Source organism: Lepisma saccharinum, chromosome 19 (genome assembly GCF_977018435.1).
Source record: "Lepisma saccharinum chromosome 19, izLepSacc3.1, whole genome shotgun sequence".
Lineage (NCBI taxonomy): Eukaryota > Metazoa > Arthropoda > Insecta > Zygentoma > Lepismatidae > Lepisma > Lepisma saccharinum.
This window is the reverse complement of record NC_139247.1, coordinates 50514602-50742286: the sequence shown is the minus strand read 5'-3', so window position 1 is coordinate 50742286 and position 227685 is coordinate 50514602. Positions and strand designations below refer to the sequence as shown.

General features: G+C 38.5%; 5 protein-coding genes across 5 annotated transcripts; 3 read left to right on the top strand and 2 right to left on the bottom strand.

The window, feature by feature from the left end:
* The first annotated feature begins 12894 nt into the window (after positions 1 to 12894).
* Cbp80 (Nuclear cap-binding protein subunit 1) lies at positions 12895 to 120328 on the top strand. The gene is made up of 17 exons (XM_083140851.1): positions 12895 to 13024; positions 22268 to 22356; positions 23596 to 23781; positions 24541 to 24720; positions 26306 to 26497; positions 28353 to 28568; positions 36492 to 36589; positions 50079 to 50250; positions 52422 to 52489; positions 53625 to 53762; positions 56967 to 57070; positions 102839 to 103077; positions 104647 to 104721; positions 106692 to 106795; positions 115394 to 115661; positions 118607 to 118720; positions 119941 to 120328. The coding sequence occupies exons 1-17, from the start codon at positions 12985 to 12987 to the stop codon at positions 120052 to 120054; spliced, it is 2397 nt and encodes a 798-aa protein (XP_082996977.1). The 5' UTR covers positions 12895 to 12984; the 3' UTR covers positions 120055 to 120328.
* LOC146003156 (uncharacterized) lies at positions 68371 to 82961 on the bottom strand. The gene is made up of 2 exons (XM_083141339.1): positions 82721 to 82961; positions 68371 to 70722 (listed from the first exon to the last, which is right to left on the bottom strand). Exons 1-2 carry the CDS (start codon positions 82748 to 82750, stop codon positions 68458 to 68460), a joined length of 2295 nt encoding a protein of 764 aa, XP_082997465.1. The 5' UTR covers positions 82751 to 82961; the 3' UTR covers positions 68371 to 68457.
* A 1901-nt stretch (positions 120329 to 122229) lies between the features above and the next one.
* fbp (fructose-1,6-bisphosphatase) lies at positions 122230 to 152010 on the bottom strand. Its single transcript, XM_083140850.1, has 7 exons — positions 151702 to 152010; positions 136193 to 136337; positions 132612 to 132718; positions 126373 to 126517; positions 125174 to 125311; positions 124442 to 124558; positions 122230 to 122621 (listed from the first exon to the last, which is right to left on the bottom strand). The coding sequence occupies exons 1-7, from the start codon at positions 151875 to 151877 to the stop codon at positions 122430 to 122432; spliced, it is 1020 nt and encodes a 339-aa protein (XP_082996976.1). The 5' UTR covers positions 151878 to 152010; the 3' UTR covers positions 122230 to 122429.
* Positions 152011 to 152717: 707 nt separating this feature from the next.
* On the top strand, positions 152718 to 173828 carry Sirt6 (sirtuin 6). The gene is made up of 7 exons (XM_083140849.1): positions 152718 to 152914; positions 158730 to 158857; positions 165186 to 165304; positions 167065 to 167188; positions 168440 to 168613; positions 170332 to 170455; positions 171352 to 173828. Exons 1-7 carry the CDS (start codon positions 152849 to 152851, stop codon positions 172288 to 172290), a joined length of 1674 nt encoding a protein of 557 aa, XP_082996975.1. The 5' UTR covers positions 152718 to 152848; the 3' UTR covers positions 172291 to 173828.
* A 9451-nt stretch (positions 173829 to 183279) lies between these two features.
* On the top strand, positions 183280 to 200980 carry RpS15 (ribosomal protein S15). The gene is made up of 4 exons (XM_083141338.1): positions 183280 to 183399; positions 195735 to 195820; positions 196964 to 197198; positions 200828 to 200980. Exons 1-4 carry the CDS (start codon positions 183391 to 183393, stop codon positions 200939 to 200941), a joined length of 444 nt encoding a protein of 147 aa, XP_082997464.1. The 5' UTR covers positions 183280 to 183390; the 3' UTR covers positions 200942 to 200980.
* Positions 200981 to 227685: the final 26705 nt, after the last annotated feature.

The following is a 227685-nucleotide window of genomic DNA, read 5'->3' as shown; positions in this document are numbered from 1 at the left end:
CTTATTTTTGAATGTTGGATTCCAAGAGACACGTATCGCTGCAGTCTGAAAGCTTACTTTCGAACCAATTCGCCACGAGAAAATGCACGTGTCGCTTGGACTGGACTGTTGCTTTCTCTACCACGCATCGTGTCGCCTCGGTCTGTTGTAGTAGTATGCAAGGTGGGTTGTTTTCTTTAGAGTAAAGGGGCTTTGCTTGTCGCTTCGGTGTGCAATCTCCGTACCAATTACAAATGAATCCTCAGTGATCAATGAAATTTTTCGAACCGAAGCGACACAACAAGCTGCACGTGTCGCTCAGATTTTCAATGGCGTGTATTGTGCCGCCTGAGACTTGATTTCCCATGAGCGGTAAATGCTTATTTATAGACTAAATGGGCCCGTGTCGCTTGTCACTTCGGTACGAACCACTGCTGTCTCGTGTCGCTTCGGTTTGAAACCTCACTAAGATGCGTGTATTTCACCACAACACAATAAGCAGATAAACGATCAACATGTTTGTAACAAAATGCAAGTCGTACAAATCCTTTCCGGGTAACCAATCCTTTCTTCATTCTGCTTGTATCAACAGGTTTCGTTTTTCTACGTCCTTCGGAAACCTATGAAGTGATACTTGACTAAATAAATATGTTCCCGATCGAACTGTGCAAGCATATGCTACACAACCGAAACATATTTCCTTGTAAAAGAATCTCCACTTTGCCGTTTCATATTAACGTCCATAACACTGTAAGCGTAACCGGATGTTCGAGGGGAACCAGACGAGTGCGCATGCTCCGCGGTAGCTCCGCCTTTAACAACGACTATATTTGTGTGGCTTTTGGTTTTTAATGGAATTTCCACTTTGACATGAAAAACATTTTAAATCCATTCATTTTACAGATAATGACACAAACATGAGATGTGCAAAATATCTCGGCGATATTTGTTTTGGTTCTCGAGAAACACGCCTTCAAACACCGCTGAAATTCATCTCCTACGTCACGGATTTGAAAATGTCCTCTCCACAGACACGAGGTCCTCTGACGTCATCACTTGAAATGCGCGCAGGCAGGGCTTCTGCTCGTCGCGTCAACTTAGCATGAGCCGTGGAAGCGTCAGCAAAGTCACTTGTTACTGTGTAAAACAAGTATCATGCAAGTATCTTGTAACTTCCAGTGCAACAATCTGTGCTCCATTTCTTGGAGATGAATTATGCCCTAGCAGTATTTATATTTACTATAGTTCAGCCACCAGTGGCGTGCGGTGCTAAGTCAGCCAGGGGAACAGGTGACCTGCACTTGCCCCCTCCCCTCCCCTCCCATACCCGTAATTTTACCAAGTAAAATTCAACCCTTATTGAAATGAACTAAATAAAGGGTCCCCCCCAAGGCCAATGGCGCATCCCCTCCAAATCATATAATTTGTGCCCTTAAACCATATCGTAATACCCACAACATATTTAATTACAACAGCGTGTCTACTGAAAGTAACTTCTTCCTTAGCTTTACTGAACACTATACTTGATCTGCCCCTCCTTCCTAAACAGGGTTGCCCATCACTCAAGACCACCCCTAAAATCGTTCATCAGAATCGAGAATATATCTTGTCTTGTAATGCAGCTATAGTATATAAACTTCACATTCACCTCATTAAAGCACCTAACATGCATCCTAGTAACATATCATTGCGATCGAAGCGAGCAAGAAAATCTTTAAACCCATTCCTTTGCAGGCTTTCAAGAATATTAATGTAATGGGATGTCAATACTTTCTTAAGATCCCGAGATATTTAATTTTTTCCAGCTTCTCCTTTGGCACGTTCGGGGTCGAAAACGTGTGGATATCATATTGCTAAATGGAGTCTCCAAAATTTAATTTTCGAACTCTCTCTCCACTACGAAAATCTCTCGACAATCTGAGATTTCACCAAAATTTCCATGCCAATTTTAGTCTTACTGTTGATATTGAAGAGTGGATTATGCCTCCTCCAAAAAATTAATTCTCAGTCTCCACACCAGAATTTCCGCAATAGTAATACACAAGAATTGTATAATTGCCCTCAATTTAAGGCTCAATCCCCTCTAACTAAAATACCCGCAATAATCTTAGACCTAGAGTTGGATACTGTTCCCCCCAAAGTTTAATTCACAATCCCCCCAGAACCCCCGTGTCAATTAAGGCCTAATATGTAAGAGTTGGATATTTCTCTCCCCCCCTTTCGATAATACCCTTAAACACTTTCTTTTCTTCATCTAATGGATTAAATTTGGTGCATTTAAGGTGTAAAATTTTTACATATATTTTGGAAAACGATATAAATGTTGAATTTTATAATATTTGAAGGGAACCCCCCCCCCAAATCTCGATAGCGCAACCTGCGCCATAATCCCCCCTGTTGGCACCCCTCCTGACCAAATAAACATACGATACATATGTTACAAATTGTCAGAAGTACCATACATGAAGCACGTTAAAATTTGGAGAGTAACAATGTTAAAGCAAATATGATACTATAATGTAAAAATAACATTAAAAACAAAATTGTTGATACACAACAAAGAAAATAATAATAAAAGCAATTTATGAGTGATCAGAGAGAAAAAAATGTTTTGTCGAAACCTGTTTCATCTCTCTATTTGTAGATTAAGTTGACTTTTTTGTAGAGTTGAGCATTATTGTCATTCAAACGTCCTCAATGCAATAATGGCATTCAGATGGCCGAGTTTTTTCATGACGTTCGCTAGATTTGTAGAAATTGTGACAAAACCCGAACTGTTCCAAACTCCCTTCTCGGGAACAAACAAGGACAACACATTTTTAAAAATGCCTTGTGTACGATTTCGTTTTTGTTTTTAATTCGGTTAGGGTAGGTGTTGGTTTGCTGTCTTTTCTGTAAAGTTCAATTAACTAAAAGCTTTCGTCTTCAGCCGGTCGATCATACAACATTCGCAACCCTACGCTCGCAACATTAGCTCTCTTGTCCTGCCGCTGCGTGCGCCTGGTCTTGGGGCTGTTGGAACAGGTGGATGCGAGCTGTTCCCTCGCAAGCTATTTCGCAGCATTTAGCCAAGGCATTTAGCAGACGATTAACTGTAGAAGATTTTTCCAGTTCGTTATGAATGACAGACGCAATTTTGCAATGAGATCAGGAAACTATAGACTTACTACACTCAAAACTATCACTACGACGCAATTAATCTTTAGCACATAGCAAAAACTCGAAGGAAAACTAATTCGCTATCTCTCGTAGGGAACAGCTAGAGAGTTCAGCTTCCCTGGTGGGAAGTGGGACCATCAGGATCGTTTACCTTCGCGCGTGGTCGGAAATACTCGCCGTCAGGCACTAGAGGGTGGAACTACGAGGGTAGGTGAAGTAAACAAACGTCCAGTCAGGGTGAAAGTTTTCTTCGGCGTGTTGATTTTGGGAGAAAGAAGTGTTCTTATTATGTTAATATAGATAATAAAAATAGCTTCAATGGGCGATAAGTAGGAGGGAACAGCCTGTTCCCTCTGTTCCATGGAGGGACCGCCACTGTCAGGCACTCTGTAGAGGGTTTTCCCATTAGGGTGACAAAGCAAAGCTTGTAACAGTCAATGGCTGAACACGTGAACAGCCTTGTTCATTACTAATACATAGGTTGGTTCTGACTGGCAAGAACTTAATGTTATAGGAATGCCTTTTCTGGAATTACAATTATTTTCGTCATAATATTTTCTTCGCAAATTTTAAGATAATACGTTTAGAACACTGGTTTGCACGTCAATTTCTCCAATATAAGAGGTGATACGGTATAAAAAGGTACGGGGAGTTTTTAAATTCCCTGCAGTAAATGACAGTTTTCTTTAGTTAATATATATATATTGCAAATTTTTGTATTTAGCCTACTTTTACGTCGCTTTTCCGTCACTTTGTTCAACCGCAACGATGAGAACGCATGGTTAACTTATTACGTATGTTCTCTAACATCACATTTCTTCCCACCTTTGGCTAATCGCTACAAGCCGTATTCGAAGTTGGGGTGCAGGAGGACATCCCCCCCCCCACACACACACTACCACCACCACCAACAAGCACAATTGTAAGTATCACTCAACCTGCCACGATACGGGACGAACTTTTTCTTCTGTCCCACCTCATTTCGAAAACATTCACTTATCCCATCTCCTTTTATGAGACCGATGGAAAATGTCTCGTCTCGTGAGCAACACTAACATTAACAATAGAATCATCCCCCTAGCTGTCCCCAAAGTCTCGAGCAAACATCCTCCCATGTAACAATTTCCAGTTCAATGAAATGTCATTCACAAGGAAACAGTCATGCCCAGGTCGAGAGTCAAACCTGGAACATGCGACTTCCTCAGATAAATCATGAATTTTGTGTATAATAATTACAACGCCAGTTCATTCCCGGTAATTCTGGATCTGCAGTTTGGTTTGCATATATAAGCAGGATAATATTCAGTTTTCGAAGGCTCGTACCGTCGAAACGAGGAGTAATATATATATGTTAAGAAAGTTTTTTTTGTATTTATAATGATAAGCCTTTGCATACGTTGTGGGAATATAATCAAAATGTCCATCAGCTATTCATTGATTTAAAAAAAGCATATGATTCGGTCAAAAGAGATAAATTATATAATATATTAGTAGAGTTTGGAATACCTAAGAAGCTTGTTAGTATGATAAAAATATGCACCAGTGAAACAGAAAGTAAAATTCGTGTGGGTATTAATATGTCTGACAAATTTACAATTCATGATGGGTTAAAACAAGGAGATGCATTATCTCCATTGCTCTTTAATTTTGCCTTAGAATATGCTGTAATGAAGGTAAAAGAAACTAAAGAAGGACTAAAATTAAATGGCGTGACTCAGTTGCTAGCTTATGCAGATGATGTAGACTTACTGGGGGATGATGTGAATGCAATTAAGAATAATGCTAAAATATTTTTCAAAACTGCTAAAGAGATAGGTTTGGAAGTTAACAAAGAGAAAACTAAATATATGCTTACAGGCCGAAACCAAGTGTTAGGTAATAATCAAAATCTAATTATTGATAACAACTCATTTGAACCAGTTTCCAAATTCAAATACTTAGGAGTAATATTAACAAATGAAAATTATATTAAATAGGAAATAAAAAGTAGGCTTAATTCAGGAAATGCATGTTACTTCTCTCTTCATAAACTTTTGTCTTCTCGTTTAATATCTAAGAAACTAAAAGTTAAAATAATTTTGCCTGTAGTATTATATGGATGTGAAACTTGGTCCCTTACATTAAAAGAGGAACATAAATTGAGAGTATTTGAAAATAAGATCCTTAGGAAAATCTTTGGACCTAAAAGGGATGAGGAGACAGGTGAGTGGAGAAGGTTACATAATTTAGAACTACATAATTTGTATTCATGTCCAGATATTATTAGAATAATTAAATCAAGAAGACTTAGGTGGGCAGGCCATGTGGCACGAATGGGAGAGGAAAGAGGAGTTTACAGGATTCTTGTTGGGAAACCTGATGGTAAGAGACCTATAGGAAGGCCAAGACGAAGATGGAGGGACAACGTTGAGATGGACCTAAGGGAAATCGGTAGGGATGGAAAAGAGTATATAGAACTTGCTCAAGATAGGGAAAGATGGAAGGTCTGTGTTGCTGCAGCCATGAACCTTCGGGTTTAAGAAGGCTAGGGAGTTAGTTAGTTTGTTACGTTGTTAATTCTATATATTTTTTCGAGACTTGAGACGAGAACGAGAATGTCCCTCCCAAACCGAGACGGATATTTATAAATCGAGACGAGACTGTCAATGAGACATTTACAAATAAACACGAGACAGACATTTACAACTCTCAGCGAGAACGAGACCAAGGCTGCCATGTCTCGTCTCGATAGGATCCTTAGTGGTGAAGTTGTGAACCAACCAATTAATGCGTTCGGGGTAACGAGATGAGGTGGCTTTTTTCGCAGTACAAAATTCAAACTATATCGTACCATTTAAGTATGGGATATTGTTATACACATGGGCGTATATATAGTTCACGGGGGAGGGGGCGGATGGATCAACTTTTGGTATGATTAGCGTTGCTTTATTTCGTAAGTGAAAATCCAGGACACTGCTGGCCGGAAGCTTGTTGGGGAGCAGGGGGGGCTCGACCCGACAAAGTTGTATGTATGTAGTCACGAAGTCACGCTAATATTGATACCTTTCTGTTCATCTTGTGTCACTGCTTTTTTAAAAACCAAATAACTTTAAGATGACTCGAGGGGAAAAAAAATAACTGATTTGACAGTCTCAATGCAGTTCCTTATCGCAGAAATTCCGAAACTATCAGAAAATTGCAGACATTTCGTCTGCAGTCCCATCTGGTGTGTGGAATTACGTAATTTCCGTCCCATCCGTATCCCGTCCTACGGCTCTAATTTAAGAAAATAAAATAAGTCCGAAGAAATTTTTATGAACAAGCGGATAGAATAGGTCACTGGTAATTTTACTGAACCAAAGGGGTGGTACCGTTGAACCCTCCCTTAAATACGCCCTTGGTTATACACATTATTTCCTTGTAATAATTATACATAAACTAAATATTAATATGTACTGTGCAACTGATGTAATCTTCTCAGTGTATTTTCTCTTAAGAAGAAGAATCTGAAAAATCTTATTTTGCACTACATAGGTTACGGTAAATTTCGATAAATATAAGTTTAAAATGTATATATTTTTGAAAGTTTGGTCAGCAACCAATTTTACAAGCAATATTTTTTAGCATGACCTGAGAACACGCACGCAGCAGAACCCTTTCATTTATCTTGCACGTGAGCAGCAGGGATATTCATGGATGAATGATCATTACAAAGCATAGCTTTCCTTTCCACTATCGCTCCTTCTTCCATTATTTAAATCTGTACAGATTTGTAAAACTGCTGCATGTGTTCGCTCACCGTGGGCTACCCACAGTAAACTGGACGCTCGAAGCAGACGACAAACGAGCTCTCTGTAAGTAGTGACGTATTAACATGGCGGAGGCGTGTTTTCAGCGCAACGCTAGCCTCGCAACTTTGGAAGTCTCGTTTCTGCCTTAAACTGGACGCAGAGAAACGCGAGAACTTGCAGGGTCCATTTTTCCAGTGTGTAGTTTTTAAAATTGTTGTAAATAAAATTGAGTTGAAATGTTCATTGTTCTCAGGTATCTATGCATCGTTTTCAGACAGACCCGATATTGAAAGATCAGTGGATTTAGGCAGTAAAGTGAAAATATTGGACACAAATACGAGGCAGTAGGGTCTGGACTCGGCACTCCATCAAATCAAATGAAAATATTTTACGTCTTTCGAAAATTATAATTCTGTAACGCACATTTGTTGATTATATTTAAAAGTTGGAACTATTTATAATATTATAACGCATTTTCCTTTTGGTTGTTGATAAGTAAGCACTCTCTCAGTCGACCCCCTCCTCCCCCTCTAGAAATTGGCATCATTCATTTCAAGTTGCAAAGAAGCAGAAAGTTTCTTATTCGTATTGTTAATAACTGAAATAAAGTTAACTTGGTTAGTATTCGAACAGAGAAATCAATGTAAAATATGCATTAGATCGAAAAAATGCAGGAACCATGATATTTTTCATATTCTACCATCTGATTCAAAGAATAAATGGTTCCACAGTTTTCAGAATTCGAAATATTATAATTTTAGATGAAGGCAAACAATATAAACTTTGTGAGTATTTTTTCTAACTTCTAGAGTCCTTTCTTGAACCACACTTTCAAAAGTTAATAACAAAATACAAATGATACAACAACTGTTTAATTCAGTATACTAACTATGAAATCAGTGGCGTATACTGAGTTCAAGATCTGGGCTATCTCACTAAGTCACGTGGTCCTAGGCTATGAATAGAAATAAATTTACCAACTTATAAGAAATCAGGTTGCCAACTCATAGGAAATCAGGTTGCCACATCATAGGAAGTCAGGTTGCCAACTCATAGGCAATCAGGTTGCCAACTCATAGGAAATCAGGTTGCCAACTCATAAGAAATCAGGTTGCCAACTCATAAGAAATCACGTTGCTAACTCATAAGAAATCAGGTTGCCAACTCATAGGAAATCAAGTTGAAAACTCATAGGAAAACAGGTTGCCAACTCATAGGAAATCACGTTGCCAACTCATAAGAAATCACGTTGCCAACTCATAAGAAATCACGTTGCCAATTCATAAGTAATCACGTTGCCAACTCCAGAATCAGCACGCTGATATGAATTTCTGGTCGATTTTTTTTATTTTATTCTCTAGACTTGAGGCTTCGCAGGTAGCCTAGCTAGCCTAGAATATACGCTCCTGTATGAAATGTAAAGGTATTAATGGAAAATAGTTCTGCTGGATATTCACTCGCCTTGTGGATCGAATAGCATGATAATAATAAACAACAACAATAATAATTAAATTCGAATAAAATGTATTTAATTAGGTATTATTAGTGTATAACAATATTTTTAATCGTAGTTATTATTATAATTTATTATTATGTATTTTACTGTTGAGATCGAAGTATTTCAATGTTTATAATTAATGTAAGTTGCATTTCAACCTGGAGAAGTTTTTTCAAAAGCGAAACTGATGGTAGAGGATCAACCATGGATCAACATTGCCTTGGAAAATATTAAGTTAGTATTGTCCCTTATATCTGCATCCAAACGATCCAGGAAATTGCCAATCTTTTCTAGGTACCTTTGTTTCTCTACATCACTCAAAAAAGAATTCAATTTTACATTGAAAAATTCGCCAAACCGGAAGTTCTTTCCCCGCCATCAATGTTAGAATTGTCTGATCGATCATTTTTTGTTTACTCAGGAATATCCCCCATATCAAGGTAACTTAATATACTATAAGGTAGCGCCATCCGAAAATTGCCGATCATGCACGAACGCGTGACGTCATGTGGGAGGATCGGTTATGCTCGGTGCCCCTTCGGTTATGTTCGTTCGGGGCTGGGCAGAAGCAAACGGCCGCTATCATTTCTATGCGAGTTTCAGAGAGGGAAAGTGTTTCATTACTTTCAGGGGTAAATATTAATTATCATACCTCGGGATGGTATTGAGGTATTTCTTTAATGATTAATAACATAATTAAAACATGCTACTTTTAAAAGAGGGGGAAATTGCACATGCAAAAGTATTGTAAAAATTCATTTTTCTGAAACATGATCGATATATTACAAAGAAGGTTGTCCGTGTTCTAATTAGAATTTCAGAATTCATCATTTCATAAATCGTATTATGATTTTAATAAGAAACGTTGCATGCTAAAGAAGAATTGCATAGTGAAAGAGTTACAAAGAAAGAATTGATAGACAGATTTGGTTTATTTTTGCTTTTATGTCTTTTTTTAAATATGAAAGGAAAACCCATAAGAGGTATTCCCCCCCACCTTCGATCTCTTTCTTTGTTTCCACAAGCCGGCTTCCTTGGCGTAGTGGTTAACACATCGCACTTCAACGCCAGAGATTTGGGTTCGAATCCTGGCTTGGGCATGGATGTTTGTGAGTGTTCATTCATCATTTCATCACTCATCCCTATCTTCGCAAATTAGCCAAAAGTGGCACAAGAAGCTAAGTAAAATGAAGCAAATCAATCAATCAATATTTGTTTTCACATATACTATCACATTTACTAAATTCTCAATTTTCCCATTAAGGACAAATCAATATCTTGCCCGATTGGATTCGAATCCGGGACCCTGGCGTCGAAGCGCGATGTGCTAAGCACTACGCCAAGGAGATCGACAGAGTCCTCCGAGGTACTACGGGCTCATAGAACGTCACAGGAGTACTATCGGATTATAAATTATGGATATTAGAGTTTGGATAATAAATAAATAAATTATATAATATATAATCTATAAATAAAAAACACCCGTTCTTTATTTATAGAATCTCAAAGAGAGCGATAGTTTGCCAAACTAAAAAATAATCCTATCTTGTTCTCACGATAATAAAAATAGAAGGCATAATAAAAAAAATTGGTAACTATAGATTGACACAGAATTGAATAAGCTGAATTTTGATGTAACTCGTTTTTATGTGGTTCTACTGATTAACTTTTAATTGGAGTCCAAACTTGAAATATCCGTAATTTCTAATCCGATAGTAGTCCGGTATAATCTATTTACAACATTTAACACAACTCAGTACAAATGCCTAATATTTAGTTTTCTGACTAAATATTTCCTTCTTATTCATTCAGAACGTTGCAATCATTTCCAGGAACATTTCAAATTTTACATAACATCAGAAAGTATTAAAATTATACTGATATACTTAAAATCCAATCTTTACCATTCACCATAATGTAACTTTATTTTTGAAGTTATCAAATGAAAGAAGCAATATACAATCTAGATAAAATTTTACTCTGCATTTGATACGTACTCTAAATTCGAAAGAATTTCCAACCTTCTTCATATATTTATTTACTCCTACAATAATTTTCGTACGGATCAAAGTTCCACAAGCAAAAATTTTTTGAAAAGTTTTATGTGGAGGAAGAATGATGAAATAGTGTGTAAGATAGTAGTTTCAGACTTTGAAAACGCAATTCCAGTTTGTAATTTGCAGATATTTTTAATTTCTCTGGTTCAAATTTGGCTGCAAGTTATCGTTGTCATAGTTCTAAAAAGTATTTTTTCGTATTAAGAACTTTACATACAAACGCGTGCAGAAGACGAGCCAAAGTGTACAAGTACTAATTTAACTAAGTTAACCTACTCGAAATACTTGATGAGTACTAGGAACATCAAACTTGAATGTCTTAACCTACTAATTCAAGCCTATAGAAATAGATTTTTGATCACACGGTAAATGAAACGCTTTGAGAATATCGATGAAAATATCTTAGTTTAATTAAACAATAAAGGAGAAAAATTACATGAACTTCACAATGATTGACCGTGCAATTGTACGAATCATTATTCGTTAAAGAACTTTGTCCGCAGATTTTCTATTTCCATTTCCATGTGTCTGAGTTGTATAACCGGAAAATATACTCCAAGGCTGATATGCGACACACATTTATACATTAACGAAGTAACTTGCATTACACTAATCTTAGATCTTGCTCTTTTTGACAGAAATGTACTACAAGAAATAATGTAACATCCATTGGTTTATATTGAGTACAAGGGTACAAAATTATTCACAATATATTTGTGAAATACCAAAATTGAACAAAGTTGCAAACATTTTAATGATGGGTGTAATATTCACTTATGCAATATTTACCATCGTGCATACAACGCTATGTAACTCGAATTGAAGATGTACTAAGTGAAGTTCATTTCGAATAGCGTGAAAGTTAGTACACGATCTTCGAAATGCCCATTTCCGACAACGTTTTTCACAATAATATGAACATAGAAATCACAATCAACATCGGTCTGTGTTAAATGAAATTGTTAATAATTATAAATCCGACTTACATAAAATGTACTTAACAAATCAGTTAGGCTCACTACGTACTTCGCACTAGTTGAACACAGTTTCAAAATATTGATGACAACTCTTGTAGTACTGTCGGTTAGGTTACGTTCTAGATTTTGAACTTTTTTATTTGGTTAAAGCGGTTGAAAGAAGTTGTTTGTAATCTTTAATTTATTTGCTTCATTATGCAGATGTGTATTTCTCCTTTGTAATAGATCGAATATGTTTTCCAACAACGAAACATTGCTTGCAGTTTGTGTATATACCAACGTCTATGTATTTTTCACTTTTTTGGCAGCATAGTCTTTAGCCTGTTTAGGGCACGTTTCCTTATTGAGTGTCTTTCGTAGCGTACAGATCTGCAAACCTTATCAGCACGTCCTACAAGCGAAGCATATTGTGAAGATAAGTGTTTAGGAGAACTACACCATTTCCTCAATTATTTGGTACTAAAGTAATTGGATGTAATTTTAGCGATGGCACTGCAGTTGGTTTCAGCACGTTCTTTGGTGGAAAATACAGAAATTCTGCTTTTAGATCTCGCACATAGTCTTCTTCACAATAATTGGCACTGCACACTTGCATTTTTTACATTTCGTCTACAAGCATGAATCCATTGTTTACTTACGCAATTATCGACTGGAAATCTATGATATTTTATGTCATTTCCTTTAGTTTTCTGGTTATAGTTTTCATAGCTTGCTACAGCACAATTAGACATGATTGCAGTCTACAAATACAAAAATACAATAAAAATAAATCGAACGTTACAAAATCAACAACCTGCTTGCACCAAACTTACTGCACATAGCAACGAGCACCGTCAAACCCGATCCTCCCAGATGACGTAATGCATACGTACTTCACATAGCAACGAGCACCCCCTGCCCCCATATAAAATCTCGCAACTAAATCGAGAACAGCAATTCAAGAGAGTTTTTGCTTACCTTGTCACATACTATTAATTTTGATCACATATTATAAAAAGTTGAATCTGGTCTGTTCAACGGTTGCCATGTTTCTCAGCTCAAATCTTCACTCAATTCTTTTTAAAATAGGGTTTCGCAATGAACTTTGATATTTATATGAAATGGCTAATAGAATCCTTGTCTTGCATGATTTTACATGCATTTTTCTATTCTGTAATTTGGGTATCAGATCAGCTTGATGAAGTTAGCGTACTTGCTCCCTGAGTGATGTGCTTCTGGATACTCAACACTCCTAGGGGTACAAATCGTATATGGGAAAATATCCATATCTGAAATTTTTCTTTAAAAAAAAAATTGCGAAGGTTCCTAATTTTCCGACGGAATAAGTCACATATGATGCCAAAACCACAGCTAAAATCAACAGATGAATAATTTATTCACCGAATATATGCAGTTATCATTTCCTACATCTCGCTGCAAAGGTGGACGAATAACGCAATCTCATTTGCATAGAACAAGATGCCGTGTTGATAGCCAAACGTTAATAACTAGCGTGTGAGAATTGTGCGTTTATTTTTGAGTTTATTAATATCAATAAAATAAAAATGAGCCGAAGGAGACCACATGAAGACGATGATGGTTATGGTAAGTTTTGTGTCAAGTAAATAAAATGCATGTGCCCATCGGTGGAGGGAAACTTCTAGCCTGTCAAATCTGCGATGACTTTTCCACCCTTGTACTTATTGGATAACAATTTCGTGCAGAATATTACTTTTACATTCTACAAATAAATATAGATTTAACTGCTCTCTGAAATTTTGAAATACAACATTGAAATTGCACTAGTTTATAAATTAACATTTCGGTAACCACCAAACGTCTCTAATTCCCTTATTTTCGTATTTTTCACATTGAAACTTACATATTCTGCATTCGTAAGGATTCTTCTATTTCGCGTTTCGTTTTTTGCAGGCAAATAATCTCAATTTTCGAAATATGGAGTATTTTTATTTTCTTCGCTTTTGCTTGCGTTACACGCGATATGGCGGAGAAATCTTGACTAGCGTAGTCCATGATCAGTGGTTATGCAGTGTTGCGACCTTCTTCATAGCAAAATATCTAGGTACTAGTATGGAGAATACGTAAGTATGAATGTGGAAAATACGAAAATAAGGGAATTAGAGACGTTTGGTGGTTACTGAAATTTTAATGATATGGATAACAACATAGGCCTTTAGCCTAAAAATAAACTTCAGTCTGCTGACGTCAGAACGCAAGGTAGCAAGAGTGTTGTGCGATAAGTGATTGAAATAAAACAAAGCAACTGAAACCATTGGCGCGTGGATAGGTTAGTAGGGCCACGCAAAGGTTTCAATAGTGAAAAAGATAGCCCCACGAACCATTGGCGCGTGGATAGGTTAGTAGGGCCACGCAAAGGTTTCAATAGTTAAAAATATAGCCCCACGAACGATTGGCGCGTGGATAGGTTAGTAGGGCCACGCAAAGGTTTCAATAGTTAAAAATATAGCCCCACGAACCATTGGCGCGTGGATAGGTTAGTAGGGCCACGCAAAGGTTTCAATAGTGAAAAAGATAGCCCCACGAACCATTGGCGCGTGGATAGGTTAGTAGGGCCACGCAAAGGTTTCAATAGTTAAAAATATAGCCCCACGAACCATTGGCGCGTGGATAGGTTAGTAGGGCCACGCAAAGGTTTCAATAGTTAAAAATATAGCCCCACGAACGATTGGCGCGTGGATAGGTTAGTAGGGCCACGCAAAGGTTTCAATAGTGAAAAAGATAGCCGCACGAACCATTCGCGCTAGCCCCACGAACGATTGGCGCGTGGATAGGTTAGTAGGGCCACGCAAAGGTTTCAATAGTTAAAAATATAGCCCCACGAACCATTGGCGCTAGCCCCATGAACCATTGGCGCGTGGATAGGTTAGTAGGGCCATGCAAAGGTTTCAATAGTTAAAAATATAGCCCCACGAACCATTGGCGCGTGGATAGGTTAGTAGGGCCACGCAAAGGTTTCAATAGTTAAAAATATAGCCCCACGAACCATTGGCGCGTGGATAGGTTAGTAGGGCCACGCAAAGGTTTCAATAGTGAAAAAGATAGCCGCACGAACCATTGGCGCTAGCCCCACGAACGATTGGCGCGTGGATAGGTTAGTAGGGCCACGCAAAGGTTTCAATAGTTAAAAATATAACCCCACGAACCATTGGCGCTAGCCCCACGAACCATTGGCGCGTGGATAGGTTAGTAGGGCCACGCAAAGGTTTCAATAGTTAAAAATATAGCCCCACGAACCATTGGCGCTAGCCCCACAAACCACTGGCGCGTGGATAGGTTAGTAGGGCCACGCAAAGGTTTCAATAGTGAAAAAGATAGCCCCACGAACCATTGGCGCTAGTCACAAGAACCATTGGCGCGTGGATAGGTTAGTAGGGCCACGCAAAGGTTTCAATAGTTAAAAATATAGCCCCACGAACCATTGGCGCGTGGATAGGTTAGTAGGGCCACGCAAAGGTTTCAATAGTGAAAAAGATAGCCCCACGAACCATTGGCGCTAGTCCCACGAACCATTGGCGCGTGGATAGGTTAGTAGGGCCACGCAAAGGTTTCAATAGTTAAAAATATAGCCCCACGAACCATTACCGCGTGGATAGGATAGTAGGGCCACGCAAAGGTTTCAATAGTGAAAAAGAGCCCCATGAACCATTCACAGATAGCCCCACGAACCATTCACGGATAGCCCCACGAACCATACATAAGTAGCCCACGAACCATTCATAAATAGCCTTAGAGATACTGGGCGAAAGGGGGGGGTTATCACCCCCATCAACCTCACATTGAGCACGCCACTGATCCTGTGCACGTTATGTTGTCGCAAGTTCGTAATCAGAAATGATGAACAGTAACTCGCGTTTATTTACGTTCTAGAACTGTTACACAGTTACAAAACCGCGCGTTTGGAAACACTGACCGGTTGTTACGTCATGAGACGCTCGCAAATATTTGGTTCACGTAGTAGACGGACATCAAGGGAACAGCTTTCATGCATCGGAGCGACATTAATGTCGAAAATTACATGATTTATCGGCAAAAAAAATTCAACGAGTTGAAAGCAAACTTCCAAGACCTTCCTAAAGTATAAATAAACGCATTTCGGTAAGTAATTTCTCCTGTAAAATTGAAAAAAGACGTTTTGGGGAAACGTAAATTTTACCGTTTATAATATATGAATCAGTTTTACCAAAGTTCAACTTGCTGTTTTAGTGTAGATAGATAATGTTATTTCTTGGTCTGAAAACAGGGTTAAGAATAGTGAATTAGCACCCATTAATACCGCTTCGTGTTTTACTTTGTTTGTTTGGAAGTTTGACTACTGAGGATATGTGCTAGAAGTAAATCAGGATGAGGAATGTTACAGGCAGTGCCGGAACTACAAACCCCCTTCCCCCCACAACATGTTACCAAAGGTCCCCCTCTACTTATGTATGCATGTGTGTTGTACATAAAATACACATCAAAGCTTTTGCTGTTATTCCATCTCTTGTATACACGTGCCTCTACACACACATGCCTTTTGCCTTCTAACCAAGAAGGGATCCGGGTTCGATACACGGTGGAGGCACGTAGGGGTTAGGATCACACATTAAACTCTATGTGCAGTCCCGACTAGAGTCTGGACTGGACATAAAAGTGGACTTAAAGACACAAACATTTAAAAATCTCAATGTGCATGAGTTCAAATGGCACAATGCCCAAATGCCTCTCTTTCTCTCCCCCCCCCCTCTGACTTTCTCTCACTATAATATATCATGAGAGGGGAGGAATGGAAGCATTGTCAGGCATCTGGCCTTAGGTGAAAAATCTAAGATGCTACAGTAACACACGTAAGAAACAGAATTATAGCAGTGGATAAGTCTTGAACGCTGGTCAGATTTGTATTGCACTCCTCATACAAAAGTTGTACAAATTCATACAAAGATAAAACCAGTAAGTCACTTTAGAGAGCTGTTTGTAGAGAGGACAATTCAACTGGGAACGACAGACCACTGCTAACACACTACTGTATGCAGATGATAATACTTTATTTAATGCTTGCTCTGACTTCAACACACTTAAATCCATATCTGATAAAACCCTGTATCAATCTTCTTTGTGGTTCAGAGATAATGGTTTTTGCTGAATGAAACACATGTAACCCTAACACATGTTTTTTAGTCTTCGAGACACCCGATGGATAATAGCTCAGAAAATGTGAAATTTCTAGGTATTGTCATTGATAATAAATTATCATGGGAGCCACATATTAAATACATAACTGCCAAGCTCTCCAGGGTTATGTATTTGTTAAGTAACATAAACAGTCATGTACCTGAAGATTAAGTAAGATCAGTATACTTTGCTTTCTTTCAAAGCATTGTTTCATATGGAATATTACCTTGGGGGAACTGCAGTTATGTACAGGAAATTTTGATATTGCAGAAAAGAATCTGTGAGATTATTACCAACTCACACATATTAGTTCATTGTAAGCCACTGTTCATTAAGTTAAAATTTATGATTGTGATATATCTATATATTTATACTGTGTTGTTATATGTAAAGAAAAATTTGCCACAACTACAAAGTAGACAAGATGTACATTACTGTACTACAGAGCATTCCCTGACATTCGCTACGAGACTCTGCGGCAAGCTGCCCGGCATCAGCGCTTGTCTTCCCGGTGAATGGGTCAGCGACAGTTGCTAGAGTTGGCTATTAAAATTACAGTTTTCATTGTGTACTAACCTTGACTACAGAAGGTGTTGAAAATGATGTCCCTCTGATGCAACACATTCCTGGCATCTCTGAAGGAAATTGGCATTTACACGTGCAAGTTCGTCTACTGTAATTCTCCCGATTTTTCGTACAATACTCTCTTTTAACTTACGGATGATGTGTGGATTGTCTTTGTATAAACAAAACTGTATGCCTTATGCCTAGTTAGTTGCTACACCATTGTACTCAACTCATGAATTTCTTGAAATTAGAAATATTGTATTTTAGTGTAACCTAAAAAGAAAACAATCATAAAAGGGGTTATAATTTTATATTATTTTATAATATATTTCAAATGTATTTTGTTTCTTGACGTTGTCTATTGCTGTACAAGCTTAATGACAATAAAATATTATGGTAACAGTTTTGTATATCGGAAACACATTTCTTCATTTTTACAGAAGAAACTACTTACGGAAATGAGTTTTTCTGAGGTTTACAACGTTCGTCGAGGTATTTTCTTTCACCGTGGAATATATTTGACCAGGAAATCATGTACTTTTGGAGATAAATATCTCACCGACACACAATTGCCATTGTTTTCATTTGCCTCGCGTACCTAAACCGGATGCAGCATACGTTTCATGACGTAACCACCTGTCAGTGTTTCCAACCCCCTTTTTTTTCATTATGCTTGCCTAACCTAACCTAACCTTATCGGAAATGGTTCGTGGGGATATATGTCAGCTACCCGTGCATAATGTACAATTTCCACCGGTGACGAACACGATAGTAGGTTGGAAACACTGCATACCCACAATTTGAGTCAAGATGTAGCCACCATATTGTTTGTTATGGAAGCAAGGAAAGGAATCAAAGAAATCACTCTATATGTGAAAAATTGTGTTTGTTTTCATGTAAAAAACATAATGGCACCTTGAACTATGTTCTGCAATACACAATTGGTAAGTACAAACCATGCGAAACTGAAAATATCCGATTTTAATGTGTTTTCGATATACTAAACTGTTACCGATATTATTATTATTATTATCAATTTCTGTCTCATAATATTTCTGTAATTGTTTTGCGTTGGGCTGTGTATGCAGTGGTGGTTAGATATTCAAATTAGGCTTGGTGGCCCCCAAAGTAAATACTAATTTCCTTCCTTTAGTGGGTTTTTCGTTCCTTGCTTCACTGTGTTGGAATTCTAGTCAATTGGATTGTTACAACGAGAAGTGTAAGTGACTCTACTCACAGTTTCAATTAGTAGCCCAGCAGGCCAGTACCACATGAACCCATGGTTAGAAATAAATTACTATTTAATTTGTTTTATGGAGCATTAAACAGAAGTTCCTAACCTAACAAGTATTCCATGTTAGGCGATTTAAAAAAAAACAACATCAAATCCTTTCACCGTACAATGTTTAGGTGGTCTTTGCTTCTTTTACTCTGCAGTGCATACATTGGACTTAAAGCAAAAAATGAATGCACTAGGCAAATTACTACAGTTACTATTTTACTTACACATACTTTAGTACGAATCCTATATTGTATGCATGGCAAGGGCCCCCTAAAATATTGATCAACCCTAGGCCTCTCTGCTCTGTGGGGTTTTGCAGTTTATCGATCCGGCACTGGTTGTAGCAGTTAGAATATATTCCAAATCACAGTGTTTTTGCCCACGAGACATTACATTTTCATATGCAAATTTTATGTTTTGTCACTCATTGTCTGTAATACATAAAGGCGATTCCATTAAACGTGCAACAAAAAATATCACATTCTCAAATGTGACATGTTTCAGTTGTTTAATTCAGATATCATCATGACACACATAAGAAACTATTTCTGTACATTTCCGTAAGCACCTACTGAACAAACTTACTGATTAGTCACTGCACCTTTTTTTTTTCCTCCGGAGTTTTTCCATCCTGTTCATATATGCCTTGCCGAGTAGGTTCTTGCAAATGATAACATCACTAAACTTAGCACTTCTAACATAACAGAAATGTCAATAATTGCTGTCAGTGTTGAATCCAGCACTCCAGAACTGACAATGTATGATGCTGTTTTTGGCTTGTGTCGAGTGCTATATTCTCTTGTGTAATTCCTTCAGATTAAGATAGCAGAGGTACATTACTTCACCATAATAACATCTCTGAGAGCTAAAAACTAAAAAATATTTTCGTTTGAAATTTTTGACTCAAATTTCCCACCGATTCCGGGCTCCGCCCCTGGTGTAATTGACCTACCGCCCCCAACCGCTAACGTGGCCCCGTGTCCGCTTCGGCTCCCCGGCTTTTTCTATTCACCTTTTTTTTCACCTTCCCGATGTTAGACAATACTACAGGAACTTATTATGGTAAGTAGTTTCTTCTGTAGAAATGAAGAAATCTGTCCGAAGGATAGTAAACTAGTACCCAGAAAACTTTCATAAACAACATGATCTTGGTAAATCTTGTGAAATTTTCCACATTCTAGCAGAGATATCAAGGCCACCGAAAATTTTGTGGTAATCATGTGCAATTGTACAAGGTGTACAACTTTGCTTTCGCAGTTTTTCGCCAAAAATATGACGCTGGAATGAAAAACATTGCTTACCCAGGCATTATTCAAAGTATTGTCCATTGCTGGCCACTACTTTCTCCCATCTTTTGGGCAGCGTACGAATGCCGCGTCTAAAAAATTGTTCATCTTTGGAGGCGATCCACGAATCGATCCACTTTTTGACTTCTTTATAAGATCGGAAGTGTTGGTCAGCCAGTTCATGAGCCATTGATCTAAACAGGTGATAATCAGAGGGAGCGATGTCTGGAGAATAAGGCGGGTGGGGTAGGACGTCCCATCTTAATGTTTCCAAGTACGTTTTCACCACTTTGGCAATGTGGGGTCGTGCGTTGTCATGCTGAATCATACCCATGGCTTTCAGACGTTTTGAAATGGCTTGCTGTGTCACTCCCAATGATCGTGCCAATTCTTCTTGAGTTTGACGCGAGTCTTCACTCAGCAATGTCTCCAATTCTGCATCTTCGAAAACTTTCTGTTTTCCACCACTATGCCGGTCTTCGACGTTAAAGTCACTGTTCTTGACAGAGGTCCAAGCTAACTGTGTGACGTCTGCGATTTGCTTCTTTCGACCGCTACTTCCTGTTGTTGCCACCTGTCGGAAAACGGCGGAAGCAAAGTTGTACACCTTGTAATATACATACAAATATATTCTGTAGAATGAAGAATCTGAAAGCACAGTTGTTCAAGAACAAATAAATGCCAAGGAAAATATCTTATTACACATACATTCTCCAACTGCAAAGCTCAAGGGTAACAATCTCAGATTTATTTTTAAATAAAATGATAAAAAATCTTGCCTTCATTTCACTTGATATCAAGAAAAGATAATAATTTGGATAAGAAGAAATATCAAAACAGTGAGTTAAAATCCTGCAATGCTTTCACTTTCAAAATAAGAAGTGGTAAATTACTTGAATAGCAAGAGCTTGATCTAAGAGTGTTGAGACTACTCCTTGAAGAATGCAACAATGGAAATAACATTGTCTGCAGGCATTTCATTTCCCTTTATTACTTTATAGCTTTGAAGCATACCAACATAATAGTAAGCAAACAGTACCATTTTTCCAAACCATTGTGAAACATACGTAGATTTTTCAGTGAAAAATGCAGGTTTTACCAGGTCTTGAACCCAGGTGTCTGGCATACCGTACCATTTCTCTACCACAGAGCTACCGAGCTGGCCTGGCTTTGCCCAATTTTTCGCTGCTGCTGTTTTTACCTGTGTGGAATCGTCTCTGCTAGTGCTACCGCAACGGGATCTGTTGTCTTTAAAAAACTGTAGACATTGACGTTGCCTGGTTCCTTCCAGTGTAGAGATGCCAATTCTTTAAATTAGGGATGTGTCGAAGCTGAAAATTTACCGAAACCGATGTACTCACCGATAATTTTTGGAACCGATATCGATGCCGATATTTAACCGATTCCAATATATAAGATTATTCAACAGAAATGGGATGTTATTTTCAGCATGACAAAAATACATTTGCTATGTACATTTCTATTGCATATCATATGTATATACATATATATTCTCAAGAGATGCGAATGTACATTTGCATCCAAAAAGTGGTTATGTGAACCTATAAGAAGAACATAGATTCTCAAGAGATTTAACATTAGTACACAAGCAGTTTTTTGAAATGCAAAACAAATTCCTTTTCTTAATGTTGTAAATTTAATGCTGGCAGATTAAACTTCAGACACATGGGTTTTGGAAGCACTTCTGGAAGTAACCTACTTCTTCTCTTATTGCAAATCTGTCCTTCAACACTGAACACTCGTTCATTGAATACTGATGCAGCAGTTATCCCAAGTATTTTCTTGCCACTTGCTTCCGGTTTGGATACTCATTTTTGAATTTCCAATACAACAGTGGATCCTGGTCACGAGGAATAGTTCATTCAGCAACGTACTGTTTTATTTCTGATTTTGAGGTAGGTTGATCCTCTCAATGAGAGTTTGCAATAATTTTATTACAAAAACTCTACAATGATGAAGAATCATAAAATAATTTTCAACAAATCTTACAAAACTAAAATATAAAACTTATTAGAAGGTAAAACTCTAGTATTATCTGTACCGGTTTAAATATCGGATCTTTGCCGATGCCGATATGTCAATTTCTGCCTATTTTTATACATCTGTAATCGGCTTCGGCACATCCCTACTGTAAATTTAAAGAATTGTGATATATAATATTGAAAGGAACAGTGGTAATGAAAAACGCAGTCTTCAAGATTGTGTAATCGTGGAGAAAATGTAAGAAATATGAGGACTGTTCATACAATGGGCAGTAGCTATTGTAATGACCAAAATTATACTTTTGTAAATGTATTACTGTGATTACAACTTACTATCTAACCTTTTTCTTTTTTCTTTTTTAATATCTTCTGATACTGTCACCATCTTGCAAGAAAAGGTTCTCACAGTCCACTGTTTATAAGATAAAACCATCATTGTAATCTCAATAAATACATTTTTGTGTGTAAAGTAAAAGATGAGCTGCTAATATAACTTTTTATTATTATTATTATTCCACAGATCGTACATACCGCAAGAGACGAAGGGTGTCTGAAAATCAAGAAATTGAGGATCGACTTGAATCCTTGATATTGAGAGTTGGAGAAAAGGTATTGTTGTCAAATAAATTTTTAACAAACTAAGTTCACTAAACAGTCACCACTTGATTTACAAGGCAAGTGTACTTTAGGAAGAAACATACTTCTCAGGTTAATCATGTACAGTTCAGGAATTTCACAAATGTTTGCTAGAGCCTCGTATATGAGTGGTAAATTATACTCACTGGGTCCACTACATCCTCAGTGATTGGTAGAATTTTTAATGGGTTGTCTTAAAAAATAAAAATAGGAACTGCTTCATAAACGGGTAGTATTATGAAAATAAAAAAATAAAAACAAACAAATCACACTGACTGTGTTTGAGTAAAAATCACGTAAAATTTAACTTTATGCGGGAGTCAAGGTGTTAGACTGCCTTGTAGGAGAGGCCAGTTCGATGCCAAGAGACAGGATGATCTGAGGTTGGAATTCTCTTCCATAGAGTTGTTCTGGGCCTCATGCAATCTCTAATCAGTGGGTACCTGAAGCCCCCTGTGTGTGTGTGTGTGGGGGGGGGGGGGTAATGATAGCCAAGATGAAGAATGTGTCTTCATTGCATGGTATAGTGTACCTCTTTACCTTTTTAATGCAAATAGTTTTAATTATGCATGGGCCCTAAAATTATTTTTAAGATTGCGCTCTTTATTTACATATTCTTTGTATTATATATGTCAACTCTAGTTATTAGAAAAATATGTGGTTTATCAACAGCTGCTTACACACTACAGTTTACTCAGTTTTTAAAGGCACATTCTCCCCATTTGCTTACACACCCTCAAACTTTGATTAATTAATTCAGTCATTACTTCTGGTATTTAGGGCAGATGTTCCCTAAGTGTGCACTGCAGTGCCTCGGCACCGTGGCTGGCTTGCAGGAACACTGCAATATTTTTTCAAATATATTTACTGAAATGACGCTTATTCCAAATATGTACTTATTTAGTACTTTTTACACATAAAATGTTTCAGAATTTGAAATGTGTGTTTATATTTTAACTTCAAGCAAGATAACCGCACTAACTAAGCATTGCAAGTGTTACATAGTCGTATGTTCTGACTTGGGTGCTGCAGAAAAATCGTAAAACCCTAAAGGCACCGTGAAACGAAATAGTTTGAGAACCACTGATTTAGGGGATGGATGTTCCGATATGAATGAGAATATTGTAGACATGGTAAAAAATTAATAATATGTGTGCTGAACATGAAAGTTTTTACTTGAAGATTTTGATAATTGCATTTCTTTTATTCCAGAGCACATCATCACTGGAGAGCAACCTGGAAGGCTTGGCGAGTGTCCTGGAAGCAGACTTGGCAAGTTTTCGGAGCAAAATCTTGCGGATTCTGGCAGATTGTGCCACTAAAATGCCTGAAAAATGCACCATTTACACAACACTGGTCGGTTTGCTGAATGCTAAGAATTATAATTTTGGAGGCGAGGTATGGGTAATCCATTTTCTCCTTTCAGTAGTCATTTTTCAGGATTGGGTGGGAGTGAGCCAAGTTAAGAATTATTTTCCGGCTTATCATTGTGGGAGTGGTATGAATTTCAGCTTCACCTTTTAAAAAATACAATAATATTTTGTTAGCAGATTAATCTGTACTCAACCATATTGCTCGTGTTGTGTTGGTTTATGAGAAGAATTCCTGATAATTTTGATGATTCAGTATTGCTATGGAATAAAGTAGTATACAAATCTGACATGTATATAAAGCTATAAATCATGTGCCTTGATTTTTCAGTGCACATTTCTGTATATGCAAAATGGTGTAAAACTTTATTCTAGACATGTTAACTCATAGAATGTACTGTGTCCATGAACTATTGATTGTCTTTGCCAAATCTGTGATGAGGTTATCTCTTGCATAGTGTTTTTGTTTTGCAACTTCTTATTTATTATAAACTCATTGAATGTACCATTAAATAATAAATGCAGAGCAATTTGTACTTTCTTCCTGTTTTACAGCTGAGATATTTTGCTTGTAAGTTACTAACTCAGTTTTTCAAGGTATTTATAATCAGTGTTTAAATAGTGTAAATTCCCAAGATCAGTAGGAAGTGTTTTAGTTTTTTATGTGAATTATGTTTTTTTTATGCATAATGAAAGCTATATGCGAAATGTTTTTGCTTTAAATAATAATATTTTTACCTGTTTTGTTATTTAGTTTATAAATTATTTCTTTATATTATTATTTTAGTTTGTTGAGGTGATGGTGAGGAATTTCAAGGAAGCGCTAAAGGCGTGTAAGTGGGACAATGCACGTTATGCACTGAGGTTCCTTGCTGATCTTGTAAATTGCCATGTCATAGCTGCTGGATCCCTTCTTCAGCTGCTTGACAACATGGTGGACGCTGCTTTAGAGGATGGCATCCCACAGGTAAAGCATTCCCTGAAGTACCTCATAGATAGTTTTGTATGTAAAGAGCTCGCTACGGTATAGTGTCCTTACCTGATCTCTCTTCTTTATGAAACCACAAAGTGTGCCATGGTTGACAGTGTTGCCACATCTTTTCTCCCTTCTCGTCTATCAGGAGTCAGCCTTTCTCTGGGTATGGTCACTGCATCGCCCAGCGGCAAGTGTATGACGGAGGAATGAAGACAAGAATGTTAAAAAACAAAGGGACTGAACCTAATCTTTCACCACACTCAAAAAACGCTCAAAGGAGCAAGAGAAGAACGTCCACTTGTGCCACCCTCCCTGTAATGTTTTAAGGGCAGGAGCGGAAGTGACAAGACCTTTGGCAACTCCCAACTAGCCATCCTTTGTTTGTGTGCACTATACCCCTAGATTTATGGCTGTGGTTTTCTCTTGGATTGGGGAAATTAAGGATATCATACCTTGGCAAAGCTTGTAGGATTCTGTGATATTGATTTGTCACGATTGAAGTTCATTATTATTTGAATATTGATATCTGTTTGATATATAGAGTATGAAAAATATCGACAGAACCAACAACAACATTGATACAACTAGATTTCTTTCTTTCTGAATTTTGAATTGTGTGAACAGAGAATTGTCTTGGTGGGTGAAGCAAAAACAGATTCTTGCAACCCAATGGAGTGGAGTGGTTCGCTTTGCAGTGTGTCATTTTCAGTCAGCCGTGCCTCCTTATCGAGAAACTAAAAATGAGCAAGAATGTATGATGCTGTTGCATTTATCATGTACAAGTCAAGTTCAAGGTTGTTGATAAGGGGCTCATCAACTCATCATTCACAATAATATCTGTACCGTCGATATTTTTTGTTATTGATGTTATTGAACTTATGCTTTTGCTTACTTATATAACTTTTTCTATGCATAAGTACATTTCTGGTATCATTCCTTTTTTTCATTTTAGTGCCTATTTTACACATTATAAATGTCTTTTTGCCTGCCTATTTTAACGAAAATAAATGCCTGAACTTCCAGGCTCTAGTGATGGTGTTATCTTAACACATACCATACCTCAAGGACAGACTGTTAATTTGCAGTATTACTGTTCATTTTTGGAACATAACCTGCGACCTGCGTTGCAAAAGAAGAGGCGAGCCCGCCATCATTTTGCAGGACAATGTAGCACAACCTGTGGCTAATTTGTTAGCTCGATGGGGCTGGCAGATGCTCTACCATCCCCCATACTCTCCTGACTTAATCCTCTGAGACTTTTGATTTGATCCCTAAGATGAAGGACGTTCGCTTCTGAATTGTTCCAGAGATTCTTCAGGGTGCTCAATTTGAAGCATCAACAGAACACGCTGTGCTATAGGTATACTACGACTTCCACATCACTGGCAATGGCTTGTACACAATGCTGGTGACTACATCGAAGGGCTGAAAAGTTTCACAGATGTATCTCTTTTGTATAATTTGTAAATACATAGTTACCACTATTAAATCTCCAACCCACATACATAGAAATCATCATTAGGATGATTATACTCGAATTGTAAATGTAATGTAAATAGAATTATATTTTTTGTAGGTGCGTAAAGACTGGTATGTGTTCGCAGTCCTTGCCACATTACCATGGGTCGGCAGAGAGCTTTATGAGAAGAAGGAGCAAGGCTTGGAAAGGCTGCTTGTAACAATTGGTGTTTTCCTACAGAAGAGAACCAAGCATCATCATGCAGCTTTGAAAGTGTGGAGTTCAGACACACCACACAAGCAGGAAGAGGTAAGAATTACATGTGATTAGGTCTATGTGAAAGTGTTGTTTATGAAATTAGAACTTATCAGCATCATCTCTGCCATAATCATTAGGGTTCATATTTCTGTGACTTAAAATCTTAAATCAACATACACACACTTCACTGGTCTAGTCGGTAGAGCATCTGATTTCCATAGGTGAGTGTCCACCATAAAGTGGCTCTGTGGCTCACCCAGCCTCAAATCAATTGGTACCTGGGGGGGGGGGGGTGGTAAAGACTGCCAGAGCATGGTACTCATCACATCACCTCCAAAATGGCTGACATCGAGAATGTGTGGAGAACTTTACCTTTACCTTTACAAGCACACACACCCTAGTTACAAAAATATGACCTGAAGAATTGAAAATATTACTAACAGTTACATATGCCTCTTAGTAAGCATTGGTCTTTTTCTTCAGTATAGTGCCTTTTACAATCTATTGTTGACCATACAAAGACATAAAATATAAACCGAATAAACATGTTTGAGCGAACAAAGGGGTTTGGTGGGGGCACTGTAACATTCATTGTTTCACAGCATATTCCTGGCAAGTTCCATTATCTCCCTTCACTTAATATGTTTCTAAGAAGAAAAGGAGAGAGGCAAACACACATTTCCTTTACATTATTAGCACAAACATAGTTTTACGAAATATATCTGGGTTTAAAACACCCTACATTTACTTTTATACCATGGTTGGGCCAAACTAACATTTAAAAATAAAATGTGGTAAAAATATGCATTTACAGTGGAACCCTGATTTTACATTCCCCAGTTTTACATTTTCCTGCATTATACATTCAATATTTATGGTCCCAATAGAGCAAAATGCCATAAAATGTTCCTAGATTTTACATCTTCCCAAGTTTTAAGTTCTTTCACCTTAGTCCCCTGTAAAACGTAACAGCTAGGTTTCACTGTATATGACCAATAAAACAAGCATCACCATCAGGGAACAGATTTATATGTACCAACAAAGTGTTAGATATCTAAATATATGTTTAGAATTAAATATGGACTTGCAATTGTTAAAATTTATAATTTCCATTAACCAAGCAGCTCACCTATCTAAATAAAATGTATTACATTTATATGGCATAATTCTAATGCAAAATGTGCATTATGTTTCATTACCGAAACAATGATTAAGGAGGCTTACATGACATTAATTGTAGTGCAAAATTCAAATACAAAGTGGGGTTTATTTTTTGTTACCAAATCAACGGATTTCCAAAGTTTTCTTAAGTGCTGAAACATAAATCTTCTCCTGTAGTTTCTGAAGACAGATTTATATTGACTGAAACCGTATGCGTTCAATATCACATGAAGTATATTTAAAATAAGAAATGGATTTCACTGCGGAGTTTGCATTTGCATTCTCTATTGTTGACAAGAATGTTAGAACATATGCATTGACTATTGTTATGATTTAAAATAAACCGAGAGTACAAAACAAACAGAATACAGATGACTTAAACCCTTTGGTATTTAACACAAGAAGAGAAAATGTAGTAATTTCACTGATATGGAATATATGTCTGAAAATATTTGAAAATTTAAATGTATAAATATCTAAAATATGTGGTGAAAGGTAATATATGAAAAGAAAAAGAGCATTTTTTTGAGGTAACATACTCCAATTTGCAAAGATAATACAAAATAACATTGAGTTTAGCATCACGTGAAGATATGTATTTATATGTAAATCTGACCCCTGATCACATTCACAGATGCTAGAAATGTGTTTGAATTAACTTCGGCATGGGAAAAACAGACCAGAATAAATATGTAACATCTCAAAAATTATAGTCCTACTAATCCTTTTTGATGTATACTTTCAGTACCTCGACTGTCTGTGGGCCCAAATCAAAAAGTTGAAGCAGGACAACTGGGCTGAAAAGCACATTCCAAGGCCATATCTGGCATTTGACAGCATCCTGTGTGAAGCTCTGCAACACAACCTACCCACCATCCTACCACCTCCTCACCATGACAGCTATCAGTATCCGATGCCATGGGTGGTGTTCAGGATGTTTGACTATACCGATTGCCCGGAGGTAAGTTTCAAACTCAAGCACCATAATTGTAGTGGATGTACATTTTGAAAATTTGTGCGTTTACTCACTAAATATATTCACAGTATAAAAAGTATGAAAAACTTACGTGAGTGAGTATGAAAGTCGTAAAACTCCTTGCAGACGACGAAAATCCTGAAGAAGCAAAGCGTAGCTTCGCAAAACGTCGTCTGCAAGGAGTTTTACAACTTTTATACTCACACGTAAGTTTTTCATACTTTTTATACTGTGAAATTGTAGTGGAGGAAAGGAAGGGAAAGCAGGAATTTTTTGCGAATATATTATTGGGTAGGAAACATTAGGAACCAGTAGTGCACTATTGTAGTGTATCGCATGGTGTATCAAATTGGTCCACCGACCTCCCACTCCCCTTGGAAGTTTGTTTATTTCAAGTTACAAAAAAACGGAACCCTTGTTATAGAAATAAAGTGTGATTTGTTTTCAAAATTCCAAAATTAGAGTTTTGTGTGAAGGGGTTACACATCAGCTTTTTTCTTGAACAAGATGTGTAAAATATTTTAACAAAAATGAAGTAACTATGCATTTCAGTACACTAACTCTATGGGAAGGGGGGGGGGGGAGAGTTGATTAAAGTTGTGCAAATATTCACTTATCTATTGGATTGAGTAGCAAAGTCTCCCTAAGGATGTAATGTTAATAATAATAATAATAATAATAATAATACACTTTGAATAAAATAGGTTTTTCAAAATGTCAGCTACATGCTTGGTGTGTACTTCTCTGATGGTGTGATTATTGTATTTGATGTGTTTGGGAGTGAATTTGGATTCTCATCTTAGTAATATTAATTACATGATATAAATAGACATACATCCCATATTAGGGAATAGGTAGATTCATTGATATCAGCTGATGTAACCATGTAAGCTTACTTGTAAACTTATCCATAACTCAACCAATCAATTACTGTTCTGCATTGTAAAATTTGTATGTGCTTTGTGTGCCATTAAGCTTTAATTTCATGTACCATGGTTTTGGAAAGTAGAATTTTAAGTCTGATGCTTGTTTATTTAACATTTCTTTTCTGCCCATTCATGTTAATATCAGCAATGAGGACAAATGGCAAATTGATGAAATTGATGAAGGAGCAATGAATGCAGTGAACTTTCCATGCCTTACGTAGGATTTGAACATAAGGACCTCTTGCTTTGTTGCATGCTTTGTTATATATATATAAAAAAAAAGTGGTTATGCATACCTTTAAATAACAGGTGCGGCAGTGAAACAGGCGATTTTGAAACCTCCACCAGAGATACAAATTTATTCACAGCCATTGCAATTTGTGATGAATGTTTCTGAACAATGTGCACATCTTGCACAGACATGTCACGGCACAAAATGTCCATCACTTGAAAATGACATCACGCAGGTGGCTCCCATTTTCCGTCACACACATGCAAAGTCTTTTACGGAAGTTCGACATCACATCTTGCAGGATTGGCACTGGAATTCGATTAACTTCCTCCCGAATGCGATCCTTCAGATCCTGGATGGTGTGTGGTGGGTCACAACGAAAGATCTCAGGTTTCAAATAACCCCAAAGGAAGAAATCACAAGCCGAAAGGTCAGGGGATCTTGGAGGCCAGGAAATGTCCCAGTTCTTAGAGATGAGATGACCAGGAAAGATGTTCTGTAGCACATTAATATAAATCCGCGAGGTATGGCATGTGGCCCCGTCTTGTTGGAAGAATGTATTTTTAGTTACAGGAAGATCAGCAAGCTGTGGCACTAGGAAATGGTTCAACATGTGAGCATAACGTTCTGTATTCACAGTCACAGCATTGCCGCGAACATCTTCAAAAAAATAAGGCCCGATGATTCCAAATGATGATAAGCCGCACCACACTACCACTTTCTGACTGTGAAGTGGCTTTTCATGAAGCATTTGAGGATTTTCATGTGACCAGTATCTAAAGTTTTGCTTGTTAACAAAGCCTGGCACATAAAAATTGGCCTCATCGCTCATGATCAGATTGTTGCACAGGTCAGGGTTTTTGTTCATGAGTTCCAACAATTCCCTGCAAAAGCATAGTCTCTTTGGGTGGTCGTCAGCATTCAGTTTTTGCACTATCTGCATTTTGTATGGGTGGTATTGCAGTTCCTTGTTCAATATTTGACGTTCACTGCGATCCGATATGTCAAGGTGCAGGGCATGCTTGCGTGCAGAATGCCTGGGACTTCAACTGAAGGCTTCTTCCACTCTTGCAACATTCTCTGGTGTGCATACGCATTTTGCACTTCCACCCCTCTTTCTAACCATATCACCCATTTCCTCAAAGTTCTGTACCCACAATTTGATAGCATGCGACGAAGGGACTGGGGCATGACGTGCGAGATGGAAATGGTCAAGAAATACACGCTGCGCAGTCACGTAGCTGTCGTTGTTTTTGTAAAACGACTTCACGGTAAAAGCGAGTTGTTCACTGGTCTATGACGCCATGACTGAACACCGATATCAGTGTCAATTGCCAAGTTTTGTTGTCCAGATGACACCACTCCCGTTTTCTGATTCCTTACGTAACTTGTTATTTCCAGGGTTGCCAAATCGCCCGTTTCACTGCCGCACCTGTTATAAACCACTTAAAATAAGTACATTATATTATTTTGCTTTGCTAACTGCCTTAACATAGATGCTGGTCAATTTGCTAAGGCAAAACTCATCATATTGGCAAAAGAGGAAAGGTCTTGCCGTACTTCAACAGAACTTACAATTACTTCTAGTTGTGTCAGGTGACGAAGCACAATCTTACCTGGCCTGGGCATTTCTTTGTAATATCCTGCACGAAATTTATTGTAATCATCATTCATCCTCGTTATTGAAGGTAAAGTTCCCCATTCATATACCACTGTGCAATGAAGGCACATTTAGGGGATGTGAGGTAGGGCCTACACACAGTGACGGTGCCAACGTGAAATAAATAGGGGTTTACGGATTTCGGAGTCTAATTCTTGGAGGGCTAACAAATGCCAGCTAAAAGTGATTTACTTAATACTTTATTGCGGTATAATTTAACCAGTGACACATTTTACAGTCAGGTCCAAAGGTAAATTACTGAGATGTTGCATTTTCTTCCATCATATACAAAATTCTGACCCAGCCAGAGGCAGAAACTGCAACGGATGATGATGATATGCAAGAGTACTTTAGGCACGAATCTTTTATGCCAAATAAAATACAATGGTTATATTGTTTTCTCTTCCTAAGCCATTATTTAGTGGAAAAATATCAGACTTACTATTCGTATGAATAGTACAAAATACACCATAAAACTACATTCATTATGAACTTGCTGGATATACGTATAAATACTACACGTAACACTATTTCTATGTAAAGAGCATGAGTACTTTTTTGGTTAAATGAGAAAATGAACCTTAGCAAGAAACTATGATAAGATACGTCTGTTTGTACGAGCAGCACAACCTTGTTTAAATCCAAAGATTTTGCAAGCTCTTTCTCAAAAGACAGAATAGATATAGCACTCAACCTCTTCTTGCCAGTTTGATTACGAATGTAACACTTGACTTGTGGCAAGCAGCCGTTGATGGGGGATATGCACATGTCAATATCACAAAGCTTATAATTTTCGTAAAAGGCAATTTTAAAAGTTTCAACCATTGCAAGCAACTGCTGACTGAAGGGTTCTTATTTTGAGTGAGTTCCTTTCTTCCTCATAGTGTGCCATAACTAAACTGTCCAAATCACAACAGAAGGGAGGGCCTCCTCGATGGTGCAGTGGTAGCATCGTCGCCTTGTAATCAAGGGGTCCTGGGTTCGATATCCGGTGGAGGAACATAGTGGTTCGGATACCACTTTAAACTGTAGGTCCAGTCCTGATTAGCCTTACTGTGCATAAAGTGAACTTGAAACACCAAGTCAATCAATCAATCACAACAGAAGGGAGCAGAGAAAGATTGCAGATTTTCGTGCTTCAGAAAAGCAACACTAACTTATAGGTCTCGCCCAACAACTTGAGCTCTGGGGAAAGTGGAAATCCGAGGGGGCCATATGGGTTTTGTCAAGAAAAAGGCAGGCTGGTGGAGCAAAATTCCAATGTTGCCATCTACAGATGTAAACAATTAACTGGTCATTCAGTTTAGATGTAGATTTGCATAATTCGGAAAAAGGGGTTCTGCATTGCGAAGCCAAGCAAGAAATGTGGGAAAAGCCTCGTTTAAGATACTCGCGGATACCCATGGGGGTCAATCCATATGAAGTCATACAACATGGTTGCTTGACCATTTTTAAAAAAGTTTATTTTTTGTGTGGTGTGAGCCTCATATGTTGAACACGATTCCGATGACCGCCATCAGTTGCAGTTCGCGGCCTTTCATTCCATTCTCTCACATAGCTGAGATTTCTTCAGGCGGGGTTTTCTTTAAGAGCATGATAAACTCAAGATCGCACAGTACTGATGTCTACACATTCATCCCCATAAAATGCCTTCAGTCGCAGATGTATGTCAATTTGTAGCACATTTTCTGTGGTTAGAAACTCGATCACGGCACGCTACTTCAGGCACTCCACTGACATTGCATGGTTACATGCTGCCATTTTCCTCGCTATAGTTCAGCACCCTCTGGCGATAGAAGTTTGAAACCTTTAATGGAGAAGCGGGAAAGTCTTATCAGTGCAATGTATGGTTACTCAAAATCCAAAATGCGTTTACAAGGTAACAAAGAAAATAAAAACACAGGAAGCTTTACTTCTCAGCATGCCCTCGTATATATACACTTTATTGTAGAGCCATTTCAGGATTGTAATGTTGTTCATTGACATTCCAAATTACAATTTACAAAATTTTAACATAAAGTGTTAATAAAAAATGAAATTAGGCATACCATATTTAATACAAAATATTGAATTTTTCACGAATTTTGTATCTCTTAAACCAATTAAATCTCAAACTCAAAATTTTTACTGAAGTTACATATCATGGAGTACTGTATTGTGTACAAATTTCAGATTTTTAAACAACTGCCCACCATAGATATTTAACCCTGAACTTGGAATTTTTTAACAAAGAGTACATGTTTATGACCCTGTAGAAAAAGAAATATTAAAGTCTAAAGCTTCAAATAATTTTGACATACTCTATTTGTACACAGGTACTTGCACAAAAAAAATTCAAGTGTCAAACAAACTGCCTTCCCCTAAAAAAAAATGTCCGAAAATGTCATTTTGAGGTATTAAAATACACAATTTTGACCTTAAAATTTATTATGAAGGAATAATATTTAGAAAATTACACAGAAATATAATTGTAGCCTATAATGTGCTTAACATCACAGATTTTGTCTCATTGTCGTAGGACTTACCAGAGCTGAGATAAAAAAGTTGCCGCTGATGCTTACGAATGGAGAAAATGACGCGTGCCATGATAAAAGAATGCCCGCCATCTTCAAATCGGTGATAGTAAAAATGAAATAACAGTGGTTCTGAACTGTCAACATATGAGGCTCACAACACACAAAAAAATAAACTTTTTTAAAAATGGTCAAGCAACCATGTTGTATGACTTCATATGGATTTACCCGTGGGGGAGTGGTTAGCACAGCATGCCACGATGCGAGGAGCCCCGGGTTTGAATTCCAGCCTGTAGATGGTAGTGTTTTTGTGCGTGTCCTTTCATCAATATCATCATATCGTCACTCATCGTCATTCTTTGCGATTAGCCAAAATTGGCAGGAAAGCGTAGTAAAATGAACCAAATGAATGAATCCAATTTGGATAAAGGGGTTATTAATTCATTGATTGATTTTTATTTATTTTACTTTGCTTTTCTTCCACTTTTGGCTAATCGCGAAGGTGAGGATGACTGATGATAAGATGAAACTGATGAAGGAACAATCACAATGAACACCCATGCCCCGGGCCGGGATTCAAACCCGGGACCTATGACGTCAAAGTGCACTGTGCTAACCACTCCGCCACAAACCGTAAAAAGGGGTTATTAGAAGGTTTGTGAGAGATTCTTACGTTGTGGGTGGACAATACTGTACCTACACCTATCAAAGAAGTTGCAAGGAAAAATCAATTTTTGATTTCGGGTCACATTATGCAAATGTTTACTTGATCTTTGTTTTCCTTATTATAGAACTGAATCCAATAGGAGGTTTTGATGGAGAAACCAGATATTATTGTTGTGTGTGCCGATTTCTTTAGAGATATTCATGACTGCCCAAACACTGAAAGAGCCGTGTACTATTTAGACCAAAACTTACATAAACGAACATCATACGGTGCCAAAACGTGGCAGTGTGACAAAGACATTGTAAGGCCTCTACCACCAAGTGGAAGAGAGGAAGGAGAGGTTTCTAATGGCAACCATCGACGCAGAACAGTTTCCTGTGCCCTTTCGCAAGTAAAATATTAGGAGCCCTTAGTGAAGTAAATATATATATATATACACACACATATACATATATATATATATCGAGAAGAGACGTATATACGCATTGATGATGTCAGAGTGATGGACAGACATTTTAACCCAATAACTTCCATTATGAAAAGCAGGGAGGAAATGGGGGGGAAGAGGAGCTTGCATCATTGCGTACAAAGCAAATATGGCTGTAATAGGTTAGAAGGTCAATTAAAAGAACGTAGTGTATATACAGCTTTGCTAAGAAATTCTCTTGGTTATCACAGGCATTCTGGTAACATATATTGAGAATAGCAAGAAATTAGTGCAGTTGCAAAGACTGCTTTTGAAGGGCGGAGAACTCATTATGAGGGTTGTCACTGCCTCCGCGGTCAACTCGAATGCTTTCTTCCCAGAGCTCAAGTTGTGGCATGAGACCTGTAATAAAGTAGGCACCAATAAACAACACCGCCCTTGAATAGATAGTGTGTTAATGATACCATTTCTCTGTAATGATATATATTAGGAATGGGCTGATATGAAATTTCGGCCGATACCGATAAATTACCGATATTAAATTTACCGATACCTATAACCGATATTCTACAGATCTGATATACAATTAAGGTTCATTGACCTCCTTCATAAATTGTTTTAATGTGACTGCAGTGCAAGAGAAGTTGCATATTTAGACATTTACTTTTTTAGAGATTAGAGCATAGAGATTATCCATAAAAATTACAACAAAATGGCAGAATTTTGCACTAATTTATCAGATATTTATTGATATATCGGATCGGTAAAATAATCGGTAATTTTACCAATAAACCGATACACCTATATCGGCTGATACCAATAGAGTACCGATTAATCGGTCCCATCCCTAATATATATTATGTTTAGAATTCAGAACTTAGGGCTAAAAATGGAGAGGATGTGGAATTGTTGTCCACTTAGGAGGTGCCACTCTCAAGGAACAAACGTATTTTCACTACAAATTCACCTCTGCTAGGAGACAAATACATTGACATAAAATCAATGAATATAGTAGCAACTCCTGCACTGGGCATTTTGATTAGTGAAAATAACAGCTGAAGATTATAATTTTATTTCAGAATATATTATAACACCATTAAGCCTTGTTTCCATGATTATGAAAAACTAAATATGCATATTTAGTTTTTCAGAATATGTTATGTATAAATACTGATGATGTGCTTTAAAGATAGATTTTCCTGCACATAATCAAATTTGGCTGTGGATGTTTGTGGGTGTCCATTCATCATTCATCCACCTTCTTTTGCATATTAGCCAAAAGTGGCACAAGAAGCGAAGGAAAATAAAGGAAGTCAACAACAATTGTTTTCGACTGCAGTTGCCTGATGCAGTGTTTACATTATAACCACTGTAAATGGACGAATTACATGTAAAAGGTAGTAAGCAATTGACAAGTTGTACAAAAAGATAAAAAAACAAGTCTTTTTCTGTGTTGAATTGTATTTTTACTTATTTTTTGTAGGGTCCCATATTGCCTGGAGCACATTCCATTGAACGGTTCCTAATAGAAGAGCACTTGCACCAAATCATAGAAATGCATTATTTGGAACGCAAGGATTGGTGAGTCATCCTTATTCTTCCAAGCAAATATGTTTTAGTTAGTTTTACATATGTTTCTTTGGTCATTCTAACGGTGGCATAGCGCAGTCTTCTGTACCCCACCCTCCCACCATGCAAACGTTTATTATTATTATTATTTAGACTAATCTGCTTACTGTTGCTTTAAATCTACTAGTACTTTTGATAAATTTATTGACCTGATACGGCTTGTCAGGTCTGGGTTTTAAGTATCAGCAAACCAGTCACTCGCAAGTCTTAAGTTAGCTAAGCAGAAAATAAACAATAGATTTAACAAAGTTGGAAATAAACAACAAATAAGGAGGACCGTTACTGACAATTTTTTAGCCTTATGTTTAAAAAAATACTAGTTTTTCTTGTATGTACGCATTGCTTGCATTGTAGAATTATTTTCCTGTAGTTTACGGTTATTGCAAAGCATAAGAAAACAGTTTTTTGTTGTGACGTTTCAGGAGAACACACGCTCCCTTCATCAGACATTTATTTTCATTTTGACTAAAGATACACTTATAACAATGGTTAGCAATTTTTTAAACAAAAAGAATCCGTTATATAATTTTTATCTGAAATAAAAATAAAACAGACTGCTTCTTTTCACAGTTAAGTTGCTATATTACAACAATGTAACATTGACAACATCCAATATATAACGGATTCTTTTTGTTTAAAAAATTGCTAACCATTGTTATAACTGTATCTTTAGTCAAAATGAAATTAATGTCTGATGAAGGGAGTGTGTGTTCTCCTGAAACGTCACAACGAAAAACTGTTTTCTTATGCTTGTAATAACCGTAAACTACAGGAAAATAATTAAAAAAAATACTCCTAGTATCCAATTTTACAACAGATGGTTATCTTAAACGTCAAGGATGATTTTTAATTACACTTCCGTAATGTCAACTTTTCTCCTTTCTTCCTCTTCAACCCACAGTCAATCTCTGAGAGAAGAAAGTTTGGGGGGGAGGGTGTTATGGTGGGTGGAGGAACTCACCTCCAAGACAACTAGGTTCATCACTTTGTTGCCGAAATTTACTTGTACTTGTCCATCCACTTCCAATTTAAGCCTTGGTCTCACATGTTTGTACTGCATCCTTTTTTGCGATGCCGAAGTCTATTGTCAACTTTGTGCTTGGAACTGGAGTCAGATTTTTTTTTAACCCTTGCAAAGCCATTGCAATATTTGGCAATATAAATATTGCAATTGGTTTAATATTCTCACACAACAATATGTCCTCCAATGGCATGCTGACCCTTACCAGCCTAGTAACAGCTCTTGATTCAACATTAAAGAATGTTGAACTTACTGTTTTGGTTTCACCATTGCCATTAGTATTACACAATCTTTCTTCGGAACCAAACACCTGTTCCACTTGTGACTAATCTCGGTCTGATCTAAAGTAATCAGTCATAACCCCCCCCCCCCACACACACACACAGATATATACATATATATAAATACACAGGAATAGGATCAGAAAAGGTGCCAGAAGGGCGGATAAATACAAATGATGAAGGAGACAGTAAACACTTACCACACGAAGAGAAATAGTTCAATATTTTGCAATATATATCGCATTTTCAAAGTACAAGGTGGTTATAATTAAAGTGACGGTGTTCAGAGTGGTACAGCACGGGCTGTAATGAGAGTAGCAGTCTGAAACTTCGTAGATATGCTAATGAAGCAATGCGCTCGCGAATTATGCAAAAAAAAAAAAAAAAAAAAAAATAGTTCCAATTCTCGCCACCAGGGTAAAAAATGGCGCTGTAAGCAGTCAAAATGTGGTATAGTTACAGGAAAAAGGCAGGAAAGATCAAACACATGAGAACAATGGCTCTGGCATGTTTATTAGGAACTATGGTTACAAGAACTGTTCAATATGGCCTCCCAATTCAGCAACATGCTGCATTCGTAACACGGCATGGTCGACGGTTGCTCGCAGCATGTCTGGTGAAATCTGAGCGACATGTCGTTGTATGCTAGCCTTCAGATCAGGCAGAGACCGGACATGTCCCTGATAGACACGATCTTTTAAATATCCCCACAGCCAGAAGTCACATGGATTAAGGTCGGGGGATCTGGAAGGCCAATCATCTGGAAACTGCCTGGAGATGATGCGGTCATTAGTGAAGGTTTCTCGCAGCAAATCTTTCACGTGGCGAGCGACATGTGGTGTTGCCCCATCTTGCATGAAAATGGTGGTGTGTTCACAGTTCCGTTCTTGCAAAGCTGGAATCACGTGTTGCACAAGGAGGTCCCTATAACGTGCAGATGTCACTGTACACCTAACAGGCCCTCGAGGTGTCATCTCCTCAAAGAAAAACATACCAAGAATGAAGGAGCTAGTGAACACACACCATGCAGTTACGTAAACTGAGTGCAATGGTTGTTCCTGCACAACATGTGGACGAGTGGAACCCCATATGCGACAGTTCTGAGTATTCACTGTACCGACCAGAGTAAAATGCGCCTCGTCAGTCCACAGAATATTCCCCGGCCACATGTCATCCACTTCCATGCGTTCCAAAAACCGATGGGCAAACTCACGGCGTTGTGGAATATCTTGGGGTTTCAATTGGTGCACAATTTGAATCTTGTAGGGATACCAGTGTAAAATGCACCGCAATACCTTGCGAACTGTTGACCAGGGGAGTGACAATTCACGTGCCACAGCTCTAGCACTGGTTGCAGAAGTTGAGGCATGTGCTGCACGGTCAGCTACAGCTACAGCAACTTCGTCCACAACTTCCACGGGGATGGGCCGCCTTCCTCTCCCTGGTGCAACACCCAATTCACCTGTTTCCTCGAATTTCTTCATCATCTTCTTCAGCCCATTAATTGACATGGGCCCTCTTCTCAGCCCTTTCTGTTGGCGATATTTCCGCAGTGCATCGTTACTATTGCTCCCATTCTGGTAAAACAACTTCACTAGCAGTGCACGGTCTTTCTTCGCAATAGCCATTGCTTTTTACACGGGAAAAATCAAACTTTTAATGTTCGGCGAACATTCACATCACTAAAGGAAAAAAAAAGCAACAAGCGTCACCAACAACAACCAGGGAGCTCACACAATGGTTAGGCAATGTCACCGACTTTGACGTCAGAGTTACGGAAAATTCCACGTTTTGACTGCTTACAGCGCCATTTTTTACCCTGGTGGCGAGAATTGGAACTATTTTTTTTTTTTTTTTTTTTTTTTGCATAATTCGCAAGCGCATTGCTTCATTATCATATCTACGAAGTTTCAGACTGCTACTCTCATTACAGCCCGTGCTGTACCACTCTGAACACCGTCACTTTAATTATAACCACCTGGTAGAAGGTAGATAGATCGGCTTCACGTAGAGTAGAGGCACAGAATACTGACCGTAGCGTCACTACGGTCAGTGTTGCCAGAAACAGTTGATAGAGAACAAAAAGTAAACCAGTGTTTACTGTAAGGTGGATGGCTGGTTTTGGAGAGGAGAGGAAAGGGTTACTGGTTGGCTAGGTTGAATCCAGGGGGTATAGTGGCGTGCATGCCTGCTAAATAGGCCCTTTGCCATCGCCTGCGGAAAGATGTGTCAGAGTGGGGGGGAGTAAAAGATGGATGATGGCAACACGGAAAGGGTTATTGAAGGTGGTGTTATGGCTGTTGGTGTGGATGGCAGTGTTTACTGTATCCTTCATCATTTGTATGTATATAAATACATATGTGAAATATGTGGGGCCCTTAGTGAAAGAAATGTTGAGAAAGCCAGAGGGCTGTGAAGGATATTAAACAGTTGTCCCCTTCCAAGCCAAAAGAGGTAGGGAAGGGGGGGGGGGTCCAATTGAAAGTTTCGTCCTTAAGTCTGGTAAATTGTTTATGTATCATCAGAAGGAATAAATGTTTTCAGGGAGGGGGAAATATGTGAAAGAAAAGACAAATAAAGAAGTGAAAGGTGACGGAAGTAAAAAGGAAGCAAAAGGGATAGACAGGTTGTGAAAAGCAAAAGGGGCATTCCTGCATTAAATGTGTGACATTCACAGATAATATGCAAGGTTCTTGGCATGCAATTTGATTAAAATATTCACCTCCCCGATGGCGCAGTGGTAGCGTCGTCGCCTTGTAATCAAAGGGTCCCGGGTTCGATACCCGGTGGAGGCACATAGTGGTTCGGATCCCACTTTAATCAGTAGGTCCAGTCCCGATTAGCCTTACTGTGCATAAAGTGGACTTAAAACACCAGCTCAATCAATCAATGATTAAAATATTCGTAATGAACTGATTTAATACAATTATGAAGTACCGCATTTGCTCCCCCCTTTTTTAAACACTTTTTCTGGGAAAAAGCTTTGTGACTGAATATGATAATCAATTTACAGTATTTCAAATATAAAGTAATATATAGGTCTACTTTCAACAAATAACTTACATAATCTAACTAGGAAAGAATACATTTTAATCTCTTTCGTTAAAATCCAGAGATTAGAAAGCTAAATGAAGAATCACTTGAAACCTCATCTAAATCAGAATTGAAGGTAATCCAAAACTGAGGATCAGCATACAATAGATTTTCCAGACCTATTTTTGAAGAAAGAAAGTGCATCTCATATGCCGACCAATACGGTACTTTGTTGTGTCTGTTAAGAAATGAACAAAAAGAAAACTTTAGTATGATAGCCAGGCGCGGCTCGTGCATTATTTACCCGGGGGTTCACTGAAGTCATGTGACATATATTCAGTTTCCGCCAAATTGACTTCCTTCGCCTAACAAAAGGATGGGGGAGGGCTTAAAAGATTTGTCCAGAATGTTTTCATCTGGGAGCATAAGGTTTTGTATTAGGGGTGTGCGAATAAATTTAGGGCTGAAACTACAATAAATTGTGCCTTTATGAAAAAAGTTGAGTTTTGTTGGAATGTGATGGACGTCCTCAAGTAGGGGCAAGTAATATATTTTTCCCCAGGAGGAGCAAAAAACACTCCTTCAGTCTGAACTTACTGCAACGCTTTTATAATAATTACCAAAAATTACTGTGACTGAAATTAAATTATATGCGTGTAATATATAATTTTTGGTTTACATTCGATTTCCATGGGGGGCGGCCCCCTTTTCCCCTTCCGGACGTCCATGCCGACTAATCAGAACTGGTCCTACATTTATTAAAGGGAAATGGCAACTAATGGTATGTGCATTATAGAAATCAAACCTGAGACCCTTTTCATTGATACGCGACAGCTTTGTTCAAATTTGAGGCTGGTCGACCAGCACACGCTTTTTTTCAGTGGACAAGGAAGTTTGTTTAAGTTAATTATGTACATTTCTATCGGTCATTTCTTACCTGCGCGGACAACAACGCGTACACTGCATCAAATGACATAACCTAAAGTCGTTTTCACGTTCAGAAGACACAATTGGCTCTTATGGGCAATGCTTTTCTTATGGGAGTTACGAGCGCGCTGTTGTGAAATTTCTGGATTTACAAATTTAGCTTAAGTAAAATCAGTACCTGTAGTTTTGCAGGAAATTTTGTAGAGAATACGATGGTGAACACAAAAAACTGGTAACTTGCTTACATAATTTTAGATAAATTAAAAATGCAAATTTTCTGTGAAAACACAATTTTTACATTGTTTTCATTCCTAACGTTGAAACATGCTGTAAAATTGAAGCATTCATTATTAAAAAAATTGACACTGTTTTTTAATTGTCATAGGTGATGGTGGTACTCAGAATTTATCAATACTTTAAAGCAGGGACCTGTAACGTAACCCAACTTGTAACGCTGTCAAGTTACGAACGGAACTATCGATATGCGTTACAATGGCATTGGCGTTCCACACAGTACCGGACAGATTGGACCTACCTACAACCTGGGTAAATTAGGCGTACCGTTACTCAACGACCCATTCGCTTCAGGTACTGAGTGGAACGGGTCTCGGATGGAACGGGTACGATCGTACCCGTACATACTGTACCTGAACGGTGGCTACCGGGTACGAAATGGAACCACAAGTAGGTAACCGGTACTGAAGCACAATGACCAGCGCTTGTTATTAAAATACCGGTACGTGGATAGAAATGGATGAAGCGGGTAACATTTGTAACAGGAACTTACAGTACGTATCATAACAGTTTACTGTCAATCAACATTCCACAGCAGCAAATGGAATACCGATAAATATACACTTCTTTGTTTAAAACTAATTATAATAACTTTAGAAAAAAGTAATTCGTAATCTTTCTGGATTTTATTTATCCGAAAAATATGTATAAAAGCTATCTAGTTTATCTTTCATTAATTTGTTAATAATGGCATCAGCTATGCAAAAATTTTGAAGACCGTCACTCTGGCAAACTATTAACAATAGAAACAATTAGTTTCAACAAGCTCATGTATATTATACTAATTACAACGACCTGCGCAGAAGGTCGATATTCGTCATTCAGGCAACCTGTTACTAGGAGGCATGTGCAGTAGGTCCCATTACTTTTAAAATAGGTAGAGAAGTGAAATTGAGTTTGAAGGTAGATTATGCTAATTAGAGCACGGCTAAATCAACATGATTGTGGAAAACCGGAAGTTGATGGACGCCATATTGAAAAATGTTACTTCTTAAGATAGAGGAGTGAAACTCGGTTCAACGATAGCTTATACTAATTAAAGCATGGCAAATAAACATGATTGTGGAAAACCGGAAGTTGATGGACGCCATATTGAAAAATGTTACTTCTTAAGATAGAGAAGTAAAATTCGGCTTGAAGGTAGCTTATGGGAATTAGAGCATGGCAAATCAACGTGATTCCGGAAAACCGGAAGTTGATGGACGCCATATTGAAAAATGTTACTTCTTAAGATAGAGAAGTGAAATTCGGCTTGAAGGTAGCTTATGGGAATTAGAGCATGGCAAATCAACGTGATTCCGGAAAACCGGAAGTTGGTGGACGCCATATTGAAAAATGTTACTTCTTAAGATAGAGAAGTAAAATTCGGCTTGAAGGTAGCTTATGGGAATTAGAGCATGGCAAATCAACGTGATTCCGGAAAACCGGAAGTTGATGGACGCCATATTGAAAAATGTTACTTCTTAAGATAGAGAAGTGAAATTCGGCTTGAGGGTAGCTTATGGCAATTAGAGCATGGCAAATCAACGTGATTCCGGAAAACCGGAAGTTGGTGGACGCCATATTGAAAAATGTTACTTCTTAAGATAGAGAAGTGAAATTCGGCTTGAAGGTAGCTTATGGAAATTAGAGCATGGCAAATCAACGTGATTCCGGAAAACCGGAAGTTGGTGGACGCCATATTGAAAAATGTTACTTCTTAAGATAGAGAAGTAAAATTCGGCTTGAAGGTAGCTTATGGGAATTAGAGCATGGCAAATCAACATGATTGCGGAAAACCGGAAGTTGGTGGACGCCATATTGAAAAATGTTACTTCTTAAGATAGAGAAGTGAAATTCGGCTTGAAGGTAGCTTATGGGAATTAGAGCATGGCAAATCAACATGATTGCGGAAAACCTGAAGTTGGTGGACGCCATATTGAAAAATGTTAATTCTTAAGATAGAGGAGTGAAATTTGGTTTTATGATACTATGGATATTACTGCATTGGAAATCAACATGATTAGGGAAAACCGGACGTTAACGGAAAAATTTACTTTAATATTCCTCTTTCCTTTGGTGATTGCTTATGTTAATTAGAACATGGTCAATTTATATGATATTATAAAACCGAAAGTCGATGGACGGCATAATGAAAAATGCAATTTATTAAGATGAAGAAGTGAAATTCGATTAGATTATTGCGCTTACTAATTCGAACATGGACAATGCATATGCTGTCTGTAAAACTGGAAGTTGATAGACGGCATGTTGAAAAAGAAATACATTTGAGTGTCGATTTAGTTTTTATTAATTAAAAATTAAATATGAATTCCATCAAACTCAGGTTTTCCAGAATCATGTTCATTTGTCATGCTCTAATTCCCATAAGCTACCATCAAACCAAATTTCACTCCTCTGTCTTAAGAAGTAACGTTTTTCAATATGGCGTCCACCAAATTCCGGTTTTCCACAATCATGTTGATTTAACATGCACTAATTAGCAAGATCTACCACCAAATCGAATTTCACTTCTCTAACTTAAGAAGTAACGTTTTTCAATATGGCGTCCATGAACTTCCGGTTATCCACAATCATGTCAATTTGCCATGCTCTAATTCACATAAGCTACCGTCAAACCGAATTTCACTTCTCTATCTTAAGAAGTAACATATTTCAATATGGCGTCCATCAACTTCCGGTTTTCCACAATCATGTTGATTTAACATGCACTAATTAGCAAGATCTACCACCAAATCGAATTTCACTTCTCTATCTTAAGAAGTAACATTTTTCAATATGGCGTCCATCGACTTCAGGTTTTCCGGAATCACGTTGATTTGCCATGCTCTAATTCCCATAAGCTACCTTCAAGCCGAATTTCACTTCTCTATCTTAAGAAGTAACATTTTTCAATATGGCGTCCACCAACTTCCGGTTTTCCACAATCATGTTGATTTGCCATACACGAATTAACATATGCTACCACCAAATCGAATTTCTCTTCTCTATCTTAAGATGTAACATATTTCAATATGGCGTCTATCAACTTCCGGTTTTCCACAATCATGTTGATTTAACATGCACTAATTAGCAAGATCGACCACCAAACCGAATTTCACTTCTCTATCATAAGAAGTAACATTTTTCAATATGGCGTCCACCAACTTCCGGTTTTCCACAATCATGTTGATTTGCCATACACGAATTAGCATATGCTACCGTCAAACCGAATTTCACGTCTCTTTCTTAAGAAGTAACATATTTCAATATGGCGTCCATCAACTTCCGGTTTTCCACAATCATGTTGATTTAACATGCACTAATTAGCAAGATCTACCACCAAATCGAATTTCTCTTCTCTATCTTAAGAAGTAACGTTTTTCAATATGGCGTCCATGAACTTCCGGTTTTCCACAATCATGTCAATTTTCCATGCTTTAATTCACATAAGCTACCGTCAAACCGAATTTCACTTCTATATCTTAAGAAGTAACATTTTTCAATATGGCGTCCATCAACTTCCGGTTTTCCACAATTATGTTGATTTAACATGCACTAATTAGCAAGATCTACCAGCAAACCGAATTTCACTTCTCTATCTTAAGAAGTGACTTTTTTCAATATGGCGTCTAATTTCCAGTTTTACCAAAATAATTTTGATTGACAATGCCAGGTCAACCCGAATTTCAGATCTGTAACTTAGATGGTAACATTACTCAATATGGCGTACATTAACTTTCCCTTTTTTCCACATGTATTATTAGTTGGTAATATTCTAATTACATAAACTATCATCATGTCGAACTTTCAATATCTTGCTTGAAAATATTTTTTTTAAATATGTTCACCTTGCACCCAATATTACGTGTATTGGTTATATAAAAGTAACATTATTAATAACAAATCTCACGATTCCATATTTATTTATATATATACAATTTATATTTTATTGCCTACAACCTCAATTAATATTAGTTCTTATCGATTTTTCAAGAATTCAACTTTGAAAGTTTTAAAATGAAGAGTTACGTGACATATATTTTCTGATCCATTCGATACCCATTTGATTTGCTGAAAATAGGTTTTGTTACAATTGTACCCGATCCTAAAGTTCAGATATACCCATCATGAATTTGTACCGGTATTATTCTAAGGAGAGGTACGTACAGTAACGGAACCGGCATTCAGATAAGGAACAAGTTCCATGCTTTCTGGTACGGGTATTTTAACGTTCCACTCTGTGTACCCAAAGCTGTCGTCCCCGAAGCACTCTCGGGTACGAACGGAACGGTATAGCAGAAGCGTTACTGTTCGCCTTACCAAGAGGTTCTGGTATTTTCCTTGGAACGGTCCACAGCACTTGGGCCGGTACGCGGTACCCGGTACGGAAATAACGCGTAACGGTGACAAATACCAATGAATTGCGTTACGTTACAGGTCCCTGCTTTAAAGCATATTTGCATTTAGAAATATTCAAATAAAGTATGTGGAGATTTTTTATATTCGTGCAGTAGAAAATGTCGTCGCTGGCCATTTTTTGTTCTGTAATTCCAAGTAAAAACTTCCAGCGACAAAGTTGTGGATAAAATAATGAAATTATTTTTTATAACCACTCAAAGGTTCCCAGAAATATTACTTCCATGCATTTGGAGTTTCTTTTTAACCCGAACCACGTGCGAAGTAAGGAGACGTTGTCTGGCCATCTTGAGCTGGCTCACCGCAGCATTCCGGTTAATCACCACCAAGTTTTCGAGATGTTATTTTATTTTCATTCAGTAAAAATATTAACTTCATGCAGTTTGTTATAATAGAATTGAAATTACTGAAATTTAATAATTGACAATTATTTCCAATGCTGCTGTTGTGAGCAACATTAGTGCTGTCGCAAATACACGTTGTTTTTGTTTACATTACTGTCGACATTAATACTGAAATGAAGATCACCTTTCAGTTTCCAACGTACACATACATTCATAGACACCATATTAACCTTTGAAAGGCTTTCCAACACGTGACAAAATATGGGGCTTCAAGATAGAAATATGACATGCCTTGCTTGAGTCATTCACGTCTTATCAGTTCACGTGGGCCATAACTCATTTGTTTGTTTGCATTGCAACTTGAATCTAACACATGTGCCAGGTTCACCTTACTTGAGTGAGAGATCTGCTTTGGTCTCTTTAGACTTTTTCCTTCTCTCGAAAAAGTGTTTTCAGTTGTGTGAGCTCTCAGTGATTTTTACTTTTTTAAGTTATTTCTGAAGTGTCATATTCGTGCATTACACTCGCGTGTGTAGTGATCACAATGGATCATAGTAAAAAGGGTAACTGTAACGTTCACAGTATAATATTAATATTAATAATTACATATAATTATCATTATATATACAAAATATGTAACACCTTCATTGTGAAGGAAGGTCATCATTTCCCGGCGACATGAGCTATCGCTGTATTGGCAACACTGTGCGGTTTCTCCATAAGCGCCGTTGTGTCTTCTGAACGTGAAAACGACCATAGGTAAAGTCCATCCCTCGCTTCACTCGCAGCATCACTTAATACTTTCCAACAAGTATCCAAGCACTTCAAAAACTAACAAACTTGAGACGATTGACACCGAGCGACAGCGAGTCACGTCTTCGCGCCATTTTTTCTCTTTCGCGAACCCGAAGTGTTTCCACCTTTAAGGAAAAACCTCTGAATGCATGCACGAGCTATTTTGGTAATGTATCTCCTTTATTTTAATTCATCGCATCTAATTCCAGCTTTTGTTTCCACTCATCCATCTCTGCCACAATCTTGCATTTATTCCAAGAAGTTCGGTGCAAAAATGATACAACGAGAATATTGAATATGTAATGTGTGCGCTTCAAACTTGAACCGCACACAGCAACACTGGAAGGGAGGAAGCAGCGAGATCGGAGCCTTGTCCCGCGCCTTCTGCGAGAGAACGAACTGCGCATGACCGTTGGGTGGAGACATAGGTTCTGCAATCTCATCTTCCATGTATTTTGTCCTATACCCTCCTCGAGCTTCTGCTCCCGCACGAAGCTTTCACAATGGCAAGAGCTGTCCTGTGGGGGTTCAACTGAGGGTCTGTATCAGGGCGGTCGATTCGCGGTTTCTTCTTCTCAGCAAAAGAGTTCGCCGTATTACGGGCACAAATACATGACTTATTGTGTAGAATTTTTAGCGAAATAATGTGGAAAAGTAAAGACATTGTTTATTGTTCATTCTCAAGGTGATTATCGTATATTACTGGGGGTTCACTGATCCTGTGCGCTATAGGGCCAACCGCGCCTGATGATAGCATAGCCTGATTGCCTGAAAAGCCTTGACATGTGTGATGCTTTAAAAATCTAGCAAAGTTTGGCTTCATTTGTCCATGAAGGATGTAGGCTACAGATGTTAATAATTCTCGTTGGTAAAATATGAAAATCATATACCCATTCACAAACATTTAAACATTAATGCAATTAAAAATTGAAAACCATAATTTCCAAATTGATTCATTTTGTTATTTTTATGAATTAGGAACACTTATTGTGGAATACCCCCAAAGATGACACAAAATAATCAATACTGAAATAAAAGACGTGTGAGAGGTGGAAGAAGGAAATAGAAATGTAGAAGGGAGAGGTGGGGGGAAGGAGAAGGAAATGAGGGGAAAAGATAAATATAAGGAAATCATCAGGTAGAGAGGCAATAAATATAACAGGGTGTCTACCAAGAAAAAGTCAAGAAACAACAGGTAGGTCAAGAAAGTCAAGAAATTATGCTTGTGGTCAAGAATTTTTGTTAGTTTTTACTGTGTAGAGAATTTACATTGTTATATACTTGCACTAGGATTTGATAAAATTGAATATTTGGAAATCGAAAATTGTATTGATTTGTGGTTAAGATTTGTTCATTTTGTTTCTTAAGAATTACATTCTTGTACGCGTGATGTTTTGTAAAAATATTAAAGTAATGTGGCCATTTCCCATCCAGAATGAAGTCTGAAGCATTACTTTTTCCATGCAATTAGTAATTAAAGCAAGTCTAAATCTCTTATTAAAGTACAGCAGTTTTCATCCTGACCGACTTTGTGGTAGGGCTTTTTTATTGAATAAAAGATATACAGTACTTTCTTAATTTGCAACTACCTAAGTAAGGGGCAATTAAATAGATGTTAAAAAAGGAAGGAAGGTCAAGAAAAAGTCATGAATTTTGGATTTGTTATTTTGGTAGACACCCTGTATAATCACAAACACAGAGATACAAAGACTGAGAAGAAGAGATCAAAAACTAGAAAGAGATGGAAAAAGAAGGACACGGACTTTAGTTTTAAATTGGTGACCTCGATATTAATCATACCTAATTAAGGACTGTCTTTTAGATATGCAAAAATGATACAAAATTAAGGAGTAGATAAGGAAAATTGTGGGGGGGGGCTCTTTCCCCTGCATTCCACACTTGTGGAGCTTTTAAACAAGGGTTGCAGTTGATATTTTTGGCAAGCAAGTGAAGTCTGTGGTTTATTTTAGAAATATACTATTTAAGAAAGAAAGATAGTGAAATACATAATTGCAGTTGCATCGATTATCTTCCTCACAGTTACTAAGAAAACTTCCTGAGAGGTAGCCAACATAGAAAGTATGTGTAGTGTGTTCACAGCCTTAACATGAGCAGTTGCAGCTTCAGTATGAAACTATTGACATAATCTTTAGTTTAAATTGATGTATGAGAGCATGCAAAGGATGATTTACATATCTTAATATAAGCTAACAATGTTTAAAATTCTTTATTAAGTTTTATCGTAGAACACCAGTCACAAATATTTTGGTGTAACTAATGCTAATTCTCACCACAGACTATAAATGTTTTGTTATTTGAATATTTCATTTTGTTTATCTTCCATACAGTGCAGCACATCTTCTTAATTTCCCATACAAACACAAAATTCCTTTGGACTACATGATAGTGGAAGTGATATTTTCAGAGCTTTTCCACATGCCAGCTCCTCGGTTCCTGGAAATCTGTTATGGATCAGTATTAATTGAGCTGTGTAAATTGCAACCCAGTACTATGCCTCAGGTGAGTTAATATAGCATATCATATTGTTGCATGAATTTAAAATTTTTGTCATCCATTTTACTTGTCGCCTATGACAGCATTGTAACACAATGTAAACAAAAACTTCTTGTTTCTGTGGGGAACTGTGATCAAGTATGTCATTCTATCACATTTCACATTGAACTTTGTCAAAGATTGAACTCTGCCCAAGGTGGCAGATGCTGAAGGACGTTTAGATGTACCATTACATGTAATGATTTCTCAGATTTTCCATTGCCATTACAGTAACCCATTTTGGTCATACACTTTCTATTTCCTGGTAACATACTGCTTTTGATAAATTTTGAAGTCAATATAATGTCTATATTAATATGTAAATTAATGTTGTATTATTATTACATGAATAGGTACAGAGACTGTTTAAGAATAGAGATATAACCACACATATTCATTATCTAGCTTATGTGTAGTTAATATCTTAAAAATTTGTACAAAAACAACTGCCTGCCAAGGAAAGTTATGTCAGATAGAGAACTGAATATTTATTCAACAACAAAAAGATGATGTTTGACACATATTACGTATTATAAGTGGTAGTATATATAAATTTTCTTTGGTACTGTCATTCAAGGCTGTATGATCCCAATATAATCCTTGCCTTCCAGTAAGTTCGGAGGAAATATATAATTGATACCTACAAAAATTGCTAAATAAGTATATTTTCATTATTTAATTTTTAGTATACTTGGTAAGTCTTTCAGTGGAGAGGGGCCTGAATCCTCCCTAAATACGTCCATGGCTTTTAACTATCTCTCTTCTCTTGCCTTCAGGTGAACAAATTTCTTTTTGTTGGGGATGGGGATAGAACATATGACAGACCTGTGATATTCCTACAAATCCAGTGTGCTAACCAACTACTCTGCAGTGCTCCTGTAGGATTTGTAAGGTGCGGGGGGGAGTTGCCATGGAGAGAAGATTTGCTCTTTCAAAGCATAGTATTGGAATAACTATAGTTAAAAGCACTAGACAGTGGGATAATGTCCAATTAAAATTACATGCTACTGTAGTATGATTGTCACTAATATTCAGAGAATTATTACTTAGTTATTGTCATTGGGTGGGAGGAGAGCGTACAAACAAACAAAAACACCCTTGCGTTACCCTTAGTTACTACAGTAAAAGTTGTGGGAATCCAAGATGACATATCCAATTTAATAGTAACATTCACTGCATTATTTTGTAATGTCCAACAGTAGTTATGTGAATTTTTAAGAACAATAGAAAAGGTTATTATCAGCTCCTGCAGATATATATACACATAATCCTAAATAAATGAAAGACTTGTAATGTACGTGGGTTGGAGATTTAATAGTGGCAACTATTTATTTTATAAATGATAAAAAAGAGATACCTCTGTGAAACTTTTACAGCCCTTTGATGTAGTCACCAGCATTGTGGACAACACGTTGCCAGCGATGTGGAAGTCGTAGTATACCTGTAGCAGCACCTGTTCTGTTGATGGTTTGAATGGAGTGGTCTATTGCCTGAAGAATCTCAGGAACAGTTAAGAAGCGAATGCCACGAAGTGGTTCCTTCATTTTAGGGATCAAATCAGTCACAGGGGCTTAAGTCTGGAGTATGGGGGATGGTAGAGCATCTGCCAGCCCCATCGAGCTAACAAATCAGCCACAGGTTGCACTACATGCACCCGAGCATTGTCCTGCAAAATGATGGGAAGATTCAGCAGAAAGTGTCGCCTCTTCTTTTGCAATGCAGGTCACAGGCAAGGCAGATTCCCTGCACATTTCATGAAGACCTTGATGACACTGTCGTGCTGTACCGCTACGGGCACATTCAATCTTTATCCAACTCCGCTGTTCCTGCTTTGGAAACATTGTTGTAACTACACAACTTTAGACCGCCAACTCCAATGATACTCTGTTCCTCTCATCACGCTTGCTCCTAGTCCATTTACTGGGAGGTACGTTAGGTATCATGCTAACAGGTTGTATAAGCGAGAAGCACCGGCTTCATTTCATGGCAGATATACAGCGGTGTTGCCACTATTAAATCTCCAACCCACGTATGAATTCTCATTGTTTCTTTCCTACATACTAAAATTCATTGTTTCATGACTACATTTGATGAGCTAATGAAGATTACATTTATTGATTTATTTTTGTTCTTTAAAGGTTTTGGCACAAGCTACTGAGCTGCTGTATGGCAGGATTGATACAATGAATACATCATGTTTTGATAGGTGAGTTGAAATTTACTATGGTTGCCTGTAGGATCGACTAGAATTGAGAGTGTATGTGAAATAAATTGGAATATGTGTTATGTATTGGAATATTGGTTTTACATTTTGCGGATAGTGAATGTGAATCAATATGCCACTTACTGGCACACTATCAGTCCAGTGCCTTCCCGATGGTGTAATGGTTACATAATTGCCTTGTAATCAAGAGGTCTCGATTTTGAAACCAGGTGGAAGCACTAGATGATTCAAATCCCACTTTAGGGCCCTCTCGATGGCACGGTGGTAGCGTCGTTGCCTTGTAATCAAGGGGTCCCGGGTTCGATACCCAGTGGAGGTACATAGTAGTTCGAATCCCACTTTAAAGTGTAGGTCCAGTCCCGAGTAGCCTTACTGTGCATGATTCCACTTTAAACTGTAGTTCCAGTCCCGATTAACCTATGTGTGCTTAAGTGAACCTAGGGCTTGGCTGGACCTTTGCCCAACGCCAGGGCAGCTTTTTTCGAATTTTCCTCTCTCTTCGATAAACCGCTATGATATTCCAAAATCTGAAAAATTACAGCTGCTTGGAATTCCTTCAAGAGCACATACATTAATATTCATGTGTTTGCTTTCGCTATTGTCTAAATATTATAAATAGTTTAATAGACTTACGTAGCCATGAAACTATTGATAATATCTAGGCAACAGCGGAGGAAACCACATGAAGATTCACATGATCTTGAAGAAATTCTAAGCTGCTGTAATTTTTCAGACTTTGGAATATCATAGCGGTTTTTTGAAAGTAAAGGAAAATTCTGAAAAGAGCTGCCCTGACATCGGCCAAAAGTCCAGCCGAGCCTTAAATCTCAATAACTATTTCTGTCCATAAAGATACAGTAATTCCCCCCCCCCTTTTTCATGAACCAAATTTGTTTGTGGTGTCACAAGCTCCGAGATCGAAGTTGTTTCTGAGAGGTAGTGTTTTGTTTTGCACTAGAGGAAAAAGGAGACACACTACTTATGCAGTGTCCATCCTTTTTTCTGTGCTCCTTTTTTAAAATTCTTTGCTGACGATGTTAATGGAAAATTGTGTAATTATCAAATCATTCTCACATTTGTTCAGGGCAGTTTAACAGCAATGTTGTTTTCTTTTCAGATTTGTGAACTGGTTTTCATATCATTTAAGCAACTTCCAGTTCAGGTGGAGCTGGGAAGACTGGGGCAGTTGTTTGCAGATGGACGTGGAGCACCCTCGGCCCAAGTTCATCCACGAGGTGCTTCTCAAGGCACTGAGGTAGTGTTCTCTTCCAACTATTTTGCATTATGTTGACCCCTGTAGCCTTAGTTGCACATTCTAGTGTGTTTGAAAGGTTGCACAACACTGACTTCAATCACTAATAATCTAACTAACTAACTCCCTAGCCTTCTTAAACCCGAAGGTTCATGGCTGCAGCAACACAGGCCTTCCATCTTTCCCTATCCACTAATAATCAGGGAGTGGATTTATATGTAAATACATATTTATATGTGAAGCTGAAATCAGTTATATTTTGTATTATCTTTGAGCATGATGGTATGTAGACTTGAAAAATTCAGTTTTTATTTTCCATATTTGTATGTGTGTTTGGTTTTGGATCATATTTTATATAATTTAGTTAATTTTACAGATTATTTCCATATTTTAGAACATTTCTCAACATATACTCATATTTGCACAATAACACGTGTGACCGAAAGAATTGGGTGAATTTCTTGTGAATAACTGACAAATTTGACTTGCGATATTGAACATAGTTTTAGTCAATATAAATCCAATCTTGAGAGACAATAGAAGGAAATTCACGTTTGAAAACTTACAACAAAATTTTGTTACTCATTGTTTTGTAAACAATAAATGAAAACACATTTTGTGTTGTTTTACAATTAATGTCAATGTAAGTGTACTGTATTTTATGTAGCTCATGTAGTGTTTTGTATTATTAAAGAGGTAAATTTTTTACAATTTTAAGTCCATATTTTGGTGAAAATAACTGCACATTTTTACTACATATAAATCCGCAGGCAGGCAGCTTTCGAACCTAAGCAACAAGTGACACGTGCCAAATGGGTTTCAGACAGAAGTGACATGAACTCTAGTGTGTATAAAATAACTCACTGTTCTTCAGCACTTGAGTGGAAATTGTTAGCTGGGAGGATGTTTGGTCGAGCCTTAGGATTAACTGGGGGATGCTGCTATGGTTTAACATGGTGACAGTACCCCTTCCCCCAACATCTCCCTTCCTTTCGAGCACTGTTGATATTGAGAAAATGGTCCAGTGTAAGTGACAATCAACATGAGCAGCGTACCGTATCACTTCTTTATGAAATGTTTCATTTATTTCTGCAGGTTTGCTGTGGGTCTGAAATCTGTCTTAGAGATTTTTACATGTGATTCACTGCTCATCCATTCAGATATTTTAAAACACTTTTGTTTGCCAGTTTACTTCACACAGGAAATTCTAGAAATTAAGGCCTCAAGTCAGAATCAATTTATTTTTCCAGAAAACCAATTTTGGTGGAGGAAAAAAGTACACAAAATTATCTGTCATAATTGGCAGTTTTGTGATTGTTCCCTGTAGTTTGCAACCAATATGGATTATTTTTAGAGCACTTCATGGATTTATAGAAAGTTATTTTTTGGGTGGGGTTAAAAAAATGACATTTTAGTGTTTGCACGTCCCCATGGCATTTTAAGGAAGGGTAAATTAGTACCAGAAGAAATCAGACTTAACCTTCCTTTCTGCAAAGGGAGAAATCAACAGTACCTCCCATAATGCACATACACTGACACTGACTTGAACAGTCAAACTCTTGTTTGCATGTAACTGATAAAGACCTCTATGTACAGGTGTGGATTAATGATATACTCATTTAAGGATCAGATATTTTTTTGTTAGCTGCTGTTCACTAGGTTCATTAAAAGTTTGCAGTTAGTTTTAAATGTCATCTCTTGATTTTTAGACACACAGGACACTATTTACTCATGATAATTGATGATAGTTTCAGATTGAAACGGTCTGCCACGAGCAAGCACCAGCATTCATCTCCGTTGTCTCAAGTTTACCCATAATGCTAACTTCTTATCAGTCGTAGAACATGGACTCCAAAATAAACTCAGGGCTTGCTGGGTGTGTGTTGCACATTGTAAGGCCTACCTAAGATTAAGCCAGAGCGATACAGTGAGTACACCATGGTTTCCTGTAACATATCAAATTTTATTCATCAACAAGGTTTAGAAAGAAACTTAGACCATTACAGAAAAGTGGAGAGTGGAATTCCCTTTCTGGTGTTTGGTCTCTCGCCGTAGTGGAGCACACCTTCTCCTCTATGGTGCTTGGACTCTCGCCTAAGCGGAGAGCACCTTCTCTCGCCCGAGGGTGGAGCGGAATTAATTTGCCAGCCAGGCTTTTGCCTTTATATAGGGACGGCAATGCTAGCGTAAGCAAGCGGAGAAAAATAAACTATTAAAAGTATATTCTTAACGTAAGTTTAAGTTTAATTAGAGGTTGAACTCATTTTTAACTTTATACAATTCTTAGATTCTTAGAAAGGTCATAAAAATAGAGGTGCGACTCGTACAATTTGTGACTAGACGGGTTCGTTACAAGATGTGTCAGGGTAATTGATCAATGTTAGTTTTCAAAGTAGGTAATCACTATTTAGTATTTACTATTATGCTAATTAGCAATTTATAAGGCCTTATGATCAAGAAATCCTGGGTGAAGGCACATTTCACCATAGGTTGGATTGCACTTCAAGTGGTTGGTCCAGTCCTAATGTGGGTTTGATACCTGCTAGAGGCACATAGTGGTTTGGATCCCACTGGATCTGCAGGCCCAGTCCTGATTAGCCTTTCTGTACATGAAGTGGACTTTAAAACTAACTCAAACAAATTATAATTAGTTTTAGACATCTGAAATGGTACTTCTGAATTAATTGGTGATTTATATTGTTTTGGAGGACTAGGGGATGATCATATAATTCTATATACTAAAGGGAGTAACCTTATGTACAACATATAATAATCCTGTTGTTGTGTAATCAAGGGTTCAGATCCCACTTTACAGGTCCAGTTCTGATTAATCTATCTGAGCATAACAAACAATAGTGCAACAGCCCCTGAGGGTCAAGTCCTACCGACCAACTGCCAGTGTCACTCGCCTCAGCAGAGGTGGTCATCCAACTAGTTATGGGATGACGTGTGTATGCATGGCAAACCATCAGTCATATGTTTTCCATTCATACAGGGTTGCTACGTGTCTGGAAAACAGGGAATTGTCAGGGAATTCTTCCTCCATCTGTCTATGCTCCTGCATGGTACTGAAGATGTCGCAGCAAATCAACAACTTTATCATCCAGGTCACTTTGATTGAAGTTTGATGATTGCAGAAATAGTATGAACTTTTGTTTTTAAATTGAATTTTGTTGCTTATCTGGTTTTACTTTGTTTGACTTACAGATTGTCTTACCACCAACGAATAAGGGATATAATGCCTGAAGCTTATGAAGGGCTGATTCCACCAAAGCCAGAGCCAAAGTACAAATATTCTGCTGAAGGAGCAGGTAGGTTGTTATTTAATCACTGATTTTTAACTTATACTCTGAGCAACGAGAGTTTAGAGCTGCCAGCAAATGTTGTCACTCTTGTAGAAAAATGGTGTGTTGACTCTTGGACCAATTGAGGAAGTGTAATTGTTTTTTCCAATTAATTTTGAAGGACCACTGCTTTCCTTAACAAAGATTATGGCATCTGGATGGAGATGATAAGAGTGGCACTGCTTTGTTTGTTCCCAGGTGGCAGTAGTTCCAATTTCTTCCATCTAACAGTGCTGGTGGGTGTTTCTTGGCTTGAGTTGTCTGCTGTGCTTAAATCACTGAAGGAAGCACATTTTTTCTCAAACGATGCTATTTTTTGGTGTTTGTTACTTATCACAGCACTTACTGCATTTACGCGTGTATAATTTGTGTGCATGTATAGTGCAGTGGGCACCCAGGTTTTTGATGGGGAAAAGCAACAAACAATTATGTATCGTATATAATATGCAGTACAATTCAGGTTCAAGATATGGCTTTCTTAGGCACAAGTCGTAAAGCTGTTACTATGCTGATCAAGAGCAAATGACATCATACCTATTCAATGAATCCCCTGTTGCTATATGGGCCAAGAGGAGAGTATTGTCTAGTGTACATAATGAGTCATCAACCCACGCCACCTCCCCCCACTGTGTTTAGCATCCCAAAGCTTATACTTCTGTAACCACCTTGCTTATTCTATAGTAGAAAAAAGGGAGATCAAAATTATGTTATGGATTTGCAGTGCTCAGGAAGTTGTTTTCTATTTCTCACCTGACAAATATCGCTAATACACATCCCGTGTGATGGGAGGTGCATTCTCGAATTCTACCGCTTTCGGTGTCTCAAAAGGTTCTGTTACAAAGTGAAAAGTCATGGGAAATGGCCATTTCACTTTTATAGTTTTTTTGTTTTTTTTTAAAAAAAATATTATTGCTATAGAAATCCAACCTGGTAATTTGTAATTGCACCTGTAGATATATACGTGTTATGCACAGTGACATAGTAAAAACTTTTATGTTCGCTGTCCAAGTTATTCCGTGCATAATATGCACCACAATTTTTGGGAGCAAGACTTTTGAAAAAAGTGCACATTATACAAGAGTAAATACAGTTTTACCCTATTCTCGGCATTGAATATCACCTTTTTTAAACACTATATAACTGTTGACGGGTTTTTCACTTAAGGAATTGTGGGGTCACCTCACTGTTTTCTGCACGCTTTGACGAATGGGATCTCGATCTGCTGGACACATGATCCTTGCATCCTTCATTCGGTTGACTTGCCAAAGAGGCTGTTTATGTTGATGATGATGATGATGAATTAAAACTTTTGGGTGCATCAACACATTTGGCCATTTTGCACCCTTCAATGTATAAAAAAAGTGTTCCCCTGTGCTTAGCACCACGCCATGAAAGTCATATAGGGGGTGTGGGGGTAACGCCCCACACTTTCTTGATCCGGTCGTGAGTGGGGGTGATGTGATCAACATCATGCCCCTGACCACCTTTACCCCCCAGAGTTCCCCCCAGGTACCCATGTTATTTGATGCTGCGTGCGCTTCCAACGTTAGAAAAGTTCCTGGATTTGAACCGGCTGGGGATCGAACCTGGGACTTTGAGCATGGTAGTCAGACGCGTTACCGACTGAGCCACCACGGCCACCTATCAATGTATACGGGGAAATATCCCGTTATCTAAAATTCTTACCTGAGAGTTAAAAAAAGGGGGTGCACAAAGCCTCTTGAGGGGGAAAAAGTGGTTTATGATCAAGGGTAAAGCAACAATATCCATGCTTAGACCGTCCCTAGGAGCTGAAAACTCTAACTCTGTTCTTTCACTATTACTCACTAACTGTACAATATTTGAAAATGGAAAGCTAATGAGATCCAGAGTTATGTTAAATTTAGGTTAGGTAATACATGATAACATATTTTATAGATTAATTCCCATAATTCAAAAGTAAAAGTCTAACAGAAATGAAAATTTAATGTAAACACAATATTGCTGGAATTAACGTACATGAAACTGACATTTACATTCCCACATTCTCATTTCTTAGAAATATATTGCCACTTAACTGCAGGCTGATTATTAATAATAAATATGTAAAATTATAATATTTTTGGGCCACTGAAAGTTTAACCTTTCGCATACACATATACATAAGGCCATATGACACTTGCTCAAACAACAAAATTTATGGTAACACTGTTTAGCCTTGTTTCCATGTTAATAAAACATTAAAATGCTGACCAAGGCATAATTTATTGTATAAAAATATACACTGAAAATGTAACGTTTCCATCCTCTAACAGGGTCTTCTTCAAACAAAGATTCACAATTAGTGTACATTTTTATATAATAAATTTTGCATTGGTCAGCATTTTAATGTTTTATTAACAAAATTTATGTCAATTGGCAAATAGCAGGAAGCAGGTTTCCCACAAAAAGTATCTGATGCCATGTAGGATCTATCGGCATCAAATCTGGTGGTGCTAATCCAAGTCCAAATTTGCCATCTTAGCCTTCAAATAATCACCAGCTACTCAACCCAATGGGATTCCCAGTCACCTATATGTGCTAGTGTCACTTTGGAGTGCAGAACAACCACGTATTGTACATATACGCGCACCCCAATATGAGCCACATGTTATGTGAATGTGAAGTGTTTTAGTATATGCATGTCCCTGAACAGAAGTTGACAAGCTATTTATGATGTCTGATTGATGAGGAATTTAAGTACCAGTCGCGATTAACCTAAACTTTGATCTGCACTCCATTATTTTACTTTACTTTTATTTTACTCCTGCATTGGCACCACTGCACTCCCAAGTGTAAGTAAGAAGCACCTCTCCCACAGTAAGTAGCATCCTGCAAATTGGGATCCTAGTAAACGTTTGGTTCAACGTTTGACTTCGTTCATGCTAAATGAGCATAAACGAACTGTAGCAGGAACCATCATAATGGAACTGGTCCATGAGGATGTAAAAAAGACTAGAGCTGAGCCGATACCACCATTTGCCGATACCCTGACCGATACCCACCGATACCTGTATAATTCCAGTACAAAATAACAAACGCTAGTTACCGAGTCATACTAACTCGTCACATCACTAGGCACGTATCTAGAAATATATAATTTGGGGAGCCAGTCCGAGCCAAGTATTTCACAAATATAATAATAAAATTGTTTCCATTTAAAAAGTTAATATAATTATTTGTAATACGTAATTTGAAAATGAATTAATTAGTACTTAATTTCTCCAATGCGTATGGAGTATTGTTGTATGTAACCACAGTCTAAGAAATGGAGGAAAGGCAATGTTAATACTTATTTTGTTCTTTCTATCTTGACTAAAAAATATTGTTATTACATAAATAGTAAAAACACGCTATAAAATAAGAGATAAAACAGCAAATATTCATCATCTAGCTTTCATGTAGTTAAAACCGCTAAAATTTGTGTAAAAACAACAGTCCTGGCAAGGAAATTTGTTGCAAAGAAGTAAAAAAAAAATGAATATTTATTGAATAACAAAAATAATGATGGTACGTCCATTTGATGAAAAGTAAAGTTCCTGATAAATATTTTAGTAGTGGTGTACATAAATCTTTAGAGGGGCCTCTCCGATGGTGTTGCCGTCGCCTTGTAATCAATAGATCGCAGGTTCGATACTCAGTGGAGGCACATAGTGGTTCGGGTCCCACTTTAACATATAGGTCCAGTCCCGATTAGTTTATCTTTTAGTACTGTCATTGAAAATTATTGATTGATTAATTTGCTTTATTTTACTTCGCTTTTTGTGCCACTTTTGGCTAATTTACGAAGATGGGGATGAGTGATGATGTGATGAAATTGATGAATGGACACTCACAAACATCCATGCCCAAACCCAAAACCCCTGGCATCGTAGCACAATGTGCTAACCACTCCACCAATGGAACCGGCTTTCGGCGGAAATAAATAGCCATCATTGGCCGATACCGGCAGTCACACGAAAGACAGAAGTGAAGAGGATAAGTGTATATTGCTGAACCCCGCAGCTACCTGATCTGGCATTTGTGTGGCAGGGTGTTAAAAACATCCATCTATCTTACCACCACGAGTTTCAAGCAAGAATTGGCAACGAATGGTTTATTTCCCACAGCGTTAACTAAGCAGTCACATGCCTTCATAGTCCCATTTGGGTTCATCTTTCACTTGCCCATGCCTTTGATCTTGCCATCTGCTATCCAGGAGGGTGGGGGTTTATGATCCAGTGTTTCTAGGAAAATCTATGGAACTTCTTGTCCTGGTCTTCCAATCTGTCACAAGGAAGGATGAACGAACTTTTAGAAAGGACAAATGTTGAGACGAGCTGTTGCCTTTGCCTACTCTTCTATTGCCACTGAAAATCTTTGGTATCGGATGGTATCGGTAAAAGAAAATCAACCGATACATACATTGATACATACGATTTTTTGTCGAATATCGTCATCCGACAAAGTATCTCACTACAACATGGGACAGAAATTGCATGGACTGCAACATCCAACAAAAATCACATGCATAAACAAGAAGAACTTTAGACTGCAAATATGCTGCTGGAATTTCGTTACTCTTCTGGCTCACTTCACTTTATTTAATGTAGCAGTGCTTACAAAGGTTTTCTTTAATCATCCTGACGTATTACTGGTTTCACACAAGTTAACATACCTTTATAATGACATTGCAGTATTCTTAGATATCAAGAAGAATCCAACCAAATGGGATATACAGTATATTGAATACTATCACGAAAAAGTGAAACATAAACTGCATTGGTGAACGTTATAAAAATTGGCAAGTGCATGCTTCCAATCTCAAATTTACTGCAACACTAGTATTGCAATGAAATTAACGCCACTCTCTGTCCTGTCTGCTAAACTCATGAGAGATGGTCATTAATCTCTCACTGAGTAAGGTTAATGTCCAATATTATGAAATAAAATACTAATAATAAATGCGTAATTATTTTAATATCATATCATTCAATCATAAAAGCAAATCACTTTCTTCAAGAATTGACTTTTCTCTGCCAGCTCTGCTAAATTTTCACTTTCCATCTACTGATTTATACGAGGGGTGGCCAGAAAGTAATTTCCAATTAGTAGGGACATTGATTTTTCGCAAACGCGAAAACCGTGAAAAATGCTAATTGCTGCGAAGTTATGTTTAGGAATATGCAGTGATGTCTGGGCACATTTTTCGCCTGTTCTAAATATCGAAATAATGCGAATTGTTGGCGTTTCTAGCGATTGTTCGATTGTTTTTAAAAAATGTCCTAAAACAATGAAATATTCCATGAAATCCAACATCTTGACTTTTCTAGGCCATGTTTGTATACATAGAACATGCAAGTCTTCCAACATTTTACTCAAGAGTAAACTATAGAGTTATACGTACATGATATAATTCCGACAGCCACATTAAATCATGTATTTCCCACGATTTTTTCAACTTCTATCAAAACCATTTGCATCAGAGAGCAAAGTGGCAGGGTTCTAACAGGAGATCGAGTGCGTATCTACCGTCACACGGGAGTTGTATTTGTCGCACGAGATATGTTTTGAATTACCAAGCTAAGTGCGTACATTCGGCATTTGTCAAGCGAGTAATAATGGAGCTCAGTCGTTAGGGCATCTGACTACTATGGGAGAGACCCGGGTTCGATCCCCTGTGGGGAGAACCGGGATATTTTTCACCTACTCAAACTGCTCCGGCACCCACCCAGCATCATATGAACCTGGTACCTTGAGGAAACTTTGAGGTATAAAGGAGCCAGGAGCTTGGTGCTGATCACATCACCCCCTACCTTTAGCCGTGATCAAGAAAGTGTGGGGTCCTAAGTCCACACCCCTACTATACAACTTCATGGAAAAGTGCAGGGGAACACTTTACTTCCTCAAAAATCTGTTCCAACATATCAAACTGTCACGAAAATACGTAGACCATGTGACCTACAATTTAAAATAATAGTTTAAAAGCAGAATGGAGTATTACGTTTTGGTATATTTGGCAGATAAATTTTCTAAAACAAAATCGCGAATTTTGGGAAACGTAACACTAACAAGTCAAAAAAGATAATGCCAATTTTTGGTTCCATAATATATAGGTATCTGTCACGTGAGATTCATTGACTTAAATTTTTTGGGTGCGTCGCCACTTATGGTCATTATGCACCCTTCAGTATATACGGAGAAAATTCCATTATCTAAAATCCTTACCTTAAAATTAAAAAAGGGGTATGGAAAATAACTTTCCCAAAATTACCTTCAAGATATCAAACTCTCACGAAGAGGCGTAAGCCATGTCACTTACAATTTGAAACAGTAGTTTGAAAACACCATGAAGGTATAATTGCAGATATTTGCCAGAAAATGCACTGAAATGAAAATGTGAATTCTTGGAAAAATAACACTGTATAGTAAAAAATAAAAAATAAGAAAATACATCAATTTAAAAAAAATAACAAAATATCAAGGTCCCTTCCGATTAGGCATAAATAAAACAAGAATAGCCAGTTGTAATTTATTGCATTAGTAACAGTGAGTCCTATCCTAATTTTCGGCATAATCACCACCGTTGTTCTGGCATTTGTCATAGCATGGCACTAAATTTTGTATGCCCATGGTATATGTGTCTGACAGCAAAGACTGGAACTATCTCTACCGCAGTGTAGCTGTTAAATGAATCTGCCCTGCCAGAAACCTCTTCAGTTAAACAAAGAGATGAAAGTCTGTAGGCCTACTTTCAAGGCCAGGGCTAACAGGGATTGGTCCAAGATCTCTCACCTGAAGTGATGCAAAGGGCCCGTGTGTACTCAGCTGTATGGGGTTGTGCACATTCGACTGGCCTTCCGTGAATTGTCTGCATCATCGTCTGAACATACTATCACTCACGACGTCTGGTCTGCACACCTCACACGATTGCTGGTGGCTCTGTGCCAAATTCTGAGGCTACATCACAGTCGGTGGGAGACTGTATGAGAGCTGCAATCTTTAACCTAGAACTGTCCTAAAACGGCTGCATTGCAACTGTACCAGATTACAGCTACATGCCACTTCTTCCTGCCTGCATGTGTGTGGGTCGCTCTTCGACCACTAGTGCTGCGTATAGGCACCATTGGAGCTTTTTTCAGGATGCCCCTCGTATATGAACTTTCAGAAGCTTTTATTATTAGTGTTTTCCTGTTTTAATGTGTGGTTAGCTAAATCAGGTACCTATACAATGCATTCTATAAATTCCTTGCGTTAAATTTCTAATACCTACATACCCCTTTCGTCAGCAATAATGGTATAACTGCATGTTGTCAGTTTCACAGTACTTCACTTGGATATACTGTACTGAAGCAGAAATCCCATTGATAATGTAAGGAAATATGACACTTTATTTTCTTTGATTCAATTGTTTCACTTATATGCAAGAGTTAAGTTGTTTGCTTTACAGAGAAGCTTTATGCATTGAAAAATGAGTCTGCACTCACGGTTCTTGCAAGCAGAGGGTTCCAAACCTCAGTGGAAATATCAACATATAATACCGAGAATGTATAAGGAGACTGATAAATTACAAATTGTATTTCTTAATCAATCACTCTTCACCCTTATCTCATTTAGTCGTAACTTTAAAATTAATCAAGTATTTCATTTTAAACTTACTGCATATGACAAAATTCCGTAATCCTTCCCTAGCTTGTGAATTGTAATAATTTTCCAAATTCACTATTTTGCAGTTTGAATTAAAATGATCATAGAGAATAGAGAAATTAAGTCAATTTCATAGAAGATAATGTTGGTACTTAACAAATCCATACCTGGATCTGTAGGAGTTTATTATTTCCATATGCAAAAACATCGATTTAGTTTAGTTTGTAATTGTCAGGGAAAAATGTAAATTTTGTCCTGGAAAACCTGGAAAAGTCAGGGAATTTCATTTCTGCTTGTTTGTAGCCACCCTGACCCAGGCAACTGTAAGACTTTTAGGCGGTATAAAAGCTGTTTATGATGATGACGCTTCTAAATGCTTTCTATCTCTACAGTAAGTACACTGTTAACAAAAAAGATGAACTTTTCTGAGTTTAAATAACTTATCATAATAAAGTTACTGTCCTTGAAAGCAACCAGACTGGAGGTTTTACCAGATTCTACAAGAGAAACCTATCACTTACCAGGCTGGGACAAAAGGGAAGAACTCTTCACAAAAAATGTCTAATGTGAGAGACATGGCAAGAGAAACGACTATTTATAACTGTGTTTGCTACCCAAATAAACGTGGACTGTGTTTGAATCCATGCTTTTACAATTACCACAAACTAAAGTAAAAAAATGTAACGATTTTGTGAAGTGTGGTTTCAAAGTAATATGTATGTACAAGGTAACCAAGAAAGTTCTTGCCGTTCTAGAGCAGTGATAAACAAAGAGCAATACAGTGGATGGTACATACCTTTAGGTTTCGAAGTAATCTCCATCAGCATCCAACACCTTTTGCCAACGTTCCTGCAGCTGCACAATACCCTGGTGATAAAACTCGGCAGGCTTGGATGCAAAGAAGTCCGTGAGTGCGTTCCGCAGGTCTCCCTCATTTGTAAAGGATCTCCCACGGAGGTGGTTGTCGAGGGAATGAAACAGGTTGTAATCTGTTGGTGCAAGGTCCGGTGAATATGGTGGATGGCACAGTGTCTCCCAGCCAAGTTGCTGAAGGGTCTCCCAGCCAAGTTGCTGAAGGGTCTCCCGGGTCCTCTTTGCCACATGTGGCTTGGCAATGTCGTGCAGGAACAGCACACTCTTGCGATTACCAATGCCGGCTCATTCTTCCGCAATGCACGGTGCACCATTTGCAACTGCTGAGAGTAGAGGTCAGCAGTTTCGGTCTGACCAGGTGGAAGGAGCTTGTAATGCACCACTTGCCGACAATTCCAACCCACTTTTCATCACCAGTGAGAAAGCGATCAAATATGGGTGTATTCGGGGCCGAGTGAGCAAGGACAAACAGGCTGTCACTCGTTGTTCCTTGTTGGCTGCCGACAATGTGTGGGGTACCCACTTGCTTAACTTGTATGACTACCCTATCCCTTTGTAGGTGCAGTCTGACTGTTTCAGCTGAAACATGGAACCTTTCTGCAAGTTCATCACACGTTAGACCAATGTCCTCCTCGATGGCTGCTTTCAGGGCCTCATCATCCAACACATGCGGTCGTCCACTGCGAGGTTCATCCGAAAGGCTCACATCTCCCGAACGGAATTTCTGGAACCAATGCCTGGCAGTGCGTTCGTTCACGGCATTCTCCCCAAATGCCTGGCAAATGCGGCGACTTGATGCGGCATCTAACAGGCTCACTTTAAAGTCGTACACCAAACATATGCGAACAAGCTGCTTCGATACCTCCATTTCTCTTCGACACTGGTCGAACTATGACTGCTGTGTGTGCGCAACGTGCCTGTATTACTGACAGTCGATGGTCAGACTAACTCCCGATTGCTTGGCAGGCACGTGCATCATTTCGTTTCCTCTCTGTGAGCGCATGATTAATGGGACGTCAAAAACGGCAAGAACATTTTTAGTTACCTTGTCGTAAAAACAGATATGTTTTTACACATACTGTGTTTTAAGTATGTGTAATATTGGACTGTGCTTAAGTAAGTGTAGTGTTATGTATTTGCTTGTACGTGTGTAAGGGCAAAGATATGTATGTGTGTGTGTGAGTGTGTGTGTGTCCGTATCTATAGGTTAGATTACCTTTCTTATATGTAATTTCTCTTTGTATTTTTTATTTCTCTGTAATTTTTTATATATTTTTTTTCTTCCTTTTTTTTCAAAATTTTAATTATTTCATATTCAATTTTTTTGTAAACATGGTCAAGTGGAAGAAAAGGCTCCACAGCCTTAACTTCGCCATGTAAAAGAAGACGAAATAAATAAATAAAAGAAGACGAAATAAATAAATAAATATGTCATAAATATTTTGTTATAATCATAGAGCATTCATGTTATAACTTAATAAAAGTGTAAAAATGTATTTGGCCCTCCTTGATTGCATCGTTGCCTTGTAATCAAGGGGTAACAGGTTTCATACTCGATGGAGGCACATGGTAGTTTGGATCCCACTTAAAACTGTAGGTCCAGTCCTGATTAGCCTATCTGTGCAAGTGAGCTCAAAACAAAACTCACTCAAATCCAATAAAAATATATTTGTATTACACTGTTTAATGAATTGTAATGAAAAATTTATATCACGTTTCTTCCAAATTTCACTCGCCATATATTCTTCTTATTCGGTTCACATAACCACTTTTTATAGATGGAAAATAATGTAACACAGTTATTTTCAGTGGTTTCGTTCTGGTTTCCGAGAACTTTTTCAAGCTACACCAGGATATACATACAACTACACAACCTCACATGGCTGGTCAGTCTACACTTCTGAGGAAGGAATAACTGTCTCTCCTTATTTTCTCCTAGGTAAACTGGTTTTTCCACCTTGCAGGTGTCATAGCTGGCTGTTTCTCCCCCTCTTCTCCATACTGTAACCTACTCTTGATGTCTTCCCTCCCCTCCTCCTCCTGGAGCCACTGACCTTCCCTTTCACCTTCAACTCCTCTGGCAAGTTGAAATCTTCCATTTTTGTGAAGAAAATTGAAGGTGGATTTCCAATGTTCCCTTTATTTTTGTTCATTTTCTCTCCCCTGTTTATGCAGAAACAAAGCACACATGAAAGGAGAGGAAGAGGGGGAGAAACAGCACATAGAGAGGTGAAATGGGTGGAACTGATAAAAAAGCATGTGGAAAGTAAAAGGGTTAAGTTTCCTGAGCCACCTTCAATTTTCTTGGAAGTCGGGAGTTTTTCAACAAAATCAAGAAATGTGGAATATCTCGAAAATGGACCCCCTTGGTAAAAGGCACTTTAGGGTTAAATTTGTTGCAAATTTACTGACTGTACTATCCTGCCTTCAAAGGAATATAAGTCAAGTTTGAGGTAACTCTGTATATCATGAAACTGAGCGTAGAATCTGTGGAGAATTTCTCTTGGAAAAATTAGAATTATAATTAAAATTTTCATGTGATGTTTGAGAAACTACAGTATTTCATTTCCTCAGCATATCATTTGGTAATATTTGTTTGACTGTGCTGCACAGCTCCACGTTTGTTCATTTACTATTACTTAAGTTTTTATTAAATTGTTTGTCAATCATAAGGTAGTACACATGAAAATGACCAACATGTTATTTGTATTATTTATTATTCATAAAATTATAAGACAATTTCCCATAAATAGTCAACGAAAAACTGTTCTTCTTGTATTGTTTTTTTGTACACACTTGTTGAATTGTAACATACATTACATTGAACTATTCTAATTTCATGAAGACTCTGTGGTTGTTTGTTCCTCTGTTGTGTTTGCTGTCTTAAGTATTTTATGACTTCGAGCATGGTTCACAAGGGTCATGGTGATGTGCTCCAATTTGGTTGTGGCAGTTGATGCGACAGTTGGGATAGAAGTGGATGTGGGATTTTGGATCGTCACTTGTTCTGTTGTTGTCTTAAATGGGCTAATTGTTGAAGGAAATGTATTTTCAAATAAAGTAGTGGAGAAGAGTAGAGAACCAGTAGTGCCATTCGATATTACTGTAGAAGGGAAGTGAGTGTTGGATGGTGGAATCGTTGAAATTGTATCATAGTCCTTTTGTGTGGTAATGGTTGATGTTGGGTTGTAAGTTGAAGTGTATAATGTTGTAGGGTTGGTGAAGTGGGTTGTGTATTGTGTAGGGGTTGTCATTGTTGCTGCAGGCGTTAAACTTGTAACTTCCGCAAATGCTTTTGTGTCCAACAAGGGGGCTGGTACCGTGATGTCAGATCTCATAACTGGGCCTGCTTGAGAATCGTGATGTACCTTTGTGGAATTTGTAGATAAATTAGCAGCATCGGGTGCAGCCTGAGCTGCATTTTTCATTGCAGCTGCCACGTATGGAATATTTGCATCATCGTCATTCTCCGAAGGAGGAAGCTGTTCGTTGATGGAGTTCGGGTATGGAGATGCAGCCGGCGTTTTGCTTGATGTAGTTTTGAGCGAGGATGGAGTAGGCGAAGCTTCTAGTTGGGTTGGTTTTTCACCAGGTGCGCTAATTAGTGACAGGATGTTGGGTCTCTCCCTGGGAGAGAGAGCTGCGATTGGCATCAGTGTCACGTATGTAATGGAAGGTCGTCGAGGTTGATGGTGAAAGACTGGGTCTGGTTCTGAGAAATGGTGGTACCGCATTGACGGTCTGAAGCCTGGTGATCTGTGAGGAATGTCAGAGTAATAGATGGGGCGTAAACTGGGAACGAATGTTGGAGGTGGTCCTGGGGTGTCTACTGCGGGACTGGTGAGCTGATTCGTGAAGGATGGTGGCCTTTTCTTTCTGAGATATGACTCCAAAACTTCTCGATAGATGGCAAGAAAACGGGGGTCATATTCTGGACCGGAATACACAGGAACACCTTTGTAATGATTGCCAGGACCGGGGTCGTAGAAACCTGGAGGTGGTGAGGGTTGACCATAGTCTTGAAAATCTGGAGGTTTGTGCGGGGTGTCTGTAAAATGATGCGGGGTATCTGGGAAGTGTTGTGACTGAAAAGGAGCATGTTGAGTTAGAGGAGGTGCATGCTGTGTAAAGAAGGGAGGCGTGTCTGGCTGCTCATGGATAGGGGGTGCCATGGGGGAATTTGCAGCAGGAAGAACACTGAAGTGTAATTCAAAACGTGGAAAACCAAATCCAGGTCCACTGTGTCTTATTTTCCGTACAGACCAGAGTGCTACAAAACCGTCATGTGGAGAAGGAACTCCACACACGCAGTTGCTTTGAGGGTTTATGTGAGAAGCTTCCGGTAACTTCGAGAATATTGATCTCTTCCTGTTTTGATCAAGAATGCGGAATTCAAATCCGTTACCTTTGCGAACAAGCACTCCCTTTGCTACAGTGCTGATGTCTCGAGGAAGGCCGAATACTCTCGAGTCCGCATTTGAAGTGTCTTCTTTCGAAATGGACGTCATTGCTGGCGAAACAAATTGAGCCTCGGTCAACTTTTCCCAGAGATCCTTATCGGTCATGTCCTTAAGGGAGACACTGAGTTGTCCACGATGAATGCCTCCATTCCTCCTCATACTTTGAAACACAGCTTTGCGAAGAATGTGTTCCCACTTTGAAGGAATCTTCGATCGAAGCATTCGTGGCTGAACTAATGATTCTGGAAGATAAACATGGTGCCTGGTAATACCAGATGGAGTCGAATGTTGCGAAGCGGTTGCACTAATGGGGAGCCAGTTGCGTGGCTCGAGTGTATTTTTGGCTCCTGTGTCCGATACAGACTTCTTAGTCCTGTCCACACGAAACACAAGGCCTGGTTGTTCCCTCTCCTGGTTTCTGTCTTCCTCTAATGGAAGAATAAGTCTAAACATCCCCACTGTGGAGTTCCTGATTTGGGATTCGGATAGTTTTTCGTCTTGTGCATCATCACGTCGCGTAGGAAATGCAAATCTCCCTGCCCGCAAGTTTTCCAAGAGGCAGCAAGGGGGTATGTCTCCCATCACAAAACCTTGCATTCTGTCCCTCATGCAGCTGCCTTGCATCCACAACATTGGAGCCATCTGAAATAAAGACAATAGCTGTGAGGTACTTGTAATATTACATATAATGTAATATGTATGGTTGTATGCAGTGGTTCACCATACTAGTGTTCCGTAACTGAAAATAAAAACAAATAATTTTTTATGTCAACAATGCAGATATAGATAAATATTTACAAACAACAATCATACATAATTATATATTTTTAGTAGCTGTTATCATTAAGGCTCGATTGGGCCTTTAGCCAACACCAACGAAGTAGTTTTCAAAATTTCCTCTCTTTTCGGAAAAAAAAAAAACCTATGATATTCCAAATCCTGAAAAATTACATGTCCTTAAGATTCCTTCCTGAGCTTTCACATGAATCTTTGTGTAGTTTGCTTTTGCTGTTGTCTACATACGAGGGTGTACCCAAAAGAAACCGGAATAACGCTGCGCTGGGTGGAGCTTCCATAGTACGAATTTTTCCCACTAGGCAAGCGTCGAGCAACTCATTGTGAGTTCAGTGCACCCAGTGGCTTCGCCGGGGAAGGTTGTCTCTGGTCACGGTGATTTTTTCGTAAAAGCAGTTTTGCTCGCACCTTGTTTTTTGTGATGGCTGATGTAAGAGAACAACGTGTGGCTGCAAAATTTTGTTTCCTGCTCTGGAAAAAATCCGCAGAAACGGTTGTGATGTTGAACACAGCTTACCAGGATAGCGCTATGGGGAAAACTCAAGTGTACGAGTGGTTTTCTCACTTCAAGAAAGGTAACATGTCGATTGATGACAAACCCCATTCTGGACGTCTTGTCAACTTCCAGAACGGATGAAAATGTCGATAAAATTCGTGAACTTTTGCTCGAAGATCGACGACGGACCATTGAATAGCTGAGGAAGTTATCTGGACTATCTTGGAGCTTGGTTCAGCAAATTTTAAAGGAAGATTTGGGAAGATTTGTGCCTCGGAATCTGAGTGACCAGCACAAAGAGCCATCTCAGTGTGCAAGTTTTTGGCAAAAAACAGCATGACTCTCTTGCCCCATGCCACTTACTCACCTGACCTCGCTCCGTGCGACATTTTTTTTCGTTTCCCCAAATGAAGAGGAACATGAAGGGACAACGATTTGAGGACGTAGAAGAGGTGAAGAAAAAAACGAGGAAGAAGCTGTCAGCCATCACAACAGATGAGTTTAAAAAATGTTTCCAAGAATGGAATCACAGATTGGACAAATGTATTAAGTGTCATGGAGAGTACTTTGAAGGTAATAAGGTTGTTTAGTAAAAAAGAAAAAAAAAAAACATGGCTTTTAAAAAAAATTCTGGTTTCTTTTGGGTACACACTCGTATTTGTAATTGTTTAATGGGCTTACGTAGTAACAAAACTATTGTGATTATCTACAGAACAAAAATGATCATTGCGGTCACATCATATTTATGTGCACTAAAAATATGCAGGCAAGTATGCCATAAAAACTAAACAATATGCATTAAAATGTGTAAAATAGAAATAAACTTGAAGTACTTATGAAGACAATTCTACCTGCCTTAATTTTGGTTATATAAGCATGGCTATTTGTTTCAAAGAGAGCTGTTTATAAGCCAGATATTTGTGACACAAGATGGAAAGAAAGGAGTTTTGAAATAGAAATATATAGATGGCAGATAAGATGAAATAATATAAATAAATATTTGGAAAGTAGTGCAAGTCAAAATATGATAAAAAGATGAAAATTATGTGGATAGATAATGGATGGAAAGGAAAATAGAAGTGTTTTCTATCATTCACCAAGTTAAAGGTGTGCATAATAAAGTACTGAATCAAAGAAAATTCAGGAACCCCAGAAGCACAGTTCAGTATAGCCTTTGCCTTCATTGTTACTATCCTTCCAAGGAAGAAATTGTTGAATTTTCTGCTGCATAACATAATATGTACATTGCAAAATCATGTAGTAATTTAAACGAAGAGATTAGTGTTATTTTGATAACTTTATGTAGGTATTAAAATAAATGCATACCTACAGTAAACATATACTCATAAGATACAAAAAAGTGATTGGGAGAAATGGTGTGAATGCTATAGTCACCTTTCAGCAAGGTAACCAGAGAGTATACTGGGGTTGGACAAAAATATGGAAACACCTTGAACAAGTGTTCTTGGCTTGCCAGTCAGGTTAAATTGGCATTAGCTTCCAATGTTTCGAGCGCATACATTGCTCTCATCATCATGGAATGTACTCTATGTGATCAAAAGTATCTGGACACACCGTGAAACGTGTGTTTATCATAGATGGCTACACAGTACTGCCATCTACCACGTAGAACACATAGTCAGCGAACTCAGTAGTCTGCAGACAGTGTGAGACAGCAGTATGGGATGGTCTGAGGAACTCACAGACTTTCAACGTGGTCAGTTGGTTGGGTGCCACGTGTGTAGGAAGTCTGTGTGTGAGATTGCCACCCTCCTAAACATCCCTCTGTCCACTGTTTCCGATGTTATAGTGAAGGGATGTGTACAACCCAAAAGCATGCAGGCCAACCTCCCATGTTGACCTCCAGAGACCATTGAAGAGGGTCGTACAGCATTATCGTCAATCATCCATCGCCACCATCACACAGGAAATCTGAACTGCATCAGGATCTACTCCAAGCACCATTACTGTTTGGCGCAAGGTGTGGCAACTTGGTTTCCATAGCGGAACATCTGCCCATAAGTCAAACATCACACAGACAAATGCCAAACACCGCCTCGTGTGGTGCAAGGAGCGTCGAAACTGGACCATAGAACAGTGGAAAACAGTTGTGTGGAGTGATGAATCACAGTACACAATGTGGCGATCCGATCTACCAGCCTGTGTAGTGCCGACAGTGAAATTCGGAGGTGGCGGGGTTACAGTGTGGTCATGTTTCTCCTGGAGGGGGCTTGGCCCTCTTGTTGCTTTACATGGCAATGTCATGGCACAAGCTTACGTTGACATTTTAACAGCTTTCATGCTGCCTACCGTCTCAGACCAGTGCGGGGATGACCATTGTGTCTTTCAACACGACCGAGCACCCGTCCATACTGCAGGGCTTGTGGAGAAGTGGTTTGACGACAACAACATCCCACTAATGGACTGGCCTGCGCAGAGTCCTGATTTGAATCCCATACAACATCTCTGGTATGTTTTGGAATGCCGACTTCGTGCTAGACTACACCGATCCACATCAATACCTCCTCTCATTTTGGAGCTCTGCGAGGAATGGGCAGCCATTCCTCACGAAACCTTCCGGCACCTGATTGAAAGTATGCCTGTGAGAGTGAACGCTGTCATCAAGGCTAAGGGTGGGCCCACACTGTATTGACTGTCAGTGTTCCCAATGGAGGGTTGCCCAAACTTGTACTTTATTTTGAGGTAGGTGTCCGGATACTTCTGATCACATAGAGTATAATTTGGAGACTGGTGTAAGATTAAATACATGACTATGATAATGCAGAGCTTGGATGCTGTCTTCTCATTGGTTCACTCAAAGGAGTTCCAGGTCATCTTTGACTGAACAGAGTAGGAGCTTGATCTTCAATGGTGGTCTGTGGACAGTCTTCACCCCATGCCTTGCAAGATTTCTGCTCGATTTACCAGAGGTGTGTGTGACGAAAGGTAAAACTGGCATTCCTCTCCTGAGTTGCAACAGATAGCGGGGCTGTGTGGTGCAGAATCAGCCCTTGTAAGTGCCTCATCTCTATGTTCGATAGCTCTGGGTTGTGAAGAAGAATGGTAGCCAGATGAAATTGATGAAATGACTGTAGGGACTATATATATTCGCTCCGTGACTTTCACAGCCATTGTTGTCTAATTTGTGGTCAAAATCCCCTTTAATGTTTGTCGCACTCTGTCACTCAGTTTACACTTTCTTCCCTGATTGTGTTTCTCCAGTGTTTCTCCAGTAACGTTTTTCCAGATACACTATAACCCATCATGATCTTGTATGCAGTACCTCTCAATACTCCGAACTATCTAATTTGGTCACGGACACACCAGCTAGGCAGGCACAAAACAATTTAGCTCTGCAAGCTCAGACACAATTTACTGTCAGCTACACAGCACAATGTCTACAGAGCAACTTCAGCCTCCTATAGATTCATGGGTTTCTATCCTACAGATTAAACAAACCCATGTTGCACCACATCCAATTTCAGGAGGCAAACATGCATCAACATGCTATAAGATCGACCACAAGGAAAAGAATCTTCGGTCAAAAGCGTTCGCGCATCTTCCCTGCCGTTGTCGGTGCTCGGGTCAGTGTTGCCAGGTCAGACTTAAAGAAATCGGGAGATTGTTCCTTGGGAAACAAGAAGTGCTAAATTTCTGATGATATAATAGTAGCGGATGAACGACGTTCTCGTGGGTAGCATGGGCGTGCGCACTGGTGGGCTAGGGGGCTATTGCCCCTTAATCTTGGACGTCCGCAATTTTTTCCAGGAAGGGGGAAGCAAAGTATATTTATCAGTGGGTAAACTAGGCATATTACCCAGTAATGGTGTTGCCCCCTCAGAAAACACCACTTGAGTTTGATATTATCACATACCTGCATCCCCTTCGTGGTTCCATAGCAACAGTTTAATAAGGAAATCGCCTGAGAAATCAATAGGCCTGGCAACACTGACATGGACCGCGTGAAGGCTCCTCCCCCTTGCCCTTCCCCCATACCCGCGAGCGCGATGCTGTTCTGAGCAGGATTTTTTCCCTGTGGTCCCACTACAGCGCCTTGAACAACGTAGTGTGGAAAACGGCACGGTTCTGGCCTCTCTGGCTGGTTCCACTCGAATATGATACCGCTAGAGGCGCTGGTGTTGGTCTCGGTGCATGGTATTCGTCTGCTTATAATGGAAGTAAATGGAGTTTTCGCTGCAGCGTCTGATTCTTTGACATGAAGCATTTCTATGAATGTGATAATTGCTATGATATTTGGTACAGTGGTCGCGAAGACATTAACCATCATTCTCGACAGTCTACCACGTCCTGTTATCGTTATACTTTCATTAATACGGGAGAAAAAATACGCGTTGAATGCTCTTAGTAACTAAATTTTTGTGTATGAATTAGGTTCATTATCATCATCATCATCATCATCATTTGTTTTAAATATATACACACTGAAGCATTTGTATTTTTGGTCTTATTTCTTCCGATTTAAACTAATTGCGGCGATGATGGTAATGATAATTGCATAAAACGATAAATGGAAAACCCATCGACATGAGTGTAAGGAAACTTTCAGACCAATGGGACAAGCGACACGGGATGTTCACACTAATGTTACTAGTGACACATACAGTTGCGGTGATTGGGTTTCAAAACCGGGGACCGAGGTGCCAAAACCGGGGGGGGGGGGGGGGCAAAGACAGTATTTTATTGCGCATGAGGGTCCAAACAGCAGACGACACGTTCATATGACGTATTCGCGTGCTACTTGTTACTTCGGTTATAAATAGCCGTGTTTGTCCTGTTGTTATACCAATATTAATGTTTGTTTAGTTGGTACACTCCTCTTCACATAAAGTGACACATACTTCAACTGTCCAACCTTATGAAATGTTCCACTTTATGTGAACAGGAATGTACAAGAGTTGTAAACATCTCCACTTTGTCACTGACTCATTCAATTACATAAGATATAATGTCCTCCACCTCCTCCCCTTGTTGCTTAGAAATTTTGTGGGTTTGAAAATGCTTCATCTTTTGTTTAGGGGTATAATAGTGTTTATTAACGGCAGTTATACTGAATTTCTAAGTGAGAAGATATTAGACGCACACCTATGAAGGTGTATGTTCGATATACACTATCTGATTAGAGTATCCGGACACTCGTAAAGTGACGTGTACTAGAGGTGCCTATGACCTGACCAACATATATAAAATAAAAGCAGGGGGCTCTGCGTTGTTTAGTGAGAAGTATGAGCAGAATGGGCAACTCAAGGGAGCTCTGTGACTTTGAACGTGGTCTAGGTATCGGTTGCCACATGAGCAGTAAATCGATCGGAGACATTTCAGCCCTTCTCAATGTCCCCAAGTGAACTGTTAGTAACGTGATTGTGAAATGAAAACGTGAAGGCAAAACCACGGTCGGATAGACCACGTGTAATGACAGAAAAGGACCACCGTTCGTTGAAGAAAATGGTTCGCGAAAATCGCCAGTCATCGTGTGAAAACATCACCCAGGATTTTCACAGTGCTACTGATTGTCCAACCAGCACGAGACTGTGCGCCGAGAATTGAAACAAATGGGTTTCCATTGTCGAGCAGCTGCCCACAAGTCAACCATTACTGCTGTAAATGCTAAACGTCGCCTACAGTGATGTAAAGAACGACGCAACTGGACTGTGGACGACTGGAAACATGTGGTTTGGAGTGACGAATCACGCTTTACCATGTTGCAGTCTGATGGGAAGGGTTGGGTGTGGCGAATGCCTGTAGAACGATATCTGCCAGAATGTGTAGTGCCAACAGTGAAATTTGGAGAGTTTTTTTCATGGAACGGAATGGACCCCCTCGTAAAACTGAACGCAAATCTAAATGCGAAAAGGTACAAAGGCATTATGACCAATTCGGCGATGACGATTGCCTGTATCAGCATGACGAAGCTCCCTGTCATAAAATGGCCTGTGAGGGAATGGTTTGCAGACAATAACATTACAGAAATGAATTGGCCGGCCAAGAGCCCTAACTTGAAACCCATCGAAACACCTTTGGGATAAATTAGAACGCTGGGTTCGCTCCACCACAACGACTCACATTGCGACCTGCTTTGGCTACAGCAATTCAGAAGCAATGGACTGCCATTTCCCCGGAGACGTTCTGATACCTGATTGAAAGTCTCCACCGCAGAGTTAGAGCTATCATCGCAGTAAAGGGTGGACTCTTTTCGTATTAATGTCAGTTACTGGAACTTGTGGTATAAGGTACGTCTGATGACAGTTTAGAGTATGTGTCCGCTTGTCCGGATACTTTTGATCAGATAGTGTATATTGCATTACATCATGGCATTCCAAAACAGTAGTTGTAACGTTACAACTTCGTTCCGCGGTCCACGGCGTGGAACTATCTGAAGAAAATCCAAGTGCGTTTCGGACGTGGAAGTAACGAAGGAACAAGGCGGGGCCCAGGCAGTCATAAGAGCATTATGGAGGAACCCAACCTTGAAGTGCATTCGCTGTGAACACGCTCTAAACACTAACATTGTTTGGTGCATCCGCTGACCCGAATTATTGAACAATTAACAGTTAATAATCACAACATACTTTTAGAGTTGAAGATAACGCTTTACAGGACAACAATGCGCACAGGATGTCTACCGTGGCTGTGAATGCGGTTCAGCATGAGAGGTGCAGAAAAATTGTGACGGCATTGTTAATTGCATGCTCTCAGATGCATTATGTTGCTTGGAAGAGAAAGCCTAATTTGTTGACGCGCGCCGTCATTTATTAAATAAGAGTTACGAGTGTCATCGTTAAATAACAGTGAAGAGGCTCACAGAACAGGTTTTCATTGTTGGCTTGCCAACATCTTTGATTCAATTGTTAGCTTCCAGACGAGATAGGGTAAAAGTTGGTAAATCTTTCTCTCCTCGTGTTTTGAGATAGATTAACCGCATTAACATATGTAGGAATTCTAGCGTTCATGGCGACAAGTGTACTCCGGTTACCAGCTAGGTTAAGTCGCCGTTAGCGTCAAACGCTTGGAGCTCATTCATTGCTCTCATTTTTCCCTGAAACGCACGAAACGTTGCGCTAACTCAGACTTAACCTGGCCGGTAACCCGAGAACATTAACATATATTGTGCCCTTTGCTTGTGTTATCAAAGTTTACAATCTCGTAGGCGAAGGTTTTCTGTTTCGAATCCTCGCCTGTTGCTCTTTGTTGACTCTTCATCAGTTGAATGTAATCACTAAGGCCCGGGACTTTATGTCATATAAAACTAAAATATGTATGTAATTGTGTCATATAAATTGGAAACTATGTCATGAAAAATTACAGATATGTCAGGAAAATGCAGAAATATTCCCAGTAAAGCCAAAAATGTGCACAACAGTAGTCTCGAATTTCTCCCATACCCGATAGAGTAGAGTAGGGCCTGTAATGTACCTAATGTTATTTTTACTTTTGACTGATTTTTGTGAAAAGCGAAAAAGGCAAAGAAATGAGAACGAAACTTCTTTACTTTCCGTGCAACAATGGGAGAGAACATTTTGCCTCAGTCAAGTTTGCATGGCTATCAATTGTCGGCGGGATAAAAAAGTGGGTTATTATATTGTTCTGTACTAAGAAAGGACGGCACCTTTCTTCTTCCGTAATTTCCATATCCTGCCATCGACAATATCAACTATCCGTTGTGCTAACGCCACGAAGAAAAAATTATGAAATAACCGATTATGTGCGAGAGAAGTACGAAATTATACAGAAATATGTCTTATTACAACAAAATTGAAGAAATATGTTGTAAAAACGCGAAATTGGTGAAATATGTCAAAATATGCTTTGTCAAGTTTGTCTATTTCGGCTGATTTTCATCCGATATGTAAAGATCTCACCCCAATAATAGATCCGAAGCCAATTGAAAAATATGTTATAACAAAGTCCCGGGCCCTAGTAATCATCATTCGCCGACCTCATTGGCGGAGTGGGTAGCACAGCCCGCTACGACGCCAGGGGTCCCAGTTTCGAATCCCGGGCTTTGTGTTTTCTGAGAGTGTTCCTACATCAATTTCATCATATCACCCATCCTTGTGGTCGCTGTTAGCCCCAAGTGACAGAAAAGCGACGTAAAATAACTTAATTCAATCAATGTAAGCATCGAATCATCCTCATCGTTGCGATTATCTTAAGGAGACCAAGAGCACATGGAATACCGCGGCAAATTATTTTGTTTTCGTCTCATGATTAAAATACATAAGAACAATTGATTAGAAATTGTGAATAAAATTATTCATTTCAATAAGAGAATGATGGTGTTTCTGTTGACACTATCCTTGAAGACCCAGTAAAATGGGTGTGTCTAAACACTTATACACAGCGTTTTAGGACCACGTGTCATAGTGAGATAGGACAGGTCTTAGACTCTGCATTATGCCATAGCGCATGTCAAAAAACCCATAACAAAGAAAGACAGCCCAAACCGGTTTGCGTCTGCAGTTTTGAGTTGGATCTTGTACCTCTGAAATGTGGCCCTCCCGGGATTCATGTCAAGGAACTCTTGATTACATATAGCGGCAGATTCCATATCATGACCGAGAATGAAGTCCCCCTTTTCTCCACCAAACCAACGCTTGTATCAACAACAGATCTTTAATTTCAGGGAATAGTTTCCAGACCTTGGGCCGGCGTCAGCAGTTTTCAAAAATACCCCCGCTTTCGAAAATCCACTATATTCAAAATTCTAACGAAATAAAGTCGTCTTTGAATTTCTTCCAGTGAAACTTCGTATGGTTTGCTTTCATTGTTTCCAGACATTCGCAATAGTTTCGTGGCTAAGTAAGCCTATTTTTCGTCACCGATATCTAGACAATAGCGAAAGCAAGCAAATTGATGTGAATGCTTTGGCGTAAACTGTAAACAAATATAATTTTTGAGAAAGGAGAGAAGTTTTCCCAAACGGCTAGGCCAAAGATCCCCAGTGCTTCACTTCGATACGGAGTGTAAGACTTGCAGTTGCATCAAGGATTCGATTCCAAAACCCCGAAGTTTTCATCATATCATCACTCATCCTCTTCGTCGTGATTAGCCAGAAATTTCAAAAAGCGACGCTATAACAAAATTCAAGGCTCCTTTAGTGGATTTAGTGCTAGCATCTTTATGTGCGAAGTGAGAAAGTGACATTGTAGTGGAATATAACCTTGGTTAGCAACACTGAGAGTCCAGAATTCTATCAGCAGACGCAGACAGCATTTATCCAAGCACTGGCCATACAACCGCCTGAAAAAATCATAATTATAGTAAAAGGAATATGAAAAAATCAAATAATCTAGGTTCGATCCCTGATTGAGCAACAGCTCTCAAATAACGTTTCCGGTAGTTATGATAGAAGTAATCTGATGTGCAATTTACTGGCCTTGCAGTTTCGCTACTGCTCTTAAATGCGGTAACGGTGTTGCACCGTTAATTACTTCAGTCGATATAAGCAAATCTTCTTCGTCTGTCGATGTAAGGAAGAGTTATCAAGGAAAAACCTTCGACAGAAAGACAACGTTTAAGTGCAATACCTTAACAAAAAGCTTCCGGGATTTTGTATTTCCTTAGTATTTCGACTTCCTGTCATCTTCATACACGTCAAGTTCAGACAGAACTTCGCATTTGTAAGGAAGGGGCTCCGGGTTCGATTTCTAGTGAAGCACATTGCATAGCGGTTCATATACCTCTTTCAACTGTAGGTCCGGTTCCGATGGATTTAACCGAACATAAAGTAGACTTAAAACAAGCTTTGAAAATAAAGTAGACTTAAAACAAGCTTTGGATGCAAGTATTTTGTATGCACCCTACAGTTGTAACATCATCAAATATCAGAGTCAGTATTATTTAAGTATCGGCCATTTTTTTATGTGCTGTTGATTTAGTGTTTTTATTTTTTTATTATTTGTCGATATTACCGTGTTTTGAAAATTATTTTGTTATTCATTAATTCAGTATTCTCATTCTAAATTATTCCTTATTTCGTGATTTTTATTGCAATATTTTCCCCACTGTATTCCGTATGTACAGTCACGGACTCTGTTGGATTGTAATGATTGACTAAAAGTCAATGGGGTTGTTACAATCCAGAAAAGTGTTCGTGACTGTACAAGTAAGAAACAAGGAAACCGAATATAACAACATGTTGTCTCTCATCTCTTTATGGTGATGTGATAAGTCACATTTTCTCAATTCCTCTTAATGTGTTCCTTCAGTGTTTCTTGCACAAACGGCAATTTTTATGACACCCACAGTGAAATTAAGTGCGAAAGTAAACAAAAACTTTTACATGATAAAACCATACACACCGCTGAAAAGCTGGGAGGGTTTATGTCTTGAAGACGACGCTCAGAAGATGGCCATTTCTCCTCAAACATTCCTGCAGTCGACAAGAGACATCCTGCATAGCTCGACGTAACCTGTCCACAAGAATCTGAGCGATTCTTCAGTTGTAGCAGATGTAGTCGGAAGGATCCGTGAGAAAATCCTCATCAACCCACCCATCTTTTCAGCGGTGTGTAATTATGTAATGGCATCCTCTACACTACTCATTTCCATGATTGCCGGATCCTGTGGCCGAGTGGTTAGCACATCGCGCTACGACGCCAAGGGTCCCGGGTTCGAATCCCGCTCGGTTGTTTGTGAATGTCCATTCATCAATTTCATCATTTCATCACCCATCTCCATCTTCGCAAATTAGTCAAGAGGCACAAGACGCGAAGTAAATAAACTAAATCAATCATTTCCATGATTAAATCTCTTGCAACTATTTATTCTCTTCTCTAACCCTCTATTTCAAAATTTGTCGTCTTTCTGAGTCACCCTCTATTTTGAATTTATTTACATTTTTAACCAGTCGTCAACGAATTAGTTTCTTCCTTTATAAATATCTGATATGCTGTATATAAAAGTAACAAATTATTCCTTGATTCATATTTAAATATATATGTATATATATTTTTAAATCATTAGAGATTCACTTTTATATGTAGTATCATATAATAATTGAACGGCCCGGAAAACGCAGAACATGGTAAGTGACATTTTGGCCCTTACTGAATTACAATGTAAAAAGCCATCCTTCAATTTTCACGTGTAGTTGCCATGTCATGCATTTTGCATTGGACTCAATGAACTCTTCTGAAATTGGTAAACACAACACGAAAACAGATTATCTACATTTTAACTTCCAATAACCTTTCTGCTTAACAAACTCAACAATGACCAGAAGGTCACCATATTTTACTCCCGAGCCCTTCAATTCTTCCTCCCCAACGGTCTCCAACGATTTCACACCCCGAATGCAAGTATCCAAGGGTAATAACAAGAATCACTTACCGCAAACAGGACAACGATGACGGTTGTCATGTTGGCCGAGGAAAGTCCTGCTTCATCCGTTGAAGATCCTCGCTACGAGTCCACCGGACTAAACACTTAGTTGCGTATCCTTCCTTTACTCGAAGAACATTGCAACGAAGCACCTCACCGTGTTCGCTCCAACCCTCGTGAAGGGGGGGGGGGTCAGTGTACCACCAGGCCAGGGCCTTTTGCCACTCTCTCGGAACGGCGCGTCTGGAGTGTCCTAGTTGCTCGCCGCGAATGCTTGCGAGGTTGCTTCTCTCCCAAGATCATGGTCCAGCGGGTTTCCTCAGCTTCCGACTCTGCTTTTGTGCGCGCTCCCTGGCGTCGACTCGACTTCCGGTTGCATTTCTCCTCCGTGTTTCCATGCACTCGCTTTCTATGCATGCGTTTATCTTGCGCGTTCTTTTACTTCTCTCCCATTCATTTCTTTTTTTCGGCTCTTTCCCTTTGATATCACGAGATGGTACCGATAATTTCACTTCTTTCCTCTTTGTACGTCAAACGTTGCTTCCGTAATGTAAAAGTTACATTTGGAAGATTGTGGGTTTTAAGGTTTGGCCGATGCCGTCTCCTTAAAAGCCGCTATGATGTTCCGATAAATTACATGTGCTTAGAATGCCTTCTAGACACGCACATGCGCTTTGCTTTCTGTGTTGTCTAGATATTATCAATAGTTTCATAGACTAACGTAGAAACGAAACTATTGAGAACAACTATGCAACGGCGAGAGGAAACCACATGAAGATTCACGTGAATGCTCTAAAAGGAACCCAAAGCAGATGTAATTTTTCAGTTTTTGGAATCTCAAAGCGTTTATTCGAAACGAGAGGAAGATTTGGAAACATTTTTCTTTTGAGACGCCCAAAGGTCCAGCCTAGTCTTAAGCAGGACCTTTTCCTTCCACAAAAATAGGTCCTGGGTACAATTCTTCTCTACCACAAAGGAACTATCACGACTTTTTCGGCAGCCTCACTGATTAGAGCAGTGTTTATCAACCGCCGGGCCGTGCGATATCACATAACTCAAGTAGGGCCACACCAAAAGATATTTCGTAATTACCGTTTTTAAGCATCGTTTTAAAAGTTGTTCAAAGACAAAAATGGTAATCGGGGGTCGTTTGCATTAACAACTCCCCCCCCTGAGTTCTTTACTGCTTTCATTTGAAAATTTAGATTTTCTCTAAATTTGCAGAGGGACTGTTGCCCCATCAGTACCCCCTGCGTACGCCAGTGTGGCGGTGAGAGGTTCATTAGATCCGGTGGTTGACAACCAATTTAATTTTGATTTTATATTTGTCAACAAGCCTAGACACGATCTGACTATTACTCTTCATGATTACGCCATAATTTATTTAATTTCAAAGGTACATATTATTTAATGCTTGAGGTTTTAAAAACTGATAAATCTTTGGGATTGGCTGGGGCCGGGCGCTCGTCGACTTTTTGAACAAGTTTTTACCGGCCCTCGATCTCACGCAGATGGAGAACCAGGTTCAGAGGTTTCTCGAACATACTGAGTCACGGTAAAATTGCGACCTTAGATTACCCCCCGCCCGGGAATCGAACCCGGTTTTCGCACGTGGAAGTTAGACGCCCTACCGCCTATACTACCACGGCTCCAATGTATATAAATGTACTTGTGAGTAAGATATGTAAATATAGGTACTTTAAAATGCACGTTTTCAGCCTCAATTGGACATTTCCCTTATTTAATCCCAAAAATGTTAACGGAGGGAAAACCATGCAATTAAATTATTTTCCTGGTCTTATTAATACGTAAATCCATATATTTTGTTTATAGTATTTAAAAACAAAACCCTGGAGGCACATAGTGGTTCGGATCCCGCTTTAAACTGTAGGCCCAGTCCTGATTAGCCTATCTGTGCATAAAGTGGACGTGAAACAAAGATCTCAAGAAGTAAATCCATTAGTGACGACTGTTAGTATGTGTCTCGAGTTTGCATACATTGAGAATAAAATTTGTTTTTCGAGTGTTGTTAGCGTCGAAAGGAGGCGTCAAACAAACACTTTATTAAGAAAAGTTGTTTACCTGGTTCATTCGGTGGCGCGCTGTATATGTTGTATAAACTGAACTGTGGGGGTGGAGAGCTGATGGGGTTCCAAAAATTTTAAGAAAATCAAAATTTTATAATAAAAGTAGTAAAGAACTGGGAAAACCAAAGTTTTATTGCACAACCACCTTAAAATGACCGGACTACCATTTTCGTCTTTGAACAACTTTTAAAACGAAAGTTAGCATAACCCGTGGAGTAACAGCTTCTAAGGGCCAGTGCGTATACGTAGAGGAAGATTATTTCCGCAGCATCTTTGGCTGTTATTCATTTGAAACTTCGGAACGAGTCACAACTCTCGAAGCAGCCAATCAACCAAGCGAGCCGCTGACGTCATCTCAACCCAGAACCTATCGCTAAGCCCCTTGCTCAAGCTCTGCACATCCACTAGGCTCGCTAGACAGACTCGCTCAGTCTGCTGGAGATGTTCCGAAAGTAATTGGACTCTACCTACCGATTGCCGGCCTTAGTCCCACATGCCTCAGCAGAGGTGGGCGATCATCCAACCAGGTACGGGGTGACGTGTGGTCAGCACGACGAACCCTCAGTCGTTGTTGTAGTTTTTCTATGACCGGGTTACGATACTCATTCGTAGCTCCCCAATTTCCTCACGAATGGACACTGTCCGAAATCTGAGGAGAAAAGTTATGCTTCCCCCAAGGAGACTCGAACCTACGCCCTTCCTGTAGCCAGAGCAAAAAGCTTGCACCTTAAATCGCACGGTCACGGTGCGGGACTTTGAAACGAAACTTACAAATGGTTAATTATCTAATATTTTATAGTGTGTAACGCCCACCCCCTAGAACGAAGCTATGTAATATTCATCTTTACAATTCCACCCCCAGGCCCGTAGACAGGCAGGGGCCAGGGGGTGCTCGGCCCCCCCTGGCACTGCCGCCAGCCCCATTGACATTAGGTAAAACTATTTTGTATTCTAATTTGTTTGAGGCGTAGAGTGAAAATGTAGACAAGAGTATATTATTTTGTTCATAACTTCGTTCGTTCATCTTGTTTATGAGCAGAAGTCTAAGCAGCGGCAAGTGTTTAGAGAATTCTCTAGACTTTAGAAAGTTCTTTCATAGGGGGGCTTTTTTATCTGTGCTTTCACTGCCCCTGTTGCAGCCGCTCGTTTGAAAGAAATCTGTGACTTTGATGTCATCTTTAGGTAAAACTATTTTGTATTCTAATTTGTTTGAGGCGAAGAGTGAAAATGTTGACAAGAGTATATTATTTTTTTCTTAACTTCGGACTGTTCAAACGAGCGGCTGCAACAGGGGCAGTGAAAGTACAGATAAAAAAGGCCCCCTATGAAAGAACTTTCTAAAGTCATCCACATTACTTCCGCATCTGCGTCAAATGTCAACAGATCCCAAGTTTTATTGCTTTGGCTGGGAGTGGAATGTATGGTAGGCACTATGATTGAAGTGAAAATTGCACATTTTAATATGTATGATATAAATATCTGTATCATCAAAAATAATATGGAGTGTGTATTAAGGTATCAGTAGCAGTCATTAGCACTTCAAGAGATGTTTTAAAAGATATAGAAAAAAAATGTAGTATTTTGTATGGTATTTCTAAATTTTATATTTTAAATTAATTTAATGACCCCGACACTCATAATTTACCTTCATTTAATACTATTAAACTTTTGAAAACTGGACTTGGTTTACAAAGCCCCCCCTGATAACCCTTCAGCCCCCCCTGGAGGTCAGTTCTAGCTACGGGCCTGCCCCCATCCGAAAAATAATCCAGCGTACCAACCCTTAGCCAGGGAGGGCTCAGTCAAATCGGCACTGCCGTCTGCCACCTTGACAATAGGTAAAACTATCTTGTATAATTTGTTTGCAGTGAAGAGTGAAAATGTAGACAGTAGATACAATTTTGCTCACAACTTGGTGAAGGATAAATTCACAGAACATGAACAGTAGCTATTTCATTCGTTCATCTTGTGTATAATCTGAAGTCTAAGTAGCTGCAAGTATAGAATTCAGAAAGTGCTTTCGTAGGGAAGCTTCTTTACCTATACCTTCGCTGTCCCTGTTGCGGCCTCCCGTTTGGACAGAAATATGTGACTTTGACGTCATCATCCATATTCCTTTCACATCTGCGTCAAAGGTCAACAGCTCCCAAGTTTTTGGAACGAAGGGGAGTTTATTGCTTCTGGCGGGATTGTAATGTACGGAAGGCACTATGATTGAATATTGTGCACTTTTCTTGCATGATATAAATATCTGCATCATCAAAAGTAGTAAGCTATGGAGTGTGTAGTAACGGATAATGTCAGTAGCAGTCAATTAACACTTCAAGAGATGTTTTAGAAGCTACAGAAAAAAATGGCACTTTTTTGTTCTCACGACGATAAAAAATAGAAGGCATACTGGAGAGAAATTAGCATAGATTAACGCAGAATTGAATAAACTAAATTTTGATGTAACTCGTTTGTATGTAGGTCTACTGGTTAATTTTTAATTGGAGTCGAAACTCGAGTATCCATAATTTTTAATCCGTCAGTAGTGATCCCCCGCTGGCCAGTTGCGTGAAATACCAAGAATTCCATTGGGGGAAGCCTTTTGAGGATCTTCCTGCGAGAAGACATTGATAGCATCTCTCGCCCCTGACTAAGATATACTAACCGGGTGCCTTCATTGCAGGATGGCCTTAGAGACGAGAGAAAGTTTTTTCCAGAGGACGCTTCGGTGCGTGCTTTCATGACCTCTGACAGCGGATGACATGAAACGCTCTTTTGTTTCTTTTTCAACGTGCCGCCCTTAAGAACACTCTCTTTATTTGTACATTGTTCGCCGGGATACGCGGGGATTATTGTTTAATTGTGATATATATGAAAACGTTGCATTTCTACTGCTTATATTGTGTTCTGCATGCTTGCTGTGAAGAAATAACACCTCTTAACTCCATGAATATAGTTGTTAAAGTGGATTGTAAATGACGTTAGTATCAGGTTTTCCCAGAGTGCACTCTTTCGAGCATCCACCTGTTACAGGTTAAGAATGCTCCTCTATCATTTCATAGGGTCCTCTTATATCTTCTTATGTGTACCTTCAATTTTCCTTTTGTGGTACAGAGTGGTGTGAATGTTTTTGGTATCCCTGCAGAACAGTTTACAAAGTTACCGATCCAGAAGCTGTGCTATGTTCCTGCCACACATAATTTGTGTGGGATTTGCATGTTCTGTGTGGGATTATTGTCTCTCTCTGCTGGGCCTTTTTTGTTAAATCAGTGGTCATATTGCACTTCCATTATTGTTTTATTAGTCTGTGGACATTCATGTGTCCATACACATACTACTCACCATACATCCACATTATAGTTACTTGTGTCAACCATCTGAAGGCAGAGAACAGGATTAATTCGTTCCACTGTGATAACCATCTGGGGGTATCAAGACATTCGGACCACCCTGTATATTACTGAATGCTGCTTTTATCCTAACACTGTCATTCTCAGAAACTACTAAACCTACAAGTATGACTTTTATACACTATTAGACTATCCTAGTTACAGGTACGTATCATACTTGATTTGTTGTTTTAAGTCCACTTTATGCACAGTAAGGCTAATCGGGACTGGACCTACAGTTTAAAGTGGAATCCAAACCACTATGTGCCTCCACCGGGTATAGAAACCGGGACCCCTTGATTACAAGGCATCGACGGGGAGGCCTACATATCATACGTATACATATATTCCAGGAGGGGTCCGAGAAGGTAAAATTCCATCTCGGATATAAGAATTGTAATAATGACGTTTACAGTTCATAGGTTGATCAATATGTCCCTTAATAATAATAATAATAATAAGAATTATTATTGTTATTACATGAACAGGTAAAAGATGATGTAAGAATGGAGATAAAACCACGTATTCATTATCAAGTTTGTGTAGTTATGATCACTAAAATTTACATGAAAACAACTGTCCTACCAAAGAGGTTAAAGTAATGTTTATTATTATATATTAATGTCCTACCCGAATAGGCTGTTAGGTTCATCTGATGAAAAGTAAAGTCCCTGATCAGTGTTCTCATGTGCATTAGTATTGGCAGTGGTACGCATAAATTTTCTCAAGCGCTGTCAACACAAAGCTGTATAATCGTACTTGTAAAATAGTATTTTGCTTAAGCCCGTATCACACGGTACTGGATTTCTAGTACGAATGCCCTAGTTGGCCCTGAACTGACTTTCTAGGTAGAAATCATGGCCGCCTGGCTTTCTGCTTGACTGGTTTGGAGGAATAGGACAAACAGTAGAGAGATGACGTGCAGTGCATTCGTGTTCAGTTCATTAAGATTTAGGTATTTATGCAAAGCGATGAGATTGTACGTAACAAATATGATTAGCTGAAAATGAAAATTCTTATTATTACAAGTGTATTAATAAATATGACTACTTTTTTTTTTTTTTAATGGATCCTGCGAATCTCAAATATGAATAATGCAAACCCGAGTTAAAAAGCTTGTTCGGTACGCATTGGTTACCATTTTTTTTTTCGAGCCAATCTCTAGTTCATACTTTTCCCTTTTTAATAGAAGTACAAAGCAGTAATTCTCCTACAACATTCTTCAAATTGCTCGTCCACCTTTCAGCCGGCTTTAGACGAAAGCATAAATGCTACGTAAATGCTTCCAAAAATCTTATAACAGATAGTACTTTTCAGTTTTACCAAAGCATTTCATGGATCATTTCGGTTAGCTGTATTGACGTACAGCACGAAAGGCACATCGAGTTACACCGTCTATGGTGAGTGCACGGTGTTTACAATTGAAAAAGCTAAAATATTCTTCCATACGTGTACAGTAAACGTTGTAAAGTATGTATTTTATCAGCGCCATTCTTCTCTATCTAAAACCATTTAATACGAAGCAATATTCATCTCGGTTGAATCGTTATCGTATTTTAAAAGTGTGAAGTGATACGTTGTTTACATCTCACGCGGCCGCCATTATGGGAACAAAAGACTGTCGACAAGTACGGTGTAACAAGTATCGTGTGAGGCGAAAACTAGCAAATGGGTAGTCAGTCCAGCGTCAACTAAAGCATTCCTACTGGAATTCCAGTTCCGTGTGATAGGGGCTTTATTTAATTTTGGGCTTGGTATGTCGTTGGGGGAATGGGGAGTCCGCACCCCCTGATCAGAGAATAAATCATGTTTCGTCTACAGGATTCCTCATTATGGGCTGCCAAGGTCTTCCAGCAGACCCCAGATCACCTATACCGCGTTTGTTAGAACCTGTCCCGTTTCCCGCGCTAGCGATCGCTCGACAGTTTCGGTGCCAATGAGAAACGAGGAAAAAAACGTCTGCTAAGTAGCGAGGAGCGAATGGAAGCCAGAAGAGGTGCGCTTACGTAGACGCTGTTGCGACGTTGCGTATTTTAATTGGCTGCCTGGCTTTGACTTTCCCCAGCACGGAGAAAAGCCAGCGACCAGCTAGCGCGGGAACCGGGACAGGTTGTAACAAACGCGGTATAGTGGCGGGAACTGTACCAATATAAAGCTTCTCTGGCCTATAGTAACAATTTGAGATGTGTGGGAGTTTTCTAAAGTAGTTTGCGTGTGCTTCTCAACAGTTTATATCACGTTATTTATGAATGCCTCAGTTGTTGAGTGTATACATAAACATCATTCTCATTTCGTTATTGTCTGTGTCGTCATTGTTAAATTGATTGAGGTTAAATTCGATTAAATTAATTATTGGAGAGCAAGTGAGCAGAAAGGCGAAAGGTTACATTTGAATACAAGAGCTATCAAATGACGGCGAACATTAACTATGAGAGGCAACCGCAAGTAACATAGAAAATATCGAATTTGATTGTTTTTGACTGACTTAACACCCAAAGAAAAGAAAAACGAGAATACTATGATACATTCTGCACTTGTAAAACCTAGACTCATGCAGTCCGCGAGTTTTAAGTATTAGGAACGCATTTTACTAGGGTTTAGTGTTTAGAAACGTTGAAATAGGCCTGAAATAAATAAATAAATAAATAAAATAGTCGCATGCTAATCTCGTGGGAATATTGATGAAAGTTTTGCCATTTTTATCCGCCGAAAACCCGCAGAAGATCTTCCCGTGTGTGGTTAGAGATTCCAAACTTACTAAAGCTGTGTGTGTGTGTGTGTGTGGGGGGGGGTTACAGTGCCATGAATTTATTTGGTTTATTTTACTTCACTTTAGTGCCAATTTTGGCTAATTTGCGAAGATAGGGATGAGTGATGATTTGATGAATGGACGCTCACAGACATCAGTGCCCAGGCCAGGATTCAAACCCGTAAATCCTGGTGTCTAAGTGCGATGCGCTAACCACTCCGCCACGGGCCTTGACCGTTTTAAGAATGGGAATATCTAAATTTGTAACTTTGAATAAACCAGGTAATTATGCAGAATTTCCATTGGGTATTTTGAAGAGAGGTCTGATCAGTTTAAACCCTAAGAAAGGCTCCGGTTTGCACCAAACTGATTTTAAATTTGACTTCAATTCACATTATTAGGAGACGTCGAAAAATCTTGGATTTTTATAGAGCGCTGTGGATAAATCACTTTTTTAAGCTGCCATTTCTCTTTTGATATCCATATGAAGAATTTTCAAGGGAGGGTCTCCACAGTGCCCGATCTACAAATCTTGCTCCCCCCCTCAAAAATAATCCCCACCCCCTCTACCTACCTACCTGCCTTTACACCCACACACATATGATATATATGCATGCACATATATCATGTGTGTGTGTGTGTAATTCTTGATCTCATGTTAACAAAGTCACATATAACGGCCTAGAGGGTGATTCAAAGTCTCTTAACACCAACCTATAAAAAGTGAAGGATTTAGACTCAGTACAATTGATCATGATAGAAACAGGTTACACTCAGGGGGACCCCTCGAGCCATGAAATATTTTAATGCGAACCTATAAGAGATTACAAATATAACATGGACGATTTTTAAAATTTTGCAAAAATTTCAATTTTCTTCTTTTATAAAAGAATGGGTTGTTTCTGGAGAGAGAGACAGACTCCAGAAGTCTGCTGTCTACAATATTTAGTAATTTTAGTTTTATAACCATTTATGCAAAGTTACTAAATGTTCCAATTTGGTCGCGACAGTTCACCATTTTTACTCCCTGTTCTGACCTTTTTCTTTACTGCAGTCTTGATGAGAAAATGTCCTTATTTTTTGGTTAATTCACATTCAGACATGTTCATTATAAGGATCATTCCATAACGTTAGTGGTCACATTAAGGGTACGAATTCCCATGGCGGAGGGGGGATCTCTCACCTTCCCCCCAAAAGATCTTGTTCTATTAAGATTTTCTGCCCATTAAAAATTTCTGAGGGTAAGAGTTTGTGTTATAACAACAAAGATAAGCAATTAGTTTTGACTTCAAACATACTTTACTAAGACGAATATCATAAAAACATACAAAAAAGAAAGAACAAAGAATGATGTCTGTCTGTGTGTGAATGTTGCATACATCTCTTGTTCTCTCTCTCTTTCTCTCGGGCTGGTAACAGCATGGAGTTAGAACGTACTTCTACAGTCATAGATAAGATTTTAAAATTATTTCAAATTAGACTAGTAAAGAATGGAACCATAACTGCAAAGGAGGTTGTCATTGTCACCTTAGGCCCCTGGGACACAGAAATTAGACCGACCTGTTATTTCTCACCTATCATCGGGAATAGAAATTAGCACTTACAAGTTAATTTAATAGGAAGCTAATGTCTTATTAAAGTCTCTCATTTTTTGTCCCTCCACCTAGTTAGTTTTCTTTAATTTGCAATCGAGCTTGCAGATTTGGACAATAACACACACTGCTTGAATGAAGATAATGTGGGATGCACAACCGAAGCGACTGCCCTTTTATTAGCCACATTTCTTGAATGCTAAGTTTTCATTTCATCAGATTCGACGGAAAAGAGTAGGTACATAAAATTTCTTCATTGTCTAAGTTTGCCAGCTACATCTAGGTATGGGGGTGCAAATTCGGTGCAGGGGTGTGTGGAAATCTATTCTCGTCCTGGGCGCTGAAATCTCTAGCAACAACTCTGATAAGGAAATATTTCCTTTCGAGAGTCCATTAATTGATTTACACCATTATAGAACATAACACAATAAAAGTATGAAAATTTAATTATTATTATTAATAAAGAGCAATAATTAAATATAATCTCACACTTATTAAAACATTTCACATATCTTCTAATTTCTTGACATTTTGAACCAGTTGTTAAAGGAATTAATTTGCTTAGTTTATAAATGTAGCAAATTAATTTGTTTATATATGTTTATATTAATTATGATGATATTAAGTAATTACTTAATAATTGACATATATTTCATGACTATATATATATATATATATATATATATATATATAGTCATGAAATATATGTCAATTATATATATATATATATATATATATATATGTATAATCATCGCCACGGTTTCGGGCTTGGCTCCACCTCAAAAAAAATCCTGGGTACGGGCCTGACCACAATGGTGTGTTCCACGCGGACTTCTGCATATTGGTGGCCGCGATATTGAATTCAACTCAAAATTTTTAAATGGGAAAGGGGTGACATTGTTTTGTCACACTGGGAAAATGATACATTTGTTACAATCATGCAATCGTAACTTTATCCTGATTAAAGATAGGTCGAAGAAACCTTCACCATCTAAGGTCGGATTTTTTGTCCCACCATAAAGCGGCACCCAGCATCAAATCAAATGGTCCCTTTGGTTAAAAAAGCGGCCGCAGCTTGGTACTGATCACATCACCTCCAAGATGTCCGACATCGAAAATATGTGGGACCCTCCCCCCACATACCTTAAGTGTGCCTTAATGGCACGGTGCTATATGCACAGGGAATTTTAATATATTGTATTCGTTTCTGCACTCCTGAGTAACTACGTTTATTTATTGCATACACACATACGAACCCTCTAGTATGCCAATGGCTGAGGGCCCCCCTAAAGGCTTGCTTGTCTCCGCCCCCCAGTGGCGTACGCAAGGGGGGGTTACCGGGTTTAATCCCCCCCTTGAGCTTTTCAAATATTATGCAAAATGTTGTAGAAAAAATTAAAAATGGCTAATTTATCACAGTCAAAGATCTGCGACAGTGATAATTATCATAATTTGAATTATTATTCCAATGCAGCATGGAGAAAAACAACATTCCGAACACAATCTAAGCGGCCACAAAGTTCAATTTTGCAATTCTTTTGCAAAAAGTCGCACAGTCTCTCGCGAGAATTGTGAAAATTCCTTGCTTCGTCGCACTGTGCCGACGTTATTGCAAACGTTCTTCCCGGTACTGATTTTGCATCCCTTTGTGAACTCTCAAGTGATGCTGAGTCTACATCCACATCATTAAATAATGTTGAAGAAGTGCTTTGTGAATCACCTAGAAGTGATAAACGTGTTGGAATGTCTATAAACTTACTTTTGAACGAAAACATAGACTCAGTGGAATTTAACATGTATAATCGCGCCTCATCATCATCCTGGGTGAGTTCCATAGGTAAAGGTATTGTAAATTTCCCCGTGCATATAGCACCGTGCCATGAAGGCACATGTAGTGGTGTGCTGGGGCCCACACATTCTCGATCTCGGCCATTTTGCAGGGATGTGATCAGCACCATGCTCCAGCAGCCTTTATCCCCCAGGGTTGCTCTCAGGTACCCATTGATATGAGGCTGGGTGCGGAGACAAGGCTGGATAAATTCCAACCCATTCCGGGAATCGAACCCAGAACCCAGATCTCCCACCGCGGACCCTTGAATGAGTTTCATATTTTGATAATGTCAATAAATTTAATATATTTGCTTGTTTTTATGGAATTTCTTCACACTTAGAATGTCTCACCTATCATATACAAATAACAGTTGACTAGACAATTATTTCGTAACAAAGAAACAAAAAAAATGTAATTTTGTTCTATTGCTTTCATAAATATATTTATGAAGATCTCTACTACTTAATAATAGTAGTGATATATAAGTAGTAACAGAAGTTGCATTAGTAGTAGTAATTAAACTAATTTAATTAATTGTAAGTATTATTAATTAATTATTATTATTAATTAATTAAAGTATAATAAAACAATGGTAATGTGAATTTGTAGAAAGTTTTCGAAATACCCCCCCCCCCCTTGATGAAATCCTGCGTACGCTACTGCCGCCCCCCTCCCCGCGCACTGCGGGGTTTTGCGGCTTGTAGATCCGGCACTGGGTCTGCAGATAACATCACTTGAAGATCAGTTGCAGGAGAAATTACGTGACATTTGGGTAGTATGGATAAATCTTCTGCGTGCTGAATATGCATGTGGGCAATGTAGCCGAGATCGAGAATATATGAAGCCTTGGCGTAGTATCTTCTGAACTGAGCAGAGACCTTTACCCTTGCGGGAGACGAGAGTTCGCAGCTTTTGTCGGAGTAACTAGCGCGTGATGAGGAAGTGGCACAGCCACACACAAGTTCACGCTTTCTGTGTCCCCGTCGCTTCTCTCGTCGTGTTTGCGCGATGCTTTTTGTACATCTTTTTTTTTTCTTCGGCCGACGACGGTAGATTTCATACCTCAGGAGTGCTTGGTCGAAATTAGATTTTTTCGTTCTTTTCAACCGACCTCCGGTTGCACCTGTTAGCACAGCACGCTTCGACGTCAGAGGTCCCGGGTTCGAATCCAGACCTGAGCATATTTGTTATAAGTGAGTGTACCTTCATCATATCATCGCTCATCCTCATCTTCGCGATTAGCCAAAAATGACAGAAATTGGAAGTACAATAAAACAAATCAATATCTACTCTTCTGACAAAATGCTTTCCCGCTCTGTGTATTTTTTTCTGAGTTTGCGTAGTAATATTTTTAAGTAGCTACTGCTTCAGCACAATTCATCCGAGTATCATGGTTCATACGTCTCTCTCTTCAGAATAGAACAGGCTTTCAAATGGTACCACGCACATGTGTACATCAAGTATGAGGAAGGGGAAATCGGGGATAATGCGGGAAATTTCCCTCCGAAAAATCCCTTTTGGTAACTTTCGAGCCCCCTCGACCGGCCCTGGATATAGATACCCGATTATAATCTACCTTGAAAAATACTATGGTCTATACGTAATGTGTCCGCCAAGTTTCATTGCAATATCTTCAATGGGTATGAGGGAAAAATATTTCGCAATCCTGTTTGACAATACTATTAGATACCAGTGGCGGCGATTGAGTTCCAAAACGGGGGGGCAAAGACAGTATATTTCCCTTTGTAGATAATATTTACCATAGTGTGGGGGCAAAAGTGTTAAAAAGTTGGGGGCTACTGCACTCCATCGCCCCCCCCCCCCTAATCGCCGCACTGTCAGCATAACACAAAAACCGTTTACTTTCCTCTGAACTACTACTTCTCTTTCTTCTTCTTTGTCGGCACTGAAAATCGTGACTAAATAAAAGGTCGTTGTTTCTTCAATAGCAAAACATATGTTTCACCAACAAAGAACGCATTATTCCGTTCAACACGGGTTACTTCAGTCAGAGATGCTCGCGGGCGTAGTATTACGGCCAACACAGAATAAGCTATAGTGACCAAGGGCGTAATATTACGCCGAATGCAGGGAAGGCGTCTTGAGTTTTTGTTTTATGTCAATTTTGTTCTCAGACAGGCCAATTGGTCAGTGTTCACCACTCTCTTCAAAAGAGGGGTAACAGCAGCTTCAAAACACCAACCCACCTCTTCATATTTCAAGTATGTGTGTGTATGTATGCATGTCACTTTATCGTTCTTTTCACACTCGCTATGTTGGCAACAATCGTCAATATCCCCTTGGTATCTAGTGTTCGCAGCAGCCACCGGGTATCGAACCCGGGATCTCGTGATTATAAGGCGACGACGACATCGGTGAAGCACTCGTTATTTTTTAGTGGCCAGCGCATTGTGTAAGATAGCAGGGTGATCGTGAATGCCGGCTTTAGCTTTTTCTTTTTCCAGTCAACTTGTGAATGCGGGTTCATTTCTTGCTCTCTGATTGGCTGTTGGAAGTTACGGTGCTCTGTGAGAATATCTTATTTGTGCTGTACGTTAGGTTAGGTTAGATTAGATTAGAAAGCAGCAAATTTGCGCTGAAAATAGGAAATAAGATATTCTGACAATCAGAGCACCGTAACTTTCCAACAGCCAACCAGAGAGCAAGAAATGAACCCGCATTCACAAGTTGACTGGGAAATCGCTGCCGGCTTCCTGTGGCTGAGTTGTTAGCACATTGCGCTGCGAAAGGCAGGCGTCCTTGGTTCGTACCCCTGTTAAGATATACGTATGTGTCATTTACCTTTTCCCATATTTATTTCATCAATTCATAATCAATCCTCGTCGTTGCGATTAACAAAAAGTGTTACAGCTTCAAAAAAAATTAAAACAGATTGAAATAGAATATCGTAAGTAATTTGGGACAACAGTGCAAAGGAAATGGTACAGTATAAGTTGGGCTGACTTTCGTGGCGGAGTGATTAGCACAGTGTGCTACGACTCCAATAGTCCCGGGTTCGAATCCAGACCTGGACATTGGTGTTCTTTGTGTTCCTTCATTTCATCACTTCGTCATTGTCGCGATTAAACAAAAGCGGCAAAAGGCGACGCTAAGTAACGGATATAAACATTTTAAAAATCAAAACAATATAAATTAAAATTTGAAAAGGATGTTATAAGATTCTGAGAGAGCTAAGCCCTGCGTCAGGTCAACCTTGCAGCAGGTTTTAGCATATGTAGATCCAAACGTGCGCGCAAGAATATAGTTCCACTGAGACGGGTTATATTCCGACACAACTGCATACTTGCAAGAAAACAGTTATTTAATTTGTAATATACAGACAAAATAATACATTGATTAGCAGGTATGGACTTAATTGGTTGCAATCACTGTGCAGACGAACTTAGAACCGCAGATTCGCCAACTCGAATCTGTAATGCGTTGAAGAGACATTGAAACTTTAGAGCGAGTCGAGCGAGACTGAATGCGTTGCAGAGCGCGTGAAATCGCTGATACCAGTGTTGCACCTCCCACTATTTTAACCCTATGTTTATTGTAGAGCGCCGAGAATGGCTGAATCTCCTGTTCAGCGCGCGGTTTTACCCGAATGTTATTTTGGGCTTCATCCGAAAGGAAATGTTCTTCAAAGTCAAGCAAGTTGTTTTAAATGCATAATCCTCCTTGCGGCAACAAGATCAAAGTAAAACAGGGCGTGAGGTGATTTGCCGTCAATGTGCACACGAATTGTATCACGGGTGTTGAATGATTTGCGGTTTGAGTTTAGCAAGAGGAAACGATTGTTTGTTGTTTGACGACAAAAGAATCTCCGCGGTATTAAAATATATCGCAGTGAGAAGAAACATGTTTATTATTTGGACGAGACGTCCTTCAACTCGGTGAGTGGGGGAAGGGGGAATAAACCATGGAAGGATACCACCATGCAAAACCACCGCCAGGGCTGAAGAAACCGACGATGAGGGGAAGGGGGAGGCTTATTGTTTCACCCACTGGCGGCAATGAAAGCTTTGTTGAAGGCGCATATTTACTGTTCCGCGCAAAGAAAGGGAAGGGTGATTATCAGCAACAAATAGACAGACCAAGATTTGAATCCTGGTTTAGTGAAGTGATTCATAAATTGAAACCAGAGTAATAGCGACAGACAATGCACCTGATTGTATATATCACCAATAACAAATCATGCTTTTTTGGTGGTACAACTTGAAGTGCGTGTGTCTTACAGTAACGGATGTATTGCGAACGAAGCAACCAAGTTTTTCATAAATCTATTTCTTTCTAAACCAAAAACAATAATTTGTCATTAAATTCAAGAGGGGCCTATCGTTGTTTACTTTTATCTTTGTTTATTTTTATTTTTGCGTGCTCGAAATATACACACATGCTCTCATGTTTAGAAGTTGTTTCGCTCTTATATTAATGACACATTTATTAAATAATATATGCGCAGAAAGTACTTTTAAAATGTTATGTTTCAGGAGACAAAGAGAAGCAAAAATACAATCCACTTGACATGCATGCGGGTTTTGATGTGTTGTGCGGTTGGCAATACTGTAGATTTTCTCAGTGTCTCCGATGTAAGCAGCTCGGCGGTTGAGGAAAGACTGGCACGGAAGATTCTGAGCTCAGTTCTCGCGCGGATTGATACATAAAACCTGCTGCAAGGTTAACCTGACGCTTGGCTTAGAACTTCGAAAAAGAATTGGAATGCAAGTTTAATGCTATTACCAGATCCCTCTTACATACGATTTCCCGTACGTTGCCGTTTTCAACATTCGATTTTTTCACGTCAATAAGTAAATAGTAAATCCAACATCGCCATGTTGCATAAGTATGTAATACTGGCTCACCGTAGAGAAAATTATACCGAATCATGCACATTCGTTTTGGGGAAAATGATGTTATCTCACAATAAGGCTGTGGGCGGGTGTTTGTTCAAGCTCTCATATGTAAGCGAAGCCACGAAGCAGAAACTTTGCCGACGGAGAAAGCAAAAATGGAATCGAAATGCCATCGGAGTAAAGCTGTACAAAACGTTAAGCAATACCATTGTTCGGAGTGTTCCGAACAAGAGTCCATTGTCCGTTAGTCAAATGCTGTCATTTCCATGTCCACCCGTCATGTGGTAGCAATGTTTAGTAGGAAGTTGTTGCAAGCATGCGCACGTTTTCTCCACCTCGCTCTGTTTCTTTCGAGAAGACTTCCAAAGTGGCTAACAGGTGATAACGATCTACCCAACATTTTCATCCTTGTATGTGAAGAGGTTGGTTAGCGCTCTTAACTTTGGTGCGATCGGGTTCGATCCGTGCTGGAAACTCCTAAATTTCGATGTATTGTGTTGATGCATAAGTTCGTAGCGCTTTTCACTGTGGCAAAGGTTTCTATTGCATACTCGCTTGAGGTGAACGAAACAGAAACTAATCAGTACAGTAGAATAGGTAAGACAAGAAACTCCTCGCGGCCTCACGCCCAAGCCATACGTAGGGGAAGGACGCACAGAAGCAGGGTTGGCAGTGCATACGGGTCAAATGTCTACGCAGAACGAGAACACAAGAAAACTAAGCAAGACGATCTGAGTGGTATGGTGGTAAACATACAACTGAATGACCGCGTTCTGCTAAGATGGAATCAATTTTGAACATCTTCAAACGGGGTTTGTTAATTTTCACCAAGGAATACAATTCTGGTGTGCGTCAAAGGGGGTGTTGTTTTGAACGAGCCACTGAATGAATCATAATGTCTTTTCGGGAGGAGGAAGAAGTCGCAGGATTTATTTGTACGTTATGGCATGAGGCGTTGTCAACAACAACAACACTGTTTCGTGTCAAATTTGTGGTATTAATCGCCAAAAGATTTTCCAGATTTGAACATTAACCTCCAGCATGTACAACAATTACACGTTGCCCTTTAGACACCGGTGCTTTGACGGCAGCCGCGGTTCCATCCACCCAAGCTTCTTTCTTTGTTGTCGAGCTGTGAAAATAAGTCCGTCAACGTAAACAATGGGTCGTCCTTGTGGATGAAAGATTTTTATGGCTTTGAGGTACGATGAACGTAAACTTCTTATTTCGTCCTTTTCTATAAGCAATTGTCTATTATTTTCTGCTTTTCCCACTTAAACTCTAGGTCACGTATTATCTTCCGCACACACCAGACACTGCCTTGGAACTCTATTCTTTGTTTCAAAACCCTTCGGATACCTTCCCCGTCCGTAAGGTGAAATTCGTGCACAACACGCCTAACAACACACTTATCGAACTCGTCTATATGACTTTTGATTTTTCGGCGAGATCGTGTTCTATGGGGCGTATGAAAGTGTTTCTTCAACGTAGTGCATGCTTTAATTTCTATTAGTACAATTCTTCTCACACTGCTGAAGGAAACACCACATGCGCGAGCCACCCTCCTTTGCAACTGGTTTTCGGACATACGAACTCCCACCTGGTCTTTCATAAATGCATTGACATTATATACAATTTCTCGCCCTTGGCTGTGGATTACTTTCCGTCCACCGAGTTTACTTGCTTTCTCTGAACTGCAAGCTTCCATGCTAGCAAGTACACTGCACACAAAACAAACACACACTTTAAATGAAGACAGGCAAGTCGATCGCATTGTTTCTCGGTGCTCACACAACATTAAGACGTTCGGCAACCCTGCCTGTGTGCACGATAGGGGAAGTTAGCGCATGCGCTTGCCGCGTTTCCGATCCAGCACATCGGTGGGAGAGTTTCTTGTCTCACCTCTTCTACTGTAATATATTCTCCTCTGACTGTCTGCCAACATTGGGACACTGACAGTTCCACGCCTGAATAAATCAGCTGATTTGGAGTTAAAAAAGCCGTCAAGCCAAATTTGAAGATCATTTTCGTCATCAAAGAATTTTCCTTCAAAATGGTAAAGGTGGAAATCCGAGGGTGCAAGGTCAGGGGAGTAAGGAGGATGTTAGACAAACTGTCAACCAACCTCCTGGATAGTAGCTTTTGTCATGTTAGCATAGTGTGGGCGTGCATTATTGTGTTGAAGCAGCACTAGATGCAGTCCTCCTGGCCGTTTTTCTTTAATTGAAGCTGCTATGCATCTGAGTTGTTGGCAGTGAAGGTCAGCAGTGATGTAACATTCATGGGAAGCAATTTGTAATACATGATGCCTTCTTTGTTCCACCAGATACGTAACATTACATTATGTGGGCATTAGCTTTTGTACAGGGAGTTGCTTTTTTGTTAGGCAAAACCAACTTTTTTTCTTACTTATGCAAATGCCCTTCGAGAATGGTCTCCCAGTTCAGTCTTGCACTTTGACTGCAGTGCCTGCCAAATACGGTCAGTAGATAAAACTAAGAAAACATTGTTTTTCATACATTTTAAACTCTTATTTTTTAACATAGAAATCACATAGCATTTTTAAAAGTTCTTACATTTACATTTCGACACAATGGAAGAACTACAACCAACACACCTTGTTGACTTTCGAGTTCCCTGATTTCCAACAAATGAACAACAAGCCAGCAAGTGTGCATTGAATCTCACCATGTACCTGTTCACAATCACAACAATGCCACTTCAAATGAGGAACGATAAACAAACTCCTAACACTGCAGTGTTGCCATACCAAAAACAAACTCCACGAACTTGTATTGCGAGGACAAATGGGAAACTATCATACTTCAAGAGAACTAGGCTGGTTCAGGGCAGGAAAGCCAAATAGGAGGAGAAAGCAAATGGCTGCTTGCTAGTTCTTCACAAGGTACCACGGGAAAATGATTCAGGCATATACCAGAAATTTCCAGATGGAGATGTCACAGCTGTAGCAGAGTGGTTAGCAGTGGCGGCGATTGGGTTCCAAAACTAGGGGGACAAAGACAGTATATTTCCTTTTGTATATAAGGTTTAGGTGTGGGGGCAAAAGTGGTGAAGTCCCCCTCGCCCCCCCCCCCTTCCCCTAATCAACGCCACTGGTGGTTAGCATAACACACTTCAAAACCAGGCATCATAGGTTTGAATCGTAAGACAGACATGCTTCTCTGTGTTCTCTCATGTGTTTCAATTCACTATTCGTCCTCATCGTTGCGATTAAACTAGAGAAGTAGAAAAGTGACATAAAGTAATGACACAGCTCGCACCAAACTTTTGTGTTGTGGGTGCACCATTGGGAGACTACAGATTTGGGTTGGTTATATCTTATTTTTTTAAAGAAATGATAATAAACATTACCTGCAGTAGCTGGCACTGGGCCTAGTCTTGATTAGCCCATCTGAGTGTAAAACAAACTTATTGAGTAGAAATAATAATAATTAAGTTTATGTTAACGTATGGCATCATGAAAGACTGGTCCTGCATAGTGCATTCGATTTTGGGAAAGTTTTACACCATCTAATATAGGTGAAAGAGAATTGTAGGTACATTCATAAATTATACCATATCTTTTCATTTGTTTTGATTTTTAGGCTTTACAGACTGGTCTTCTCATATTTCAGGTTCTCTCCCTGGAACAACTGCTGCACATCAGCTTGCTGTTTCCATCCGACAGAAGTGCACTCCAGAAGAGGTCCTTACCATACTTAAGGATCTTCCCAACCCAAATCCGGAAGATGAAACAGATGCCAGATTCAACCCATTGAAGATTGATGTTTTCGTTCAAACACTGCTTAATTTAGGGTCTAAGAGCTTTTCACATTCATTTGCCGCAATTTCAAAATTCCATTATGTTTTTAAGGTATGTATGAATAGAATTAATAGAAAGTTAGAAAATTAAGCAACAGTGTTGTTCGATGGTTACCACATTTGAAATGAAATCTTTTTTGGTGTGTAGAAGATAACATTTTGCAATTTTGCTCTTTGGTCACATGCAAATATCCAACTCTCATTGCCAATGAGATCAGCCTTGCCAAAGAGGAATGGATCTTTCCGATGACTGTTCAAGTAATTCATTCTCATATGCTCATAATTACTGTCATTTTAACCTTAACTTGAGTACATTCAAAATTGTCTCTCTCTTAACTGAAGTACACAGGACTGGGCACCACTTTTTCCTTCCTACCTGGAGGCCTCCCCGATTGTGCAGTGGTAGTATCATTGCCTTTTAATCTAGGGGTCCTGGGCTCGATTTTTTTTGGATTTAGTTTTCATGTGCTTTGTAGAATTTTTGTCAGATTTATTCATATTTTAACCTATTGAGTCCCATGTATCTCGATCGAGATACCCAAAAGTAACCCTCACGGTCCCAAGTATCTCGATCGAGATACCGTGTGTCAGGTTGTAGTTTTTACGTTATAACTTTTCTATTTTTGGCTAGAATTTCGATTTTTTTTTATATTGTTCCTAACACATGTATTTAACAGAAATGTTTCTTGCACCTTTTTTTTCTTCATGAAAATGGAGGTGAAAAGGCGGGAAAAGGGACTTCTCTTTTGCGTCTCTTTTCAAGAGAAAAGATAAATTTCAAACATTTCAACAATGTTTTAAAATAATTTGGGGGGGGTTCTCCCTTCCCCCTCCATATATACGCCAAATTTGCACAAATTTTGCATTTTGACATTTGTTTTCGGGGGGAAACACAATTTTTTTTAAGAAAAGTATTTTTGAGGGGATTTCCCCCCCTTTCCCCTCCATATGTACGCTGAATGTGCATAAATTATATATCGTCTGAATCTGTGATTCATTCTGCGTACAACGGTATATAGTTCATATCTCCAGGGCAAATAGTCTCTGAGCTAAAGTCATTTCAAGGTACCGCTGCATTTTGAAGCTTGAATCAGTGGCATGCCCACCATTCCTTTTGGGGGTACAACTCAAGTTACATTGGTCATACGACAATGATGCAAATATTTTTCTGTTTCTTACATGCCAGCGATAATTTCTATGTGCATTTTGAACTTTTCATATCCTTTTATTCGGGGTTGCGTGAGGGGGGACCTTTTTTTTAAAAGTATTTTCAGGGGATTTCCCCCTTTCCCCCTCCATATGTACGCCGAATGTGCATAAATTATATATCGTCTGAATCTCTGGTTCATTCCGCGTACAATGGTATATCACTCATCTCTCTAGGGCAATTAGTCTCCGATCTACACTTATTTAATTGAAACTCTGCATTTTGCTCAAAATCGGCTCGGGACCGAGAGGCTTACATGTGAAAATGGCCTTGGGACTCAAAAGGTTAATGTATTTGAATGATTTGTTTACTGGTATTTTTTTTAAATAATAAAAGACTCATTATATACACAGTTCCATTTAAATGAAAGATTCTAGATGCTTTTCTAATGACTGCTTGGTTTTAAATCTTCAGGTTCTGGCCGATTCAGAAGAACCGCAAATTTGCATTCTGAGAAACATGTTTGAATTGTGGCACACTCATCAACAGGTAAGTCTTCATTACTTTGTTGTATTCAGATATATATATTTATACCCACATCAAATATTTATAATCTTGGTTGGCTTTTCCTGGGAGTTTTTTGGGGGGTATTAACTGTGAAACAAGGACTATATCAGTTACATTTTGATCTTTACACAGGCAGTATTTCAAGTGTTTCTTGCCATTTGAAGTTAGATGATATCTAGAGAAAACATTGATAGATTTCTGTAATTTTAACTGGTCATAGGATAAGGTTCAATAACAAGAAATTTAATGATGTACGTTATCAGAATTCATACACAGAATATTTATTATTTTGTTTTACAGTTGGACAAAAATATTATTAGTCGTACGTGCTGTAAATATTAGATTTCTGATCAGGTCATTATTTATTTGCCGAAGAACTGTATTCATAAATCTGCCATGAAGGTAGATGGTAGAAATTTGATTTCATGTCCTGTGAAATATTCCAGAATTTACACAATAAATAATAATATTAAAATATTGGCAGAGATGTGTTCTCTACAGGTGGCTCTTGTATTATATATGGTCTGTTCATTTTGCTTTTCTCAAATGTGATTTTTTAATATCATATTCTGTGTATATTTTATTGTTACGATAGAGAATGAAATATAACAGTTGGGCTGAAAAGTTCGTAGGCTAACATAGTAAAAAATATTTTTTTGACAAAATTCGATTTTATTATTCAATATAGTTGCCTTTGAGGGCGATACAACGATTATAGCGGTCATACAATTTTTCGATGCCATTTTTATAGTACGATTTCTCTTTAGCCTCAAAATAGGCCTCAGTTTCGGCGATTACCTCTTCATCAGTGCTAAATTTCTTTCCAGCGAGCATTCTTTTAAGGTCTGCAAACAGGAAAAAGTCACTGGGGGCCAGATCTGGAGAATATGGTGGATAGGGAAGCAATTCGTAGTCTAATTCATATAATTTTGCCATCGTTTTCATTGATTTGTGACACGGTGCATTGTCTTGATGAAACAGCACTTTTTTCTTCTTCAAATGGGGCCGTTTTTTCGTGATTTCATCCTTTAAACGCTCCAACAACGCTATGTAATAATCGCTGTTGATGGTCTGGCCCCTTTTTGAGGTAATCGATGAATATAATACCATGCGCATCCCAGAATACTGATGCCATAACCTTGCCAGCCGACTGTTGCGTCTTTCCACGCTTTGGATTCGGTTCATCACGTGCAGTCCACTCGGCTGACTGTCGATTGGACTCTGGAGTGTAGTTATGGAGCCATGTTTCATCCATTGTAATATATCGACGGAAAAATTCGTGTTTATTATGGTTGAATATCGCTAAACATTGCTCCGAATCATCAAAACGTTGTTGCTTTTGATCGATTGTGAGCACGCGCGACACCCATTTTGCACACAGCTTTCGCATGTTCAAATATTCATGCACAATATGTCCAACACGTTCCTTTGATATTTTTAAAGTCTCAGCTATCTCGATCAACTTCACTTTACGATCATTTAAAATTATTTTGTGGACTTTTTTGATGTTTTCGTCGGTAACAGCCTCTTTGGGGCGTCCACTGCGTGCATCGTCTTCGATGCTCATTTCGCCTCGTTTAAATTTAGCAAACCACTTCTCAACGGTTGATTTTCCTGGTGCAGAGTCCGAATAATGTTTATCAAGCCAAGCCTTGGCTTCAACAGTATTTTTTTTTGCCAAAAAGCAATGCTTTATTAACACACAAAATTCCTTTTTTATCCATTTTTTCACAATAACAAAAGCTGCTTCACTCACAATGCTATATCTCACGAACTAATTATCCGGCAGCTGTGAAATTTATACACGTATCTTTTGAAGGTTAGTACTAAGTAAAAATCACATGGATTTAATTCTAGTAACGCCATCTATGAGTCAGCCTATGAACTTTTCAGCCCAACTGTTATATATATATATATATAAAGATTTTATTTAAGATGACATTATTTTCCAGATGATGTGCGTTCTAATAGATAAAATGCTGAAAACTCAAATCATAGAATGTTCTGCAGTAGCCAACTGGATTTTTTCGAAGGAAATGACAGGGGAATTTACTAAGTAAGTATAGAACAAAAAGCGATATAAAATTGATACATGTTATTAGGCTGGAAATTTGAACTCTCAGAACTAAAGGAAGTGTTCGTTATTAGAAATGAGTCATGGTATGCAAGGCACGTGCGAGGATGTTGCTGAAGAAAGTGTGGTATGCAATGCCAGGGTCTCACGTTCAAATCTTGACTGAGCTACAGTTTTTCATTTGGTTTTCCAAACTTGCATTTGAATAGTGTATTTTCGAGATCCCCAAAGAGAGAAAAGGCTTTTTGTTGTGTGTGTGTGTGTGTGTGTGTGTGTAAAGTATATGTAGTGCCCTTGAAGACATGTCAATGTTGCACAATGTATACATGTGCAACTTAACCCCTTAATTAGACGTAAGCAAGTTACTAATTTTTATCCACGAAACTTATTTGTAGAGGTTCTATTAATTTCGATGGCCTCTGCCACTATCTGCTTGGGAACTCGTTGCTTCACTGCTAGGTTGGGTTGGGTTCAGCTGCTGCTAGGAGTGCAAGTGTTGCCAGTTCTTATGTCTAATTATTATCAACTGCATCTTTTATTCCCCAAACTTGAATAAGTGTGGATGGGGTGTATACATGCCCAGAAGTTGAGAACATAACACTCACGTTAAGTGAGATTATGTTAGCTGTAGTAAAAACAAAAACAGTAGAAGAATAAAGAGAATGTAAGTTAAACATAAGAAACATTGCTGTTGTGCAGTGTAGTTCGAGCATAATAGAAAACCGAAATATGACTCGAAAACAAATTTGTGTGATGCAAACATTGAGTTGCACTTGTTTGAAGTTTTGTTTCAAGTCCACTTTATGCACATATAAGCTAATCGGGACTGGACCTACAGTTTTAAGAGGGATCCGAACCACTGTGCAATCGAACCTGGGAACTCTTGATTACAAGGTGACGACGTTACCACTATGCTATCGGAACCCGATTTGTGCTTGTTCTTGAAATCTGAAAGCAAAGTAAGTGAATCTGAATCAGAAAAGGAGATGAAGAAGAGAGTGATGGGACTGCATTTTGCTAAAAACCTCCATTTTTCCAGTAGTGACTTGCTCAGAAAATTTCACACTTATGGGAAATTGAACTTGTGTTACAATCATGGGCGGTTATTCCATGGAATGAAGGGTATGAGTCATTCCCTTACAAAGTAGAACACACGCTAATTTATTAACAGTGTTTTTGTTGTCAATTAATTTTTACAGTTTCATTCAAACTATTCTTGCGTAGTCACATATCTTCTTCTAAGGGGTGTTGTAAAAGTCACGAGAGGTTTTGCCTCGTCCATGTGTCGCTCACCCTCAGCATATTTCGGGACACTTTGGGGAAAAGGAGCCCTCTGCATTCTTCGTAGATTTTTGGCATAGGGAACGTACGACCAGTACTCATTCCAGGCTCACAGTTTCTTACAAGTTAAATGTGCCTAAAAATATTTGTATTGTAATATTTTCTCTTCGTTTACAACAGATTTTGTGTTGTGAGTTATCCCAGTAAATTTCATGTGCATTATTCCTGGAATTTGTATGAAAAACGTATGTTTAAAAATCATACCAAATCACTGCGCTTCAATTGGCTTGAAGGGAATGAATCAGTATAACTCATTCTGGGTCTTGCGTCAGGTAGCTAATGGTGTGGAAAAGAGGTTAGGATAGTGCTGGAAACACTCTTCATCCAGGGCCTGAGATCGAGAAGTTCTGAATGCCTGATTTAGACTACCGAGTGTAATAAAGAAAAAAACGTGTTCATATTAATTCAGACCAATGTGGAATAATAGGTTGGTTGGAGAAGCGCATTAAAACTCTACTGTTGGCTTTGCGTCCTATTTTCAAATGCATTTTGCTTTTAAGTCCACTTCATGTACAGATAGGCTAATCGGGACTGGACCTATAGTTAAAAGTGGTAACCGAATCACTATGTCTCTCCATTGGGTATCGTATCGAACTCGAGACCCCTTCATTACAAGGTGACGATGTTACCACTATAACATCCTAGATGTCCTATCTTCAAATGAAGAGGGTGTGTGGAGCAGTTCAGGTTTCGATGACATGAACAATTTACTTAAACGCATTCCAAACTCACATCCACACTGAAAACCTGCTGAAAACACTTGAAACTATGAGAATATACTTGCAACAAGGGCAACAGCAGAAACTGGAGATCAGGAATCAAAATGAGAAGTTAAAGTTTTTACAATTAGTTAATAAAAAGAATGCCGAAAAAGTTTTTCTGAAGACACTTTATATTCTTTGAAATTAACCCTCGACTACAGTTGTGACGTCCCACGGAGTGTTCCTTTTGCTTGTTACCCCGCCAGTAGTTTTGACCTTGAGGCTACCACTCTTTCAGTACCTTCCTCAACTTCAGTTTGCTGTGAAAGGGTGAAGGGAAAGGTTGCATTATCTGCTTCTGTGTTCTATTTATATACTGCGGTCCAGCGGACGTCACGACTGTGTTTGAGGGTTAAAATCACCGATGATTTATTACGATCAATAGACAAGAGAATTGCAGATTTTTTATTTGTGGCTTATACTGAATAGAGGGACCCGTGGTTTTGAAGAATGAATGTTAAACAATAACTAAGGATTAAATTCACGTTGATCAGCTGTGTGTAAATACTCAGTTAAGAGATATCTTGGATTGGTGTATTTGTTTTGCTTAAAATCACAATATAAACAAAATATTTTTTTGAGGGAAGTTAAAAAATAATGTTTCGCTCTCAAAACTACGTAATTGTGTTCAGTGAACAACAAAGCATAAGACATGATTAAATTCACATCATTTAAAATACAGTGCTCAAAAAAAGTTTTGCATATTATGATTGCATGCAGTTTGAGTCGCGATATCCCCAAAAGGTATACAATGTTCATTATGTGAGCAATGCCCGAGACAGAAATCGACATAATGCCCCAAGTGAGTTCGATATTCAGCAGATAGAGGGTAGTATTTGCCACATGATCCCTGAGCAGATTTGAAAGCAACCCGATGGGAAGCATTGTCCGTGTCTTATCCGCACTTGTGAGTTGGAAACTGGACAGAGAGTGGGTGGAAAATGAAGGGTAACATGCCTCGAGCAACCGTTTCTGCTACAGATTGGATTCGAATTGTAATGCTGCTGCAAGAGACGTCGCTGCATTGTTGGAGTGAGAGAAGGTGATGTCTCTCGGGTATGGAAGAAGTTCAGGGAGTCACAATCAGTTGCTGATCGACCAAGGACATGGAGGCCATGCAAAACAACACGCAGGGAAGATCGCTACATGGTGATTTCGGCACGTCATAGACCCACTGCAACTGCTACCAGTTTGTGCCAAGATCTACGGAGGGCCTCAGGAGAGAATGTTTCCAATCAGACAGTGCGGAATCGACTTCATGAGGAAGGATTGACGTCAAGAAGACTCATACCCAAGGTTCCTCTTAATCCACACCATAAGAGAGACAGTGTAAGGTAGGCAACAATGCACAGTGAATGGAGTCAGGAACAGTGGGAGCGCACGCTCTTTACAGACGAGGTCACCATCAGTTTGCGCCCGTTAAGCAAAAGCATAAGGGGTTTGGAGACGATTAGATGAGAGATTGAACGAACCCTTCATCCAGGAACGTCACCAGCAGCAGGGGTGCTCGATCATGTTTTGGGGTGGAATCATGTTTGGTCGACGTACGCCCCTAATTCCTCTCCAGTGTCACGTGACTGGTCTGATGTACAGAAACGCTATTCTCGAACCTGTGGTAGCAGGTTTCTCTACAACTGTGGGCGATGGCTTCACGCTGGTGGATGATAACGCTCGACCACATCGAACCAGAGTGGTTCAAGAGTTTCTTGATATGCATGGCTTTCGACGCATGGTGTGGCCTGCATATTCTCCAGACATGAACTGTGTGGAACATGCATGGGGACATCTGAAGCGAGCAATTGCCAGCCGCGAAAATCCTCCTGTGAACAAGGTGCAATTGCGGGAGGCTGCCATTCAATAGTGGGACAGTCTTCCTCAGGAGAAGTTGAATGCTCTTATCCTGAGCATGCCCCGTCGTGTTCAAGCAGGTCTTCAGGCTCGAAGTGGCTATACATGGTACTGAACTCCCATCTGTTGATTCCAAGCATGCCTGCGAGCCATAGGTACATGGTATTGCACTGCCTTTCTTTTGTGTTTCGCATCCCACATTTTCAATCTTGTGCTTGTGGTGTGATTCTGGTATGATTTTGTTTCTTCTGCATGGCTGCACTGTTTTCTTTCTGTCTGTATGTCTCCCCTGTACTCTTGAATATGATTCCATGTATCTAGTACAATAAAATGACCACAAACCCTGAATATGCAAAACTTTTTTTGAGCACTGTATGTCTTGATATATTTATATTCCTTTTTTTCATAGAGGTCCTGTGGACCGCACGACTGTGTTAGTGCCCAAAATGTTCACGACTGTGGTTAAGGGTTAAGTTTATTGTCAACATTTAGACTTCGCTCATCTCAGAAGTGAACTAAGTGTTGATTATTCCTCAGATGAATATATCTAGAAGGGATTACAATAACTTTGTTTTATTTTAAGAAAAGTGCTTCGTCTGTGTTTGCTTTCTTTCAAGTTACGGGTGTTAATTGTTTTCAATTCCGGTGTCTAGTGCTAGTGTCTTTTTCAGTACTTAGCCGAATAGTTACTGCAGAAATACCCAAGGGCAGCATTTGAGAAGAAGCTGAAAACTGGAATGAAAATAAAGATGAATTCTACACTCTAGTGATAGAAGAATTCATAAAGGAGAGATAATAACAATAACAATGCTTATTTTAATTTATTTGGCATGTGCTTCCCTTGCTGTAAAAATCACCGACCGTCCCAGGTTACAATATGTATTATCACCAGCTTGGTGGCTGAGCACAGGCTGTTTTTGTGAGTGTACCTTCATCAATACCATCTAATCATCACTCATCCTCATCATCCGAATTAGCCAAAAGTAGCACAAAAGCAACACTAAATAACACATTTAAAAAAATACAAATATGCATTATTTTTCATTCTTCTTTTCATTTTGGCATCTCCTGGCATTTCAGAATGGTTAGTGCACTTTAAATCTGAACTACAGTATTGGTCAAATTATTGGACTCATTGTAAAAAAAGAAGCACATTTCCTTGTTTGAAAGTGTTGTAACTAATTATATTTGATGATTGTTCTAACTTTTTATGGGACAAAACTGTCAGTTTTGATATAATCTTGTTTCCCACAATTCTTTTTGTTACTGTGTCCCAAGAAAAAATGGCAGCATGATTCTTTGCATATTCGCAAAAATGCCTGGAGGAATATGTACATTGTTTACCATGTTATTTATGCTATTTTTTGGTTATAACAAGAAAATAATATTAATTCTGGTTGTTGTAAGGTGTTCTTTATTTGTATCTTCGGAGGAACATGTACATAGTGCAGCAATTTGAAATCGAGACTGGTGCTATAAAAAATAAACAAGTGTTCACAGAAATTAACTTACCTGAGATCATTTAAAGTATGACCCTCCTGCATCCACACATTGTTGCTCTCTGCCTTCCAGTGCATGGAAGGATTTATGGAATTAGTTTTGTGTAATGCTGTTTGAAATCATTGTCATGGCCTTCTTGATTGTTGGTACATCATCAAAATAGGAACATTTCAGTGCAGCTCTCAGTTTAGGAAATAGAAAATAATCACACAGAGCCAGATCCGGTGAATTAGCTAGGTGTGACAACACATAGATTGCTTTTCGAGTTAAAAAATCCTTCACAATCAGAGCCTTGTGACTTGGAGAATTGTCATGAAGCAGACGCCAGCTGCCATCAACCCAATACTTGAACCTCAGGTGTGTTATTCTTTGTACAAACGTTTCAGTATCTGAAGATAAAATCCAGCAGTAACAGTCTGTCTGTTATTTCGATCTTCAGTAATGATTGTCGTCACTTTCTCAACAAATTGCGGTGTTCTCACTGTCCTTGCTGCACGTGGATGTTCATCGTCTTCAATTCACTTTCGCCCTCCAATGAAATGCCTGTGCCATTCGAATACATGCCTATGGGATAAACAATTGTCCCCATACACTTGGTGCAACATGTGAAATGTTTCCTTAGCAGTCTTACCCATGTGTGCACAAAGCATGATGTTTGGTTTTTGTTCCACGTTGAAATCACAATGCACTTTCACAACATGTGCCCACACTCAACAGTGCCACATGCAACAATGTCGCTCAAGATCCTCGATCTCTGCACTGATTATTCGTGAGATACCCCTCATTTGTTCGCACCACAGAACAGTTGCACAGTGGCGGAACCTACCGAGGAAAAAAAAAAGTCTCGATTTCAAATTGCCGCACTGTGTAATTTCATAAACCACGTGGTTGAAGTTTAGGAAAAAGAGTGAATGGGAATTGTACACAAACAATGATTAAAATAAGTTAAAAAAGAGCCAAAGGTGGTCATACGAAGTACTGTCAGTACTTGAAGTGTGTATAACAATGCAATATGTATCACAAAACATTAAATCTGTCAAAATTCTCTACATAAAGTGAGTTCATAATTGGGAAAAGAGAGACGCGGTAGTATATAAATATGGAGAAACTAGTACTCACTTTTATCCGCGAAGCTTTTTTTTTCTTCTTTTTCGATTAATTTCAGTGGCCACTGCCACCATCCTCGGTGGAACTTGCTGTACTGTTGCTTGGCATGCATCTTTTGTTTGTATTTCTCTGGGTGCTGCTAGGTGCGCTGTTGTTAACTGTGCATCTGGGTTTGTGTCGTCTGCTATTTCCGGGCGATAATTGTTGTAGTAGGGGAATCCAAGTGTGATGCGCTTGACCGCTATCGATGTTTAGCTCGTAGTAGGCAAGAGCATCACACTTGGATTCCCCTACTACAACAGTTATCGCCCGGAAATAGCACAAACCCAGATGCACAGTTAACAACAGCGCACCTAGCGGCAGCCAGAGAACTACAAACAAAAGATGCATGCCAAGCAACAGTACAGCAAGTTCCACCGAGGATGGTGGCAGTGGCCACTGAAATTAATCGAAAAAGAAGAAAAAACAGCTTCGCGGATAAAAGTGAACACTAGTTTCTCCGTATTTATAAAGTGAGTTAATCTGTGTTTCATTTTTTCAACTTATGAGTCCAATAATATGGCCAATACTGTAAGGTATGGGAGTAACAATCCTGATAGATATGCATGTATTTCAATTGAAAACACTGGGGGGAAAAAGTATATATACAGGTATACCTGTGTATATACAGGTAATGGACAAAATAATATGAACACCTTGGTTTGCAAAGGCCTATATACGCCGTCGTGGAAAAGGAACAACACTCAGCAGAGATTTCAACCATCTAGTGGCGATGAAAGCAAACATATCAGTCTATCAGAAGCTGGTGTGAGAGTTGCATGCGAGCAGTCAGCTATCCGTCAAATGCAGGTATGTCCGACCTTTCAGACTTCAAAAGAGGCATGATCATAGGAGCCCGCCTGGCTGGAGCATCTGTGACAAAAACAGCTACACTTGTTGGTGTAGCACGGAGCACAGTGTCAACTGTTCTGACAGCCTACAGACAACATGGAAAGACAACGTCTGCAAAGGAGAATAGTGGGCGAAAAACAAAGTTATCCAACAGGGATCGACGTGTGTTGAAGCGAATAGTGACTCGAAAGCACAAGACAACACTGTCCCAGATAACCGCAGAGATGAACAATCACCTCCAGGACACTGTATCAACGAAAACCATTCAAAGGGAGCTGCATTCTGTGAACATTCATGGCAGAGTTGCCATCCCCAAACTGTTGGTGACTCCACGTAATGCAGTGACACGAAGAAGGTGGTGCCAAGAGCAAAAGAATTGGACACAGCAGCAATGGGAACATGTGATATGGTCAGACGAATCATCTTTCACATTATTTCAGACTACAGGACATGTTTATGTGTAGAGAACTCCTGCTGAAGCATTTGATATTGACTGCTTAGTGCCTAACGTGAAACATGGTGGGGGGTCTGTGATGGTTTGGGGGGCTATGGAATGGTGTTAGCCCATTTGTCGTCCTGCGTGGGAGAATCAACGCAGAGAAGTACTGCACCATCCTGGGTGACCACCTCCATCCCATGGTTCAGACTTTGTTTCCCGATGCATGCCCCATCTTCCAAGATGATAACGCCCCTATTCACACTGCTAGGTGCGTTGATGCATGGTTTGATGAGCACAGTGATGAGGTAGAACATCTCATCTGGTGTCCACAGTCCCCCGATCTTAACATCATTGAGCCTTTGTGGGGTATTTTGGAGGCCAAAGTGTGTAATCGGTTTCCACCTCCAATGACACTTTCGGAACTTGAGACTGTTTTGTGCGAGGAGTGGCTACGTATTCCAGTTAACACTGTACAGGACCTTTATTTGTCTATCCCACGTAGGATACAAGCTGTAATTCAGGCAGGGGGGGCCCAACCCCCTACTAATACAAGTTTTCTGCAATTGCATTGGTGTTCATATTATTTTGTCCATTACCTGTATTATATTAATGTGTATTTTTATGCAGACACCCCTGCACTAGACAAAGTGTTTGAATGATTTTGTTTTCCTAACCATTTACTATTTTCATTAGGTTATATATTTGGGAGATCCTTCACTTAACTATTAGGAAGATGAATAAGCACGTTGGGAGACTAACTCGTGAGTTGAATGATGCAAGAGAGAGGCTGCGAAGAGCAGAGAGTGACAGTTCAGAATCTGATGAAGAAAGGGAAGGCGGAAATACTTCTCAGAAGTCCGAGGACCGTGAGAAACCTTCCGAGGAAATGGTGGAGAGGATGGAGGAACGGTTGGAGGCAGCTCAGGCTGATCAGAAGAACCTTTTTCTTATCATCTTTCAGGTACATGTTATGTAAGGTTTGGACTTCTCAGTAAGCCATTTCTTGAATGACATATTTTTTATTGATGCTATCTGATTTCAGACAAAGCATTCAGAGTTCCCCTTAGGAAGATTTCAGACTGAAGTGACTTAGGACACGTCACGTGTCACTTGGAAGGTAACCCTTAGTAATCAATGCAACCTTTTTAAACCAGATGAACATGAAAAGCTGCACATGTCGCTTGTTGCTCAGACTGGGCCATTTTCTGATCGACGTACATTGTGTTTCCTCAGACTGTTTGCACATGCGTGGTAAAACATTTGCTTATTCACTGAAGGGGCCCATGTTGTTTGTCATCTTCTGCTTCGGTCTGAAAGCTCCTTTATGTAAAAAGATTGTTTCTCTAGAAAGAGAGACTTTCTAGATGTTCCCAATCCTTTCCAGACAGGAGACCTGAGAAACTTTACACGACTGACGAAGGTACCTGCAGGCATTGGAAGCAAGGGGGGAGAGGGAGGATGTATCTCACCCCACTAATAATCTAGAAATGACAATCTTCACCTTTTTCCACTTGCATGTGTGCTTACCATTTGTGTGTTACCAAGTATCTTTCCCAAATAATAATGCAAAGGTAAATGCACCTATGGTTACAGGATGCAGGGGAGCTTTAGGACAGAAGTGACAAGTGGCACACATATCACTTGAAAATGAACCATCAGAAGCAGTGGCTTAGCAACATGTCGCGAGGCCCTGGGCAAGATTTGAATACGAGGCCCCATCGATTCCTTAAATTTGAAATCTCAATGTGAATCGATATAAAATCTTCAGGGATATGTCAGCAATTTATTACATTTAAATAATAATAATAAACTACTGACGAAAATGATATTTAATAACTTCCGTCACCCTAAAAACGTATTTCTCTCTTTTCCGGGAGTTGAAATATGAAGCTGTAGGACCATGGAGACTATCTCCAACCCCTCGAACTATGAAATATTAAATGGGAAGATGAAAAAACCTATGAATATAACATTTATGATTTTCAGATTATGCAAGATTTTCAATTTCATCCTTGCATGTATGAATGGCTTCTTTAGTGAGAGAGGCAGGCTCCAGAAGTCTGTAGTCTGCAATATTTTGCAATTTTAGTTTTAATACCATAGATGCAAGTCTACATTACGGATGGCCAAACGGATCCGGATTCGAAAAATCTGGATCCAAAAGTTACGGACCTGGAACCAGATCTGAAAGTTTCGGATCCTGATCCGGGAGTTTGGTATCTCAATCCCATTATAATATTACCGCACCTTAAAAGGTATTATGATCTTCGATTACAAAGGAATTTTTCATTAGTTAGTCCTTGAAGATTTTTTTTTCAAGTGTTGCTCCTAAAATACTTTGCTACGCATCGACTAACACACTCGTGCACAAAAATAACCTTACTTGTTTAACATAAAATGTCAGAGGTGATTTTGTAAATGCCATTAAAACGAATATGTATTCATTCGAATGTATTGGAAATGGAAACGCACATAAATGTGAGACATTCCATTCCAGGATGAAACCTTTAACACATTTAACAAGATAGAAATGTTATACAAAAATTATACAATTGTTCTACAGTTACAGTTTTACAAATTAAAATAAAACATTATAATATATGCAGTGTTATATAATTACAAAGTGTAAGACTAACAAGGGAGGTTATCTAAGTGTCCCCCTCCGATTTCCATGAAATTTGGCAGGTGTATAGAGGGGCACTATGCCCCCTGTTTCTTCCTATGCCATATTTACGTGGTTTCGGGGTCAGATCCCCACTTCAATATGTTATAAACATATTCTTACTTTCCAAAGAAGCGCTCATGTGGGATGGCAAAACGGATCCGGATCTGGCCATCCCTAGTCTACATGACATCCAGATTTAGTCAGGACAGTCCATTCTTTTTAATCCCTGTCCAGACTTCTTCCAAACTACAGTCATATTGCGAAAATGTTTCATTTTTTTTTTCACGGGGATGGGGTGAACTCACATTTATGTTCTTCATTTTAATAAACAATGCTGATACGTATAATTTATATAATTATCATGGCTCTTCAATGGTGCTGGTACAATATTTTTTTTAAAAATGAAAACATTGTTAATTTGTGGATATCACAGTGCTATTCGAATATTTCTGTATGCTGTGTTACAACCTTTGTCTGTAAGCGTCTGTGTTACTGATTGTTGCATCTGGGGGGGATTGGGTGGGTCAAGGCAAGCATTTAAATGCCTCACACTTGCTTTGTGGCAGTTGCAGGTGCTTTATTGTTAACTTATACAGTTATAATCGAGAATGCAAGGTCAAGAGAAATAAGAAATGACAAGACTGCTTTTTATTCAAAAAAAGAATAAATTGGTAAAAATGTCCAACAAGTTATCGTGAATTTTTGCATAAATATTTCACATGAGAAATACGACCATAATTTTTACTTTTTTCGGGGCCCCCTTAGTCTTAGAGCCCACCTGCCTGAATGTTACGTCCCTGATTTGATGTATTCATTCAAATTATAATGTTTAACTAGAATTTAGGAACTGATCAGAAGTAAATGAAACTGTTCGTACTGGATGGACACAAATGTCCATCGGACTGGGATGTTCTCTCAATAGCATGTATTGTGTTGCCTCAGTGTTTGTCTTGCATGAGCAATTACAGACTGAAAGGACTCATGTCACTTGGGTGTGAAACCCTTGTGTCATATGTTACTTGTCACTTCAGTCTGAAAGTTCCCTAAAAATGAGACGATCTCACAACTTATTGTCTAATATTGAAAAAATATTGAACTTTTGTTAAGTCAAAGTGCAGTCTTGACCCATTTACTGATATTCTAGGCCCATAAGCATGTTTGTTTTGTGTAGTTTCATAACTTCTGTGACTGATTACATGATTGTTCCAGTCAAAAAAAAAATACTTTTCTTCTTCCTGCAGAGATTTATTATGATTTTATCGGAGCATCTTGTTCGCTGTGACACAGATGGAAAGGACTTTAACACTTTCTGGTACAGGTGGACTATTGGCAGGTTGCAGCAAGTCTTTCTCGCAGTAAGTAAAGAGTATTGCACATTTATGTAGCACCAATTGAATTTCTAAGGTAGATACACATTACTTTATAGTTTTGTGACAATTATAGTGTAATGCAATAACATGTATATAAAAAAAAGAATTCTTGCTATTATTATCAATGCTTAACTGCATATCGGGCTAGGAATAAAGAATTCAATTCAGCAGTTCTCTTTTTCTCGCAGAACTTTGTCAATTAAATTTAACCTTCTATGGGCAGATTTGTATATCTCCCAGCACCACGTGGCAGCAATTAATGTGCCATTTCTTGAAAACTACACACAATATTTCCTTTCTGTCTTTTTGTTCGTTACTATACAAGGTCTGTCCCAAACGTAATGAGACTAATTCTGGGAAAATCATTTTAATACAACTATGTTGAAATACACTTAATATTCTTCAAAGCAGGACCCTTGAGTATCATATATAAATATATTAATAACATACGTTTGCGAGTATCTATGTAACTTCTGCGATGTTCCTCAGGCTGCTCACGTTTCGGTTATGTATAAATCATAACCACGTCGACCTCTCCATGGGTACAGGATATAGGATTGGTAAAAGGTGTGTGGTTAAAAAACAATAAAAATCTGTAATGGATTTTAGATTGCAGTTGCGTCCCGAAACGTCGCAGAAGTTACGTAGATACTCGCTAAACGTAAGTTATTAATATATTTATATTAAAATTGTAAGTAATTCGCACAATTTTCATCATGAACTTGAGTATCAATACAGTGGTTCCAGCATTGCTGCCACTCTTCATAGCAGCACAGGAAGTTTTGGCCAGAGATGACTTTCAGAGCAATGGTCGCGGCTGCTTGTACCCTTTCAATAGTCCCAAAACGATGTTCTTTCAGACCGAATTTGAGCCTCGGGAACAAAAAGAATTCGTTCGGGGCAGGTACTGGATGTACGGTTGGTGGGGAAGCGTTGCCATGATTTTCATAATAGTTTTTCTTGTATGTACGTATTGCTTGCATTCTAGAATTATTTCTCTTGTAGTCTACGGAACAGTGTTGTTTATTCCCCTCAACATGAATAAAACACAGTTTTTCGTTGCGACATTTTAGGAGAACAAACACTCCCTTCATCAGACATTTATTTTTAGTTTGACTAAAAGATCTTTCTCATTAAGACAGTGTTGTAAAGTTAAATTTATTCTCATTTACGAAGTTTATTGAAACTGTTATTGTATTCCACAGCATCACGAGCAAGTAGAGAAATACAGCTCTACGTTGGAAACACTGTTGTTTACTCAAGATCTGGATCCACACATTCTGGAAGTGTTCCACCAATTTGTGTCACTCAAAGCATAACAGGAGTTTGCAAGAAATTACTTCAAGGTGACAGTTTTTTTTTATTCTATAGACAAAGACTCGAAGAACCATGTATAAAATATAGTAGATACAAAGGACTGGTAATTAGGTGTTTAGTTTGCTGTTTTGGAGAAAGTGGGCTTCTGTGAATCTACAGAGTGCTATTAATTTATGTGTGCATGTAAGCCATTTTCATAGTTTTCATCTTAAGTTTTTAACATATTGGATGGTATGTTTCAGAAGTATTAGACACTCAATAAACATATAATCTGTTTTTGCATTTCTTTAATTTTCCATTGTTTTACACCTTGAGTGTTTTCACTTTTCAGGTGGTTTATTTTACCCATAGCACTAATCTTAAATCAGTATACATATGATGGATGGGGTGTATTAACTGGTAAAATTACTGAATTTTATGAATTCAATGCTCTGGATTATCATTCATCACTTTTAAAATAAAAATCTAGACCATTCCATGGTATCATTTGCTAGTCAACTACACTTGTTATTAAAGAAAATTTCTTGAGCATTCAAAATAAATGAACAAGCATTTTATATAGCATGTTTTGCATCAAGGTGTTTCAAGAAAAAATGGAAATTAGTTTCATTACCAAATCCAGCAAATACAAAACCCCTTGATTCTCTGAGAACCCCTAACGTGTACGAATAGTCTGTAATAGAGACTATTACACCCACTTTGATATTGTTTTTATGAATGTGTTACCCTGGTATTGTAAAATAAATTAATATGAATCATCGTTTCTGCAAGGCAAAATCCATCTGTTATACATCAATTCATTGCATGAGAACCAGAGGAATGTTACTCCAAAAGTGCGGTTTTCAGTTTTGTTTAAATACTCTGCTCTGAAGGGCTCTAGTTGGAGTCAGAACAACATATCCCCACTTCTAATCCTTAGCAGTAAGGTGGAGTCTTATTTATTGTTGATAATTCATGCCACCTAACAACCAGATACGTTGCTTTAGAACATATCACATTAACATGTATGGAACACAATACAGGGTTTGTCCGGAAAGTAATGGAGACTGGGTCAGGAAATAAAATTTATTGATCCAATTGGTACAACTTGTGAAAATTAAAATAGCCAAGTACTTTCCTTGGCTATCGACACACCGCTGCCAGCGCGATTTCCACGCAGCATACGCCTCCTGGAAATCAGCTTCCGACAACCCCCTCAGAACACAAGTTGTTGCTGCTTTGGCCAAAACGCAAACTTCTTTTGAGCTTGGGGAATAGAAAAAAGTCCGCTGGGCTCATGTCTGGACTGCACGTTGGCTGCGGGAATGCAGATTCTAGCCAGTAATGACGTCACAACGAAGTGTGACTCGGCACATTATCGTGATGGAGCTTCCAGCATTTGGCAATCTCCGGTCGGACCCGATTGACTCTGTCTGGCAGGCGTTTGAGGACTTCCACGTAGTAAGCGGCGTTGACAGTCTTCCCTTGAGGCAGAAATTCTTTGTGTATCACCCCTTTCTTGTCATAGAAGACAATGAGCATTGTCTTGATCCTGGACTTGGACATCCTTGCCTTTTTGGGTCTCGGGGACTCCTTGTTGTGCCACTCTGAACTTTCTTGAAATCTCCATGCCAACGGAAAACCTGGGCTCTTGCTTGGTCCTGGTAGGCCTCCTTAATCATGACGAATGTCTCTGCGGCAGTTTTTCCAAGCTTGAAACAAAATTTAATGGTGTATAGTTGCTGAAGCGAACGCTGTGTTTTGAGCTTCCAAAAAATCTCGACGTCGTTTTTAAACATGGTTCACGTGATAAGCGACCCTTACTCTACCAGAGCTCGGAAGCGACTGATCAGAGTAGCATTGGTTAGCTAAAACCCCTCCCCCCCACCACCACCAATTCCACTGTTGACGACTGGAGCGGCGTGCGATGGCCAGTCTCATTACTTTCCAGACAAACCCTGTAACGTCAAGTAACACTTGCAAACAGTATTGTTTCCAAAGATTCTGAAATCTGTTCTCTCTGCTAGCACAGCAACTTTTTAATAACTCGTTATTTAATAGTTTCATTTGAAAATTTAGTTTGGGATGGCCAGTAACAATTGATGGATTGTGCCTTATTAAAAGAAACCAATAAACATAGAAATATTGGATTGGTATTTATCTCTAATTTTTAGTTATATGGAAATCAATATATTGCACACATTAACGTTTAAAGATTTATTCACAAAACTTGGCATTGAATCCATAAACAACACAGTACATATGAAAAATATATATATATATGTATTTAAAAAATAATGTAATCTTTCCTACAGCAAAACTACATTACAAAATTTGAATGTTTTTGAAATCAACTCCGATACCTGAGGCTCAACTGAGCTACAGTTTTGTTCAGACCCTATTTGGAACCATGTGCTTTGATCATAGCCAGGACATCTTCCACATCATCTGTGGAACCTAAGAACACCGGGGACCTCTGGTGGATTTTCTCTGGCACTATGTCAAGAATTGGGATGCTTCCATTCGAGGCCAAACCACCTGCTTGAGTTATTATGTATGCCATTGGGTTGCACTCGTACAGAAGCCTCAACTGAAAAAGAAAATGGGTGCATTGCTTTCTCTTTCTTGAGCAAAGTTTACTGTAAATAAATAAGTACTGGGTAGTTGTTAATTAAGTTGCCCTACTCTGAGCCCTCTGGAGTCCATTTGAAGCATCAGATTGCTGTGAAACTTTGTATAGAGTAGGCAAAACGTGTGGCATGCACTCAAAAGCTCAGTAGTGCACGTATAACTGTAATTTGTCTGTGGTAGTGGGTCCTCAAATATGGACCATGAAGTGAAAGTGGTAGTGGGTCCTCAAATATGGACCATGAAGTGAAAGTGGTAGTGGGTCCTCAAATATGGACCGTGAAGTGAAAGTGGTAGTGGGTCCTCAAATATGGACCGTGAAGTGAAAGTGGTAGTGGGTCCTCAAATATGGACCGTGAAGTGAAAGTGGTAGTGAGTCCTCAAATGTGAACCGTGAAGTGAAAGAGACTGAAATTGAAGTAAACATAGTCATCATCTCCATGTTAACATGTAGTTTAGTCTACTTACCAATACAGTGACACATGAAAATGAAATAGATGAGTGTGGGCTGAAACTACAGAGGTGGATATTTTACATATACAGTATGTGTCTACAATTATTGCCACTTTAAAATGATATTCCATTGTATACGCTAGCGTAGCAGGCTCGAGGGTGCGGAGACTTGAACAAGTATGATGAGCAAGTGAAAGTAGCCCCGTGCAGTAGTCTAGTATAGAGACCATGGGGAAGCGAATGCTGATGAAAAAAATGAATTTTTCATCACCAGGTGGAAATGTGACACCGAAATAACAACAACCAGAAGTTGGACATGCAAAACTTTATCTTTAGTTTATGTCAGTACAAGTGTTCAAGATGCATGATGTCAAAGGCCCGCAGCACGGAGTTATTCTTGTCGCAAACCATCTCGGTGAAGGTTTAATATAAGTGTCTTATGGGCAGCCGCACACCAGACGAAACATTTGACTTGAGTCAACTTGCAATCCTGCATCGCATCATGTCAGATCCAGTGTGCGGCTGACCAAAGTGAATGACCCTTTGGAAGCATAAGACAGTGAGATCACCAGTAACACAAAGCATTCACTGTGCACCTGATTTTATTGCCATGTTTCCACCTGGTAGTGAAAATTTGAACTACTTTGTTACTCGGTGGTCTCTATAGACACTGTACAAAGTTTCACCACAATCCCATGCTTCAAACGGGCTCCAGAGAGTTCTGAGTGCGGAACTTGAATTATAACCACCTGGTACAATCATGTGCAAAGGTATTGGTGGATAAAGATTATCTTCTATAGTGGTACAGGAGAGGGTACAGTACAACATTCACATCCATCGGTTTTCTACCAATCTTGGATGGAAGAATCAAAGAGTGATGGTTGAACAAGTGGTCGATATGCTGCCTGGTTTTCCTTACAAAAACAGGCTACCTTTTATCAGTAACTCTATCCTTATCTCGATGCTGGATGAACACCTGAAATCTGTGTCTAGCCAAGGATGGACTAGCCTATGCAGAAACTCAGTTTCATAAAATATTTCATGGAATAGAAGTGGATGATCAAAATTTTTCCCAGTGCAGGAATAATGAGCTAGTTTGAGAAAACACATTCTAGCCAAACACTGCAACCTACCGATATATAAGTATATATGCAGCATAAAATACATCATGTAGGTGAAGTTCCGCATTTCCATGTTTTCTGATTAATTTTGATAGAGAAATTTGGAAAACCAATAGAAATACAGAACTTCACCTACACAATAGTTAGACCTCAGTTACTAAATTAACCATAAAAAGTAATTGACTTATGAACCTCATTGTATACTCACTTTTCCCTGAGGAGCATCTTTTGTTGCAGGATACATGAAAATCCCTCCATACTTCAACGTTCTGTGCACATCAGCTACCATGGATCCCACATATCTGGCTCCATACGGTTTCCCTACCTACAGAAAAAAAATATCAACCCTGTGTAAATATACTGTGAAATGCTGGTATTACATTTTCCCCTCACTTTTAAGTTCTTCATCCATCAGCACATGAGAACTGGTACTCGTTACAGTAACTTATCATCAGAAAGAATTACTTCAAATATATTCATCAATACCAAACTGCAATTTTCATCAAGATTGTGCAGCAAACATGTACAGAGGATACCAATTTTATGTTCCCCATTTTCCCGCATTATACATTCAGTCTTCATCGTCCCAAGAGAGGAAAATGCTATAAAATTTTCCCCGATTTTAAATTTTCCTGCATTTTAAGTTCTTTCACCCCTGAAAAACATAAAATTGTGATTAAATTAGATTTATTTTAAGATTTTGATAGTATGTGAACATTGTTAGAATGATAGTGTAGTTGCAAAGTAATTCTTATATTCTAACAAATTTTCTGAACAGTTTTTAAATTTACACAATTAGAATAACCTTAGCATGATTTATATGACCAGTGCTGTAAATGTGCATTATAATTGGATCAACCTGTAGTACCACCTAGTACGAAGAAATCACTTATATTGAACAATTATTATAATTATTTTTCCTCCTGTATAATCAACATACCTTAGGATTCTTCTTGCTCTCAACATATTCCTTCACAGCATTATCCCAGGCATATGCGTAGCCTTCATTGATGCTGTAGATTTTGCCTCTTTGAGGAATCTTCATCAAAGGGTCTGTCAGAACAAACTCGCCAATTTGCTGCAAAAGAGGTTATATATAATAGCACTGTAATTTAAAACTTACACAGCAAGCAATTGTGGTTGACTGGTTTTAACAATTTTTTTTCTGAGCCAAAGTTTTTTTTTCCTGTCTTCACATTTTCATCACAAATTTAGAGGATAAAAACAAAGTTTATTATTCGCACATTAATAGCAATAGTTTTGTACAGATTGAAAATGATAAACCTGAAATAATATCGCAACCAAACTGTAATGTGCATGGGAAGGTGTGCAGGCCTTGCCTCCTACGTGTCTTTATGGCAGGGGATACACAAAGATTTACCTTTCCATAATTACTAATTATTTGATTTTTATTATTTCACCTATTCAATTTTATGTCAGGAAATTAAACTCCCCCTGGAGAAATTTCTGGGTAAGCATATGATGGACATATTACACACACATAAAGTAACTACACCCATGGTGCAACAGCTTGTGACGACCAGGGCCTACCTACCGACTGCCAGCCTCACATGCCTCAGCACAGGTAGGAGATTATCAAACTAGTTACGGGGTGATGTGTGGTCAGCACAACGAACCCCAAGTCCTAGTCGTAGGTTTCCATGACCGTGTTACGCTACTCCCCAATGTCAATGGTGGGTGGCCACTCCCATACACTGGCCGAAATCTCAGGGGAAAAGTAGTTGTGTTTTCCCCAGGAGACTCTTAACCGGTGCACGTGCCGTAGCCCAAGCCCAAGTCCTGGTACCTTAAACCACATGGCCAAGGTGCGGAACTTATATATATATATATACTTGAGCAATTGAAGTGTCGAGATTTTCTACATGAAGGTAGAAGAGTCCTAAATTAAAACACGAAAATAAAAATATGTGAACATTACACTGTATCAATTTCTATGATCTTGGCAGGGCTATACTTTCCTATGTAAAAGACTGAATGCCAGTTTTTTAAAAACTTTTTCATGTGTTGTATATCTAATATTTGATCTTGAGCTTTTTAGTTTGCATGGAGGTGAGGTTCTATCACAAATGCGCATATACAGAAAGAAAAGCATATCAAATAGCTTAGAAATAAACTTACAGGATCCAGTGTGAATCCATTTACACCTTGACCACTTGAAAGCACCATCATAGTCGCACTTCCGTACAGGGCATATCCTGCAGCAACAATTTTATTGCCAGGCTGCAATGCATCCTCAATTCCTGGAGCTCCTGAACTGTTCTTCCTACATGGTACATAAAGATCATGTAATATAATATGCTGTTTCCCTGCAAATCCAAGCTAGGCAATGTTTTAACTTCAGAATGAACAAACATTACACGGTCACACATTTACATGCTACTGAAATAAGGCTAAATCTAGAAGCAGTGACTTTATTCCATGCTTTCAATAGTCTTACTCTTTAAGCAACTTAACAAAGCTTGGAAAGTGCAAGGGAGATTGCATATTCCAAGCAGCAATATAAATTTCTGTCAGGTTTTCTCTGAAAGGTGAGAGATTATAGAGATTAGAAACCAACTGACAGTTTACTTGAGCATCTAGCTGAATATTGTCATATCTTAAGCAGCCTCATTTTTTCAGCATTCCACTTGAGAAAATGTTAGCAATCATTAGAACAAGCTCGAGCCAAATAAAATCACAGGTGATCTGCCAAGAAGCCATGGATGTGGAGGCAATATGATCAGCACCATGCTCAGACTGCCTTTACCCCCACCACCTATTTTATTAGAGGCTGGATGAACCCCAGAGCTGCTGTATGTAGGGACATGGTGTAAAAAAATCAGCTACTCTTGGTATCAAGCCAGTCTCTCATGTGGCAAAGTCTTAAATTTGTCGAGTTTAAATGTTAACCGGGAAGAAATGAAATGAAGGGATGACTACATTTTATTAGCATGTCTAAAGCAGCTACAATAATACAGAAATATGTTTCATGGCACTAACTGTCAAAACATCAGAATTATACACTTACACACATGCTTCCGTGAACTTTGTCAGCAGCATGCAGATATTCCTATATTTTAATAATGACTAGAAATTTCAAGGAAATAAATTGAGAGTTTAAACAGTGTCCTAACATTTTACCAAAAAACACGATACAAATTAAAATAACTGTCTGCCTTGAACACAATTAAATTTGTTAGGTTTCACTAAGGACTGCCTTACAAGTTTTACACTTAATATGTTTATGTTTTGAATATATTTAGTACATAATTTTATTGCCTCATTTTAATGAAATAAGATATAATATAATAAATATATGAACAAATTTTTCATGTGTAATCTAAAACATATTACAATACTGGGAATATATTAATATCAGAAAATGTTGGTTCAAACTGAACCCGTTTAAGCCCACTGGGTTGTTAACAAACACTGTGAACCAGCAATATGAGTGGATTCTTTTCCAGAGTCCAGGTATTCCAGCAATTTTGCAAAATTTAGAAATTTCAAATATTCTGCATCAAATTTTAGTGGTTTTCATGACTAACAACAGTTGTTTTACTATTCTGATTGTCTCGCAATTGAATTTATGGATATATTTTAAGCAGAGGTAGACAAAACTAAAAATAATTCAGGTACCAGTCCCTCTTTCACAAGAGCAATCATTTTTTTTTTCAAATATTGGCTAAGAAAACCATGATTCCAACAAAGATAAGCTATGAAATGTGATCTTAAAACATTTAATCATTTATTAATCAATACAAGATTGAATTAAAAGTAATTAATTCTTGTGCTGGAGTGCTTCTTAAAGAAGGCTCTACCAGTAACATCAAAAATAACTATGCAGTACATTGTAATATATGGCCTACTCTACCTTATCCCTGCAGATTTTAAAATTCAGCTAGCAACAGTGCAGAAATTTACAATGGCATGCTCATGTTTCCGATTTAATGATACACAAGAATTTAAAAACACGTTATTTAAAAAAACAAGGTACTGGAAATTTCCATAAGTGAACTCGAAATATTAGAAAAAAATAATTTTAGAACTGAATTTAAAAATTCAATCATCAGGTGAAAAGTTTCAGGCACCATGGCTACTGGGCACCCGGCATTTTTCTACAAATAAGGTTCATGAAAATTCCATGCATATATGTTGTTTGCATTCCTGGATAGTCTATTATACGAGGGTCACTATTTATATTTTGAGCCTAACAATGAAAAAACAGGAATTTGGCATTGAAAACTGCTTTATTGTTTTTCGAAGTATTCTCCTTTATGGTCAATACACTTTTGCATTCGTTCGAACCATTTGTCAAAGCAGTTTTTCCAATCTTCTTGAGACACCTCCATAATATGGTTTTTGAACGCATCAACGGCGTCTTCCGCCGATGAAAATCGTTGTCCACGCAATTTATTACTTGACATTCGGGAACAAGAAGAAGTCATTGGGTGCCAAATCAGGACTGTACGATGGATGACCAATCAATTCGATTTTTTGATTCATAAAGTCGGTTGTTAGACGAGATGTGTGACAGCTGGCATTGTCTTGATGATGAATGATCCGACGGCGTTTGTTTGTTTTCCGTATTTGACCGAAGACCTCTGGCAAACAAATTGTTGTGTACCATTCAGAGTTGACCGTTCTACGTTCCTCTAAAGGCACAGTTGCCACGACCAGTTTTCCCGAAAAAAACAGGCGACCATTTGTTTCGATGTGCTTCGAGCACGAACAACTTTTGTTGGATTGGGTTCATCTTGAAACACCCATACAGTCGACTGCTGTTTACGTTCCGGCTCATATGCATATATCCATGATTCATCACCTGTTACAATCTTATATACGTCTTTTGAAGCACCACGATTGTATTTATTGAGCATTTGTTTGCACCAATTGACGCGAGCGTCTTTTTGAGTTTTTGTCAAATTGTGTGGGATCCAACGAGAACATACCTTTCTCACAGTTAAATGATCATGTAATATTTTATATATGCTGGTGGAACTAATGCCTATGGTTGCCTCAACCTCACAGTATGTCACATGACGATCTTGCAGTATTAGGTTTTGCACAGCATCAATGTTTTCTTGAACAACAACTGATTTTGGACGACCTTCGCGAATCTCGTCGGTGAGCGAACGGCGGCCACGATTAAATTCGTTATACCAGCGTTTCACAGTGGCAAAGGATGGGGCTTCATCGCCAAATGTGGAAGTAAGTTGATCGATGCACTCTTGTCTTGATAATCCACGTCGAAAATCGTAAAAAATCATCGCACGAAAATGTTCACGAGTTAATTCCATTTTATTGTTGTCGCACAATCTCCAAGGCAACATAAACAACACAAATGAAGCTATTGACAAAACATTTGAAGTACGTTATGGTCAATAATGCCAGACGATTCCGTGCAAACGTCAAATCGCGCCTAACTTCAATCAGTGTTGCCAAGGTTCAAAATATAAATAGTGACCCTCGTATTATATTTTTATGTATTATTGTAATGGATTGATTTGCACGAGTACACTACCATCTAATGTCAAATCAAAATAACAAAAGGAAAAACTGTGCCTTTTTGAATGATTGAATAAGCGTTTCAATAAAATTATTACATGTACTGTTTGCAACTATGAAAGCAATATGTCACTATAAAATGCAAGTCATGAAAGGTTTCAATTTCCTCTTCTGCCATGCATCAGCTTGTTATGCTACCATACTTCAGCCTTCCCATTGATACATTGAATGTATGCGCTACAAAGAGTCAGCTAAACAAAGCAACTATAGCAATGCATGTGCACTACCTACAGCTTCTGTGCTTACTTACTGCACTCCAATAGCTGATAAGAGACAGGCAGAAACATCTTCCGACTATAGCATACATCAGAGTACTCCATTGTCAATCCTGTAAACTATTGTTCATGTCATCAGTGGTAATTAAATAAAGACTACGTGGACTTACTATCTATTGTTTCACACCGTTGCTTAAAGTTTGCCGATGCTGTTTACACTTACCAATCCAAATGAAACTGACCTTTTTATATACTTGTAGAGTCAGGAGTGCATTACCATTGTTAGTGAAAACATAATGCAAAACGTACTGAAAAAGGACATTGTATGTTGCTACTTTATTTTTATCATCTTTCTTTCTACCAAAGGAATATAAATTACATTTTGTGTGTTTAAGTCCAATATATGCACTTTAAAGGCTAATTGGGACTGGACCTACACAATATATACATGCATTGTATTTTACTGTATTATTGTATTAAGGGCTGAGCCCTTATATATATATATATATATATATATATATATATATATATATATATATATATATATATATATATATATATATATATATATATATATATATATATATATATATATATATATATATATGTATGTATATATGTATAAAGCAAAGAAGGAGAAAGGAAACAACTTAATCACTTCCGTTCCATAAAGTTCACCTGGATCCACTTCCCCAGTCAGATCACCTTCTTGGATGTGGACGTGCACACCAAGGGAGGACATCTGAAAACCTCTATCCACATAAAACCCACCAACCATATGCAATACTTACACTTCTCCAGCTCCCACCCGTTCCACACCAAAAAAGCCATTCCATTCTCCCTGGCCCTCAGGGGACAGCGCCTCAACACTTCACCCACCTCCCGCCAGAATTATAAGCTCCGCCTACATGAAGCCCTGGTCAACCGTGGATATCCCTCCACCCTGGTCACTAAACAAATATCGCGAGCTGTCTCACACCACTACCACCAAGAAACCTGCCGCCACCAACCCACCTGCACGTATCACCCAATATCATCCCCACCTCAAGAAAAATGGCCCCCAATCTCCAAAACATCCTGGTCCACAACACTCCTTCACCACACAACCAACATCCCCCTGTCTATAAATTTTTCATTGTCTGGTGAGTGTTTCCTTTCTCCTTCTTTGCTTTTTATTTAGCCCTTTTGGCCCTCCTTTCTTTTATCCATATATATATATAATATAGCATTTGTTATTTTAAATTGGAATTATACAAGTATTGGTATCGGTGACACAAATTGACATTTCTGATATTACAGCATGTAAGTACAAACATCTGTGTAAGTACAAACATCTGATTCATGGATGAAATAAATCTATTCTACTCTATTCTTTAAAATGGGATCTGAACCGGGTATCGAATGCAAGACCCTCTTAATTACAAGACAACAACGTTACCACTACACCATCAGGGGAGATGCAAATTATATTAATTTAAAGGCGTATTAATGATGCCATAATATAATTTCTCTCCTGACGATACAAATGTTTGATTTATTTTACTTCCCATTTCTTCCACATTTGGGTAATCGCAAAGATGAGGATGAGTGATGGTATGATGAAATTGTGAAGGGACACTTACAAAGAACATGCGGGATTCAAACATGGAAACCCTGGTGTTGTAGCATGCTGTGCTAACCATGAAGATCGGCTACAAAATGTTGTACAACTATTAATAACACTAGCGAAAAGCACAAAACCCAGACAGACCCATTTGAGACATTTTCACAGTCTACCTGGCCATAATTAGCCTAGTGAGTCTGTGGATGCTAAGTATATTTGACAGGAGACAAGCTAGCTGGACTACCCAAGGCACAAAACACTTATTTACATAAATGCACACTTCCTTCCATAGTACAGTTAAATCTGAGTAGCTATGAGTAAAGTGATTGTCTGAATTCCAACAGATTTATTTAATCAATTTCTGAAGTCCTTTCACAGTTTCTGTTAACTATTTGCAAGATGTGGTAGCATTGGACAAACAGATGCTAACTAGGCAAATGTAAATATACTGCTGAAGGCAATTGACTTTCCTTGGTATCGGGAACTTGTTGGGTTTGAAAATGTAGTATGTTCCATAACTTACTCATGGTATTTCTGCTTGCCTACTTGGAAGAAAAATAATTTCAAGGGGAGGAAAATCTTGTTTGATTTAGTTTTGTTTAAAGTCCACTTTCTGCACATATAGGCTAATTGGGACTGAACAGTGTGTTTAAAGTGGGATCCGAACTACTATCGAACCTGGGACCCCTTGATTGCAAGGTATCCATTGGGAAGGCACAAACAGGGAAATCTTGTTTCCATAAACATGGCAACTGAATCATTTGAAGCTCTACACGCCAGTAATTTGTCCCTGTCCTGCATATACTGAGGTATTAAATTAACCTTAACCCATCCAATACCCTTCACTAAACTGTCTTACTTGAGAGGTACATAATTTTCTATGAGGAACATTTTGTTGAAAACTCTGCCCTACAGTACTATTCAATACCCAATCAGACAAGATAATTTCAAAAAAATATATTCCAGTCATTTTTTAAAAATTATCATCTTACCTTAAAATAGCGAATATGGATCCAATAGAAACAAGGCAATCTATATTTGAGGACCCATCCAAAGGATCAAAGCATACAATGTACTTCCCCTGCCTTTCAGTCTCAACCTTAAATAAAAAAAAAATGATGAAAGTATAAACAACATATCAAAAATGCTATCTGCTACAATAGAGAGTCATTTACAGTTGCAATCTTCTCAAAACTTAATAATAGCTTTATATTGATGAAATAATTATGTACAAAAAGTACTGAATCATGAAAAACATGCAAACACACAAAATAGATGAGAGGATGATTAACATTAACCTGCAAGTAATGTCCAATGTGTTGTTTGATGTAACATCACTATGTTTAATTCATTGAAATTCGTTCACGATCGTCTGTCTATATATCAACATCAACAATTAACATACACCATGGAATCTTAATACAATTATGAACACACATACGAGGTTTGTTCAAAAAAAGACCGATCTTTTTTAATAGCCCGCCAACGGTTGCAGATGGCGTGATCCGGCTCCCGTGCACACCAGCAGCATATCTTGGTAAGATATTGCCTTTTACTGGGTTCCGATCTATGCCTTAGTTGTCGAGTAGCAGCCGATTGAGTGAGGTCGTGCACAAGTGGCTCGTCTGATTAGTGACAAAGCAACAATGAAAGAGTTGGAGGAAATTTTGCGTAAAACTTCGGAAAACTTTTACGGAAACATTCCAAATGCTTAACCAAGCATACTGGGAAGACTGCATGAGCCGAACGAAGTGCTATGATTGGTTTAAGCGCTTTAAGGAGGTCAGGAGTTCGATTCCTGAAGATCCAAGGGTTGGATGACCTTCCACGTCAACAGACAACCAAAATGTTGAGATTGTTCGGGCTGTGATTCGTGAAAATCGTCGTTCAACTGTCCGTGAGGTTGCTGAAGAAGTTGGCATAAGTGTAGGATACTGCAATAAAATCCTGACTGAAAAACTTGACATGCATCTCGTCAGTGCAAAATTCGTTCAGAGCTTGTTGACAGATGACTAGAAGCAGAACAGAGTTCAAATCTCAAATTTCGATGACTATTACCATTTGGCATGGGACGGCCAAGTTGTTTAACTTTTAATTTAATATCGTATAGTACCTTGGAAAACAGCGTATGTAATAATGCTCTAATCTGACTCATCTTTACTAACTACCCTTCCTTTCACACACCATCGGACAATTTCACTTCACTAAAAAGAAAAGCAAAGATCAATTAGAGACACCGAGTCGAACTCTGTATTCTCGCCTTGCTTTGTTTATAATTTGCAACCCCAGCACGGCAGACAGTACATCAACAATCGGTGTTACTAACAACTGAAATATGATTATCTGTTAAATGTACTGAGGATCTACAATTTTTAGAATTCAATGCAAGAACTTGAATTATCTCTCCAAGTGAAATTCTTATACTGATAGATTTTCCGTGTGATTTTTTAAAAATATTAAAGTAAAAAATCCCGTGGTTATGTGAATTCCCTTTGATAATTAGACAATTCCTTTTTACAGAAAATGTCTTCAACATTGTCAACGTCAGTTGCAACACGTGTGTGTCTGTGTGTGTGAGAGCAAGGGATATATCTTTTCTTGAGGAAGAAATCGATAACAAAAAGTCTGGATGGCTCTTTAGACGCATCTATCTAAATGGTTATATAAATTTGGGGAAAATATTACGTTCGTTCTTGCCAAGTAGGCAGGAAAGTATATTTCTCGCAAATACTTCTCTAATGAGTATTACAAATTGCCCAGGATTAGTCACTTCTCTATGAAGTTTGCAACTATGTCAACACAATGCAAAAGCTCTCGCATCATGCCAGCTGAAAATGGGCACGGCTGGTTGTCTTATGGCTACCACCTTCTTTCCAGTTTCCTGCGGAGACTTTTTCATGCCTCCGCGCATGCCTCTGCGCAAGGGCCACACTGTGTTGGCCCAGAGCAAGTGAGAGAACAGCTGGGGATGCGGCGCAACGATTGAGAAGGCCGTGAGCTCGAACGCTTACGAGATTCGAATCATCTTGTTTGTAAATGTATTCATTTAACTATATTATGTCGAAGCAAGTGCTTTTTTCTTTTTATGAGGGCAGAGCCATGGCACAGCGGCTCTCCCCTTAGAGCCGCTGCTGCTTTGAAGGGGATAGTGGCTGAAAGTGTGTATCATGAGCAATAAAGCAAGAACAGCAAAAGTTTGGCCTTTTTTTTAACACACCTCTTATATCAGGGCATGAAATTTCAAGTTTGAAGTCAGTCGCCGGACTAAAATCTTTGGTCGCCACTATTTTATATTGAAAAATAATAAGAATATGAGCAATTATTAAAAAGTTAGGAATTAATGTTTGTGTAGCGCTGTCGTTCTGCACTGAAGTACCACTTATCAATCGCAGCTGCTGGGTCAAACTCTGACAGGGAGGATGGGGGGGGGGGGTCCGTTTACGAAAACTCTGAGCAAATCATCCAGTGTCTCAGTCTTCAGAGAGTTCCTGTAAGTAGTGTTGAGTCTGTTGTGACAGCTGAAACCTCCCTCACATGAGGCTGTGCTCACTGGTAGAACAGCACAAAATGTCAAAATCTGGAGCAAATTGGGGAATCTTGCTGAACACTCGGCACTGTGGATCTTCTCCAGCGTCTGATTCAAAGCTGGAGAAGAAAACAAAAGTTTGTATTCTGTCCATTCTGCTGACAGAACATCCGTTTTCTCATTATAAAGGCTCGGGTTCAAGTATATGTAGAGCTTCTTTATTTCTTCTATCCCAAACTGAAGAATATTTTTTTTGGGAGGCCAACCCAAGGTGTCGAAAACATGCAGAGATGCAATCGCATCTGTTGACATAGACGGCAATGTTTCTGTGATGTACACCTTCGCATTGTTAATTAAGTTTCCTCTAACAGTCTGAAACTCTTGCACATCCCTGATCTTCCCTGAAATGGATACATGGTACAAGAAATCTTGTTCGCTTGGTCCAACATTAGATTCCAGGTCAGCCAAAACTGAAATACAGTGTTCAATTCTTACTTTCAGAGATGAAATCAAAATATTCTTATTTTGTATGCCACGCTCAAAGGGTTCAATTGCCCGTAGAAAACCAAAAGGAAGTACAGAAGCTTAAATTTAAATTGCTTCAAACTTTTCAGCAAATCCTTAGCTTCAGCGCCATCATTGTCTCTTCTATGGGCCACCTGTTCAAGATGGGTCACAACAGCTTTCCATAATTGCAAGAGAGCCCTTATTGCACGTTCTTTGCTGGCTAACCACCTAATAGTGTGGATATCACTCAGTTTTAGAATTTCTTCTATAACTTCTGCCGTTTCTCTCAAGAGGTGAAGTCTTGAAGCATGTTTGACACACATTTGAAACAACGAAATTTTAGTCGCCAGCCCAAAACATTTGGTCGCCAATGGCGACCTGGCGACCGGAAATTTCGCGCCCTGTCTTATATGCTAATGAATATCTCTAATTTTTCCAATTTATTACATGCATACATTTCAATACATTGTGGTGCAATTGGCAAGTATGTGACAATAACCAGTTTAGACAATATATCTCCAATAAAAATCTTAAACCCACCTCAATAACATTGTCATTCTCCTCACTGACCAGTAGGCATGTAGTAAAAGAAGATCGAAGCATATTTATGAAAAGATCATTCGACAATACATCCAGCTTCTTCACATCTTCCCCTTGAACATTTGTTGAACCAGCCAATCCATACCTGAAAAATAAAGCAAAGAATTAAGATAAGTCCTGAACAGCAGCGGTGCCAGAATTAATCATCTAGGGGTGCTGAGGGGGTGCGATGCTGAAAATAAAGAAAACCTGAAACACTCATACAACCTTTCAAAACTGGGGGAGCAAGGTGCCAAAATGGGGGGCAGGGGGGGCAAGGATTGTTTACTTTCCCTTGGTAGATAAGGTTTAGCAAAGTGCGTGGGCAAAAATAGCAAAAAGAGTAACAGCAGGGGGCAACTGCACCCCTAATCGCCACCTCTGATTAACATAAATTACTGACTGAAATGAAATTATGTGTGTGAAGTGTATAACTTTAGATTGACATCCATTTTCCAGGTTGGCCGTGCCCCCTTGCCCTCCCCCTGGACGTCCATGATGATATGTATTAAGTCTTCTACTCCAAGAAAGTGGTCATATAGTGCCAACATTCACATACACATTGCAGTTTTATTGAACTAACTAACTCTCTAGCCTTCTTAAACCCAAAGGTTCATGTCTGCAGCAACACAGGCCTTCCATCTTTCCCTATCTTGAGCAAGTTCTATATACTCTTTTTTATCCCTACCGATTTCCCTTAGGTCCATCTCAACGTTGTCCCTTCATCTTCGTCTTGGCCTTCCTACAGGTCTCTTACCATCAGGTTTCCAACAAGAATCCTGTAAACTCCTCTTTCCTCTCCCATTCGTGCCACGTAGCCTGCCCACCTAAGTCTTCTTGATTTAATTATTCTAATAATATCTGGACATGAATACAAATTATGTAGTTCTAAATTATGTAACCTTCTACACTCACCTGTCTCCTCATCCCTTTTAGGTCCAAATATTTTCCTAACAATCTTATTTTCAAATACTCTCAATTTATGTTCCTCTTTCAATGTAAGGGACCAAGTTTCACATCCATATAATACTACAGGCAAAATTACTGTTTTGTATATTTTAACTTTTAGTTAACTATTAGTCTTATTGAACTATGCAGTGAAATACCAAATTAAATTATCCTTGCCTTTAAAAACAATTTTTTAACCAATGGTGGTACAAAATACATAGTACTTAAATCTGTACCTGCAGTCTGCCACTTCAGGACAAAACATGAAGTGCAGAGCAACTTCTTTTTCGTTAAAATCCCTTCTGCCGCACTATCCCAACGAACCGTATAATTAATCGTGAACATTGGGATTCTTGCTAACATTTTTTGAAAAAGCCTGAAATTGTGCGTTTACTAGACATGTTACATAGAACGTATCTTAAATCATCTACTTTAACATTATTGATAGAGCACTTATTTCTGGGGAATAAGAAGCCGTCAGATGGTGTTTTACTGTGTACTGAGCTAAACAAATAAGAGTAGAAGGATAAAGGTAGGTGGCTGAGGGATGCGCCAGCACTTACCTCTGCTTCCTGGCGACGGCACTGGCTGCTACTATCAAATGATCTACCAACTGATTATAACTGAAATAAGGCCTGGTGACAGGGCACCCTTCGCTTAAATAGTAGCCAGTTCCGCTGTACTTTGCAACCTCCGTTTCCTGTGGAATTCTCCTCTGCAAGTTGGGAGTATTCGAGCAGATGGAGGAAACCGGATGTCAAGAACACCAGTAAGCAGACGTTCTACACCCGCATCCCTAGCCATTAACAAGAAAACTACTCTTCATGTTACAACTCGCATTAAATTCAATTTCCCAAGCACAATCTGGTGATATCTTGAAAGCAGCTGAAAATTTTGCTTCAGTGCGAGGAAGACCAAGCAGGCGGAAAACGTTTATCAACAATGCAAAAAAGAATATTAAAAAAAACAACATAACTCACATTAAGCTATAGGCAATTTAAAAAACCAAGCAGACCACTTGAAGAAACAAAAGAAGAAATATTCAAAACAACAATAGTGACACAATTTTTTTAAAAAAATGGACGCTGATCTTTATAGAGGCTGCCGCCAGTACAGGAAAGTATGTACAATTTATCAGAATCTCTTTCAGTGCTTGCCGTTAATATTAATAATAACGGTCTTACTTCAGTACCTAACATTAGCTACTCAATATGACGACATGAGTAATACGACACTCTAAAGGGTTAGCATTTTCAGCTGAACGTAGGGGGTGCTGAAGGGGGTGCAGAAGAAAATTAAGGGGTGCGCCCCTGGTCCTGAAGCTTTCCCAATGACAAAGAGTAGGGAGATTCTTGCATGTTTATGCTTTCACCACTATATTCTGAGCCTAGACACAGATGTATGTATTTAAGAGGGCGGTGGAGTTTGGCGAAGGTCGCCGTGGAAAGCGCTTAAATTTAACATGGGCTTTTTTGCATTTTGTTGAATATAACGTTTTAGGACAAAAATTTGCCGGAAAACACGCAGTGGATGTGAACTTACTTTATGAAACTTTAAGTACATGACACATTTATGCAATTTCAGTTCGATAAATATGCACAAATACCATTATTTTTTTTCAAATTCCCATAAGGAAATACGTAAATAAGCACAGAATGGTTATAGGATTTGTGGGTAGCACCAACGAAAATGGCCATTATGATGCATACTAACGTAATGCTCAATCCTTTTATGACTAAGCCAGGGAGGGCTTTTCTTTCAAAAGTCACTTGCACAGCCCAAAATGATTGTTTAAAAATGTCATGTATTATCGACGGCGAAAGATACGGCCGCTTCAGCCGAATTTCATTCATCATAGTTCGCCACTTGGCCACTAGATGTCTCTGTTCGAAAATTGCCCCAGGCTGAAGGGAGGGCTGTTTCGCGCGGGTGTTTGAATCCTCTGCACAGCTGGGTTCCGTCCCCTCGTCAGAAGGTCCCGTAGCTGTCACAGCTTGATTTATTGCCTCTTTCCCAGGCAAGAAACCAAGAAAGCAGGAAGGCCATGAGTTTGTGTATTTTTGAGTGTAGAGAAGCAGAGCATATTTACCGTGAATTGGAACCAGTGACACAGTAACTTTATCTCGATTCCTACCGCGAAGAACGTATTCAGGGGGGTCCAGGAGTCCCAACCTCCCCGCGAAAGACTTACCAAGTACAAAAATTAAATAATGAGATCATAAAATAACTTCAATTAAGTAATGAAAATAAGGTTGTTGTTTAGTCGCAATTTGTTTATTTCCGCAAAAATATTGGAAAGCAATACGACTTTGAATGACAGTACCAAAGAAGATTTATGCAAGAATTATTACTACTTATAATAACATGCAAAATATTACCAGGCATTTTACTTTCGTCAACTGGATCTAACATCATTTTTTCATACTCAATAAATATTATATTCTTTATCTATTTGACATTAATTTCCTTGCCAGGGCAGTTTCTATTTATTTACAAATTTTGCCGACCTTAACTACACGTAAGCTAGATAATGAATACGTGATGTTATACTGTATCACTGTTGTTATATCGCCTTCTTATCTATTAATGTAATAAAAATAGATTAATTATTTTAATATAATTATACTTATTTTAATTTAACATTATTAATATTATTATTTTGAGACATTACGTTAGGACGCCCCTCCGAAATATATATCTCGATACGTGCCTGGTGTTCGATTTGAATGAAATGTAGAAAAGGCGGGGAGGGTGGTAGCGCTTCCTCTTTTTACATTTCGATAGTTTTACCTCACATGTAGTACTTTGTGAGTCAACGATGCAGGTAGGAAATACGTGTACACACACACACACACACACATAATTGATGATTCGCAAAGGAACTTCGTTAAATTCCCATGCTTGTTCCGCTCACAAATCACATCCTCTCCAAATTACAATAGCCTACTATCGTTGTTGCTTACACAAACATTTGTTTTTGGAGTGGAAGGATCATGAAAAGGTCTACTGTTTCTTTGCAAATCTTCAATTAATCTAAAATTTAGTATAAAAACATAGTTTTGGCTGACTTGCTAACTTGAGATTTAAAGACAAATTATTAATTTGAATTCTTCATTAACAATAACAAAAGTGACATAAAATGTAGAAGGACAAGACTCCTGGCTTGATTGAGAATTACATTAGAGATGTACAGGTTAGGAAAGGGGAGGGAGAATTCCGTAATGTCAAAAGGTCCCGAGTTTGGTACCTGGTGGACGCCCAATAGTTCAATCCCACTATAAATGTAGGTCCAGTCCCGATTAGCCTATCTATACATAAAGAAGACTTACAGAAACTCAAACTCAAGATACTCAAACGACCGGCATAGGGTTGACGGCGCTTGGTACAGTGAGAGAGCTCCCCTTTGCCAAATTAAAATTAGGAAACAAAAACTCATCTTCAGAGGTTCCCTCACTTTTTCGCCCTTAGATGGCAGCTGCTGATAAGGGATGAGCATCCCCCCCCCCAAAAAAATAAAATTCTGCCTACGGGCCTGCTGTCCTGCATCGTGACCGTCCGGTCCAAGGCGTCATGCTTTGGGCTCTCCAGCTACGGGACGCGCGCAGGTTCGAGTCTCCTGGAAGAAGCGTAACAACTTTTCTCCTGATATTTCGGCCAGTCAAACTCGCAGCCCGCGAGCCGCATGTAGGCCCCAGCATCTGTTAATGCGGCCCGCCTTGGCCCCACTTAACACTCCATGCTTGAAATTATCTATACATTTGTAGTTATCGCGTTTTCTCTTTTCTCGTGATACAAGACCAGACTCATCCAAACTTGAACACATTGACCAATTTTCCCTACACAGGTATACACTCCATTATAGAGTAGGTGTTGTGTCAACTAAGCAAGCTGATGGACATGTTACTTCTGAAGTACGAAAATATCTTGCCAGCTGGGGGAGGGCAGCGTGCATACTTTCTGTCGCCTATGAGTCTGTTTCTTGATTTTCAAGGATTTACCTGGAAGAAAAGTCAGTTTCTGTAAAAGTTTCAGGGAACCATATGGCTGCCCAAACTTCGTGGGAGTAAGAAAAGGACTATAGACGAGGAATGTAGATTTTTCAAGTGAAATGCTTACTTTTGTTGTGAAGTGAATAGTGAAAAGCGTAGAAAATTTGTACCCTGATAAAGTTTATTCATTCAGAAGTATTTCTATATCACGAAATAAATTTGCCAACCTCTGTGGAGGAATGGTTAGCACAGCCCGTTGCGACACCAGAGGTTGCGGGTTCGAATCCTGGCCTGAGCATGGGTGTTCTTTGTATGTGTCTCTTCATCAATTTCATCATACATTTACTCATCCTCATCGTCGCCATTAGCCAAACGTGGCAGAAAAGCAACGCTAATAAAAAAATATTAAAAAATCAGAAATACAGTTGAGGAGAGGATTGATAACTTAGTCAACGAACAATTGAAAGCAGAAATTGTTCGTGTTGTTGCCTTTTCGCTCACAATATGTGAAATTACGAACGTCTGCGAGCTAGCTGGGTTAGCTCCCTTCATTCGTGGATGCGATTCTCATCTCGATATGACAGTAAAACTACTTGAATGATTCCTCCCAGTGACACAAGGGCTGATATTTTGAAGGAAGTGGAGGTCATTTTGCAAAGTTACAGTCTTCCGTTATATTAAAACTTTTTTAATAAAGTTATAATTTGTCCTTCTCAACTTCTCAGGAATACCATGAATGGCAGGAATATTTGTCCACAGTAAAAATACTACGTGATGAATTTGGAAACAGGTTTCAAGACTTCAGAGGGTGCGAAGGGCAATATTCTTGTTCTGCTCTGCTCCCTTTTCTTTTGATGATGCGTGTGCAAGTCCTGCCTTCGAATGGAACTTATTGAATTGCAGTGCAACTCGTATTGAAAAATAAATGTCGCGAGGTGGGCTATCCTTGATTTTTCTCATATCTCCCATAGGAGTATCCTCGAATAAACTATTTTGCTGAAGAAATTTTATTAATTTTGGTTTTACTTGCCTTGGTGAAAAGTTGTTTTCCATAATGGAAGATTAATGAAACAGCCGAGCCGAATGATCAAGAATGACTGACAAAATATTTGTTGTTTGCATTAAGAGTTTCATGCTCACAAAAAACTTATTGCAGACTTTTGAGAAGCTTGTTAAAAAAAACTGTCAAATCTGTGCGAAACGAAACTATAATTGCACACAAACAGTTTCTTGCAAAAAGTTTTTCACAATTGTAACCAATTTATACTCGAAAGTAACATGTAAAATACTATAACCATGAAAAAATATGGGGGGAGGTCTATATATAATTTACATATCGATGCTGCAATAACAATCACTGGAATCCGGCACCGTTGGGTCGAACCACTTAGTTCTGGACTTCAAGGTGTTGGGGTTCTAGATGTGTGACCCGGATAGTTTTGACATTATCGTTATGCGGCCCTACTCACGAATTGAGTTTGACATGGCTGGTCTTTAGGACCTGTTGAGGAGATTGGGGTAACCTTCAACAACGGCTGGGGGGTTCGTCGTGCTGACCACACTTCACCCTGTAACTGGTTGGTGTATTAGTGAGGCCGGCCCTTGTGAGTGAGTGAGTGAGTAGGCCCTTGCCTTCACGGGCTGTTGCGCCACAGGTTTACTTACATATATTGGCGTAAGGTGTGGGCTCACAGCGGCTCGACCTCTCCTCGAAATTCTGTCAATTTATTTTGACCAATTCACTGGGGATTTTTTAAGAGTGCTTTGTAACACGTATAGTGCTCATCTCGAAGATCATACTATTGTTAGTTGGACTGAAATTTCAGTTTGAAACCAATCAATCGAATCCAGGCCTGGGCATGGGGGGGGGGGGGTGTTCTTTCATCAATTTCATATCATCACTCATTCCCTCCCATCTTCGCGAATAGTAAGAAGTGGCAGAAAGGCGAAGTAAAATAGACCAAACAGATCAACCTTGGCCCAGTATATCTGCTGTGAACTCAACAATGAGAACTGCACGAAGGGACTTGGAAGATTATAAGAAAGGAAACTGTGGCCGAGCGCGCTCAGCAGTTGCCCGATGGTCTGACCATGGAAGGTTCCACGTTCCAGCCGTGGCATCAGCCTGGACATGAGTGTTAGAGTGTAAAAGAGAGAGAGAGAGATAGAGAGTGAGAGTGAGTGAGTGAGTGAGTGAGTGAGTGAGTGAGTGCGTGCGTGCGTGCGTGTCTTCATTCATCTTCCTCGTCGCTAATTGTCAAATGTGACAGAAGCAGAAAATAAAATACAAATACAGACGTGTCAAACGTGTAATTTTCAACTACGAAAATGTATAATTAGAAACATATGCAGAGGATAAACACTGTATGAAATTAACAATATATTATTCACGCAACATGGTATATTTCCTCTGCTTTACATACATATAAAATTTAATACACTAAAGCATGCACGAAATATCCATTTCTCATTGAAGCACAGGAACTTAGTGCTAGCTGTCAACGACAGAGCTATTGCTTGTTATTTATTCAGTTTATTTTCTCTTTAGGAAAAAAGTTCCCATACCTTCATAAGCATGGGAGTCCGGAAGGGAGGGCAAGAGGGGCCATGTCCCCCCTACGGGAGAATGAATGTCCACATAATAATTATATATATATATTTCACAGATAATTTAATTTCCATCACAGTAATTTATGTTACTCATTATAATTGTGTTTAAGGAGCGTGATAATTTCAGACTGAAATAATGTTTTTTGAGCGGGCATCATTATCATGGGGAAAATCTGCCTTCTTTGCCCCACCCCCGCCCTGGAAAAGATCCTGCGGACGTCCATGTTCATAAGATAGTTTACTGTGGTGTAAAAAGGATTTTAAAATCGTCGCTATTAGTCAAAAGTGACGGGAAAGCGACGCTAAATAACAAAAATCAACTCAAATCAGTAAAGAAGATTTATGTCGAGTTAACAGCTATTGAAATATACTGTAAAATATATTCACTCATGATAGTTCATTTGTAAATATGTATCTACATTTCTTTCCTTAGCACGAACTATTATAAGTGTTATTCTCACTACGAAAACAGTGTTAGTGATGCCTCTGCAATGATTGCTCCATCTACACTGCAGAATATGCCTAGAGCATTGCAGCATTCAAAACAGAATGGTAAAGTTTTGTTCTACTGTTTCACAAAAATGGATCGGAAATTTATAATCATATAGCCTATCATATATATAATGAGCTGCTGCAGGCTGAACTTTGCCAGTTAATAAAGAATTTATAATAATAATATATCGAGGTCCAATCTGGCCTCAGTTCCTCGAATGTAACATATCTTGTCTGGTTTTATATGTATGTATAACATATATATAAGAGGTCTTACAGAATACAAATAATTATATGTATATATAGAATTGTGCACAAATGGTGCTGCAAAGCCAATTGATTTGTGGGGAAAATGCAGTACTTTCCCTGGAGATGTTTCGTTTCCAGTTTGAGGATCTTGCCTCAGGCATTTACTCCCCGTTCGCTCTCTGGCCTTTGAACTCTCAGCAGGAAACCCAACGCCAGTGTCCGACCCTTGTCACCACTCCATCATTAGCTTCAGCCTTTCTCAGACAAAGAAAGGGAGTCATTTTCAAGTCAGATAAGTTGGAAACAGGTCTATTTCTTTGGTCTTGGAATAAGGTGCAAACCCATTATCATTACCGTATAGTTTACTATTTTCACTTCACGCACATGCGTGTTTAAAATTTTTGGAAATATATGAACAATTCTGAATATTCTTGTTCTACGGGAAGAATTAGTGTGTAATCATATTTCACTTGGGAGTGAGATTATTCATCTCTTGTTCATTCACGCAATGGCTCCATTGTCATCGAGACACAAGAAGGGAAATCCGAAAAATGAGTTGAGATTATCAGTGCAAAGAAGAAAGAGGAAGCTATCCGCTGGATTGAAGAGATACGTTGAAGAAAAAAGGTAAGATTAATTTTTTATTACATCTTTTGTTACATTATGTGTGTGACACACACACACAGAGATATATATATATACAGGGGTAGAAAAACTAATACATACTAATTCCGGCGCCTGACCTTTTTCCGCAGGTTTTTTGTTATTTATTTCTTATTTTATTTATTTATTTATTTTCTTGCAAATATGATCTAAGAAAGCCATAATTTCAACTAAGATAAAACTGAACATTTTGAAATGTGATCTTAAAACATTTAATGTATCAATTATTTCAAGTTTGGATTAAAAGTATTTAATTCTTGTGCCAGAGTGGCGTTTCTGAAGAAGACTCAACTGGTAACATTCATTCTTTGTATTTTGCACAATTCTTGTTAATTGATGAATTTTGTTAATTATGAATGTGTACATATTAATCTTCGTCATACGTTTGCTGCATTTTGCACAACCACCACAAATGCTTTGTTTCATTATTTAAATTTTTAATATTTTAAGAGCTCTATACATAAAATTTTACCGAATTCCATTTGAATTTAGTAAATCCAAATAATAAATAATAGGACGTTCAAGTTGAAAATAATGAGACACGAAATTTAGTAAGTTCAAATAATGGGGCTGTGAGCAATTGGAATTACATATAACGTGGGGGGTAGGGATTAGTTATTTAAAGTAATAGTGAGGTAAGGGGATTACCAATTGAAAGTAAAAGGTGGGATAAACAATTGAAAGTAATGGAGATGTGCGTATTATCAATTGAAAGTAATGGAGACGTGCGTATTATCAATTGAAAGTAATGGAGACGTGCGTATTATCAATTGAAAGTATTGGTAGGGTGGGGATTATCAATTGAAAGTAATGGGGAGGTGGGTATTATCAATTGAAATTAATGGGGAGGTGGGTATTATCAATTTAAATAATGGGGAGGTGGGTATTATCAATTGAAATAATGGGGAGGTGGGTATTATCAATTGAAAGTAATGGGGAGGTGGGTATTATAAATTGAAATAATGGGGAGGTGGGTATTATCAATTGAAAGTAATGGGGAGGTGGGTATTATCAATTTAAATAATGGGGAGGTGGGTATTATCAATTGAAATAATGGGGAGGTGGGTATTATCAATTGAAATAATGGGGAGGTGGGTATTATCAATTGAAATAATGGGGAGGTGGGTATTATCAATTGAAATTAATGGGGAGGTGGGTATTATCAATTGAAATTAATGGGGAGGTGGGTATTATCAATTGAAATAATGGGGAGGTGGGTATTATCAATTGAAATAATGGGGAGGTGGGTATTATCAATTGAAATAATGGGGAGGTGGATATTATCAATTGAAAGTAATGGAGAGGTGCGTATTATCAATTGAAAGTAATGGGGAGGTGGGTATTATCAATTGAAAGTAATGGTAGGGTGGGGAATATCAATTGAAAGTAATGGGGAGGTGGGTATTATCAATTGAAAGTAATGGTAGGGTGGGGATATCAATTGAAAGTAATGAGGAGGTGGGCATTATCAATTGAAATTAATGGGGAGGTGGGTATTATCAATTGAAATAATGGGGAGGTGGGTATTATCAATTGAAATAAAGGGGAGGTGGGTATTATCAATTGAAAGTAATGGAGAGGTGCGTATTATCAATTGAAAGTAATGGGGAGGTGGGTATTATCAATTGAAAGTAATGGTAGGGTGGGGATTATCAATTGAAAGTAATGGGGAGGTGGGTATTATCAATTGAAATAATGGGGAGGTGGGTATTATCAATTGAAAGTAATGGGGAGGTGGGTATTATCAATTGAAAGTAATGGTGAGGTGCATATTATCAATTGAAATTAATGGTAGGGTGGGGATTATAAGTTGCCAGGGCACGGATGTTCTTTGCGAGTATCCCTTCATCAATTCCATGTAATCACCATTTTATGTCGTGATTAGCCAAAAGTGACAGAAAGCGACGAAAAATAATCAACCAATCAATCAACGTATCTACACTCTCGATGGTGTTACATTTCAATTGTTCGGTTTCCAGTAAACATTCCATCTTGACGTCATCCGTAAGACTGCCATTGTGACCGTAATACTTGTAGTTATTTCGGAGCAAGATGACCAGATATGATACGTGACTTATCCTGAGGGGTGCGAAAGCCAAAGCTAAAAACTATACACAGTCCATAATTACCATAGCATCAGGTCTTACAAGATATATACATACAGGTGAGTCACTATTCTGTGACATCATCAGTAATAGGTCTTAATATTAAATAACACAAAAATCACGCAGCAAATTAAAGGTATTACGAATAACATTAAAAATATTTCTAGAATTGGAAAGAGCAATAAACATTTGTGCAACGACAAAGGAAATTAACAACAATAAATATTAGTTCGAGGGGAAGCACGTGTCATAATGATACAAAATGATAACATGTAGAAAGTTTCAAATACGTTTGAGCTGTTTTTAAGATGGGTAATACATAAAGTGTAAGTTCAATGTTTACCTATTCGTTACCTTACATCATTGCTACTACTGTAGTTGTACATTTTGTTCCATTGGTTTGTCTTTCGCCACTTCTGATTATCCCTAGGTCATTCCACATATCCAAGACTTTTTCCTTTAAATTCGAAATAGTCTCGCTCCCGTCCATCTCGAATTATTATCAGCACTGTTCGTAGTAGTTAAAATAATAACTGTTACTATTGTTTGTGCTTATTACTATTAGATACAAATTTTGTATCAACACGAAACCCCCCTACAAAAAAAAAGAAAGTAAATGGCGACTAGTATGCCTCTGCCTTGTTATCACTGGTATGCTATACATTTACACAGCGTACTTTCAATTAGTTATTCTTACTTGATTCGTCGTTACTTTCAACTGATAATCTCTACCACCTTCTTTACTCTCAATTTATAATCTCAACCGCACAAAGAGAAATTCTACATAATTATAGCAGCCACTGTAATCAACAAAATTTATTCAGTCCAAATCTCATTTGTGAAGGTCCTGACTGTCTGCTGTGGCCAGCCAGCAGTGAATATTTTGCCAGTGGAGAAATCTTGAAAGAAGCCGAAACCAGAATGAAATGAAACAGGTGGTGCCCTTTCGCAGCGGTCACGAAGGGGAGGGGGTGGTGAAGGCAGGGGGGAAACATGGTGGCAAGTCTTTCCACCATGGGGGGGAGGTCCTCTGCCCTCCGGCCTGTGCTCTTCCTCTAGTTTAGGACACAACAGAGAAAAATTGCTAGTTCACTGATATGTCGCTAGGTGTCTCTGTATCGCATCGGGCCAGGAAACTACTTTCATGCCAACCTCCAGCCCACTCTTAACAGTACTTGGAAAAATGTTTCTTGTTATTTTGAAATGAGAACTATAACTGTAAGTCAGTTAACTTTTCCACTTTTCTGTTCATTTCAATAGTAATGAAAAACTAAGTGGCCCCCACACCACTCATTATCATTGCAATTAGAAAAAAACACATAAAATGAAATATTAATTAAAATATATGTTCAAGAGTGAAACTGGATTTTGAAAAATTGCTGGTTACTGGCATCTCTATAGAATTTTGCATGTGTGGTTGAAATTCCATCTAATCTCAGTTCTCAAAGTTCAAGACAAAATTATGAACACAAAGATTGGCAGGCAGCCTGGTTCAAGGGTCAATGTTTATCGAGAAAAGTTTCTCAAGCCAGTATATTATCTCTTCATAACTATTTAAGGACAGCGATTGTTTAAACCTGACCCCTACCCCCTTGTTCCTTAGTCATTACTGTGGTTATCCTAGTTTGAAATACTTCATTTAGTAATCACATAAAGACAAACATCTATTACAGGCTATGATTTTACTAAATTTTGTCAAGTACAAATATAGTATGTAAAAAATTTGTAAAATTATTTTAATAACATAACATAAAAAATACAAATGGTGTATGTCTCCTACACATTGCTTTTGGTGTCTGTTATTAAATACAACATCGAAGTTTTGTTAGTGGCAAATTGCATGCAAAATGGACCCAAGTTCCTCTTGTTTTATTGCAATTTCATCATGCTACATATCCACTTTCTACATAGTTTGATTTCGATTTACGTCTGTTAACACACATTGTCTTAGCGATTACTTACTGCATGTTAACTTGACACTGGTTTTTCTTTCGTAGCTAGGTTAGGTGGGTCACTTCTCTTAGCATTAAAATAATATCCCTAAATACGTTCTAAAAAAAAGGTTCTAAATTACTTCTACATTCAATCCCACTATAGGTCTTTTCATTTCTTATGGCAGGCACTCTACAAGCTGGCAAGGGAAGTGTGGATCTGGGAAGAGACCAATCCAGTGCGATAAGAAACGCAGCAGCCTGTAGAATGAGGTGCACGTAGTACTTATTCTGTGGAATATTCCCCGCTCGCCACTTCCCTTGCCAGCTTGTAGAGCACCCACCGTAAGAACTGAAAAGACCTATAGTCTATGATACTTACTATCTAGCAATGGAGAATGCATTTTCCATGAGTCGGTACAGTTGATTTTATGTTCCTACTCCCTCTATGCAAATAGTAGTTTATATCAAGGATAGTGAGAAGTACATTTAATTGTAAATCCATGTACAGTATAACTCCTGCCAATAATATTAAAACTAAATCTCGAAAGTGTACTGACCAATGGAATCAAGGGACTCTAAGTTATATTCCCGATGATGGCACGTTGTATTCTGGCCTTAAACCTTGCCAAACTTTTGACACAACCCTTTAAGAGCAAAAGCTTGTAAAGCAACTTTTCATTGAACTGTGTGGTAAAATGTGATGAGCATTATATCGACTTTTAGCATGCTTGCTAAACTAGAGCCTACAACTTCCTTGCAAATAACTTCTCAATTTTCCTCACAATTTCATTGGTTTATTTATTTATTCTGGTAACAGTTCAGTATATCAGAAACACATTTCTTAATTTTTACAGAAGAAACTACTTATGGAAATGAGTTTCTGCAAGCTTTCCAACCTTCGACGAAGTATTTTATTTCATCGTGGAATCTATTTGACCGGGAAATCATGTAGTATTTTTCAAGAGAAATAAGTCACCAACGCACAATTGCCATGCTTTCGCTACGTGAACTGCATGCTGTGTACATTTGATGACGTAAGCCCCTGTCAGTGTTTCCAACCACTTTTTTTTCCCACTATGCTTGCCTAACCGAACCAAACCTAACCATATCAGAAATGGTTCATGGGGCTATCAGTCAGCTACCGTGCATAATGGTTTGCGGAGCTATCCGTCAGCTACCAGTGCATAATGAACAATTTCCACCGGTGACGAACACGATAGTAGGTATTTTTCGGTGAAGATGGTTGGAAACACTGCATAACCACGTGAGTCAAGATGTGGCCGCCATATTGTGTGTTAAGGAAGTGAAGAAAGGAATAAAAAAAAAATCACTATGTGAGAAATTGTTTTTGTTTTTGTGTAAAAAGCATAATAGCACCTTGAACTATGTACCACAATACACAATTGGTAAGTACGAACCATGCGAAACACAAAATACGTATCCGCTTTTAACGTGTTTCCGATATACGGAACTGTTACCATGATTCTTAACTTCTTACCTAAGTATGATGATACAATGTGAATTTTACATCGTCTTTAAAGCTCTTTGGTCAATTGTGACAATAAAAATGAATGCAGAAACACAACCTGGGACTTCTGGCTACACTGACCACTCCATTTGCAGATCAGCATGGATTATGCAAGTCTGCCTGTCACGTCATGCTCTAGGTTCAGTAAGAAATGACACAGTTAGCTTGGTAGTTAATACAGCAATGTATATGCCTACAGCAGAGTAGGCATATATCAGATATGTGTGTCGAGTTCTATTACTGTAAGAAGGCAGGTGACATATGGCCAGTTATCCTTTAATGGAATGTCCCCTGAATTTCAGAAGGTGTTCCATGTCTATCCGTTTCTTGCAACATTTCTATAAAATGGAGAACTAACTCACCACTACAAAGAAATGTGTACATGAAGTGACTCTACCACAATTTGAATCTTTAATTTCTTTCTACAAAAATATATATGATGAAAATTTGACATGGTCTGCAACATGAAGTTCCACATGGTAATTCTAAGGTATTATATGGAGAAGTAAGAGAACCACCTTCCAAAGTTTATTCTTATAAATATGCTACCCATCAACACGTAATTCAAGTAAAGGCTGTAGTATCTATCCCCTGTGTAATGCACCATCGATGAAAGCACATAAGATGTGTGGATGGCTAGACTCTAGTTTACGTCCTTCTTGGTTTGATTTGATTTGGTATTTTAAGTCCACTTTATGCACAGTAAGGCTAACCGGGACTGGACCTACAGTTTTAAGTGGGATCCGAACCACTTGTGCCTCCACCGGGTATCGAACCCGGGACCCCTTGATTACAAGGCAATGACGCTACCACTGCGCCATGGGGGAGGCCCTTTTCGTCCTTCTTGACCGCAGGTACATACTGATTAGAGGCTGGGTGAGCCCCAAAGCTCTATTAAGTAAGGACATTTGACATGGGAAAAACAATTTAATAGAAAGGTTTCCACACTTACAATTTTGCTATTCCGGCCTTTCTTACTGCTGAACTGACTGCTTTAACAGCTGATTGTAAGCTACTCAGTAACTGAGTTAAATCTCCCACTGCCTCTGGAACCTTTTTCTGCTCCGCTAAAACAAAACGCGTTAACGTCATACAGTTTGTATCTATTATCCGTTCCGTGGATGCCATACTGGATTACAATATGCAATAATTCTCTGCACACACTGATTTATTTCGCTGTCGGCTTCAATACCACTTGTCCACGTATGTCCTTTCTGCGTCCTTCGGCCGGTACTCCAGACGACGTCCAATGCTGCTTGCGGTTACAACACAGATCACATTCCCCCTATGTTAAAGTTGGTATCGTTCCAGAGTGCATGCATTCAATTCAAGGTCATCAGCTGATCCACCTGCTCGAGTGGGCGTGCCCCCCCCCCCCCCCCAATGTAGAGCCAACGAGATGTTAGAAGAATATTACAACATTCAATGGAGAGTAGAGAATATTTAAATTTGGTCTTCATTTATTTCCCATGATTTCTTAAAAGTATTGGTTTGTATTCGTGTTGTGGGATTATTCTCCCTGAATATATCCCCCCTTCTTCTCTTACTGCTCCAATTCCTCTGTAGCATAGTAACTGCTGAGCATCGTACAAACAACATACCGTACTGGATACATTGACTGGATTGAGTATAGCTGTCGCCATTTTTACCATCATAAGTCAAATTTGGTACCGAATCTGTTTTGGGAAAAAATAATAATGCATGAAGAGACACGCATTCAATAAAATTCGTGAACGGCATATTTTATATCTTCAGTTTGAGTTAAATATAGCCTGATTTTCTATTGTTTATTTAATAAAGTGCTACATCTGAATATTGTGCTCAGTACATTTGGAAGCATCCGAGCTGTTGTTAGTTGACTGACTGACAGGCTGACTGTTGCTTTCTTGAGCGCATGCCGAGAAACTGGTTGCGCATTCGAATACATGGCTCGATTGGATGGATCGTCTACTATGTGAAAGGAAGGAAACAAGAACAGTGAAAATGCAAACTAAAAAGTTATTGATTACAATTATTTGTAAAACGTTTTTTATAGAAAATATGTAAGGTCGATCGTATTAAGAAATAATTGAGTGGAATAAGGTAGCTTCTAATTCAACATGTCGTGTAGTTACGCCGATGGTTTGTCTCCGTACACAAATAAAGGGAAGCTAGGCTTGGATGAAGTAAGTTTTAGCATCATTTATGAAATTTTTATCATTGTTATTTTTAAAAATTTACTCCTTGTAGATGGAGGAATAACGAAAGCCAGACTATAGTTGAAAATGGGGACATGTAATAGAATGTTGGGTAACAGTAGTATAAGCCGGAGACACATTAAACTCGTTTGTTTTCAAATAAAAATCATTGCTACTTAACCTCATATGCATAGCGGAAGATTTTTCAAGCTGGAAATCACTTTTTTTCATGAAAAAAGCGTTATTTGTAACATTATAATCATTTATTCGTCGTTGCTAATTCGGCGGGCAAATTTTGACTCACGTTGTCTATCGTCAGCTGATATGCAGTGTTTCAAAACTTATGAACCGATAAATGCCGCATAAACTATTAACAAAAGGTTTTTAAGCGAAAATTGAGGCTGAACTCTACTTTACGTCCTTATCTGCATGGTGATTGCTTCTTTGCGTTCGCAGTGCGCGATGGTGCTGCGGCACCCGGCATCTCTTCGGGTAAGTACCTTTTTCTTTTTACACTTTCTGTTCCCGATAGCCCCACTATCCATTCACGGGGTCGAGGTATGCCTACGAGGTTAGGTTAGGCCTGATAGGTTAGGTTCCATTAGCACTCATTTCACCCCTAAATATGTGCTTCATCATCTAAAAAATTCCTCAGTACGTTCAATTGCGCATATCCGGTCAACATCGGTTTTTCTCGATTTACTCCTTCAGGAAATTTTTGCTCGCTTTGGGATTTACGTTGTTGAATTCCTTATAAAATAAGCTTTCCAACGATATATGACACGTATTCCTTAGGAAAAGGACGTAAACTAGAGTCTTACCTTACATTGGAAAAAAAAACCGCTCACACATCATCTTGTCAAACTTCCGCGTGGTGTTTTTGTTACAATGGGAAAAACTTACAAGGTCCATTGATAAGTACAAGCAATTTGATGTTGTTTACTTGGGAGATATAAACATAAATGTTCTAATTGATAATGCTGTAAAGAAATCATTCTGTGATACTCTCAGGTCTTATGATTATTATTATGCTAATGATCAAGTAACTAGAATGAAATCTTGCATTGATAATGTGATCACTAATGTTAACAGAAACATGATATCCTGTGGAACTATTGATCCCTGTTTATCAGACCACAGCGGTCTGTGGCTTATTTTACCAATTTTAATTTATAACACACCCCCCACCTCAAAAACTACAAGTTTTAGATTGCTTGGTGAAACTAACATAAGAAACCTCAGAGATAGCCTTAATGAAATAAATTTCTATGAATTGTTAAGTACCTGTAATAATTTGACTGAAGCATGGAACAAATTTACACATACAATTGTCGATATTTATAATGAGTGCTGTCCAATAAAATACAGAACTATCAGCACTGGTAAGAAGAAAATGAGAACACATCTAACATGGTTCACTCCTAAATTAGCGAACCTTAGAGCTATTATGCTCAGACTACATGATAATGCCAAAAATGGCGAACTATAATGAGATTAAAAAAAAAATTTAGAAAGGAAATAAAATTAGCTAAGCTAAAAGCTAATGAAGAGTACATAGCTAAGGCAAGTAATAAATGCAAAGCTGCCTGGTCAATAATCAAAAAGGAAACAAAGATAACGGACGAAACAAAGTTGCCAAGTATCACACCCAATGAGTTTAATAGTTTCTTTATAAACAATCAAGAACATTTAAACAAAATTCCTGTGAACTATGAAGAAAATGTCAACAATGATCTTAATGGCTATCTTGGTAAGCAAAGTTTCCCACAATTTAATCATATAAATTTTAAGTGGATACAGATTAGTACAGATGAAATTTTAATTATTGTGTCAAAAATGAAAAACTCCTATAGTGAAGATTTTTTCGATCTATCAACATTTATTATAAAGCATATAATTGACATAATAGCACTTCCAATTACATATCTTATTAATGGGACATTAAATGATGGTATTTTTCCTGATAACCTAAAAATATCTATAACAGTCCCTATCCACAAAAAGGGTGACAGAGATAACCCCGGTAACTACCGACCTATATCCCTTGTTCCAGTGTTTTCTAAAATTATAGAGTACTGTGTAAAAAAACAATTGACCCCTTATTTTGAACAGAATTCACTTATTAATGTAGCCCACTTTGGATTCAGATCGGGGTTATCTACTATTAATGCGGTAGAGACGGTCGTAAATGAGATAATTAATGGTTTCGAGTCTGGCTCATATACATGTACAACTTTGATAGATTTAAGTAAGGCCTTTGATACAGTTGCGCATGAAATCTTGCTTAAAAAACTACAGTATTATGGAATAAAGGGTATTGAACTATCCCTTCTTAAGTCTTATCTCACTAATCGACGACAGATAGTAAAATTTAATAATAAGAAATCTGATGAGCTAGACGTTTTGTCTGGTGTCCCCCAAGGATCAGTATTAGGTCCATTTTTGTTTTTAGTTTATATGAATGACCTACCTAATTGCCTACCGTATAAAACAGCTATCTATGCTGATGACACTACCTTTATTACAAATGATCATAGTATACTTAACCTTAGTATCAAAAATAAAGAAATGTTAAATGCTTCCTCTTTATGGTTTAAAACAAATAGCTTGGTGTTAAATACGACAAAAACAGAAACTCACTTTTTCTACTTAAATAACCCACCATGCACCTTAAATAATCAGGATTATGTAAAATTGCTTGGCATATATTTAGATACAAAATTAAGCTGGTCAATTCATACCCAGGAACTATGTAAGAAACTTGCCCGTGTCTTATATCTATTGCGGAAATTAAAAAGGTCTGTAAGTGAAGAAATGATGATCTCTGTGTACTACGCTCTTTTCCATTCACACTTACTGTATGGAAATTTACTATGGGGAAATTCTACAGGTGCAAAGGAAGTCTTTAAATGGCAAAAGAAGGCTATACGTTGTATTAAAGGAGTACAGGATATGGAGTCATGTAGGGAATTCTTTAAGGAATACCGTATTATGACAGTACCCTCTATAAATATTTATCATAGTTTAATGTACATAAAGGAAAACCTCCCCAGTTTTAGGTTGTGTTCTAATGTACATGACTATAATACAAGGCACAATCTGAATATAGAAATGCCATATGCTAGACTATGCAAGACTCAACAAAATTTTAAACATAATGGAATGAGATTATTCAATTTGCTACCAGCTTCTATACGTAATTTAGAAAACAAGCAGTTTGCTAAACACATTAATAATATATTAGTACGATATTGTATATATAGTGTCACGGAATTTGAAGAACACTTCCGTCAGGGCCTGTAAAATGTAAATGTCTACTCATAATGCATCACAGAGCTGTAAAATGGGTTTTTGTACATGACTTGTATTGTAATCAAAATAGAGTACTATTTTCCAATTGCTTTCGCTGTAATAAAACATGTAGTGTAATTTCCAAACTGTATTGTTGAATGTGTAATATTTTAATATGTATTTTTAATTTTCTTTTCTTTTGTAATTTTTTATATTAGTATTTATATACTTATTATGACGAAGTCTATTGCAATCATGTTGTCTAATGACTAATAAAGTATTCTATTCTATTCTATTCTATTCTATTCTATTCTATTCTATTCTACACTGTGAGGGGCTATCGAACGCATGGAACATTTGATTCACGTAGTCGACGGTAATGGTGGCACGAGCTATCGTACAACGGAGATGCATGATTGATGAAAAATTCCTTATTTACAAGCAAAATACGTTGCACGATTCTAAAAATCAATTTCTCCGGCTTCAGAAAGTCCTCAAGAATGCAATTCCATAAGTACTTTCTCGTCTTTTCTCCTGTAAATTTTAAGAAATCCGTCTCCGGCTTATACTACTGTTACCGAATGTTGTTGAAATTGAAATCGATGATATTGTTTGGGAGAACGCATTTAAAGCAAACATTAAATTATCGGAATGACTATTTTCAACAGGTGGTAAAGCTAGCTATCTTTTGAGCTATTTTCATGAGATTTTAAACTGCATGTGCATGATCTACAACCTGGCCTGCTACATGGATGTGTGTATTCTTAACTGTTGATGTGTACGAAGCTGGGGTGTGTGTGCAGGAGACCGGTACTTTTTCTGTATGCCATGGAGTTGGAAAAATACAGCAGGATCACTGGCGTACGCAAAGGGAGGAACTTATGGGGCTACAGCCCCCTCCTGAAGTTTGAAAAATCAACATTTTCAAATAAAAGCAGCGAAGAAGTAGGGAAAAACCAGAGTGGTAAATGCATGCCTCTCAAAAATGACCCATGATTGCCATTTTTAAGAGTGGAAAGTTTTAAAAATACGAAATATCATACGTGTGTATTCCACCCCCCCCCCCCCCCTAAAAGCATCTATGTACTAACCACCTGTACAATTCCAGCCCCTCGTGAAAGAAAAATCCTGAGTACGCCATTGCGCATGGAGTTCTGATATGGACTGGTGCTGCTAATATGTCGCATGAGCATGAAAGGGTATTACGTTCCTAACTTCTTTCGTTGTTAGGTTAGGGAGGTCAGGTTTAGGCTATTAGCATTAAAATTACTTCGGTAAATACTTCCCAACACCTGATCATGTAATTTGTGGTTTTCAGCACTTTCTGCTATTCTCACTACCTGGTGACAGTAGTAGTGACACCTATTTTTAATTTAAAACAACGGTAATATCAGAGACACATTTCTTCATTTTTACAGAAGAAACTACATACGGAAATGAGTTTCTGTAGCATTTTGAAAGTTCGTGGAGGTATTTTCTCACCGTAGAATGATGCACAACAAGAAATAAGCACTTTTGATATAATAAACTTGCATTTTGTGCAAAGCGACAACATTATGCCGTTGTTTCCATTACGTATCTGCAGATGGCGCAAACGTCGAAAGTCACGCGGTCTCGCCAGTGTTTCCAGACGTGCCTTTTTTTACAAGAATTTTTTTTTAACTATGCTTACCTAACCCAACCTAACCTAACCTTGCCGGAAATGGTCCGTGGGGCTATTGTGAATGGTTTTTGGGGCTATCTGTCAATAATTCGTGGGGCTATCGTGAATGGTTTTTGGGGCTATCTGTCAATGGTTCGTGGGGTTATCGTGAATGGTTTTGGGGGCTATCTGTCAGTGGTTGATGGGGCTATCGTGAATGGTTTTTGGGGCTATCCATCAATGGTTTATGATGACATAATGAACACGAAAGTAGGTATTTTTTCAGTTAAGAAGGTTGAAACACTGCATACCCACTCCAAATGGACAAAACACAAGCATGACGCGCGATGATCCACAGCTGTGCGCGCCCTATTGTATGTTCCATAACGGACGAAAGGAACCAAAAGAATTACTCGTAATGTGAAAGATCGATGTTATTTTCGTGTAAAAAGGATAATGGCACCTTCAACTATGTTCCGCAATACATAATTGATAAGTACGAACCATCCAAGCTTATTTCCGTGAAATAAGCGAGATGCCACCTTCAACAATGTTTCTCAATGCAGAATATGTAAGTATGAATGTTCAAATTAAATGTACTAGAAAATTTCAGCCGTTTGTCCAATATAAGAAATTTACCAATTAACATAAAGCCATGTATGCTTGTTATACTATACCTCATTGTTACTAGTTTCTTTACTGAAGTTTTTAATAGGGTATCTTGTGATAGCATTTTGTTTTGTGGATAGAAGTTATTATAGCTGAGCCATAAAGTGAAAATATCTCTTCAGAAATGAGTTGCATTTATTACAACTTGAAATAAATATGTGGCATGTTACTGTTATAGAAAAATACTTTTTTTCATTACAGAAATTTGATAATGAGGAAGTTGTAGCTGACAAGATTGCAATTTTAGCAGAATGGATAAATGAAGCAAAACATGTTGTGGTTCATACAGGAGCAGGCATAAGCACAGCAGCTGGTATTCCAGACTTCAGGTAATCTTTGTAATAACATTTGAGATGTTGGTTTGAAAATGTATTTGTAATGGAAAATTGTATGGGTTTTTCAGGGGGAAGTCAAACAAAATAGAAAGGAAGTATTTCCTAACAAAAATGTGGCCTGTTTATATTATTTACAATGTAGTATGATTGTAGAATCATTAGTTCCAGTGCAGAACTTATCTTAGCATTGATTTTTTTATATCTGCTGTATCAAGAATTTTGAATGTTTAATGTTAATATGGGACAAGTGTATTTTCCCATGATATTGTTGAATCCTTCTCGCATGCTGTTCATTGTAATTTTATATTTTAAAGTTTAAAAGTGTAATTAATTACTATCATAAGTGAAATACCATGCTATCAAAACTGTTAATAATAATAGTTTTTCTTGTATGTACGCATTGCTTGCATGATAGAATTATTTTCCTGTAGTTTACGGTTATTACAAGCATAAGAAAACAGTTTTTCGTTGTGACGTTTCAGGAGAACACACGCTCCTTTCATCAGACATTTATTTTCATTTTGACTAAAGATACAGTTATAACAATGGTTATAAATAAATAATATAATAATAAAAATAAATAAATGAAAATAAATGTCTGATGAAAGGAGCGTGTGTTCTCCTGAAACGTCACAAAGAAAAAACTGTTTTCTTATGCTTGTAATAACCGTAAACTACAGGAAAATAATGTTAATAATAATAATGCCAGCATGGCTCAAAACAAGGGATAGCCTAGAGGCCCAAATTTTATAACCCCTGCCCCCCTCTAGGTACCACTTGAGTTTAAGATAGAAGTAAGAAGAGACAGCAGTCTGACCGTTGCATTACCAACAGATCAAGGCAGAACAATGCACACTATTGAGAAAATAGCTCATTATGAGAGATAAGTGCATATTGTCATGTTGCTTTGATACTTTTTATGTCTGAGGGTTTGTTTCCAAGTGATATATGTCACTTTTAACTTGTCGCGTGTCACTTCGACGTAAGACCTGCCGACCTCCATGGCATAATGATTAGTACATCATGCTACGATGCCAGGGGTCCTGGGGTTGAATCCCGGCATGGGTATTCTTTGTGTGTGTCCATTCATCAATCTCCTAATATCACTCATTCTCATCTTTGAAATTATCCAAAAGTGGCAGAAAAGCTACGTAAAATACACCAAACAACAATCGCAATACCCAAAATGTCCATGTAATTAGACACACACATTTCTATCGTTAAAACAAAATGTTATGAGTTTTATTCTCACCTATAAAAAGGTGCCAGTACAGCATATCGTTTTGTACTGCCAGAAAAAATCCACTGTCTATATAACTACATATTAAAGAGGCTTACTGAATACCCGTTGTGCATGTTCTGCAGAACAGTACTTCCATTTGTGTTGAGTGCTGCTACCAGGTAAAAAACCTGTCAAAGTGGTGTGCTCACTTTGTATTTATTTACGTTTTGTATAATTTTATTTTGCACATCATCATCATCATCCTTTGCCGTTTCCTGCCTCTGACTGGGTCGGCATAGAAGTCAAGCCTCTCCATTTTCTTCTGGCCTTCCACCACTCCTCTCCATCAACATTGTTCCAATCTTGTCCTCTTCTCCTAACACTCTCCTGCTCTTTTCACCGACATCTTGGTCTCCCCCTTGGCCTTATTCCCACTCCTTGTGCATTATAAGCTCTTAGTGGTAGTCTTTCTGCATCCATCCTCTTCATGTGTCCAAACCATCTCATTTGTGCCTGATCTATTCTGTCCTGGAGTTTCACCACCCCCACTGTCTGTCAGATCTCCTCATTCCTTATTCTATCCCTTCTAGTCTTCCCCAATATGCTCCTTAAGGATTTTATCTCCACTGCCTGCACCTTTCTTTTGTCTCTCTCTGTCATTGTCCAAGTCTCTGCTCCATGCATCATTATTGATACATAGTATGTATTATATAATACTTCTTGCCGGCCCCCATGGCAGAGTGGTTAGCACATCGCACTATGACGCCAGGGGTGCCGGGTTTGAATCCTGGCCTGGGCATGGATGTTTGTGAGTGTCCATTCATCAATTTCAGCACTCATTCCCATCTTTGCAAATTAGCCAAAAGTGGCACAAGTAGTGAAGTAAAATAAAGCAAATCAATCAATCAATATATTACCTTCTTGCATTTCATAGGTACATCCCTGTTCCATATTAATCTGTGAACGCTTTGATAGAGTTCACCTCCCATTTGTCCTCTTCTGTTTACCTTCTCATCTATTTTTCCACTTCTCTCAATTATGCTTTCTCTCCACTACCCTCAACTCTTCTGTGTCCATCTTTATTCTTGGTACATTTCTGGCACTGTTTCTTGTTGTTATTAGCACCTCACTCTTTTCTGTGTTGAATTTCATTCCTGCTGTTCTGATTTCCTCATTCCAACTTTGATTTGAATTTGATTTGAATTTAAAATGTTGGGTGCGTCAGCACTAAGGCTATTTTGCACCCGTCACTTTATGCGGGGTCCAGCCCCTTATTGTTACACATAACAACTCTAACGTTGCAGAACTAAAATCATAAAATATTAAAATCTTCTGACTTTCGTTAAAAGCTGAGGCTGTAAAGGAGCACTCAGCACGAATAAGGACAAAACACAGGACAACACGAACAAAATTATTCTGGCCATGGGGCCAGTCGCCAGAGCCTCGTTAGTCTGCAGTCCAAGGTGTACTACGTGGAAGTGAGGTTGACTATTGGGTGCACTATGTGGAAGGAGCACCCCTTACACCCCCTCATTCCAACTGTCAAGCTGTCTCTGTACTTCTTCTTCCCTGTTCCTCCATATTACTAAGTCATCAGCAAACAACAGGACCTTCATCTCTTCCTCTGTCTTCGTCCCCACCATTTTTTGTTGATTACACCCATTGTAATTATGAAGAGCAGTGGGGAAAGAGCACTTCCCTGTTTTAGTCCATTACTTATACTGAACCACTCCATTCTTCCCACTTGTGTCTTCACACAGCTCTGGTTGTTCTTGTATGTGCTCTGTACTCTACACACTATCTCTTCCTCTATTCCTTTCTCTATTAGATCCTTCCAAATCTTTGTTCTGCCCTTGCTGTTGTATGCCTTTTCTATATCTAGGAATGCCATAATCAAATCATTCCATACTCTTAATGCCTTTCCTGTAATTACCTTATGGTGACTAATCAGATCTACTGTTGATCTGCCTCTTCTAAATCCATACTGTTCCTCTCTGTCCATCTCTGTTACTTCTCTTATTCTATTCTCTAATATTTTTTCATACACCTTTGAAGAGTGTCACATTAGTGTTATTCTTCTGTAGTTTTTACATTTCTTTCTGTCACCCTTCTTGAATAGGGGAACTATTAGTCCCTTTGTCGTCCAAGCTCTTGGCACTTCTCTCTCTTGCCACACTGTTTTCACACCAATCACTCCGGCTCCTAATATAATTTCCACATGCACTTCATCTATTCCAGGTGCTCTACCTATCTTCAGTGCCTCCTCCACTTCTTTCCATGTGAGATTAATTTTTCCTTCACTTCTTCAAGTTCATTTCCTTTGTTCACGTTCAGCAATTTCTCGAAATGATTTCTCCACATTCTCCTCATTTCTTCATCCTCTTCTACAATGTTTCCCCTTTCATCCCTTAGCTTACAGCTGTCTCATCTTTCTCTTCTCCTTTCTCTCACTAATCCATACAATGCTTTCTTGTTCCCATCTGCATCTTCTTCTAGCACTTTGGCCCATTCTTTGATCCACTTTCTTCTTCCCTCCTTTATTACTGTTCTTGCCTCTTTCTTCTTTTCCGTGTACTCTTTTCGTGCATTTTGTGATTTAACTTTAAACCATTTTCTAAATGCATGATTTTTGTTTTTCACTGCCTCTCTAGTTCTTTCATTCCACCCTGGTGTTTCTTTCTTTTCTTGCTTGTCCACATACCTTTTCAGCTGCATCTACTAATTCTGTTTTAAATCTTATCCATTCTGTTTCTACTCCTTTGGGTTCATCTCTTGGCACTTTTGTCTGCAATATTTCTTGATACTTCTCTTTTTTCATCTTATCCTTCAATTTCCACTCTCTTATCTTTCTCTCTTGTTCCTCCCTTCTATCTTTTATTTTCAATCCCCTCACATCTCCTACTAGTAACTTGTGGTCTCTGTCTAAGTTCTCACTGGGTTTTTACTCTAATGTTGTTCATTATCATCTTTACTTCCTTGTTTACCAAAATATAATCTATTACAGACTTTTGTTCATTATTCCAACTGTATCTTGTAATCTTATGGCTGTCATATTTCTTCTTAAACCAGGTATTACCTACTAACAGTCCGTCTTTCTTACAAAAGTTCAGTAGCCTCCTTCCTTCCTTCCTCATTTCTCTGTCTCTTCCCACTTGTGCATTAAAATCACCAATCACAATTTGCCATTCCTTTCCTACGTGTTCTTGCAAGTCTTCTTCAAATTCTTCTTTCTCCTCCTTTGTACATCGTGTTTGTGGGGCATACACTTGGATTATTTCTATTACTTTTCCACTTACATTCATTTTTAGTTTTATTATTATGTCATTTACTCTCTCTGCTTCCTCACTTATTCCACTTCTGACCAAAAAATCCAACCCCTCTTCGGTACGTGCCCAGTACAGTTTATAGTCTTTTCTCCTCTTCCTTTCCATTTTGTTTCACTCATTCCAAAGATATCGATCCCTTTTCTCTCCATTAGATCCACAATTTCTTCAGTCCTTCCTGTCAGCGTTCCAAAATTCAATGTCATTATTTGTAGCCTGTGTTGTCTCCAATTTCCAGTCTTGCTTGCTTCTCTATTTACTCGAATATTTATGCTTTCAGCTGTCTGCTAATTGGGTCTGTCACAGCCTACTTTTGGCTGGGTGGTGGGGCTGTCACCTTTGGGTTCTCAGGTACACCCTTGTTTTTCAATTGGGGTTACAACTCCCTTAGCCTTTCTGGATCCCTCCTGGCCCACAAGGCAGTGGGGACAAACACTTTTATGGCGGTGTTTATTCGCCATGGCACAAGGCTGTCGATGGGTATCTGTGGTATATGCTGAGTATTTCCATGCCACTGAACACCCTCCACACCCTGATAGTCTTGCTGCCTCGATCGTGGACTGTTTATTTGGGTTTCCCCTTGTTTGCAGCTCCTCTTCGTATCTAAAAGGGGGGGGGGGTAACTATCTGCCACCTGTGACCCGTCTAGTAGCTGAGGCTTGCACTGCATATGAAAATTTTATTCCAATAATCATAATAAAGTGAGTAGGTTAAGCATGTCAGATTTGTGCTCTTAGTTCGAATGCAGAGTTAATTTCTGAGAACTTCAAAAGTACTTTTCACTCATTTCCTTCCTTATTCTCTTGTACAACTTCTTAAAATCATTACACAATCACAACTCAATCCTCGCTTTCAGAGTGAAGAGGTGAGAAGGTGGATTATGTTATAGTGTGCAGTGAAAGAGGATGGCTCTCAAACTGCTAACCTTTTTCATCTGTTCTGTCATGAGAGGGAAGCACAATGGTGTTTCATAAGTTTTTAACGTATTAAACAACTTTTACATAAATAGGTGAGGGATGGCATATGGCAGTGGTTCTCAAAATGTGCGCCGCTGCACCCTGGGGCACCGTGGTTGGCTTACAGGCAAAATGTTCCAATATTTTCACTGAAATTCAATCAATGATATGATTGTTCCAAATACATGCTTATTTGGTATTTTTTCACATAAAATGTTTCTGAATCTAAATATATGTTAGTTTTCAACTTGGCAAGCACCCTAACCATACTAACAGAGCGTTGCAAGTGTTACATAGGCCTACATTCTGACTTGGGCACTGAGGAAAATTCTTGAAACTCTTAAGGGTGCCGTGAAACGAAAAGGTTTGGGGAACCCTGGCATATTTGGGGGCTGTGTTTGCATTTGATCTGTTTCATCATGTTAGCCCATGTCTAAGAGAGCTTTCAGGCTGATGTGACAAGCTGCAGGTGACAGGTAACAAGTGACAAGCAACGTGCGGGTTTTCATACTGAAGCAACAAGCAACACGGACCTCTACAGCCTAAAGCAAACTATTCAACGCACATGTGCGAATAACAGACTGAGGCATCAAAGAAGAATGGTATTTAGAAAATTACCCAGTTTGAGGTACACGTGCAGTTTAGTCATGTTGCTTCAGTTTGAAAAGTTATGTTTATTTATGAAGGTTAGTTTCCAAGAGACACTGGTCACTTCAGTCTGAAAGGTTCCTAAAGCAGTTACTTCTTACACAGCTCATGGTGATATCTATAAAATGTTGGTATCAGGTATAATAAATGCTTTCTATTCTCTATCTGTGAAGGGGTCCCAAAGGAGTGTGGACGTTGGAAGCAAAAGGCTTGAAACCCGAGATCAATGTGTCATTCAATGATGCAGTTCCCACTAAAACACACATGGCAATTGTAGAGCTAATTAAAGCTGGTGAGTTTTGTAACCAAGATATCCAAGTATTTCATATTTATTATTATTGTGTCTTCTTTGGGGCAGGTTTTCTTTGTGTTGACTTGATATTTAATTCCTGAAAGAATCCAAGAGTTTTCAAAATTGAATGTTCTTCATGCAGAAGGTTTTGCTTGTAGAAGAGAAACAAAGTATCATGATAAGTATTTAAGGATTATTTAAAGTCCAACCGGCCAAAGAAAAAACTTGAGGAAACCCAGAATTTTCACCTCCAGTTGTGGAAGTTTCAAGAGAGGAAAAGTGGTGTTGCTATATGCCTGATTTTTGTCCAGTCGTACACAACACCTTTTGCTGTCAACATGCACCCTTCGCTCACATTTCAGGGAGAGGCGACCATTAGGCTTCGCCGTGCTTGACCTTGTTGAGGGTGCCGCATGTTTCGAAAATGACTCGAATCAAAAAATTTGGCAAAGTAGAATACCGCAAGAATTTCCCCTCACCACAGCAACTGAACCAAGCCGATTGGTTCAGCAGTTCATGTGACCCTCCCTGGCTTTCAACGGAAAATACAAAAGTAGAATTTTGAAGTTTATTCTTTCACCGAACAGGCGTTCAATGATATACTGATATATTATGTTAAAATAATACTAACAGTTAAATTCACCAGGAAGTGCTAGAGGGGTGTAAGGGGTGCTCCTTCCACATAGTGCACCTAATAGTCAACCTCACTTTCACGTAGTACACCCTGGACTGTAGACTAACGAGGCTCTGGTGACTGCCCCATGGCCAGAATAATTTTGTTTGTGTTGTCCTGTGTTTTGTCCTTATTCGTGCTGAGTGCTCCTTTACAGCCTCAGCTTTTAACGAAAGTCAGAAGATTTTAATATTTTATGATTTTAGTTCTGCAACGTTAGAGTTGTTATGTGTAACGATAAGGGGCTGGACCCCGTATAATGTGATGGGTGCAAAATAGCCTTAGTGCTGACGCACCCAAAATTTTAAATTTAAATCAAATCAAGAAAGTGCTAGACTGTCAACACACAATATGCATAGTTACCTTTTTTTTTATCAGTAAGCCACACTTAAAATTTACTCCTAACATAGAAAATGTAGGACAAAGTACCTTGCATTTCATTAATACAATGAAAAATAACAAGTGAAAGTTTTATTTTGATGTTACTACCTCAGTATAATGATTATGAAATTTATTTTTAATGATTTTTTTAACTAATCATAAGTACATTACAATGTACATAAAGATTTATAAATATGTTCCTTGGTCTACTAAAGGCATAATAAAAATACATGTAATTTGAAGAAATCATGTAACATTTCTTATGTATTGGCCATTTTATTGTACAGTATTATGATTTATGAATCCAAGTTTTATGTTCTTTGTTATGATGTCTACAGGATATTAGCAGATGATGTGAGTTGAAACATCTTCGGTAAAATATAATCAGTGTTTTAATTCTTACAATAATTACATAATTAATCATCACTTTGCATCATCCATTGAAAATGTCTTCTTCTGATAAAAGAATTAATGCACCTTGTCCATCTATTCCATTGATCAGGTGGTAGAGTAATAAATTCGCTCAAAAAATAAATAACTATTGTATGCTGAAAATGTAGGATATTTTCATTTTGTTTTTCAAATTGCAGCCAGCTTATAACCAAGTGAATATGTAGAATATGTCCGGAATAAAGAGGATGACTTTGTAACCCTACGATTGTTGCATTTGAATGACATTTTTATTGCTTTCTTTTTCTTTGTGTAGGAAAGATTCACTACGTTGTAAGTCAGAATATTGATGGCCTTCATTTACGTTCTGGATTACCTCGTACCCACCTTGCAGAGCTACATGGAAATATGTTTGTGGAACAATGCAATCAGTGTAGCAGGTAAGTAATTCCTTTCCAGTGTACTTTGTTAATGATACAATGGTGTGGTAGGATGCATAAATATTACTGGCCAACCTGACTACCATTTCCATTCATTTCCTCTCTGCTTCATTGGTATGTTAATTCTTTACCTCACATTGCATAAAACTGAACACTTTTCATGTAAATTATTACACATGCCAATATGCATGGTTGCATTTACAATAGATGCCGACTAGTAGTGCCAACTTATATGTGCCTCTAGGGTTCAAAATAGGCAAAAGCAACCATGTATTCTTATCAGAAATAGCCTGCAACAGTTTTTAAATGTAAAAGCTTACATTTTCTGGCCAAGGGACAAAAACCCTCAACACACTGACGACACATATTATTGCATAAAATTATAAAGCAAATCTCCGATTTCAGCCCACCCAATATTTTTCAGAAGTTGGCACCACTGATGCCATCCTCCGTGCGGAGTAGGACACCAAGGGTCCTGTGTTCGAATCCCATTCTGGGCATGGATGTTCTTTGTGAGTGCCCCTTCATCAGTTTCATCATATCATCACTCGTCCTCATTTTCGCAATTAGCCAAACATGGCAGAAAAGTGAAGTAAAATAAGCCAAATCAATAAACAATAATAAATAGACAGTCAAAGGCAGTAGTTTCCACGTGTACCTCATGAGTGTGAATTAATTGCATTAAAAACTTACTTATTTTATTACTTGATGGATTGATTGATTTAGTTTATTTTACTTCGCATTTTGTGCCGCGGTGGCTCAGTCGGTAACGCGTCTGACTACCATGCTCAAGGTCCCGGGTTCGATCCCCGGCCGGTTCAAATCCGGGAATTTTTCTAACGGTGGAAGCGGCCCCGGCGCCTACCCAGCGTCGAATAACATGGGTACCTGGGGGAAACCCTGGGGGGTAAAGGCGGTCAGGGGCGTGATGCTGATCACATCACCCCCACTCACGACCGGATCAAGAAAGTGTGGGGCGTTACCCCCTATATGCCTTAATGGCGTGGTGCTATGCACAGGGGAACACTTTACTTTTATCTTTTTTACATTCACAAACAACCAAGCCCGACTGGGATTCGAACCCGGGACCCTTGGCGTCGCAGCACGATGTGCTAACCACTCGGCCACAGGGTCGGGCTTATTTTATTACTAATCTGCTTCTTTTATTTGTGTGGTCTGATGTATATGGTGATACGATTTTGAATTCATCCACTATTTTGTTTTCCTGTTACAACAGTGTTTATATTTCAGGCAGTTTGTCCGTGAGAAAGCAACAACATCTGTTGGGCAGAAGTGCTTGAACCAGTCTTGCCCTGCTGCACGACCAGGTGGACGTCCTTGCAGGGGAAGAGTCCACGACACAATTCTGGATTGGGAACATGACCTGCCAATCAAAGATCTACACATGGCAGACTTCAATTCATGGTAATCATTTTTATTTTTGCCACTCTAGTCCCAAGTGATGCTAAGTTTCCTTACTCTTACTAATTGCTTGCCTGTTGTGAATGTATATTAACCTTTACTGGCCTGATGATACCATATGGTATCATCAAAAGTAAGGTCGTACTGGCCCGATGATACCATATGGTATCATGGTGCTGTTTATGAAATGGATGTGCTTTTTTGACCTTCATACTCATGTTTGTGTGGAAACTCTGACACAGGTCTGGAGCAAGCCTGGGAAATTCACATTGATGACCTCCCTCTCTGCAACATATCCATGCCACATTTCCGAACAGTTTCACATTTTGGCTCATTATTCAACTTGTATGGCACCCAGGAACATGAAACATGTTTCATTCTCTTGAGAAACGTCCATTCTTTGAAAAGATTGCTAAGGTTTGCACCTTCTCTCCAAATAGCGGGGAAAGAGGGAACAAACTCCAGATTTTTGTTTTTTTCCATTGAAATTCAGGAGTCGCGCCCCCCAAGCCCCCTTCCTCGGTTCGGTGTTCTGAATTGTACATGGTTGCATGCGCTGATGTTTTAGCTGCAAAACAAAAGTTATCCGATTGCTCCCATAGTGCCTGATTTATAACAATTTTCCTCCAAAGAGTGTTCGAATTTAAAATTCCCACCGAGAAGCCTGGGCCAGAACTTTACTTTCGTAAACCTGCTCGGCCACCTAAAGGTTAAGTCAGATCGGTACTTTGCATGCAGTATGAAAACGTCGCACATGCCTGTTTCCTTGGCATTCTCAAAGGTTCCAGAAACAGAAGTTGAGAATAATGCACAAGGATATGAACAAATTCCTCATTGTTTTGTTACACATACAGTATGTACAAACACTTGATAATATCCTGGTGCATAATGACTAGAACCTGGATAATTATGTAATTATTTTATGTTAACATTTTTAAATTGGTGAAATTGTGGCATTTTTGGCCCAAAGCATTGTATTTCATTTTAAAAATAGATTCAGGGGCACATTGTCTTGGAATGCCCCTATTTACATATTTTACTCCAGAAGCACATATATTTACATATTTCTTTACACTTTCATATTTAACATACATTTAATACAGTATATTTCCTGACATTTTCATATGTAATACACATATGCACATGGCTGAATGTATGGCTGAAACATTTGACAAGACAACCTTGAAATTGTTCACTCAAAGCGTGGAAGGTTAAATTCGGGACATGGTGAAGAAAAAAGATGCCTTCCATTTAAAAAAAAAAAGGATTGATTGATTGGTTTGCGTTATTTTAATTCGCTTTTTGTGCCACTTTTGGCTAATTTGCGAAGATGGGGATGAGTGATGATATGATGAAATTTATGAATGAACACTCGCAAACATCCATGCCCAAGCTGGGATTCGAACCCAGGACCCCTGGCGTTATGGCACAATGTGCTAACCACTCTGCCACAGAGGCTGGCATATTTGACTTATTTTGGTACATAATTATCTTGGGCTCTAGTAATGAGTATATAATAAAACAATCTTAACAATTTGATATTGGGAAAACACCCCATTTGCAACAGTTAGATAAAACCTATCTCAAAAAATACCTTCGGTCTTCACAATCCCCTTTTCTTTTCTGGAGATGGAGTTCACTTAAATATAAATTTTATTATGCAGTGTGGTGCTTCTGTATCAAATGTTCATTGATATTTCTACTATATTTTTATGTTTCAGTGTGGCAGACTTGAGTATTTGTCTTGGAACAACGCTTCAAATAATACCCAGTGGAAACCTTCCTCTAAATACAAGGAAGTATGGAGGTCGGTTGGTCATCTGCAACTTGCAACCCACGAAGCATGTGAGTGTTGGTTTTTCCAATTCAGTAGCACGTTGTAAAAATTTTATTTGCCTGTGTTACAAATAGGCTGAGAATCAATAGGCCACATATTAGCAATGAATAGAATTTTGGTACAAGAAACTAATACATTTCAGGATCAAAAGCAGTATATGAAATAGCTCTTTGGTGTTAACATTGTGAATATAATCCTAAATTTGATTAAAAAACTGCACTTATTACACAAAATAAACATTTCCTTTCTAATACCACATTTATGTAGTTACCAGAGTATTAAGTTTATTCCTGTGCATTTGCTTCTCCAATATTCACAGCGAAATATTATTTTTCCATGATTTTGCATAACTCCCAGGACATTTCAGACTTCTGAAAGTGTTGTGTCGATAAATAATCTCTAAATTTTGTGTTTAGTTTAGTTCAGTATTGGCAATGGCCATTGCAGTATACATATCTGAAACTTCAAGCTACACATAGATCTAACTTGTGAATTTATTTTGTAGCTCAGTAAAGAAATTGGTATGGAGTGCCAGGTCGTTCCATAAAATTCACACACTTTTCAATATGCTAATGTACATAGAATCTCTTTTCATATCTTGTGTGTTTCTACTGTACTCTGATGGAACTGTAAATCTTGAATGTCCCAACAAGAATGCCAGATTTGAATTTCGCCATTGTCTTGTTGTTGGGTTGGCAGCACTGTTCTTAGCAGTACGTATCAGTGGATAATCTGAGGTTTATAGATTTTTTTCACATTATTAAATCTGGTGTTCTTGGTGGGACACCCTTTGCAATTTAATGTGACGTAATATATAGAAAATAAAGTTGCATAAATACTTGGTTTTGCACAGAAATATCTTGTTTGGAGCAAAATTTATTAACATATTGATGTTTTTTTACAGGATCGTAAAGCAGACCTTGTTATACATTCATACGTGGATGGTATTCTAGAACACCTCACAAAGCTGCTAGATGTGGAAATCCCACCATACAAATCAGAAAATGACCCCTCCAAAAATATATCATCGACAAAAGAATGTTTTATAGAATGGACAATCAAGGACAAAGCAATTCAGCACATGAGAAAGTGGTATTTAGCACAGTGCTGCGGACCTAACAGCAGGAAACGTATAAAGAGGGAAACAAAAGATAATGTGAAGTCTGAAATAAAGGAAGAGGAGGGAGAGAGTAAGAAGAAATTGAGGTTGATTGAAGTGGAGGAAGAAACAAGAAACTCCAACGCTGCATCAGTCGAAGTTAAAGTGGAGTTGCAGAGTAGTACGACTGGGGAAGGCATGAAAAATGATGCATGTGTTTCAGACAGTGTTGTTAGAAACATCAATGGTTTAAGTGTTGGAGTGAATGAAGAGAGCTCAAGCAATGAGGATGGTGAAGTATCTGGTTCTGAAATAATTTCAGATATAAAAGAAGAGAGAGGTATAATGAAAGATCGGAGCTCAAATAGTGAAGCTTCAAAACATACTTCAGATGCAGAAATCAAGGATCGTTATAAAAATGATGAGAACGTTGTGGTAGAAAAGGAAACCATCAGTGAAGGACCTTCAAAATCTGCAAAGAACATGGATACCAAAAGTCATCCTCAACAGTCTGATGAAAATGAGAGAAATGGAGAACTCCCATGTTCTAAAAGAAATGTAGCTTGTATTGAAGAAATTGGGAATCAACATAATTTCAGAGGGAAAGAAGAAATGGAGACGAATAAAGAAATTACCACAACGCAAGAAGAAAACTCATCGTCCTCATCAGATGAAGATGCTAGGCCAATAGTTTCTGTTGAAATTCAGAAACACTCATTATCACCAATTACTGTACAATCTTGAAGGTATTCCTGTTGGATGACATTTGAAGAATAAGGGGAAAATTTATATTCAGCCATCCTTCACATCAGAGTAGCATGCTGTATGCATGCTGGATACTTATTTTGAAACCTGTAGAAGCAAATGCAAGTCCCACACTACTTCCATTTGTTCTGAAGGCTTTTTAAATGAGTGGCATGCAGCGGACTTCAGAATACCACATGTACTTTGGCGTTAGGGAGCTTTCAGATTTAAGCAACAAGTGACATAGGGATTTCACATAAAAGTGACAAGCACCATAGGCTCGATCCAGTCTAGAAAAGCATGGGCTACCAACTGACCGAGGTGACATGATGCGCGATATTGAGAAAAAGGCCCAGTCCAAGCAACATGTGCTTCTTGTTGTTGCTTAGGTGTGAAAGGTTGTGTTTACTTGTGAAGTTTTTTTTCTTCAAGTCACGCATGTCTCCTCGGTCTCAAAGTTCCCATAAAGGTGGCCTAGGATCCATATCATTTGCAGTAGAGGGGAAGGGCATATAATAGTTCTGCTTATCTATTGTTCTTTGTCTTGAGATGTTATCTGGAAATTTGAGAAGAGATTGCAGATAGCTTAGGCCATGTCAATAAATCTATTTGCATGGGTAATATTAATTTATCTAAGCTGATTTTTTTTTCAAATGAGCTGCCACACCGTTACTACTTTCTAGGTCTCATGTGGTTACCAAGGGGAGAAACACCAGGCAGAAATTAGAGGGAAAATTAGCATACTGCAGACTTGGCCTGCATCTTCATCTGAAATGGACAATGAAGCAGCAATAAGGTTTTACATAATATAAATAAGTTCTAGTCTTGCATAATCTTCATGAGTGAAGAATTGCTCTGTATGTGTTTGTGTGTGTGTGTGTGTGTGTGAGAGAGAGAAAGTATGTGATTTTTGTGCAATATAGATTTTCTCTAACTTTTGATTAAAGCAAATCTAATGCTAACATTTCAAGTATGAATGTGTATATGTTTTCCTTTCCTTATTTATTTTATCTTTTGACACTGCTGTATGTTCTGGTACAAAGGAAAACTTGAGAACGTAATTACATCTCTAGGTGCAGCATTGAGCCCCAAATGAAATTAGTGTAAAGTGCTTAATTAAAAAACAGATATATTATTAGTAAATTATTTCGTTCATATTGAAATATATTTTTTAACAGTATTAATGAAATCACACAAATACAGTGCCTTTCATGGTCAAGTTGCCCGTGGAGCGGCAGCCAGCAGGCCGGGTAGTGAGAGTGCATCTGCCAGCAAACTGGATGCAACATCCACGTAACTGGAACTGCTAGCTATGTAATGAAATAAGCTCGTAAAATTACATTGACAGTTAGAATTAAAATGAGCACGTACCTTGTTACAAGAGGTGTTGGAAATGTCCTCCTGCATCACACATTTGCGGCATATTTTTATGAAATTTTCACTAACACGTATCAGTTTCTCTGAAATTGCATTTCTTTTCTCATATTTTCTTTCAATTCTTGTAATGTATGGCTTCAGGTTTAAAAGCTTGGTAGCTCGTCATGGAAATGTCCGTTTCTTGTTCAAGGTGCAGGAGGGATTTTTGATGAGTATTTTTCAATCCAATTGTGCTCCAACGTCATCTAGTTTCTCAGTGAGCACATGCCGTTTCACCCTTCGCTTCTTATCAAGAACAGACCTTGTTTCCATAAATTTGTTCACAAGTTTTCGAACACTGTCTCTGTGTGGAACAGGAACATCTGGGAATTCTGCTGCAAAACGCCTTCTAACTTCCCTACAAGAATTCGTAATAACGTAAGTGTCATTCATAAAATTTCTTTGTTTTAAATTGTACGTACAGCGTGACATAATTAGACTGCAGAAAACCACTAGTAATACATAAACTAAAACAAAACAATCTAAAACACTTGTTAACAACTTAACACTCACAAACATGTGCAAACTGGATGCCAAGTTCAGCATAAAGCTGTGTGTCTAATTGCTGGCAGACGTGCTGTCACTGCCTAGCATGCTTGCCTCCGCTGCACGGCGACTTGATAGTGAAAGGCACTGTATATTGGAAATATACTGTATGCTTTATCATAATCAATAGTTGGGCCTCCTTGAAGACTTAGTGGTGACTGCATCACCGTGTAATCAATGGGCCCCAAGTTCAGACCAGACCAGTGTAATATATGAGAGAATATAAAGAAATATTAATGTTGTACCCTGACTTTTTGAATTAACTGACTTGACAACATGTCCAATTCAATCATTAAGGGTATCCTTGTATCATATAAATGCTATACAGAACTGTAACACATATATGTGTGCTTCATATGCTTCCAGTGAACAAGGAAATTGGACAGAATTTAAGCAACTCAATTTTATCTTCGAAATATGCTTGGACATTTTCGGTTTTATTTCATATGATATTTTTTCACTCCAAATGCCCATTAATTATTGTAAATACCTTCTAATTAATGTATTAATATTAATGAGAGAGGCATTTACATAAATTGTTCCTTCTTTCTTGCCAATGAAATATGACATACGTGTGCTCATTTTAACAAAAAATTCGAATACTGAATATTACACTTTCTTATATTTAATTTTCATGTTTATGGCTGTTTGTATTTAAATCTGAGTTACATTGGTGTTAATGCATTTTTATATTACTATTGAATGATTTGGGAGTGGACTTTGGTTTGACAGAAAAGCAAGATCAGGTACAGAAAACAGCACTACTGAATGCACTTATATTTATTGTCCTGTGTTGTTATATTTGTTCTTTGTGTAGTGTTACAATATATTTACATGTATTTTAACTTTGATCATATGGTATGAATCCAAGTATGACATTTTAAAATTAAGCGGGAAGGTCTGAATTTATTGATATTTATTTTTTATATTTAACAGTTGGGCTGAAAAGTTCGTAGGCTAACATAGTAAAAAAAAATTTTTGACAAAATTTGATTTTATTATTCAATATAGTTGCCTTCGAGGGCGATACAACGATTATAGCGGTCATACAATTTTTCGATGCCATTTTTATAGTACGATTTCTCTTTAGCCTCAAAATAGGACTCAGTTTCGGCGATTACCTCTTCATCAGTGCTAAATTTCTTTCCAGCGAGCATTCTTTTAAGGTCTGCAGACAGGAAAAAGTCACTGGGGGCCAGATCTGGAGAATATGGTGGATAGGGAAGCAATTCGTAGTCTAATTCATATAATTTTGCCATCGTTTTCATTGATTTGTGACACGGTGCATTGTCTTGACGAAACAGCACTTTTTTCTTCTTCAAATGGGGCCGTTTTTTCGTGATTTCATCCTTTAAACGCTCCAACAACGCTATGTAATAATCGCTGTTGATGGTCTGGCCCTTTTTGAGGTAATCGATGAATATAATACCATGCGCATCCCAGAATACTGATGCCATAACCTTGCCAGCTGACTGTTGCGTCTTTCCACGCTTTGGATTCGGTTCATCACGTGCAGTCCACTCGGCTGACTGTCGATTGGACTCTGGAGTGTAGTTATGGAGCCATGTTTCATCCATTGTAATATATCGACGGAAAAATTTGTGTTTATTACGGTTGAATATCGCTAAACATTGCTCCGAATCATCAAAACGTTGTTGCTTTTGATCGATTGTGAGCACGCGCGGCACCCATTTTGCACACAGCTTTCGCATGTTCAAATATTCATGCACAATATGTCCAACACGTTCCTTTGATATTTTTAAAGTCTCAGCTATCTCGATCAACTTCACTTTACGATCATTTAAAATTATTTTGTGGACTTTTTTGATGTTTTCGTCGGTAACAGCCTCTTTGGGGCGTCCACTGCGTGCATCGTCTTCGATGCTCATTTCGCCTCGTTTAAATTTAGCAAACCACTTCTCAACGGTTGATTTTCCTGGTGCAGAGTCCGAATAATGTTTATCAAGCCAAGCCTTGGCTTCAACAGTATTTTTTTTCGCCAAAAAGCAATGCTTTCTTAACACACGAAATTCTTTTTTATCCATTTTTTCACAATAACAAAAGCTGCTTCACTCACAATGCTATATCTCACGAACTAATTATCCGGCAGCTGTGAAATTTATACACGTATCTTTTGAAGGTTAGTACTAAGTAAAAATCACATGGATTTAATTCTAGTAATGCCATCTATGAGTCAGCCTACGAACTTTTCAGCCCAACTGTTATAATGTAAAAAAGGTGTTGAAATGTATGTAAGACATGTGATTGTATGTTTAATGAATTCTGTCAGTGTAATTAAATTATAACTTGTAGTTATAGATTGTACACTTACATTACTTCTTCCCATCCTACCAGTCACTAACTAAATGTATATTAACAGAGGAACTAGTACTCACTTTTTCTGCAAAACTATTTTATTTGTAGTTCTATTAAATTCAGTTTAATTTCTAATAGTTTCGCAGAAAAAGTGAGTACTAGTTTCTCTGTATTTATCAACTGCCGTGTCTTTCATTTCCCAATTATGAATAAATGTACAGGGGATGGACAAAAATATGGAAACACCTGCGGAGAAAAGCCAGAATGCTGTAGCTAATAAGGTGCAGGACCGCCTTTAGCTTCCAGAACAACCTGCAGTCTCCGAGGATACAAATCCTGGATGGTGGATAATGGGATCTTGCACCATTGTTCATGCAAAACATGGTCACAATACTTCTCAGTATCCTATCTCTGTCACTCAGTGTAAATTTACGTCCACGCAGGAGTTTATCTGATGATGTCTTTCCGGACACACTATTATGTCATCATCATCTTGGATAGAGTCCCTCTCGATACACCAAATAACATGGCTACTTTGGTAACAGAGATGCCTGCAAGGTGGGCACCAACAATTTGCCCTCTTTGAAACACTGTCAGATCGGACATGATTCAGTATCAACTGCACTGCACGCTATTTACAGTGCAACTGTTGACTCTACCAATCCAAGACGGTCCTATGTCACTGTGCAAAACAAAAGAATGCCACAGTGCATCCGATTTCAAGTGGAAAAATTGCGTCGATATCACCCATTCCAATGTGGTATTTCCATATTTTTGTCCATCTCCTGTATATTGCTGGTTTATCAGCGATAAGAGGTTGGCATGGCATTTAAAAAATCAACAGTATTAAGTTTTTTGTTTACATTTATGGAATATGGAGAAATGTATTCATTCAATGTCCAAATGGTACCGATCAGGAGCAGGTGTTGTAGGTTAGCTATCCTATCTTGCAAGCCAGAGAGTAACTACTATAGAAGGGCATTTCAGTTTTCCTTAGCTGAGACCTCCATGCGGAAGTGTTAGTACAACATCCTACAATGCCAGGGGTCCAATTTCATCATATCATCACTCATCCTCATCTTTGCAATTAGTCAAAAGTGGCAGAAAACCGAATTAAAATAAAACAAATCATTCAATCGATCAGCCTGAGCTGAGAGAGATTGATTGGTGTGATTCCACCACACACTGCTCATTAATCAAGGGAAATAAAAAACAGTTATTGCTGTTATTACTTTTCAGTGGGAAAAAATGTGAAGTTTTTTTTTCTTATATGATATCTAATTAATTAATAACGATCTTCTGCTTTAAATTACATCTCATACAGGATTTCATGTGTTTACTGCATGCTTCACATCTCGAACACAAATGCTAGCAACAGTGTTACATGAAATGCTTCCACTAAAGCAGGCCTTCTAGATGCATTAAGGGTATTTGAACAATAAGTATGATACAATGCAGATAATGACAATTTTTCACATGATATAAAGCAAGAATTGCAAAATCTTGCTCAGTGCAACAAATCATTTTTGACTAAATGTAACTGTTTTTATCACGATCCCAGGTTCAATACCTGCTGGAGGCACATAGTGGATCGCAGTTTAAACTGTAGGTCCAATCCCAAGTAGTCCATCTGTGCATAAAGTGTATTTAAAAACTCAAAACTCTTTCTATCACCATTCATAGATATTATCCACCCTTCACCGATGAAAGCGGAGGTGAAGAACACCTTGATGGGCTAACAATGGGAATGATCATTTCCATTATGGCAGGAAATACATTTTAAATCCATTCATTTTACAGATAATAATAGAGAAATGAGGTATGCAAAATTTCTCGGCCATATTTGCTTTAGTTCCTGAGAAATAAAATTTCAGTGGCTTGTCGTCACCAGTCATGAAGGCCTACTGCTTGAACTGTGAACTTAGAATGGTCCGTGAAAGTAACAGCAAAATGTCATTAGTTAATGTGTAAAACACAAACATCTTGCTTACAGTGCAAAAACTTTTGACGAATTTCTTGTAGATTCATTATATCCTAACAACAGCAGCATTTACTACACACCAATGGAGCAATACTGGCAACAATCAAGATTCATTGTCAATGTATAGGTTCTGATCAGCAAGAAATCTGGAATTACGATTATTTTCATTGTGATATTTTGTTCACGGATTTTTAAATTACAATACATTTAGAACACTCAGATTAATATGTCAGTTTCCTCAATATAAGTGTTGATATGGTGAAAAGCGCACAAGAGTTATAAAATTTCCTGCAGTAAATGACAGTTTTCTTCAGTTAATGTATGTTTTCCAAAAAATTTCTTACTTTTCTCTCACTTAGGCTAATTGCAATGCAACGATTATGATGAATGGTTAATTTAATATTTCATTCCTTTTGCATCATTGGCTACTCGCAACAATCAAAATATCAATAAGTAGTGTTCGAGGGATACTATTTATCTCCGCCAAGATGGGCTTCTAAACATCAAGCTAAGACCAAGATGACCGTGTAATCGAGACAAAAATTGTAATGGACTCTCCGAGACAGACCTCTGGAAAATTGAGTTAAGACAGCCTTAGAGGCAGAGACTCTCAATCTCATTTGAGCCTTTGGTACACCATTGAAAAAATCATGTAAACTGAATTTACTTTACTATGGAACTACTACTGAGATGTCCAAGGGATATATATCTATCTTATTATTAAGGGAGATGTAATTTGTCTGTATCAATTGCAAAGGTGGTTCCTGTTAATTGCATTGTTGGCACATATAATTATGTTACATCCTGTTTTAGAGGTCTTGTAGCATAAAAAAAAATATTAATAATAAATAAAATGACTGAAGTTGTTTGTCAATGACCACTATTTATTCACTGTGGGAACTGGTAGTGTGACCTGTTGCATATGTTGTTCTGTTGTATTTCCAGACTTGGGATGAGACCGAGACAGACAAAACTTAAATGGGTGTTTACAAATCGAGATGAAACAGCCATTGACTTTGTCATGATTCATCTCGTCTCAAAATCATCCCTAGTGGAGAGATTGTGAGTCAATTAATCACTGTAATTAGGTGGATATTTTGCAGTACAAAATATATCCTAGTATTTCAGTATGTGATATGGTGGGGGGAAGAAAACATTCTCCCTCTCTCTCTTCCTTGTAATCATTATACATAAAATAAATATCAAAATTTACTGTGCAAGTGATGCACGCTTCTATTGTATTTATCTCTGCAAAAATACTTGAATTTATAATGACTGCACATATAGAAAGGAAAGACAAAATGCCTTATGGAAGAGAAAGTAAATGAGCCTTCTTAAATAATAATGTGAAAAATATGGAAGTTTTATCACGAACTTTTATCTCATTCTTATTTTGTGCTCACTCTATGATAAATTTTGATACATCGAAAGTTTTAAATTTATATTTTAAAAATGTGGCCAGTGACCAATCGTAGATGCAATATTTTTTTAGGACTTGGAAACGCATGTAAGACCCATTTCATTTATCTTCCACTTGTCCAGCAGGGATATTTAATAGAAGAATTATATTACAAAACATAGCTTCCCCTCCCACAATTTCTCCTCCTCCTATTATTATTTAAATATCTAGATTTCTCTCCCTACGCTTCATAGTGAAGAGTAGAAGACAATCCAGCCACGGACCCATGACATATCAACATGACAGAACGTGTTTTGAGCGCACCACTGGCCTCGCAATTTTGTCTTTTTACCGTAAATTGAATGTGCAGGGATAATTTTTGTCTGGTGTAGTTTTTTTTTAAATTGTAAATAATTATTTAGTGGGAATGTCGATTGTGCACAGATTACACCAGAGGATGTTTAAGAAAGCCAAGGTGGATATCATATTGTAAGGAGTGTAATATTGAATGAAGGTGCGTCACCTCCAGATTCCTTTAATCCACACTTCTCGTCGTCCTCAACATTTTCAGCAGTTCTTCCAGCGCATCCTATCTTGAACCGCCTCTTTTTAACAGAGAAATTAAATTCTCTTTTAACGCTGGTAGCAATTGCCCCTAGTTTCACTTACCTACCACTACAGCGCCTTGAATACATAGTGTGGAAAACATCACTGTTCTGGTTGCTCTGGCGACGAGCAGCTAGGGACAGCATTAGCAACATCAGATTCTTTTACCTGAAGCAATATTCTACGAATGTGATAATTGCTATGATATTTGGTACAGTGGTTGCGAATATATTAACGAACATTCTAGACAGTCGACCACGTTGTGTGGAATGCTCTTGGTAACTAAATATTTGTGTATGAATTAGGTTCATTATTATTATAATCATCATTTCTTTTAGATATACACACTGAAGCATTTGTATTTTTTATATTTACTGTCTCTTTTCTTCCGCTTGAAACTAATCGCGGTGGTGATGATAATGATTGGATGAAACAAAGCTTCCTTAGCGCCATCGGTATGAGTATGAAAACTTTCATACCAATGGTACAAGCGACACAGGATGTTCATACTGATGTGACTGTAGTGACAGACACTTCCAGGATGTAAAATAGCATTCATTGCACATTCAAGCAGTAAACGACTTGTTCAGCACATGTTCATATGTCGTATTCGCATGCTACTTGTTACTTCGGTCGGAAAGCTCCTTAAAGGAAGGTTACTTAGACCGAAGCGATTCGCTACAGGGGGAGTTCCCAACTAAGTGACAAGCAACATGGTGCCTTCAGTCTAATAGCAAGCGTTTGCTGCTAATTGTATGAACAACAGATCTAGGGGACAGGATAAGCTGCACGTGTCGCTCAAACTGGTCCATTTCCTCAATAGCTTGCAATGTGTTGCCGTGGTTTGTTTTTTGCGCACGCTCGATGAAATGAGTGTCTTGCTTTAGGGAGATTGCGCGACAAGTGGCACGCGACACATATCGCTTGAGGATTTCACCAACCGAACAGTGGCCTTTGCTGCCCGTTATGCTGCTATGATGTGAAATGTTGCTCTTGATTGGCTCGCTTCCAAGTGACATGTGTCGCGTGTCGTTTCGGTATGAAAATTGCCTTGGACAGAAGGACCCATGTCGCTTTGGTGTGAAATCCCTGTATCATTTGTCGTGTGTTGCTTTGGTTTAAAATCTCCTTGAGAAAACTGTGCAGTCAGAGCTTGTGTCCCTATGGCTCGAAAGGCTGCATTGATTACCGACTGCTCACTTCCAAGCGACACTTGTGGTTTATCGCCTCGGTATGAAATATCTCTCAGGATACTATTTATATTCTAATAAAGAAAAATAAACTCTAACAATCCAAGACCTGACGGCCAGAATCACATTACGATGTTTGTGTTATGCATGCTATTTATTTACCTACCATGTCTATTTATTTATTAATTTTATTTTACTTTTCTTTCCAAATTAATGCCATTTCGTGACTGCAAATCACTCTGCAAATGAAGGGTAAGGTGAAAAAAAGAAGGAATGTCATAAAAACGAGTTTTCGAGAAAACTGCGTTTGAATGTTGGGACATTCCATGTTCTTTCCCAGTTCGCCAATCGTTTTGCCGCTTTTTGCATGGACATTTCGACATCTCGGCACGTATGGAATACTCCAAGTAGTACCCAAAAGAGAACCACCAACAGGACGAGCACACCACCCGAAAAAGCGCAAAAATGGACATTCCTTCTTCCCCCCCTTACCCTTCAAATGTCATCACTCATCTCTATCTTCGCAAATTAGCCAAACGTGGCACAAAAAACTAAGTAAAATAAAGCAAAACAATCAATCAATATTCCAAAAACTAACTGCTTTCATAAGAAAATTAGAAGCGATAGGGTGCGTGCCGAAAGTCTTAACGAAACGAACGCATTCAACGAAAATAACTGGGCTCGTGAATCTGGTGAAACCAGTTATTTTGCTAGGCGAAAGCGCAGGCGCAGCGTTTTGTTTAGAGAAAGTTTCCGCATGGCGTCAGCGGAATGAACGTCCTTATGGCAAAAATAATCTCTATTATGGCCACTGTTACTCATTTTAATCACATTCTAAGAACGGTCAAGGCATACTTATCTTGTGCATGTTGCTTCATATCGCTATCTGTTAAAATTATAATACATTTTCCGAACTAGTGCAGTTTGAATCCATCAGCACGCGCTTTGTCTGCAAGGAGCAGACGATTTTCACGGAACAAACCAGCATCCTGGCCCGTGCGTTTGGTGAATCTTGTTCTTGCACGAAACGCACGGAATGCGACTTTTGGGACAACATAATGAAACTCACGAAACGCACGGAAGCACTTATGGAACGGCCAGTTACCATAACGCGTTAAACTCGTGCGACTTTCGGAACGGGCCCATTGTATGGCGATAGTGATCGCACTGCCGTCTATGTTGTCATTCGTCTTGGCAGTTGGCAGTGTCTTGGGTCGTTTTCCACACTACTGTTCAAGATGCTGTAGCTACTACCTTGTCATGCGTGTCGTAAAATGTCTCGATGTTTGTTTTATTACATTCAAAGTTGAAAATTGCTTATGAATAACTGGAAGAATAAAACGGGGTCCCTGCGAGGCTCTCGCCAATAATCCGCCCTTATATGTCCTTGTCAAAAAATACCACATTTCTTTTGCGTTTCATAGCAACTGTGCACATTATTACCAACATAAATATGAAATGAAGATCTTAGCTCAGGAGGATCGCCCCATCTGCCCCTCCCTTTCATTTGTCGGAATTTTTTCCAGTCGAATCGAGATAGTCTAATCTCGATGAAATACAATCGAATATGAATCGATGATCGAAACAAATTGCAATCGCAACATCTTTCGAGTTTGGAAGTTTCGTTGAAAAAGTGTGTGGCAAATATGGCAGAGGTAGGATTTATACAACTATTACAATCCAAAAATAGACGAAACATCCGTCTGTAAAGTACATACAGAATAAAATAATGAAGTAGCTAATATCTTGGCCGATGAGGCTGCGCTTTTAAAATAGGTTTTAACATTGATAAGTGTATTGGTGGTAACGTGGATTCATATGAAGTTTGTATATAGTGTAAAAGCCTATAGAAATTTTCCATGTAGTTGAATGATTACAAGAATTTCACACGTGAAATCTATGTATTACAGGTTCGATATTACAGAAATGTAGCCCACTTACAATTATGGAAGGGGTGTTAATTTTTGAAACTTCGTAATTCATAAAAGTTTCATCTGCATCCTAAATGTACAAGTTATTTTTTCGTTCAATCCCATCATGAACTGACAATTATTTACGTCTTCGCAATTAACAAAACATTACTCTTTTCTCTTCCCAGCAATTCAGATTTAATTGAAAGTAACCTACCATTGGGTTGCTTGTCACTATTTCAATAGAAACTAGGTACTACTACCGTTTAGTCAAAACTCCTATAACTCATAAATTTCGTCCTTTTTAAGATTGCTACTTACTAGTCCTGCATTGCGGAACATTCTATAAGGTGTGATTATGAATTTCTCACGAAAATAATTTCAATTTTTCATATTACGAGTAATTATTATTGTTAGTTTTCTTCGATTGTGTGAGACAATATGGCGCGAGCGTTCTGGATCGTCGTGCTTGTGTTTTGTCAAGTGATGCAGTGTTCCCAACCTTCTAAACCAAAAATTGTCTACTTCCGTGTTATTAATTTTCTATTTTTCCTGGGAAGCCCCACAAATCATTCACGGATAGCCTAACGAACCATTCACAGTAAGGTTAGGCAAGCATAGCTAAAAGTTGGGGTCACGGCATCTTGAAAAAAACACGGGTTGGTTGGAAACAGTGACAGGGGGTTACGTCATCAAGCGCACGAAACATCTGGTTCGTACATGAAAGCAACGGCAATTGCGATATTTTTATACAGAAAAACATGAATTATCGCTAAAAAAACATGAAACTATGACAGAAAATACATTTGGGTACTTCAACAATGCTACAGAAACTGATTTGCGTAAGACTTTCGGCATGAGTTTACAATACCGGACCACTCTCCACTTTCTATAAAATTTTGCCTACTTACTAATTTCGGTGTATCTGTAGTTCATATTTGGCGGTCACTTGTTAAAATTGTACATTTACGTGTAGAACTTTTAAAATAACCTTGCGATTTACCATGGTGATTGTCCATAAACAGCAATTCGGAACAATCTTTCTTTCGCAATTCGTTAATGGTCTTCCTTTACGCACAATAATCTTGCTACCTTTAATATTGACGTCAGACGAGGAATGCGTACGAGGTTAGGTTAGGTTCCATTAGTATAAATACAAAGAAAAATTAATATTTTGGCTAAGAGAACTATACCTTGTCTTGCCTAACATGAAAAAGCTCTCCCGTGACGTCAGAATACTGTGTTGCTAAAGTGTTGTGCGATAAGTAACACCCATTTGGGGGAAATGGCGTGTTTCGTGGGGCTACTGTTCTAATGGTAGGGTTACGTTACATTAAGAAAACATAGTTTATTTCATTTTTTTCTTGATTTCCATACTCGACCGCCAATTATTACATGGGTAAGAGTCTAGTTTACATCCTTTTCATAAGGAATATGTGTCATATATATCGTTGGAAAGGTTATTGTATAAAGAATTCAACAAATAAATCCCAAGGCGAGGAAAAAGTTCCTGGAGGAGAAAATCGAGAAAAACTGATGTTGTCCGGATATGCGTGATTGAACGTACTGAGGACATTTTTCGATGATGAAGCACATATTTAGGGGTGAAATGAGTGCCAATAGAACCTAACCTAACAGGTAGTGATGGGTTCAAGCCCTTCATTTGTGTGAGTCGACTCATGAGCGCTCGCTCACTGAGAAGAGTCGTTCAAAAGAGTTGTCAAGCTTCTTTTTCTCGAAACACATGCCTGAAGGGGGGTAGGAGGTGTTGAAGCAGATGATTGTATTTAAATAAACGAACACAACGGAATGTATCAGCCTCTGTCCTTCAAGATTAATAAATTGTACTGCATTTTTGTGTATATGTGTGTGCGTGTAATCGACTAGATGGCCAAGATTCTGAAGTAATCGACATTTGATCTTGCCACAGAAGTTCCCGGGTTCTAGTCCTGGTCTGGGCAAGGATCTTCTTTACGAGTGTCCCTTCATCTATATCATCACGCATCATCCCCATCGTCGCGATTACTTAAAATTTGAAGAAAAGCGGCATAAAATAAGTAAAATACAAGTACGAGTCTGTGTGTTTGTGGATATATATATATGTGTAAACAGTAAACACACACACAAACAAAATTTATTGCACATACTTGTTTTCATTGCTCTGCCTCATGGGTGAGATTTTCTAAATTTGTATCTTGTTTCAGTTTGCATTTCATGCTGCGGATAATGCAAATTATGCAGTACGAAAGCATGCACAGAAATGCTATATAATTATATCAACCTTTTATTAGTAATAACGTGCATTTACATATTCTTCCTTTTTTGCATTCGATCACTGGTTTTAATATCGCAAGAAATGTGAGAAAGCGAGTCAACAAAATGCACTCCAGATCTGCGCTGCGACACATGCTTGCATTTCCAAGAGCATCGCTCGTTCACGACTCTTTAAACAGCACGAAGAGTCACAGCACAGTCCCACGACTCTTTCCCCATCATTCGTTCACGACTCTCCTGGCAGCTCGAAGAGTCATGAAGCACCTTAACAACTCGCTTGCCTTAGCAACTCTTCTCCTCACTCATCAAGGCGCGGTGGCGGCAGTCTCGCCACCAGACTGGATCCACAATTTAAAGTGGGATCCACCCACTAACTCTCCGCGGATGGCTAACACCTGTGTTTTAAGAAATTTATATCGCTCTTGAACATTGTCCATGTCCATCCCAGATAGCTGTTTGTTGTTCTACAGTCATTCGATATACGTTTCTGCCAATATCATAATGTATGATCGAATTTCTATAAAGCGGGCCTAATTATACGTAGGTATTTTTTTTTAATGTTGCTTTCTACTAGTAAAACACCTTAACACGTAGGCTCACCGCAGATGGCCAACAGCTGTTTATGTCACTCGTGAACATGACCCATGTCCATCTTACGTAGTTGTTCCTAATTCTGCAGTCATTCAATAAAAGCTTTTTGCAGTATCATGTACAATCAAATTTATGATTAAACTAATATATTTATTCTTTAATGCTGTTTTCATTAGTAAAAATATTGGTACTAGTTTACTATCCTTCGGACACATTTATTTATTTTGACAGAAGGAACTACTTACCGTAATAAGTTCCTGTAGCATTGTCGAACATCGGGAAGGTGTTGTGTGTGATTTGGGAATGTTTCAGAGCTGAAATTCATGTTGTTCGTTGAAAATTAATTCTCTGACGGAGATAACGTTTGGCACGTACATCTTCCGACACCATCACGTTCGTACACCTTCGTACAACATTACCTTCATACACCGTCGTGACTATCATGACGGGTCGTGATTGTGTTTTGTTGGCATGCAGTGTTTCGAACTGTCTTCGTTTGCGACGAGCGTTAGAACGGTGAAACGGGAGGTAGAAGAATGACGTGTGCTGGATGTGTGATTAAGTTTGTACCGGGTGTACCAATTTGTTTGAAATTTGGGATACTTACTAATTTGGGCCTCATAATCACGAATCTGCACTTAAAATTTGGCGCTCACGTATAAATTTGGCGCTTATTTGGGGGCAGGTGAATCCGGCCAATTTCTAACATGCCCTTAACAGGGAGTCTATAGATATAGGCGGGGAGCCGGAGCGGAGGCGGGGCCGTGATAGCGGTTGGGGGCGGTAGGTCAATTACCCCAGGGGCGGAGCCCGGAACCGGCGGGAAATTCGGAAATCGAGGATGTGGAAATAAGAACTTAATTGAGATTATTTTGCTATTTGCACGTGTGAGCGCCAAATTTTAACTGCTGGCGCTTATTTTGGGGGCAGGTGAATCCGGCCAATTTCTAACATGCCCTTAACAGGGACTCTATAGATATAGGCGGGGAGCCGGAGCGGAGGCGGGGCCGTGATAGCGGTTGGGGGCGGTAGGTCAATTACCCCAGGGGCGGAGCCCGGAACCGGCGGGAAATTCGGAAATCGAGGATGTGGAAATAAGAACTTAATTGAGATTATTTTGCTATTTGCACGTGTGAGCGCCAAATTTTAACTGCTGGCGCTTATTTTGGGGGCAGGTGAATCCGGCCAATTTCTAACATGCCCTTAACAGGGACTCTATAGATATAGGCGGGGCCGCGATAGCTGTTGGGGGTGGTAGGTCAATTACCCCAGGGGCGGAGCCCGGAACCGGCGGGATATTCGGAAATCGAGGATGTGGAAATAAGAACTTAATTGAGATTATTTTGCTATTTCCACGTGTGAGCACCAAATTTTAACTGCAGATACGTGATTACGGGGCCAAAATTGGTGAGTATACCTACCGAATTTCAAACAAAATGAAGAAATTCTCGATATTGTAAAATCGCTCCTTAAAATTTGTTGTCGGGCATTTCTTGGGTTCCGAAGGTTGAAACACTGCATAACAATTGAAAATCGAGAATAGAGAAGGCCGATGCGTCGTCCCGACGCGTCATTATTTATGACGGTATCTGCGCCATATTGTGTGTGAGGCAAGCGGAAAGGTAGGAGAAAGAAGTACTCGTAATGTGAAAAATTGCTATTAGTTTGATCAAAGCAACGTCAATAAACGTTCAGGAATGTTCCGCGAGGCAGATATGTAAGTACGAATGTAAAAAATTTGACAAAAGACAAGCACGACGCGTGATTATGTAGGAAGGTGTACTCGGCATATTGTGTCTGAGGCAAGAAGTAGTGGTAATGTGAAAAATTGGAATTAATTTCATGAAAACAACGTTAATACACCTTCAGGAATGTTCCGCGAAGCACATACGTAAGTAAGAATGTCAAAAATTGACGAAACGAAAAAAATAGGGGTGTCCGAAGGATAGTAAATTTTTACAGTTTACTTTATGCTCAGATAGTCTAATCGGGATTGAAGCTACATTTTAAACTGGGGTCTAAATCACTGGGCAAGGTGCCTCCACCGAGGATCGAATCCGAGACAGGAAGCGATTTCCTTACCAGGATTTAACTAGGAATGAAAGGATGGCTGAATAACATAAATAAAACAAACTCCATGGTGCATGTTCTTTGTTTCTTGGTTTCTATATTGGCCAGCTTGAAATAATCTTGGAGTGACAGATAAGTGGTGTCGCCCTCCTCAAAGTAAGCCTATTGACACCGAAAGTTCCGGATTCCAACCCCAGCCCAGAGATGGGTGGTAATCTGTATTTAACCTGGTAATCTGTATTTAACCTCTTGTCAATTACTCTAATCACTAGAGCCCGGAAGTTCAGGCATTTATTTTCGTTAAAATAGGCAGGCAAAAAGGCATTTATAATGTGGAAAATAGGCACTAAAATGAAAAAAAAAGGCAAAATAAACCGAAAAAAGGCACATTTGGAAGTAGTTTACTTTTATCTATAATTTCTGGCAAAATGTTGAAATCTACATTGGGAAGAGCATTTCAATTTTCACCAAATTCACGCACGTAACCATGTAACTTACCACTTAATGGCACACTAAATTTCGGCATGATGACAACTACACGATCCTTTCCCTCCAAAGTGCAGAACTAAACTAAAGATAGAGAACTTGATTTTGGAATCCATGCAAAGGCCCTTAGGCATTAGTGCTGTTTCTTGTCAATAACCTCCTGACACGGATGCTGGACGTGATACCGTAATTGTGCAGATGTTCTGCAACAGGTTTTCAGCAGTCAATCATGCACAAGCAAATGTTAACCGAAAGTCAATATCCTAAATCAGCATGAAATACTTTTTTCTAGCACTTTTCTCCTTCAGTAATGTTGAAACATGCGTGAGTTCAATATTACTTAAATAAGGCGAAATGTATTCACATAATAAACGGAAGAAAAATAAATGCCAACAACATTGTTTGGGAGAAAAATCATTTATATACACACTTTTTTTTAAAAAAAAAAAAATGGTCCAGTTTCATTGAAAAAGGCAAAAAAAGGCATTATAATTAAAAGTAGACAGTGGGGTCCCAAATAGGCAAAATGAAAAGGCTTCTAAAACACTCGAAACAACATAAACGTATATCCGGAAAATTTTTATCAATATATGCAGTAGATAAAAAGAGGCATTTTGCCAAACTTCCGGGCTCTACTAATCACCATCCATCCTCCGTCGTTGCCTTGTAACGATACCTGGTGGATCCCACTTTAAACTGTAGGTTCAGTCCCGATTAGCCTATCTGTACATAAAATTCATTCATCCTCGCTGTCAATACTAAGTAATTAGGTATAGAAGATGCATTAAATACAACAAAGCATGTTAGGCAGTTAAAATATTAAAATTGGATTAATAAATTATAAAATATAATTACTGCATTCTAATTTATAAGAAATTATAGCATTTTAAAAATTGTTTCTTCCTTAATGGGAAAATAACTAGTAGCTTATTTCTTCTGTTCATTCTCACGTTAACAGATTTGTTTTCTTGGATAAATAAAATTGAATGTGTAAATTAAAAGGTTTACACATTGTATCTCGTTTCAGTTTGCATTTCATGCTGCTGATAATGCAAATTATGCAGTAATTTACACGGTACCCCTTGAAGCGGAAGAGCAACTTGTGAATGAGAATTCATATCTTGTTCGCGATTTGATTTCAAGTTAAAAACACCTGTCTGGTCTTGTTCGCTTATCGATTTCTAAAGCATAAATCGGTATCGTTACTCCAATGAGACGAGATTCTCGGACAGTAGATATTACTCAGAGTGTGTCTCATCATCTCACAAACTTTGGAAGGGTTGGCCCTGTTTTCATTGCGATTTTGTAATGTCCTGCTACTTGTGAAACTTGATTCACTTCCCACAATTTCAGTCGCCTCTGTGGAAGAGTGGTTAGAACAGTGCGCTAAGAGGAATCCCGGAATTGAGTGTCACTTCATCAATTTTTTTCTGATTCACCCTAATAGCATAGTGATTAACGCTGTCGTGTATTAAAATGGTTTGCGTGGCAAAATTTGTTATAAGTCCACTTTTATGCTCCAATAGGCTAATCGGGTCTCTCCGATGGTAATCAAGGTGTACTGTGTTCAATAGAAAGTGGAGGTTCGGATCCCACTTTAAACTGTAGGTCCAGTCCCGACTATCCTATTTGCACATAAAGTGGACTTAAACAATAACAACTGAAAACAGGCTAATTGGAATATTGTAATCAAGAGGTCTCTCTCTGCCTAACACCTTCCCAAAATTTTCACAAGACACCCCTAATATTTTTTACTAACATTTAATTTCTTGTAATTTTAGCGCTAATTTTGTCTGGGCATCATAACTGGGTATAGGCTTCCAGGGGCTTGACTTCCGGCGAAGAAACACAATGGTTTGGCCGAACTTGAAATTACAGGACAAATTTGTTGGCTGTTCTTCATTGCCCGTCATGGCCTGGGGTTACGTGCTCTCTCTCTGCAAACAACACTCGCGAGTCGACTCTTTCCTTCGTTCAAAGAGCCGTGGCACACTTTAGCGACTCCTTCCCCTCTCATCGTACACGGCATGTTTCAGCCAGCTTCACTCAACTAGGGGTAGGGAAAAGGAACAGAGAGGACCCCCTCCCTCTCCAGTCCCCTTTTGCTGTCCGCAGAATCGACTTGCTTTCTTTCAAAAATTCCGGCCGCCAGACGAGTATACACTTGCGCATGCGCCTTCCTCGCAAAATTCGTGGAAAGGATAGGGAATAATAGTTGCTTGGCGGGCGGAGGAGCACAGATACGACTCTTTGAACGTGTCGTTCACCGCTCACAAGAGAGAGTCGTTACTTTTGAACGACTCGTTCACGAACAACCCATCACTACTAACAGGCCTAACCTAACCTTGTAGGCATACCTCGTTCCCGTGAATGGTTAGTGACAGAAAGTGTAAAAAGAAAAACTTACTTACCCGAAGAAATGCCGGAGCACCGGCCATCTGCTAGCACGGTTTTGAATGATGCACTGAATTATCACTGGGGATAAACGTATTTTACACTATCTAGAAGTTTTTGCAACACGAGCATGCAGTGTTGTTAACTCCCATCAGTTACCACCAAAATTCAAGGAGGACGTAAACTAGATTCTAGCCATTACATGCAGATTCGTGATTAGGAGTTCACAATTAGTGAGTAGGCAAAATTTCATAGAAATTGGAGAGTGGTCCGGTATTGTAAACTCGTTCCGTACTTTCTTCTGTAAAAATGAAGAAATCCGTTTTGACTAAACTGAAGTGTTCCCGAAACTAGTTTCTCATTGCTTCCATTCCATAAAAATCTATCATTTTGTTGGTGAACAAACACTGTGTTTCATCAGCTAGAAGACATCCATCCTCTATGCAGGGGTAGTGCATGGAACCTCTGATCCATGTTTTTACATGCTGAAGGGTACTGTAAAAAATTAACGGAGTGACTATCTTCACCAGCTGGTGAAGCTAGCTTTTGAGCTATTTTCACCAGGTTTTAAACTGCACAGTCACATAATCTATGACATGAATTGACCTCGGATTTTAGGTTTTTAACCTATTTTGTTTCCTTTACAGGTATGTAAGAAATAATAAGTTATGTCAGCGTTTCGTTAAAAAATGCAAAAACTGCTGAAGTTTTATAGTGCCTAAAAAATTATTTTGCTTGTTAGAACCTATTTTAGTTTTATGCACCTAAATCAAACCTTTTTTTAGGTTTTTATATATTTTTAAAGGTTTTACAGGATTTTTATGTCACACAGAGGCATTTGCTTTGTTTGGTCACGAAAAATTAAATTACAAACTGTTTGAAATGTACTATCTGTTGATTTCTCTTCCTCCAAGTCCCTGTTGAAATTTTAATGATTTTTCAAAGCTCTAAAGAAAATGAAATGCCTGGCACTGTTACATGTACAGTCCAAAGTGCAAACTTCTGATCCACATGGTCTTCCTCACTTTCGCGTCACTTCGGTGCTTTGTGGCATTCACCCCTTGCAAACTAACATTGAAGTTTGCACCACTGACTATGCTTTTGTTGAAAGATTATTTTCAGCATATAAGAGTATCCTCACAGATTGTGGATAACATGTAAAACCATTGTTTGCCTATTTTAGGAACCTGAAAGCACACTTTTTAGAACCTAAAAATCCGAGGTCTAGACATGACCTGGCCTGTTACATGGATACATGCATTCTTTAGTTCTTGACATGTGTGTGCTTATTTTCATGAAGGTAGTAACAAGCAGTGGCGTAGCATTATAGTATGCCCATACGCCCGGCGTCCCCAGATTTAAAATTTCAAAAATGCGTAAATGCTGTAAATATAAAGTAAATCTTGACCAATTTCATATATGTCTGACCTTCGTGGCATTATAATAGCTATTTCTTGCGATCCGCTTGCAACGCTCCAGTAACAACACTCGTTCTAGCATTTTTTTCAATGCCTTTCCTGGTCGGACGCCGAGCAGGTTCGGCGTACAAGGACCCTATATTCCTTGCTGCCTTTCTGGAGGGAAAGCTTGGATCTCTAAAGCACGCACCAAAATGCTCTCTCTTACGCCAGCGTATGGAACAGAGGGCTATGTGATTGGTTCACGTGACCCTTCCTGCCTTCTGAAGCAGACGACAGCGGAAGAATTCCTACCCGGTTCTTCGTGCTCGTGCTATGTGTTCCTACAATACGCAATATTTGACTGATGTAACTTTACCAAACTGAAATATAGCACTTCTTAATGGCCACTGCATTGTATAATTTATCGCACGAACAGCGATGTACATTAAAAACTAAAAGATCAACACAGTTTTTGTCAAATAAGTTGCTGAAGTCCTCGTGGTAGAAGTTCAGCCTGAGGCTGCTCTACCACTTAATAAAAAAAAAATAATAGTTTTGCGGGTTATTATTTTTTCGTTATTATGTAACTGCTTAATATTGTAGCAATGGAAATGTTTAGCATTCATTTGAAAACTCTTAACATCGAATGGTCTCTGGACAAAATTATTTTAAAATGTTTATCAACATTCTCAAGACGTAATAAACAGTGGTCTGAATTACTAATCGGCACTGTTACGTTAGTAGAGTGTACGATAGTTGGATCATCCGCCCACCTCCGTGTCAGAGTGTTTTGCACAGTGCACCAAGACGACAGAGGCCCCTGATTCGAATCCCGGGGTGAACATGGGTGTTCTTTGTGAGTGTCCCTTCATCAATATCATCATCACTGATATTCATATTTGCGATTAACCAAGAGTGGCAGAAAAGCGAAGTAAAATAAACCAAATCAATCATTAGTTGGATCATTCACAACAATGACATCTACTGTTGTCCAGAGGCTTGTGATTCAGGTAGGTTTTATAATGATTTGTGTCATGCCGAAAGGTATAAAACACCAGAGTTCAAAACATTTGTTGCATAGGGAGGCATCTAATTTTCTACCTAAAAACTGCATGGATGATGATGCTGTATTGCAAACCCAGCTGACTTTAGGCAAATAAACAACACCTGTGGCGACTAATTCCATAAGTAAATTATTAACCAAAAAAGGGCCGACCTTTCCTTCGGACTTGGCATTTCCACCCAAAATGCCCATGCTACGCCACTGGTAACAAGTCCTCTTTTTCTGCACATCATGGGGTTGGAAAAATACCGCAAGGTGTTCTGACATGGACTGCTACTGCTAATAGGCTATGTCACTTGATGTAGTATGAACGAATATTACATTAATACTTTCGTTGTTAGGTTAGGCCAGTGGCATAGCGTTATAATATGCCCGACATTCTCTGATTTAAAATTTAAAAAATGTGTAAATGCTGTAAATATAAAGAAAAACTTCACTAATTTCATATATGTTTGACCTTCATGGCATTATAATAGTTATTTTTCGTGATCCACTTGCAATGCTCCACTAACAACACTTGTTCTAGCATTTTTTTCCAATGCCTTTCCTGGCCGGATGCCAGGTAGGTTTAGCGTAAAGGACTCTATATTCCTTGCTGCCTATCTGAAAGCTTGGATCTCTACAGCACACAGGTGCAATGCTCTCTTGAATGCTGACGTACGGAGCAGAGAGCTACGTGATTGGTTCTAGGGTTCATGTGACCCTTCGTGTCTTCCAATGCATACGACAGAAGCAGAATTCCTACTCGTTCCTTTGTGCTGTGTGATGCTACAATACGCAATATTGACTAACGTAACTTTACCAAACTCATATCTACCACTTCTTAATGACCACTGCGTTGTATAATTTATCGCACGAACATCAATGTGCATTAAAAACTAAAAGATCAACCCAGTTTTTTTCAAATAAGTTGGTGAAGTCCTAGTGGTATATGTTCAGCTTGTGGCTACTCTACCACTTAACCTGCAAAACTATTATTTTTTTATTATTATTATTTTCGTTAGTATCTAACTGCTTAATATTGAGTCATATGGAAACAATTAGCATTCATTTGAAAACTCTTAACATCGAATGGTCTCTGGACAAAATTATTTATAATGTTTATCATCATTCTCAAGATGCAATAAACAGTGGTCTGAATTACTAATTGGCACTGTTACGTCAGTAGAGTGTAAGATAGTTGGATCATCCACCCACCTCCGTGTCAGTGTGTTTTGCACAGTGTGCCAAGACGACCGAGGTCTCTGGTTCAAATCCTGGCGTGAGCACGGGTGTTATTTGCGAGTGTCCCTTCATCAATATCATCACTCATATTCATATTTGCGATTAATCAAAAGTGGTAGAAAAGCAAAGTAAAATAAACCAAATCAATCAGTAGTTGGATCATCCACAACAATGATGTCTACTGTTGTTCAGAGGTGCTTGTGATTCAGGTAGATTTTTTAATGACTTGCATCATGCCGAAAGGTATAAAACACCAGAGTTCAAAACATTTGTTGCATAGGGAGGCATCTCATTTTCTAGCTAAAACATGCATGGATGATGTTCTATTGAAAACACAGCTGACTTCAGGCAAATAAACAATACCTATGGTGACTAATTCCATATGTAAATTATTAATCTCTTCGGCATGGTGTCACCAGACCTGCCTCCATTTTTTTCAAGATCTAAGATTTGAGTTCTGCATGAGATAAAGTTTGCATCATACAAGACTAACTTTATTTTGAAGGAGTGTATATTATCTGCTATTTATTAGATTACTAACAGTTGAATATTTGTAAAAAAAACTTTTCTTTTTACAGGTTGAAGAAAGCCAGAAGAAAAAGAGAACTTTCCGAAAGTTCACTTACCGTGGAGTTGATCTTGATCAGCTCCTGGATATGCCTGCGTAAGTTTGGAATTTATTTATTTACTTAGATCTCACCAGGTTTATTATATGCAGGGCCAACTTTGTAAGCTTCTTATTTGTGTGATCTATGAATCTGTAGAAGCAAAATACACAGCAATTGCTTTTGTTGGCATCACAAGGCCCATCCAGAAAGTTAGTTCCAATTAGCCATGAAATAAAACAAAGTCGGTGGTATTGCATTACACAGGGACATTCACAGATTTCTTGTGGCACCTATGATGAGAAATTGTAAGAAAATTCTACCTTTCCACCTGTCACCCTCGGGTATTTGTTTCATATATAACCCCCCACAGATAAAAACAATATCACTTTTTATCTCCATAGTTTCACTAGGAGGCTTACCACCTCTACGTGTTTCTACCCAAAACTAACATTTTCAGGAGGCCAATATAAGGGAGAAATGTAATGTATTAAAGACAGTGTACTTCAGAGAATTCTAATAGGGAAGAGTTGTTTTATTTCTATTATGTGTAATAAATATACACAAAAAAATACGAATTGTTCTGGGAAATTTGGTCAAATTTTGAGAATGGGCCACTGCATGATTATAATGTTGGGATTTGGTTGGTTATACCTAGACCCATCTATTTATATTGAATAAAACAAGATTTCGGTACAAAAACTGGGTGCTTTCGAGATGAGAAGTTTTATATAAAGTGGCATTTCAGTGTTAAAATGGTGAATAACCCTAAATTTGATTTAAAGACTACACTTATTGCACAAAATAAACATTTACCTTCTAATAGCACATTTATGTAGTTATCAGAGTATTAAGTTTATTCCTGTGTAAAGGAGTACATTTTTGCTTCTCAAATATTTACAGCAGAATTAAACAAATTTACATGATTTGCATAGCTCACAGGCTAATTCAGACAGTGACAGACTTCAGAAAGTGCAGTGTCGGTAAATAAACTCTAAATTTTGTGTATGAGTATATTTAGCATTTTGCAGTTCATTTCGTGACAAAAACATGGTAGGAAAATGCACCTCACACCTTTCAAAAACATGAAAATTTAAATTTGCATACCTCTACTTGTGCTTCATTGGAATTATTTCATATTTGTATCTAGTTTTTCTGTACTGAATTTCCAACTAAGTTTGCTTAACTCTTGGTTGTTACAGGGAGCAGCTCATGGAATTGATGCACTCTCGGGCCAGAAGGCGATTCAGCAGGGGGTTGAAGCGAAAACCAATGGCGCTCCTCAAGAAGTTGAGAAAAGCAAAGAAAGAGGCACTTCCAAACGAGAAACCAGAAGTTGTTAAGACTCACTTGCGGAACATGATTATTGTGCCTGAGATGGTTGGGAGCATAGTAGGAGTCTACAATGGGAAGACCTTCAATCAAGTTGAAGTCAAGGTAAGTAATTTTGAGGCATTTGCGAATACACTTGTATTCACTTGCTTTCATATTTTCCTTGTGTCAGTTTTATTTTAAAATGTTAATCTGCTAAGTTTAGAGAGAATTGTTCTACAAAGCAATGCTCTTGAGTTTGAATTGTAGCTAAGGCTTACATGTTTTATTTTTTCCTGTTACACTTTCATCGCAAATTTACCAAGATAGTAAATAATAAAGACCAGTTTTGGAATGTACTTACTACAAAATTCTGGGTAAAGTCCTTTTGTGCAACGGCAAGATGGCAATTCTAAATAATAAAGACTACAACAAACATTAGCTAATGGAAAATTCTCCCTACTGAAAAATAATCCATTAAATAAAAAGAAAACAAAAAAAAATGGTTAGACAGCACATGGATTTGGAGTAAAGAGCAAAATGAACACCTAACTATACCACCTATACCTTCAGATTCCATTCGTATATGGCCAACCAAAATTGCATAAACCTGAAATACCGCTACGACCAATAATAGCAGCATATAAACACCCTAGATATGCCATCACAAGAAAGCTGAATTCCTGTAAGTACGAGGGTCACTATTTATATTTTGAGCCTTGGCAACACCGATTGAAGTTAGGCGCGATTTGACGTTTGCACGGAATCGTCTGGTATTATTGACCATAACGTACTTCAAATGTTTTGTCAATAGCTTCATTTGTGTTGTTTATGTTGCCTTGGAGATTGCGCGACAACAATAAAATGGAATTAACTCGTGAACATTTTCGTGCGATGATTTTTTACGATTTTCGACGTAGATTATCAAGACAAGAGTGCATTGATCAACTTACTTCCACATCTGGCGATGAAGCCCCATCCTTTGACACTGTGAAACGCTGGTATAACGAATTTAATCGTGGCCGCCATTCGCTCACCGACGAGATTCGCGAAGGTCGTCCAAAATCAGTTGTTGTTCAAGAAAACATTGATGCTGTGCAAAACCTAATACTGCAAGATCGTCATGTGACATACTGTGAGATTGAGGCAACCATAGGCATTAGTTCCACCAGCATATATAAAATATTACGTGGTCATTTAGCTGTGAGAAAGGTATGTTCTCGTTGGATCCCACACAATTTGACAAAAATTCAAAAAGACGCTCGCGTCAATTGGTGCAAACAAATGTTCAATAAATACAATCGTGGTGCTTCAAAAGACGTATATAAGATTGTAACAGGTAACGAATCATGGATATATGCATATGAGCCGGAACGTAAACAGCAGTCGACTGTATGGGTTGTTTAAAGATGAACCCAATCCAACAAAAGTTGTTCGCGCTCGAAGCACATCGAAACAAATGGTCGCCTGTTTTTTCGGGAAAACTGGTCATGTGGCAACTGTGCCTTTAGAGGAACGTAGAACGGTCAAATATGGAAAACAAACAAACTCCGTCGGATCATTCTTCATCAAGACTGCCAGCTGTCACACATCTCGTCTAACAACCGACTTCATGAACAGCCAAAAAATCGAATTGATGGGTCATCCGCCGTACAGTCCTGATTTGCCACCCAATGACTTCTTCTTGTTCCCGAATGTCAAGAATAAATTGCGTGGACAACGATTTTCGTCGGCGGAAGATGCCGTTGATCCGTTCAAAAACCATATTATAGAGGTGTCTCAAGAAGATTGGAAAAACTGCTTTGACAAATGGTTCGAACGAATGCAAAAGTGTATTGACCATAAAGGAGAATACTTCGAAAAACAATAAAGCAGTTTTCAATGCCAAATTCCTGTTTTTTCATTGTTAGGCTCAAAATATAAATAGTAACCCTCGTACATGCCAAAACTGGTCTTTATTTCTTAGTGAAATGATCGCATAAAGTATTTACACACAGTAGTTTTATTTTCCTTCAAGATCTGACTCTTTCCAAGAAACTGGGAATTGAACTCTAAATTTTCATTTGTAAGGCTGAAATTACAAAGGAACAAACATAATAAACTTTCACAATTCTAACTACATGCATAAAGTAAAAGTTGCATTCCTGCATATATGAGAAAACAAAGGAAATATTTCCTTCATCGAAACTCGTGCTTTGGTTCATTACAATTTAAGTAAAGTGTGTCACAATAAGAATGCCAGATTTTAAATGCACCATTGTCTTGTTGTTGGGTTGGGGCACTTGGCAGCCACGAGACGATTGCTTTGCTGCACTACAAATTTCCAGGCCAAGACCTTTTGTGCAACGGCAACCAGAACTGGCCAGCAATGTGACCTGACACCTTTGGGAGTATGAGAAATCGCAGGTATATGAAACCAATCACCGAACCATACCAGAACTCGGGGAGAAAATTCGATGTGTCATCGGCGAAATCGAGGAGCAAGTTTGTGTAAGAGCCATCAGTAATTTCATCGATAGTGACTACATGCAGAGCATATATGACAGATATCATTTTTTTTCATACTTAACTGGCAACATGTACCCTTTGTAATGATGTAAAAATATGTAATTTCATGAAAAAAGAAAATCACATTAAATCCGGCATTCTTGTCAGTACATCCTTCAAGGAAAAAGGGTCCTGTAGCCATTTTTAAATTCACGTATTCATTTTGATGGAAATAAAAACAGTTGTGTGTGATCACCAGTTCATCTACTTTTTCGGTCATAATGCTAAAAACTATCAGATGACCATATTTTGACTATTGTAAGTTATAAGCGTTTCTATATTCACTATAACATACATTAGAGGTTCATTCTGCAACTCATAATATTAAGAATTCCCAAAAGCACCTTTATTTTTTTGATTTTTAATAAACCCTGACAACTAGTCAGTAGTTAACATAGTTTCAGTATAGTCCATACCAGCTAACTGTAGAGCAGGGCCATGTATATTGGCAGAGGAGGAAGAGGAAAATCGAGTGGTGAAAGCACAGCATTGCCAACCGTACGGTCCTGACAATACATGCACGGACATACGGTCCAGACCTTATTCCGTACGCTAAATGCACGGCTTGTGAAAATTTGCTCTTGCAGTTTTATCTCTAATATTTCCCTAAAAAATTCTTAAACAAATCATACGGACCTGTAGACGAAAATACAGTCAGTTTGCCATGTGCGTTTGTTTGGTATTATCCTTTTCAAAAGTTTGCAACGCTGGAGGAAATTGGGAAAGCTTTCGTCGCCGATTACACAATCCCGTTTCTCTCACTGTTCATTGGTGGAGCCGTCTTGTGTCACTACTTGCACAGAGACTTGTTCTCGTTCGCCTGGTCTACAGTTAGCTGGTATGGACTGTAGTTGACATGTGTTATTCAAATACTGTTCCATTTAGAGACAGTACAAAAAGATTTTCCCCACACAATACTCCCACTGCATTTACCATAACTATACCATGGTGAAAGTGCTCACCTGTGATAATGTTGCATGTTTTCCAACACGAGGAATAATGATAATCTGCCTTGTGTAATGTATATACTGTCATTTTGTTTTTATTACCTTTTAGTGCAAACTGTTTTGTGATTTCACTTTCTTTAGGCCATTGTTTCTCGGATTTGAACTTATAGCAGGTTTGTTAGCTTCAAATTGGTTAGAAGACCTGAAATTTAATGAAGCTTCCATTATTTTTCCATCATGGGATATTTTGTTTCTTTACAGCCTGAAATGATTGGACATTACTTGGGGGAGTTCAGTATAACGTACAAACCCGTAAAACATGGACGGCCTGGTATTGGTGCCACACACAGTTCAAGGTTCATTCCACTGAAGTAAACTGTATGATATGATATAAATAAATAAATATTGTGAACATGTGTGTATTTTTTATCTAAATACAAGGGCTGATCAAGAAATAAACTTATGTATTTATTATATTACTCCTCACTGTTGTAGTTACATTGTTTGGAGGGATGTAAGGAGTGACCTTTCCACACAGTACACCCCTCATCTTCTGCAATTAACAAAAAATGGCAGAAACGCGAAGTAAAAGAAATAGATTTTAAAAAATTCAACATTGTTTGGATGCCACGTCACATTGGTCCACTTATGAATGTTCTTTAGAAGTTATGGAGTACTTAACATAACACATTTTGGAATCTGCTTTATTGAACCCAGGACTTCCCACATCAAGAGCAAGAGCTCTAATGCATTTGGCTATACAGGAGCCTGCTTTCTTGTAATAGTATATCATTAATTTCCAATGGTTGGAGACCTGTTAGAATTCAAGAATGATTATTATGTATGAATTATTAAAGTGAGTATTATATGAGGGGAAAGATTTGAAACCTGGTACGCCAAACAGAAAAAAGATTAAGAAAAAAAAAGGTAAAGTGCTCCCCTGTGCTTAACACCATGTCATGAAGGCATATAGGGGGTGTGGGGGTAACGCCCCACACTTTCTTGATCCAGTTGTGAGTATGGGTAATGTGATCACCATTACACCCCTAACCACCTTTACCCCCAGGTACCTATGTTATTCGACACTGGGTGGGTGCCGGGGCCGCTTCCAACGTTAGAAAAGTTCCCGGATTTGAACCGGCCGGGGATCGAACCCGGGACCTTTAGCATGCTAGTCAAATGCGTCACCGACTGAGCCACCGCGGCCAAACAGAAAGGGAATTACCAAATAAAAGTATTTACATTTATTTATTTTGTTAACACCACCATTAACCAGGTTGCTTCTGGTAGGAAATCTAAAGTTTGACTATTGATGCCTGGGTTCCCATCCCATTTACATAGGTTTTTTTTTATATTCACTCCACAATGGGACCAGCTGATGCTCTTGTAAGACAGGTGTAAAGGCTCTCAACACTCCATGATGCTGCTGCCCAATATTCATAAAATTAGGGCCCAAGTTCCTTTTGTTTTATTCTGATTTCATCATGCTACGAATGCAATTTTTACATTGTTCGATTTTGATTTACATCTGTGAACATATATTGCGCGATTACTTAAGATTTTGTTCAAGATATGCTTTCATGGTTAGGTTAGGCAGGTAACAGTTTGCATAAATATAAAATATTAACCGAAGAATTATTGTCACCTCCCTAATGTTCCCTAGTTTTATTCCATTTGCTGTGTCATAAGAATTCTGCATGACTGTGTTAAGTCATATTTTTCTAAATACACTAGCCCAAGTTCCTTTTGTTTTATTGTGATTTCATTACGCTATGTATGGAATTTTTGCATGGTTCGATTTCGATTTACATTTGTTAACACAGACTGCAGAGTTTTAGCGATTACTTTCTGCATGTTTCCATGACACTGGATTTTCACTTCCCAATACTTACTTTCATAGGTTAGGCAGGTACAGTTGAGGTCCCTTAGCACTTGAATAATAATAATCCTAAATGCTTTTGTGGTTATGTTAGGCAGGTCAGATTTAGTTCCCTTAGGATTAAAGTAAGATCCCTAAATAGTTTCTACTACTGATCGCAGCCAAAAGGTTTGAATTCCATCAATGGAGAATGCCTTGTCCATGGGAAACACGCATGCTTGTGTAAGATAATTTTTAAGTTTCTTTTTTCCAGCATAAATAACTTTTTTCAAAATCCAAACAGTGCTCATTACTTTAAGGAAGGTTCAAATTGCCAAATTTATTTCTGCTAGGGGAATTTGAAAAAATCATAAAACAATCAGAACAGTTACTAATACACCACCTTGGCTCAAAAATTGAAACAAAATGCCAGTGAAGCAGTTTCAAAACTTCAGCACCACTTCATTTGTTAAAATACATAGAATGCAACAGAAAAATGAATGCAAATGAGTGAAGCACAAATTGCATGGTAATGTTGATTCATGCTGCTCTACCATCATTTGGATCAATATCAACCATTAGAATTTTGATCTTGGAGAGGGTATTCTTCACTTGACTTACAGATTTGTTTGAATTCTTGAACTTCACATTGCACACACAAGCACCTAAATGAAAGTATCAATTTTCATGTAAGGTAGGGTGTGCCACCAATATACCATTTTGAGCATAACACATAACACTGACATGAACAATTTTTAAAATCAAACTCGATCTTTATTTTCCTGACCATGGTGAAATTTCTTACCAAATATAATATTCAGCATTTGAAATTTTCTTTTCAAAGGTGGTGACCACCTTCTAGTATTTTGTTTTTTAATAGTACTGCACATACAGGTATTGGACAAAATAATGGAAACACCTGTGGAAGTCTGAACATCATGTATTAATACGGTGTTGGGCCACCTTTAGCATGCAATACAGCTTGGATTCGGGACGGAATAGACCGATACAAGTGCTGAATGGTGGTGAGTAGAATTTGAAGCCATTCTTCATGCAGCACAGCCGCCAGCTCAGGTAGAGACGAAGTAGTTGGAAATCGACGCCGAACCCTGGTTTCCAAAACAGCCCACAGATGCTCGATGATATTCAGGTCTGGGGACTGGGCAGGCCAGGGAAGATGTTGAACCTCATCAGCATGCTCTGGAAACCATTGTTGAACAGTGCCAGTCGTATGAATGGGGGCATTGTCATCCTGGAAGATGGCATACCGGTTTGGAAATAAGGTTTGCACCATTGAGTGGATCTGGTTACCCAAGAGTTCTCTATATGCCGCTTATGAGACCCGACCGTGTAATGTGAAGGGGGCTGCCGAATACCATGATATAGCGCCCCAGACCATAATAGAGCTGCCACCATGTTTGACAGTCGGGCGGTGACAGTCCACATCGTATGCTGCCGAAGGTGTCTGCCATAGAAACACGCGTCCAGTAGTGGGGAAGAGGGTAAAGGTTGACTAGTCTGACCAAATGACATGTTTCCAGTCCTCCAACGTCCAAGTTTTGTGGTCATTGCACCATGCACTTCGCCTTTGAGCACTCGTCTCAGTTATTAGGGGCTTGGCTATAGCAACACACCCATGGATACCCATTTCATGCAGTTCCCACCTCAATGTTTTGCATGACACGGGGTGTTTGTAGTCACTTTGGCAACCATTGCTTTCTTCTCCAATGTCACATTACGCTTCAAGGCCCGGCGGTCTCTTTCCTGCAGCTGCGTCTTTCAACCACTATTGTGCTTAGCAGACCCTGTTTCACCGTGCACTGTGTATGCAGTCATGACCTTTCGAGACCGTGCCTCGTGTTACACCGCATAACTTTGCTGTTTTGCTCACAGATGCTCCAGTGAAATGGGCACCAACAATTTGACCTCTTTCAAACTCCGTCAGGTTGGCTATACTGGTCACCCCTACACCTGAACAACGTGCACTACCACACTGCCTCACTCTACTGTCAGTCCATACTACCTGCAGCAAACAAGAGAAGGTTGATTTCCGCTGTGCTCAGTGTTACCAGGCACATTGAAAATATGTCCCACTTCTGATTCGTGTTTCCATTATTTTGTCCAATACCTGTATGTGATATAAGTGGACAATTAGTATATTCACTGATGAATCAGTATGCATTAAAAAAGCACCAAAATTATCTTGGAACAGTTCTCACATAGCAATGAAAACCAATAAAAATTTCAATCATTGTATAATGTATAAGAGCTGTTAAGTCTGCTTCACACATAATGTTTTGTCAGTCTTGCATGATGAGGTAAGTTTGACAGATAAGACTGATGCAAAATAAGTGGCTACACTATTCATACTTTATAAAGTTTTTTCTTCAATCTTCCCAAAAACACCATAGATGAAGCATTATTGACAAGTATAATTTCAGTTTTGTACGGTGAGAATGAAAAAAAAAAATTGTGCATCACTCACTGTGGTCTCAAGAGTAATTACTTAACACATTGACTGCCACCGTGTAACTGAAAATGTATCTCTTCTGGGCCAATCCGATTTTCTTGTTACTGACCGACTGTGAATGAAATGTGTATGCATAATATCTCAATACAATTGAAATTAAGCCCATTGTTGAGGTTTATGTGGTGTGTATGCATTTCTATACACGCGGCGTAGGTTTTCAATTTGACGTTGTATACCACGTGTATATGATTTCATACACGTAATTATTCGCTTTGTGTTACAACATTTTGTCTTCTTCTTTCCGAATATCACGCTGTTTTAAAATTTTGTGGTGATCAAAGTACCAAAATTATCAGACTACTGGAGCACTAGTGCTTTGTTTGATTTTCCTCTTCCCAGAAGTATAATGAGTAGAAACAGATTTGAACTGCTTCTACGAATGTGGCATTTTGCAGACAATTCACGTGCTGTCCCTAATGATAGATTACATAAAATTACGAACATCACCAACAAACTCATTTCACAATTCCAAGAAATATACACACCAGGGGAAAAAAATTGTGTCGACGAAAGTATGATACCATGGCGGGGAAGACTTTCATTTCGGCAGTACATCCCTTCCAAAAAGAATAAATCCGGAGTGAAAGTTTTCAAGTTGTGTGCCAGCAGGGGCTATACATGGAACATTATTCTTTACGTTGGAAATATAAACGGCCGGTAACATGTCAGTTCCTGAAACTGTTGTGTTACAGCTTGTAAGAGATCTTCTCGGTGAAGGCCGGCGTCTTTACAGAGATAATTATTACACCAGCGTTCGTCTTGCTTACCTTGCCATTGACAATAATAGCCATCTGATCGGTACAATTAGGTCTAACCGTAAATATTTGCCAGCAGATGTTGTTCAAGATAAATTGAGGAAAGGTGATATTGTAGGAATGGAAACTCAGGAAGGTGTGACTATTCTGAAGTGGAAAGATAAGAGAGATGTGTTATAGTCCTATCTACAGCTCACTCTGCTGAAGAGGTAACTGTAACAGAAAGACGTAGTTCAGAAATTAGAAAGCCTACCGCAATTATTGATTACACTACTAGCAAGTCCTTCATTGACGTAAGTGTTCAATTCGCTTCATATGGGAATGCTCTGCGAAAGACTACAAAATGGTACAAGAAAGTTATTATTGAATTTATATGGGGAACGGCTCTCATGAATGCCTACATTATCTACAGTGACTGCATCCAGTCCAGTAACATACACATAAATGAATTCAGGAAACTTGTAATCCTAAATATTCTTTCTGAACAATTACCTCCTGGACAGCAAACTCACTTTACCTGTGCAACAAGGCAGAAAAACTCAAACTCATCACTTATAAACAAAGTAGGGGATAATGGAAGAAAGAAGCAAGGACGCTGTGAACATTGCTACAAAATCTATGGCGGAAGTGGAAATTCTGACTCGACAGGGAGGAAGTTTGCCAGGTGGGTGAAGACAGTATTTGACAAATGTCCCAAACATCCTTTTATGTGCCGGGAGTGTTTCAACAAAAATCATTGAACTTCCAAAGTGTTCGGTATAAAATATGTCATCCTTATATCTATCTATATATCTACAAGGAACATAAGTTTACAAAAAAATATTATATAACGAATCGTTTTGTAAGAATTATGATGTACTAGCAATGTACTCCATAATGTATGATCGTTTACTGTGAATTCCAACCAGAAAAAAATTGTATTTACACATTTACCCTTCTTTTTTAGTTGTCAATACATTTGTACTAGTGAAAAGAATACGTAAGCGTAAATAAAGTTTTGAAGATTTATTTACTCTTGTAAGACATTACAGAAATTAAAATTATTACTGCCCCATCTTAGCTGTACGCCACTGCTATTTAACAGTCATATAGTTTTGCTTGAACTGTGTATGCGTTTCCATACACGCGGCTAAGAATCAGGTTCTTGTTTGTGTATGGAGTAGCATACACGTGGCCCAGAAGCAAGAAGCCATGTGTATGACATATCATACACACGGCAGTCAATGTGTTAAAGAGGGGTAAATTCTCACATTTCAATTTGCTCCCATCTGTGGCCGAATGGTTAGCACATCGTGCTGGGATGCCAAGGGTCCCGGGTTTGAATCCTGCTCGGGCTTGGTTGTTTGTAAATGTCCATTCATCAATTTCATCACTCATCCCCATCTTCGCAAATTAGCCAAGTGGCACAAAATGCGAAGTAAAATAAACTAAATCAATCAATTTGCTCCATGGATTACGGTACGAACATGAGGAAAGGCATAATTAATTACTAGAGCCTGGAAGTTTAGGCATTTATTTTCGTTAAAATAGGCTGGCAAAAAGGCATTTATAATGTGGAAACTAGGTACTAAAAATGAAAAAAAGGCAAAATAAACCGAAAAAAGGCACATTTGGAAGTCGCTTACTTTTAACTATAATTTCTGGCAAAATGTTAAAATCTAAATTGGGAAGAGCATTCCAATTTTCTCCATCTTCATTGCACATAACTACAAGGTGCTTTTTAAGTTCTCAACATTCATTGATAGTCGTCTGTCAGAGAGAGTGTTTTTCATAACAGAAAATGATCTTTCTACTTCGACAGAAGTTATTGGAGCATACATAAAACAAGCTAATGTGGCTGGACTCATTTCGGTAACAGCATTTTTACCTTTAAGAATATCACAAATTGTTTTCAATTGTTTCAAGTCCTCATTTGCACTCACTACCCGTTTGCACTTTTCCGCAACAGCTGACCCCTTTTCTCCTGGCACTTCCATCATCTGCTGCATAGATTCCTCAAAGATTTTCATGGATGCTATAATTGTACTGGCAATGCACCATAATGTGCAAAAATAACTTGAATAGCACAGGAGTTTTTTTCACTTCACGAATTGAAGCCGCTTCATTTTCTGGAAGAGCATCGATCACCTCACTGATTTTTTCAAGGTTGTTAGCATAATATATAGCTGCTGATATCCAGGTTCCCCATCTCGTCAAGACTGGTTGCTGAGATAAACTAAGCTCAATCGCAACTTCCTGGAATTTTCGGGTTCGAGAGGGAGATTTCAGAAATATTTTCTTTGTGTTCGAAATCAACCTGTCCACTTCATCAGTCAATCATGCACAAGAAATGTTAACCGAAAGGCAATATCCTAACTCAGCACTCAACATGCGTGAGTTCAATATTACTTAAATAAGGCGAAAATTATTCACATAATAAACGGAAGAAAAATAAATGCCAACAACGTTCTTTGGGAGAAAAATAATGTATATACACATTTTTTTAAAAAAAAAAATTGTCAAATTTCATTGAAAAAGGCAAAAAAGGCATTATAATTAAAAATAGGCAGTGGGTTCCCAAATAGGCAAAATGAAAAGGCTTCCAAAACATTCGAAACAAGATAAGAAACGTATATCCAGAAAAATTTTATCAATATATGCAGTACTTCCGGGCTCTATTAATTACATATGGATGTGAACACTTACTGCAAATTATTAATGCTGTTAACCCCAGAAATTGAAAAACAAGATATTCCTCATGCATGTAGATTTTTCAGCAAAAAATGCAGGCTCGACCAGGATTTGATCTCTGGCAATCCATGCCATTGCTCTACAACTGAGATACCGAGCCGGCCTAGCCTTGCCTGATTTTTTGCTGGCGCAGTTTTGCCTGTGTGGAATCGTCTCTGCAAGTGCTACCACGACGGGATCTGTTGCCTCTGAAACACTGCAGATGTCGACATTGCCTGGTTCCTCCCAGATTAGAGATGTCAATTCATTAAATTAGGCACACACAGGAGATGTACTACGTAGGTAAAACTACATACCACAGGTCAAACAGCACCAGCGAAAAATCAGGCGAGGCCAGGCTGGCTCGGTAGCTCAGTGGTAGAGCAATGGCATGGATTGCCAGAGTCCTGGTCAAGCCTGCATTTTTCGCTAAAAAATGTACGTAGTACATCTCCTGTGTGTGCCAAATTTATGGATTTTTCATCGGAACATCGACGAGAGCCAGCACAAAATTTGACCATTTTGTTTTAAAACAACGGATGATCCAGCTCGTCCATCTTTTGAGAGGAGGTCAAACCTGATCCAGTTCATGCAGGACATCAAATTTGGCATCCACATGTAATGCTTTGATTGATCTGTCTGGCATGATCATGCAAAACTGACGATAAAACATTATATGTGGACCAGGCTTTACAAGCACTGCAGAACTTCGGTAGCCTAAAATTTCCGATGGATATATATTTCATTCTTGCTCAAATCTCGGACATGAAAAACGTGTGCCAACCTCTGTGGAAGAGTGGCTATACTACTTTAGGGGTCCTGGGTTTGAATCCCAGTCTGAGCATGGTGTTCCTTCACCAATTTCATCATACCAGCACTCATCGTAGTCTTTGTGATTAGCCAGAAGTGGCAGAAAAGTAAAGTAAAATAAACCAAATAAATCAATCAATGAAAAATGGGTGGTACTTGTCCAGTGGTGAACAGTTTTGCTGCAGATCTATGTAAGAAGTATTATAATTGAAGTGAACTTCAATTGCAAGCTGACCTATTAGAAATCACCAACACAGAAAATAATCCTTCAAATAGAAATTTACATATCCTTCAATTGCATTCAGCTGACGGGTGTGTGGGTTCTCAAAATGTTGGTACAATATCAAGGGAAAAAGCCTATTGTGGTCCAGACTACAGGAAATGATTTCACTATTTTCATGATCCTGAGCAGTAGCGAAATTTCAAATGGTTGTGTATTAAAGTGTGTTTGGAAGCAACTAGTTACAATTGTCAGTTACTTTTTCGAGGAAAAATGTAACTAGTTACTTATAAAAGTATATAACTGTAACTGTAAGAGTTACTTTTCTCTGATAGAAGTAACGTTTCAACAGTTACTTTACGACATTTAAATTGCTACATAAGTGTTGTAGCATTGAAATTATTGGCGATTTAGGACTTAAAGTGAGCTGGAACTCAGTATCTGCTGCAATACAAAAGCCAGCCTTTGTTACATTAATTCTTGCAAACAATAGATGAAGAGGAAAAGAGAAAGTTGCATTAAATTTACCTCCTGTTGGAGGACTGTCTGTAGTCTCCAGGTGCCAGGCACTTCAGGGTGACAAATTTATCCTGTTTCATCTTTCATTTGGTAGTCCTCAATTCCAAAGCAATATGAATATCTGGAAATTTTGAAAAACTAATAATGAAAATCCAATTTTCTGAAATGACAGATCTTTACTTTGGATGCAGTAATAATAAACACCATTGTTACTGACACATCAGTGAATTACAGTGCCCATGTGGCAAACCAACGAATCAGGATGCCCATACCCATAATTATTGCTTGTATATGTAATCGGGTGGCTGCGGTGACTCAGTCGGTAACGCGTCTTGACTACCATGCTCAAGATCCCAGGTTCGATCCCTGCCCGGTTCAAATCCGGGGACTTTTCTAACGTTGGAAGCAGCCCTGGTGCCCACCCAGCATCGAATAACATGGGTACCTGGGGGAAACCCTGAGGTGGTCAGGGGCATGGTGCTGATCACATCACCCCTACTCACGACCGAATCAAGAAAGTGTGGGGCGTTACCCCCACATCCCCTATACGCTGGTCAAGTCGTCTGCTGGTCCCGCGCATGGGTGCGGCCATATTGGCAATAAACAACCGGTTGCTACGGTCGTTGCTAAGGTCGGTAACATGGCGTTGGCTATAGAGTGTTGCTGAGGTTTTGGAAAGATGAGCCGAAAACAATGAAGGATGGAGGGTTAGCATGTAAGGAGAACCACTTTCGTAGTTTAAGATACACAAGATAAGAAGGAGTCGTCAAAGTAAGGGTGAAAGCAAGCATGAAGGAAAGAATATGATGTTAAGGAAAGCGATACTTAGATGTCGCACGTGTTGTGACTAGCACTTCTTCGAAAATTTTGCAATAGCTTTTTGTATGTGCGAAGAGATGTTTATTATCTTTCTTTCAGTGGCGGCACTTAGGGGAGGGGGGGGAATTCCCCCACTTTTTCGCCCACTTTTGCCCCCGCACTATGTTAAATCTTATCTAAAAAGATAAATATACTGTCTTTGTCTCCCAGTTTTGACACCTTGCCCCCCCCCCCCCGGTTTTGGAACCCAATCGCCGCCACTGCTTTCTTTATATTTACGTGAACCAGATGAAATATTTTACGTAACCAATGTAGCCTCTATTCCTTTGTTACGAGTCTATTACGAGGACAAAATGGTTGAACACAACATGTGCCCTTTCCTCTGTCCATCATTATCTTGTTATTATTTCAACTTATCACTTTATCATGTTCTTTTATGCAAAAATATTAGAATGAAAACAATTTGTTGTAATTAATAATGGGCTGCCAAGCTGAAAACACCTTCAGGTCGATCAGTAGGCTCCAGGCGCCAGGAATGTATCCAGTAGCGTAACTAACATGCTCTGCACCCTCCCTCCCCCCCCACCCCGCGCGCAACTTTCAGTTGTGCGCCCATACTCGTCTAAAAATATACAAATATATTTCTTTTCTAAAATATTAATTCACGCCCACATTTATATTAGGTATATAAAAACATGAAAATGCATACATGTAATTTGAATCAATGTAAAAACTGATACGAAAGGTTAAGACAACAGAGAATCTGTAAAAAATTATATATTATAATTATATATGAAAACAGACTGTTATTACAAAAATTACGATATTGTCAAATGATCATTACCAGTCCTCTGCATTTTTTCATAGAAGCAAATTCTTGTTTGCTGGTTTTCAAGCTCGATCGCTCTCATTTTTGACATTGTGCTTCTCAAGTAATTTTTGATGAATTTTAGCTTGGAAAATCATTTCGTCGAGGAAAATTTTTTTTAAACTTCTCTTTTCCGTTTGGTAAAAATTGTAAGTAGGGTGAAAATTTGCGTTGCCAGTGTGTTCTCTTGCCTGTCGTCTACCCTTCGGCTACGTAAACCATTCTGCTAATGAAGTTTTGTTTTCTAATCTGGTAATCCACTTTCTACTTGTGATTAACATTTTCAGTTTGCAGTTAGGGGCATAAAATATAATATGTTCGGTTGAAAATATATTTTAACGCCGAAAGTGAACTATCGGTCTTTCTTAGTTTATCATTCTTACTGCGCCCGAAGCTGGTGCGCCCCCTACCCGCGCACAGCGGGGGTGTTATTTACGCCACTGCATTTATCACATGTTCAATCTTTCGTTCAATAGTCCTTAATGCACACAGCGATATGCATAACTCGAAAAAGGGGTGAATTTCCAAGAAGCGGGAAGATAAGCTTCTAGGGGAGAGATTTCTTTCGTATTATCTCAATTCCTCATAATCTATAATTGGGAGTAAAATATTTTCGGTTAGAAATCGCTTATTTACGAGTTACGATTATTCAGAATTTCTGGAAATTCAAGAACATAATATTAATATATTTTGGAAAGTGGCATTCGTTTAAGATGTAAATGCGAACCTATTTCCTGAAATAACAGACGTGATACACCTTGAGTTTACACATTTACTTTGGATGCAATAATAATAATAGTACGGTGGAGGCACATAGTGGTTCGGATTACAATTTAAACTGTAGGTCCAGTACCGATTAGCCTTACTGTGCATAAACTGGACTTAAAACACCAAATCAACCAATCAATAATAATAATAAACCATTGTTATCTTCATATGCATTTATTATTGTTGTTGATATTAGTAGTAGCAGTACTCGTCCCTATTCATTAGTTTGTTGTTCCGGCTATTGACTGAAATCACTTTAGACACTCCCAATATTACTACTACTACTATTAAAATATGTCAATGGCCTGACTACCCCTACAAGAATTTCTTTCGACGTCTATGACTATGTATTACACATATGTATTCTTCCGATCGAGAAAATGCATTGTAGTTTTTGAATACCCATTAGTGCAAAGGCACGAAATATGCCTAATGTGCACAATGATTGTAATCATACGCATAGCAATAAGACATATCTGACCACAGACAAAGAACCAGCAAGCCTGTGTAGCGGAAACCGAAGAAATCGTAAGTTGCCGGTCACTGCCATGGAGCGTGCCTGCTTTTGTTCTTCCATTGTTTCTTTAACTTGTCACCTGTAAGCAACCTGCATTTTATGTACACTTCGCAACTTCTTATTTGACCGCCCTGAAAAATTTCAAAGTCCGGAATTCGTAAATTTGGCAGCATAGCGCTTCAGAGCCAACTAAGAGTAGCCAACTTTGCAACATTTCTTCTTCCTGAATGAAAACGCTCGTGAATTTTTTTTTCATTCTTTCACATTCCATAAAGTAAAGATACCCTAAAGCACGAATAAAATACATGAGTAGACAAAAAAATGTTAAGTAGAAATACGAATGTTGAAAATATTTCAAGATTCCTCGCTCTGAATTTGAAAAGAGGTAAATTTATGTGCATTTTGAAACACTGAACAAGTTCTCATCCACTTGGAAAGAATTGCCGTCACATTTGAATGCAAGGAGGCAAATTCATGATGATTTTATACGAAATTTTTATGAAAGATACCTTGCACAACACCAAACGATTCTGCAAAGTGTGTCTTTTCCTTGGTTATTGGCGAAAAATGGTTCGAAACTCCGGCACAAGGTTTCTTCAACTGAGATCAACGTGCTTTACTGAGGTTTTCGTTAGAAATCTCCTGGAGTAGTTGGTTAGATGACAACACTTTTCATTTTTTACTGTTTTCGTCAAGATCGAAACATCGTAGGTTCAAATCCCACCCCTTCCTGATTATGTTTTCTTTTTTATTTACCGAATACGAAGTGTTGTAATAACGTAATATAAGATGATATGATATTACTGTAAATATTTATGCGATGCATACTCAGTGGCGGCGATTGAGTTCCAAAACTGATGGGACAAGGTGTCAAAACTGGGGGTTTCCCTTGGGAGATAAGGTTTAGCATAGTGGGAGGGCAACTGTTCCTCTACCCCCCCGTCTAATCGTTGCCACTGTGCATGCCTCAAGTAATATTTCTACTAATGTTCTTAAACTTTCAGTGATTGGCAGGATGTAGGAAAAACTTATCCTTTCATTCAGCTGTCATAAGTTATGTTAACACATACGCGTATTTTAAGAACTTATATGTCATTAATATCTGTTCTTAAACAGGATGTTGTAATCAAGGGGTCCCGGGCTCAACACCCGGTGGAGGCACGTTGCTTCGGATTCTAGTTTAAAATATAGATCCAGTACCGAATAGTCTGTCTGTGCAGCAAGTAGACTTAAAACAACAATAGAGAAACATATACAAATCAGCGGCGTATACTCTGGGTCATCTAGGTAATAGCAGATGACCCGGCTGTATTTTTTTTTTTTTTTTTTTAATGTATATATATACACATTTCTTCCCAATTTTCTTCCAAACCAATTTCGATGCATACATTTCCTTGCTTCCAGCGCGCGAATACTTCCAATCGTTTGCCGCCGAATGTCCGGGAACCTTTCTTCAGCCGGTGGAATGTCTACAGGGAATCTCACCCTGACGTCATTCCTCCCGCTTCCCTTGCAACCCTTGGCGAGGAGGGAGGAGAAAGGAAAGAGGGGGAGGAAACATTGCTTTTCAGGCGCGGTGATTCCGTGCCCAGGGTAAGCTCCTTCTTGTGAGAGTCCACCGGTCGCACTCTCAACCTTCAGAGCCTCTCCATTCCCTCCGCTGAATAGGGAAAACATACCCGGTAGAGTGCGAAGAACAGGAAAACTGAATAACATGGGCAAACCAATTCTACGCTAATTTTCACTTTACATTTGCTTCTGTCTTGCTGATTTCTGTTACTTGAACATAAATTTATCAAAAGGGAAAAACTTAAATATTGAAGATGAAGCAAACTGAATTAAAATTCAAAGCTTAAGAAATTAAAGCACCTATTTGCTGACTCCCCCCAATCCTTGTATTTACAAAAATAGTGATTGTTTCTCCTCTCTAATCTTCAAAAGCAGCGAGAATATTTCTTTCACGGAACTGAATATTTTTTAAAGGGAAAGATATGAAAAATAAATTATATATATTAGTTAATTTAAGTTGCTATATTCCGCCTGTTTAGATTAATAGTGATGAAGATGAACGAATTAAACATAAACGAAAAAAACACATCAGGCACGTAACCAGGTGGAGGACTCGGGGGGGCTGAAACCCCCCCTCCCCGAAATCCTACAAATATCTAATTTAAAAAGTGTATAGTGATAATTAATTTTACTTCATTAGCAGGATTAAACACTTTGCATAATACGTTGTAATAATCTGAGATTCATCTTCAGGACTTCTAACCCCACTGTTTCAACTTTATGTGGCGGCTGCTAATAAGGGATGATCCCCATCCCGAAATAAAATTCTGGCTCTGACCTGCAATGATTCGAACTTTTAAAAACCTGTCATTTCGAGCTCGGAAAGGGATTTTTTTTTTTATCATTCATAGGGAATTTCTTTCTGAGCCAGGAGCACAACAACAGAAGTTTGGCGCGTGAAACTGAATGCGTGTAGTCGTTGGCTTCGTGTTTATTATTTATTAAGGTGTTAGTGTTTGTCGTGATAGTGCTGTGTTAAAGGGTAATGGATGTGATACAAGATTTGCTGGTGAAACCTTTTGGAACAAGATCTTTTCAGGAGAAGTTGCAAATTGTTAATACAGGTAGGCCAGTGTCATCGCTTGAACTTATTTCTACACACAAAGACAAAAATCGGGAATATGTGAGGCATATTCGCAAGCAAATTATGACAAAACACCATGGTTGACAGGAAGTATAAGTGTTAATAAGCTTTGCATTTTTGTTGGCCGTGCTTACTTTTCGGGGCTGAAAAGAATGTATGGACGCGTGGCTGATACTGTAATCTTTGCAACACTTGTGTCAAACATGAAAAATCCAAAAGTCACATAACTTCCTTTGTTAAGCTGCAATCTTTCGCAAAGACACGTATTGACGTGAACTGGACAAACAGCGTGCTTTGGATGTGGTACGGCACAAGTGATCGGGTCCTGGAGTAAGTTGAATTTTGCACTTAAATTAATATTGCGGGTTTTTATTTCACTAGTGCACGTCTTTCATTTTATATTTCACAGGCTGTTTTTTATAGCTTTATAATACTGTCTTGTTTTATTATTTGAAATTCTACACGTATAGTAAACTGCAATAACGAGAATTAATTGATTGTGATCGTAGCAATAAGACAAATATTCCGACACAATATTCCTAAATCCAATATGGAGCTTGACATAAATTGCACGGAAACTTTTGGAGTTTGAGGATCAAAAGGTCGGAGATTACCCACTCGTTAGAACCAGCATACACCACTGATACAAATAGAATGTTCTTTGCTTGGAAGTTACGAGTGAGTAGCGTAACCCGGTCATAAAAATCTTCTATAACGGCTGAGGGCTCGACGTGCTGACCCCACGTCACCTCATACCAGTTGAAGAACTCACACCTCTAGGTAGAATTGTGGGAAGGAGACTGGCAGTCGGGAGATAGGCCAAGGCCCTATATGCTCGTCAATACTCGTCAGAAATTCAATCAAATTCATTCAGCTGTGCGTCTAAGTTGTGTTAACACACATTATGAGTCAATAATAATAAGTTAAGAAATTGACAAGACGTTTCTGTACTGAAGGTAACTAGAGGTTGTTTTCTTGTAACGTCGTTACTGTGTCCAGCTCGGCATTGTGATTAAAATTACTCTATCTGCATGTTCACTTTCCTCTTACATAAGTTTTCCTTTCGCGAAAACATCGTTCCATAGTTTCCAGTTTCTCAATATATTTTTCTATGAAGTGTTGAATATAATTCTAGCCTGCTTTCCACAAGCTACACAACTTCTTCCTCTCTCTCTCTCTCTCTCTCTCACTCAGAGGTGCAATGTAACATAATTTAAGAAGGCCATTGTTGCACAAACGATAAACGAACATGTGTTAAATTCGGTAAGATCAGCAGGTAAGGGAAGCTCGATTTTAGCTGCAAATCAGTGCCTTCGTTACAGGAAAATCCCCAACAAAGCAAGGAAATAACTAATGAATGGTTATGCTTTACGATCTTTAGGGTTAAAAATAGGTGATCTAAATCTTTAAAAGAAAACCGTTTTCCAGATAGAATAGGTGTATGCATGAATAGAAAACAAAAATTAAGATATTGTATTAGCTGTGGAGTTCATTCTGTTGTAGCTTTGTGGCACATCCGGTAAAGGCACCCATTTCCAGTTCCACTTGTGTCTTTGATTAGGGTTCGAGCCTCACTTCATCTGGATATTTTTATTTATATTGAGGCCTGTAAGACAATAATATATGAAAGGTTCCAAATTATTTCTTACACGAGTGTATTTTTTTTTAATTTGTTAGTCCTGAAAAGGACTGTTTGGGAAAATTGAACATTTATTTAATATCTTGTCCAGTAGCCACCTGCATCTATGACATGTCTCAGGCGTCGAGGAACGGATTGCACAAGATGTCGAATATACCTGTGCGAAGTGCACACTTCATTCCAGGCATTGTTGACGTGGTCAAATAGTTCATCACTTCTGCGAGGTGGTGGATCGGGCCAGCTTTCTTTCAAACATCGAACGACCTCGGCCCACATATTTTAAATTGGGTTGATGTCGCATCCCATGGGTGGCCAGTCAATTAGATGTATGTCGTTTCGTTCAGAAAACCAACGCTGAACGATGGCTGAATCATGGATGGAGGAGTGGTCTTGCTGGAAGTCAATATTTCCCTCGGGATACAAAGCTCGCACGCCAGGAACCATAACATGCTCCAAAATGTGCACATACTGTATCCCGTTGAGACGTCCTTCTATGCGGTGTAGGTCACCTCCGCCACCGAGAGATATCCAACCCCAGACAGGCACGCTCACGCGTCCACGCCGACGTGAGTTAGCAAAAAAATGGGGATCAAATCGTTGTCCTTGACGCCGGTAGACCAGAACCGGACCATCATTTGCAGTAGAAAATACTTTCTCGTCTGAGAAGATTACTCTATCCCAAATCCTATCAATATTTTCTTCAGCAAATGCTAGCCTATCAGTTCTGTGTGCATCCGTCAAGACCTCCTTCTTTGCTGCCCTTCGTGCCCGTAAACCAGAAGCAGCCAGCCTCCGCCGAACTGTCTGTGGGCAACCAGGAAAATCGGCCCTTGCCTTGAGTTGAGTGGCTGACTGGAATGGATTGGCTTCACACTCCGCTATCAGCCGATCGTCTTGCACTGGTGTCGAAACACGGCCCCAGCTCTCGCGTCTTTTCCGTGATGCCTCACCAGTTTCTTCGTATCGAGCCCACCACCTCCTTGCTGTCCGTGCTGGAACGCCATACTGCTCGCCAGCTAAACCAGGTGACAATCCAGCTCCCTCGATCAAACCGATCACTCTTTCTCTTGTGGATTTGTTGTAGTGCTCCATTCTTCGCGAGGTTGAAGAAAGAAATGTTGCATGCCTCTGTTTAGAGCGTAGTTCAAAGGAAATAAGGTCTTCTATTGGTATAGTTAATCACGTGATGCTGCAGTTGGTTCAAAGACGACTTCCAATTACATTCAGCCATGAAAAGTTTCGTACGAATTCATACCAGAAAAGGATGTCAAGAATAATAAAATAAATTTAACCATTATTTACAATTACATTACTTTCATTTAACAAATAAATAAAGAATAATTATGACAAATGTGCTACAACGAGTGCTCTTTACATCCATGTGTAAAAGTATTTGGTATTACTAAACACGCACACACGTTCGGAACATCTGTAGCGTAGTTGTAACGTTTCAGACAAGCATACATCTTCTTACGTTCATCTTTTCTCTTTGAGGTATTGGTTCAAACCCGGCTCAGCTTTCACGTTTTTTTTTATGTAATACTTAGTAAAGTTTTTGTCACAATTTTTTCGTCCACAAAAAAAACAATAAAAACAATAATTAAACGATCTTCTCCCCAAAACAATAATTGCAACATCATATTTATTCACATAATAAATCTATTCCACTCATAAAATTGATTCCTTCGGGTCTTAATGCAACATCACCGAAACATTCAAGTTTCAATGTTCATGTTGGAAATTGAACAATAAACAGTTTTGGGGACACATTGCTTTATATAAAACCTCATGTTATTATAGAAATATACACAAGACGTCGAATGAAAGTATGCGTAAGGAATACTCTTGAAACTCTAGAGTTGTAATCATGCGATTTGTTTTTCATAGAGTAATCTGTTATATTAAAGGTTAATTATTTCAAATTTTTTGTATTCAGTAAATATCGTACTTCTGTGTTCACTTCAACAGAAAAGAAATTGAGCGGCTAGGATTTGAACCTGTGATCTTTCATTTTAGATAAAAAAAATACACGTCTTACCAACTGTTCTACAAGGAAATAGACAAAAAGTTTCCTAACATGGTTGCGGCAACAACCACCTGCCAGTGCTCCAAACATTTCTTTGCCACAGATTGTGGATAAGTTCCTCTCTACACAAATGCCCGGTATTTTGCAGTGTATTTTAGCTCAAATTTTGCCTAAACTCATGCGAACTTTGATGAAGAGGATTTACCGGGATATCAACGAGGTTATTTCTGGATAGGCTTCCGAGGTTTCGAGAGCTCTTTTATCTTCAGGGATTGAAGGGATGACGGATAACGTGCTTGTTACTGGCAAGCGTGGTCGTAACTGCGATTCCTCATGCTGCCGAATTTTATTTTCGGAAGGAGTATGGCATCGGACGTAAAATATATATATACTGTTCTTGGATGATCTCTCTGTGTATATCAGGAGGTGGCAGTAATGATGAAGCGTTTAGAATTTTCGGAAACCATTTCAATTATATTACTGAATCACGTGCCACGTGGAATGGCAGAATCAAGTAACGTATAAGCAAGTCTGAGGGTGGCTGTTTTGAATATTGCGAATTTGGTGGAAAGTTCGTTAGATATACTTTCTGTTGAAATAACAGTATTATTTTGTTGAAATTAGACAAGTATTTTGGATGTAAAGCAGTGCCGAATTAATGATCATTCTCAAGTTTTGCATTTATTAGATGTCACGTAATATATAAATAGTTATTAGTAGATTTTTATCGCATCGGCCTCGGTCGCAAAAGGTATTTACTTACGTTTATTGGGGATTTATTATTAGATTTAGATGCATTGGAAGATCGAAGTGAGGGGAACAAGAACAGTCATTAGTAAATAAACGACATCACATAACCAATCTTAGCGAATTGAATACATTAAACTCTCCCGTTCGTTACAAAAATTCAATACATCAATGTAGTGGATTATTTCCTATTATAATTGTGTGTGTTTGTGTGTTAGTATTTTGAAATAATTAATATTTTAGTTGTGGAGTGAAGAGCGTACACAATACTTATCTTAAATTCCATTACTTGATTGATGATTTGGTTTAATTTACTTCGCCTTTGTGACGTTTTTGGTTCATCGCGAAGATGAGAATGGGTGATGGGATGATGAAATTGATGAAGGAACACTTACAAAGAACACCCATGCCTGACCAGGATTCGAACCCAGGATTAAATACCATTATCTACAGCATTCTGAATGCATATATATTATATGTAAATTAGTCATAATGTGTGTTAACTCAGCTTATGACGAATAGCTAAAATACAAAAAGTTTTAACCTTAAATCCTGGCAAGCAACTGAATAAGCATTAACCTTCTTAGGGAGAAAATGTGCAGAAGAGACATCCCTTGAAGTGTGCATCGGATATTTTACAGTGTTGAAATATCAATTGTCTCTGTTTAGCACACACACACACACACACACACACACACACACAAAAAAAAAAAAATAGAGGGTGGGATTTGAACCCGCGACCTTTCAAGTATGTTGAAAAATATGGATACCAGCGTCTAACCAACTGCTCTACGTTAACTTAATGACAACATTCCCTTACAAACACGTAGATGTTTATGATAAAATCGATCTTCCTGTGTTCCAGCATGTTTTCTCCACAAGTCGTGAAATAAATGATTTCTTTTAGATCTGTTCGATATTGTGCAGGGCATTGTAAATAAAATGTCGCATAAACTCCTCAGAAATTTGCCTCTTTCTACTCAAACTTGATGGCGATTTACTCCAGGAGGAGAAAACCCCTGTTCAGTGTTTCAAACCTATGTGATATCAAGTCGAGCACGCAGAATTGTTAAAATTTCGCACGATTCTCATTCTTATTCTTATTTCAATTTACTATTTCAGTTTCAGTGTGTATTATATTAGCGATTGATAGTTTATAAGTTCATGGAATGTGCGAAATTGGAATCCTTTCACCGCAGCGTTTTTCGTCTAGTTGAATGACGAACTCAAAGTTGGCTACTCTCAGCTGGCGCTGAAGTGCAATGTTGCTAAGTTTACGATTTTCGGACTTAGAATTCTTTCGGGGCGGTCAAATAAGAAGTTGAGAAGTGTACGTATTCTTCTGAATCTAATCTTTACAATGGTGTAAGATACATATTACCATTTTCGTTGAAAAACCCTGTCACTAAGAACAAAAGGTATCCCTTGCTGTCCGCTTCCAATACTCACTGCATGGGGAAAGTACGGACAACGCGTTGTATATTGCCAGGTATACTGTTGCTATGGCAACAGGGCCGGAAGTGACGTTCACTAGACCAGCGTATACGCCTTCATGGCGTGGTGCTAAGCACAGGGGAACACTTTACCTTTACCTTTTTTTATATGTAATCGTCTGAGAGAGAACTGAAGGGGTTTTCTGGACTGGCAAGGGTAAAAAAAAAGAATGAAAAGGAAATACTAAATCAGATAGTATTTTTTTTTCTCGTGATACATACAGGACATAGAAAACTGATAAATTTGTACTTGTAATTGTCGTTTTTTTGGGGGAGGCAGGGGGAGGAGTGAGTCTTCTTAATCCCAATGTATTTACATGAATCATCTCTCCAGCACACAAACACACACTATACTTGTATTACATAATATACAGTGGGACACACACAGCTCTGTAAGTGGATATGTTTTGAAGCTGATACGTAATCTATGGGGCCAGTTGGAAGGTGGTATTTTTTGTTAGAAATATTTTTCGGTTTCATCATGCGTTGTCAAGTCGAGAGCATCACCAAACATTTTTTTTTTACTAAAATACAGAAGAATCTACATTGAATTCATTCTCTTGATCACTTCCAAAACAAAAATGAATTACGTACACAGTAACAGTAGGCCTCCTAATCAGTGCAGCTGTTCTGATTGTAAAGTGGCCTTGAACGTTTATTGGTCAGTGTACAAATTTAAATCTTTGGCAACTATTAAAAAAATAATGACACATATTTTAAAACAAATTGTACAAAGCTTCATTTGAAGTTAAGTGACTCATAAAACAGAAATGTTCAACCCACGTAAATTGTAGAGGTACCCCATGGATCCCTCTAGCGGACACAAAGACATATCTGAGCAGCGTTTGAGAGAAATCAGTATGTTAGATGGTAAAAATCAAGCTATTTCTGTGCAGTTTCTAGAATCCCCCCCCCCAAATCAAAATTTCTTAAATACAATGATAATACATATATATATACATATGTTTTACTTATGTTACTGTATGTAAAACACATGTAAGTCTTCACAAATTATTTTACAACAATTAATGATTGATTTGTGTAATTTGTTTTCAAGAAAATTTCAAGGAGAAAGTAACTGTAACTGAGTTACTTTTTAAAATCTGTAACTGTTACTTTAACCAAGTAACTAGTTACCTTTTAAAAAGTAACTTTCCGAACACTTAATTTTCAGAATGCCTAGTACCGAAAGTATTGCAAATTTCTTGGAATTTGTAGAAAATCAGGCAGCAAAATTTTTGAATAAAAAATTTCATGACTGTTGGAAAAGAGTGAGCATTCCTCTTCCTGAATGCTGGAATATTTTTTCCATTTCCCATCCTGACCTAAAAAAGTTTGTCCTCAACACCCTTAGTTGCAAATTGTAATAAAGCCAACCAGTCCAGTTTTTTATTAATTATTGGACTGCAAGTTGCCATAATATTAATATATCAAAAGACCGTAAACTTAAAATAGCTGGCCATATTTCAAACTCCTTCACATTACAAGTTTTACTCCACACAATTTTTATCCAGCAGCCAGTAATGCAGAAGCATAGCATGCATGTAACCACTGTTACCGCAGGTGACAACAAATTTCAAAGAATTGAAAAACCTGTCTTAAAATATTATTACATACATAAACTGGTAATATTGTTGTAACGCAAATATTGCGAACTGACATTTTTTCTGACATCGGCAAAAGCGAAGAAGAGGACTGTTCCGGTACCCTCCTGAGGCAACATGAGGAAAGGGCCCTGAGCTCACGCAAGGAAGACTTCACGTCGTGGAAAAGACTGTTACGGCGGGAGGAGGAGGCAGGTTATTGCCATGCCTGTTTAGCTGCCATATTCAATTGACAGAAAAGAGGTAATTTGCCTAATTGGATCTATCTTACTCGGAAGGTGTCCACTCACACTGGGGAAAAGCAAACTACCAAGTGATATTTTGTATTTACACTAAATATCAACGACTACGAAAGTCCTCTTTGTTCTTCTTCGACATCATGGGCGGGAAGGAGAGTAGAGGGCTGGGGATGGTCAAGGGGTCCGCTGTCCTTCTAAAAATGTCAACCTAAAATTCTATATTTCACACATATATATTATTTCAGTTACAGGAATTTGTGATAATTGTTTAAAGGTCCAATTGAGATTGACATACATTGTCGCAGGAATGCGATAATTTCGAATTGAAGCAATGTTTTTTGAGGTAGCAGTCCTGTTTTTGGGTGAAAGCATTACTTAAAGAATAATTTCCTGATTGTTTTCTTAGCATGCTCTGAAGGGTCAGGTGTTGCAGGTTCGAATCCTCAGCAAGAAATGGTTACTTCAATGTTTGTTGTTATTATTTTTACTTACATAATTATAAAAAATAATAATTACATACACAAAATAATAATAATTTTATTTCAATAATTCACCATGCATCCTCATAGTCACGATTACGATTATCCTATAAAGCGAAAGCCTTAAAGGTAGCAAGGAAAGTAAAATATACGAAATAGTAGTGGTGTCAGAAATGAGATTTCTGTGAATTTAGCGAAACATGGGAGTGGGAGTAGTTAGAAAACGATGAAGACCACATGTATTCTACATACGTCTTATTTGAAACTAAAAGTTTCGCGATTTGGGCAAATCTGGTTTCAAAAGAACTAAAATAGCAACAGTAGTAGAACTGCACTTCTTGCAGTATAAGGTTCCAAAGGAAATATTGGCTTTAGGGGAAGCGCCGATGCTGAGAGGGCCCTGGAGGGTGCTTCTTGTGTTACAAAAGTAAACAATGGTTGGCGGGAGGGACTGTGCCGTGAGTTTCGTGAATGGTGTCTTTTGTCTTTGTGTTGTTTTTGGGCATTGTCAATTAATTAATGATCGGTATTAATTACTTCGATGTTTCTGTAAGTATCAAATTACGTATTTCTTTATTAGGCTAATGTTTATTGTGTCCACAACCAATGTTTGCTATTTCACTTCAGTGCTTATGCTAAAAAATGTTTTCCTGATTAATAACTTTATCAAAATCTAGTATTGAATTGCAGTCCTACCAGAATAATAATATACAAACTACTTGGAAGACATGGGGAGGGGAGGCGCCCAAGTCTTACGGCTCCTTCCTTCAATGTTCTACTGATAACCGGTAACACTTTTAAAAATCCCACGCAACGCCACTGGAGTAATGGAACGCTATGCCATGACTTGGTCAGCATGTGGACATTGTTTCAAAGAGACCTTACATTAATAATTCTAACCTGAACCATTGTTTGACAGCAACAACATCGAATTTGGGCATAACATTACTTGAGCAAGAAATAGTTGCATGTTGATCCCTCTATGGAATGAGAACTACGAATGGGAACTCTACACATAAAAATTCTATTTAAAAAAAATGCAAGACACTGCACTTAACTTTTTTTAAAATGAATTGAAGAAAACTTGTTTTTATGCACATGCCAAAAAACTGTTTCTATAGTGGACCACAAGTAAAAGAACCTGCACAAGCAGACTTCTCCTTGGTCGAAGCTGAATGCATGGAGGGGAATATGCGCAAAGGCTTCTAGCTGAAGGGTCTTTTGTTTGTGGTCGCTCTACACACCAAGTAATTTACTTGTTCAACCTTACCTGCATTGCGTGCCTCCCTGATGGCAAGGGGTCCATGGTTCGATACCCAGTAGTGGCACATAGTTGTTCGGATCCCACTTTAAACTGATTATCCATATTGTGCATAAAGTGGACTAAAAACACCCAACTCAACCTACCTGCTCTGCCAGGGGTACTAGTTTTGCACGCCAGGTAAAGCCAGGCATTCTTATGTGATTATTTCATCCTTAATTGCCCACGTAATATTGTTACATTACAAAAGAAAAAGTAAGTTCTTCAATGAACTATGTTTGGTAAGGAATAAAAAAAAAAAAACCTCCACTTTTACCTGCAGTATAGCATGTTTCTTAAACCTGACTATATTGTTCAAATGTCAATAATACAGTATGTAACATTGTTATTCGTACACACAGAATTTAAGAGGAAAAAATGTCATATCTACTAGTAAATATAATCTTTTTCATATGTACCTGGAAATTAATGTTAATGAAGGTTTCACCAACAAATGTCAATAAAAATGTATGTTCAAAGTGTATAAACAGAGCATATAATTTGTGTGAAAAGAGAAAAACATGCTGTTTCATGCAACATTGTTATTCGTATAGGCAAGAGTTTCAATCTTCCTTGCATACAGCACCACCGCTATTCGGGTGATTTCGTGCAGTTTGCAACTTCGTATCAAGTTTGAACATGCAGGCACGCTCCCCGTCAAGTGGAATGCTGGCATAGGTATTGTTGTAGGCCTATCGTCTATCTATCAGCGTGTTCGAAATAGGCAACTTAGTTCCAATCTGAAGGATGTTATTAATAATTTGGCCCTTAGAGGTCATTCGTTAAGAAAAATTGGACAGTCAATAAATCAGACTCCACAGTTCAATACATAGTAAACAAATTTAGAGAGGAAGGTTCAACACAGAATGTGCCAAGAAAACCAAAAGAGAGATGCTTGAATAAACGTGATGAACGCTTTATTTTAAAAAGAGTGCGAGAAACCCCCCCGACTAAGTGTTCCTCAGTTACGACCATTAGTAGAAAATGTTGCTGGCAAGATGATGTCCGATCAAACTGTCCGACGTGCCTTGTGGAACCATGGATATCATGGCAGAATACCACGAAAGAGGCCGTATGTAAATAAGGTGAATCGCGGGAATAAACTTTCATTCGCGAAAGAGCACATCCACAAGGACCACGAATTTTGGGATAGTGTCATATGGTCAGATGAGTCCAAGATTAATATATACTGGTCCGATGGGATAAATAGGGTCTGGAGAAAATCAAATAAAGACAATGATCACATTAACACAGTTCCAACAGTTCAATACGGTGGTGGGTCAATAATGATTTGGGGCTGTATGTTGTCCAAAGGTGTTGGTACCATCTAGTTTATTGATGGTATCATGGATGCATATGTCTATTTGGACATATTGAAGAACAATGTAAAGCAGTGCCCAAAAAATGGACATGCTGCCTATCTACAGATTCCAACAAGACAATGACAGTAACCATAGGGTGTGAGTTAACATGAATTGGCTAATATGGAATGTGCCCAAACTACTACAAACACCAGCTCAAAGTCCAGACTTAAATCCCATTGAACATTTATGGGCAATTTTGAAGAGGCGAGTCCATAAAGCAGGCGTCAAGTTCAAACGAGAGTTGAAAACTGTTGTGCAAGCCGAGTGGAATAAAATAAGCTCTGAAACATGTCGGAAACTGGTTAATTCTATGAAGAACAGGTGTCAAGCAGTAATTAAAGCCAAAGGATACGCATCAAAGTATTAGAACTGTCAGTCATTTTACTCTGAATATACTTTTTTCTTTTATATTATTAAGTGTACAATAGAAAAGTTGTACAAAAAATGGCATTTTTCTCTTTCAGTTTCAATTAATTTATTATTGCCATTGGTTATACAGAATTTGGGGAAGATTTTATGTTCCTAATGATATTAGTTATTGAATTGTAAAGAAACAATTTCAAAAGAGTGCATTTCCTTTCAGAAATTAAAGCATTTTCTTTGAAAATCCGTGTGTACGAATAAGAATGTTACATACTGTATATTAAAAATCAAGGTTCATAATATTACACAATTATATGTTACAGAGAACTAGAATTATCAAAATATGTACTAAGTACATAAATTAAAAATAAACCTTTAATTCCTTGTTCATGCCAACAAGTAAAAATACATGCGTTTTCATGACCATTTTCAACTCAAAATGTTTAGTTAATCTGCTAAAGAATTAAAATGATGAAAAAAAAAACCATTTTCTGCTGTACTGTGGTTTGCAGCCAATAGAACATATGAAAAAAAAATATTCCTATGTAATCTGTTTATTGAATTTTCTAAGTCCACTTTCAGCACAGATAGGCTAATTGGGACTGAACCTGGAGTTTAAAGTAGGATCCGAACCACTGTGTCCCTCCACCAGGTATCCAGCATAGGACCCCTCGATTACAAGGTGACAATGTTGCCATCATTATGGCATCTGGGTGGATTTGTTTCATGTGATGTGTGTCTTGAATTGTGAAAAGCTGCATGGAATGCACTCTTGTCCACAATTACAGTATCATATTTTAATATGGTTGCACATCACCCAAAAGAAGCAAATGAAGCAA

Bases quoted from the DNA above. Each gene is read 5' to 3' on its own strand.
- Cbp80 (XM_083140851.1), top strand. From the start codon at position 12,985: ATGAGCCGAAGGAGACCACATGAAGACGATGATGGTTATG. The intron at 24,721-26,305 runs GTAAAGCATTCC...TATTTTTTGTAG, and splicing joins TAGAGGATGGCATCCCACAG to GTGCGTAAAGACTGGTATGT. The intron at 50,251-52,421 runs GTGAGTTAATAT...TGTTCTTTAAAG, and splicing joins AACCCAGTACTATGCCTCAG to GTTTTGGCACAAGCTACTGA.
- LOC146003156 (XM_083141339.1), bottom strand. From the start codon at position 82,750: ATGACAACCGTCATCGTTGTCCTGTTTGCG. The intron at 70,723-82,720 runs GTAAGTGATTCT...TCTTTATTTCAG, and splicing joins TCATCGTTGTCCTGTTTGCG to ATGGCTCCAATGTTGTGGAT.
- fbp (XM_083140850.1), bottom strand. From the start codon at position 151,877: ATGGCATCCACGGAACGGATAATAGATACAAACTGTATGACGTTAACG. The intron at 126,518-132,611 runs GTAAGATGATAA...TGTACCATGTAG, and splicing joins TCCATATTCGCTATTTTAAG to GAAGAACAGTTCAGGAGCTC. The intron at 122,622-124,441 runs GTGAGTATACAA...TTTCTTTTTCAG, and splicing joins AAGATGCTCCTCAGGGAAAA to TTGAGGCTTCTGTACGAGTG.
- Sirt6 (XM_083140849.1), top strand. From the start codon at position 152,849: ATGTCGTGTAGTTACGCCGATGGTTTGTCTCCGTACACAAATAAAGGG. The intron at 158,858-165,185 runs GTAATCTTTGTA...CTATCTGTGAAG, and splicing joins GCTGGTATTCCAGACTTCAG to GGGTCCCAAAGGAGTGTGGA. The intron at 170,456-171,351 runs GTGAGTGTTGGT...GTTTTTTTACAG, and splicing joins ACTTGCAACCCACGAAGCAT to GATCGTAAAGCAGACCTTGT.
- RpS15 (XM_083141338.1), top strand. The intron at 195,821-196,963 runs GTAAGTTTGGAA...TGGTTGTTACAG, and splicing joins CAGCTCCTGGATATGCCTGC to GGAGCAGCTCATGGAATTGA. The intron at 197,199-200,827 runs GTAAGTAATTTT...GTTTCTTTACAG, and splicing joins TCAATCAAGTTGAAGTCAAG to CCTGAAATGATTGGACATTA.